The sequence below is a fragment of the Zalophus californianus genome, chromosome 10, assembly GCF_009762305.2.
Source record: "Zalophus californianus isolate mZalCal1 chromosome 10, mZalCal1.pri.v2, whole genome shotgun sequence".
In the NCBI taxonomy this organism is placed as follows: Eukaryota; Metazoa; Chordata; class Mammalia; order Carnivora; family Otariidae; genus Zalophus; species Zalophus californianus.
Genome location: NC_045604.1, coordinates 989,143 through 1,220,137, shown reverse-complemented (window position 1 = coordinate 1,220,137; position 230,995 = coordinate 989,143). Strand labels below are relative to the sequence as shown.

The 230,995-nt window shown below is 60.3% G+C and overlaps 18 protein-coding genes across 52 annotated transcripts; 7 read left to right on the top strand and 11 right to left on the bottom strand.

Annotated features, from left to right (window-relative positions):
- Nucleotides 1-540: 540 nt before the first annotated feature.
- TRIM46 (tripartite motif containing 46) lies at nucleotides 541-9,963 on the bottom strand. 4 transcript variants are annotated; one of them, XM_027613894.2, is made up of 10 exons: nucleotides 9,768-9,963; nucleotides 8,114-8,375; nucleotides 7,555-7,898; nucleotides 6,767-6,910; nucleotides 6,552-6,647; nucleotides 5,626-5,879; nucleotides 5,238-5,359; nucleotides 3,941-4,243; nucleotides 2,698-2,995; nucleotides 541-1,707 (listed from the first exon to the last, which is right to left on the bottom strand). In XM_027613894.2, exons 1-10 carry the CDS (start codon nucleotides 9,828-9,830, stop codon nucleotides 1,314-1,316), a joined length of 2,280 nt encoding a protein of 759 aa, XP_027469695.1. In that variant the 5' UTR covers nucleotides 9,831-9,963; the 3' UTR covers nucleotides 541-1,313. The 4 variants fall into 4 exon arrangements, with proteins under 4 accessions (XP_027469695.1, XP_027469694.1, XP_027469697.1 ...); XM_027613893.2 differs by having other exon boundaries at nucleotides 9,150-9,958; XM_027613896.2 differs by having other exon boundaries at nucleotides 9,585-9,958.
- Nucleotides 9,964-10,400: 437 nt separating this feature from the next.
- On the top strand, nucleotides 10,401-12,909 carry KRTCAP2 (keratinocyte associated protein 2). Of its 2 annotated transcripts, none has more exons than XM_027613897.1 (5): nucleotides 10,401-10,560; nucleotides 10,826-10,980; nucleotides 11,060-11,123; nucleotides 12,449-12,515; nucleotides 12,751-12,909. In XM_027613897.1, exons 1-5 carry the CDS (start codon nucleotides 10,557-10,559, stop codon nucleotides 12,869-12,871), a joined length of 411 nt encoding a protein of 136 aa, XP_027469698.1. In that variant the 5' UTR covers nucleotides 10,401-10,556; the 3' UTR covers nucleotides 12,872-12,909. The 2 variants fall into 2 exon arrangements, with proteins under 2 accessions (XP_027469698.1, XP_027469699.1); XM_027613898.2 differs by having other exon boundaries at nucleotides 12,659-12,799.
- An 11,276-nt stretch (nucleotides 12,910-24,185) lies between these two features.
- DPM3 (dolichyl-phosphate mannosyltransferase subunit 3, regulatory) lies at nucleotides 24,186-24,768 on the top strand. Its single transcript, XM_027611700.1, has 2 exons — nucleotides 24,186-24,308; nucleotides 24,416-24,768. Exon 2 carries the CDS (start codon nucleotides 24,421-24,423, stop codon nucleotides 24,697-24,699), a length of 279 nt encoding a protein of 92 aa, XP_027467501.1. The 5' UTR covers nucleotides 24,186-24,308; nucleotides 24,416-24,420; the 3' UTR covers nucleotides 24,700-24,768.
- Nucleotides 24,769-25,199: 431 nt separating this feature from the next.
- Nucleotides 25,200-27,579, bottom strand: SLC50A1 (solute carrier family 50 member 1). Its single transcript, XM_027611699.2, has 6 exons — nucleotides 27,432-27,579; nucleotides 27,055-27,132; nucleotides 26,796-26,919; nucleotides 26,053-26,214; nucleotides 25,675-25,794; nucleotides 25,200-25,590 (listed from the first exon to the last, which is right to left on the bottom strand). The coding sequence occupies exons 1-6, from the start codon at nucleotides 27,509-27,511 to the stop codon at nucleotides 25,489-25,491; spliced, it is 666 nt and encodes a 221-aa protein (XP_027467500.1). The 5' UTR covers nucleotides 27,512-27,579; the 3' UTR covers nucleotides 25,200-25,488.
- Nucleotides 27,580-28,517: 938 nt separating this feature from the next.
- Nucleotides 28,518-36,151, bottom strand: EFNA1 (ephrin A1). The gene is made up of 5 exons (XM_035722564.1): nucleotides 35,954-36,151; nucleotides 32,314-32,609; nucleotides 29,702-29,767; nucleotides 29,514-29,564; nucleotides 28,518-29,351 (listed from the first exon to the last, which is right to left on the bottom strand). The coding sequence occupies exons 1-5, from the start codon at nucleotides 36,043-36,045 to the stop codon at nucleotides 29,239-29,241; spliced, it is 618 nt and encodes a 205-aa protein (XP_035578457.1). The 5' UTR covers nucleotides 36,046-36,151; the 3' UTR covers nucleotides 28,518-29,238.
- Nucleotides 36,152-66,940: 30,789 nt separating this feature from the next.
- Nucleotides 66,941-75,600, bottom strand: EFNA3 (ephrin A3). Of its 3 annotated transcripts, none has more exons than XM_027613170.1 (5): nucleotides 75,406-75,600; nucleotides 69,269-69,582; nucleotides 68,483-68,548; nucleotides 68,224-68,301; nucleotides 66,941-67,998 (listed from the first exon to the last, which is right to left on the bottom strand). In XM_027613170.1, exons 1-5 carry the CDS (start codon nucleotides 75,531-75,533, stop codon nucleotides 67,868-67,870), a joined length of 717 nt encoding a protein of 238 aa, XP_027468971.1. In that variant the 5' UTR covers nucleotides 75,534-75,600; the 3' UTR covers nucleotides 66,941-67,867. The 3 variants fall into 3 exon arrangements, with proteins under 3 accessions (XP_027468971.1, XP_035578240.1, XP_027468972.1); XM_035722347.1 differs by having other exon boundaries at nucleotides 75,381-75,576; XM_027613171.1 differs by lacking the exon at nucleotides 68,224-68,301.
- Nucleotides 75,601-85,184: 9,584 nt separating this feature from the next.
- EFNA4 (ephrin A4) lies at nucleotides 85,185-90,099 on the bottom strand. The gene is made up of 4 exons (XM_027610661.2): nucleotides 88,967-90,099; nucleotides 86,622-86,917; nucleotides 86,194-86,262; nucleotides 85,185-85,877 (listed from the first exon to the last, which is right to left on the bottom strand). Exons 1-4 carry the CDS (start codon nucleotides 89,077-89,079, stop codon nucleotides 85,741-85,743), a joined length of 615 nt encoding a protein of 204 aa, XP_027466462.1. The 5' UTR covers nucleotides 89,080-90,099; the 3' UTR covers nucleotides 85,185-85,740.
- Nucleotides 90,100-90,248: 149 nt separating this feature from the next.
- ADAM15 (ADAM metallopeptidase domain 15) lies at nucleotides 90,249-100,541 on the bottom strand. 13 transcript variants are annotated; one of them, XM_027610651.2, is made up of 23 exons: nucleotides 100,350-100,541; nucleotides 99,083-99,189; nucleotides 98,386-98,462; nucleotides 97,933-98,011; nucleotides 97,691-97,767; nucleotides 97,402-97,600; nucleotides 96,260-96,325; nucleotides 96,114-96,182; nucleotides 95,848-96,017; nucleotides 95,644-95,725; nucleotides 95,059-95,207; nucleotides 94,783-94,957; nucleotides 94,445-94,537; nucleotides 94,046-94,350; nucleotides 93,766-93,967; nucleotides 93,415-93,492; nucleotides 92,931-93,003; nucleotides 92,642-92,780; nucleotides 92,194-92,263; nucleotides 91,956-92,029; nucleotides 91,517-91,591; nucleotides 91,036-91,107; nucleotides 90,249-90,569 (listed from the first exon to the last, which is right to left on the bottom strand). In XM_027610651.2, exons 1-22 carry the CDS (start codon nucleotides 100,426-100,428, stop codon nucleotides 91,047-91,049), a joined length of 2,499 nt encoding a protein of 832 aa, XP_027466452.1. In that variant the 5' UTR covers nucleotides 100,429-100,541; the 3' UTR covers nucleotides 90,249-90,569; nucleotides 91,036-91,046. The 13 variants fall into 13 exon arrangements, with proteins under 13 accessions (XP_027466452.1, XP_027466445.1, XP_027466447.1 ...); XM_027610644.2 differs by lacking the exon at nucleotides 91,036-91,107 and adding an exon at nucleotides 90,657-90,781; XM_027610646.2 differs by lacking the exon at nucleotides 91,036-91,107 and adding an exon at nucleotides 90,657-90,781 and having other exon boundaries at nucleotides 91,517-91,588.
- A 190-nt stretch (nucleotides 100,542-100,731) lies between these two features.
- DCST1 (DC-STAMP domain containing 1) lies at nucleotides 100,732-114,021 on the bottom strand. 2 transcript variants are annotated; one of them, XM_027610659.1, is made up of 16 exons: nucleotides 113,887-114,021; nucleotides 113,446-113,571; nucleotides 113,304-113,378; nucleotides 109,742-109,870; nucleotides 109,264-109,403; nucleotides 108,337-108,553; nucleotides 108,101-108,244; nucleotides 107,468-107,589; nucleotides 106,948-107,105; nucleotides 104,959-105,058; nucleotides 104,737-104,832; nucleotides 104,500-104,626; nucleotides 104,129-104,245; nucleotides 103,592-103,734; nucleotides 103,384-103,497; nucleotides 100,732-101,134 (listed from the first exon to the last, which is right to left on the bottom strand). In XM_027610659.1, exons 1-16 carry the CDS (start codon nucleotides 113,945-113,947, stop codon nucleotides 100,883-100,885), a joined length of 2,121 nt encoding a protein of 706 aa, XP_027466460.1. In that variant the 5' UTR covers nucleotides 113,948-114,021; the 3' UTR covers nucleotides 100,732-100,882. The 2 variants fall into 2 exon arrangements, with proteins under 2 accessions (XP_027466460.1, XP_027466461.1); XM_027610660.1 differs by lacking the exon at nucleotides 113,446-113,571 and having other exon boundaries at nucleotides 113,887-113,991.
- Nucleotides 114,022-114,249: 228 nt separating this feature from the next.
- Nucleotides 114,250-124,301, top strand: DCST2 (DC-STAMP domain containing 2). Of its 2 annotated transcripts, XM_027610657.1 has the most exons (15): nucleotides 114,250-114,535; nucleotides 114,665-114,835; nucleotides 115,075-115,176; nucleotides 115,427-115,624; nucleotides 115,839-115,904; nucleotides 116,335-116,548; nucleotides 116,699-116,856; nucleotides 117,316-117,480; nucleotides 118,238-118,405; nucleotides 118,549-118,649; nucleotides 119,288-119,418; nucleotides 119,742-119,869; nucleotides 120,186-120,279; nucleotides 120,357-120,497; nucleotides 124,107-124,301. In XM_027610657.1, the coding sequence occupies exons 1-15, from the start codon at nucleotides 114,268-114,270 to the stop codon at nucleotides 124,150-124,152; spliced, it is 2,151 nt and encodes a 716-aa protein (XP_027466458.1). In that variant the 5' UTR covers nucleotides 114,250-114,267; the 3' UTR covers nucleotides 124,153-124,301. The 2 variants fall into 2 exon arrangements, with proteins under 2 accessions (XP_027466458.1, XP_027466459.1); XM_027610658.1 differs by lacking the exon at nucleotides 114,665-114,835.
- A 1,579-nt stretch (nucleotides 124,302-125,880) lies between these two features.
- Nucleotides 125,881-139,753, bottom strand: ZBTB7B (zinc finger and BTB domain containing 7B). 3 transcript variants are annotated; one of them, XM_027610663.2, is made up of 4 exons: nucleotides 139,715-139,753; nucleotides 139,439-139,541; nucleotides 126,983-128,148; nucleotides 125,881-126,610 (listed from the first exon to the last, which is right to left on the bottom strand). In XM_027610663.2, exons 3-4 carry the CDS (start codon nucleotides 128,140-128,142, stop codon nucleotides 126,145-126,147), a joined length of 1,626 nt encoding a protein of 541 aa, XP_027466464.1. In that variant the 5' UTR covers nucleotides 128,143-128,148; nucleotides 139,439-139,541; nucleotides 139,715-139,753; the 3' UTR covers nucleotides 125,881-126,144. The 3 variants fall into 3 exon arrangements, with proteins under 3 accessions (XP_027466464.1, XP_027466463.2, XP_027466465.1); XM_027610662.2 differs by having other exon boundaries at nucleotides 139,698-139,742; XM_027610664.2 differs by lacking the exons at nucleotides 139,439-139,541; nucleotides 139,715-139,753 and adding an exon at nucleotides 133,493-134,103.
- Nucleotides 139,754-146,955: 7,202 nt separating this feature from the next.
- Nucleotides 146,956-147,728, bottom strand: LOC113932132 (lens epithelial protein). Its single transcript, XM_027610666.2, is given in 3 exon segments — nucleotides 146,956-147,351; nucleotides 147,438-147,692; nucleotides 147,694-147,728. Coding segments are annotated over 2 exon segments (255 nt in total). The 3' UTR covers nucleotides 146,956-147,351; nucleotides 147,438-147,472.
- Nucleotides 147,729-148,123: 395 nt separating this feature from the next.
- FLAD1 (flavin adenine dinucleotide synthetase 1) lies at nucleotides 148,124-153,433 on the bottom strand. 3 transcript variants are annotated; one of them, XM_035722300.1, is made up of 8 exons: nucleotides 153,397-153,433; nucleotides 152,738-152,931; nucleotides 150,597-151,341; nucleotides 149,924-150,071; nucleotides 149,401-149,499; nucleotides 149,131-149,320; nucleotides 148,429-148,502; nucleotides 148,124-148,341 (listed from the first exon to the last, which is right to left on the bottom strand). In XM_035722300.1, the coding sequence occupies exons 2-8, from the start codon at nucleotides 152,816-152,818 to the stop codon at nucleotides 148,206-148,208; spliced, it is 1,473 nt and encodes a 490-aa protein (XP_035578193.1). In that variant the 5' UTR covers nucleotides 152,819-152,931; nucleotides 153,397-153,433; the 3' UTR covers nucleotides 148,124-148,205. The 3 variants fall into 3 exon arrangements, 2 of the variants coding, with proteins under 2 accessions (XP_035578193.1, XP_027467434.1); XM_027611633.2 differs by lacking the exon at nucleotides 153,397-153,433 and adding an exon at nucleotides 153,154-153,251; XR_004819369.1 differs by having other exon boundaries at nucleotides 148,133-148,341; nucleotides 148,429-148,640.
- Nucleotides 153,434-156,345: 2,912 nt separating this feature from the next.
- Nucleotides 156,346-159,523, bottom strand: CKS1B (CDC28 protein kinase regulatory subunit 1B). Of its 3 annotated transcripts, none has more exons than XM_027613937.1 (3): nucleotides 159,382-159,523; nucleotides 157,441-157,568; nucleotides 156,346-156,849 (listed from the first exon to the last, which is right to left on the bottom strand). In XM_027613937.1, exons 1-3 carry the CDS (start codon nucleotides 159,438-159,440, stop codon nucleotides 156,797-156,799), a joined length of 240 nt encoding a protein of 79 aa, XP_027469738.1. In that variant the 5' UTR covers nucleotides 159,441-159,523; the 3' UTR covers nucleotides 156,346-156,796. The 3 variants fall into 3 exon arrangements, with proteins under 3 accessions (XP_027469738.1, XP_027469737.1, XP_027469736.1); XM_027613936.1 differs by having other exon boundaries at nucleotides 156,346-156,686; XM_027613935.2 differs by lacking the exon at nucleotides 159,382-159,523 and adding an exon at nucleotides 158,553-159,018.
- A 258-nt stretch (nucleotides 159,524-159,781) lies between these two features.
- On the top strand, nucleotides 159,782-169,719 carry SHC1 (SHC adaptor protein 1). Of its 6 annotated transcripts, none has more exons than XM_027612678.2 (13): nucleotides 159,782-159,938; nucleotides 163,242-163,409; nucleotides 164,018-164,088; nucleotides 164,609-164,672; nucleotides 164,799-164,918; nucleotides 165,160-165,213; nucleotides 165,392-165,443; nucleotides 165,592-165,718; nucleotides 166,405-166,606; nucleotides 166,701-166,770; nucleotides 166,851-166,985; nucleotides 167,137-167,375; nucleotides 168,104-169,719. In XM_027612678.2, exons 2-13 carry the CDS (start codon nucleotides 163,245-163,247, stop codon nucleotides 168,230-168,232), a joined length of 1,428 nt encoding a protein of 475 aa, XP_027468479.1. In that variant the 5' UTR covers nucleotides 159,782-159,938; nucleotides 163,242-163,244; the 3' UTR covers nucleotides 168,233-169,719. The 6 variants fall into 6 exon arrangements, with proteins under 6 accessions (XP_027468479.1, XP_027468476.1, XP_027468473.1 ...); XM_027612672.2 differs by lacking the exon at nucleotides 159,782-159,938 and adding an exon at nucleotides 160,329-160,800; XM_027612673.2 differs by lacking the exon at nucleotides 159,782-159,938 and adding an exon at nucleotides 160,332-160,800 and having other exon boundaries at nucleotides 166,854-166,985.
- A 200-nt stretch (nucleotides 169,720-169,919) lies between these two features.
- PYGO2 (pygopus family PHD finger 2) lies at nucleotides 169,920-173,899 on the top strand. The gene is made up of 3 exons (XM_027613727.2): nucleotides 169,920-170,207; nucleotides 170,592-170,641; nucleotides 171,239-173,899. The coding sequence occupies exons 1-3, from the start codon at nucleotides 170,105-170,107 to the stop codon at nucleotides 172,304-172,306; spliced, it is 1,221 nt and encodes a 406-aa protein (XP_027469528.1). The 5' UTR covers nucleotides 169,920-170,104; the 3' UTR covers nucleotides 172,307-173,899.
- Nucleotides 173,900-174,680: 781 nt separating this feature from the next.
- On the top strand, nucleotides 174,681-184,413 carry PBXIP1 (PBX homeobox interacting protein 1). 2 transcript variants are annotated; one of them, XM_027613676.2, is made up of 11 exons: nucleotides 174,681-174,752; nucleotides 177,056-177,142; nucleotides 178,702-178,828; nucleotides 179,058-179,122; nucleotides 179,195-179,360; nucleotides 180,581-180,814; nucleotides 180,934-180,957; nucleotides 181,220-181,275; nucleotides 181,402-181,506; nucleotides 182,014-183,221; nucleotides 183,646-184,413. In XM_027613676.2, the coding sequence occupies exons 2-11, from the start codon at nucleotides 177,092-177,094 to the stop codon at nucleotides 183,689-183,691; spliced, it is 2,082 nt and encodes a 693-aa protein (XP_027469477.2). In that variant the 5' UTR covers nucleotides 174,681-174,752; nucleotides 177,056-177,091; the 3' UTR covers nucleotides 183,692-184,413. The 2 variants fall into 2 exon arrangements, with proteins under 2 accessions (XP_027469477.2, XP_027469476.2); XM_027613675.2 differs by having other exon boundaries at nucleotides 181,220-181,302.
- Nucleotides 184,414-191,943: 7,530 nt separating this feature from the next.
- On the top strand, nucleotides 191,944-200,025 carry PMVK (phosphomevalonate kinase). 3 transcript variants are annotated; one of them, XM_027613857.1, is made up of 5 exons: nucleotides 191,944-192,123; nucleotides 193,972-194,035; nucleotides 196,487-196,639; nucleotides 198,709-198,838; nucleotides 199,585-200,025. In XM_027613857.1, exons 1-5 carry the CDS (start codon nucleotides 192,029-192,031, stop codon nucleotides 199,719-199,721), a joined length of 579 nt encoding a protein of 192 aa, XP_027469658.1. In that variant the 5' UTR covers nucleotides 191,944-192,028; the 3' UTR covers nucleotides 199,722-200,025. The 3 variants fall into 3 exon arrangements, with proteins under 3 accessions (XP_027469658.1, XP_027469659.1, XP_027469661.1); XM_027613858.2 differs by having other exon boundaries at nucleotides 191,952-191,997; XM_027613860.1 differs by lacking the exon at nucleotides 191,944-192,123 and having other exon boundaries at nucleotides 196,606-196,639.
- Nucleotides 200,026-230,995: the final 30,970 nt, after the last annotated feature.

Genomic DNA, 230,995 nt, shown 5'->3' with positions numbered 1-230,995 from the left:
GGGCTGTGGGCTGGTGGCTGGGGGCAGCCATGCCCTCACCTCCCCTTGGCCCGGTGCCCCCAGAAGCTCTAATCTTAGCTGCGGGGGTGTGAAGTAAGTGTGTGGGCAGCGATAACGGGCAAAGTCAACATGACCGTGATAAGCACAGCATCAGATCCGAACGCTGGCGCCCGGCCGGGCCCCCTCCCTGGCTGGCGGGGTGTGCCCCAGGCACCCTGGGAATGGCAAAGTTGTTCTGGTTCCCTGACCCCTTTGGACCCAGGCACAGTGCCCACCCCTCTCACCACATGCCCTGGGGGCCTGGGCCCTGCCATGGCCAGCAGCCACCAGTGCCATGCGCCCCCAGTAGGCCACCCATCGGCAGGGGCTTGAGCCAGAACGTGTGTGGCAAGAGGAGGCTCAGGAGCAGCTGCTTGGGACCTCCTTCCCTCCAGTGCCAGATCCCCTGAGCACCCCTGCTCTGAGCAGTGGCGGATCTCCCCGGCTCTTTCCCACGTGTCACGCCCAGCACAGAAATGAAAAGCGATGGTTGGGCTCAGGGAAGGCAGAGGTGTGCCTAGCAATGTCGTTTATTGTTTAGAAACCGTGAAAATATCAGCTGCTGCTTGGCACAGGCCTGGCAGTGCCCACTGCAGGGGACAGCAGCGGGCCCCAGAGGCCTTACCTAGCCCAACCCACCGGGGACACCCAACCTCCGCTGGCATCCCCAAGGAGACCTGGCACGTTGGCATATAGGTGCAGGACAGGGTGAAGCATGCAAGAGGGAGGAGGGGAAAACAGGCATGCAGCCGAGGGCTGTGGGGACCCCAACAAGTCAAGCAGGATGACTGGGTCCTCTTCTCCTCACCAGGGAGTGCCTGGGCAGCGTCCGGCCAAAAAGCCTACCTGCCCCAAGGCTGTAGCTCAGCATCGATGGGGCAGGGAGCTTGGCAGGGTGGAGGGCGGAGCGCAGAGCTGGGGGTCATGCCCAGTGTTCCAGGTGCCTTCCCTCCCAGTCAGCCTGGGGAGGGGCACAGAACAGCAATGGGGAAGGGGCTCTCTCCGTGACTTGGGTGGGATGCCAAGGGCAGGGTGTAGGCCAGAGACTTGGTGGGGGCTGGGGCCTGGCTTAACAGGCAATGGAGAGAATGGGGGACGTCTAGAAAGGTGAGCAAGGGAGAGTCCCTTGCTCAAGAGAAGGCCCCGGGAATACAGAGACACAGGGTAAGGGACAGGAAGACATGGTAGGAAGAGTTTGGGGAGAAGCTGCCGGAGGAGGAATAACCCGGCTCAGCAGGCCTGGAGGGCCAGGGCCCAGGAGGGGCCAGAAACGGTCAGTCGAGCTTGGCAAAGCCCCCGATGGTGACCTTCCTCTCGGGCTTAGTGCCCACAGGCTCCTGGAGTTGCACTGCACCACCCCCAATGAAGCAGAAGGCAGGGCACACGGGCCCCGAGCAGTCCAGAGGGCACTCCAGGAGCCCGCGAAAGGACACAGCATCCAGGAAAGACACGCGGCCCCGCTCATAGTCCAGGCAGATGCCCAGGCGGGGCGGCAGGGGCACGGTGCAGCTCACCGCGGGGCCGTCCCGCCCCGTCAGCCCTGCGTTGGAGCTGGCCCCGGAGCCCAGCAGGATCTTTCCCATGCCGATGGTCAGGAAAGCGAAGGGCGGGGACGCCTCCACCGTGGCGTCCTCGGCACCACTGTCGTGCCCACTGTCCGGATCGTACCTGCAGGAGCGGAGTTGGGTAGGACAGTGTTGGCGAGAGGGAGGGGTGGGGTGGGGCGGGGGTGGGGGACAGAGGGCTGAGATGTGGGAAGGATGGGATGCTGGGGAGCAAGTGCCTGAAAGGACCGATTTGGGGTACTGAGAGGACGTTTCGGGGACACAAGGGTCAGAATCCGGGGCTGGGGTGTGAGTCCAGGGGGAAAGGGGCAGCGAAAGCAGGCATGTTGGCAGGAGAGGAGGCGGAGATGGAGGTGAGGATCGGATGATCGGATGCCGTGAGGAGACAGGAGACGAGAAGCTGGAGAGGAGAACCGCCTGGGGACGTCGTGCTGGGGAGGGTCTGGGGAGGGTTCCAGGGTGTTGCGGGTGACGGCTTTGTCACTGAGGGGCTGGGGAGGGTTCCAGGGTGTTGCGGGTGACGGCTTTGTCACTGAGGGGCTGGGGAGAGAAGGCCGGGTGTCGGGAGGGAGGTGGGGTGGGGGATGCGTGTTGGCGGGAGAGCGTTGAGAAGAGATGGGGTGTTCAGGGATAGAGTGCTGGGAGGAAGGGTTCGGGGAGGCACCTGCGTTGGGGGGTGTTAGCATGTGGGCAGTAGAGCGGATGGAGGTGAACCCTTTAAGGGAAGGATCTCAGACGTGGTGAGAGGAAGAAAGAGCGTGTTGCTGAGAAAGCACGTCGGAACAGGGTGTTGGGAGATGCAGAGGCTCTCAGAGACATGGTGTGGTGGTCCTGAGGACAGCTGGGAGCAAGCGGGTGGCTCCCTCTCCTGCAGCCCTCTCCCAGTCACACACTCCTCCGAAAACCAATTCTCCAAGCCCTTCTGCTAAGCCCACGCTTGCCCCGGCCGCAGGCCCCAGCCTGGCATCCATGCTCTTAAACTCCCCTACTCCACCCCAACCAGCATGAGCTCCCCTTGCCACCCCTTATCCTGTCTCCAGCTCCCCCACCCGGACCCTCACACCCCGCCCCTCCGCCCCCAGAGAGGCCTGACCTGGGGCTGATCACATCGGGGGCGCCCTGGAAGCTCTCCTGAAGCTTGCTCTCCAGCCCGACGCCCACCTTGACCAAGTAGGAGGCTGGGTCGACGGCACAGGCCCAGTAGCTGCGGCCCTGGGTCACGGCCACGTCTCCCAGGACCACATCCACGCTCAGGTGGCAGCCGGTGAGCAGCCGCTCGGCAGCCAGCAGCAGGGGCAGCCCCGGGACACTCCGCACGGCTCGCTGGTCCTTGCTGATGGCCAGCCGCTCTCGGCTTGCGCCCCAGCGGCCATCGAGGAAGAAGTGCAGGACTGCAGTGGGGGAGGGGTGACAAAGGAAGGCCTTGAGGGACAAACCCAGGCCGTGGAGGTCGTGAGGTGTCAGCAAAGGACACTGGGAGGTTTCAGAATGTGAAACAAGCTGCCAAGGGATGGGCGGGGGCTCCAGGGACCAGGGCCTGGAGAACTGCAATGGGAGACACGAGGAGAAAAGAAGGGGGTACCTGAAAGGGGCAGGGGACCCCAGGAAGAGTTTTAGTGGGGATTGGTGGGCCCAGAAGCCAGTCTCCCAGACCCAGCCGACCTGCAGTGCTTCCTCCCACCCCTCCTATGCTGGCCCCCACCACCGACCTACACCTTCCAGCACTCGCTCTGGTGCTCACACCCGGCCCTTACACCCCACTTGGGCGGTGATGCTCCGGTATGGTTTTATGCCTGTGCCCCCGGGGCCAGGCTATTTTCTGGAGAGTCACTGTCCTAACCTCTACTGAGCCCTTACTATGAGCTGGACGCTCACCGGCTTCATTCTCATAACAGTAACATTGCTATTATCGCTGGAGAAGAGGGACTGGGAGTTCAGAGAGGGCCAACGACTTGCCTAGAGCCACCGCTGGCAAGAAGCAGAGTGGGGATTTGACCCCAGGCAGTCTAGCTCCAGAGCTGGTGAGAGTGGCCCACTGTGTTGCTCCCCAGTGCCCGCCCAGCACCAGCTAATAGGGCGGCGAGGCGGTCCCAGCATGCCCCGCGCCCGCCCACCTGCCCGCTCACCGGGTGCCGGGGGGCCCCAGCATGCCCCGCGCCCGCCCACCTTGCCCGCTCACCGGGCGCCGGGGGGCCCCAGCATGCCCCGCGCCCGCCCACCTGCCCGCTCACCGGGTGCCGGGGGGCCCCAGCATGCCCCGCGCCCGCCCACCTTGCCCGCTCACCGGGCGCCGGGGGGCCCCAGCATGCCCCGCGCCCGCCCACCTGCCCGCTCACCGGGTGCCGGGGGCGTGTGCAGGTGCACATCTTCACTGTACTCGCCATAGCCCGCCTTGTTGCAGCCCCGGACGCGCAGCACGTACACAGAGCCTGTGTCTGGGTTCTCCAGCAGGGCACTGGTGCCCCTCACCTCCTCTCGCCGCTGCCAGCGGGCGGGACCCGGCTGGGCAGGCGCATCGGTGCGCCGGAACTCGATGGTGTAGTGCCAGGCAGGTGGCGAGTGGGGAGGCAGCCGCCAGCACAGGAATATCTGGTCGTAGGCGAAGGTGCGCTGTGTGTCGATGACGGGAGCCTCGGGGACTGTGGGAAGAGACAGCGGGGGTCAGTCAGGGCCTGGTCACGGGCCTAGCATGGAGGGCAGGCAGGTAAAGGGAAAGCAGCGGGGGCCGGGGGGGTGAGTGTGGGTGAGAGGGAACTCAGGGCGAGGCCATCTGGGTGCCGGGCAGGGAGGGGCAGGGCAGAGCCCAAGGGAGCAGGGGAGAGGCCGGGGCGCAGGGGGCGGGAAGCCTCGTGCGGGTTCTGGCCTGCCATTCTCCCAACTCCAGCCTTAGGGCAGTCGCTTCCCAAGTCTGGGCTTCAGTTTCCTCCTCTGTCAAAAACAGTCTTAGACCAGATGGGGACCCTTCTTTCTAGGACCTTTTTTATTCTATGAATAAAGAGGAGCCCCAGGGAAAGGCAGGCAGAGGCCACCGGAGCCCGGGGAAAGAGCACTGGACAGGAAGGAGGGGCAGAGGGGGGAGACAGATGTGGGAGCCAGCAAGGCAGAAAACAGGGGACAACAGAGGACAAGCAAAAGCTTGACGATGGCAGGAGACGAAGATCGAGGGGAAGAGAAGGGAAGTCCCTAGGGCAAGAATCCCAAGGACGAAAGCTCAGAAGGGCAAGGACTAGGCAGGAGCTTAGGGCAGGCAGACAGAGTCAGAGGGCACTGGTGGGGGGTGGGGGGCAGGACCAAGAGTCTGGTGAAGGCAGGACAGAGAAGGAAGCAATGAATGGGTGGCCGAGCTGTGTGGGGGCGGCAGGGCAGGGCCCCCGGGGCAGGGCCGCTGACTTGCCTGGGGTGCTCCGGAGCAGAGTCCGCGATGGCCACAGCCTACAAACAAAGAGAGGGAGAAGCAGCGCTGAGCGCGGTGGGACGGTGTGGCCGGGTGGGCGAGGTGGGAGGGGCGGCTGGCCAGGCTGGGCAGGAGGCCGGGGAGGTCCCTGGTGGGCGCTGCCCCCCGGGCCCGCTGCTGGGGAAGAAGGGAGGAAGAGGCTCTAACTGGGCGCGGGGCCACCCCGGCCACCTCCTTACCTTGCAGGAAGTTAAGCTCTGTCAGCAGCTTCATCTCGCGCCCTACGTCCAACTGACAATGGCGGAAGGAGGAGCCGGCAGCTGGTCGGAACGTCTGGAGGGCCTCCGTAGCTCGGGCAATCCTGGGAGGGGGGCAGGCAAGGGTCAGGCCCTCCCGTCTGGGCAGCTGCCCTTCCCCTTGACTCTGCCTCGCCTGTCCCTAGAGCCTGGGCACCTGCTCTGGGTCACCTCCGGGTCCCTTCAGGCAAGCTGGGTAACAGTTTGGCCCGGTGACAATCCTCAGGACCCATCTCTCCATGGGGCACTGGCACAGACACCTGCTTAGACATCGGCTACACCCATGACACCCCTGCCCCCCAGGAGCCTGCACCCCTGTGCCCCTGCGTACCTGTTGTGCAGCTGCTTGGCCGCTTGCACAAAGCAAGGCTGGTCTGTTTCCTTGAGAACCTCTTGGGCATAGCCCACCAGACCCGAGCCATCCAGCAGGCTCCGGTGCTCCTGGATCTGGGCGCTGAGACGGGCCAGGCGCTCCTGCTGGCACTCCTCAATGGCCTGAAGCAGTGATGCTCGCTTCTCATCCAGCACAGCCCCCAGGCCTCGCACCAGCTGGGACACCTCCTCCTTGGCCTGCTGACCACTCACCTGCCCAGACAGCAGCACTCACTGTCTTCTTGAAGGCAGCACTTGCGCTAGCCTCCCTCGGATCACCAAAGATCCAGGGAAATCCTACACAGCCATTCCAACAGGGCCAGGCCCACGGCTCCAAAGGCACCTGTCCACCCAGATGGGCTCCACGCCTGACACTTTGTGCCACCCTTCCTGGATGCCCACACCATCATCCTGACCCCATAAGGAGTCCCCCAAATAAAAGAGACCGTGACTGCACTAACGCCCACTCGGAGGGCACTGATGTTCCCCGCCTCGAGGCCATGTTTACTGTCCGTCCCCATGTCGGTGGATTCAAGCAACCTGGCAGGAGGTACGGGAGATGGAGCCTCGCCCTAGCTCCAGGGAGGTGTGCCATCCTCAGCAGGCAGCTGAGCCTGAGGGCATCTGAGCTATGTCCCTGGGGCTTTCCAAGCTGTCCTGGTCCTGGGTGATAGCCACACTGTTCCCATTGTAGCCCCAGGGATAGCCTGGTCTGGGGCACTGGTGTTCCTGCCAACCTGGTTTAACCAGAACCTCGACACACCCATGGACCCCATATGGGCTTCCTGAGCTGTCAAGCAGGTGACTGGGCCTTGCCACTCCACAGCCCCTTCCTGGTTCTGCTCCCGGGCGGGGCCCAGGGCCCACCTCCGTGCCCTCCCTCACCTCAGTGTGCCTCACGGTCTCCTCCAGCTCACAGATCTGGGTCTGTACTGTGTCCTGGTTTCCCAGGATGTATGTCAGGCTCTTTGTCAGCTTGTCCTGAGAGGGAAGAAAGAGGTGGGCATCATGCCTAGCTCAGCAGAAGCCAGCCGTTAGGAGGAGGTGTGAGAGGGTGTGAGTGTGGGTTGGCGCGGGGTGGAGTGAGCTGGGGTCCTCACCTTGAGGGCCTGGTAGGCGCTGAGCACTGGGGTGATCTTGTGCCCACCATGGGTGCGCCTTACCCGGCAGAGTTGGCACACCAGCCGTTGGCATGTCTTGCAGTAATGGGTCACCTCTTCCTTGTGGTCCGGGCACATCAGGCCCTAGCGACAGAAAGAGCAATGACATCATCATCCAACGGTGGGTTTAAGGCTGCTGACCTAGTGCAGAATCAGTGTGCAGCCTGGCCTGCCGGCCTGAACAAGGAGAGGGGCGCCCCGCTGGGGGTGCTCCGCAGTGCCACCTGGCGACGCGCACCGGCATGGAAGGGAGCCTCGCTCGCCGGTACCCTCCCTCCCTTCCACCTCCACATGTGTGGTAACAGCAAGAATAATGATGATTAATCTCCGCCTTGTGGCTAATAATTAACCTTGTCCATCTTGCTCACTGCCCATCCCCAATGCCCAGAATAGCACCAGGCACATGGGTGCTGAATAAATATTTGCTCAATGAATGAATGAATACACACAGACCTTTGCGGCCTAGGGGTAACTTTCACAAACTACCTCCTGGGATCCCCTCAACAACCCCCAGGGTGTGGGTGATGCAGGGCAGATCTTATAATTCTCATTCAGCGGACGAGAAGATGGAGCTCCAAGAGGTTTAAAGATTGATGCCGTCCCTCTTTGTAGTTGCTACAGAAACAGAAGCCTGGCAGTGGCCACCTCGGCCCACCCCCCTTGGGAAGCCCCCGTGCCAGCGCCCACACCCCCCCAGCACTGCCAGGCCCCTCTCCCCGCTGGCTCACCTTGGGGCGGAAGGAGAGGGTGGGCAGGGTGGGCTCGTGCTGGGCCTTCTGGGTACCCCAGGGGTGGAAGAGCTTGAAACACTCGTTGCAGAAGGTGGCCCGGCACTCGGTGCAGCCCTTGGTAGCATCTAGTGGCGGCGGCTTGCACAGCTGGCACGGGATGGCGCCGCCCGCACTCACGCTCTGGCGGTAGCGCTCCACCACACGCTCCAGGGTCAGGTTCCGAAACAGCCCCGCCAGGCCCCGCTCCCCCAGCTCCACATCACCCTGGCAGGCTGGGCACGGGAACATGATCACCTGGGGGTGCAGAGCACCTCGCTTCCGCCCGGGATACGTCCCAAAGCCTGTGGAAGTGCCAGAGGGAAGGGGCTGAAAGTTACAGCGGGCTGAGCGTGGGGAAGGTATCTTCAATTAAAACAATAATTTTTATTGTGCCAGAGCTCAGCTCACAGTAGAGCCCGTGGGAGCCGCGTCTTCACCCTCTGCAAGACAGACAGAGGCCCCTGACCGGATGGACACCCCAGCATCCCCACCCCCGCCCTCCAGGACCCAGCCCCACCTGACTTAAGCAGCCGATCCAGGCGGTCAGGCTTGGGGAGAGTTCTGCGGGAGAGGCGGGGGCTTCGGGTGGACGGGGTGGAGGCAGGAGATGTGGGCTCAGAGCTGGGGTCCCCACCAGGGCCTATGTAGCCCTGCTGGCCCAGCAGCTCCCGGGCACAGGCCTGGCACACATTGTGGGCACAGGGCAGCACCAGTGGCTGCTTGTACATCTCTTGACACACCGGGCACAGCAGCTCCTTCTCCATGTTCTTCATGCTCGTCTGTGGAGGGAGCAGGAGGCTGGGTCAGAGCAGGGACGCTGGGCATATCTCAGCAGGCCTCTCAGCTGCCCTTAGAAACCCCAGGGGGTCTCAGGAAGGGGCAAGGCAAGCTACCTTGGGCTTCCCCCCCCACCCCCCTCCCACACCAGCCTGGTTCATAGACCTTCCCAGCTCAGGCTCCTGCCGGTCTTCCTCCCGCAGAGAGCTAGAGCCTACGGAGGGTTGGTTGGCGCTCCTGGTTGGAGCACCTGCCCCCCCAGCCTCAAGCCCCGCCCCTTTCACTCCCCTTGCAGGCGCTGGGCCTGCAGCCCCTCTCACCTGGCCATTGCCCCCATCCCCCCATCTCTCGGCCGCCAGCTTCTCTCAAAGACACCGCCCGTTCTGCAGCTTGGTGCAGACCCCCGCCCGCTTTTCTGGCAACCCCCCCTTCCCCAGCGCGACTCCTCCCTATAGCCAGGCGCCGCACGCTCTCCATCCTCCTGCTCACCGCGTCCATCATCTTGCCGCGGCTGAGCCTGCGGCCGCTCCAGCCTCCATTCCCCATCCTTCACTTCCCCAGCCGTCTCCTCGGGTCCCCGACACTACCCATTCCCTTTTGCTCCCCCACCGTCCAGCCCTCCCGCTCCTTCCCTCGGCACGACCTGACTGGCCACAACCCCCTCCCCAAGCGAGGGGGAAACAAGCGCCCGCCTACTTGCCCCCTCCCCACCGGAAGTACCCCTCCCTTTTTTGGTGGAGGGGGTCCTCAAGCTATGCCCCACCCCCACACCTCACCTTGGTCCCTCTCTTCGCAGCCATCCCGGTCAGGGGCGCAGCTGACACAAAGGAGGGAGGGACAGGCAGGGAGGGGGAAGGAAGTGGTGGGGGGGAGCGGGGTTGGCACCGCCCCTGGGAGAGCCGGGCACGGGTTGCCATGACAACCGCGGGCTCGGAGGCAGCCCTGAGTGGGGGCGCGGTGGGGTGGGGTCTCGCCGAAGGGTCCAAATTTGGAACTGCACCCTGGGGGCCGCTCCTTCATCGCCCCTCACCTATCCTCAGTTTTCTTGGAAAATATCCAAGCTCACACATGCCCCCTCCTCATAGCATAGCCGCATGGTCCCGCAGCTCCAGCCCTGGTGCACTGCTGGCGGCTACCCCAGCCCACCCGCAGCATCCGGGCAGCTCCCGGTTCCTTACGCCCTAGCAGATGGACGCCTCCACGGCACTCACCTCCGGGATGCCCCAGGATTACCCTCTCCAACCTGCATCCCGACCCTCCCAGTCCTTTCTGCCACCCCCGGTTCCTCTGTCTACATCCTAGTATCTTTCCTCATCTTCATCTGTCCAAGGTCCCGGCCTGCCCCGGACCCCTATACTCCCCCTCCCCTTCCCCTCGACCCCACCTTAACTCACACTGATGCGGACCAGTGCATCCATGATGGAAGTGAAGGTTTGCATATCCTCACCCTCAGCCATGGCCCTACCATGCCCGCCCGCCCCCGGATGCCCGATCCCGGCTGCGGCTGCGAACCCCGGGCTTAAAGCAGGAACCCGGTGGGGGTGCGGGGAGGGGTGGGGGTGAGATGTCACTGCGCATGCTCCAGGGACAGCCTCGAACAGCGCCCGTCGAGGTAGGAGGTGGGAAATTGTTCTCCCCACGTGGTTTTCGGAAGACGGGGGGGGGGGGGGTTGGGTAACATGGAATGGTATTTGAGGGGGGAGCCATTTCTAATGTTCGCATTCTTCATTGGCTCCCTAGTCTTACTCATATAAAACGGGAGGACAGTTTCAGAGAAAGATGGGCTCCAGAATAGGAGGACTAGATTTTGGTTTGGGCAAGAGTCCACGGGAGATGCGAGGCAATGATCATGGGGGAGGGAGGTGTGAGGAACAAGCACTAGAACGACATATATGGCAAAGAAGACAGAGGTGGGCTAGAGGCTATGGGCCATGAGGGCAGCAGACGCTCGGGGTGCGGGGAACGGCAAGGGACCAGGGCGGTGGCCAAGGCCGCTCTTGGGCGCAATATCTCCTCCCTGCCGGCAGGGGACGCTGCGGCCAGGCGCCGAGAGGGAGTGCGAGCAGGACGTGAGGGGAAGCGAGCCCGCGAGTGAGGCTGACGCATGCGCACGGCCCACCGCCCCGGTCCGGTTCCCCTGTGTCTTGGCCTGAGGCGCCGGTTGGGCCCGGGGGCAGCACGCGATGGGTAACGGGACTGGCGGGATCCCCCGACGGACTAGTGGGGTGGGGTTGGGGCGGACCGGCTGTCCGGGCCCTCTGCGCTCAGCGCTGACGTGTCCCGGGGCCCCGGGGGGGGGGGGGCGGGAAGGCGCGGGCGCCCGAGGCGGGGACGCCGGGGGTCGCGGCGGGGGTGCGCCGTGCCGGGGGTGGGGGGTGCGGCTCTGCCTGCGGCGCGGGCGGGAGGAAGGGCCCGGCCGGACCCCGCGCCTCGCGTCCTCGCCCCCCTGCAGCCGTGGGCACGGGCACCTCGCTGGCGCTCTCCTCCCTCCTGTCGCTGCTGCTCTTCGCCGGGATGCAGATGTACAGCCGCCAGCTGGCCTCCACCGAGTGGCTCACCATCCAGGGGGGCCTGCTGGGCTCCGGCCTGTTCGTCTTCTCGCTCACCGTATCCTCGCTGCGCTGCGGGGGGAGGGGGCCCGCCGCTCCGCCCTGTCGCTCGGCCTGCCCTTAACTCCCTCCTCCAGGCCTTCAATAACCTGGAGAATCTGGTCTTCGGCAAAGGATTCCAAGCAAAGATCTTCCCTGAGAGTAAGTGAAAGTGGGGGTCGAGGGCCTCAGCCATCTGCTCTCACCGCCCCCAGCACGGTACTGCGTTCTCAGGTGCTTGGTTGGTAAAGGTTGTTCAGAAGGGAATAGGCTTCCTAAGGCCGCCTGGAGGGGGGTGCCGGCCTTGGACCCAGCACCTCCCCGAGCTCTTGGACGCCCGGCTGGAAGAGAAGGCCTGAGAGCGGGAAGCCTAGTTCCCAGGGGTCTCTGAGGACACTGGGCCGGTGCAGGCCTGCTTTGCGGAGTCCTTGGGGAGGTGTGGGGAGGAAACAGAACTGAGCTCATTGAGGGGCTTGATGTGAAGTTGAACCAGGGTTACTGGGCTCTGTTTGTTGGAGGTGATCCTGAAGAGCTTCAGTATTACAGACACCAGGTTTCTATGTCAGCAGGAATCCTGACCAAGTTAGAATAAACGTTAGGCTCTTTCCTCTTTGCAACAATATTTGTTATTGCTCGTGTAATGGAGAATTGATGATTTAGTTATTTATGCAGAAATAAGTTCCTAAAGCAACTGAGGCATCAAGGCCGGATCACCTAAGGAATGTCACAAGCTTGAAGGTGGCAGCAAATGCTGCCTTTTGAGGAACCTTCATCTGGTAGAACACAGACCTGCCGCTGCGCTCGAGTCCTTGCTCCTCTAGGTCGTGCGCCCGCCACCTAGCTCTGTGGCAGCCTTCTGGAGCTTCTCCCTTCCAGCAGCCTCAAGACCTCTGAGATTTTGTTTCCATGTGTATTGTCTTCCTTTGCTTCTGAAAGAAACCTTCGTTGTGGGGCAAGATTCTTGACCCCCCTCACCCTCCCCAGCTGGGCAGGTGGTATCTGCCCAGCTGTCCAGCCTCTCACTTTCTCTCTGGTCCTACACCACATCATCCCGAGACCCTTTCCTGCCTCCACGGGCATGTGCGTCCAGACGCCCGGCCCTCCGTCCTGCGTCCAGGGAGTGAGGCCTCCAGCTTCAACCACTGGCCAACCGGTTTAATGAGTTGATCCTTAGTGGCTGACTTTTGTTGGAAAGGCCTTACCTTTCCTTCCCACATGGGAGCAAACCTTGCCTTTCAAACTCTGTATCACTTTCCCTTTTCCTTTATATTGGAAGAGAGCCAGGATAGGGAAGCGATATTTGGGACAGAGCTGGTGACGAGCATGCGTCTCCTCCGCCCATGTCCTGGGCGTCCTTAAGGGCGTCTGCAGTCCTCCTGCTGGTTCCCCACGTTTCAGGGGCCCCCGATTTCTCCTAGACTCCACACAAGAATGCCTGGTGCTTCCGATTCCCACCACCCCGCCCTTGTCCCCTCTCGCTTTCCCAGTTCTTCTCTGCCTCCTGTTGGCTCTCTTTGCATCCGGCCTCATCCACCGAGTCTGCGTCACCACCTGGTAAGTGCCTTACAGCTGGGGAAGGGGTGCAGCACTGTCCTTTGGCACTGGATCCTTCTGTAATGATCCCAGACCTTCCCCGTCCCCCCCACCCTCCCGTTCTCCTTCCTTTGCCCTTCCCCATTTTCCTAAACCTGATCCAGGACTCTGCCCCTGATGCTGCTCTGTGCCCCGGGAGGCTCCAGGCCAGTGGTGTACCCACCGGTGCTGTGACCTTTTTGTCTTCACCGTGTAGCTTCATCTTCTCCATGGTTGGCCTGTACTACATCAACAAGATCTCCTCCACTCTGTACCAGGCAGCAGCTCCTGTCCTCACACCAGCCAAGGTCACGGGGAAGGGCAAAAAGAGAAATTGACCCTGAATGTCCAATAAAGTTGGTTCTTTGTAGCTCCATGAGTGTGACATGCTGTGGCCTCTTCCGCGATGCCTGCGTGGTGTGCCCGATGTGGCAGGTGGATACCTGCTGTTTCTAGACCTTGGGGATGGAGGGGCTTGCCTTCCTCCGAGGTTTGTTTCTAGGAAATACTTACTGCCGTCAGTGCCGTGAGTGCTTGTATAAAAGTCTCGTTGTGGAAGAAAAGTGCGGGGATGATCTGCTGTCTTGACCTTTTGGAAAAGGGGTCAAGGCTGTAGTGCAGGAAGCCTTCCTTGCCTATCAGAGTGGAATAGATCTTGGAACAGAAGAACAAGAGAAGGAGAGGCCCCTTCACCCCTACAACTCCCTGTGGAGTTCATTTACACCTCTGGGCGCCTTGTTACTCTGACTCCCCACCCCGAGCAAACAAGCCTCCTGCCCTTTCTGCTCCAAGACCTTGGGAGGGAGGTCCCTACTGATGTTGCCCTTCTGGACCCATCTGTTCAGCTCCAGCATGGACAGATTACCTGGGTTTAGAAAGACTCCAGGGTTGATCACTGCCCCACCCTCTTTGTTCAGGTGCCTCTGTTTCTCTTCTCAGGCTTGTAGCCAAGAGATTAGGGACTTGCTACACTTTAGCAAAGCATATATAAAACGATAGGGACAAAGCCATTGGCCTCGGAGCCAAACTTGATGGGAATGATGTGGCTTCTCAGGTCCTACTCTGTGCTCTGCCCTAAGGGGTGCCTCTGTCCAGAGTACCTGTCCTTTGAGGGCACCGAGCACCTTCCTTTCTGTTGGATGGCGTGGGCTTTAGGTTGTGCACAGCGCTGTGGTCGGCTTTGTATCCTGCACAGTGCTTGATCATGGGCGGTGAAGACCTGGGTTGGTTGGCAGAACCTGCCTTCTGGCAAAAATATACTGTACATGGGATGTGTCTAAGTAGGGATGAAGTCCCAGTGGAGATGAAGAAGTGAATCGAAGGAGTTCTGGTCAAGGATTAGAGCCCCCTCCCTCTAATTAGAGGACCACCCCACCCACTCCAATCCACTCGGGAATTCCAGACGCCATGCTCCTCAGTCCCTGGCTTGGGGGAGTGCTGTGCAGTGTGCCCAGGATGCCTGCAGAGGGTGCCACGAGCTCACATCTGCAGGTCAAGCCTGCCCTGAGGGCTAGGGAGGGTTGTGGCTGGGTCTCCCCATTCTGGCCCAAGTCTGTCTGGGCGGAAGCCTGCCTGGGAGGCCCTGAAGGACTGGCCCCTTTCGGGCTGGAGCCTGAAGCAAGTGTCCCTGGGAGCGGAGGCAAAGAGTGTTCGAGGGACACCAGAGCCTCCCTGAGAGGGAATGGCAACTCTAGGCTCTTAACTTACCTAGTAATGGTTAGGGGCTTGTGGTATGTGGGACCCTCTGGGGGAGGATGACAGGTTGTCCAAAATGGACCCTGGATCTAAGGGGAGGCTGAGTTGGTTCTAGGGCTCCCTCTGTCAAACCCTGACTTCCTCCTAACTGGGGTGGGAGCTGTGGGCAGAAGGCCAGGTCCCAGCCAAGGGAGCATAGACACCCAGGGTGGGGGGTATCTGGCCACCTGAGGGCACCCTGGCTTCAAGATGAGAGTTTGGGCAGGGCCAAGCTAGGGAAGGGTGGGGAAGAGCCAGAGAGCAGGGGCCAGGCCCAGCGATCTGAGCACCCTGCCACCCACTGTGTAGACACCAGGGACACTGAGTGGCTCAGGAATAATGACCCCTTCTTCAGGGAACAGGTGCATTTACAAGGCAGATTGGGGCCTATCTCCGGGGTGCCTAGTTGCAGGTTGTGGACTTAACCTACCAATTAACCCTGGCAGGGGTATCCTACCCACTAATAACCATTATTAAGTAAGGGGGCGTGAGGCCATCATGGCTTCTGGAGGCCTGGAGGTGGGAAGGGCAAAGGTGCTCATCTCCTGGCCCCTGCTCTCCTGGGCTCCACTCCACCCCAGCGGCTGGAGGCCTAGGGGAGAGAGAGGTGGTGGCCCCTGGAGGACAGAGGGAAGCCAGATGTTTCCTCCTGCTCCCTCACACGTGGCCCTGACACCCGCCCACCCGCCAGCGCCGCCACCAGCTCCGGAAACAGGAGTAAATAATACAGGGGGAGGGGGCCCTGGATGTGTGGGGAGCCAGGCCGGGGAGGACACTCCAGCAGCTCTTGGTCCCGGAGGCACAGGTCTTGGAGGCACAGGTCTTGGGGCCAGAGGTGGTGCTACCAGAGAGGAGGGCAGTGAGAAGGGGGGATGAGAGAGCTCCCTAACCCCTGGCAGAGGCTAGACTCCTCCCAGACTGGCACTGGAGGGAGGGGGCACCACGGGTTTGGACTGGGGGGTGGGGGGTGCCCGGGACAGGCAGGGAGCAAGGGAGTCCGCGCCAGGCCTTGGCTCCAGCCCTTTCCGGACCTTATTGTCCTTGGTGAGAACAGGACGCAGTCTGGTTCCCACTGCCCGGCCCCCCAGCTCTGCTCCCCAGGGGCTCGGGAAGGATGTTGGGAAACAAGAGAGAGCCAGAGACTCGTAGAGACAGAGATGCTGAGAGACGCAGGGACAGATACAGAGGGGAAAGTTTCCGTCAAAAGCCAGCACTGAAGTTCTTTGTGAGCCGAGAAGGCCCTGGGCACTGTGGGAACCATCAGAGAATGGGAAGCCAGAGGCCCTGCCCCCTCGGGGGGCCTCAAGGCTGGCCTGCCCCGGCACGCTCCTTCTTGACTTAGGGTCAGTCACTGAGCCGCCTCCAGGCAAACAATGGCCGGAACCCTGGTGCTGGCACAGTTGGTGGCACTTAATTGCTCTGCTTCAGGTACCTTTCTTCGCCTCTCTCCCAGCAGAGTGGAAATTCCTCGGGGCAGGGCCAAGATCCTGCCCCCAAACCCTACCTCCCCAGCCCCCTGGGGCTTTGAGCAAGCTGGCCACACAGACCTTGTGCTGGAAAGGCTATTCGCTTGGGTTCCTAGAGAGGCAGACAGGGAGGCCCCTGGTGGCCCCAGAGGGAGGCCCCTGCATCACCTGGAGTGACAGCCAAAGCCTGGCAGGAAGCCCCAGAGGCCCCTTCCCCTCCCCCTGCCCTCCCCACAGCCACCTCCCCACAGACCCCTCTCCCCAGCCTTTGCAAGGAGGGCTTGGGCTGCGCGTCCTTCCCTCCAGCCAGCTCTCTTCCACCTGGGCCCAAGGGGCTCACAGCTGCCCCCCGCCCAGGTCCCTTGTGTCTGTTGAGGCTCCAGATAAGCCTCAAGATGAAGAAAAATGGAAACGTTCGAAGTGTTTACATTTAACAAATGAACACTTTTTATTTTTTTTTTTTTTTTAAAGATTTTATTTATTTGACAGAGAGACCCAGCGAGAGAGGGAACACAAGCAGGGGGAGTGGCAGAGGGAGAAGCAGGCTTCCCGCCGAGCAGGGAGCCCGATGTGGGGCTCGATGTGGGCCTACATCCCAGGACCCTGGGATCATGACCTGAGCCGAAGGCAGGCGCTTAACTGACTGAGCCACCCAGGTGCCCCAAATGAGCACTTTTTAACACAAAATTACAATATGATATAATCATGTTAGTAACAAGATTATTACAGAATTTTTAGAAGTTTTCCTTCACGGGGAACTGCAGGCCCTATTTTATAATACAAAGTCCTGTGATGATGGGCATCTCAGATGCATTGTATGGTTGTTTCTGTGTTCGTATACATTTGGAGACTCCCTAACAGCGCATTGGGTCCCTTGTACGGTGTGTTCCTCCTCTCTGTCCTGTCAGAGGGCGGTGGTGTGACCAGCATGTGTGCAGACAGCATCCCGAGTCTCGGTGTGAGGCCCCGGGAGCTCCGACCTCAGCCAAATGGCCTCTGGGCCTGTGAGGAACTCTTCTCTGAGAACTCCCCTTCCCTCAAGCTGGAAGAGCAGGGGGTCTCCCGCCCATTTCAGGGTGAAGCCGCACTGCCCAGGGTGGGGGGGTGCAGGAAGCACAGAACAACCTCCCGCATACCCCTCTTCTGGGCCGAGAGCTGCTGTGGGCTGACCTCCGGCTGCTTCCTGGGCGTTTCTGGGACTGAGGGGCGCGCACGCTGGTGTGTGAGTGTCTGGGAGTGACCCCCAGGCTCCTCCCCTTCCTGCTCTCAGCCTCCAGCACCCATTTCCAGCCTCTGTGACTCAGAAAGTTCCAGGTTCCAGACAGGACGTGGGACAGTGGAACGGCCTGGGGCTTGAACTCAGGCTGACCCGCCTTCTAGTTTGGGCTTTGAACCCTTTCCCGGTAAAGGTCCTTTGGCAAGTTGAGTGAGCTCTCTGCACCTTCAGTTCCCTGCCTGGAAAATGTGGATAGCAACACCTGCCTCAGCTTGTGGTAAAGAAGGAGATGCCGCGGTGGAGGGGCTGAGCAGAGCGCCTGGGCGCCGTCCTGCGGGGCGTTGGACAAGCGTCCCCATGCAGTGACGAGGACACACACCTTGCCAGGCAGCGTCCTCCGTGCTTTACAGATATTCTCGATTTCAACTCTTACCTTGAACCAAAGACTGACCTCCCCAGACCCGGAGGGAATACAGCAGCCGAAGGCCTTCATACTTGACCCCCAACCCCGGCGCTGCCCCGGGTCTCCAGCCTGCAGGATGCCTGGGGGTATCTGTGTTCCCCTGCCCTGTGGCTTGGCCCTCTGCCCAACGCTCCCCACCAAGGGAGGAGGAAGTCAAGGGTTTTGTGTTTGTGGGTTTTTTTTTTAAGATTTTTTTTAAGATTTTATTTATTTATTTGAGAGAGAGAGAATGAGAGAGAGCACGAGAGAGAAGAGGGTCAGAGGGAGAAGCAGACTCCCCGCCGAGCAGGGAGCCCGATGCAGGACTCGATCCCGGGAGTCCAGGATCATGACCTGAGCCGAAGGCAGTCGCTTAACCAACTGAGCCACCCAGGCGCCCTTTTTTTAAAGATTTTATTTATGTATTTGAAAGAGGAAGAGGGAGAGGGCATGCATCGGGGGAGGGGCAGAGGGAGGGAGAGAGAGAAGCTAGAGCAGACTCTGCACTGAGCATGGAGCCCAATGCGGGGCTCGTCCCCAGGACCCTGAGATCACGGCCTGAGCCGAAACCAAGAGTCAGAGACTCAACCAACTGCGCCACCCAGGTGCCCTGGAAGTCAAGTTTTCACAGACTTGAGACCCTGTGGATTTGGGATTGCCAGCCACTGTAATTGCATGAGCTGGTTCCTTAAAATAGATCTCTTCCTGCATACATATGTCCATCCCATGAGTTCTGTTTCTCTAGAGAACCCTGACTGATGACACCCATTTTAGTGAAATGAAATGAGGTAATGCGGAAGAGAGGTTGAAATAAGCTGCTCAAGATGAAGGGGAGTCTGGCTGGCTCAGTGGAGTGTGCGACCCTTGATCTTGGGGTGATGGGTTCAAGCCCAATTTGGGTGTAGAGATTATTTAAAAGTTAAAAAAAAAAAAACCCACCAATTCGATAAGTGAAGGCCGGGCTGCCATTGAACTTTGGACCCACTGGTGCCGGCCACAGCTGCTGAACCAGTGCGGCTACACCTCCCCCACCTCCTGGGCTCGCGCTGCCCCCAGCTTGGCTGCCGCCCTGCTCACCGGTGCCTGGGTACCGTTCTCGCCTTCCTCCAGGTGTCCGTGCAGACGCTTCTCTCAGGGAGGCCTCTGTCACCCCTCTGCCCCTGCCCTCCCGGGCCGCTCATTACTTGATACGTTAAATACTGATCTGTTTCTTGTCTGTCTCCCGCCACTTACTTCAGTGAAGCAGGAGATTTATCCGTTTTCATGGAATGCTTCATTGAAAGTGGGGAGTTTGGTTTGTCCACTAGAACACGGCTCGACACACATTTCTTAAATATGCTCCAACTTCTTTGAGCAACACACCGTGGTCCCATTTTGAGCTCTTTGCTGAAACTCACCTTCCACCCTGCATCAATTCCAAACTGCCGAATGCCCAGAATCAGCCAGGTATTTCTCTCTGCAGCCCAGCCCGTGCCTGGGGACCTCCTCCCTCAGGCTAGCATCTTCTCCTCTGGCTCACCTTCTCTGGGAAACCCTGGCGCCCCCAGCCCCTCCTCTGTCCGAGCAGCAGCGCCGTCTCTTATCTCTGTCCCCCTCAAGCCTGGCTATAATGTGGGGTGTGTTTTGGTTAATTACATGTGTGTCTGTCCTGCTGCTTCTGTGGAGCTGTGCAAGCCCTCGGGACAGGGATGGAGGCCACGCAACCTGACTAAGTGGGGGCTCCCCCGAGGACCCAGTAATCGCCCTGGCACCTGTAGGCACCCAGAACACTTGACTGCCTCGCACCAGACACTCAGGCACATGTGGGGGTCACCCACTCTTCTAGGGGTGAAGACACTGACCTCAGGGACCACAGCACAAATACTTTCAAGGGGTCTCTAGTAGCCTGGCCCTGGTCTGCTTTTCCAGCCCCATCTCCTGCCCCTCCCCCACGAAGCGGTCTTTGCCCAAGAGACAGCCACAGAGGATTACTCCCCACATCTGGGCTTTGTTCGGGGTTCCCTGGGCCATGAATGCCCCCCCCAACCTGAATGACTCTCGCTCATCTTTCCAGTATCAGCTGGGGCTTCAGGGTCTCTGTGAAGCCTTCCCCCTGGAAGTCAGCCCTCCTCTGTGTGGTGTCTCATTTTGCATATGCCCCCATCCTCATTCTCGGTGCACTGTTGAATAAGGGCTTCCAGATTTGGAGTTTGTCTTTCTCTGACACCAAAGCTTGCAAAAGCCGAAAATCCCCACCAACATGAGCTGAGCCATCCCCAGAAGTAACTTACTTCAGAAGATGGTGGGAAGGCTGGGGAGGTGCCGTGGGGCGTCCTCAGCCCTAAAAGGTGACGAATGACAGCATAACAGTAAGAGGGACCAACTCCCAATGCATGCTTCCCACATGCCTCACACTGTTGTAAGCATACTACCGACATTAGCTCTTCTCGTCTCCAGGGCAACCCCAGGAGGGAGGACCCGCTATGGGCTCCACTATTTAGGCAGGGAAACTGAGGCCCAGAAACATTATGTTACTTGCCCAAGTTCATACAGCTAAGGAAAAGAAAGAGCAAGGACCCAACCTCAGGACAACCAGCCTCTAAAACCCCAAACTTTGTGTGTGTGTGTGTGTTTAATAGGCTCCATGCCCAGCGTGGAGTCCAACTTGGGGCTTGAACTTATGACCCTGAGATCAGGACCTGAGCTGAGATCAAGCGTCGGACGCTTAACCAACTTAGCCACCCAGGCGCCCCTAAACCCAGCTTTTTATCTCCTGAGCCATGCTGCCCCTCATACCCTGCTATAATCACATGCAGTGTGTCCTGTGGCAGCAAAAGAGGGATGGTCTGCAAAAGGACTGAAGAGAAAGGAGTTGGACTGTAAGAATCTGCTGGCTTTTGCTGAGCACTATCCAAGGCCAAGGATGCTGTGTCCAGCAGACGGGAGTCTCTGGAGTAGTTCTAGTTCATGGAACCAGGAGAGCTGGGCCCTAGAGACCATCAGACATGAACCTGTCCTTCCCTCTGTCCCTCATTTTTATTTTTTTATTTAAGATTTTACTTATTTATTAGAGAGAGAGAGAGAGCAGGAACACAAGCAGGAGGAGTGGGAGAGGGAGAAGCAGGCTTCCCGCGGAGCGGGGAGCCCGATGCGGGGCTCGATCCCAGGACCCTGGGACCATGACCTGAGCCGCAGGCAGACGCTTAACGACTGAGCCACCCAGGCACCCCTGTCCCTCGTTTTTACATTTAGAGAAGCCTGCTGGATTTCTCACACTGTGCTTGGTCCTGGAGCCACAATGTCCCTGGGCAGGGCATGCAGGGAAAGAAAAACACTGCAGATCATCATGCTTAGTGCTGCCTATGGAGACAATCTGGGCACTCAGAGGAGGAAGATGGTGGCCAACCCTGCAACCTTGGAGGACATGAAGCCTGAGTGGAACACAGAGAAATATGAACCCACATTTTCTTGTGGCATATTTATGGTCTCACTTTTCACATTATGGTTTGTTTGCTTTTTTTTTTAATGCACTGGAAATTTATTTTGGAATAAGATGTAATAACTTAATTTACTTTTTCAAATGGTAAGCTAGTTGCAAATGGTTTTTAAAGCATCCATCTTCCCTTACTTGCTTGAGTTGCCATCTCTATTATATGCTAACCTGGTATATTTTTAAAATCTATTTCTTGGGCGCCTGGGTGGCTCAGTTGGTTAAGCAACTGCCTTCGGCTCAGGTCATGATCCTGGAGTCCCGGGATCGAGTCCCACATCAGGCTCCCTGCTCTGCGGGGAGTCTGCTTCTCCCTCTGACCCTCTTCCCTCTCGTGCTCTCTATCTCTCATTCTCTCTCTCTCAAATAAATAATAAAATAAAATCTTTAAAAAAAAATCTATTTCTTCACTTTTTATTCTGTTCCACTGATCTAGGGAGAGAAGTGCTATGCTGGAGGGGCAGCGTTGGCAAGCGCAGAAGTCATATTATGTGGGGTTTGCCTCAGAGTTCTCATTTGTCAAGTGGAGATAATAGTACCCACTTCAAATGGTGGCTGTGAAGACTGAATGAGATCAGGCACATAAGGTGCTCAGTACAGTGCCTGGCACAAGGCAGTCAATCAGTGAATGTCAGTTGCCATGATGATCCCTCTCTGCCCCTTCCTGGACCAGGAACCAGGAGGGTGAAATCACTGAGCACCAAGCCTCAAGAAGGACGACATAGCTCTGCTACTCACTATCTGCAGGATCTTGGGCAAGTTACTTGCCATTCACCATTTGTCTGTTCTAGCTTCCTCATTTATATAAAAGTACCTACTGCAGCATTCTGTGAAAATTAAACATGACAATGTCCCATAGGGCACAACACATCATAGCCCTTCAATGAATGTTTATTCTTCTGCTGCTGATTATTATTATAATGCTATAATTTATTATCTATCTTCATGTGTTGTAGGGCAAGCCCCTTCTCATTATCTTTCCCCAAAAACTGTTCTGGGGAGTGGTAATCTTTCAGGGCCAGGTCTACTGTGCATGACCAAATAGAATTTCTGGATCTACAAAGCTGACACCTAGCCGCTGAACTGTGCTAGAAGTCTGGAAGTGATTGTGACCAGTGAGGTCTTGGGTGAGCAACCAGTAGGGTTTTAGATGGAATGGGGAAGCGAGTAGAGTGGGGCTTCGAAGTTCATATAGCAAAAAAAGAAATTTTTAAAAAGATTTTTACTTATTTATTTGACATAGAGAGAGCACAAGTAAGGGGGAGCTGCAGACAGAGGGAGAAGAAGCAGGCTCCCCACTGAGCAGGGAGCCAGATCCCAGGACCCTGGGATCATGACCTGAGCCGAAGGCAGATGCTTAACTGACTGAGCCACCCAGGCGCCTCCCCAATTTTTTTTAAGTAGGCTCCACATGGGGCTTGAACTTATGACCCTGAGATCAAGACCTGAGCTGGGATCAAGAGTTGGACGCTCAACCAAGTGAGCCACCCAGGCGCCCCTCATATAGCAAATTTTTTAAAAATGTTTTTATTTTGTCTTTTTACTTTAACAAAGGAATTTACATAGCTTAAAAAGCCAACTAGTTTTACAAAGGCACTAATGAAAAATACCAGTCCCCTGTTCCAGTTCTCCTAACTCTGCACGTACTGCTCTGTAAGCCCCTCCTGGGATTCTTAGCTGCTTCCTTGGTACACTTCATATTTCTTAGTAATGTGCTCATATTAATTTCATTTCTTCCATTTTATTATTTTTTATTTTTATTTTTTAAGATTTTATTTATTTATTGGACAGAGAGAGACACAGCGAGAGAGGGAACACGAGCAGGGGGAGCGGGAGAGGGAGAAGCAGGCTTCCCGCGGAGCAGGGAGCCGGATGCGGGGCTCGATCCCAGGACCCCGGGATCATGACCTGAGCCGAAGGCAGATGCCTAACGACCGAGCCACCCAGGCGCCCCTCATTTCTTCCATTTTAGATATAATTAATTGACCACCTGCCGTGGAAGATGAGGCCAGGGTTCTCTTTATCCATGACGCTCCTCATAGCCTTCCCTCCCCCCCCACCCAGTTCAAATACATCCCAATAGTTACTTAACTCAGTATCAGTGCTTACATTATTAGGGCTCTGAAAATAGTCTTCACAGCTGAGTTATGTAATGTCCTTACTAAGACTATGTGAATCTGTAAAAATTGCTTTTGTTAATTAACATCAAGGACATGAGACTGAGAAACTTCCTTCTCTAAAATCGTGCAGGCACTCCCTTTGCGATTTGAAATCAATCGGTGGGAACTGAACATCAGGCCTGGGGGTCTGAGCCAGGCAGGTTACTTTGACACGGAGAAGCAGCCTCCATTTCCAACCTCCTGCAAAGCTTCAAGTGGAGGCGTCTGGACGCAGCACTCTATATTTATCTTAATTAAGTAGTTATCCATTACATAATTCTCTAAAATTAATTATCTTAATTTTGTAGTTAGCAAGTGGACCCTAGTCCACTTCTCAGCCCAGGCTTGCTGATGCCTTCACTTACACTCCCGCTTAGCTTGAACGTGTCAAACACATCCTTCCCCACCTCCTGTAAGGGCCCTGTCTCCCCTGTACGGGGAGTGGCCCGCGGTTCCCCTGGGGTGTGCTCTCTCGCAGCGGCATGCTGGTCAGCGGCAGTGATGTCCAGGGAGACCCATGCCAGGCAGGCTCTTGCCCGTGCCCTTTCTTTGTGAGTCTTTTCCCTGATGTTGGTAATTGCCCGACTTTTCCCTTACTTGGTTTTCCACGTACCTACCATGAATTCATCCCTAAAACTCCTCTCTCAATACCTTAAACTCACTTTTCTTTCCTTGAAGACCCCTCCCGGAGCCCCTCTTCCTCAGGCTCCAAGCTGCACCGTTGCTCCGCTGCGGGTCTTTATTAAAGGGTGACAGCCTCTGTTCTAACAGCTATCTCGAGGCGTCACGGTCAGTGGTCAAGGCCTCGGCTTTGGGGCCGAGGGTCTGCACCGCCGCATTTCCCCGAAGGCCATGACGGTGACCAGGCAACGTCGCAGTGAAGGAAAAGAATACGCGAATGAAGTCTAGGGGGACGCAGATTACATTCCCATCTTCTCGCAAAGTTTGAGGGTGTCCTCAGCAGGACTCCAGCCAGCGTGGAGCGGGGTCCTGACGGACAGCGCTGCACCGGAGCCCCCGGGCACTCGGGCGGCAGTCTCTGCGAATGCAGCCTGGATGCAGGTGGCGGCCGCCACTCCCCCGGGAGCGACCGCGGGGACTACAACTCCCAGAAGGCCGCGCGAGGCAGAGCGCGACGCGGCCGCGAGGAATACAACTCCCAGAAAGCCGCGCGAGCCGAGAGACCTTCGGGACGCTGACGTCAGAGCCGCGCCGGGCAGGGGGGAAGGCGGCGGAGGGCCGAAAGCGGGGGGCGAGCTGGGCAGAGCGGCGGCGGAGCGGCCCTGAGGGTAGGTGATACGGAGGGTGGGTGAGGGGGGGGACAGAGAACTGGTCCCCGATGGAGAGGGGGCAGCGGGGCGGAAGGGGCCGCGAGCTCTGCTTTCTCTCCCCGCAGTGCCCATGACGAAGTTAGCGCAGTGGCTTTGGGGACTGGCGCTCCTGGGCTCCACCTGGGCGGCTCTGACCACGGGAGCCCTGGGCCTGGAGCTGCCCTCGTCATGCCGGGAGGTGCTGTGGCCACTGCCGGCCTACTTGCTGGTGTCCGCCGGCTGCTATGCCCTGGGCACTGTGGGCTATCGCGTGGCCACTTTCCACGACTGTGAGGACGCCGCCCGCGAGCTGCAGAGCCAGATCCGGGAGGCCCGAGCCGACTTAGCCCGCAGGGGCATGCGCTTCTGACACCCCAACCCGTTCCCACCGGACAGCCTTTCCTCCCGCCGCCCATTAAAGAGAAGCTTATTTTCTGACTTTGTTTAGTTTATGGAGAATGGGAACTGGGGATTCTGTCTGTGTGCCAGCTGTGGGGAAGCGGGGTGCGGGTGGGGGCGAGCCGCCTTCCTGAGGTCATCTCAGCTTTTATCTTTGCACCCCCGTGTCCCTTCTCCTTTGTGCTCCAAAGGAGGCAAAGACCCCTTCTCAAGATCTCTCGAGATGGAAATGTCATTTCATTTCTTGGTCCTTTTAACCCCCTCAGGAAGGATTTCTTGAAGTCTTAACTTCTGTTCTTCGTAATACCCAGGCTCTGTTCTTTGAAGGCCTCCCTGGGTCTTTCCGACTTCGTGGTTCCCTCAAATACCTCCTCTGAGCCAACCCCAGCCCATGCCAACTGTGGATCGGGCAGTGCACTTCTGCCCTTCGCCAAAGCAGGCAGGTTGAGAATCACCAGATAGAGACTAAGCTTTTATGGGCAGGGGTAAGGAACAATTTATTTTAAGGCACATTCTAAGGAGTTCACCACAACCTCCACAATTAAAAAAAATATAATCTTTAAAAAATAAGTGATTCATCTCCCAAGTCCCAGTCAATCTTCCAAGCAAAACACTCTCTTTGGTCCCTCAATTCTCAAGAGTTATCTTTCTTTTCCACAAGCCACTGCGCTCATGGAGCTGGTCAGCAGAAACAGCTGCGACCAGGAGCTCTCTTTGGTAGCAGGTTGGCATTAGGTGCCCAGTGGTCAGGTGAACTGCCTCAGGTTTGCAAGAGTGGATAGTTCCTGTCTTGCTCCTGGGAGTACTTCCAGAAAAGCCAGAGGCGAATGAAGCTGGTGAGGATCCCTGGTAGGTTGGGCACCTGAAGTCACAAGGGCTGCTATGAGGAGAGGAGCTCATTTTCCACCTTACACCCCTGTCAGCCATCCCTCTCTGTTGGGCTTACCATGATGTAGGGATCACCTAGCCGAAACCCATACAGGGTCCAGGAGGCAGAGGTGAGGAGGGTGGCAATGGTGAGTGGGAAGGAGAGACGCTGGGTTGATCTCGTCTGAATGATCTTGGCCTACGGAAAAAGGATGAAAGACCCCTATCCCAGACACATCCTAGAGCTCCCACTTGTCTAAGAGTTTCCTCAGAAAAAAGGCCAAACATCCTCTCTGATCTTCTGTTACCCAGCCTTGTCCTCTGGCCTCCCACTCACCTACCTCTACTGCCCTGTCTTCCAGGATCTTCCTTTGGAGTGTTCAGCTACATACAGTCTCTGGCTATGGGACCCTGACCCTTCTTGTCTCCCCCACTTCCCTGGACAACCCCCACTCACCAAGTCAGCCAGTGGTGAGAGGTACATGCTGATGGTGAAGACACTGCAGAAGAGGCCCAGCTGCTGAAGCCGGGCTTCAAGGTTGGGCACCAGGAGCCAAAAGTAGCCAAAACCCAGGAGAAAGACCCCGAGCAGGGCTGCAGTCTGAAGGAGCACCGGACGCTGCAGGGGAGAGAGTAGCCTTACTTCTAGATGTTTCAGGAGCCCTCTCGGACTCCCCTGCTCCAGTGGGGGAGCTGACCTTGGGCTAAGCCTCCAGTATAGCAGTTGCTGCAGTCTCTTTCCCATCAGTGACAAACACATGTCCGATCCACCCACAACACTAGAGGTTTCTAGGACAGGAGAAGGGTTTTACTTTTTGTTTTTGGTGTGAACTTGGTACACACGGTAGGCACTTAAATGCTGGTAGGATTGGGGAAGCACAGCTAATCATCTCATTTCTCGGGCACTGGCCCTGACTCTGAAGGAATTATCAGAGACAAAAGCCCATTCCCCTCAGCTTGTTGGGCAGCAAGGCACCATCAGGCTAGGCAGAACTACCAGCTTGCCAGAAATGGGGGGCCGGGTGCTCAATCTGTGAGTCTCAAAGGCTGTCTTCATGGAGGAAGGAGGACTGCAAGGCTGGAGGGGCCTTCCAGGAAAAGGTGGCAATGCCAGCCTATCATAATCTTCTAGGAAGCAGTGTTTACTCTGCCAGCATGGCAGGGCGAGCAGCAGACGTGGGTCCAAGGGAGGGCCTCTACCTTCCGAGGGCAGTAGTGCAGATACACCAAGATATACAGGGTCTGAAGCACAGCACCCGTGGCGTTGACGAAGATTAGGGTCCCGTCACCCTTCAAGGCCCCGTAACTCATCCAGCTCAGGTTGCTGCAGGGCGGACGGGAGGGTCGCGTTCACCACGGGGATGAGGATGGGAAGGGGACCCAAGGGGCCTCTTCGGCGTCCCTCCTCCCCCTCCCGACCTCCCTCAACCTTTCCCGCCGCAAACGTCGCCCCTCTCACTTGATGTCCGTGGTGAGAAAGGGCAGGAACTGGACACTGTCCACGCTCCGGGTCATCCGCATTTGCCTGAGGTCCGAGCTGTAACGGGCCCCGAAAGCAGAGGTGAGGGGTGGGAAGGGAGAACCGGGCTGCTGGGGAGTCGAGATCCCTGATGCCTGTGATCGTCCCCGGACAACTGCAGGTCCCGGCACCCCCCTCAGCTCTCTGGCCTGTCCCTCAAGTGCCCAGCCTCGCCCTTGTGCCCCGGATCCCTCGACCCGAATCCACTTTGACCCAGGTTTCGGATGCAGCCTGGAGCTGCGGCCACGTCTCTGTTCCCTCTGTCTCCCTTCCTGACTTCCAGGTCCTGCCCCAGCCTAGCCCGGCCGCGCTCTCACAGGCCGGTGGAGTACATAGCGAGGGTGAAGAGCACGCAAGCTCCTGATAGGAGCGAGTCGGCCACGCCACCAGCCTCCATCTCCCGCTGCGTCCGATCCCGGGCCCCGCGCCGGCGTCCTCTTGCTGGGCCAGAGCCCGCGCCCCCGGAGCCCCGCCCCCGCGCCGGAGCCCCGCCACCTCGGCGCGCCGCCGTCCGCCGGAAATGGACCCGCAGCCCCGCCCACACGGGCGTCCCGCCGGAACCCGGTCCCGCCCCCCGAACACCGGGCCCCACGCTTGCCGGTCCGCGAGCGCTGGAGGCCTGGTACGATGGGGCCCCTCCAGGTCCTGGCGGGTACCAAGCCCGGGCTCCGCGGACCGACCCCGGGCACCCGCCGCTCCTCACTCTCTGCTTACCCCTTGTCTCACCCGGACCCCAGCCTCAAGTCTCTTGCCCGTGAGCCGTCGTCGCCGACCTTAATTGCTGGACACTTCCCGCCCCGGAGCCCCCGATCGCAACCTCACCTGCCCAGGCTTTTCCCCTGTTTGTTGAAGCCTCTTCCCAGTGTCTCCCCTAAGTAAGTGCGCTTGCCGGGAGTCACCAGTCTGTCAGGCGCCGTCCGCCTTCAGCCACACTGCCAACTTTGGGTGACTGGGCCAATCTGCTGGAGCACCGGTCACTGACGCCCTAGTCCAACCGACAGGACCTGCTGCTGGGGACTCTCCCTGCGGCCTCTCACAGCCCACAGCCCGCACGCCCCGGCTGCCCCGGCTGCCGGGGCTGTGGGACCAGGTGGCCTGATGTGCCTCGGCTGGTATTCCCCTCATGCACCCAACAGCAGGAGCAACTGGACGGTTTGCCAAAAGCCCCGCGATGAGGGAGTGGGGTGCAGCCTGGAGCCCCCGAGACCGCTGTGCGGCGCACAGAGGAGGAAGCACCCCACCCTTTGGTGCTAGTGAGGGTCGTGTATTCTTTCCAGATGGAAGGAAGAGAATTTAACCCCAGTTGCTGCCTGGTGTCCCACAGAGCCTAGCACGTGGCAGGGACTCAGTGATCCTAAATTAGGATGGGGGACGGGGGGGGGGGGCAGACAAGCATGTCCAAATAAAGAAACACATCGCTTTATTTTTTTGTATAAAAAAACTCCAGTTGTAGAAATCAGCAGACAAACATCAAGTTTATATACAGATCCTGTATGCGTGGGCCCTGCCCTTGCAGCTACACTCCAGGCACAGGGTGGCACAGCCCCCTGTGGGCACCGCTCTGGGCAGTGCTGCCCCAGATGGGACAGGATGCGGTGCCTGGCTACAAACCTCTCCATGGCAGCTCCAAAGACTTCTGGAAGCCTTGGGAGAGATGCTGGGTCAGCCCAAGCATGCCGCCTCTCCTGGTCTCTGGCTCCCAAGCATGGAACTGTCTCCTGCTTTTCTGCCGGTCAGTTCATCTGGGCATCCTGGCTCTCTCAGGAGGGGTATCTCTGCCAAGCTCAGGGTCCATCTGCATGACCCCAGGCCGCTTCCAGTTTGTCTCCCACGGTGCCCTTCTTAAGAGGCCACGTCTGCACAGCTTGTTTCTTTGGCTTAAGGGCAGGAATGGCGGGGAAAGGACTGTCCCCACTTCTTTGTCCCTCGGGGTGGAGGAAGGGATGGTGCTGCCAGGCTTGCTGACCTCCTTTGGGTTGAAACCCTTAATCCTGACCCGTTTTGAGGCTGCTGAATGGCAGCTTGTGCATGTGGTGGGAATGGTTCCCAGGACAGGTGAGGGATGCCCTGCCCCGCCTCCTCAGCCCCGGTCCGGTCCTCAGGCTGGATGTGGCACACAGCCCTTCATGGGGTCTGCAGCAGCAGGAATGGCAGCAGCAGCACAGCCCAGGCAAGTGGGAAGAGGCGGGGGGCAGCACTGTGACCGATGCTATGGAGAACCTGTACCTCTGGGTCATCTGCAAGATGAGAGGGCAAGCACCCCCAACGTGAGTGGCCCTATTGGTGGCACTGGCCCTCAGCTCCATGAGGTTTCCCCAGCCCCCACCTGGCAAAGAAGCCACCCTCTGTACCCAACCTTGGTAAGCAGAACCCAGGCCCAATTTGCTCTGGCGACCCACCTGCCGGAAGTCTCTTCTCCTGTGGATTGGCATGGGCCTGAGGACTGTGAGCTGAAAGGCAAGGGCGGTGGCCGATCAGGGACTGTCCTGGGGAGGCAGGCGGGTGGGACTTCCCTGCCATCCCAGGTCACTAGCCCAGGCCCCACAAACAGATGGAGGAAGGAGGCCCACAGGGCTCTGACACTCACTGGTTTTGCCATTGACAGTCACCTTCAACCTCAAGCACTGGTCCTCCTGGTGGTGGATGGGTTTGGCTGCAAGATAAACCCGCACAGAGCATTCGGGGAGGAACCTTCGTTGGGAGAAAATACAAGTGCAAACCCTCTGGCTCTCCTCTCTGAGGCCCTGCTCACTCGAGCCCCCCTCTTCCTGCTCAGCTGTGATTCTCACCTTCCTTGTTGTTTGCCCGCTTTCTGCCTCACGCTCAACCTCCCATTCTTCGCCATGACCCTTGGCTTTGGAGGGGGCGCTAAAAAGCACACAGACCCTGTCCTCTTGCCACAGTCTGTCCTTCACTCTTCCCAGCCTGAAGTTGGCTGAGGCCTTCACACTACGTTCCCCCTACCTAGGCCCCACCGACCTGCAGATTTTCCAACTCTTGAAGCCACGAGTGCTTCTCTACTACCCTTAGGACAAAGTCCAAACTTCTTAGCACTTCCTAGGCCCCCGTGATGTGCCCTGTCCACGTCTCTTCCCCACTTCCAGGGTCCCTCCGACTGCAGCCAGACCGAACCAGAGAGAGTTCCCTGAAGATGTCATGCTCCCTTTGCACATGTCCCCTCGTGCCTGGCCAGCGTCTCTGCTTGTCCTAAGCTCTTGGGTCATCTTCCCCAGGAACCCGTCTCTGAGCCTCCTGAGCCTGGCAGGCACCCACGTCATTTTCCCAAGGCCCCTGTGTCCGTAGCTTCATATTGTGCTGTTCCAATGGCGAGTCCCCCGTGTGTGTCACCTTCCAGTTTCCTGGAGGACAGAGGCCTTACGGTGTTTTATTTGTCTCTGTGCCTGCCGTGCCAAGCAGAGTGCTCCGTACACGGCAGAAGCTCACTCCACGCTTGTCATGTGAACGTGTGGAAGCAATCCAGGACGGGCAGGGCTGTGTGCGGCCCCGGACCGCCCCCACGTGGCCCGCGCGCGCCCCGAGGACTCACACCCCACGTGGCCCGCGCCCCGAGCACTCACACCCCACGTGGCCCGCGCCCCGAGCACTCACACCCCACGTGGCCCGCGCCCCGAGCACTCACACCCCACGTGGCCCGCGCCCCGAGGACTCACACCCCACGTGGCCCGCGCCCCGAGGACTCACACCCCACGTGGCCCGCGCCCCGAGCACTCACACCCCACGTGGCCCGCGCCCCGAGGACTCACACCCCACGTGGCCCGCGCCCCGAGGACTCACACCCCACGTGGCCCGCGCCCCGAGCACTCACACCCCACGTGGCCCGCGCCCCGAGCACTCACACCCCACGTGGCCCACGCCCCGAGCACTCACACCCCACGTGGCCCGCACGTGGCCCGCGCCCCGAGCACTCACACCCCACGTGGCCCGCGCCCCGAGCACTCACACCCCACGTGGCCCGCGCCCCGAGCACTCACACCCCACGTGGCCCGCGCCCCGAGCACTCACACCCCACGTGGCCCGCGCCCCGAGCACTCACACCCCACGTGGCCCGCACGTGGCCCGCGCCCCGAGCACTCGCACCCCACGTGGCCCGCGCCCCGAGCACTCACACCCCACGTGGCCCGCGCCCCGAGCACTCACACCCCCCGTGGCCCGCGCCCCGAGCACTCACACCCCACGTGGCCCGCGCCCCGAGGACTCACACCCCACGTGGCCCGCGCCCCGAGGACTCACACCCCACGTGGCCCGCACGTGGCCCGCGCCCCGAGCACTCACACCCCACGTGGCCCGCGCCCCGAGCACTCACACCCCACGTGGCCCGCGCGCCCCGAGGACTCACACCCGACGTGGCCCGCGCCCCGAGCACTCACACCCCACGTGGCCCGCACGTGGCCCGCGCCCCGAGCACTCACACCCCACGTGGCCCGCGCCCCGAGCACTCACACCCCCCGTGGCCCGCGCGCCCCGAGGACTCACACCCCACGTGGCCCGCGCGCCCCGAGGACTCACACCCCACGTGGCCCGCGCCCCGAGCACTCACACCCCACGTGGCCCGCGCCCCGAGCACTCACACCCCACGTGGCCCGCACGTGGCCCGCGCCCCGAGCACTCACACCCCACGTGGCCCGCGCCCCGAGCACTCACACCCCACGTGGCCCGCGCGCCCCGAGGACTCACACCCCACGTGGCCCGCGCCCCGAGCACTCACACCCCACGTGGCCCGCACGTGGCCCGCGCCCCGAGCACTCACACCCCACGTGGCCCGCGCCCCGAGCACTCACACCCCACGTGGCCCGCGCGCCCCGAGGACTCACACCCCACGTGGCCCGCGCGCCCCGAGGACTCACACCCCACGTGGCCCGCGCCCCGAGCACTCACACCCCACGTGGCCCGCGCCCCGAGCACTCACACCCCACGTGGCCCGCACGTGGCCCGCGCCCCGAGCACTCACACCCCACGTGGCCCGCACGTGGCCCGCGCCCCGAGCACTCACACCCCACGTGGCCCGCACGTGGCCCGCGCCCCGAGCACTCACACCCCACGTGGCCCGCGCCCCGAGCACTCACACCCCACGTGGCCCGCGCCCCGAGCACTCACACCCCACGTGGCCCGCACGTGGCCCGCGCCCCGAGCACTCACACCCCACGTGGCCCGCACGTGGCCCGCGCCCCGAGCACTCACAGATGTAGTAGTAGCTGTGCCCCTCCTTGAACTCCTTGCCGAGGGAGAAGGGCGTGAAGCGCTGGAATTTCTCCGACAGCTTCTCCGGGCCGTGCCTGGCGCTGGGCTGGTTGCACTGCCAGCGAACCTGGCCCCTGGACTGGGGCTGGCACAGCTGGTACTGCTCGTGCTCCACCAGGTACAGGGTGTAGCGCTCCATGGCAGTGTCGGCCACGGTGTCATCCTCGTAATGCGGACACACGATGTCCAGGTAGTCATTCAGCCGCACGTGCACCGTGTAGTCCTCATTCCGGAACCTGCGCGTGCCGGGCGGGAGAGAGCAGGCCATCACCGGGGAGACCAGCCGGGGCTGCGAGCCTCCACACGGTTCCTGGCCCCCCACATTTCCCATTGGACCCCCACAAAGAGTTTTCAAGAATCTCAACTCCCAATATTTGCCGATCTTGACCCCTTCCGTATCTACGCCATCTCACACACGCCTGCCCCCATCACTACCTCTAGTTCATCCTCTAAACAGGGTCCACTTTAGGATCCTTCAGGTACCACCGCACTTAGCACAACCCCCAGATACTTACCCACGGAAGGGTTACTGACTGTGTCCATAGCTCACTCATCCTGCCCTTCTCCCCGGAGCATTTCCCCAAATCTGCTCTCCCAGTTACTCCTTTTAAATGCTGTTAGCCCTCAATCTGAGACCCTCCCAGCCTGCGGGCATGCTGCCATGGGGGTCAAGGAACCCCTGCTCTCCTAGCTGTGCTTAGCCCCCAGCACACCTAAGGCTTGGGGTCCCTCACTCCTGGCCTTTCCCCTGAGCCCCTGAGTGCATTCACTGCCGCCCCCAGCACACCAGGCCCACAGTAAATCCCCCTTCTAGCTCCTCCAGTTTAGGCTAAGGCCTCCTTCTCCCCTTCTCCCAAAGCACCCCAAACCTCCCAGTCCCTTTACCTCCAAAGCCACACTTCACCTCCGAGGAGGGAGCTTCAGGGCTGCTGGAGTTCTCGGTGGGAGGCCCCCTCTCCCACCCGCGGCCCCAGGGGCAGCCAGCTCCCTCCCGCAGGCCCCTCGGGCTCCAGCCCGGCGGCCCCAGACACCTGGCTCCAGCCGGGGGCGGGGTGGGGTCCTGGCCGGGGAGCTGCCTCCCACCCCCCCCCCACTCCCGCCCCCCTCGAGCCGGTCAGCGACTCTGAATTCCCCGGCGCTGGCAGCCAGACTCAGCAGTGCTGGCTGCCAACCGAAGCTCCGGCACAGGTGGGGGGAGGGCAGGAGTTCGGACGCGAGGCCCCTGGGGTGGGCACCCCCTGCCCCGACCGCGGGACAACCCCCCACTCCCTCACCACCGCGGCCCGTCCTGGGGGCAGCCTGCCAGCTCTCGGCCCTGGCTACCCCGGGCTCCTCCCCCACGGGGGGTGGGGTGGGGGGAGGAGGGAGATGGGGCGGAGGAGGGGGAAGGGAGGAGGAGCGCGCAAGCGAGGGAGAGGCTTTTAAAATTCCTCTCTGGAGAGATAAACATAGAAGCCATTTCAAACAGGTATTTCAGCTCTGGGCCTGGCGTCTTTCCCCCATTCCCGTGACGGGCACTGACTCATTCCTCATCCACCTCTGCCACCCGCCCCAGCATTCATGAGAACCTGTGAACATTTACTTTGTCCAATGTGCGTGGCCCCCCAGACCCCAATGCCAGGACTTGCCCCGGGCTCCGTCCCCCAGGCCTAAGGAGCTGGCAGGTCTGAGTGGGCAGGGTACGTGCTCCTCCAGCACCGAGGAGGCCCCGGCCCAGCTCACGGCAGCCCCGCCCTTCTCCCCAAGCTGCCCCCCCGCCCCCCCCCCACCCCCCCACCCCCCCCCCCCGCCTGGGACCTGGAGATCTCGCCGATGCCCACTGCCCTGAGTCACCCAGGCCAGACTCACCCCCACCCAGCTCATCACCACCTCATCTGTGCCTGCAAACTGGCCGGCTCGGCTGCCTGTGCATTACACTCTGGCTGGCTTCTCTTCAGTCCTGGGATGGTAGAAAGTGTGTGTGTGTGTGTGTGTGTGTGTGTGTGTTAGAAAGTGTGTGTGTGTGTGTGTGTGTGTGTGTGTGTGTGTGTGTCCGTGCCAGCTCGGCTGCCTGTGCATTACACTCTGGCTGGCTTCTCTTCAGTCCTGGGATGGTAGAAAGTGTGTGTGTGTGTGTGTGTGTGTGTGTGTGTGTCCGTGCACGTGTGGCCAGATGGACAGGGCAGAAGCTGTGCTTGGTGGGGGCACCCATTACCCCCCCAGTACAATCTGTTCCACTTAGGCTCCTTTGACCCTGGCTCCCCGTCTGGGAAAGGGGGGTAGCAGCGGCGTCAGGGAAGGCGGAGAGCGGGGGCAAGGAAGAGGCTCCTTCCTGAAAGAGAGGAAATCTGGGAGCTTGGGAACGGAAAAGGCCAGGTTCCCCCCTCCCTACTCATGGCTTCCTGCCCCTCCTCCTCCTCCAGCCAACACCTGGCATGGGCATAAACAGGGACTTCGCTCTCTCCCACTAGGACAAGCTTGGATCAAGGAGGTAAAGAACAGGAAGCAAGCAGTGAGGTGGAGGGGGCTGCCCCGGCTGCCCCTGTGGCCAATGGGCAAAAGGGCACTGGCCTCCTGCGTTGGTAGCTGGCTGTTCCCTCCTCCACCCACAAGCCCCAGCCCCCAGACCCCCCACCAGGCAATGTTGCCACAGGGTCAGAGGAAGCTGGCACAACACATTTCTCAAGGGCCGTGGGGGGCTGGCTTGCTAGGGCTGCGGGTGGCCAAGCTGAGTGAAGTGTTTTTCCTGACCCCAAGCTGCCCAGACCTCCTCTCCCTGCTCCACCCTACCCCCTCTCCCATTTTCCCACAAATATTGTTCCCATAACTTCAAAAACTCAAGGGCAAGAACAAAGGGTCCAACGGGGCTTCTTCCTCCCAGTACCATTTGCCTCCCAGCCCTAAACCTGCCCAGGAGAAATTAACTCCTTCCTGCCCAGAGCCCTTTGTCACCCTTTTAACCCTTTCCACTCCTTCTGAACCTTTCCCGTGCCCTCCCTCTTCCCCCCATCTCCTAAACAGGTGACTCCCTCAGCCTACCTACACACAGCATGTGCCCCACTCGCGCCACCTCGGAAGATCCCTTGTGTGTGGAGGGGAGCTTTCCAGGGTCATCTCAAACACAGAATGCAGATGTTTAAAGCCAGAAGGCCAGGTCCCCCCTGAGGGGTCCTCCCAGGATTACAGTGAGCATTCTGCTTATGCCTGATGTCACATCAGGTACCTGTCCAGGTGGGCAGATGTCCAAGTGACACACAGAAGCTTTTGCGGTGGAAGGGCCTAGAACAAGAGTCCTGGCCGGCAGAACTGTTCAGCAAGGGTCCCTCACTTCAGAGTAACAGAGGTACCAGAGAGACGGAAAGGAAGGGCAGAAAGAATCCTGTGCAAGCAGTCACGGGCAGGTTCCTGCCCAGGGGTGGGGTACTCCCAGTTATGGGGGAGAAGTGCGGGGGGAAAAGTCTACGGAATCCCTCCCGCCTCTGGTCACTGCCCCAAGACTCAGGTCAGGGGCTGGCCGGCACAGTTACCCGGGCAGGGGGTGTTAGGGGGTGGGCAGTGCCAACCGGGCGCCCAGGCTGCCGGCCGGAGACTCGGGGCTTACTTGGGGTTTGAACTGTTCCAGAAGACGGTGTGGCGGTCAGCAGTGGCCAGACTGCAGCACAGACCCAAGAGCGGGGCCCAGAGGAACTCCATAGCGCAGGGCCTGGCCAGGGCGGGCGAGGACGAGGGGGGCTCCTCAGGGTCCGGTTTCCCGCGGGCTGTCTCCTCGGCCCCGCGCACAGCTCTGGCCCTTCCGCCTTTTGGGCCAGCGCCTCCCGCCACCCCGCCCCGCCCCCGGCCCCGCCCCGCCCCGCCCGGAGCGCGGCGGCCCCGGGGCTTGGGGGCTGGGAGGTGGAGGAGGGGAGGGCAGGGGAGCGGGGCGGGATCTGAGCGTTTAGCCGGGACGAAGGTCCTTTGCGCCGCGAGTTCGCTCGCTTGTGGGTCTGCATGCGGTCCGGTGGGCCTGTGCGGGGCGCTGGGTCTGTGTCCCCCCGGCTCAGTGGCGTGCGGGAGAAGGGAACGAGCTGCACGTGCAGGTCTGCGAACACGCGGTGCGGGACCCGGCTGTGCGGCGCCGTGCGCCGGTCTGGAGGGGTGCAAAGTCGTCGACAGGGCTCGCACCTTTCCCGAGCCTAGCATACCCAGGCTCGGGCGCCCGCGTTCCCACTCTCCTCCCACCCGCCTCTCCCGGACTCCGCTCGGCTGCCCCTCCCCACGCACGCGGCTGTTTGTTTTTGTTGGGTTTGTCAATGTTGTCTTTGTTCGGGAGATTGTGTCATCGCCTAGATGCCGGGAATAAAGTGCGACCCTGTGTGATCAAGTGTGTAACGTGAGCGGCTGGGGCTAAGGGCGCCTCTGCCCATCATTAACAGCGCGAGGGAGGGACACTCGGGCTCCTGGGTCCGAGGGCGTTCTCTCTCTCTCGTGCGCCAAAGGGCGCTAAGGACGTGTTTGTGCGCGCGCGCGCGCGGGCGCTAGCGCACGTGCGTACGAGGCGAGGGGGCTTTGAATGCGGACTGTGAGAATCTGGGCAATCACCAAGAGTGGCAAACTGTAACCACACATGTGCATCTGGCATGTGTAAATACGTGTGATGGCGCGCGAGCGTGAAGGCATGTGTGTGTAGCTTCACAGCCGCGTGTGCGGAAGCGCGTGCAGCTCTGGCGTACGTGTGCTAATGTTAGCGAACGGCGTGGCTCGAGGGGGGAAACGTGCACCGGCGAGCGGGGCTTGTGGGGAGGGGCGGGGGTTCGCACCGCGGCAGCGGAGGCTCCTGGCCGGCGGGCCCCTCCCCCTCGCCAGGCGCTCACACCCGCTGGACTTGGCCTCCCCGGGCCCTTCTCCCCGCCGCGATCTGCTGCCGTCTGGAGCAGGGTTGGCGCGAGGGAGGACAGGTGTTTGCCGAGGCTCGTGTGTGCGTCTGGAGCGGGAGGCCCGATGCTGTGTGCCTGCGTGCGTTTGGTGGTTTCTGCGTGTCACAGCGCGGCTGTCTGCGCGCCCGGCTGGCGCTGCGGGTGTGTGCGCCTCCCTGGCCGGCCCTTCCCCGCCGCTGCGCATCGCCGGAAGCCGCAGACCCGGGGATCCCGGCCGCCTCGGGCCCAGCTCCCTGCAGCCCAGATCGTTTCATCCTCTTCTTTTACGGCCGGGCCTGGCGACAGCGCCTGTAATTACACGCGGCCGCGACGCCGCTGCCAGTCGGGCGCAGAGGTTCCCTCGGGGGAGGAGCCTGGGGCGGGGAGGGCCAGGGCCGGCCTCCGAGGGCCGCAGGCGGCAGGAGGCGAGACCCGCTCCGCGGACTGTAAACACCTCCGGAGCGTAACCGAGTGTCTGGGTCCACCCTGGCTCGGCGCACACCCCGGCCCCCCCCCACCCCTCCCCCCCGCGCCCAGTCCGGCGGTTGCAGACGTGCTGCCCGCAGCTCCTGCGGGTCCGAAGTCCAGCCGCCCACCAGCCCCAGGGCGGCGCCTCACGCGCGCTTTGCTCACCTGGGAGGACACCTGGGTGTGGGCCTCCTACGTGCCCCTGGCGAGATCACCCGGTTCCCGCTCGGGTGTGCCGAGAATCGCAGCTCGGCGAGCGCAGGGTCTGTCAGTCCGCGGCTGCATCGCCGGCGCCTGCCCGGCACCTAGCGCGCGTGGCGGTTGGTCCGTACGTGTTCGTGGAGGGAGTGAAATCCCTGTGGAGTGAAGGGGCCGAGCTTCTGCGGGACTTACTGCTCTGAAAAGAAACTGGGAGAGGGTTATGGAGGGGACGGCTGGTGGTAGCTGTTCGGAGAGGGCGGCCCCGGGTTACCCGCCGCAGGAGACGGTTTGGGGCACAGCCCCCGTTTCTCGACCGCGGGGACTGGGGGCGGGAACGTGTGGGGTCCCTGGGCTGCTCCGCTCGGCCGGGCAGGTTCGGGCGCGCTCAGCCCAGCCCGGCGGGGCCACGTCGGTTCCCGCTCTGCCTGCGTCTGGGGCTGGGGCAGGGCTGGGGCCAGCCGGGTGGGGAAGAGGTGGGGGGCTGCCCCGGCTTGGCGTTGTCCCCAGTAGTCTCACTTCAGGCTTTGGTCCCATCACTCCTCGATCCCAGTATTTGTGCGTCGGGGGTCGTTTGTCAGACTTGATGGGGCACCTCAGGTGGGGGTGTTATGGGCACCCGGGGTTAGGGTGAGTCTAAGATAAAATTCCTGCCCTTGGGAAGCCCCCAGGCCAGTAGGGGACATGACAGACAAGCCACCATTGATACAACAAACTGGACAGGGGCTATAGCCCCGGCGGCAGTCCCGCCGCGGCCCTGGGCTCGCCCCGCCGCCCCTAGAGCCGCGGCGACGCCTGCTGGACCAAGAGGAAGCCTGCAGGCACCGCGCGATCCAGGGGAGCCCTCACCGGCCTCCCGGTCCCAGCCCCAGCCTGCCCGGGCGGCTCTTGTCTGGCGCTCGCCTTGGACGGCCTGTCCCCGCTGAGTGGTGCTCCTGTGTTGGCTCTCAGCACCGCTACCCCCAGGCGAACATCTGTGCTCAGTGGGGGAGCTGTCTGAGGTGGCTGTCTGTCTGTCTGTCTGCCTGTCTGGGAAATTCCGCAGCGAGTCCTTTTTGGGAATTCCTGAGGTACAGGATTAGCCCTCTGAGTGCCCCAGGGCAGGCCCCGCCTCCGGAGAGAGGTGCTGTCCACCTGCGGGGGCGGGGGCGCTCCCTCCTCGAGGCGCCCTTTCCAGTCTGGAACAGGCGGAGCTACTTGGTTGCCACTCCCTTGCTGAACACCCTGTGGTTTGAGGTGGGGAAGGCCGGGGCCACCGTGTCCCCAGGCGCCGTCTAACCTGGCGCAGCCCCGAGGGCATCTCTGGGCAATGGGGTGAGGCAGGAGGGGGCTGTCCGCTCCATCCATGTCCTTTTGAAAAATAAAGGGTATGTTTCCCACTTTATTAGTAATGTGTGCATATTTTTCAAAAGTTGGAAAATAGAGAACAGGAGAATGAGGGCTGGGGAAGCGCCAGGCACTGTTAGCATCTTTGTCTCTTCCTGGCCCCCCTTGCTTGAAACTTTCCTTGCTTTCAGATGGTGTGATAAATATGACTCATTTCTATTGTTAATTCCTTTTTTCCCTTTTAGCTTTGCAACAGAAGACATTTTGCATGTTATAAACTCTTTGTAAACAATATTTTTAATGGCAGCATAATGTTTCATTAAGTGAGTGTCTCAGAGTCTGCCCGTGTAATGAGGCTGCGTGGAAAGAAATAAAAGTGTGCACACACACTCAAGCACTCCTCAGTTGCTGAGCAGAGCTTATTGCCCTCTTAGAACCTACAGATGATCCTGAGATTGACTTCCATTCAACACAGTGCACCCACTCCAGATAGGGGCTCTGGATGGGGGCTGGGGGCTTAGTGCAGGACAGTAGGTGGGGACCCTGCTCTTGTGGAGCTTACATTTTACATGAAATCTGGATATCTGCTTTCTTAGATTTTGGAGGATTTTACAGATGTGAGAAAATGCGTTTGATATTGCCAAATGGAAGCCAGATTCTTCTGACCACTGGTCCAGTTCTCTTACTGAGGGCCAAGGTGACCAGAACCTCATGGATCTGTCCCTCCCCCAAATCCAAGTCCAGAGTTGTGGGGGGGTGGGGCGTGGGCAGCAGACTCAGAGAGAAGGTGGAGTTCTTCCCTTGGGTGCCCACTGCGGGGGAGGGGAGGCTGGGCAGGATGGGGAGTGAGCAGGACATGGAACAGGAAGGGCTGAGGAGGATGGGACTGTGGTTTCTGCACAGAAAGCACCAGAAGGTGTTTTGTACTGCTGCCTTTTCCACCAAAAACTGACTAATCACTCCTGTCAAACACTGCGCTGGGAGGCTCTGGGGACTCTGGAGTATATCCTCGCCCTAAAGTAACTGAGTCTACTGGCAAATACATAATTAGAATATAGGCTAAGAATGTAATAGAGGCGTAAGTCAGGCAACAGGCTGTGGCCTCCCGGAGGAAGGAGGGTTTACTTGGGTGAGGAGGGCTTCACGGAGGAGGGAATATTTGAAATGGGTTTTGGGGGATAAGTAAGCCCTCACACTCAGAGCGACGGGAGTGTGTGCACCATTACTCGGGGTAGCTGCAAGTACAGAATGGGTCTGGGGGAGTGGCAGGAGGTGCGAGCGGAAGGTGGTCGGGTGCCATGTTACCAATGGCCTTCAACCCATGCTCAGGATCTTGAACATTGTGCTGTAGCTCCCGGATACTTGAGTAGGAAACATAAGCAGATTAGTATTTTATTTTATTTTATTTTATTTTTTTAAAGATTTTATTTATTTATTTGACAGAGAGAGACACAGCGAGAGAAGGAACACAAGCAGGGGGAGCGGGAGAGGGAGAAGCAGGCTTCCCGCTGAGCAGGGAGCCGATGTGGGGCTCGATCTCAGGAGCCCGATGCGGGGCTCGATCCCAGGACCCCGGGATCATGACCTGAGCCAAAGACAGACGCTTAACGACTGAGCCACCCAGCACCCCCGGATTGGTATTTTAGAAACATCACTTGGGCTGTTAGAGGGTGGGTTGAGGAGGGGGCTCAGAGGTAGGGGGACTGGTTAGTTCCAGTGCGAGTGTGGGGGGCCAGGGGCCAGGTTAAACAGTGGAGGGGAGCTACGCCACAGATAGGAGGCAGGGGGGAATCTGGGATGGAGTGGTGGGCAGAAGTGCCACTTCCAGATTGGGGGGGTAAAGGAAGTAGTGAAGAAGTAGTCATTTATTTACTTCTTTAAAGATTTTATTTATTGGGGTGCCTGGGGGACTCAGTTGGTTAAGCGTCTGCCTTAGGCTCAGGTTACGGTCTCAGGGTCCTGGGATCGAGTCCCGCATCGGGCTCCCTGCTCCACGGGGAGTCAGCTTCTCCCGCTCCCCCTGCTTGTGTGCCCTCTCTCTGCCAAGAAAGTAAATAATATCTTTATTTATTGGACAGAGAGAGAGCAGGAGCGGGTGTGGGGGAGGGGCGGGGGGAGGAGCAGAGGCAGGAGAGGCGCAGACTCCCCACAGAGCAGGGAGCCCCCCCTGCAGGACTTGATCCCAGGATCCCGAGATCATGACTGAGCTGAAGGCAGAAGCCTAACGAGCATCCGAGCATCCGAGCCACCCAGGCGCCCTGGGAAGCAGTGGTTTAAACAAGAGGTTTTGTTTCCCCCATGACAAAGCACTCTGGACGCATCTGAAAGCCCTCCTCAGTGTCTCAAGGAGCCCGTCCCCTCTGCCTGTCCACTTGGCTGTCCTCACGACTCTGGTCACAAGGTGGTGGCCTCAGCCACCAAGCTACATCCCAGCTGTGGGAGCCGCAGGAGGAAGGGGTGGGAGCGGGAGGTCTTCTCCCGGTAAGGATCTCTTTTTATCTGGTGGGAACTGGGTCCTAGCAGCTGCCTAGACAATCTACTCTCAGGGGAAAGAGCCGGCTCAGTGGCCGTGGCTACACCCGAATCTTGGAAGGAGAAGCGGCTGCTCTGACTGGACCCGCGGCTTGGGAGGCCCCCTCCCCCAACTGGGATCTGCTCTGCTCCCCAGAGACCCCGCGTCTGTCCGCCGGGAAGAAGGGTGGGCACTGAGCTGTGCCCACTGCAGGCCTGTGGCGTTGAAAGGGCCGGCGGGACTTCCAGGGGGAAGGGCCCCGGCGGCAGCTGGACAGGGGGGCGGCACCCAGGAGGGTGGGAAGCTCAGAATACTTGTCGCTTTGGGATGTCGTGCTGAGCCTTGAGTCTCTCGGTGGGGAAGAAGAGCCTGCTGGGTATGGGGCTAGGAAGTCCTTTGAGACAGGGAAACTAAAGGGACCCCATGAAAAACCACTTCTTTTCCTGCTTCTCTTCTTGCTAGGGCCTACACCCCCGCCTTACACAGGCCTTCTAGCACAGAGTGCGGTCCTCCCTGTGAGGGGCAAGGAGGTAATGACTTCTTCGCAGTCTTCCAGAGATAACTTGCAACAGATAACGAAGGCGGGATGGGACGGGGTCATGACGTTTTCCAAGACCGCTGACGCATCAAGACCCAGGCTCCAGGGTATCAGTGACTGATGGAGGACAGCGGAACACGGGTCTTTGTTCCTGGGTTACTAAGAAGACATGTGCCCCAGACCACCATCCTCAGTAAAAACCCCAGGCCCCAGGCAAAGATGAGGCTCACTCTCCTCTCCTTTTCCGAGTCTCTCTTCCCATCTACTCTTTGTGTCCTTACTGAGTTCTGCTGGCTTTTCCTCGAGGCTCCAGTTTGGTTTCTGTCCTGCCAAGGAGCCTCTCGCTGGGGCCCGTGTCCTCAGACCCAGACGGCCTGCATCGTCCGCCCTGTGGTCCCTCCTTCCCGGCTCCCAGCTCCCGGCTTCAGGTCTCCCAGGACAGAAGAGCCCGTGAAAGCGGGCAGGAGACCCTCCACTCTCCGTGCTGCCCATAAACCTCTTTTCCACCACTGGCTAGAACCTTCACCACTGACATGGTATAAGACCAGGAGTTCAGATACTTTATTTCACAAGTATTCCTTTTATATAGCTTTTTTTTTTCCTGATTACAGAAGGAATATATGATCAATGCAGAACACGTGATGAAGAGGAGAAGGTCACTCACAGAAGTGGCAGAAATCTCAGGAGCCCCGGCCCCTCCCCACGGCGCTGGAGGTTTTATGGTGAACATCTTGGCGAGGCCGCGGTTTAATGCCCATGTTACGGCCAGCTCGGAACCTCTTACATTTGTGTAACATTTTACAACCTTCCAGTGTGTTCAGCTGCATATTTTATCACATACTATTTCATCTTTATAGACTCCTACACATTGCTAGGTAGGCAAAGGCAGGAATTGCCCCCCCCCCCCCCACTAGGCCAGGAAATCGAGGCTGGAGGGAGGTGGTAGCCAGAATTCAGATGGCTGCGCCGCGTGGGGCTTGTGTCCAGGCTGTTCTCCTCCGTCCACACTTTGCTCTCTTACCGCCCTGAGCAGAGGCCTGATGAGCTGTGGGCAAACGGAGGGAGGAGGGAGTGTATGTAGGAGGTGGAAGGGGGGGAGGGGCAGCTCCTTCCTGCGCCAGAGCCCGCGGGGAGGCTGGAGGTCCTAGAAGGGACCCGGGGTTGGGGGGGGGGGGGTGCGGGACAGGCTGATGAGACGCAGACCTCCAGGGCTTCGGCCCACCCTGGCCTGTCCCTGCGGCCCGTAGGTGTCCCGGTGGAGCTTACGTCCCCCTTCAGGAGCATTTATGGAGGTCGGTTTGTGTATTCGGCATTCTGCAGGGGAAGCCAGAGAAGGTGCCCTGCGAGCAGGGACGGAGCAGGAGAGAGTGGGGTTGTGTCCCAGCTGTGGAAACTCCAGAAAGCTCCTTAACCTCTCCGAGCCTGCTGTGAGTGTGCTGGGAGCCCCAGGAACGCCAACATTGCTTCTACCAGGCGGCACGTGATAAACATGGCAACCCAGAGCCCTCAGGTTCAGTGGCGGGGAGATGACGGGGTTGGAGGGAGCATCGGGACAGACCCCTCTTCCCCGACCCGCAGGTGGGCCACGAAAGAGTTGGGGGGGGTCTGTCCTTTGGAGCCTGCCTTTCCGCTCTAGGTTCTTTAGTGCTCCAGCTCCTCCCTCACCCCCCACCATGGTCTGGGCATCATCACCAGCGCAGGGCTGCTGGCGAGCGGGGTCTGACCGAGGAGCGGGGGATTGGCGAAGAGGAGGTGGGGCAGGGGCACCCACGCGTGGACGGAGGGGCAGGAGTGTACAAATAGCTGGAGTGCAAGGCGGGCGTGCTGAGTGTGTGGGACTCAGAAGGAAAAGCTCCCCTCGGGGCGTGAGTCCCGGTGTCGGACAGGACAGACACCCTGGTTTCAGACGGGCCAAGGCCATTCAGACTGAGCCTCAGAGACCAGCCACGTGGGCTGTGTGTCTCTGGGGAACCATCGGCTGAGGAAGGCAGACAACCAGAGAAGGTTCGGAGACTCCAGTGTGGACAGTGCGCAAGGTGCCCTGGGAGTAAGAGCAGCTTACGTTACAGAATCTTCTGGGCCCCGGGCTCCTTGGAAGCACTCTGTGTCCATTAGCGTACTTCATCTGCACAACCACCACCCGAGACAGGTAGTTCTAGTACCCTCATTGCACAGATGGGCAAACTCAAAGTACAGAGACGTTAATCACTTCCCTGAGACCACACAGCTAGGCAGAGGTGCCGCCAGCCTCGGAAACCAGGCAGCCTGGCCCAGAGTCCTGCCCTAGCAGGGAACCACACCGGCGTGCACGGTCCACCAGCCGCTCCTAGAAAGAGGCAGTGAGAACGGCACCCGGTGCAGGCCCCTGGGGACACCGAGATGTAAGGCCATTCTGGAAATGACCTCTACAGATGCAGCAGCTGTTCGGATGGGGGGGGATGATGTGGGGCTGTCCCTTCAGCCTTAGGAGCCCCGGCAGGAAGCGGAGCTGCAGAAGCCTGCAGATCAAATCCTCCCTCCGCCAGGCCTTTCCTGCTGGAGCTCCGGTCAGCCAGGTGCTCCACCTGTGGCTCCTAACGCAGAGGAAGGACTCGGAGACGGGGGACTCCAACGGTCATTCCCTACCAGGCTGTTCCCATGGTCTTGGCTGTAGCTCTGTGCCCCGTGCGCCCCGGTCCCTGCCTAGCCCCCAAGGCAGGTTCCCAGCCTTTCCATCTATTGTAGGAAATACTGAATTTCCTTCCAATAAACTCTTTTCTGTCTTAAGTGGCCTAGGGTCAGTTTCTATCACTGGAAGCCAGGGGCTGGCTGGCAGAGGGGTCAGTGATCGTGGCAAAGTCCAGGCCTGGGAGGCTGGAAGGGTCAGTTGCGGGCTTGTCCCCAGGGAAGGAAGGACAGGAGCTCTTCTTGAGCAGGTTAGCTGTAAAGTGCTTGTCCCCAAGCACGGGGATGTTGCATATTTGGGGCTGAGCCTGGGACAGTGCTCTGAGCCAGCAGCGTGGAGATGGAGCAGGGAAAGGGGTTTGAGGCCCCGGAACCCATATGAGAGAGGGTGGAGAGCTGGCTTGCAACCAGTGCCTGCAAGGACCAGGCAGGGATCAGGAGAGAAATCTGGATGGAGAAATGTGGGCCCAGTTGTAGATAAAGAGGAGAGAGCCAGTGCCGGGAGCCTGGAGATGCACAGGGGAAACTGAGGAAGTCGGCCCCAGGAGGAACACGTGGGGATGGGGTGCAGGCCAGAGCGTGGGAGTCCACGTTCATGAGGGGCACAGCTGGGTTTCAGAGGGGAGGTGGGAGGGGGCTGGGAGCCGGAGGGATTGGCAGGAGGCACCCGCACCTAGATCACCTGCTCCCAGGCCTCCCCCAGGCTGGAGCTGGGGCTTTGGAGACAGACTGCAGGCGTTCAGATGCCAGCTCTGAGGCTTCACTTGGTCACTCACTGGGATGTGGCCCTGGGCAGAGCACATCGGGCCTCAGTTTCCTCATGAACTATCCAAAGGATCATGGTGAGCGGTGAACGAGATAATGTAGGCATGGTACTTAGAAAGCAGGTGTGTCTGCAATATGAAAAGGCCTTGGGGCTAGCTATTATGATGGGAATTATTATGACTTTTGTTGTGCAGCGACAGTCATGGATTCCAGTCTCGGGTCCCGCTCCTACCTCCTGACACAGGGCCTCCTGCCGCCCCCGCAAAGTCCCGTCAAACCCTCTTGGTGGTTCCCACCCGGCATGTCACGTGGGCTCCCCCCGTGTCCCGGCTCGCTGCCGCTGTTGGGCAGGCGAGGAGCGGGCAGCAGGGAGCTCCCTGTCCTCTCCCCTGTCGCCCCTGCGGGGGTCCTCCATGCTCTGCTTTGGCGGGTCAGCGCGTCCCAGCGTCCTTCACAGCTGTTCTGCGGCTGGACTGAGGATGGCTTTGCAGTTTTGTCCCCATGCTGTCCCTCAGGGATTTCCAGTCCTCTCTGGGGGATGAGGGCTTTGCCGCCGAGCCCTGGGGGAGCTCCCTCAGGCCCTCCAGCAAGGACACTCCTGGGAGGGGTCCCCTCCTGGCTGCTTGGTGATATTCCTCCCTGGTGTACTCAGCCAACAGGCTCTTGATGACTGTCCCGCCACAGTCCGTCCTGGGATAGCAGCCCAGCCAAGTCTCTGGGCAGAATGCTCGGGCTGAGTGTGAGACCGGCCTTGTTCCAGGCGCGGGCAGTCACGGGCACCACTGGGGCAGGGGGAGGGGCTGAGGGCACTAGGTTGGGGACAGGTCACCTGTCCATACTCTGTCACCAAAGGCCCAGAATCAGGCCCTGAGGCCCCAAGGCCCTTGTCAGCCACTGATCTGCCTTCTATCCCCACTGTCTAGGAGGCCAAGGACATTCCTGAGATCTCCCCCTGCTCCGCCCGCCTCTCCCCAGGGCCCTGTGTCTGCAGAATTCTCTCGATGTAGAGGACAGCAACCTGACCCCGCATGTCAGCAGATGCACCTGGGCGCCCTGCAGGATGGGAGGAGGCCGAGAGCCAGCAGGGAGTAGGGTTTGAGCCCAGCCAGGGGGACCACCGTGCCCTTCTAGAAAGGGTATATTGCTTCTAGAACAGGCAAATCTAATGGACAGTGACCGGAAGCAGTTGAGCGGTTGACTGGGAGAGGGGTGGGTGTGGGGTTGGGGGTCCGACGGGAGGGGGGCGGGAGGCAGCTCTCTCGGGAGATGGAAATGTCTTTATCTTCATGGGGTGGTGGGCCCCCGGATGAATACGCTTGTTGAAGTTCATCATCAACCTATACACTTAAAATGTGCGAACATGGGACGCCTGGGGGGCTCAGTCGGTGAAGCGTCTGCCTTCAGCTCGGGTCATGGTCCCAGGGTCCTGGGATCGAGCCCTGCGTCGGGCTCCCTGCTCCGCGGGGAGCCTGCTTCTCCCTCTGCCTCTGTCCCTGCTCCTGCTCTCTCTCTCTCGAATAAATAAAATCTTTAAAAAGTAAGTAAAATGTGTGAATATTATTGCGTGCAAGTTCTACTTCACTGAAGGTGATAAAAAGTACAACAAAGAACAACACCACATTGGTTAGTTGGAGACTCGGGTTTGTGAGCTGATGAGAGGCCAGTGCTCAGGAAGGCCCCACTCACTCAGCTCCCTCCGGGTGGGTGCCCCTGGCCGTGCTAGGAGGAGAGGGGCCTTTTCTCTGCCCCACAGCCGCCCTGACTCTAGGGACGGCCGGCTCCAACCAGGAGGCTCTCGGCTTGAGGTGCTCCCGCACAGGGCCGCCTGGAGCCTGCCAGTGTCTGTCTTCCCCCTGGCTACTGGACGCCTATAAAATAAATATGACCGAGAAGGCCCGGGACCGTAGAAGACATAGATGAAGTGAAAAAAAAAAAATCAAAATAAGCAAAACCCCCAAACGCACCCCAAGCCTCACACCGAAAAACCAAGAGCCTCAAGCTGGGTGGGATATAGAGCAGGCCTGTTTGGGTGATATTTATATAAGGGGCTTGGTTCCTCCCTCGGGCAAGTAAAGCAAGTTGTAAAATTTGAAGGCACGTTTTAAAATTGTTTAAAATCCTCCAAATGTGTTTCCTGTCTGGCACTGTGTATGGAGAGCTGGTAGCACGCGTGCGTGTGTGGCCCGGAGCTCGGGTTAACGAGGGAGTTTAGAGGCGGCGATGCAGAGGGGCTGGTGGGGATCAGGGCCAAGAGAAGGAGCCCGTTGTTGGTCAGGGTGTGTGTTCCTAGTGTTGGAATGTGCGTGAAGCGCCTCGGGACTTGGGAGGGTGGTTTCGTCTGGGAAATTAGCATCTTTTTAAAAATCACTATACTTATAAATCATCAGTTGAAGGCCTATAGGGGTAATAATGCAGGTGTGTGATTTTTACTTCTGAAGCAAGTGGGCGTCATGAGACTTGACAAGACATCATCGTCAGAACACTGCGTCTACATTTTGATACGTCAGATGAGCAGGAGGTTCAGGACCTGCTGCGTCCTGGCTTCTTCCTCCCGTGGCCGGCGCTGTCTCTCCCTCTGCCCTGGCCGCCTTCGCCAGTGCAGTCAGACCTCGCCGCCGTGTGCATCCATCCCTCCCTCTTCTGCGCCCCCAAGACATTCTGTCTTTTTCAGAGTTTTCCTGGTCCCTTCCCTTCCGAAGTTCTGAGTTCTGAGTTTGTCTGAGCTCGTGTCGGCTCTGGCACACGTGCTTTGGGGACCAGAGGGTCGTGTTGGCCGTCAGCACCTCCCGACGGCTCCGTGCCCAGAGTGGGCTCCTGCCCGGCTTTGTGGAATTAAACCTTTGGGCTTTCTGGGAGGGTGACTGGGCAGACAAGAGAGGACAATAGAGGCCCCGCGTTGGTGCAGATCTAATCTGGTGAAAGTCCTCACACTTTAGGATTTTGTTTATTTCATTGTCCGTGAACTCTGCCTCAGTGGAAGGTACATATCATTGTGCTGAATTTAGAATTAGTGGAATTCAAGATATAATTTGAAGGAAATGTGGTTTTATTTTACTATAGTTCTGACGTCTATCTTGTTAGGAAACCCTCTGGGGAGAGCACTCGCAGGGTGGGGGGCAAGATGACCTATGGAGAATCTGTCTTGTTACGACTTTTCTTGGCACCTGGCGGGTGAAGGATATAACACTGGCATGGGGGCACTCTTGTTGGGGGATGGTTCTGGGGATGGATATCGTGGAACCCAAAACTGAGCGTGGAAGGAACATTCGCAGGTGCTCCAAATGCAGCCTGGTCAAAGCATCAAGGTTGAAGGCGGTGGCAATCTGTAAGTCTAGCTGCTTGTTCAACTCCCAAAAAGAAATGACAACAACGACAAGAACTGTTGGCTCCTTGGTGTCCAGTGGTGAGGCCGCCTTGGGGCAGAGCCGGGGCAGAGTCCCGGTGCGGACGTGCACCCTAGTGTTCATTCCTTTCCCTTGCTTCCCTGCTGCCCTCGGGACGGGGGGTGGGGGTGGGGGGCTGGCGCCTGGGAAGAAACAGGGGCTGAGGAGCTAGGAAGGCTGGGGGTTTAAATACTAACGAGCAGGGCGCCTGGGTGGCTCAGTTGGTTAAGCGGCTGCCTTCGGCTCAGGTCGTGATCCTGGAGTCCCGGGATCGAGTCCCGCATCGGGCTCCCTGCTCGGCGGGGAGTCTGCTTCTCCCTCTGACCCTCTTCCCTCTCGTGCTCTCTATCTCTCGTTCTCTCTCTCTCAAATAAATAAATAAAATCTTTAAAAAAAATACTAACGAGCAGTGGTCTTGAGTCTCAGTGTTCGCATCTGTGAAAAGTGAGGAAGAATAGTTACCTCATAGGGGTTAGTGATATTCCGGTAAATGCCCTAGCAGCTGTAAGTGCGCATGCCCGGCAGGTGTAAGTGCGCACTCCGGTTGCACACGCCCGCCCCCCGCCCCCCGCCCCGCAAGCCTGGCAGGCCCCCTCTTTCCCCTGCCTCCCAGCCCATGGAGGCTACACTCTCTTCAAGTTTAAGCTTAACCAGATTTGGCAAATGAAAATAGGGCATACCTAGTTAAATTTGAATTTCAGATAAACAATGAATACTTAACAGTATGAGTATGCCCTATGCAGTATTTGGGACATACTTATACTAAGGTATTCGTTGTCATCTGAAATTCAGATTCCCCAGGGGGTTCTGTCATCTGACTGACAATTCTGCGAAGTCCCACTCTCTCCGCGGAGCCTCCCTGGTGAACTTGGGACAGCTCTGCTCTCCCGACTCCTGGAGCCAGCCCTTCAGGACGCTGACACTTGCCTGACTTCCCCATCCAGGGAGCAGCACCCCTTTCACTTAGGATGAGTAACTCTGGCCACCGGTGGAGTTTCTGTGATGGAGGAGCTTTACACAACCCGTCATATTAACCCTCACGGTAACTTTACAAGGCTGGGATTCGTGTCCGGGTAGGGACCCAGGGCGGTCCGTGCCCCCAGCTGGTAGACAGTAGCATCACGCTTCAGGCCCACCCCACGCTGCTGCTCAGGGTGGGCAGTCTCTGACTGGGCCCGGCTGACAGCGGCGTTTGCCCACGTTTAAGTTAAGGAGAGTGATGTTCTAAAGGAGTAGCATCAGGATTGATTTGGGGACCATGGGACTGAGTTCTGTTTCCTGAGTCCTAAACAACATGACAAAGACAGGAGCTTTGGGACAAGAGCAATAAAGTTTCTAAACTTCTAGAAACTTCCAAAGTGCTGTTTGCTTTAATACGTGGGTAAATCTCGCATTGCTGTTGGAAGTGTTGTGAAACCCGTCCCTGAGCAAAGTCCTCTCTGACGCGGCCTGGGGGAGGGCGTGGAACGCACAGGTGTACGTGGCAGCAGGGAGCTGGGGCCTGCCAGGACTTTGGTATTCTGAGGGTTCAAGTTTGGGAATCACCTGAAGGAAGCTGTGGTCCTTTTTGGGAGAGGACATGAGGCATAGCTAAGCAATGGTATCTGATATGCCATCTCTGTGGCTGTTCGGCCTGCAGACACACGGGTCGGAGCCGGGGGTGGGGGTGGGGGGGTGGGTCTATGGCCACAGGTGGAAATGGAGCCCCTGCTCTAGTTTGGATCTCAGCTATGGGGTGGGCCCTACTTTCTTGCTTGTGCTGTGAAGTTTGACAAATGCGCTGGGGTGGGCACACTGGTTTCCAGGGCGGAGGGGTAGCTAATGCGCAGGAAGGCTCGAGCTGTGAATATACCTGAGCTGCGGGTGGGCCTCCATCCCTGAGAGGCTGGCTGCCTCTTTTCTCTCAGCCCCCTTTTGTCTATTTTTACTCCCATCTGAATTTCTATGTGTTCTGGGGACTTGGTTTTAGAAGGAGGTGGGAGAGGGAGAGAGAACCAGCCTCTTCCTTCGGGAACTGAGGAGTGGGGGTCATCTCCACCCCCGGAGGGGGCACTGAAGGGGCTTGGAAGCCTTTCTAGGCTTGAAACCCTGTAAGGGGGAGAGAGCTGGGACTTGAAGTGGGTCTGTCCAGCTTCAACCCTCAGCTCTTTCCATGGTGACACTCAGACCCTGTCCTTCAAGAGCCCTGGGGGCACGGGAGGGGCTAATCATATATATAGCTATTTCTCAAAACCACAGCACAATGAGTGTGAATGAGTGTAGCAATAGCGTGGCTTCCCCAGGATGAGACGAGGGACCACATCACTAGAGAGGCTTAACACATCTTGGAAGGTGGACAGCAGCTGGGGAGTGCGGTTCATCTTTGGGAGAGGAAACAGCTCTAAGGTGGGTACCTACAAGGTGAGTGTGCTGGCTTCTGCGGATCCCAGGGTGAGCTCAGGCTTCAGAAGCGCAAGACACCTCCACACTGGTTGTAGCCCAGGGGTGCAAGTGGGGAGGGCTTGAGAAAGGGCAGCCTAGGGCAGAGAAGCCCTCAGGTCTTCCCTGCAGCCCCGCAAACCTCCCCCCAGAGGAGACCTCATCCCTGCCCTGAGTCCGCGAGCTACTGAGAGATCACATCAAGCTCCCTGCTGTAAAACCCATCTCTAAGCTGAGGACTCACGAATTTATGTCTACCCTGTAGGGCTTACGGGTCCACCAGGATGCCTAACCAGCATCCTGCACGGCACATGGCCCAGATGCCCTCTTGATTTCCACCCTGAGCCTTCCCCACTGCCTCCTGCCTCAGAGGATGGCACTGCCTAGTCGCCAAAACTCACACGAAACCACACAGGAGCCATCCTTGACCTCCTTTCTCTCACACGCCGCCCAATCCCGGCAAATCTTGTCCGATCTGCCTTCCTGCAGGTGCCGAACCCGCCGCCAGCTCTGCCCTCCAGGCTCCTAGTCCTGCTCTCAGCCCTGGTTCTCTTCATGCACAACAGCCCCGAGAGAGACTTTTTTTTTTAAGATTTTATTTTTATTTTTTTAAGATTTTATGTATTTATTTGACACACAGAGAGACACAGCGAGAGAGGGAACACAAGCAGGGGGAGTGGGGGACGGAGAAGCAGGACCCCGCCGAGCAGGAGCCCGATGCGGGGCTCGATCCCAGGACCCCGGGACCATGACCTGAGCCGAAGGCAGACGCCTAACGACTGAGCCACCCAGGCGCCCCTAAGATTTTATTTTTAAATAATCTCTCCACCCAACGCGGGCCCCCCCATCAAGAGTCATGTGCTCCACCAACCGAGCCAACCAGGCCCCCCAGAGACTTTGAAATGTAGGTTTTGTCTGGGCTCCCCTGGCCAAACCCTCCAGTGGCCCCTAGTCACACTTACAGTGAAATTCAGGTGTTCACTGTGGTCTCCCCAGGCCTATGTTGTCTGGCTCTGGCTCCCTCCCCCAGGGCTCAAACCACCTTTTCCCCTTCTCCCTACTCTCCAGCTGCGGGGGAATTTGCACTCGAACTTCAGGCTGGAAAACTTTCCCCCAAGATACAGACTTGGTTCATGTGATGTCATCTCCACGGAGAGGTCTTTCTGAGGACCGTCCCACACGAGCTTGCACGAGCCAGCTCACACACACTCTTGTTCCTCTTCAGCCTCTTTCATGGCTCTGTTTGTTCTCATGGCATTTGTCACTACCCGACTTGTATGTGTGTTTGTATATGTCCTTTTCTGTCTCTTTTGCGTTTCTCCAGTAGATTGTAAGCCTCATGGGGGCAGAGGCTTTGTTCCCTAATGCAGAGAACAGTGCCAGGCATATGGTAGGATCTGAAAAAATAGGAAGGGCATGACTCTAGCCTCAGGAACACCAAGCAAAACAGGTGAAAGGAGCAGTGGATAAAAATAACAATCTGCATGCTGAGTGGGGAGACCCGGCCCCTTCCCCACCCCCAGCCAGGACTGCATTTTCAGGAATGAGATTAGAGGGCTCTTTTTGCCCCAGAGAATGGTCCCAGAAAAAGATGAGAAAGTCACTAGGTGTCCGTTTATTCCTTCCTCCCTCCCACAAATATTTATTGAGCACCTACTATGTGCCGAACTATATTCTAGGTGCTTGGACTCGTGTGTGAACCACACTGACATAAGCCTATCTTCTGGGCATGACCATAAACCGGCTCCTGCTCGCAGTTACCCAACGGTTTTTGTGCCTCATGTTGAAATATGAACGGAAGCCAAGGACCAGCCGGCGTCTGAGGGAGGCTTCAGTGAGAAAGAGGCAGTGATCAAAGCACACAGAGGGAGACAAGGAAGCCATGAGAATGTAGGAATAATGTGGGAAGTAGAAGAACACCCAAGAGGGGAGCCCGGCTGGCTCAATCAGTAGAGCCTGTGACTCCATCTCAGGGTTGTGAGTTCGAGCCCCATGTTGGGCATACAGCTTACTTAAAAAAATAAAAACGAACAAAAAGAAGAAAAACCTCAATTAAAAAATGATCGTTGGGGCACCTGGGTGGCTCAGTCGGTCAGGCATCCATCTGCCTTCCGCTCAGGTCCTCCCAAGTTGGGCTCCCTGCTCAGCAGGGAGTCTGCTTCTCCCTCCGCCTCTGCCCCTCCCCCTGCTTGTGCTATGTCTCTGTCTCTGTCAAAGAAATAAATAAAATCTTTAAAAAACTGATTTTTTTGAAGTTTGTTTTTTTTTTTTTTAGTAATCTGTATGCCACCGTGGGGCTTGAACTCACCACCCCAAGACCAAGAGTTACATGCTCTCACTGAGCCAGCCAGGCACCCGAGTAACTGATATTTTTAGAAATAAGAGAGGATTTGTGAAATAATAAAATTATATTAAAAATAAATTAGAAATTTACTGAGAAATTAAATACAGGTTAGTAGAAACAATCAAGGGATTGGGAAGTCTAGCGGTAGAAATCCCCAAGAAGGGCGCCTGGGTGGCTCAGTTGGTTGGGCGACTGCCTTCGGCTCAGGTCATGATCCTGGAGTCCCGGGATCGAGTCCCACATTGGGCTCCCCGCTCGGCGGGGAGTCTGCTTCTCCCTCTGACCCTCTTCCCTCTCGTGCTCTCTATCTCTCATTCTCTCTCTCAAATAAATGAATAAAATCTTTTAAAAAAAGAGAAATCCCCAAGAAAGCAGATTAAATAGACAAAATGTTGAGGAATAAGGGAGAAAAATATAAAAACGAGAGAAACCACTCAGGAGACTGGGCATCCCAACTGACAGGAGAAAAGGTGTGGAAGTTATCAAAGACATAGTATAAGAAACCTCAGACATTTTCCGAACGAATGATAAAAATTCACATTCATGCAAAGGCTCAAGAATCAGTTGCATCTCTGATTTCTCAGTAGCAACACTGGAAGCTAGGGGACCTCAAAATCCAGGGCAAAATGTTTTCCAACCCCAAATGCTACCCCCAGCCACACAGTAAGAAAGAACGGGGTTAGGGTACAGAGCACGCCAGCCAGTGACACCAACCATTTCCCTCCCACGTGCTGTGTCTCAGCAAACTCCTAGGGGTGTGCTCCGTGAAATAAGGAGAAGGACTGGGGCAGGCGCCCGGGACATGGCTCTCTCAGGAAAGGGGAAGGGCGTCCATTCCCAGCCAGTCGGCGAGGGGATGCTCCACGGTGCAGCCGTGTACCAGGGCTAATGGCCAACCGACCCACCTGACCGCAGGACAACGCGCTCCGGAAGTGTGTCTCCAAGAAAAAGGCCCCGTGGGGGCGCCTGGCTGGCTTAGCGGGCAGAGCCTGCGGCTCTTGGTCTCAGGGGTAGAGATTACTTAAAAATAAAATCTTTTGAAGAAAGCACTGCCAAACTACTTGATGAGTTTGATCACACTGAGAGGAAGGGTCAAAGAGTTTAAGGATGAGTTTGTAATCAGGAAAAGAAAATGAAAATAAAGAAAATCATCCGGGCAAGATTTTATTTTATTTTTTAAAATTTTATTTATTTATTTATTTATTTATTTATTTATTTATTTGGGAGAGAATGTACAGGTGAGCGTGAGTAGGCGGGAGGCGCTGAGGGAGAGAATCTCAAGCAGATTCCCTGATGATGAGCGCGGAGCCCAGTGAGGATGCTGATGCTGATGAGCTCGGAGCCTGGTGCGGGGCTTCATCCCAGGACCCATGAGATCATGACCTGAGTGGAAAACCAAGGGTTGGGCGCTTAACTAACTGAGCCACCCAGGTGCTCCAATCCAGGCAATATTTTAAATTTAAATCCATCTTTGAATAGGTAATACATTCACATCGTTGAAAAATCAGAATGATATAAAAGGCAAAATAACTGATTCTGTGTGCCCTGTCTCCTCCCCAAACAGGCAACCATTTTTTGTCGGTTTCTCATGGATACTTCCTGTGTGTGTGTGTATGTGTGTGTGTATGTGTGTGTATGTGTGTGTATGTGTGTGTGTATGTGTGTGTGTATGTGTGTATGTGTGTGTATATGTGTGTATGTGTGTGTGTGTGTATGTATGTGTGTGTATATATGTGTGTGTGTATGTATATATATATATTTAATTGTGGTCCAAAACACCTAACATGAATTTACCATTGCAGCCATTTTCAGGTGCACAGTTCAGTACTGTGAACTATCTTTATGTTGTTGCGTCCAGAGATTTAATAAGGTACAAATACATATGTATATACTATCTTCTGTCTTGCTTTCCTTTTTTTTTTTTTTAACTAATCTCTACACCCATCGTGGGGCTCGAACTCACGACCCCAAGATCAAGAGTCGCTCACTGTTCCTACTGAGCCCGCCAGGTGCCCCTTTTCTTGCGTCCTGCGCTTTGCCGTGTCCACTTGACCATGTAACCTGGAGGGCTTTCCATGGAGAGCTGCTCTTTCCTTCGTCTGGTGGCCTCGTGTTTCGCCGCAAGGACGTAAAGTAGCCTGTTGACCCGCTCTCCACGGGAAGACCTCGGCTTTCTCCCAGCGCGCCGCTGCTGCCAGCCGACACTACAGCGCCTCACCGCGCGCGTGCATCCTTGTCGCGGGTGCGCGCAGGCTCCCAGAGGCGGGGCAGCCGGCGCGGGGGGGGGGGGGGGGGGGGCACCTGCCTTCGTGGTTGTGCCTGATGGCTCCGGGGCCCCTCCCGCTGGCAAGGCACGAAAGCGCCTGTTCCCTGAAGCTTTGTAACAGACTGTATTGTAAATGTCTGGATCTTCGCCAAGAGGATAAATGAGAAATGCCATCTCGATGTAGTTTCAATTTTCATTTCTCTTATGTGTGAGATTGAGCATCTTTTTTTTTTTTTTAAGATTTTTTTATTTATTTGACAGAGAGAGACACAGCAAGAGAGGGAACACAAGCAGGGGGAGTGGGAAAGGGAGAAGCAGGCTTCCCACGGAGCAGGGAGCCCGATGCGGGGCTCGATCCCAGGACCCCGGGACCATGACCTGAGCCGAAGGCAGACGCCTAACGACTGAGCCACCCAGGCGCCCTCTGTGAAATGTTTATGTTCTTTGGCCGTTTCTTTACTGGGTTGTTGGTCTTTCCAGATAATTATTAACTACAATGGAAATGGAAAAGTGAAGAAATAGAATGGATCATAGCATACAACATGGCTCAATTATGAATAATTGTCACAGTTTCATAACGATTTAATGCTAAATACTGATTTAACCAAAATTTTGGATTTAAATATATTGGGAAGGCAGAGGCTAAGGGTGTGAGTGTTCATGCACTGAGGCCTAGGACACAGAGGACTAAATCCTCACCTTCCCTGAGAGGAAGTCAATCTATTTCTCTTGGAAGTCTAAAATTGGAAAAAGAAAAGAATAGAATAGAAATAGCAGCAGTACCAGCTAAAATAAGATCATTTAGAAGTATGAAGGTAAACATCAGAGGACACGAGCAGAAGTTTGGAGGGGGGCTGCCTCTGGGAACTGCCATGGGGAGTGGGGGAGGGTGCGGCGGGGGCTCTCACTGTTGGTCCGAACTACTCTGTCCCATTGTAGCTGGGCTGCGGGGGCGCAGGGGTGCCCGAGCACAGACCAGGTCCGGCCACTCCCAGTGACAAAATCCAAAGGCAAAGAGACAAGGGGCGGTGACACAAGAAAGGAGTTTGTTTCGGTGAGGCCAACACCAGGAAGACAGCCACTGGTGAGTCAAAGACTGTCTCCAAATTACTGTAATACTTCTGGGTTTACACAAGGAAAATGTGGGGTAAAGGTTGGGGGTACATGCAGGTGGGCAGGAAAGGTCAAGTCGATCCCTGTTTTGGGGGCATCAGGGCAGTCCTTTCTGCTTGAGGGGTGGTTCGGGTCCCCATCACGGGATGCTCTGCCCTCTGGGTCTTTCACCTGAGTTAAGAGATAAGCTGGAAAGAAGAAGGTAGTCAGTGAGGAAGTATAGAGTGAGGGCAGAATGAAGGTGGTTGACGTTCTCTCCGCCGTTCAGCCTTTTAAACTATATAAGGTATTACTGTGATAAGATTAATTATATACAATTAAAAGAGGTGGCATATACATGACCACATAAAGCTCCTGTTTTTCCACAGAGGGACAGTCCAGATAGACTTGGGTGTTTGTGCTGTTTGTGCCAAAAAAGGGTTAAGAGACTGAAGAAGACCGAGCAGGTCTTTTTGTCTTCTTTTTCCTTTTTCCTTTCTTTCTTTTTTACAGTAGGTTCCACGTCCAACATGGGGCTTGAGCTCAGGACCCTGAGATTAAGAGTAGCTCGCTCTGGGGACTGAGCCAGCCAGGCGCCCCCTGATGGTTTAATCCAGCAGGTGTTTTTGAAAGACAAAGTCGGTTTGGAGGAAGGTCTCTTCTGAAATCATCCGTGGACTCTGATTCTGGCCATATTGGAGAAAGGGACGACCCTCCCTCTACCCTCTTGCATCAAACAACTGACAACCCAGACAGACTATAAGAAGCAGTGATGTTCAGACGTTGGACAAGAGGCGGAGCGGGACAGTGATCCCGGAGAGAGAAGAAATAAATGAAGTGGGCCCTAAAATTGCCCACACTTACTGCTGGAGAGAATTTGCAGGCTGGCTGAGCCCGGGGACCTCCTGGCTGGAGGAGAGGGAGTGGGGATCCTGGGGGCCAAGGTGGGCAGTGTGCAGGCAGATCCCTGGAAAGGGGCAAGCTGCCCAGAGAGGGTTCTGGGGGTCTGCAGAGGGCCCTCCCCAGGGCCCCAGCCCTTGCTGGGAAGCGCCTGCAAGTAGGGGAAGAGCCAGAGGCAAGAAGGGGACAATCTTCAGCTCAGACAGGGCCGGGAATACTTTGTGTTCCCATCAGCCAAAGTGGAAAGACCCCTTTGAAATAGCTGTTATTGGATGGCTGTAGTCAGTGAAGCGTCTGCCTTCGGCTCAGGTCATGATCCCAGGGTCCTGAGATCGAGCCCTGCGTAGGGCTCTCTGCTCTGCAGGAAGCCAGTTTCTCCCTCTCCCGCTCATGTTCCCTCTCTCACTGTGCCTCTCTGCCAAATAAATAAATAAAATCTTAAAAATAAATAAATAAATAAATAAATAAAATCGCTATTATTGGGGCACCTGTGTGGCTCAGTCTGTTGGGCATCTGCCTTCGGCCCAGGGTCCTGAGATGGAGCCCTGCATCAGGCTTCCCACTCAGCGGAGAGTCTGCTTCTCCCTCTGCCTGCTGCTCCCCCTGCTTGTGCTCTCTCTCATTTTGTCAAATAAATAAATAAATCTTAAAAAATTTTTTAAAAAATAAAATAGCTATGATTAAATATATTCTATATGTTCAAGAAGATAAAGAAACACATGGGCTTGATAAGGGTAGATGTGCACCAAGACGAGACCCCCAACAGAACTTCTGGGGACGAGCGCTACAGGGTCTGAGACGGGAAGTGTCCTGGGTGTAATGAAAAGCAGATGAGATACTGCAGAGAAAAGATTGGTGAACTTGAAGACTGAGCAATAGAAACGATCTAAAATGAAACACAGGAAAAGCCAAGAAGGAGAATGAGGAGAAAAAGCAGGGAGGGGGAACGGGAGGAAGGGGGAGAAGGAGAAGGAAAAATCAGTGAGCTGTGAAATATCTGTTTGGAGACCCGGAAATATGGGGAGAGGGCTGACAGGAAAATATTTGAAGAAGTAATGGCCAAAAGATTTTCCAATTTTGATGAGAACTATAAACCCATATATCCAAGAAGCTCCACAGATCTTAAGCATGAGAAACATGAAGAAAACCACATGAAGACACATCATAATCTGCCTTAGGCACTGCTGAGCAGCAGTGATAAGGAGAGAATCTCAGGAGCAGCCGGAAAGAAACAACATATTATATAAAGAGGAAAAGGAGAAGCAGACTTCTCATCAGAAACAATGAAAACCCAGGGGCACCTGGCTGGCTCAGCGGATGGAGCCTGAGACCCTTGATCTTGGGGTCGTGAGTTCAAACTCCTCGTCAGGTGTAGAGATTAGTTATCTTTTTCTTTTAAGATTTTATTTATTTAAAAAAAATTTATTTATTTGACAGAGAGAAAGCACAAGCAGGGGGAGTGGGAGGAGCAGGCCCCCCGCTGAGCAGGGAGCTGGATGCGGGACTCGATCTCAGGACCCTGGGCCGGATGCAGATGCCCAACAGTCTGAGCCATCCAGGTGCCCCTAGAGATTAGTTATAAATAAAATCTTTAAAAATAATAAAAACAAAACAAAAACAGCGGAAGCCAGAAGACAGCGGACCAGTGAATTTATAGCACTAAAAGATAAACACTGTCAGGGTAGAATTCAGGGGAGATATCTTTCAAAACTGAAGATGAAGTAAAGATGCGATCAGACATTCAAAATCTGGCCACCAGCAGGTCTGCACTATGAGAAAAAATTTAAGTCCTTCAAGCAGAAGAAAAATGATACCAGATGGAACTCTCCATCTATACAAAGGAACAAAGAGCCCCAGAAATGGTAAATATGTGGCTAAATATAAAAGACCTTTTTCTTATCTTAAATAAGTGGCTCAGTTGGTTAAGTGTCTGCCTTTTGGTTTTGGCTTAGGTTATGATCTCAGGGTCCTGACATAGAGACCCCGGTGGGGCTGGGCTCCCTCCTCAGCCTGTCCCAGCTCGGTCTCTCTCCCTCCCTACCTCCCTCTTTGTCAAATAAATATATAAATCTTAAAAAAAAAAAAAAAAAAAGAGGGGCCTGGCTGGCTCAGTCAGTGGAACATGCAACTCTTGTCTTGGGGTGGTGGGTTTGAGCCCCAGGTTGGAGGTGGAGCCTACTTAAAATAAAATAAAATTCTGGGACGCCTGTGTGGCCTCTGGGTCCTGGGATCGAGCCCCGCGTCGGGCTCCCCGCTCAGCAGCAGGGAGCCTGCTTCTCCCTCTCCTTCTGCCGCTCCCTCTGCTTGTTCTCTCTCTCTTTCTCTCTATCAAATAAATAAACTCTTTAAAATAAAATAAAACAAAATTCTCTTTAAGTGATAGTTGAGGGATTCAAGCAAAAATAACGTGTGTGGACTCAGCCGTATGTGTAGCAATCCAATGCAGGAAGGCTGGCGGGTGGGAAATAGAAGTAAGGTAGCTTATACTAGAAGTAAAGTGGTATAAGTTAAAGATGCATTCTGTAATCCTAGAGGAACCACGAAACAAGTTTTTAAAGTATAGCTTCATAAGCTAATAAAGAAGAGAAGCTGGAGTCGCGGGCCCGGCACCCGCCGACAGAGGGCTGGGGCTGGGCTCCCGCAGGGCCTCCAGGTGTTTGGGGCAGAATAGGTTGTCGCAAAGAGCTTCCTCTCCTGCCACCTTCTGGCAGCAAATCCGGCCTATGCTTAACCCAAGTCTCTAAGTGCTTTTGGATGAAGGAGAACCTGCCGCTTCTGAGCGGCCACAGTCTCCCTGGCTTCCCAGCTCTCCCCAGCCCCGAAGGCCCCGACTGCTTAGACCCCGGAGTTTCGCAGCCGCCTCTGCCCGCGCGCAGGTGAGGGACCTCCAGCGGGCGCGCCCGCGCGCCCGCGCGCCCGCGCATGCACCCCGCCACGCGCGCCCGCGCACACGCCTCGGGAGTGGTGCCCGCAGGCTTGTCCCGGGCCGCGAGGGCACCGCAGACTCGCGCTCGGGGAGGGCGCGCGCAGAAAGGCGTCCTGCGTGGAGGGTGTGCTCTGCTGCGAGTGGGATGTGTCTGCGGCGGCTCGTAGTTTACGAGCCGAGCCGTGGACGCCGCGGCCTCCGCCCTTCGTGCGCGCGCCCCTCCGCCGGCCTCTTCCCTCCCCGTCGGCGTCCGTCCGGCCTCTCAGCTCTCCCAAAGCCTTCGCTCACAGCCCTGCCCGCAGGCCCAGCCAAATGGCCCTTTCATTCTGGGTTGAACACTAGGGCTCAGCATCGTGCCCCAGTGAGCGAAGCAGCCCTCCTGCGTGAAGAATGCGCCCAAGGCCGGTTTTAGGGGCCTTCCTAGGGGTTCACTGAGCGCCCCTTTCCCATAGCCAGACCAGGTCCTCTGAGGCCTGGAAGGGCACCCAAACGGCAGGCCTCAGGACACAGAGGAGGACCATCCTCCATGCCCAGAGCTGGACCGGGGTGGGGGGTGGTCTCTGCCCAGAGCGGGCAGTGCTCGTGCTCAGACGTGGCCCTTCACGGGGTGAGGCAGGTTGGTCTCTCCCTGGGTCTCTCCCCCAGGCTCAGGGTCTGGTGTCTGTGTGTGAGCGTGCACCCACGTGTGTAAGGACGTCTGCCATGTGACGACAGGGATCTCTCTGGTCCCAAGCTCGCCTCTCGTTGCTGTCACCTTCCTCACCAGCATACGGTGGGGGTGTGAGGGGCGCTGGCGGGCCCTGGGAGGGGCTGTGGTGGGTGTCTGTGTCTCTGAGTCTCGCCCTGTGCGTGTGTGTGCGCGTGTGTGCGTGCAAACCCTCAGGGCTCTAGGGGTTGTGTTTGTGTCTGTGTGTAGGTTTCCAGAGGGTGTGAACGCGGCATCACTCGCCCCCACAACCCCACCCCCTCCCTTCCCTGGTCTTCCCCAGACTCCAGACTTTGTCCAGCGGGTTTGGCCCGTGCTCTGCCCGGCACAGAACCCTGTTTGTCTGGCCGGGACTGTCCCCGTTGGACGCCAGCCCTCAAGTGCATCCCGCTGTGCGACGCTGGACGTGCGTGTGGCTCAGGGTGCCCGTGTGTGGGCATCAGTGTGATGCTCCTGTGTGCGCCCCGAGGCCCAAGACGGTGTCCGTGCGGCTGTGAAGCGTGTCCAGCCCGCAGCCTGAGTGGGTGTGCAAGTGCGAAGGGGCGTGTGTCCGGCCGCCCGGCTCGCGTGTGGGGGAGGGGCCGCTGCCTCAGCCCGGGGAGGCCCCTTCCACTTCAGCTGTGTAAACAGAGCCCCTGCCTTCCTCTCCGAGGCCCCGCCCCCCTCCCCAGAGCAGTGACTTTGATTGACTATGTGGGTCCCAAGGTTGGGAAGTGTACGAGCGGGTGTGGATTGAGGGGAGCGGAAGTGTGTGTGAGCGTGAGGGTGAGGCCCGAGCGTCCCCTGGCCAACGCCAGCCCTTGGGAGCAGCTTGGGGGACCCCAGGCCATTGAGCCTCGCTCCCCTTCCTCCCTTTTATAGCCAGGGTTGGCGACAGTCCTGTAATTACCCCGAGCCAGACGCCTGGGTGAAAGCCAGGAGCTTGGCGCTGACCCTCTGGGGGAGGGGCCAAGCCACAGGAAGCCAGACGTCCCCAGGGCCCCATCCCAGGCCAGTCATGGGTTCCGCCTGAGGTTGTTCTTGTTGCTCCCCGCTGGCCTGACCCCCGCGCCTCTGCACGGGTCCTGGGCCAGCTCCACACTCCCCAGTCTGTCCAGGGGCTGAGCTACCCAGCCTGTGTGTCCCTGCCCCTTCCCGCCGGTGTCCCTCATGCCTAGCTCAGGTCCTTCACCCCCCAGCCCAGCCCATGTCTCCTGTCCCAGCTGATGTCCCCTGCAGCCCAGCTCAGCCCCTGACCCCAAGTTTGCCACCCGAGCAGAACAGGGAGGGTGCGGGACACCATGTGAGGCTTTGGGGCTGAGTAGCGCTGGCTGGACAGGAAGGTCCATCCCCAAGGCCTTAGCCCCTAAAATGGGAGTGAAGGAGAGAAGGCCAAAGCGGGTAGGAGAAGCCCTGGGGTGCAAGGTGGGCCGGGACCTCGCCCCTTCTGCCCCAGGCCAGAGCACAAGGGTAGGGCTGAGCCCAGAGCGTCCCTCGGTGAAGCTCCCTGCGCCCCTCGGGGGCCAGCACCCACCCTTGCAGGTCCCCAGCCCAGGGGATGAGCCCAGCCCGAGGGGTGAACGGTCCTGCTCCTCTCCCCTCCCCACGGCTGGGTCAGGGTGACCCAGTGCCCAGGAGTGGGGGGGCGTGGCCGCTCGGAACCTCACTGCCCAAACCCAAATCTGTGTCTGCTCGTGAGTCTTGCTGTGTCCTAAGGAACCCCCGGGACAACTCTGAATTCCTGCGTGAGTGTTGCTACAGCCCGTCTCGAGGTCTTGCTGAGGCGGCCAGAGGGACACAGACAAGGGCCAAGGAGCCCGTGTCAGGGCGGACGAGCTGCCTGCCTGGGGCCCGCACGGCCTTGGGGCTGCAGCTTTGGGGTGGAGACAGCACAGCCTTCCCTGAGCAGATAGTAGGGGCAGCCCGGGTGCCCAGGATGGCAGAGAGAGGAGGTGACTCAGCCTGCTTCCCTCCCCGCTCCTGCTGCAGTCCTGTTGTCTTTGCCCCCGACCTGCCCCTTGCCCCTGAATGTCTTGCTCAGGCCCAGATCCCATATTCTGTTCTGCGCTACCCTATCCCGCCTGCCCTGTCTGACCCATCAGCGGGTGCTGAGTCCGGACTGTGGGTCCTCTTGTGTCCCACGTGCCCCCTCCTGCCCTCAGGCCCTGTCCCTGGTGTCACCTCACCATTGCCCTGGCCAGGACACCCTGGGCCGGGCCAACCTTGATGCCACCAAGCAGGGGCCTTGTGCCAGGCAGGCTCAGGGTCACCGGTGTCTATCCGTCTACGTGTTGGCCCCTCCCTCCCCCCAGGCTCTGGAAACTAGAGGCTTGTCTGAGGGAGTTCCACACAGGACCCCCTGGCTGAAGCCCCAGCGACAGGGGAAATGGTCCTTTCTCTGTAGCCACTGCCTGGGGTGATTTAAGAGGTTTCAAGTATCAGCCTTGGACCCCTGGGAAGTTGTCAGTCTCTCCTGGGGCCTGGCAGCCGGTGGGGCCGTGGAGAGGACCAGGACGCCCGAGTCCCTGGGCCTCCGCCATGTCACCTGTCCGCATGGCTGAGTCACTCGCCCTTCTGAGCTTTAGTTTTGCTGTCCTCACTTAAGTAATCTCTACACCCAACGTGGGGCTCGGACTCACGATCCTGAGATGAAGGGTTGCACGCTCCTCTGACTGAGTCAGACAGGCGCCCCTAGTTTTCCTGCCCTTAAGATGTGGGGTTCAGAGTGGCTCACCAATCTGGACTGGAGGTCCCTTGATGTCTTTCTCTGCGGACTCCACGTGACTTTGGAGGAGTCTGGGCGAGAGGGGGCGGAAGGTGGTGGTAGGGTTTCCAATGGGCAGAGCGTGGCGACAGTCAGACCTACTCCGAATGCCAGCCTTGCCAGGCCCTGTCCCATGTGCCAGGCCCCTGTGACCCTAATCCAGGGACGTGGCCTTTTAGACCCTCAGCCTTCCCACCTGTGCTTTGGGGATAGTGAGTACCGTGCACGGTACTCCCAGCGCGCGGAAAACACTGGGTGCTGTCCCTGGCATATAGTAGGTGCTCAGTAAGTGGAAGCTGGCTTGCTCTAGTTCCTGCCGCCCAGTGCTTGGCCCTCTGTCTTTCTGGCTGGATTTTTTTTTTTTTTTTAAGATTCTATTTATTGGGTGCCGGGGTGGCTCAGTTGGTTAAGTGTCTGCCTTTGGCTCAGGTCATGATCCCGGAGTCCTGGGGTGGAGTCCAGCAGGGCTCTCTGCTCAGTGGGGAGCCTGCTTCTCCCGCTCCCTCTGCCGCTCCCCCTGCTTGTGCGCTCGCTCGCTCTCTCTGTCAAATAAATAAATAAAATCTTTACCAAAAAAAGGTTTTACTTATTTGTGGGGGGAGAACATGAGCCTGGGGGAGGGGCAGAAGGAGAGGAGAAGCAGGCTCCCCGCTGAGCAAGGAGCCCTCCTGGACTCCACCCCAGGACCCCGCGACCATGATCCCAGCCGAAGGCAGACGTCTAACCGGCTGAGCCACCCCGGCGCCGCCGGGTTGCTGGACTGTGAGCCTACTAAGCGCCCCCTCACAGGATGCCCTCCCCTGTCCCGTGTGGCCCTCGGTTGAGGAGCCTGCAGCTTAGGCCCACTGCTGTGACCCCTTCCACGCCTTTCCTGCTGTCCCCAGTTGGGTCCCAACTGTGTGTGGCTCCCCCTCCCAGCAGCCTCTTCCCTGTGTCTCCAGGCAAGAGGGTACATTTCCCTCCATGTTCCCACAGCCCCCTGGCATTTAACCGTGGAACACTTGGTTACACTGTCCTACCTGTGTGTGGGTGTTACTGATTCCTGTTCGCCTATCAACACATGCTAACATGAGCTTATGTGAGGGCAGAGACTGTGTCTTGGCATCCCCAGTACCCAGGCGAGAGCCTGGCACTCAGCAGTGCTCAGGAAGTGTCGATGGAATCCTCGAATGATTGCAATGGATGAGCCTACCTTTTCAGTCTTGTCTCTGGGTGAGGAGCCTCAGACTGGTACCCCGGCTGCCCTGGCTCTTTCCCCACTGCCTCCCACCCCACGTCTCCCTGTCTGCCACGGTCTGGCGGAAATTCCATTTCCCCTATTTTATGAGTACAGAGCGGGAAGAAGACCCAGTCCCTACCGCCGGGGAGGGGCTCATTCTCAGGATGCGGCTGGCAGGAGCCACAGGGGCGAGGAGGGGCCCTCAGCCAGGACCCAGTCTGCCCACACAGTTAGAGAACCGGGGTGGGATGGAGTCCCAAGGCTGCACAGCTTGGCAGTAAGGACCCCCTCCCTGGCAGGTTTTGGCTCCTGTCATCACCTCCCCTCCCCCACAGCACCATGGGTACAAGCCTGACCTCACCCAGCCTGTTGGGGCCACGTGGCCCTTCCCCCCAGCTCTGTCTGGAGCATTCTGCCTCTTCTCTCCCGACAGACGCCAGGTGCTGGAGTTATGTGGGACCCCCGCGCCAGCGCACTCTCAGCCCTTGGGCCATAATGGTTTAAATGAATAAAATAAAATCACAAAGGATTATAAAGGAAACCAATTATATGGAAACACAGTTATCAAAACATTTACATTTTTTTGGTATAGTAATATATATGCTTCTTTATTAACACATTAAAAACAAGAACAGTCTAACAACTCCAGTCCTTTCAAAGTAGTGATGAGAACAAATGGTGTTTTGAGAGATCTTCAAAAATTATAATGCAGCCTGAAAGCATCTGTGATTTCTGTTGGTTACGAAGACCCAGGCCCTCTGCAAACTATTTTGGCTCGTTGCCCAAGTACATAAGAGAATGTTTAATTTCAGTTACAGGTGAGCGAGAACAAAGATGTGATTTTTTTTCCCTATCTAGGTTCACAACCCCCCTGCAACCCACAGACCCCAATCAAGACCCCGACTGCAGAGTGGAACAGGAAGGAGAAACCGTCCTGCGCTGGATGCTTCCTCTACCATTCCATCCTCACCCGGCCCTGAGAGACGGGTAGCCCGACTCAAGCTTCTGAGGAGAAACGTGAGCCTCGCAGAGGGTGAATGATTTGCCCAAAGACAGCCAGGCCCAGCTCCAAGGCCCTGTGGCTCTCGCCACACAGAGCTGCCTCCTCAAGGGAGACTGAGCCACAGAAGGTGCTCAGTTGACCCTTTGGCCCCAGAGTCGGCCCCCCGCCCCTGTGACATGTGGGTGTTAACCAGCGTCCAGAAGGGCTATGGCCCCTGAAATCACACACACTTAGTTATTTTTATCTCCAGTTTATTTTTTTAGACTAAGAGCAGAGTATGAAAGTCACAGCCAAAGCACTTGAAAAAGGCCCGGGAGGAGGGGTGGGGCCGCCAGGGGTAGGCAGGGCAAGGTCGTGGGATCTGGGTCCCGGCTCAGGGCTGGAGGAGAGGGGGCATTGTTGTCTCACGGTCTCCAAAAGTGTCTGTGCGTTGCATAGGTCTTGTCTTCACAGAAGACACGAGAGGGGCCAGGGGGTCCCCCAGTGGGGGGGGGCCTAACCTGGGGGGAGGGGTCTGAAGCTGGAAGGGGACGTCAAGGAAGGTCGGGGAGCTGAGGAGGGGGAGGAAGTCTGTCCGTCTGTACATTATATATAGTGATATAGAGTCTGTACATGCCTGCTGGCAACCCAGTGCCCACCCCTTGTCACCCTCGTCACCCTCGTCCACCGCCCGCCCCCCAGGGGTGTCTACTTGTAAACTTGGATTCGATCCAAACCACAGTCCTGGGAGCGGGAGCGGGAGGAGGAGGCCGTGCTTATTGCTGTAAACAGGGGAGGGGGGCCGTGGGCCACCCCCTCGCCCACCGAGTCCCCTCCCTGTGTTCCACCCCTAGAAGTGAACGAGGGGGTGCCTCCCACGCTTGGATCTGCTCTCTCTGGGGCATATCTGTCTCCAGTGGTGACAACAGGGGAGGGTACCGGGGTCAGAGAAAGGTACCAGAGCCACAGGCCACCTGGGACCCGTGGCCGTCCCTGTGTCTGGCCCACTACAGCGCCCCACGAGGGAGAGAGGGGGCAAAGGGGATGGGCGCAGACCCCGCTTCCAGCCATCGGAGCAGGGCTCTGGGCCCCACAGCTAGGCTTCTCTTGGAGAGACCAAAGTCTCCCTGCCCTTTCCCGGCCCCATGTCTCCCCGCCAAGGGAGGGGTAGAGCTAGGAGGCCAAGAGTGTCACGAGGAAGAAGGCGATGCCCACCGCCAGGGGCAGGCGTTCCCGCTTGGGGCTGGTCCCGCTGATGCTCTTCTCAAGCTTGGGCACCTGGGGATCCTCTCTCTCAAAGTCCTCTGTGGGCAGACGAACAGACAGCCTGGTGAGGGCGGGGCTGCGCGCGCGGGCGGGGCACGCGGCAGCGACAGCAGCAGTGCAGCGGGGACGTGAGCACCCACGGGGGCGGGGTGGGGGCGGGGAGGAGGGGTCCGTGCCCCTGGGAAGGCATGCGAGGTGAGCAGGCACCGGGGAGGGGGCTGCGGTTCCAGCAGTGGCCACCAGAGGGCGCTGCGCAGACTCACCCAGCACGTTGATCTTCACATGGGGGCCCATGGTGAACTGGGGGAGGGTGGGGGCCGGCTTCTCCCCGGAATGCGATGCTGCGGGGCGGGGTGCGGGTGGGAGAGAGGAGGGGAGAGTCAGGGCCAGGATCCCCCCCACCGCTACAGCTGGGGAGCAGGTCCCCGCTCCTGGGCGCCCCCCCCCCGCCCCCGGGAGCCAGGGGAGCCCCGAAGCGGGGAGCCGAGGACGCGGTCGCGGCTGGGCGCCGACGGCACTCACTGGGGGCGCAGCAGACGAACACCTTCATCCTCAGACACTTCCAGTGCGGGCTGTGGGTGGGCGTGGCTGGGGGACGAGACGGGGCCTGAGCTGCGTTCTCGCGCGTCACGCCCCTCCGCGCCGCCCCCTGCCCGGGGGACGCGGCTTCGCGGCTCCCCGGCCCTCGGACACGGGTCACCGCGGCTCCGCCGTCAGCCCGAGAAGCCCCTTTGGTCTCAGCCCTCAAGAAACCCCGAGCCCTGAGGGCTCAGTCCCGGAACGTCCCTCGCGGGACCGGTGAGCCTACGAGCCGCACTTCGGGCTGTCCCTAAACCTCTCTCAGCCCCAGACGCTGTCTGAGTCGAAGCCCTAAGGCCGCCAGGCCCCACGTGCCATCCCGGGCGGTCGTGCCCAGCGACGCGGACCACGTGGCCGCCACGTGGGCCCGCCCCAGCCCCGGCGGACCTCACCCCCTGGCCGGCGCTCTGACACTCGCTTTTAGGCCCACCCCCCAAACCTCCATCCCTGGCCCTAAGGACCCCATGCCCCGGCTTCACTCTGACACAGTCGCCTTTAGGCCTACTCGCACCCCCCATCCCCGTCCCTGCGGACCTCACGCCCGGGCTCTCGCTCACTTTTTCCGGCCCCGCCCAGCCCCGCCCCGACACCCCACCCCCTGGCCGTCTCTCAGGTGCGTTCCCTAGCTCCGCCCCCAGGGCCCCACCCCCTGGCCGCCTCCCAGGTACGCTCTTTAGGCCCCGCCCCTGTCACTCACGCCGCCCGGCCCCGCCCCCGGCCGTCACTCACAGATGTAGTAGTACTCGTGGCCGGCGTGGAACTCGTAGCCCAGCGAGAAGGCGCTGTAGCGCTGGAACTTCTCCGAGAACTTGATGGGGCTGTGGGGGGCGTGCGGGCGGTTGCACTCCCAGCGCTTGAAGCCTTGACTGGCGTTGCAGGTGCGGTAGCCGGCGCGGCTCACCATGTACAGCACGTACTGCTCCGCCCCGCCCCCGGGGCCCGGCCCCGCCCCGGGGCCCACCCCCGAGCTGTTGTAGTGGGGGCAGTAAATATCCAGATAATCGTTCACATTCACCTGCACCGTGTAGCCCTCTCGCCGCAGGCTGCGGGGGAGAGGAAGCGGGTCAGAGAGAAGAAACCCCACGCCAGCCCTCTTCCCACGTCGCCGCTCCGCAGACCTTCCCGAGGGTCTTCGGAGCCGCCTCTCTTCTCGGTCCCTGTCCCCGTCCCCAGGGCCCTAGTGCCACCAGTCCCACGCTAGCCCTCCACGCCCACGCCTTGTGCTGTCCTCCTCCCGGCGGCCGCCAGAGGGCAGCAAAGGCGCAGGGAAGCCCGGCCTGCCTCCAAAGGCGAAGAGGCGGGGGAGAAGGGAACGTACGCTCTGGTTACCACAGAAACGGCGCAGGCCCCAGCGACTCCCAGACCCAGGCCCGGATTTCCTCCGTCCATCCCCCACAATTCCCCACCGAGGAGGAGTGGTAGAGGATGGAAGGGAAGGGGGAGAGTAGGAGGGAGCCCTTCCCAGAGATGCGCACCCTGCATCCCCTCTCCCGGCATGCTTTCCTGCCGCTGCCAGTCCACTCCCAAGGCCAGTTTGCCAGGACCTGAGCTCACAGACGCACGTCTGGAGGCTTCATGCATATGCACGCACAAGTTCCGTGGCGCACACACAAACATGTCCACCGTCCACTCAGGCGGCATGCCAGGATGGGTTGACCCCAGCCATCTCAAGCTCTCTCCCTGCCCCCTCTACCCCCGTGACCCGCCCCCCCAGACACACACACACACACACACACACACACACACACACCGGCACATGCCCTCTCTGCACTATTACTTGCAATTAAGGTCCCCGATAACGTGAGACAACAAAATCGGGAAGCTAAGGGGCTCAACACCAAAGCTCCACGTGGTATCATGCCAACCAGCCAAAACTTCCATCCCTATACATCCTGCTCCTCAACCTGGCACCACTGCCCCCTTAACGGTGGTAGGCAGAGTAGTGGGCATAGTGCCCAGACAAGATGGCTGTGCCTCGTACTTCCTCGATCCTTGTATGGCACACAGAAGCAGGTGCTGGGTCCCTTGTAATCCCCACCTGCCTTGCCAGTCATCATCAAAGTGTTGGTCTTAATGCCCTCGATGGTAGTGCGGAGTGGTGCGGGGATGGGAAAAACATTTGAGGAGTAGGAAGGAGTGTCCCCCAATTTCTTTAGGGTAGGGGATGTACATGTCCTCTCCCTAGAGAACATGGTGGACACAGAAGGCCTGGGGTACTCAGCAGCATGTCAAGCCACTGGGGTCCCTAGTCCCTGGGAACTCCCTGAAGGGAGGGACTGGCTCCCCATGTCACCAAGCACCTCCCAGTGCCACAAACAGTAATTAGATCCACTAGGGAAACATGCTTGGAGGCCTCTGAATTGGGTGGAGCCTTGAGGGTCCCTCCCCACCTTACCCTACTTGCCTGGCCTGGCCTGTACCGCCCCCTCCCCAAGCACTCCCTTCCAAGCCCAGCAGTAGGCAGAGGTGAGAGCTGGTGCCTGGGCACCTCAGTGGGAATGGGCACAGCCTTCTTGAGTCATCAGGAATGCCACCAGTCCCACTTGGTTCCCACGGGAGTGATGGGTCACTTAGGCCCCTCCCTGGCCCTGGCACTCAGGTGGGCAGGAGTCTCGGCCTGGGGCACTGGGAGCAGGAAAACGGGTTAGACCAGGCCTGGCTCCTGGCGCCACCTGGGTTTGCCTCTCGATCCCCAACTTCCAAGTCTACCGTTCCTTCCCCACAGGCTTTGAGGAGGGGGCCATAAGTGCTAGGGGGCTGGGCCTAAAGCCACGGCACAGCCACCCTGGGCCTCCGTCCTTGAGCCTCACCTAGGTTTCCAGACCTGCTCTAAAGTGGCCCCTTCCTGCGGCACTGCCCAGGTTCCCCTACAACACAGCCCATTCCAGCGAGGAGTAAGCCACGGCCAGAGCTATTGGGACAGGTGACAGTTTCCTCGACAGGGCAGGGCCTAGCCTTACAGAAAGGCGGCTGGGTGAGCACCTGGAAGAGAAGCCATCTTTTACCTCTCCCGGGGCTGGGTGGCGGGAAGAGCCCCTGAAATGCCCCCCAAGCTGGGCATGTGGGAGGAAGAGCGGCTTGTGGAATGGCTGTAGGCAGCTGCTATCTGGTGGGCAGGGGGCTGGGTGTCAGTCCCCAGTTACAAGTCCCAGGAGACCTGAGCGAGGCTTCGGCTTGGCTTGGGTGCTGTAATTGAATCTGTCACCCTCCCCGCCCTGGCAGAGGGGAGGAAGGTGCCACTAGGCGCAGCAAAGCTCCGCAGCTGACTCCTCTAGGGCCCCAGCTCCCCATCCCTGGGGGGGTAGGGGGGACCCGGGGGCCTGGGGTGTGCCTGCTCCTTCAAACAGGTCTCTATTCTTCCTCTCTTCACCCCGTACTGGCCTCCACCTCTCTCGCAGAAAGGCAAGTGTTGACACACCCCACCTGGAGGGGTGCCCCCTCACCCCGTTATTTCGTCTCTCCGGGCTCTCACCGCCTCCGGGGCGCATTCCGACCCTTCTCTGTCACTCCTTCAGGGCTCCGCCTGCTCGAGCCTGGTGGGGTAGGCGGCGGGGGAGCAGGGAAGGAGCAAACCTCTCCCCGCGGGGCAATTAGGGGCAGGTAAACAGGGTGTCTAACAAGACCAGGGAGTAGGGAAGGCATCCCAAGGGGCGCTGAACTTGTTTAATCCCTGCCCCCACCCCTAGAAGCCGGGACGCGGAGCTAAAGAAGTGGAGGAGGGACGGCAAGACACCGACCCGGGCTCTCCTCCCCTCCAGCGCGCGGCCCCGAGGCGGCGCGCCGCTCGCTCCAGCAGGCGAGGCTGGACCACGTGCGCGCGGCGTGGGGTCCGCGCGCCCGGCTGGGGGTGGGTGGGTGGCGGGAACGTTCGCGGGGCGGCGCGTGCACGCTGACACCCCCGCACCCCTCGGGGAGCTCTCAGAGCCCCGCCCCGCCGGGTCTCGCCATCCCTGGCCCGGGGCCCCGGCTTCTCCGGCCGGCGTCGGGTGGGGGAGCGGCAGCGCGCCCCACATCCCCGCCCCGCTCCCTGCGACAGCGGCGGGCGGCGGCGAAGGTTTATTGATCTGCAGCGGCGGCGAAGAGCGAGAGACCCGCCGAAAGCGAGACACACAAACGGAGTGAGAGGAGACGCGCGCAGCGAGAGGGGAGACTAACAGACCCGGGTCCCCGAGAGGGGACAGGGCGAGACACAGCGAAAGAGAGGGTCCCAGAATCGGAAAGAGGACCAGGATGGGGACGGAGGGAGGCGTGGAGAAAGGAAGAGACTTGGGGGCCGATCGGGGAGGCCCCCAGACAGCAGAGACTGAGACGGCTCGCAGGGGCGGGCGAGGGGGTGCGGGGCAGAGGCTCGGGGGCAGGGAGAATACGAGCAGAGGCAAAGACCAACAGGGACGTAGTACAGCCTCAATAAATATTTGTTGAATGAACGTGTGAATGAAAGAGAGATCAGCAACAGAAACATTTCAGAGAGAGAGAGAGGTAGGGAGACGGCCAGAGAAAGATGTTCCCCAGGCCGCTTGAGTTAGGGGCGAATAACAACGCCTTGCTCCGTTCTGTAAAGCAAGGAACCTGGCCGTCAGCCGGTCCTCCCACCCCCACCCCAAATTCAATTCCGGGCTCAGGGGACCCCTCGACCTCACATTCTCCTTCTTCCCTCCAGTGTAGTACCCTCCATCCCTAGTTTCTGGGCCAGGTTGGGAACTGGTCTCTCCAATTACAGCGGATCAAACCGAGGACCTGAGTGGGGGGACGGGGGGCGAGATCACGACCGCTGTGCAAGGCACTGCCCCCAGGTCTGTCAAAGGAGGCTTCTGCACGTGTCCCACAGCACCCTCCCACGTGACCCCAGGAGGCGGGGTCGCAAGACCCTCTCCACGTGACCCCAAGGGGCAGAGACCCTCAGCACGTGACAGGGGGTGGGAGCCGGGCGCCCAGCTCACGTGACCGGGGGGGAGGGGGCGCGGGAGCCCTTGGCTCGGCGCGGCCCCGCCCCCAGCTCCCTGGCCCTCTCCACTCCCGGCTCCGGAGCACGTCGCTCTCACGATTTATGGGGCCGCGGCTGCCGCAGTGAGGGAGCCGGGGAGCCCGGGCGCAGCGGCAACAAAGGCCGAGGAAGCGAGGCGGGGGCGGCGGCGTCCTCCCAGCCGGGTGCGCGCCCCCCCCCCCCACCTCTGCCGGTCCAGACCTGCGGGGGAGCGGGGAAGGCTGAAAGGAGGCTCCCGGAACCGGGCTCCCCCACCCCCTCCCAGGGCTTTCACCTGAGCCCAGGTGTATGCGGGGGAGGGGAACCTGATCAACAACATTCCCCCCCACACCCGGCCGTTCCCGCATACCCCTGGCTCCCGCTTACCCTAAGAACGCGAGGGTGCCCCAAGGGTGGTGGGAACCCGGGGCCCCTCACCTGCGTATTCTCCACTCCCCGCCAGACTCTAGTGGGGCGGGGGGAGGCGGACGTGTGAGTCTGGGGGAGGGGGACGAGCTAGAAAGAACGGGGAGTCAGCCCCCAGCACCCCCCGGAGTTCTTCGAGTCCCGCTCCGGCGGGGAGGGGCCTCATCCCCACCCCCGAGGTTTCCATGGGAAGCGAGAGGGGGGCGTCGTTGGCTCATCCCCACCCCCAGTCTGACACTCTGGGCGCGAGCAGGGAGAGAGGGGGAGGCGCGGAGCCCCAAACAACAAAGAGCGGAGCGGCGAGCGGCAGCCCCTCCCCCGGGAGGTTGGGGGTCGCGGCCGCCGGCCCTCTTGGTCCCCTCCCCTGGGGCCTCGCCAGTGGCTCCCGAGTCGCCCCCCGGGGTGGGGAGCCCGAGGTGGTGCCGCCGCCGCCGCGGCAGATGTGACAGTGACCCCCGCGTCCCTAGGGATGCCCCCAACACACAGACACACACGGAGGCACGGCGGGGAGAAGAAGACAAGGGCAGGGAGGACTGAGCAGAATGAGGACCCGGCCCCGCAGCCGGCACCCAGCCGCCGCGCCACACACCCCGGGAAACCACACGGCCGCCCCGACACCCGCCCAGACCGCGGCGGCGCCGACAGCCACCCCAGCCCAGACGCGGCCGGCCACGCGGACGGCGACCGCAGCCCCCTCCCCGCCCCGCCGCCCGCTCCCACCCCCAGACGATCGCCGACGCAGACACACAAATCACACACTCAGACACACACGCACACTGACAGCCGCGCACGCCTGCTCACACTTGGAGCCACACGCCGTCCCCAGGCCGGGCGTGTGTGTGTGTGTGTGTGACACGCCGACATCTGCGGGCCTCTCTCTCTTTCACCGGTACCCCCACGTTTCCATCCCCACCAAGCAGCACCTCCAGGACCCCCGCCTCGGCGACCCAGCCCAGCTCACCCCCGCCTGGCTTTTCCCCACAACCAGGGAAACCCATTCGGCTTCGTTCTGAGGAGGTGCTGGGCCGGACTCCCTGCCTCAGCTCTTGACCCCACTTTTGAAAGCAGGAGTCCTAGACAGAACCCCTCGAAAGCCTCACCGCTGAAAACAGGTCATCCCTGGGCCCCCCCGGTGCGACGGCCCAGCACGGCTGAAGGGGGCGAAGATGGGGGACTGTGCGATGGGGGCACGCTATTCCAGCGGCGGGTGCGGAGAGAAGAAAGGTGGGGTGCTGTGTCCCCGAGCAGCCTCCTCCGCACGGCCCAAGACCTCGTCCCTAGACCTCAGCAGCCTCTTTCAGACGCCCCCCGCAAGTTTCACAGACACCCACAGAGTGTGTCCCCCCTCTCCCCCGTTCCCAGCCCCCAGCCGTGCCTCCCAGGACCCCCACCCCGGGGCCCCCGAGACTTCCCGGGCCCACCGGCTCCCCCTCTCGCAGACGCGGTACGCACTGGGCTCCCTGGGCCCCCGACTCACTGCTGGTTGGAGCTGTTCCAGTACACCGCATGCCGGTTTCCCAGCGCCCCCCCGGGCCCCTGGGCAAGCAGCGGCAGCAGCGGCACGGGCACGAGCAGCAGCAGCAGCAGCAGCGGAGCCGCGGCCATCCCCGGAGCCGCCGCCGCCGCCGCCCCCCGACTGAGCCCCGCGCGCCCGGCTTCTCGCCTCCCAGCTCCCTGCCGCCGCCGCCGCCGCCGCCGCCGGCCCCCAGGCCTTAGGCCACGCCCCCAGCCCTTCCCTCCGCCCTCCGGGCGCGCCCCCGAAGCCCCGCCCCGGGCGCGCTCCCGCCTGGCCCCGCCCCGCTCGGCCCGGAGCGCGCGGCGCTCGGGAGGTGGGGACCGTGCTGTCCCTTCGGGAACGACCGGCGCGCGCCTCCTCTTTCCCTGCTAGGTTTACTTTTTGCTTCCGCGGGTCCCCGGCCTTCTGCCGCCCAGTCTCGAGTTCCCTGGAGAAGGATTAGGGAGGCCCAGACCGGGGTCTCGACCTCCTGTGAGCACATCCATCCCTGGGATGGGGTGAGGGGGATTTGAAAAGGTGGGGGTCCAGGATCGCTTCATAGTAGAACTAGACAACCCCCCCTTCCTTCTGAGCAGTCTGCCCTCCGCTCCCTCGATGGTCCTCTTCCCTTGTGAATAAGGGGGCCGGGGGCTGCAGGGTGGAGAAGCCTCAGTGCGCACCAAGGACCTGACCGCTCCTGACCCGGAGCCCCCAGCGGAGCATGAGGCTTGTTTTTCTTGGAGGCGAGGGACAGGAGCTCGCCCTGAGAATGTCCATACTGGGTGTGCTGGAAGGGCCCAAGGAGAGTCAGCTAGAGCACCTACAGAGGATCTCTCACTCACGCTCAAGCAGGGCCCGTCCAGTGCAGCCAGCGGGGTCCCCCAGCTTGGTCGCTGCTGGACGCACTGACCAGAAGGTAGATCTTGGGCTCCAGCTCTCACCGACATTGTCCCCACAGTGACGCCCAAGCACAGACCTGGCACACACACATTCATGAAAGCAGACGCAGGGAACAGAGAGACACAGCACTGGACACAGCCATTTACACACACAGGTGCCTCTGGCCAACACATACAAGGGAGTGGCGCTGAGACAACCAGAGATCTGCAGACACAGAGACATGGGAGCACAACCTGGACCATGCACACACAGGGACTCACACACACACCCACATGCACCCCAACACCACAGTTCCCTGTTCTCCTCTGGTTCCTTCTTTGCCCAGGAAGTAGAAATTGAGGGAAAGGGTCTAGGATCCAGACCTAGGGGGTGCCCAGCTCTCATCTCTTCTCTCTTGGAGAGGTTCAGACTAAGAGTGACCAGGTCTCAGGTCAGGTTCTGACAATCCACACCAATGACCTGTGCCCGGGGAGACTAGTGTGATGCTCTTCTCTCCTTTACTTCAGGAGAGAGGACATGCAGGCACCCTCCATCTGCTGATCCTTGGCAGGACAGGGGTCCTCAGGTGCTGCGGTGGGGGGTGGGGGGATGGTGCCATTCAGCATGGGCCTCCTGCCTGGCTGCTGCCGGGCTAGAGCAGACTCTGCCCTCCCTCAGCTCCCCTCCACCCCAGGAGATCTTCTCTCCCTTCTCAGGAGCCAGAAGATAAATTAGGCCCCTTGGGGTGGGAATGGGGGACTTTGCAAACAGCTTTCTCTTCCCCCAGACTCCTCGCCCCCAGGGAGATTTGTGTCACCCAAGTGATTCTAACCTACCTACTCCAGGTGCCCCAATCCCAGCCTCCTCCTCCGCCCCCCAAACTCCCTGCTATGCAAAGGGAGGCTTCTCTCTTTAGGGCCACAGTTGGCAGAGGGGCTGCCCATTTACATATGGATGGGAGATTGCTGATTTGGTCTAGGAGTTCAGATTTCATTTTAGAAGCCTTAAATCCCTTTTTGTAGAATCTGGGTCCCACTTATGGATGTGAGTCTTTTCCTGCAGGACTCAGATACTCCTGTTTAGAAACTAGCACCCCCAGACCCAGTCCCCATAACTGAGCCCTTCTCTTTAGAATCTGGAGCCCTTTCTCTAGGATTTAGGCAGCTCTATCAGGTTTTTAAATTCTGAGACACTCTCTATAGAGCCTAGGCCTCTGTCTGTGGGATCTGGTGCTCTATCTAAATCAATCTCTGGCTGATTTGGGCTTTTGTGTGTTTTAGGATAAGCACCCTCTATGCAGACCCAGCCTTTAGGGTGCATCTCTTTGCAAGTAGTGCCTTTGTGCACAAATGTGCTGTTTCCTTCAGCAGGAGGTGGCCCTATGTGTTTCTCCACGTTGGTTAGGGAGTTTGAGCTGATGGCACCCTTTACTAGCTCCATGGGTGACTCCTTTGTGCCTTGCACAAACTGTAAACTAAGTGGCAGTCTTGACGTGGGATATGGACCTCCAATCCAGCTGTGATGCACAGGCCTGCCCCTAGGCCTCCAATCAGGGGCTCTTGGCCTCTCTGGGGATTGGGTCTCTGTGTAGAAGATCACGGTCACTGTCTATACACCTGGGATCTGATCTGAAGCCTAGGCTTCTTTTTGTGGCATCTGGGTCATCAGTGGGCTCTAGGTCTCTGTTTATAACTGTTACTCAAATTTTTCCCGACTGTGACCCACAGTAAGATATATATTTTATTTTAGTTTTTTAAGATTTACTTATTCATTTTAGAGAGAGTGAGAGCAAGCGCGAGCAGGGGAGGTGGAAAGGGAGAGGGGGAGAGAGAATCTCTAGCAGACTCCCTGCTGAGTGGGGAGCCCGATGCAGGGCTTGATCCCACAACCCTGAGATCATGACCTGAGCTGAAAGCAAGAGTCAGATGCAGGACGCCTGGGTGGCTCCGTCAGTGAAGCATCTTCAGCTCGGGTCATGATCCCAGGGTCCTGGAACTGAGTCCCACATCAGGCTCCCAGCTCAGCAGGGAGCCTGCTCCCCCTTCTTGTGCTTTCTCTCTGTCAAATAAATAAATAAAATAAAGTAAAATAAAAGAAGAGTTAGATGCTTAACTGGCTGAGCCACCCAGGCGCTCCAAGATGTATATTTCACAATACAGCACACACCCCCCCCAAGAACAATAAGTGTCATGAAACAAGAGTTAGCCTTACTACAGAGGGTGCACTCTGATATTTTTCTCCTCTTCTAGTTTTATTTATTTATTTTTTAAGATATTATTATTATTATTTTTAAAGATTTTATTTATTTATTTGAGAGAGAGAATGAGATAGAGAGAGAGAGCATGAGACGGGGGAGGGTCAGGGGGAGAAGCAGACTCCCTGCCGAGCAGGGAGCCCGATGCGGGACTCGATCCCGGGACTCCAGGATCATGACCTGAGCCGAAGGCAGTCACTTAACCAACTGAGCCACCCAGGCACCCCTATTTTTTAAGATATTATTTATTTATTTGACAGAGAGAGAAATAGCGAGAGGGAACACAAGCGGAGGGAGTGAGAGAGGGAACAGCAGCTTCTGGCAGAGCAGGGAGCCTGATGCGGGGCTCGATCCCAGGACCCTGGGACCATGACCCGAGCCAAGGGCAGACGCTTAACGACTGAGCCACCCACGTGCCCCATCCTCTTCTAGTTTTAAATCTTTTTTCTTTTTTTAAATAAAAAAGTGGTGGAGACCCATAAAATTTATTCTTGATAAAAAATAAGTCTAAAAAATAAGTCTGAGGCCTGGGCCCGGACAGACACCTGTCTGTAGGGTGAGGGCCTCTCCGGGGGCTGGGGTTCTCTCCATGGGGCCGGTCCTCCCTCTAGGGCCTCAGGCCTCCTTTCTCCCACCTGTGGGTTCAGCCTGCATCTCCCTCTGGGCCTCAATCTTGCTGGTGCACCTCTGGTTGCCATGTTCTCTCCAGGGACACTGAATTTAGATCCCTGGGAGCCCTCTGACACGGTGCGTCACTCCCACACCCTCGGGGCCAAGGAAGCAGGGAGCGGAACAGGTCGGGGGCACAGGGAGTACTCAGGCTGCGTGGCCCAAGGCGGCTCCCAGGACATAGGGTGGCAACCACAGAGCTGAGCAGTGTTCAATAAATCATGGAGGCTAGGGCCTGGGTGAGGGGGACACCAGCAGGGAAAGGGGGGCCATGGATAAATAATTCATCAAACAAATAAACAAGGAGCCTGTGAGAGGGAGGACGGCGCACGCGTGGGCGCAGGGGTGGCAGCCGCCTGCCCCAGACGTGAAATATTCCCAGGTTCCGCACCTTGCCCGGGGCCCACGCGTGTGCCCCAGAGCAGGCAGGCTGTTGGGATGGTGGTCACGTGGGGACCTAGGTGCCGAGGAGGAGGGTGACGCACGTGCCTGCTGACTCTCCCCAGTGTGCTGTCGGCATGGCCGTGTGATGCGACATGTCCTGAGTTGACGTGGACACACACACACACACAGCCACAGGGGCCGCCGGAGCGTGCCCGCCGCCGTGTGTCCAGGATACAGGAAACCAGGATGCCAGGCTCGGTGTGTCGGTCAGGGTGGGAGCACCTCTGACCCTCGTCACGCCCTGCTCCCTGTAATGAACCCCACAAGCTGCACAGCCTGAAGTGGGGAGGCACCTCCGGGGTGCTGTGAGGGTGTGTGTGAGTCCCCTGAATACGCTTCAGGAGAAGGTGAGCGTGGCCTCACAGTGACAGGGTGGGCTTGGGGTTGCGCCCCAGTCCTGCACTCATGGGCTCTTCTCGTCACCCAACTTCTGGCTGCTTCCCCATCTGCGAAGTAGGGAAAACAGAACCCTTCCTCCAGGAGCTGACTGAGATTAGGACCCATGTCTGGGAAGTCCTTAGCACAGTGCTCAAGACCCAGGAGGTGCTTGGCTCATGGGGGCCTCATCACCATTAGTTTTATCCATTTATTGACTTATTTATTCATTTTAAAGATTTTATTTATTTATTTGAGAGAGAGAGAGTACAAGTGGCAGGGGGCAGGCAGAGGGAGAAGCAGACTCCCCGCTGAGCAGGGAGCCCAACATGGGGCTCGATCCCAGGACCCTGGGATCACGACCTGAGCTGAAGGCAGACGCCCAACCGACTGAGCCCCCCGGGCACCCCATTTATTTATTTTTTAAAAAGATTTTAAGTAATCTGCATACCCAACGTGGGGCTCGAACTCACACCCATGAGAGTCACCAGCCTGGTGCGCCCATCACCGTTATTATTAAGGGATTCTCTCCTGAGTTCTGCCCACCGAGACTAGCCCTGAACTGGCTGTTCCATAACTTCTCCCGCTCTCCAAGCTTCTCTGAAAGCTGTCACAGTGGCAGAGCTGGCCCAGGGCTTGGGGAGTGGGAGGGGGCAGGAAAGTTAGATGGAATCAGGGGGAGGCAAGTTTCCTCCCAAACCAGGAGTCCCCATCCTTGACAGTGTGGAAGGAGGGGCCCCTGACCTTCTCCTCAGACTGCAGAGCCCCTTCTTAACTCCTAAAACTGCTAAGATCCAGACTCTCTTCTTCCCGCCACCCAAATTGAGCTTTCCAGCAAGTGGCTTCAAGGAAGCGGGAACTGGGGCAGAGGTCTCTGAGTAGCTTCACCCCCCACCCCGCCCCATCCTCATCACCAGAACCTCAGCCCCCACCTTCTGCCTACCGGTTGAGAGGATTCCTGGCGAAGGTGGCTACGTCTGGGCGAAACCCAGAGAAGTGGATCCCTGGAGTGGGTGGGGGAATCCGGGCTGGAGAGAGCCTCGGAGGGCCTCCTAGTAGGCTCCAGCATTCCCCAGCCCTCCGGAGTCCTCTGGAAAGGATCTGCTCCCTGCAGGAGAGAACCAGCAGACAGGTCTGAGCTGGCCTGCTCCTCCGCAGACAGAACGGGTTGGGGGAGGGGGCCCGAGATCTCGGTGGGGAGTGGTGGCAGCAACCCCCCTGTCTCCTCTGGGGAGCCAGGGCCAGAGGGGACTACAGGCTTGGGTACACCCTACCACAGCCTGGGGCCCAGCCCTTTGCCTCCTGTGGCCGGCCGCTGCCAACTGGGGAGCCAAGAGTCTGGGCCCCCAAGTGTGGAGACGGTGCCTGCCCACCCCTTCCCAAAGAGCCAACATCAGTTCTCTCTACGCCCCTCCCCTGGGCTGGGCAGGTCCAGGCTAATCTGCACAAGAGCTTCACGGCAAACATTGATCTGTAATAAAACCACAATGTGTGTTCAGGAGAAGTGATTCCAGACACAGAGAGATCCAGACAACACACACACACACACACACACACACACACACACACACACGCTCACACATATATACGGATGCAAAACGTACAGCTCTGGGAGGGCGAACACCAGCAGTCCTGAAAACACCCCAGACCACAGGCCCACACTGAGTCACACACACAGGCATTATGAGGTCTGCACACTCCCTCCCTGCCTTAAACGTTGTCCTTCAAGCTCAAGTCTCCTCTGACAGCCCATTTCCCCATAGCACTTTGTATGTAGCTCTGTAGTAGCATTTGTACTTGGCGTTATAATTATTTGTTGGCCAGTTTGTCTTCCTGAGTAATCTGAAGATTCCTTAAGAAAAAGGAATCTTGTCTGATGCAAGTGCACATCCCCAGCATGTAGCACACAGCCTGGTGTTGAGTTAGTAGGAGTAGGTAAGGTGATTCAGAAATAATTGTTGAATTGATACACAGGAAGAAGTGCACTCAGACAGGGGGACACCCATGTCTAGAGCGCCTCAGCAGCACACAGGATAACCAGCGCCGGCTGCTCACGCCTCTGGCCCTGCCTGCTGGTCTCCTGGCCCTTGGGCCCCACTACCTCTGAGCTTCTTCAGAGGGCCTCCCTCTTGGTTGGGTGGGAGACCATGAATCTGCGCTCCACCGGAGGGCTGGCAGGCAAACTAAGGGTTAATGACACCTCATTAGTATTTAATTGGAGGAAGGAAGCTGGCCTGGCACCAGACATGTGGGCAGGCCTGCCCCTCGCTGGAAGCAGGCAACCCTCGTTCCAGCACCCTGCCGGGTGTGTGGGTGATTTGGCCCTGGAGACCCTCGACCCGGCCCGGGGCACCTTCCCCCACCATTTGCTTTGCCAATTTAATCTCTAGACAGTACAGACCAGCCCTCCCCATCTGTCAACAAACATCCAGAGGGAGAGGCAGACTGCTTTAGCTAGGCTGCGCCCCCTCCCACCGGAGGAGACACTGGAGGCTAGAAGAGGGGTGGGGTAAGGAACCGGAAAAGGAGAGAGAAATTATGGAGCTGTTAAGGGATAAAGTCGGGATACAGACAAGCGACAGGGCTGGGGATGTGGAGATGTCTGCTCAATTTGACCTTAAATGAAGAGAATGCAAATGAGATGCAGACGATATGCAGAAGACCAGGAGGATCTCAGAATTAGCATTCCATGTGGCAGCAGCCCGGCACCCAGGACCCCAGCGCCGTTGCCAGTACCCCTCCCCTAACCTTCCTGGGGTAAGTGGCACTGACCATTACTTGGTGTGAGAAAAAGGATCTCGAGAATGATAGGAGCTTGGTTGGGCTGGGCGGCGGGACGTGGGAAGCTGAGCTCCATCCAGTCTCCCCGCCCCCAACCCAAACAGCCACCCGAGCTGCCACTGGAGCTCAAGCAACGACCACTCCCCAGGTTACGGTCGGACGCACCGTCGGTTGCTATGGGGACCCCCTCCCATGTCCAGGCCTGAACCAATGGGCATCACCACTGATGACCTCATGCCCCGGGCCCCGGGATTCGGTTGGCTATTTGGAAGCCAGAGTGGCCCTCTCCAACTGCGTCACGGCTGGGAATCCCCCGACCACCCCAGCTGCCCTGGCCGGCTGAAAGAAGGACGCGCTGGGAGCTCCCGATTTGATGAATGAATGAATGAACAAGCAAAGGAAGGAAGGAACCACTGAAAGAGAAGAAAGAGAGGGGTCACATAAAAAGACCAAAGCTTCAGGGTTTAGCTTCTAGAGAAAGAGGGTGGTTTGCAACCCCGCAAACTGTGGGGCAGGACCCAGGTCGCAGAGTCTTTCAGGCTCTTGGGGCGACGAGACAGAGTGAGGCAAAGATGACCAGTTTTCGCATCTGCTGGGGAGAGACTAGGGCGGACCTAGCGAATTGAGGGCCCCACCCTGGGCCGTCTAGCGCCGCCGAGTTTAGGGGAGATCGGTGACGCCCCAAAACTCACAGGCCTGCCCAGCCTCCTGGAACCGCGCCCCGGAACGCGCCTCGAGGCCTTCTCATGGGTCGGGCTCAGTCGCAGAAGGCCGCCCGGCACCTTCAGCCCGCCCTGGCCCCGGGAGCGGACCTGGCCCTCTGGGGGGCGCGCCCCGGGGCTGGTCCGGCCTACCGCGCAGGGCCAGGTGTGAGGAAAGGGCGGGCCGGCGGGAGTTTGCGACCCTCGCTCCGATGCCCTGCCGCCCTGCCGCCGAGGCGTCCGCTCAGACACCTGCAGGGAGCCGGCGGCCGGCCAGGGCGCACGTCCGAGTGCCCGCCCGCAGCCCGCGACCCGCACCTCCCGCCCCCGCCTGCTCTGCACACTAGGCAGCGAGCGCGCCCGGCTGGGTGGGCGAGGGGGGTGTGGGGCCGCGGGGTGAGGGCCCCACCGTCGTCAGTGGAGGGCAGGGCCTAGTCACCAGTCGCCCCGCGCACCTCGCCTACGGCTTCTGGGGGGGGGGTGTGCAGGAGGCAGCAGCGCCCTCGGTTTCCACGGCGACCCAGGACCCCCTCCTGGATGACAGGGGAGACGCAACTCGAACCCAGGACCAGAAGGCCGGGGCCGCAGCTCATGCTCGAGTTCACACGCCGCCCGCTGGGCGCCCCAGCCCCTCGGCGTCAGCGGAAGAGCGCGGTGGGGGCCGAGGGCGCGGACGCGCGGACACGCAGGCACGTGCACCTACAGACGCGGCGTTTTCTGACCCCCAGCCTCGAATGGGGGAAGGGGTCGACTCGCGTCTGCTCCGCCTGCGGTGCCGTCCCCCAACCCTCGGGCAGAGCAGTGGAACGAACGAGAGCGGGCTGGGTCTGACGGGGTGTGAAGGGGTGGGGGAGGGGTCCGCGATTTCCAGGGTTCCGGCGTCTGTCAGTCTCCCGCCCCCCGCGGCTTCACACGCCGCCTCTCGCGGCCGCAGCCGGGCCCAGCTAATCAGCACAACGTCCACCTATCGATCGCTGGCTCGGTGCCAGCGGAGGCTGCGGGGCACCGGGGCGGGTGGGGCACGGCGGCGGGGGGAGGGGCACCCCTCACCCTGGCTCCACCCAGGACACCGTTCAGAAAGAGGGCTCTGGTGGGGTTTGCGGGGGGGCGGATCATAGCCTCGACTGCCAGAGGTGGGAGAGACGGTGTGGGGCTCAGAGCAAAGGGGGCCCTCCCTCCTCGGCCCCACCCCCTCCTCCTTATAAAAGCGAAGAACAAAGAAGCCGCTGGGGAAGGAGGCTTTGATCTGACCCCACCTTCCCAGTTCTAGACCAGGCACCGCCCAGACTGTCCTTGGGGAGGGGGAAGGATGTCCGGCTCGCAGGGACCCAGGCATTCTGAAACTCTCTAGCAGCCCTGGCGTTTGCCCCAACGCCCTGCTTGGTGCTACCAGGGCTTGGGCACCGCCCCACGTGGGTGGGCTGTCAGGAGCATCTGCCCCCTCCTCAGCTCAGGAAGCCAGCTAGGGAGGTGGGAGAGGGGGCCAAGCTCTACAGCTGCTGCTGGCACCCACCGCACACTGCCCAGAGGGTGCCCACGGCCACCTAGAATGTATGGCCTGGGCGGAGCTGACATGGAGGTCAGGCCAAGTGGAGCTGAGAGCAGAGGCTGCGGGGCGTCCTGGGGTCACGGAAGGAGCCAGAGGGTGTAGATGGGGGAGAGCAACCGAAAGTTGGGTGGTTTATTGAGGGTTTGGTCCGGACACTTATAAAAATACAAACTGGCATGATATTCAACCTCATAGCAAGTCCGTCTTCATAGAAGACAAGTGAGTGACCCCCTGGGGAGGGGAAGATGCTGCCCCAGGGAAGAGGCCCACAGGGTCCTGGGCACAGATGGCAGGCCTTCTCCCTTGCCCTGGTCTGGCAATCCACCTGTCCCCAGGTCTTCGGTCTTGGCCCCAACAGACTCAAGGGTTCAATCCCACCAAATCCCAGTCTTTCTGGGGGTGACAGGACGAGAATGTCAAAGCAGCTGACAGAGACCCTATGTTTGCCTGGGCTCCAGGGTGCCCAGGGCTGTATGCAGCTCCCCTTCAGCCTGTGATAAGGGGCCAGCGCCTGGAAGGGTCACCTCAGACCCTCTGACCTCCCCATCACTCTTCCGTTGGTCTGGCTGGCTTGACTGCTCCCAGCTCGAGCGGCAGGGGCCCCTCCTCCAGGGAGTCTCGGGAGGGCTCTGGCTCCTGGGCGTAGCAGGAGGGGTCTGCTTGGCTCAGAGAACTCGCAGGAGGCGCAGAATTGGCAGCAGGAACAGCAGCAAGAGACAGAGGGGGCTGAGAGCACCTCCCCCTCGCCACCCTGACGTGCCACTCTCTCCTGGGCTTCCAACAGGATGGGCTGACTCCGACTCTGTGAGGGAGGGCAGCACTGAGGGACCCTCCCCTTCAGCAGCCTCCTTCCTGCCCTGCCCCTGGCCTCTTCACTCCCAGTCCACCGTGGCTGAGGCCTCGAAGGATACTGCCCTGGAGATGCCATCTCCTTGGCCCAGCATAAAGGGGCAGAGTGGAAGCTCCCACAGAGATAAATGGGGGATCAGAGGCCACAGCCAAAAGCCCCACCTGGACCCCTCAGGGTCTAATGCTCCCAGACTCTCCCCACGGCTTCCCTCACTCCAAGGGCCCCACACCCACCAGAAGGGTGGCTCCCCGCACCCCGACCCACTTACTGCTCTCCTTGCAGCAGACAGACACCTGGAGCCTCAAGCACTTGCCAGAACTCTCGGGAGTTGGTACCGCTGGGTGGTGGGAGATTGGGAGGAAGGAGTTAGCACAAGCTAGCTTGCACGCCTCAGACGCCTTCAGACCCTTCCCGTTTGTCTTCCCTGCAGTTCCCTGGAGAGCTTCCCCTCACTTTTGGTCCATACCCTGGTGCCAGGCCCCGGCCGTGCCTTCCACCACGGCCCCTTTCCAAGCTCCTCTTGCTTTCTCCTCCTCTCTACAGACTGCCCTGGATGTCCCCTTACTCAGTATTAGACTCAGGTCCCCCCCCTTCATTCCCAGGCCCCACCTCAAGCCCTCCGCCCACCTGTGGCGATGGCAGGACGCCCCCCTCCCCTGCCCGCCCGGGACAGCCAGCGTGCCCCTCCTCACTCACAGATGTAATAGTAGGTCTCTCCAGGCAAGAACTCAAAGCCGAGGGAGAAGGGTGTGAAGCGCTGAATCTTCTCAGAGAATCGAACTGGGCCAAAGGGAGCGAAGGGGAGGGCGCACTCCCAGCGCTTGAAGGCGCCCGACCCCTGGGCCTGGCAGGCCTCGTAGCCTGGCCGCTCCACCATGTATAACGCGAACGTCTCGGGGCCGTCAGGGGGCCCCGGCCCCTCATAGTGCGGGCAGAAGATGTCTAGGTAATCGTTGAGCTCCAGCTTCACCACGGCGTCTCCTCCAAGCAGCCTGCAGGCATACGGCAGGTGCGTGCTGAAGGGGCACGGTGCAGCTCCCCGGGGGCGTGAGGGCCCCAGTGGTCCCTGCCGGCCTCTCCCCTACCCACTGGAGAGGGAGCAGCTCAGCAAGTCCCGAGCTTCCCAACCTAGCAACTCTTGAGAGACAGAGTCAAGAAATGGGGGGGGGGACGGTAACCACTTTGCAGGTATTGAGAGGTGAAGGGACTACAGTGCCCATAACCACATGCTCAAGCCTGAGAAGGCCACTCTCCAGACCCTACATTTTCAGGCTGGAGCTGCCGCCAACTCTCCAGCCCCAGTGCCCAACAGAGGGCCTGGCAGAGCACTCTGCTCTTGGTACATGTCAGGTGTCAAGAAGCTGGGGTGAGAGACGAGGGGTACAAATCTGGGCCTGCAGCGTAGTCACGGCCGCAGACATGGACGCCAGGAACCGTATCCTCATCAGCAGAGGCAGAGAGAGGGAGACAGCTTTCGGGATCTAAATGCAATACTGAGAAGGATGTCACAGTGAAAGGAAGGAAGGAAGGAAGGAAGGAAGGAAGGAAGGAAGGAAGGAAGGAAGGAAGGAAGGAAGGAAGGAAGGAAGGAAGGAAGGAAGGAAGGAAGGAAGGAAGGAAGAGAGGCCGTGGATGGGGGAGGCCCCTCCAGATATCAGTTCATCTTTGGCCTACTCAGGACTCCCTTCCCTACCCCTTGGGAGCTGCCTGTGGGAGCCAGGACAGGCGGGAAGGGCTGGGACAGGCTGGCCCCACAACATTATACACTGCGAAGCACCTTCCCCCTTCCCGACCATCCATGCAGTCTAGCATGACGGTGAAAGGCCTCTATCCCTCAATGGGTGGTCTAAGGACCACCTGCATTTGGAGTTCTGATCAGAAACGCAGATTCCTGGGCTCAGCTCAGACCCACTCAAACACAAGCTGGGCCTTGGTATGATTTCTGCAGCATCCCCAGTGCCTGGAAAAGTGTCCTACCCAAACACTTAATAAATATTTGCAGATTGAATGAACAGGCCAGAAACCTTGGGGTTGGGGGCTAGGAACCTGAATTTCTAACAAGTTCTCCAAGTGATTCAGAGGCACTGGTCTGGAACAGAGAGAGGGCTTCGGAGCTGGGAGGACAATAGCTGTTATCACGTGGCATCAGCATTGTAATGACCTGTCTTGATGTCTGCCCTCCCCGGGGGGTCTCTGGGCTCCCAGAAGCCAGAGCTGAGGTCTTCTCTCTCTCTATCCAGCATCCTAGCACACGTCCTGCGTAACAAATGTTGGTGAGTGAACAAATGAACAGAGTCACAGATTGTCTCAAGTAGAAAATCAGAAAGGCAAACAGATGGAGAAAGCAGAGAGACAGGGAGAACTGGGGAGGAAAATGCAAACAGTCAAAAATACTGAGGTTCAAAGGCTCGGGAGAAAGAAATAATAATTTGTATCTGTACAGCCTGCGCCTCTTTCACACATGTGACCTCGGTCAGCCCGCCTGATTTCTCAGGGTACCAGGTGTTATTAGCCCATTTTACAGATGAGATAACTGAGGTTAGGGAGTCAAACGACTTGCCCGAAGGTGATTCAGCTAGAAGGGCAGGGCCGAGAATGGACAGAAATAGAAGGACCCAGAATGACGGAGATGAACGCAGAGATAGTGAATGAGCTCAGGAGGCCAAGCGAGCAGGAGAGTAAACCACGCTCTTTCTCAAGCGTGAAGCCCCCTCCCTCCCTCCCTCTCCAGACCGCCCGCCCCACCTCGGAGGTGGAGGAGAACAGCAGGAGAGAAGGGAAAAGCGAGGGGGCGGGGCTCGGAGCGCCCACCTTCCGCCTTCAGAGCTGGGGTCCTCCGCCCGCCCCCCAACACGTGCGGGCGGGGGGGAGCCCCGGGCGCGCCTCGCCCCTCCCCTCCCCCTCCCCCGCCGGCTCAAACAAAGGAGCCCCAGCGCGCGGCCCGGGCCAGGCGGCGCCGCGCACAGAGCGAGAGTGGGGCGCGCGCCCGGCCCGGGAGCGCGCAGGCCCGGGCCGCCGTCGGCCGCGTTCGGCCCGGCTACCTGGGGTTACTGGAGTTCCAGTAGACAGCGTGGCGGAGGCCGGAGCCCCCTCGCAGCGGGGAGCTGAGGAGCGCGGCCCAGAGGACAGTCCGCAGCAGGGGCAGCAGCCGCATCGCCCCCGGGGTCCGCTCTGGTCTGGTCCGGCCGGTCCCGGCCCGCTTCTCTGCCGCCGCGAGAAAGGTACAAAGTGGAGGTGGGGGGGGTGCGGAACTGGGGGTGGGGTGCAGAGACTCGCAGGCCACGCCCCCGGGTAACTTTCCACCAATGGGGGCGCACCCCCGCCTCCCCGCTCGGAGTCAACTCCTGTTAACCCTGTGTGCGCCGAGGCGCGCGCCAGGCTCGCCGCGCTCCCACCGGGGCTGCACCGTGTCACGAGGCGGCGGGAGGGGCGACGCAGTCCACTGTCGGGGAGTTCGCTTTAGGGAGGTCGCGTCTATCGTGTCTGCGTTAGTACCGGGTAGGTAGGAAGACTTATTTCAAATTGGGAAGATTTAAATAGGAGCACACGGCCTTTGGCCAGAAAGAGGAAAAAGTGAGGCACAGGCGAGGACCCACGAAGCCCGTCCAGCTCCACCTTAGCATATTGCCCCTTTTTGCCTTTTCAGGGATAGCGCGAGTGGAAGGGACAGATCGCCTTCTGCGACAGATCGCCCCTCACCCTCTCCCTCCTCCCCCCTTACGGAGCCTTAGTGCCCACCTTGGGGTTGGCGCCTGTCCCTTTCCGCCCCACACCTTCATTCTGGGCTGGGGGCCCACGCGGCCCCATTCCCGAAGTCGAAATAATGAGGTGGTTGCGTCCTGTACAAAGCACCTTTGTTCCCAAGCCCTCAGGTGGGGCAGGGGAGGGGGAGGAGGCAGGTGCACGGCCTTGGGATCGTGGGAGCCGCCGCCCCGCTCCGCCCCGGCTCCAGGGCTCTGAGAACAGCAGCCAGATCCACTCTTCCCAGCTACTGGTCAGAGGGTGGGGACGGCGGGTCAAACAGCTGGGCCGGTTCGTGGATAGCCGCCTCTGGGGGCCGCGCACACTTGGGCGCAAGGACTTGGCGACTGGGGGGCGGCACGCGGTTTTACAACTCCCTGGATACTGGACTGCGCAGAGTCATCCCAGACTGGGCGGAAACCAGCTGCGAGCATCCTGGGGACACACACGCTGACCCAGCCTGGGACTCTTCGCCCTCCCTAGCCTGCCTACGTCCGAGGCGGCAGCGTCTCCTGGCGGCCAGACCTGGAACCGCAGCAGGTCGACCCGGCCTTCCCTGAGCAGACAAAGTCCGAGGCACGCTCCCCAGACCTCAGGTTTATTGCACCAGAGCAGGGACAGGCTGTGTGCACCTCCCTCAGCCCAGGACGGCGCCCAGCCCCTCCCCACCCCCAGCGGCAACTGCGTGGGCTAGTCCCTAGGGTGCTGCTCGTCGGCGCGTGGAGGTGCCCGGGGTCTTAGGCTGCCTGCTCCGCCGTGTCCAGGCTCCGGCTCCTTCAGTCATCGCGGGGGACTCCAGGGGCCAGTCCGCCTCTTGAAGTTCTAAGTCCGGCCTGCAGGCAACGGAACCTCAGCAGAGGTCAGAGGTAGAGCGAGGACGCTGCTGGGGGCGGCGGCGCAGGCCTGGGGTGCAGGAAATCGAGAAAGAAAAGGTCAGAGGTCCTCCTTCCCCCAGACCATTCGCCCTGCGCTGGCATCCCCCGCACCCACCTGGACGGTACCACTAGGGGCGGGATTCCAGCTCCTGGGCCAGGCAGGTCACCCGAAGGGCGCCGGCCCTGGGGGTTGGCAGGCAGTGGCTTCCTCGGGGGTGGGGGCTTGGCAGGCCCCTGAGACTGAGAAAGAAAGCGGGAGGCTGGCTTGGGAGGGGGTGTCGTGTTGCCCACCCCTGTTGCTGGGGAGCACCAGCTTATGGGGCCGGCTCCAGAGGTCACCTTTGCTCCAAACCAACCTGTCACCATTAAAGGACACCAGGGTATGTGTCCTCACGCACAGAGGGGCTATCTCACCATGGCCACGACTGCCAGGGCTATTAGCACCACAGCCCTGGGTGGGGGAGAGGCTGCACCCTTCTCTCCCCACATGTTACCTTCGGGTGCCTCACCACCGGGTCAGCGGGCAGAGGGCGGGTGGGGGGATTGGGCCGGTCAGCCAGCTCAGCCTGAACAGAGAGAGGGGCAGCGCTGTGAGCACAGCCAGGGGCCAGTGGGCATGCAGTGGTTCTCTCCAGGGGTTCAGTTCAACATGCAAAGTCAGCCAGGGGGCAGGCGAGAATGGGGACATGCGCACAGGGCTCAGGCGCCTGCCTGCAAAACCCTCACGGGAGGAAGGTATGGGTCACAGTGGTGTCCCAGGCCAGCTGCAGTCCTGCCACTGACCACCAGGTGGTGGTAGAAACCAAGGCAGGAGGCTCACCCTTTGCTGCTGCTGGGGCTCAGTGTCTGAAGGCTGAGGGGCACCCTGGTCCCCTAATGAAGAGCGCCACCGGCAGGGAACAGGGGTGAGAACTAAAGTGGGGCACCAAGCCTCCCACCTGCCCTGGGCCAGGGCAGGGCCTGGCCCGGATTTACCTGGAGTCTCTTGGGCACAGGGTCGGGAGGCAGCGGCCGGGAGGGGGGTGCCGGGAAGCCAAGAATACTGGCCTGCTGAGAGAGCATGGGGAGCAGACAGCGGGATCGGGGTGGGGGGGGTCGGGAGAGGGAGCGCGGACACAGATGTGGGCAGAGAGGGGTTAGTGCCTGGGGAGGGGCTGCCGGGGCCCCAGGGGCAGTGGGGGGCCGCACATGCGGTTGCTTGGCTGCATGCAGAGGGGGTGACAAGTGGTGGAGTGAGCATGCGGACCACCTCCACACACACCCCTGTCATCAGCTCCAGGGGCTTGCGGGGCACTCGCCAGCCTTCCACACATGGTGACCTGGGCCTCATCAGGTCGTGGCGCCTGAAGGCCATTTCTGAGCACCACCCCCCTTGTCCTCCAGGGGCCCCTGCTGGGAGCACCAGCAGACCCACCTCTCAGAACCACCAGCTTGGCCCTCCTCTAGGTGATGTCCCTCCCCAGTCCAGGCTGGACTCTGCTTCTGGGCCTGCAGCCAGGGGAGCGTAGGGGAGGGCTGGCCCCGACTCCTGACTGACTCGTGGGCAATGGGAGTCTTTCTCTGAGTCTAGGGCCTTCAGTGCCCCCACCCCAGGGACCACGCTGGATGCCTGGGCAAGGTGGGGCCCCTCTCCTCTGGTATGCATGACTTACCTTGGCCCCTGGCATCAGCAGGACCCTCTGCGGGGGTCCTGGGCGTTCTGGGGGACCAGACTGGGCTGCCCTGGACATGAAGAAAAGCAAGGAGGGAGAGGGCCCGGCGTCAGACCATGCTCTCCACCCACACGGGACCCTTGAGTGGGGTTGACCCTTTGTAGCCCCTTGGAGAACAGCTCGAGTGTAGTTGAGGCCCAGTGAGAAGTGGAGGGGGGCTGAGGGGCTTGAGGGAGGGCCCCACCTACTCAGCACAGGGCTCCTGGGTGGGTCTGGGTGTGAGGTGAGGAGTGACAAGGCACGTGGAGGGGAGCGAGGTGTGCGTGGGCTGGCCCAAGGGGCTGGGGGTCAGAGCCCGGTGTCCGGCGCCGCAGCGGGCCCGGGGGCAGGATGCAGAGCCAGTCTTCAGCAGAGCTGCTGAGGGAGTCGGGGGCAAGGAGGCTGGTACCTGTATTGGCAGCTGGGTCCTTTGAGCTGACAGAGCCGTTGACGCAGGCGGGCGCGGTGCCAGTAGCTGGCCCCCAGCAGCAGCAGGACCACCGACAGCAGGAGGCTGAGGGGCAGCCCTGTGGTCAGGGAGCTGGTTGCTGTGGGGTGAGGGCAGGTTTGAAGGTGGGCAGGGCTAAGACTCCTACACCCAGGAAGGGGTGGAGGGCAGGGACGGAGGTAAAAGTGAGAATGGGAAAGGGTGAGCCACGATGCCCTCCCCGCTGCCCCTGCCCGCTGCCCCCAGCTACCTCTGACGCGGTTGGTGCAGTCGGGGGGGGCCCAGCCCGCCTCACAGCGGCAATGTCCTTTGCTGTCGCAGACCTGGGGGATAGAGGTTGAGCGATGAGGGGCCCTACACTCTGGGGCTGCATTTCCCTGCCCCCAGCGTTTCAGGACCGCCTCTGTCCACAGGCGGAAGGTATGCTGGGGATGATGGCGTGGAGAGATGGAGCCTGTGTCCATGCCCGAGGAAATGAAACCGAACCAGCCCAGGAGCGCCTTCTCCATGCCGGCATTGTGCTGGACCCTCTCATCCCCGTCTCCTGGACCCCAGGACGCCCACTGGGTAGCTGAGGAAACTGAGCTCAGAGTGGTTAATAATCTGCCCCCGGCTACACAGCTAGGAAGGAGTAGAGCGAGGATTAGAACCTAGGTGTGTGTGTTTCCCACGCCCGTCACTGTCTGCCTCCCGGAGGCTCCCTGCCCCCTTCTGTGTCTGCCACGCCTGCTCACCCCGTGTCCGTGGCATTTGCTTCGACATTCCTGGGCTCGCAGGACGTCCACGGGCTGGCACCGGCGGTCAATGCACACCTGCCGGGGGTGGGGTGGGGTGGGGTGGGGAGAGAACCAAGGTCACAGCCTCACAAAGTGTCACAGGCACTGGCAGGCCACAGCCCTGCTCTTACAGAGGGAGAAACCGAGGCTGCCAGGATGACAGGACACTGCTCAGTCAGCAGTGTGACCCTGACCGCCCCACCCCCCCGCCCCGGGAGAGTCTGCCTTTTACACTGGTGGACCCTGAGGCCTGGGCATTTGCTCGTGCAGACAGCCCTCCCTCTGGCCTTGCCTGCTGGGACTGCTCACCAGGTCAGGACCACAGGCTGTGCCAGGCAGAGTCAGCAGGGGCTGGGCCACGTCGTCGCCCAGGTCCAGGTGGACCCAGCTGCAATTCAGCTTCAGCTGGGTCCCGTTGGCTTCTAGCATCTCCCAGCGCAGACCCCGGGCTGAGCCGAGCAGAGGCTGGGCCTGCCCCCCCTGGCACTGGAGCTGCCCACAAATGGCGTCTCTGAGGTAACAGGGAGGAGGCGGGGGGTCAGGCCAAGGCTCCCACAAACCCAGAGGGGAGCCCCGGCTCCTCACTTACTTAGGGGCACAGGACACGTAGCTGCCATTAGGGCTGCGCCCACAGCTCCCAAAAGCATCCCCTCGAGTGTTGGCAGCAAGGAGGCAAAGCGGCGAGGCGGGCTGGGCCCCAGGTCCCCAGAGAGCCTGGCACTGCTGGGCGTACGAGGCACAACGCCCCCGCACGCACACGGCCTGGCCCCCCGCGCAGGGCTCGCCGTCTCCCAGGCTGACATCGGGAGGGCACTGCGGGCTGTCTCCTGAGCAGAACTCGGGTAAGTCGCAGTCCCCTCTGGACGGGCGGCACTGCCCGCCGGCCGGGCGCAGCTGCGGGGGCGAGGGAGCGTCCGTGTGGGTGCTGGGCAGGTCCACCCGAACGACCTTTCCGCCCTGAGCCCTGGCGGGTCCCGTCGGTGCCTACCTGGCAGTTGTGACAGCAGAGCCCGTCGGATGCGCACCGCGCCCCGGGCCTCAGTTGGCAGCTGACGTAGTCACAGCAGGGGTCGGTGCAGTCCTGAGGGCAGAGGGACCCCGAGTTGGAGCGGGCCAGGCCTGAGAGCCCGCCCCACCCCTGCTCTCCGAGGACGCACACAGCAAGTAGAAGCTGGAGGCCCACATAGCCTGTGCTGTTCCCGTAGACAGACGGGGAGCTGCGGAGAGGGGACCGAAGGGCTCGGCGCTCCGACTCTCGCGGAGGGGCGGTGAGCCAGGGGGAGGGCCCAGGAGGGGGTGGGGCCAGGCTTGGGGGGAGGGGCTCACATCCGGGAAGCCGCAGTCACACTGCTCGCCCGGCTCCAGCAGCTTATTCCCGCAGACAGTGGCCAGAGAGGGCAGGCTGGGCAGCCGCTCAAAGAGGCAGCTGCCCATCCCTTCCAGCAGGGCTTTCTCCAGGGCCTGCCGGCTGCAGTTGCTGAAGTTCAGGCCCGGCAGGAAGCTGGGGACCGTGGCAAGAAAGGTTGGGGCTGCGGGCGGCCTCGGGCCCTGCCCTCCCGCCCCTTCCCCGCCCCCCCCCCCGCCCCCCCTGCAGGGACTCACTCCGTGGAGGCCTCCATGATGCAGCTCTTGGCAGGGGCCGGCCCCGGGCAGGGACAGCTTTGCCCGTGCAAGTCGTGGTCCAGGCCCAGGCTGTGGCCCAACTCGTGAGCTATGGAGGATGCAACTCCCAGGACGCTGGTGGAGTGGTCCTGGCATTGGGGAGGGGACACCCCAGGTCCAGCAGCAGCCTGACTGCTCCTGTTCTCTCCTCATCTGACCTCCAGGGCGCTCAGCACCGCCTCCCTCCTTAATTGCTTCTAAAGTAGGAGAGCCCAGGCCTGGGTGGCAGGAAACGGGGGGCTCGCTCAGCTCTGTGCCCCTCCCTTACTGTGTGGCCCTGGGCACACGCCTCTCTTCTTTGGGCTCGGCTAGGCCCTCCTCCCCCAGGAAATAGGTGAAGACCAGTAAAGCGGTGAGCTGGCCACAGGAGAGGGTGTGACGACTACACAGGCCACGTGTCATACAGTCCTGCCGCCATGCCCACAGCTCTGGGGTTGCTAACTTTGTAGGGCTTTCAGTGAACCAGCGGCCCTCCAGTGAGGAGGAACTGAACTGGGAATAGGGGGGAGACCTGAAATAGCTCACCATGTTCACACCTCCAGAGAAGTCAGAACAGATGGAGTTCTGAATGGCCATGCCCACCGTGGGCCCAGAGAAGGAAGTAGCGCTGTGGGATCATGAGGCCAAAGTCAGGCCCAATGCCAAGGGGTCCAGAGCTTCAGGGCCTCAGATAGGGAGGGGGTGTGACCCTGGCCAGGCCAGAGCAGAGCCGGGGGAGGGGGGGCTTACGTCACCAGCTGGGCACTGTCGTGGGGCAGTCGAGGCAGCAAATCTCTCCGGCGCCAGTGGAGGAACCTGTCTAGTGTGAGACCTGGGTCCTGGCTTATCTCCACCAGGTCCCGCTGGGTCCAGGCCTCCAGGCCCACGAGCACCACCCGCACGTTCAGGGGCCGGAAGAACTGAAAGAACCGGGGTTCAGGAGACGGGCCCTGGGGTCAGAGGGCCGCGAGGGTGCTGCCCCACCCGGCACTCCCGGCGCAGCACCCGGCACTCACGGCGTCCAGGAGGAGGGTCACCTTCAGCATGCGGTTCAGCAGGTGCTGGGAGTCCGGGTACCTCTGGACCTGCGGGCCCCAGAAGTGAGCAGGAAAAGCTGCAGGGCAGGTGGGGGCAAGGGGAGGACGTGCACGGGCCAGCTCACCTCCGAACGGTCAGCCACAATCACCAGCTCAACGGTCTTGGTCTCTGTCACCACGTCCCGCCGCCTCTGTGGGCAAGAAGGAGGAGCATCAGGCTCGGCACTGCTCACGGTCAGCAGCCGGGCCGGAGGAGAGCAGAGAGCCCATTTTGCAGATGACCCACCGAGAGCCTGTGAGGCCAGTGAATTGCCCAAGGTAGACCCAGGAGTAGGTCATGTAGCTGGGAGTAGAGCCTGCTTTTCTAACTCCAAATTCAGTGCCTTTTCCAAATTAAAAAGAAGATAATAGGGGCACCTGACTGGCTCTGTTGGTAGAGCGTGTGACTCTTGGTCTCGGGGTCGTGAGTTCAAGCCCCACAGTGGGTGTGGAGATTACTAAAAAATAAATAAATAAGCTTTAAAAAATAGACAAAAAAAATAGTCAACACCATCATATACTTACCACACTTTAGGCACAGTTCTAAGCACTGTACATATATAGATAAATAGATAGATTCAGTTCATCTCCACAATAACCCTGAAAGGTAAGTAGTTTTATTATCCGTTTTTTTTAAAGATTTTATTTATTTATTTGAGACACAGAAAGAGAGCGAGAGAGCGAGAGAGCACAAGCAGGGGAAGGGACAGAGGGGGAGGGAGAAGCAGGCTCCCTGCTGGGCACAGAGCCTGACACTATGCGGGGCTCCATCCCAGGACCCTGGGATCACGACCTGAGCCGAAGGCAGACGCTTCACCGACTGAGCCCCCCAAGCGCCCCTATCATCCCCGTTTTATAAATCAGGAGATTGGACTCATATTGCTTTATGACTGGTAACTGCATCATCTCTAGCCAAGTGAGTGCTCGCTGCGTTCGGGGATCTTCTGACAGATACGGAGTTTGGGTCAAGTACCTGCATGTAAATCCTGGATATATCATTCACTAGTTGAACGACTTTGGGCAAGTCACTGACCTCTCCGAGCCAGTGTTCTCACTAAAATGGAGCTACTGATAGGACATACCTCCCAGCATTGCTGGGAAGAGGAAAGGAGATTATGTTCACACAGGGGTGTGGACAATTGCTCCTTAGAAGGTTCTGGGAACGCAGGGCTCTGAGGGTCTGGGGCCTGGCCCTCGGGGACAACAAAAGCCCACTGTTCATCCTCACCCGATGAGTGTGGCTGTGGAGCCTTCCCCGGGGTGGCTCCAGGGGAGTCTGAGTGGGCACAGATGCACGCCAGCTCAGGGCACAAGTGTGGCCTGGCAGGAAGAGGTCTTGGATCCGGGAGATAGTTGGGGGGGCCCGAAGGTCCCCAGGCTCCAGGTCTAAGGTGTAGCTTCTCTCTGGGGACAGGATCACCAAACCCCTGGGAAGATCCAGCAAGTCAGAAAGCCTCTCAGCTCCACGCCTCATGCACCCTCACTGTCCCCACCCACATGGGATGCACCCTCTGTACCTGAGCCCTGAGCAGGTGCAGACAGAGACCCAGGAGCCCACGCGGCCCTGCACCGCTCCCTGGTAGCAGCAGTTCTCCTGCAGCAGAGAAATAGCAGTGCTACCTTGAAGGCCAGGCTGGAGACCAGGAGACTAGCCTGCTGGTGAAGATATGTGGTGTCCTCCCACGTCCTGTAGGGAAGGCACCCTCCAGATGGCCCCTGCCTTCTTCCCTTAGGCCAGACACAGGACATTAAGACTCACCAGAGTGTGTCCCACATTGACCACACGGGTGCCGTCAGGCTGGTACCACATCAGGCTCGGGCGGCCTGGGACTAGCTCCCTGGGAAGAAAAAGCAAAGCGGTGACAGTTACCTCCCGGGGGGAGGGGGGTGCAGGAACAGCCTGGAGGCCTGAGAGGTGGTAGAGGGGGGGCTGGGGGCTGGGCTTCCCCCAGAGGCAGCAGAGTATAGTGGTTGGGTCACAAACTCTGCCCGGCTCTCTGTGTTCTAATCTGGTTTTTACTGCATCCTAGCTGTGTGACCTTGGGCAAGTTAGTTAGCCTCTCTGTGCCTTGACTGCTTCATATATAAAACGAGGACAGTAATAGCGAATAGCACCTGCCCTGTAGGTTGTTATGAGTTCAAGCACCAGTCAGTGCTGTATGGCTGTCTGCCACGTTATCCGCATTACTAACGGGACCACTAGCGTTGTTACCTGTTCCGTAGCAGCTCCAGAACATGACTCTCACCATCCAATTCCAACTGGATCCGCAAGGCCTCAGGCAGCTTGGCCTGTGGGCAGCAGAGGGCCTGTCACCTCCCTGGCCCTGCCCGAAATGCCTATCCTCTATAACCAGAAAACCTCAGGCCTTTCGGAGAGCACCAACGATTAGATCACTGGTGGGGGTGGGGGGGTCCCGAGGGAGGGGCCAGGAAGCCCTGCCCGGCCTGGGGCATTGTTCTGGGGGGTTGTGTGGGGAGGTCAAGGAAGGTATCTGAGCCGCCCCTTCTCGGCTTCCTGCCCAGAGAGGAAGCATCATGGAAGACCCAGTGCAGGCCCCAGCCCTTCCTCTGACTCAGCTTTGGAATTGGGGAGGGGGGGGTTTGGTGAGGCCCTGACCTTCTCCAAGCCCCCCACTCCCCCGGGGAGATAACTGACAGAATGAGACCACGAAAGCAAGTCTGGCCTCAGGGTTTCCCCAGGGGACCTGGACAGCTGGCCGGGGCCGGGGCCGAGGCCGGGGCAGGCGTGGGGGCAGATGTTGAGGGCATAAGTGAAGCCAGGTGCTGGCCTCTGGCGGGAGGGGCAGCCAGCCCTGGGCTGGCCGCGCTGCACGGGGGTCCACTCACCTGTCCTCAGGCACACTGCTCTGTGGGGTGTACTTCTTCACTTGGGGGAGAGGGCGGCTCACCTGAAACACCTCTGTGAGGCTGAGTGTCGGGATGTCCGGAAGGATCTGGGGCTCCGAGGGTCCACCCAGGGCCCCCTCTGGCCTTGCCCGCTCCTCCTCAGTGCCACCTGCAGGGCGCCCAGGACACCCCGAGAGGGTGCTGAGAGAGCCGGCACCAGCGCTGAGCACAGCTGGTGCCCACTGGGCACCCAGGCCCTTCTCTGCTTGAAGGACTCCTGCATTGCATGCTGGGACTTAAAGGAGAATCCTGAAGGGAAGGGTCTTCTCTGCGGCTCCCAACTTTCATCCCAGCACCCCACCTTGCACATCCTGCCTACGCCTCTCCCTGACCCCCCCCCCCAGGCGAATCCCAGGTTCTGGCGGGGAGCCCCCTTTCCTACTCCCTCGCAATCAGCCCCCTAGGAACGCCCCCTCTCAGGCCTGGGCGAAGCCCTGTGGCCCGGTGCCCGCTCGCCCTCCCCTGTCCTCACTGCGGAGCTGCCGGAAACGCCCATTTCTGGGTGCGCAGTGCAAACACCCCTCCCTAAACACCCCCCTACCCAGTCAGGCACACCCGCTCGCCGCAGCCCAGCTTCCTCCCTGAGCACCCCCGTCCCCACAATGGCCCTCTCTCCTGAGGCCAGCCCACCCGCGCCTGCCCTCCCGGCCCCTGGCCCGAGACAGCAGCGGGAAGTGAAAGTTCCAAGGAGGAGTCGGGTGTCAGCCTCTTTCCTGGCCAATTCTCCCCTCCCCTGGCTCCTCCCGCGCTCCCTCCCGCTCGCTCCGCCGGGTTTCTGGTGGCATCATCATCAGGGCGAGGGGTGCGCTGGCCGCTCCAGGCCTGGGAAGGGGGCCCAAGAAGAATCCTCTCTGCCAAACCCTACCGGCCGTGACCACTCGGCGCTTTGGCACCGGGGGGAATGGTCAGCTAGGCCCCAAAGGAGCGAAAACGTCAGTCCTGGGGAGGTGCGACCCTGTCCCACCATCCTGAGGGGCCGCTGGGCCAGGGCCTTCGGTGCCCGGCACCGGAGCCTGGAAGTGTCCGCGGGGACCGAGCAGAGGATGACCGCGCGGGGGCGGGGGGGCAGCATCCCCCTCCTCTCTCCACTCCATCGCCCAGTCGCCGGGCCCTCAGCCAGGACAGTGAACTAGGGCGGGCCGCGCTCTGGTTGGGGGTCTCCCCGAGTCTCCAGCCGACCCCAGTGCCTCCTGGCTTCCCCGCGCCTCCTCCCGGTCCATTCTCCGCCCACCCCCCCCCACCCCCGCCCACTGAGGGCCGGGCACTCACCTATATATGGGAGCGGCCGGGGGGACAGAGGGCTGCCTGCGCCCAGGAGCCCCAGGGCCCAGAGCAGCGCCAGCCGCATGGCAGCAGCGCCCCGAGCCGGGCGAGGGCAGCAGGTGCTGGGCCGCGCGCCGACTAGCCGCGGCCGCCGGGTCTGCCTGGCGCACCCCGCCGCGCCGTGCGGCCACCAGGCCCCGCCCCGTCCTGCCCCCGCCCCGGGGCTCCTGGCCAGGCCCCGCCCCCGGGAAGGCCGCGGCCCCGCCCCCGGAGGGCCCGGGCCCGCGCCGCTCGCCGCTCGCCACTGCGGCGTTCCCGCTGCTGCGCGCGGTGGGAGCCGAGGCCCCGACCGACCGGCTTTGGGCGGCGCGCCTCCACCCGGCCCGGGGCCGGACCCCTTCCTCGCAGCTTGGCTGCCCTCCCGCGTCACGTCGGCGGCCCGGGTCTCCGGACTGCGGGTCAGACCCCTGGGAAGCGCGGGCGTGGGGAGTGTACCGGCTTTTATTAACCGCGGAGGAGCTGGTGGGCAGGACGCCCCCTCACTCCGCGTAGGTGGCATCGTCGTTGCTGTCGCTGTAGGCGGAGGACGAGAGCTCCTCGCGCGGGGTGCAGGCGGGGCACCGCCGCCGCATGTCGTCCCAGCACGGCCGGCAGTACACGGCCGCGCAGTCCGGCGTCGGGCACACGTAGGACTCGGGCGTCTCGGGCGCCTGGCACACCACGCAGCGCCCACGCAACCAGTGGCGCAGGAGCGGGCAGCGGCGGAGCAGGACGTCGGCCAGGCGGTGGCGCTGCCGGGAGCGAGTGGGAGAGAGGGCTGCGAGAGGTCCCGGACCGCGCGCCGCCAGGCAGCGCCCACGTGCTGGGCGCCCTGCAGGGCCAGGGTGCTAGGGCAGCGGGTGCAGAGAGCGTCCCTCCCCGTCTCGGTGATGGAGAATGGGGTGCAGCTTCCGCTCCTTCCCCCAGCCACCACCTGTTCTTTCCCTGTAAACCACCTTATCTGGTTCTCACGGTGGGCGGGGAAGGTGGTAGGGCGCGAGAGATTATCTCTGCTGTGTTCTCCGCTTTACTGGCGGGAAAGCGGAGTCTCGGGAGGGGTAAGCGAATTCCCAAGGCGCACAGAGAGAAAGTAGTCAAACCTGGCTGGCCCCGGGCCCGATTCCTGATGACAGGTCTGGTTCACCGTGCTCCCACCCTCTCTGCAGGCCACCGAAACCACAGAGGCCCCACTGCAAAGGCAGAACTCCTGGCCTTGGCCTGCAGAGCCTTCCACGCTCTGGTCCCCTTCTAGCCTCTGCTCTAACGTGCCCCAGCTTGAACTTGGCATCTTCTGTGCCAGCCTCTCAGACTAGCCCCGGCCCTTGACATTCCCTCTGGGCTGTGAGTCTTTGAACATTCTGTTCCCTTAGCTTGGGACGAATGCCCTTCATATTTCCACCTGCCTACCCAAATCCAGTTCCCTTCATGACCAGGTCATGGAATCACAGTATGCTCACTTTTTCATACTCATTTAGCCTCTCTGTGTCATGGGGTGGAGGATCTAGACACTGGAGGAAAAGTCAAGCAAAGATGGTCTCTCACTTTCACGAGCTCTGTTGGGGCTGATTAAGAATGGCTGCCATTCTTTTCTTTCTTTTTTTTTTTTTTAAATAATGTTGGGTCCTTAGTAGTACACAGTGTACTGCTAAGAAAGTGTAAATAAATTAGCTCACTCAAACAGTAACCCCATAAGACAGGCGTTGTAATCATTTCTCTTTCAGATGAGAAAACATGCTTGGAAAGGCGGTCACTTGCCCAGGGTCACATGATGACAACTAGCATGTGCATGGAACTTGCTAGATGCCTGTGCCACAAGAGTGAGATTCCCTTAGTCCTTACAACAACCAGATGGAGTAGCAGCTCACTCTGGTTACAGAAGGGAAAACCAAGGCCCAGCAATTAGTCAGTCCTCCAGATCGCAGTTGTCATGGCAATGAAGAAGGGAGCCAGGGGGCACCTGGGTGGCTCAGTCGTTAAGCAACTGCCTTCGGCTCAGGTCATGATCCCAGGGTCCTGGGATCGAGCCCCGCATCGGGCTCCCTGCTCGGCAGGAAGCCTGCTTCTCCCTCTCCCACTCGCCCTGCTTGTGTTCCCTCTCTCGCTGTGTCTGTCTCTGTCAAATAAATAAAATCTTAAAAAAAAAGGGGGGGGGAGGCGCCTGGGTGGCTCAGTCCTTAAGTGTTTGCCTTCGGCTCAGGTCATGGTCCCAGGGTCCTGGGATCGAGCCCCGCATAGGGCTCCCTGCTCGGCGGGAAGCCTGCTTCTCCCTCCCCCATTCCTCCTGTGTGTGTTCCTGCTCTCGCTGTCTCTCTCTCTCTCTCTGTCAAATAAATAAATAAAATCTTTAAAAAAAATTTAAAAAAAAGAAGGGAGCCAGGACTCAAACCCAGGTCCTCTGACACCAGCAGCCCGCACCCCACTGCCACGCTGTTGCTGATCTCTGCACAGGCCTTGCACCAGGCTTTACACATCTGTCCAAGCTCCCTGTCCTTCAGAGGGAAACACTGAGGTCTGGTGAGGACCGTGGCCAAGGTCACACAGCTTAACGAGGACGTGTGGACTGGAACCTGGTTCTTCTGGCTCTGTGCTTTTTCCTTATCCTATGAGACCCTTCATGGTGTCTTCCGGACCCCCCAGCCCGCCCGCCTCCCCGCCTCCCCCAAAGACACTCAGTAGATCCTGTGGCTTGCCTCGCATCCCTTGTTTCTGAAGGAGCCCCCTTGCTTTCTTTTAGCCCCAGACCGTATCAAATCGGACTTCCCTTTTCTGCCTGCTTCCGGATGGCCCACTGAGTGTCTCGGGCTGGGCTGAATCCTGGGGGACAGAGGTGGACGCAGCCCTGACCCCCAGGAGCTGGATGACCAGGGCCCTTGGCATGCATCCCGTCAGAACTCGCTGAGCTCCATAGGCCTGGGCCCCTGGGGCTGGACGGACTGACAGGAGAGGCCCCGGCTGCGGCCCTCACAACCACAGGAGCCACGGAAAGGAGGCCTGGACTTACTGGAGCCTTCTGCTGTTGTGCCCGCCTCAGGATGGCAGCCCTCCTCAGCTGCGTGAAGGCTGCCCTCTTCCTCAGCAGCTCATTGTAGAGGAACAGGATCCGCTTCTTCTCGCGCTGGGGCCAGGGAGAGGGGTCAGTCCTATGACAGTGGGCCCCTCAGGCTGGGGGCGTGCTGGGTGCGGGCCTGCGAGCTGGGGGGAGGGAGCACCTTGGGGAAGTAGAAGGCAGCGATGACCCTCCGGAGCCGGTAGGCGAAGGCTTGGAGCAGACAGAGACACAGCAGCAGGCTGATGGGGAGTGCAGCTCTCACGTAAGCCCTGGCGTCCAGGCTCACAGGCTGGGGCAGGCAGGCTGCGGCGGGGCGGGTCTGTCAGGGCTCTGCCAGGGCCGCGGGCAGGGCACCCCCGGGCTGCTGTGCTCCTGCCTGCCCCTTTCCCTGCAGAGCGGCCCCTTCTGGCCTGGAGCTACCAGGCTCGTGAGGCTATTTGCTCAGCATGGCACGGATGTGGAAGAAAGTTCTGTTGGACAGCATGGCTCTAGGGCGCTGGGACCCTGTGTCCCCCAGGCCCCAGCCCCTACGGCCCTCGGACCCAAGGCTGTCATCTTCCAGCAACTTGAGTCTGACCTGATGCTTCCTGCTCTGATCCTTGCAACCCCAGCATGCAGAGCTCCCTCTTGCCACGCCTTGGAAAGACCCTGGCCCCCGCCCTCCGTTCCTCTGACCCAGACTTTCAGCATCGCTCACCCATGTTGTTTGATTGCACCACTGTCCCCGAGGACGTGTTCAGGGCTCCAATGGTTTTCCGAAGAAGCCGGGCAAGCATGGAGTCCCCCCCGACTTTCACCTCCAATTTGTGGCTGCCTGAGGCCGTTGGGGGGTCAGGAAAGGGTCGCAGTTTAGGGGGTGGGGCAGGATGGGGACTGGATGTTGGGGGGGGGGTCAAGGCATAGAAATCCTTTGCTGCGCGGGACCTTCCATCCGTTCACTCCCTGTTACAGATATAAAGGAGGCTTGGAAACGGAGGCCCCCAGGGACAGGTGTCAGATTGTAGGGCTGAGGTCTGACCCTGACCAGGTCAGGGAAGCGGCTCCCTGCTAGGGAGGGCGAGGGCTCACTGCGGAAGGAGTACTGCAGGAAGGAGTGGTGGCGGATGGTGTCAAAGGCGGAGTAGAGGGCCCAGTCCAGGCCGCACAGCAGTAGTAGCAGGAGAAGAACGGGCAGCGTCTCCACAAGCTCCCTCACCTGCCCGAGGAGCCGCAGGCCCTGAGCTGGGCAGCGCCGCCGGCCCTGCACGGGGCCCTCTCCGATACCCCGCCCCTGCCCCGCGTGGCCCGCCCCCACGGCCTCCTCACCACGTTTCTCATCTCCGAGGCCTGCACCGAGGGGTTGCAGGGGAAGATGACGGTTTTCTTCTCGGCTTTGCGCAGTGGTAGCAATGTCCGTTTGCCCTGGATAAAATGTTCAGCCAGCGAGGGACACCAGGGCCCCCTCCCCTTGCCCCTCTGCCCTCCTGGAGCATGAAGCCACAGAGGACGTGCAGCAGGGCACCCTTGGCCAGGGCTGTGCTCACTCACCAGCTTCCTCCTGCGCTCATCGATCTGACAAAAGTAGGTACTGATGTAGATGTTGTCAAATCGGATGTCGCCATTATAGCTGTCCGCGTAGGAGAAGGACCTGGGCACGAGGACATCTCCGTGTCCTCCAGGTTCTCCTACCCACCCCCCACCATGGGCTTCCTGGATGCTCCGTCATTCCCCAGACCACCCAGCATGCGCCGGGCACCATCTATGTCCTGAGTGGGGATGCTGTGCCAGCCCCCAGCAGGCCGGTGCAGGGCAGGCGCCCACACAGGCAAAGAGACACAGATGGAGAGGCAGGGGGGTCGTGTGCCTGGGCGGGAAGGGAGGTTTCCCAGGCATGGACCTGCTGGCAGGGTCTCGGGCAGAGGAACGAGCAGAAGCAAAGGCACAGGGAAGCAGGAAGCCCCTCAAGGCTGCAGAACCACCAGCCATTGCAACTGACTCCCACATCCACCTCTCCACCGAGCTGGCAGAACATCCTCTGGAGGTCGCTTCAAGCAAAACTCACCCCCCACCTACATTTGCCTTCCCCCCAACACACCCTCTGGTGTGGCAGTGTTTTCTGTGCGCGCAGAAGTGGCCCTTTCTGCATGTCCCAAAGTCCCACATAATGCTTCAGTTTCCTAAGGAAAACATGCTAATTATTGGAGTTGGGTTTAAAACTGCACGTTACCTTAAGTAAGCTCCATGAGCTGTGAAACCTAAGTTCCAGGGGTTCTGGGACCCTGTAAAACCCCCCTTGGGCCTGAGACCGAACAGTCACGGGCAGGCCCGCCCGAGAGCGCCCCCGTGTGGAGAGGCCGGCGGCCGGCCCGTGCCCTGCCCGCCCCGCCCTCTCGCCCGCGCGGCCCGGCCAGGGACCTCACCCAGGTTGAAAGCCTGGAAGCGGACTCTGTGCCTCCTTCCTTCCCTCCCCGAGCTGGCTTTGAGACCTGCTGCACCTTTCCCCTTCCTGCTGCCATCTCAGGCCAGCTTCCTGCCACGCCTCGCTCCCCGCCAGGCACTCTAACCTCTGACCCACCTGGGCCTCCCAGCCTCCAGCCTCCAGCTTCCAGGGCTTTGCAGGCTCTTGGGGCCCTGCCCACCTCAGCCCCGTCCTTCAGCACAGCTTCTGCCCTCCACATCCCACAGGACCCTCCATCCCTGCCCAAGAGAACACTCTTCCTCTCCCTGACCATGGCTCCCCATCTGCAGCCTTTTGAAACCCACGTATGGCCCTCTCGCAGGGGCCCGTCCTCAGCTCCCACCCCTGTCCTGGGAGCCAGGCCCTCGCATGGCCCTCCAACCATCCGTGTTCTGTGGGCGCCCCTCTGGCCCCCCCTAGACCATGAGCACGTTCAGGGCAGGAAGATGGCTTGTTCCCTCTGTCTTCCCGCGGCGCCCTCGCCACACACACAACCATGCACTCACCTGCCCCACAAACAGGGCAGGAGCCCCCTCCCCCGTGGCCACCCTTGCCCAGCCCCTGCCCATCTCGGGCACTTGGGGGTGGGGACAGGAAACAGAGGGTCCAGAGGTCAGCGGGGAAACAGAGTGAGGCCTGGGGCAGCCCAGCTGGACGCCAGGCTAGGTGGGGTTGAGGACTTTGGTCCAAATGGAGGGAAAGTAGCTGCCAATGCAGCAGGCAGCAGAAAATGAAAGTAGGGCTGGACGATAGAAACGGGCAAAGTCAGAGCCAAGGGGAACATGAAGGGCAGGGGAGCAGTCAGAAGTCAGAGCTGAAAGTAAAAGGAGTCAGCGCTGGGATGAAGGCGGAAGGGGGCAGGTAAATGAAGACCAGCTCCCTTTCAAGGTGGCAGAGCATGGGCCACGTGTCCTCCACGCCGGGCCCGCATCTCCTTTAGCTCCATAAACAACCAACGTTCGCGCTCAGGGCTCGGGCTCGGGGCTCGGGCTGGGCTCGTGGCTGGCCATGCTCCCACAGCTGCCGCAAGGCAGGCCCCCGTCCCAGGGAGGAAGGGGCTTCGGGGTGGGAAGGCTCACGCGTGAAGGACCAGCAGGAAGGTGCAGGAGAACAGCGCACGCAGCAGCCCCAGGGCCCACTCCAGCTGGGCCTCCTGGTGGCGGACATAGTCCCGCAGCTCGGTGCTCATGTGTTCCCAGCTTGGGTTGAGGCCCAGCACTGCTGCCTGCTTCCCTTCCTGGTGGAGGGCACAGGTGCGGATGCGGAACCACCAGCCATTGCTGGCGTCTCTGCCCTGGCGCCCTGCTCGTGTCCCCCAGCTCTTCCCAGGACCTTCCGGACCCCTGTGTGGAGAGACCGGGCGCGGCCCCTCCTCCCCGCCGTCCTGCTTCCTGCGCCCGTCCGGACTGACACCCGCTCTCACCGGGCAGGCCGTCAGGTCCCAGAGTCAAGTCCCTGCCCACCACAGGCGCGGCACTGCGCCTCCCTGTCCCTGTCCCCCTCCGCCCTCCCTGGGCCTCGTCACCGGCTCTGCCACAGGCCCTGTGCCCTTCTCCCACACCCTCGCTTCCCCCCGGCCCATGCGCCCCTGCTTCCTACCTTGAGCTCAATGGTGGCCGAAAACTCCCCTTCCAGGTCATGAATAGACTGGTTGAGGGAGTCGTACGTCTGCCCAAAGTTGCCTTCAACCGGGATACGGTGGCGGCACCACACCTCCATCGCTGTGGGGTGAGGGGGGCAGGGGGCAGGTCAGCGGCCTGTGCCCACCTCTCGCCTCCCTTCCCGCGGTGCCCCCCCCCGTCCACCCTGTGTCTGCCTCTCTGCCCATGACCTCCTTCCACGCTGAGGCTTTCCCCTCTCCGCGCTCCGTGAGTCCCGTGTCCTGGGAACAAGGCCTGATTTTCCCTCATTTTTCTCACCTGTTTGTAACCATGCCAGCTATTAATAATGATAGCAAATTTATAAGAAAATCCCTTTGTGTGTCAGCTCTGTTCCTTGCTTCCTTAAATCCTCAGAACCCCCTCGTGGGATAAGTCCTACTATTAGGCCCATCTTTCAGATGAAGGGACCGAACCGGAGCCTGCTGTAAACATAGCTGGGTGGCATAGCCAGGCCGGGGGGGGGCCCTAAGCCCTGCCCGCCCGATGGCTTTCCTGCCCCATGCCGACCCAGCAGTCCCCAGGGACTCCGCTGCCGGCTCCGGCGCCCCCGCCCTCCCCTTGCCCCGCTGACCCTTGGCGATGCCACAGAAGAACTTGAACTTCATGGGCAAGCAGAGCAGGTGTTTGAGCAGCGGGACCCAGATGCGCTGCATGCACCGTTCATGCTTGTGGTCAAACCAGCGGCGGCAGCTGAGGATGGCCCGGTCCACCACATCTGCGGGAAGGGGCAGGGGGCAGATGAGGTCCCCACGGCCGGCCTGGAGCCCTGGCCCCGGCCTGCGCCCCCCACGCCCCCTGTGCCCTCACGGGAGCAGTGCAGTTTGGTCTTCAGCTCATACATCTTCTGTGTGGAGAGACGGTGCCTGGGAGCTAGAGCTCGGTGAGTCTCCACGCTGCGGGCCGCCCCCTCGAAGCCCGTGGTGTTCTCGGCCGTGTAGCCAGTGTCACTGTTCACCTGGGCATCCAGGTCCTCAAAAGACTTGGAGATGTTCTGAGTTTCGGCTTTCAGCGAATCTTTGCTGCCCTGGGGTTGGGGGCCGAGGAAGGAGCGGTCAGTGGGGCAGCCGAGGAGCCTGTCCTGTCCTCTGGCCGAGCTCCGGGCTCTTCCCTCAGGCCTGGTTGGAGCCCGGGCCCCGAGACAGCCCCTCACCCCGCGCCCCACTGTTCAGTCTTCAGGACACCCCTCTACCCCCTGCCCTGTGAACAGCCGCCCCTGCTCTGCCCCCGCCCAGCGCCCAGCCCCTCCGCCGGCCTCCATCTCAGATCCCCGCTAGTGAAGGAAGGCTCCCCAGGCCCTGGGGCTTCGCTCTAATCTCCCAGACCGCTGTGCCATCTCAGTGTCCCCAGGCCCAGTGTCCCCGATATCAGTCCCTCTCCCCAACTCTCCAGGTCTCCCACACCCCCAGCCTCCAGTCCTCCACAGGCCGATTCCGCAATCCTGTGGGCCTCCAGGCTTCCTGGCCCCCGATTTCCTGACATTCTAGTTCAGCGGCCCGGAGTACCGCCTACCCAGGTGTTTGGAAATGGGGGGTGCGGGTCCCATGACGGGGGGCGGGGGCTTTCCTGGCAGCTGGTGCCCAGGGCACATCCCGCAATGTTTGAGGACAGTCCAGCAAAACATGCCAGTGGCGCCCCACTGAGAAACTGAGTCCGGGGTCAGAGCTCCCAGCTCCAGTCGTGCCAGCCCCCAGGGGAGAGGAGCTCAGACCCTGCCCGTGCGCGCGGGGCCCTGACCAGCAGGTCCTTGAACACTGCCCGCAGCGGGGCTGTGGAGACGCGCCAGGCTGCGCGGCTGTTGTTGACCTGTAACTCTACAGTGCAGCCCAGCGACGCGATCACTTCGTTCAGGTTGTAGCGCAAGTTGGCCGCGGGTCCTGGGGGAAGATGCCCCAGTGGGTCTCCCTCCGCAGCTAGTCACTGCCTGAGGGCCCCCTCCGCTCCCGCTCTGCGTACGGTGAGCACCTTCTAGAACTGTACAGCGAGGGGGCCCCGAAGCCTGGGAGAGGACAGCTCATTCACCTCCGGCTGGGTTTTCCCTGTGTAAACCGAGGAGGCCCAGAGATGCGGAGGAACTCTCTCGGGGGCACCCAGTGAGCTGGAGCAGCTGGGATCAGACTCCCAGTCTCTCCCCTTCAGCCGCCCGGGTCTCATCGGGTGGCCCCCCCAGGACCCTGCTCCAGTCACAAACTGGCACCCAGGGACACACGCTCACCCTCGTAGATGGCGGCCAAGGCGTATCCCAGCACGAAGAGCCGGCCCTCCCTGCCCAGCATCTTGGGCACCAGCAGGAGGCTGGCACAGCGGATGTGAGGGGAGGTCCCCCAGCCCAGCGCGCCCAAGCCTGTCGGGAGACAGCGACAGGTGGTGGGGCGGAGTGAGGATGCGGCCTGACCCACCAGGCTCAGCAGAGCACCCGCCCCCCAACTTCCTTCTGGAGCCATGGCCATACTGCCTCTGCCCCCACGTACACCGACGCTGGGAGGCCTCCGAGGCCGCTCACGCGCTCCTTGAATAGCCGTGTACAGAGCTCAGCTGCACCGCGGCGGGGGAGGGGCGTGGAGCCGGGCCCCCCCCCCCCGCCCCCCCGCAGACGACGGGTGTGTGTGTGTGTGTGTTTGGGGAGGGGGAAGCACTGCTCTTCTCCAGGCTGGGTTCCCACACACCCCAGGTGCTGAGGGGGCAGGGAACGCAAGAGGAAAGTTCTGGAAACAGTCCCTGGTGCTCAGAGCCACCTCACTGTTCCCACTCACAATCTCCGGCCCTAATTTTATCCTTAATCATGCACCTCCTGGTGTGTGTTAGCAGTTTCACGGGTGTCTCCCTGTGGTCTCCACAAGGAGACAGAGAACTCCTTGGAGCTCGTAATGCAGGGAGAGAGACCGCGAGTAAACAGATGACTACAGCCCCGAGTGCTAAGTGCACAAGGGAGGCGCTTCTCGGGGCTGTGGGAGCGGGCGTTTCTGTGGGGAGGGTGCGGCTGGGAAGGCTGGACAAAGCCGCTGACGTGTCAGCTGGGGCTGGAAGATGAGTAAAGCGTAGTTAGGAGGCAGGACGGCATTCCAGGCCAAAGGGACACAGCGTAGCTGGGCAGGGAACCCAGCAGCTTCCTGTGGGATGGAGTGCTTGCCTTCACCAAGGCAAAGTCCCTCCACTTCCTCCCTCCATCTCCTGGGCCCTCACGGGGTCCCCGTTGCCTCTCCCGGGGGCCGACTGGTCCCCTGCTTCCCCTCTGTACTTGGGTTTCCACGAGGCAGCCAGAGTGACCTTGGAAGCACATCCAGCTGACCCTGTCCCTTCTCTGCTTCCGACCAGCCGCGGACTTTCCACCAGAGTTGGGGTCCAGTCCAAGCTCCCTTAGCGTGGTCCACTGACCCCCGTGATGAGGCCCCCCTGCCTGGCTTCTGCCGGGCCACTCGGCCCTTCACCTCCCTCGCCCGCCCACACAGGCCTGCGGCCGGCCCTGCACTATGCCAAGCTCATTCCACCTCTGCCAGGAGCGCTGCTCTTCACCTGGCTGGCTTCACCTGGTCATACAGGTTTGCTGCGAGCCCCGTCTGGTGCCACCCGACGGTGTGTCTGCCTTCTTCCTTGCTAACACAACTTGAGTTTCGTTCAAGGCCAACTGGCAGTCCCTGCCCCAGCCCCTGGGGGTAAATCTGGATCTGTCTCACCCAATCACTGTTTAACAGGACATCGGAAGGGGTTTGTTCCGTGGTCTTGGCCTTCTGGCCAACGACTCAAGCTACAGGGTAGTTGGCAAGTAGTTGTCCTACATTGTACAGAGAGCCCCGGGCGCTGGGAACCCTCTCTGGGCCCACCGGCAGGGCAAAACGAGTCTCTGACCCTCTACCAACAAGACCAGAAATGGAATTTTCTGGAAAAGAAGCGGTGGAAGTAGGCAGACATGGGAGGGGAGGCTGACCTCTACCAACCAGTATATACAGAGACAAGACCAGAGATGGAATTTTCTGGAAAAGAAGCGGTGGAAGTAGGCAGACATGGGAGGGGAGACTGAAGAGAGGCGGGGCGTTCGCTTCCAGGCCAAGTGAGAGGCCTCACGGGACCCGGGAGAGACAGACAGAGGGATGGTGGCTCTTGCTGAGCCACGGCACCCGGAGGCCACCCCTGGGCAGCCACCCGAGCACAGCGTGGGAGGCCAGGTCGGGGCGGTATCGGCAGGGCCTCTGGGGAGGACGGGGGAATGTGACCTGAGAGCCTTGCTTGCTTCTCGGGGCGGCAGGGGAGGGGGCAGCGCAAGGCACCCGCTTTCCCACTTTGGCAGGACAAGGGTGGATGACTTTCTCTGGATGTTTTGGAGGGCCGCAGGCCTCATGCCATCTGGGAGGTCCTCCTCCGGGGGCAGCCCGTTTGCTGCGGGTGGTAGGAGCTACATGAGGTCAGCCAGATAGAGCTACTCTCAGCAGGAGACTGGACCCTGGAGGGCCACACGGAGCCTCCAGAGACAGCACGGAAGGCCCCCGAGGCACCCGGTGGGACGGCTTGCCCCCCGAGGCAGTGGGGCTCTCCCAGTACGGACGACTTCAGGCTTCCGACCCTCTGTCCCTCTCATCCCTTCTCGCAGCAGAAGACCCAGAAGGAAGTGGGGAAAGGAGGCCAGGGCAGCGGTGCCCCCTTCACTGGGGGACCCCCCGCCAGCAGTCGGTGGCCTGGGGGCCGGGGCGCCAGGAGGGAAGATGCTGGAGAGTGCAGGGGGGTGGGATTTGGGTATAGCCTGGGCTGGACCTTTCCAACCCCAGAAATAGTCACAATTATGGAAGCAGGACTGGGTCTCATAAATGAAAATAAGCGGCAAGTGAAGGGTCCGTGGGAAAGGTCATCCATGGGGGCCCACCGCGGTCCTGTGGGTGCCCACACGGGTCCGTTCCCAGAGGCGGCTGGCGAGCAAGCGGAACCGGGAAGCTGGCTGGGGGGACGGGAACGTTTTCCTCCTTCTTAAAAGAGACGTAAAGAAGGAATGTTCTGGTCTTTCAACATTGGTGTATGAAGGTAAGATGCCTGGACTTGTGGTCGCCCATGCACGACCTGAAGACGAACGGTCACCAGGCCAAACATGCTGGGAACCTGGGTCCTTGGCAGGTGGACTGCGCTGCAGAATTATCCAAACTCCAAAGACCACTCGGCCTTGAAACTTGTTGTTACATGAGATAATCAACTTTCTCTGTTGGTTAAACCACTTTCAGGTGGCTTTTCTCTTTTCACAGACCGACAGCTCCCCACACAAGGCCCCCACCCCAGTGCCGCCTCTGAGAAGCCTTCCCTGACGACCAGCCCCTCTCCCCCACGGCCCCAGCTTCCTCTCATCACGCCCCTTTGTCACCGTCAGAAATGCTCTTGTGCCTTTCTTGTCCTTTCCCGCCTAAACTCTCTCCAGTGGGGGCCCCTCGACCTTGTTCCCTGCAGAAGCCCCCAGAGGGGCTCAGGGAGTGCTGAATGAATGCAGGAAGGAGTGAACGGACGAATGAACGGACTCGATCGGGAGGAGCAGGAAACGAGGTCGGAGAGGTCAGGAGACATGGGGCACCCTTGGGTAGCACGGGGTCCTTCTGGTTGGGGAGGGCCCTAGGGGGATCTAGGACTGGTTTTCTCCCACAGGCCGAGGGCCTATGGCTCTCCCCTCAAAGCCCAAGAGGAGGCCGGGGCCGGGAGGGACGCTCGGCGCGGAAGAGACAAGACCGGACCCCTTCCTGGGCACCTGGGACTCCCCAGGCCTGCTCCACGGGCCTCTCGAGTGCCCCTGTCCCTACGGTACTCACCCACCACGCTGTACAACGCCACCATCTTCTGATCCTCGTAGATGTCCATAGGGTTCACCAGGAGCTGAAAGAGACCTGAGGGTGCAGGGTCAAGCCCAAGGGCAAAAGATGGGCCCCACCCCTGACCTCTGCCCGCACTCACCCAGGGCCAGGAGCCCTCCGGAGCTCGCCCCCAGCAGGAAGGCGGCAATGGGAAAAGATCCCGGCTCGCGCTGCAGGAACCGGCTGCAGGGGACAGGCAGCCCCCAGCTCAGGAGCCTCTGCACGGCTGCGGGGGGGGGGGGGGGGCAAGCACACTGGGGCCAACAGCCCACTCCTCGGGCTGGGATGGGCTGCGCCAGGGTCAGGGGCCTGCAGGGGGTGAGCCCGGGGGGACCTGGGGGGGCGTGGCGGGAGTGGGGGGGCACCCTGCAGGAGGATGGGGGGCCCTGGGGATGCAGGGGCAGACGTGAGGGAGAGAGGAGGAAGGGTCTCGGCTGGAGGGGGCACTGGGGGACGCACGGTGGGGGCAGGCGTGGGGGTCTGAGGGGACAGACTGGCTGAGCGGCCCTGGGAAAGGACAGGGTCCCTGGGACTGACTCACTGGTGTGGGGGAGCTTCCTCCTTTTCCCCGTCGCTCCGTCCTGAGGAAATGTGCCGGCCATGGGTCCGCTTTGGGGACTCTCTCTCGTCCCACAAATGTCCTCAAGGATGTCCTCGGGCGCAGAGGTCCGCTTCTGTCCCCTCTGCCGCCCCACAGCCTGGGTGAGGTCTGTGTCTTGCTCCCTCTGCCCTGAGACTTGGGGAAGGAGACGAGCGACCTACGTCCCCTCTCCAGGCCCGCAGCCAGGTCGGGCTCTCCAAGACGGATACAGTACAAGCCTCCGGAACCTTAGAATGTGGAGAGGCATTCCGGGACCCTGGAAGGGCCACGGAACCTGGTGGGCATCTCCTGGAGACGGGCGGACATCGGGTCTCAGCAACCATGCCCAGAGTCCCGAAGGACACCGTGCACCCCTTGGGGGCAGAGGAGTCAAGCATGGCTCGGGCTGTGGTCCGCAGCATGGGGGGGTTTGGCCTGGGCTTGTCCCTGGCCACGGCCTACGGGATCCTGCAGCTGCTGGTGGAAGGACACAGCCCCTGGGGCTGCCTGGTGGGCACCCTCACTCTGGCCGCCTTCCTTAGCCTGGGCATGGGGTTCTCGCGCCAGGTCCGGGTCACTGTCTTCCTGCTGCTGCCCCAGGCCTTCTCCAGTGAGCGCGGGGTACCGGGGGGAGGGGGTCCTGGGGGCGGGGGGCCGTTTGAGGGAAATCTTCTGAGAGCTTCCGCGAGAGACCGTGTGCGAGGCTAGGGCCCTGCACCCACGGAGCCACCTCCTCCAGGGCAGGGCCGGACACTGCTGCTGGTGGCGGCCTTTGGGTTGGTGCTACAGGGACCCTGTGCCAACACCCTGCGCAACTTCACCCGGGCCAGTGAGGCCGTGGCCTGTGGGGCCGAGCTGGCCTTGAACCAGACTGCCGAGGTGCTGGAGCGGGCCAAGCAGCCCCTTGTCAGTAAGGCCCCGTGGCCCCCTTGCTCGCGCGGTCTGCAGCCCTCCCGCTCCGCCCCTCTGTGTGGCTGGCGCCGGACTCTCACCTCCGGCGCCCCGTCGGACCCCCTCTCCTTGCTCACTGGTCGGCTCCGCTCCCACGGCGCCTCGCTCCCGCACCTCCCAGGGGGCAGCGTCCTCTCCCCGCCCCACCCTGCAGCCGTGGAGAACCAGCCCCCCAGTGCCCCTGCCCCTGCCTCTCAGGTGCCCTGAACAAGATTAAAGCCATTGCCCAGAAGGCCAAGGAGGTGGCCGACCGGGTCCGCAAGTTCTTTCGGTCCATCATGGACGGCGTGAAGCATGTCGGTGAGCATGTTCAGCATGGCTGGGGTTTTTTTGGGGGGGCGGGGCTCAAAATTCACCCTGTCTCTTCACCTCCGCCCCTGTCCGGGACTGGGGCCCCTCCTGGGTGCTGACCGGTCCCTGCTGGATACAGCGCAGCCAGGCCCCTGACCACAGGTCTCCCCTGCTCTGGGTGCTGCCCTGGGTTCCCCAAGTCCCTGAAAAGGTGCCGCAGGGCTGCAGGCCTGGGCACCAGCCCCACAGCCGTCCCCAGCCAGGGCCCTGCGGAACGTGTGGTACTGGATCCTGCACATCGGCGACGTGTGCAACGCGGAGCTGGGCAACCCCTACCTCAAGTGCACGCGGGTCTTCGAAGACGCCAAGGACAGCTGCATGCGGGTCATACCGCAGGCCTATCACCTGTGCTACGTGCTCATGCCCTTCAAGCTAGTGCTGTGCGGGCTGGCCAGTGGTGAGAGCCAGGGCTCGCCCGCGGGCTCGGGGAGCCAGGACGTGGGGGGTCCGTTTGCAGGGCTGGGCCCGCTATGGGGCCGGTGGGGGAGACAGAGGAACCGGTGTGGGGGCTGGGGTAATGGGGAGAAGGTTGGGAGCCAGTGTGGAGGTCAGTGGGGCCCTGGAGGCAGGAGGGGCCGCGTGTCTTCACTTCTCCTGACGCTCGGTCTCAGTGGTCCAGGTATTCTGCGTCATCCCCAAGTACATCCAAACCTTCTTGCGCAAGACCCTCGGCACCCGTGAGTGGCCCCCTCCCAGCCCTGCTGCCCGTGGCCTCCCCTCCTCCTGGCACGGCCTCACCAGGCCGGGAGCGCTCCCAGTCCTGAATGAGAACGCCGGAGCGGGCGACAGGCGCCCGGAAGGGGCCCAGGGAAGGGAGGCCCGGCCCCGAGCAGGTGCCTCAGCCAAAGCTGGGCTTTAGAGCAGGAGTGGGGGAGAGGACCGGGGCCTCCTGTGCCCCCCTCCGTCCCCCAGCCCCGGGCAGGGCACTGAGATGGGTGGTGACGGGGGTGGGGGGCTGAGGTGTCAGGCCTGCGGAGGTGACCGCGTGGACCACGGGGGCTTTGTCCCCTCCTCCCCCGGGGCTCCCGGCTGTGGCCTGGGAGCTGTGCCAGGCCCTCCCCCTCCTAACCCTGCCGGCTCCCGGCTCCCTGAACCCCCTGGCCCCAGCTGTGAGGAACTTAATCAACCGGGTGCGCCGGGAGTTCGAATTCAACGTGACAGCCACCCACCACTTCTCCGTGGACCTCAACGCCTCTCGGAGCCTGTCCCAGGTGGCCCTGGACCTCCACGAAGCCGTCAGCATGAAGCTGCACCGAGTCCGGGAGGCCCTGGCCCTGATGGGCTACACCACACCTCTGCTACTCTCAGTGCTCTACCTCCAGTGAGGGGCTGGGGGCTGGGGCTGGGGGCTCCGGGCTGGGGGCTCCGGCTGCAAGGTGGCAGCTCGTCCCCGTGGCCTCCTGGGAGGCTGGAGTTTGGGGGCAGGGCTGGGGGCTGGGGTGCTGAGGGGGCCTCACGTGTACCCCCCCAGAGCTCTGTTCTACCGGTATTGTTACCTGAACCGGCTCAGCTTCGACAACGTGTACATCACCAGCCGATTCCTGCACGTGGAGGCCGTCCGCTCTGAGGCGGGGCTGCCCACGGTGCTGCCACTCAGCGCCCACGAGGCCAGACAGTACATCCAGCCAGGTGAGGGCCTTGAGGACCGAGGACAGAGACCAGGAGGGAGGCCAGGGCCTCCCTCCCTCACAGCCCTGGCCCCGGGCCCCGGGCACAGCACTGCCTCTGGGGAGTCCTCGGTCCTCAAGGGGAGCAGGGAGAGCCTGCCAGCACACAGACACAGAGAGAAGGGAGCCCTGGACGTCCCAACGCAGGGAAGCGGAGGTGTGGAGTGGATGCCAACCAAGAAAGTGGGGTTTGGGGGGTGAGGCCGGAAGTGTGAACGTGCTAGTATGGAGATGCAGCCTGGGGGGCAGGGGGGCAGGGGTGCCCGGGAGGGAGGGTTCCTCTAGCCTCAAAGCCCCTTCCCACCCTTGCCCAGAGGCCCTCACAGCTTCCACACCAGACGGACAAACAAGCTCTGGCTCGGAATGGGGGGCATTCCACCAGGAGAGTGGGGTAGCATCCTCCTAACCACCCTCCCCCCAGGCTCCATCTTCCTGTCCCGGTGGGAGCAGATCTTTTACACCCTGGCAATCTTCGACCTTGCCCGGCACCTACTCCTTGTGCTGGTCCTGGTCTTCCTGGACTATGCTGTCTTCTGGGTGCTCGACCTGGCCCGGTACCAGCTGCAGGGGGAGATTGTGGCCCGCAGTGAGTGCCCGAACTTCCCGCAGCAGCCCCCTTGGCCAGCGTCCTCCCCATCCTCCTGGGTCCTGGGGGATCGCCCGGGGGTCCCCAAGTCACTGTTACTCATCAGCCCCTGATTTGGCCCCTTCCAACTCTCTGCTCTGCCAGGGACCCCTGTGTCCATGTCCTGGCTATACCGTACAGAGTAGTTACAGGGTCTGGAGCTGGACTGCCTCCATCCCAGCCACGCCCTCTGCGAGGTAGTAACTCAGGCCCGTTCCTGAACCCCCAGAGCCTCAGTACCCTCAGCTGAGCTGGGATGCTGGCCGCAGTCCCCCAGGTCGCTCTGAGAGGCACATGACACCACGTGTGGGAGTGCCCGGTAGGCCATTGCCAGCATGCCGTAGACCACAGGATATAATTAATCTCATCCTGTGTCCCAGAGGTCCAACAGAAAAAGTCAGAAAACGCCCAACGTGATCAATAAGGCAGTCAGTCCAGTGCCTGCTACACACTGGACCCTGGACACATTAGCAAAGGCTTGAAAGCAAGCCCTTCCGGGCAGTCGGGGAGGCCGGCGATGGACTCACGGACCACCCAGGCCGTCTCAGAGAGGGTCCTGGGGGCCAGGGGCTTAGTGAGGCCCTGGGGCATCAGAGGCCCCCGGCTGGGGGGACGGGGCCACCCCTTCAAGCCGCCCGGGGCCCCGCCACTGCCCTCCGGCACGTGTGGCCTGTATGCCGCCCCCGGCAGGGCCCCTCGCAGCCTGCCTTTGTGCCAGGCCCCGTGTTAGTGTCCATAACCGTGGAGGGCAGTGGTTATACCGGGAAGATTTACCGGGACCTGGTGTCGGCGTTTGATGTCCTGCAGCAAAGCAACGTCAGCATCTTGTCCCGGCGCTGCCTGCTGCGCCCCTCGGAGCCCAACACCACCGGTTACGTCGTCATTGGTACCGACCTCGCCCCCGAGGGCCCGGGGCGCGGGGGGGCGGCAGGCGCCGGTCAGGGCTTGAGGGGAGCAGGCCGGTGAGGGGCTCTGTGGCCGGCGCCTTGTGCCCACAGACGGCACTCACGGCCCCTGCCGTGCCCCCAGGCGTTATGCTCGGCCTCTGCTTCTTTGTTACGTTGTCCGGCAACTACGTCAGTAGGCTACGGAGGGTCATCTGTGCCTCCTACTACCCATCGCGGGAGCAGGTGAGCATCCAGGCCAGGTGCTGAGCCCGCGGCTGTCTGGCTTGGTTTGGGGGAGCTTAGAGTCCTCAACAGCCAGTCCTCCCTGCTCTGGCTGAACTCCCGCTGAGCACATCACCCGGACTGCCGGCCTCTGGGCCCCAGATGGGGCTGGGAGAAATGGCGCCCCTCGGGGCAGGGTTTGCTGAGAGGGAGCTTGCCCCCAGAGTTTTGTTAAGAGCACGGGGGACGGAGTCCATGTTGGCCTGTTGAGGTGTGAATGGGAACTCAGCAGCTGTGCTCATTCACGAGTCATTCCCTGAGCATCTGGTGTAGGGCCCCCCGATGTCAGGGTGAAGCAGACGGTCTGGAGCTCACAGTCTCAAGGCAGGCCAGACAGGCTTTTGACAGGATATTACCATTAAGAAGTGTTTTTACGAAGGAATGACAAACGTGCTATGAACACCTAGGGGAGAGAATAGGTCACCCCACCTCGGGGAACCCAGGGGCTTCCCAAAGGAAGGGGCATTTGAGCCAAGCCTAGAGGGATTCGTAGGTACGGACGGGAGGCAAAAGTAGGGAATGCGGGTGGTGGCAGGGGGCACTCCGGGTAGGTGAGACAGGGTCGAGGGGGGTCCCAGCCCCGGTCACCCCTCCACCAGGAGAGGATCACCTACCTCTACAACCTACTTCTGAGCCGCCGGACCAGTCTGCCGGCGACCGTGCACCGAGCAGCGAGGCGGCGGGCAGCTGACCAGGGTCACATGAGTGTCCTCCAGTTGCTGGCCAGGCGGTGAGCCCCCTGCCCTTCCTTAGAGAAGTGGGGCAAGAGGGGACAGAAAAAGAACCGGAAGTCAGAATGGATCACTGTCCTTCCTACGTGCCCCCGAAGTTTGGCTGAAGAGGGTGCCCGTTCCATGCGATCCACGTACGGAGAGGGAGGCTTAGGGAGAGAATTCCGGGCAGTGGGGAGCGCAGGGGCCGGCGGGCAGGACACAGAGGTCGCTGCTACCGGCGGAGGGACGGAGGTCAGGCCGCAGGAGGGCCTGCCCCTGCTGGAGGGTGGTGCTGGGTGTGGGGTCCGCTGGCGGCTCAGCGTCGGGGGCCCCTCCCCAGGTGCTCCTGTCTGGGCCCGGTGGTCAGCCGCTTCTGGCAGCTCCAGGATCACTGTCTGGGCTGTGGGCGGCCCCTCGACCAGGAGGACACGGAGAACTTTGTGCCCTGCAGTACCCCGGGCTGCCGAGGTGAGACCCTGGGGTGGGCCTCTCCCTGCAGGGACTCCCCACGCTTGCGTGTGACGGTCGGCTGTGGTCCTTCCTCTGGGGACTCCTGGAACTCACCTTTTGGGCCCCTCCCTTCATTACTACGCCTGTTCTCGTGTACCGAGAACGGTGAGGAGCTCTTCTTCGCCGTGTTCGCCTTAATTCTCCTGGTGGTTGCAACTGGTGGTCCGCGGCTTGCCCCCCCCCCCCCCCCCCCGCCCCAGGGCTGGCGGCGGGAGAGCTCCGTGGCTGGGTGGGCTAGCTCAACGGCCCCTCCTGCCCTCCTGGCGCTTTGCAGGCCTCTTCTGCTCCACCTGTTTCCGTCTCCTGGACAACACCTGCTCGGTGTGCGCAGCTCCCCTCTCCCAGCAGGGGAGCCTGGACCTGGAGCTGTGAGTCTGCAGCGAGGTGGGGTGGCCATATTCCGGGCGGGCCGTGGGAGCTGCCACCTGATGGGAAGCTCCCTCAGGGACTCCAGCGACGAGGAGGGCCCCCGGCTGTGGCTGGCTGCCGCTCGGCGGAAGGCCCCGGAGCAGGAGCGGTTACTGCGGCAGCAGCTGCAGGAGACCCTGGGCAGGACCCTCCCTTCGGAGTCCAGCCCCGAGGTCAGGTGAGCAGAAAGCAGGACGTGGGGCCCGGAGGCCCGAGCCTGTCTGTCACGTGTGCCACGGGCTCCTGGGGTGCCGGGCCCTCTGCTAGAGCTGGGGACAGGGGAAGGGCAAGGGAGGGAGGGAGATTCGTCCAGCTCCTGTCCTGGAGGAGCCCAGCGAGCGGCGGGGGGCGGTGATCGCAGCACGCAGGGGTCCCTGTCCACGAGAGCAGCAGGCCAGGGCAGGCAGTGGACAGAACGACCGGTTTGGGATGGGCTTGAATTAATGAAGCCTTCAGGGAACAGGTGAAAGAAGAGGTGGGTTCGGGGGCAACCTGCGTGTCCGTTGGGCTGAGGGGCAGAGGAGAGCATTCTGGGGTGGGGGGGGCCGGGGGAGCCTGGAGAATGGGAGCTGTTTGGAGGCTGTGTGTGTCTGTCCGCTGAGGTCGGAGGGCGCCGAGAGATGAGCTGGGAAGTCAAGGGGCAGAGAGCTGGCTGAGTGCCCTCCTGGCCGTCTGAAGATCCCCGGGAAATGGACCCATTCACAGGTGTCTTCTAAGACAGCGAGCTAGGAAGGAAGCGAGAAGCTGGTGTGGTCTCAGGACGGAGGTGCTGAGGATGGGGGGGACCGGGCATGCTTGGGGCTGCGGGGTGCTGGTGGAGAGAACAGGTTCTGGGGAACGAGGAATGGCTCGGCTGGAGAGCTTTGGGGGGTTCTGTAGGGAAGCCAGCTGGAGATGCCCAGGGGCCAGTCACAAAAGGCCTGGGCTCTGGGCCTATGGCGCCAGGGTTGAGTTATTACAGGCTGTAGGGGAGAGGGGCGTGACGACAGGGCAGGAGAGGCGAAGGGGAAGCAGCGCGGCCCTGAGAGGCTCGGGCACAAACCAGCGAGGCTGGAGCTGGCGGGAGCCAAGCACTGTCATGCCGAGGAGGAGGGGGACGAGGCCTGGCCGATGAGTTTGGCAGCTGAGAGGTCACTGGAGTGGCTGAGGGAACGTTTCTCGCGGTCCCAGGCAAACCCAAACCAGACCAGACCGTCATGGTTTGAAGGCTGATGGGTAGACAAGACTCAGAAAGAAACAGTACGCGGCTCCGTATCACGGCCGCGGCCATGAGAGGCTTGATCATTCTCTTTGCAAATGTAACTGCTGGAGTTAAAAAAGGAAGCTTGCCGGTGAAGAGGAGGGGGTTAGTGCCACCCAGCAGAGTCAGAGCTTGCCGGGAGCCAGTGCGAAGACGCAGGGTCACCCAAGGAGAGGGAGGGCTGGGCCTGTGGGAGGGGAAAGCGGGGCACCCGAGGGATGGGGTCTGGGCCAGGTGGCCAGGCTGGCCTTGGGGAGAGCAGCGTTCCTCTGAGCAGAGTGAGCCCCTTCCAGTCTGGCGCCATGCTTTTCCCAGAGGGAGGGGGGCCCTGCTGGGAGCGCAAAGAAGGGGCTGGGAGTGGAAGAAAGGTTTCTAGGAGCGGGTCTGGGGGCCAAACACCTGCCTCGGGAGGCCGGGAAGCAGCTAGCTGGGGGTTGAAGGGACTGGCCGGTGGTGTGAAAGGCTCAGACGACGGGCGAACCACGACCTGTCACGGCTGACTCCAGGAACCGCAGCTTTCTTCGGGAACAGTGGCACCGTGAATAGGGCTCGAGGGTTGAAGGCCTCTTCTGGGTGGATCGGGGGAAGGACGAGGTGGGGAGAGACCTGCGGTGTCATCAGTAAGAGCGTTTGCTATGACTGGCCTTGGGGCAGAAGGAGAGCTGACACCCGGGGAAGTCCAGGGTCTCTGTCTCCCTGAGGTGTTGGAGCAGGGTCAGTGGCCGGGAGGGACACAGAATGGGTCACGGACAATTCTGGGGTAAATCCAGAGGGTGGCCAAGGCTGGGGGCGGGGTGTCCCAGTAGGAGCAGAGGCAGGGGGCTTTATGGCCAGGGAGGTCAAGGATCGGATCACAAGGCCAGAGAGGTGGGGGGTGGGGGGTGCGGCAGGTGTCTGGGGAGATAGCTGTGGCCCCGGGGGGTGGGGTGCAGCTGCTCGGCCTTTACAATATGCCACGTACCAGGGGGTTTAAGAAAGACAAGCAGCATCCACTTGGAAGGCCTGCATACAAACTGCAGTGGGCACATGCTGGTGTGAATGCGGCAGGGGGAGGGATGAGCTGAGGGCACATGCTGGTGTGAATGCGGCAGGGGGAGGGATGAGCTGAGGGCACATGCTGGTGTGAATGAGGCAGGGGGAGTGATGAGCTGAGGGCACATGCTGGTGTGAATGGGGCAGGGGGGAGGGATGAGCTGAGGGCACATGCTGGTGTGAATGGGGCAGGGGGGAGGGATGAGCTGAGGGCACATGCTGGTGTGAATGGGGCAGGGGGAGGGATGAGCTGAGGGCACATGCTGGTGTGAATGGGGCAGGGGGAGTGATGAGCTGAGGGCACATGCTGGTGTGAATGGGGCAGGGGGGAGGGATGAGCTGAGGGCACATGCTGGTGTGAATGGGGCAGGGGGGAGGGATGAGCTGAGGGCACATGCTGGTGTGAATGGGGCAGGGGGGAGGGATGAGCTGAGGGCACATGCTGGTGTGAATGGGGCAGGGGGAGGGATGAGCTGAGGGCACATGCTGGTGTGAATGGGGCAGGGGGGAGGGATGAGCTGAGGGCACATGCTGGTGTGAATGGGGCAGGGGGGAGGGATGAGCTGAGGGCACATGCTGGTGTGAATGGGGCAGGGGGAGGGATGAGCTAATGGCACATGCTGGTGTGAATGGGGCAGGGGGAGGGATGAGCTAATGGCACATGCTGGTGTGAATGGGGCAGGGGGGAGGGATGAGCTGAGGGCACATGCTGGTGTGAATGGGGCAGGGGGAGTGATGAGCTGAGGGCACATGCTGGTGTGAATGGGGCAGGGGGGAGGGATGAGCTGAGGGCACATGCTGGTGTGAATGGGGCAGGGGGGAGGGATGAGCTGAGGGCACATGCTGGTGTGAATGGGGCAGGGGGGAGGGATGAGCTGAGGGCACATGCTGGTGTGAATGGGGCAGGGGGAGGGATGAGCTAATGGCACATGCTGGTGTGAATGGGGCAGGGGGAGGGATGAGCTAATGGCACATGCTGGTGTGAATGGGGCAGGGGGAGGGATGAGCTAATGGCACATGCTGGTGTGAATGGGGCAGGGGGAGGGATGAGCTAATGGCACATGCTGGTGTGAATGGGGCAGGGGGGAGGGATGAGCTAATGGCACATGCTGGTGTGAATGGGGCAGGGGGGAGGGATGAGCTGAGGGCACATGCTGGTGTGAATGGGGCGGGGCGGGGGAGGGATGAGCTGAGGGGTTGGAGGGGAAGTGAAGCTTTATTTTCAGAGGTTCCTGAGGGCTCACTGAGATTAAAAGCAGGGTCGTGGGGATGGGGGAGGCTTGACCCCTGAGCAGGTAGGTATACCACCAAGGTCACTACTGGTTCTGCCCCTACTAGCCATGTGACCTTGGGCAAGTGACCACCCACTTGCCTAAGACTGGGGGCCCTCCAGCCAGCGGGCTGGCATGCCGTGGGGCTGTGGGAGCAGAAGAGGTTGGTAAATCTGGACAGGGCAGGAATGCACCTGTGCAAACAGCCCCGCGGACCATGCCACTCCCTTGCTCTCCTCACTAGTGACCTGGACGAGGAGAAGGGGCCTCGGCAGAGGAGACACTGGTAGCAGCCCCTGCCTGAGGCCCAGTCTTTCAGGATTCGCACCCCACCTTGGCCTCAGGAATCCTCTGCCTCCAAAGCAGTCCCCTTCCAGCTTCAGAAGCCCAGCCTCTCAGTCTCCTCTCCCTCTCCGGATCCCTCCCACCTACCCCCAAAATAAAGGAACCAAAGGCAGACACAAGTGTGAATCTTAAATTATTATTATTTCTTCCTGTCGCTTACACCCGAGGTGGGGGCAGGGGAAGAGGAGGGGAAGAGGAGAGGGGGGCATTGCCTCCCCCCCTAAGGCACTGAGTGGAGAAGCCGCAAGGGGGGAGGGGGGAGGTCACACTGTCCTCACTCTCTGGGGCTAGGCCCCAGGTCTCCCCAGCCCTGAGCTCCCCCATCACCTGAAATGCTAAGATGAGGCCCAGGGCAACCCGACCTCCCCCAACCCCAATATATTACATCATCACTTTTTAAATAGATACAGGGACTGGTCCCGCTACCCCCTCCCTGTGACACCCCCCTCACTGTTGGGGGTACCTGGGCAGCTGTGCAAATGGGCATGAGGGCGCACGGGAGGAAGGGAGAGCACCGGGCCCCTTAACCTGCCCCTTTTAAGGAGGGGGAGGGGCCGCCAGGCCAGGGAGGGAAAATAGTGCAAGGCAGAGCCCAGGCCGCAACGGGGGGGCCAGCACCCAGCGAGGGAGGGGGGCAGATACCCCCACCCCCAGCAGAATTGGGTAGTTAAAAATCTGAAACTAGATTTCAACAAGACCAACAGAAGAGGCTATGTACAGAACCGGGGTGGACTCAATCCTAAAGGAAGAGCGAGGGGATTACTCTCCGCGACCCAACGGACGGCCTGGCCGGCAAGGGACCCCCCCCCCCGCATCCCCCTGCCCCTTCCGCGCTTTCCCGGTGGAGCGCCCGCTGCCCCGGCGCCCGCGGCTCGCTGGAGCGGCCGCCAGGGGGCGCCCGCCCGCGCGCTCCGCGGGCCCGCAGCCCCTCACCCCGTCCCCCAGTCCGCGCCGCGCCAGCCCGGGGGCGGCGTGAGTCAGGGGCGGCCCGGCGGCGGCTCCGGCTCGCACCTGGGCGGGAGGAGGAGAGGAGGGTAGGAGCCACCCGGCCCGCCCTGCCCTCTGGCCCCGGGGAGGGAGCGGCGGGAACAAGACATTCCCTGCCCGGGGACGCGGGAGGGGAGGGCAGGGCCGGGGCGGAGAGCCGAGCGGAGCGGGCCCCTCCCGCTGCCCCGAGGGGCGGGCGAGCCACTCCGGCCACCCCGCCCCCTTCTCCTCCAGGACCCCGTGACTCAGCGCTCGGAGCCTGGCGGGGGGTGGGGGTGGGGTGGGGTGGGGTGGGGGTGCAGGGGGTGGGGGTGGGGTGGGGTGGGGGTGCGGGGGTGGGGGGGTGGGGGGGTGGGGGGCGCGAGGATGGCTCCTTCCAGCAGGCCCAGTCCCCCAGGCTTTCCAGCTTCTACCTCGCTCTCCCCCACCTACCCTTCCTTCGCCGCCCCCCTTTGCATAATTCACTGCCAGGAAAAGGGAACAGAAAGCAGGAAGGAGGGGTCTCAGAAGGGAAGGGAGGGGCTGTCCTTCACCCCCGGACACAACCAAACCCCTGGGGGCATGGGGGCGGGGCGAGGCTTTGGTCCCAAGCCCCTCACCCCCTAGAAACCCGCATAGCCGAAGAGGGACCCCACAAATCAGAAATACATTATTGCTTCTACTCCCCAGGAGCAGCCGGGGACAGGGACCCCACCTTTACAACAAACAGAGCTGTAAATAGAGACATACTATCATGTATCACTCCTTGGGAGATCACCCCAATCTGGGGAGCCTCGACCCCCAAACCTTCTCAGCTTGGAACTGGAACGAGGGCTCTGGGGGGAGGGGGGCGGACTGCTGAAGCCAGGGAGGCCCAGCGCCCTGACCCCAGCTCTGCCTGTCCCGCGGGCTCCCACCGCTTGGCGTGGGCGCCCGGCCTCGCGCCGCTCCAGCCCGGCCCCTCGGCCTCTTTAAGAGGACTCCATGGCACCCTCAGCCTGCGGCGTCCTGGGCGCCCCCTCCTCCTCATCGTCATCAGGGGGCCCCAGGGTGGACGCCGGGGGCCCAGTAGGGGCTGACTGCTCCCAGAATCGAGCCAGAGAGAGGCGGAAGGTGTCCAAGTGGCCATTGGAGAGGTCGAGGCCAGCAGGGGACGGGGTGGCGGCAGAGGGCGGCGGGTAGTGGGGCGGTGCATCGTCCTTGCGGCGCCGCCGGGTGCGCACCTCCAGGCAGTTCTGGCCCTTGAGGTGGCGCTGCAGGTGGTCCTCCTTGGCGAAAGCCTTGTGGCACAGGTGGCACTCATAGGGCCGGTCCCCCGTGTGCAGGTGCATGTGGTTCTTGAGGTCGTAGCTGTGCAGGAAGCGGGCTGGGCAGTGCGGGCACGAGTAGGGGCGCTCTCCCGTGTGCTTCCGCATGTGGATCTTCAGCTTGTCGTTCCTGGCCGCGCAGGGGCGGGGGGGGGGGGCCCGGGAGCCGGTCAGGCCGGGGGACCAACCAACCCCCTCCCACCGGGACCGCCCCACTCCCGCCGGGACCACTCCCCCCCCCCCCCCCCCCCCCGCGCCAGACTCCCAGCCCTCGTGGACTTCCCCCGCTCAGGTGGGCCAGCCTCCAACACAGCCTCCTCCGACACCAAAGCTTTCCTGCGCCAAACCCACCTCCCTTGCCTTTCCTTCTCCCGGGCCTCCCAATTTTGGTGTCTCTGGGAACCTCCACACCCCCAGTTCTTCCAAGACCACCTGCCTCCCTCCCCACCGACCTGGCCCCTGCTGGGTCCCTTTCCCCCCCTCCGCCCCCACCCCCACTCACCGGGTGAAGCGGACTCCGCAGACTTCACAGGCGAAGGGCTTCTCACCCGTGTGGGTCCTCATGTGGCGTGGCAGTTTGCCTGCCCCGTGGATGATCTTGTGGCAGACCGGGCACTCCTGGGGCATCTGGGAGCGGCGCTTGCGCACCAGCTTGTCCTGGCCGTCCAGGCCTGGTGCCAGAGCATCCTGGTGCAGCGAACTCAGGTAGGCCATCAGGTCGGGATCGATGGCGTCCTCGTCTGAGCCCAGCTCCTCTGGGGATAGTGGGGGCCCACCTCCCTGCGCCATCCCGTAGGCAGAAGGGTACACCAGCTCCTCTTCTTCTTCCTCACCCTCGTACGGCTCGTAGGTCAGGGGCCCCTCGGGGGGTGAAGCAGTCCCCGCCGGAGGGCTGTAGCTCTCCCCCAGCCCGCTGCCTGCGCCGCTGCCCACTCTGCCCGCCACATCCTCCTCCTCGTAGGTCAAGGGATGGGCGGGCGCCGTGGGCGCCTCGGGCACTAAGTGGTTCGCCCGGGCCCCCTTGGTCTGCAGGAAAGCTTTTCGGGGCTTGCGGCTGCGTCGGGCGACCGGCCGAGCGGGCGGCGGGGGCGGGGGCGGGAGGGGCCCCTGGGGCGGGCTGTCTTCTCCGTTGGGAACTCCGGAGGCCGAGGCCGTGGCCGTGGCCGTGGCAAAGGCCTCCAGGTACTGGCGGGCTCGCTCACAGTCGTCCTCGTCCGGGCTGGGGGCCTCCAGCCCGCTGCCCTGCAGGATCTCCATGCAGGCCGCGATGACGCACGGGATCTCCAGCAGCCGCGCGGCCTGCAGCACGGCGGGCATGTTGGCGCTGCTGGTGGTCAGCGTGGCCGTGTAGGCGAACTCCAGCAGGGCGCCCAGCGCCTCGGGCCCCACGAAGTCCAGCTCACACACGCCGGCGCCCCCCGCCGCTGCACCGCCGCCCCCCGCCCCCACCACCGCCCCGCCGCCGCCCTCCGTGAAGAGCTTCTTGAAGTAGTGGCTGCAGGCGGCCAGCACCGCCCGGTGGGTGCGGTATTCGAGGCCCTGCGTCCGGATGGTGAGGTCGCAGAGGTGGCCCAGCTGCCGCTGCTCATTGAGGCAGCTCAGGAGCTCACTGCTGTGGTCTGGGAATGGGATCCCGATGAGGTCGTCCTCAGGGCTCCCCATCTTCTCCTGCAGGGTGGAGGAGAGGGACAGGTGAAGGGCGCTCAGCCCTGTGCGGGGCGCTGGCATTGGCCCACACTTCCTGACCCGGGAGACTCTCCTAAGTGCTTTACACCCAGGTGATCTTCCAGAACTTTCTGAAGGACTGATTAGCAGCCATCTCACAGACAGGGAAGCCAGGGCGCAGACAGGGGCAGCGACTTTGCAAGTGAGGTGCAGAATGGCGTTCAAACCCAGGCCGTGGGCCCACGGTCGTGTTGCCACCTGCTCTGCACAGTCCCGCCTGCCTCTGGGGCACCGACTTGCTGAGCCTTTGCTGGAGACCCGCCCGCTTCGCCTGCCCCACTCCCCATGCCTTTGGAGGGATACTGGGGTCCTGGCCCAGGCTTCATGAAGGACTCAGGGCTCAATCATCTGAGAAGTGGGGTGACAGCCTCTGACGGAGCCTCCCCACAGCTAGAGAGGCCAAGGACAGAGTTGGGATTACACTGAACCAAGGTGTGCTCCAGGCCTGGCCAGGTACTTCAACCCACGTTACCCCCACAAACGGTTTGGTGCTCTGTAAAAGGCTATGCAAACTCACCAGGCAGCTTCCCAGCACCTTCACCTTCACCCTCCTTCTCCTCCCCTCCCCCACCTACTAAAAGTTCATCTCCCCTTTTAGATTCCACCCCCCCCAGGCCAAAAGGGAAACACAGCTCCCAGCATCCCTCCCCCCACATCCTCCCCTCCCCCAGGGGGCCAAGGAGCAGCCACCCTTTGCCGGGGTGTCGCGGGCTGGCTCGGGTGCTTCCTGCCCCGCACAGATAAGCATCGTCCCGTCCCCGCCCCCTCCCCCACTGCCAATAGGCCAAGTTGCAATCCCACCCTCCCCACTGCAGCTACCACCAGCACCTCTCCCTCCCTGTTCGGGGCCAGTCAGGAGAGGGCCCCTCTCTGTCTTGTACCCGCTGTGCTCTCCCCTCCAAGGCAGAAGCTGCAGCACCCCCAAGGCTGGTGGAGGGGCAGGAGGGCGGGAGGTGGGCCTGGCCTGGAAGTGGGGAGGGCTGCTTGAGTCCTGGGTCTGCTGCTAGCTTGCTGAATGACCTTGGGCCAGTCCCTTCTGTCTGTGCATCCTTTTCCTCAGCCGTACAAGGAGTGGGTGGGAGTGGAGGTCCCAAGAGCTCAGACCTTCGGCCCTAACATTGGGTGTGTGGGTCTGAAGCCAGTGGAGACAGAGTTGGGGCCTGGAAAGAGCAGGGCTCTGGAGTCAGCCAGGCTTGAGTCTGAAGCCTCCCTCTGTGGCTGACGAGCTCGGTGACCTGAAACACAGGAGCTGGTCTCTGAGCTTCCTTCCTAGTCTATGGTACGGGATCATTGCACTGGACCTGTAGGCTTGTAGGCTTGCGGTGACGGGTAAATGAGACCACGTGTGGGGGCCCAATAAACATTCTGGCCTTGGGAGGGAGAAGCAAGGCCTCGCCCAGGGGCAGATTCCACTACACAAATGGCCTCTGCTGGGAAGCTGCTTGGGAGCAGCTGGGTCTCCCTCCCTCAAATCACCCCAAAGAGTCAGGTTACTACTAGCTACGTGACCTTGGATCAGTCACTTCCTTTCCCCAGGAGACCGGTTTCCTCCTCTGTCACAGTAAAGGCTGACCTACGTGGTCCTTAGGGCGGGTCCCACTGCCCCTGGTCAGTGTCTTCTTCACTACTCCCAGCAGCTGCTCGGTCCGCAGACATTGAGGGAGAAGGTTTTCTCAGGGCGCTGGGGGAGTCAAGGGCCACAGATTCCCCCTTAGAACACAAGAACTGCATTGTCTCTGCCTGCCTCCCAGCCTGTCACCTTCACTGTGACGCTGGGGCTCCTGCACGGGCGCCCTCCGGAAGCAGCACCCACGTGTCTCCCCTTTCCTGGACGGACACCCAGACGCCCTCAGCAGGCCCCCTGCTCCCACCTGGAGTCCCCAAACCGTTTCCCCCCCCCCGGGAGCCACCCCAGTTCCCTTCGGTTCTCCTGCCCGCACTTTACAAACAGAGCAAGTGGCAAATGGCCCCAGGACTTAGAAACAAACAAAAAGCGGGTGGGCAGCGGCAGCAGTGGGCACCCTCCTGGGCCCAGGCAGAGCCTGTCCCTCCTGAGGGGGGATGGGTGGGGCTGTCCTCGCCGTCCATTGGCCTGGAGCTGGGCACCCGCAGGCACGTGGCTTGCCCCATCCCTCTCCCTCCTTCCCTCCCACCCCACCCATTCCTGCTAAGCCCGCCTTCTTTCTCCCACCCCGCCGGTCTCCGCGGCAACTTGGCGTGGCAGGGTGCTGATTGGCTGACCCTGCTGTCAGGTCACAGGCTCGGGCTGGTTCACCACGCAACTCACACAGGGCGCTTGGGCAAGGGTGGGTGTTTAACCCCTTAGGCCCAACTCCAGTGCCCATGGCCACGAGGTGGCAACGAAGGAGGGGAGACGCAGAGGACACACGCAGGAAGGGGAGGTGTTCTTAAGGTTCTCTGGCTTCTGGAAAACTCCCCCAGCCCTTACCCAGGGCTCTGGCGCCCATGCCAACTTAGGTGCCACATGGAACGATGCTGGTGCCAACCAGGCTAAGGGGGCACTCCTAGCCCCATCATCCAGGGGGGTGGGGCACCAGTGCCAGGATGCCCACCCCACCTTGGGCACCCTTCCCACAGCTGCATCCCAGAGAGCCCAGCCCCCTGACGCCCCATGAGGGCGGCCCATCCGCACCCAGCCTGGCATGCCCCCTCTTGCTAAGGCCTTGTGGGCATGGGTGTGTGTGGTGGTTGGGGGGGCAGCTGTGCCAGGGAACCAGGCAAGGTCTGTTTGGTCTGTTTGCCTGGTAGGGGGAAGAACTGGGGGCCCCACCCCATCGCTCCCCCTTTCCCGCCACCCCCCCAGGCTCCCCTCACTGTCAGGCCTGCTAGACCGGCCAAGCAGGTGGGCAGCTCTCTTGAAACTGGGCCCTGAGTCAAGCCTGCCCCATCTTTGGTGGGGGGAAGAATCTGGGGCGAGAAAGGTAGGAGGGGGCAAAGGTAGGAGCCCCTGTCCCCTCACCCCTCAGTGCCCTAGGGCACCTGCTGGGGTGTGTCCACCACCAAGAACCAGAAGGTGGAGAACACTGGCCCTGACTTGGAAGGGAAAAGGAGCCTGAAGTCTTTCCAGGTGCTGACCTCAGGCAGTGTCCGGAGCAGGGCTGGGGGCGCCAGGGCCATGACACAGGGATACAGCAGAGATATGGGCCCCCAAGGGGCAGATGAGTGAAGCCGGCCCCCCTTCCCCACACCCTGGGGATTAGGGGAGTGAGGCTTAGTGTGGGGGGCAGCGGGCGGAACCAGGATTAGCGGCCGAGAAAATAGATATGGGGCTGAGACACAGTCACACCGACACCCCCCCAACACACACACACCAAAGGCTTCTCCAGGTGCAGCTGCTCAGGCTGAGAGGTTGCGGTGTCCCTAGGACATCCTCCTCCATGGTGATGGGGGCCTGGGGCACTTCCCAGTGCCCACTCCCCACTTTGGCTAGCCACCCCCCCTTCTTTCTTTCTCCTTTCTGCCCCCCACCCCCACCCCAACTCCAGCCTCAGGTTCTCTTCCTGTTTTTTTGGAACTAAGTTTGCACGCAGCCAGGGCTTTGGCCTGTGGCTGGACCAGGGGGGTGGGGAAGTCGGACAGTGGGTCCAAAGTCCTCAGGGACCCAGGAATCTTAGCTCCCCAATTTCTCCTACCCTTCCCAGGGCCTCTGGAGCCCAGGCACTGGAGCCAGCTGGACTGCCCAGTTGGGAAGGCAGGATGCGGGGCTGAGGAAGTCCCCTGGAGGATGGTATCGGCTTAGAAGGCGAGGCCCCCAGCCGAGGGATGCCCTGGCATGTTCTGAGCCCCTGGGTCCGCACCCCAGCCCCTCCGAGCGAGTGCGTGCCCTGCCCATCCCCCACATGCCGCTTCCCCCCTCCTAACCTCACCACCCCCAGCACTCACACTTCCTGGGGGCCAGGCGGGGAAGGGAGACCGCAAGCCACGAAGGGGGAAGGAGGCCAGGGGAGTTGGCTGCTTCCCGGTGCTGTGGGGGTTAAGCCTCTCCTCCCTCAAAATCCCCAATTCCTGGTGCTCCCCGAAATGAGGGAGATCTCAGTGCCGCTCCACATTCTCTGTCCCTGACACCAGCCCTAGCCCCCGGGACCACCCCCCCAGGCAGGCTGCACTGGGGGGCGTGAGGGAAGATGGCAGAGGAGGTAAGGGGGGCAACTCCCTTCCCCAGCCTTCCCCTTCACCTTTGGGGACCCCTTCCCAGCAGCCACGCTCCACTCCTGGCCCCCATCCTTGGCCGCCTCTTCCCGTGCCCTCTCCGCAAAAACGCATCTTTTGCTTTTCTGCCTTCAGCCTTGGCCAGCCTCCTGCCTCGTCGGCGCTAGGCGTCTGGGCCCTTGGCCCCCAGGTTCCGCCTCGCCCTCTCCCTCTTCCCTCAGGTCTCCAGTCCAGGCCCTCCTGCTGCCTCCACTCCACCCTGCTCCCAGCATCCATTCTCTTCTCCCCAGGCTGGCGGGTAGAGAGAGGGGCCCGAGGAATCAAATCGAGGAGCTAGGCCTGCCTTCCAAGGCCTGGTCTTGCCATGGGATGGCCACGACCAAGGCACCCATGCCACCCTCTGGAAGAAGCACAGGATCGAAATTTGGGGGCCAGTTGGGGAGGATGGGTGGCAGTGGGGGGGGGCGGCCTGGTGCAGAGAGAGCGGATGTGGGGTGGGGAGGGGAGGACAACCTAGGCCTCTCTGCCCGTCAGAATTTCCAGCCCTGGAGCTGCTGGGCTTTCCCCAGAGGGTACCCACCCTGGGCCAGGCAACTGTGCACCTGGACAGACCCCGGCCATCAGGGTTCCCAGCGGGATCTGCCTGGGCAATGCCAGCTCCCCTTAGGGCCTGAGGAGACGGCACAAGGTGCCAGGGTCTGCCCTGTGCCCACCCCCTCCCCCCAGCCTAGCGTCTCGGGCTGGGTAACCGAGCCGGCTGGTAACCCCACACCCGCCAAGCCGCGGGCAGAAACCTGAGCCCCCCAGCCCCAGAGGACACCCCAGCCCGATCCCCGGAGCCCGGCTCCCTGCCAGCCTGTCTAACCTCCTGTCCTGGCCCAGCAACCCTTCGGCTCCTATAGGCCCCTTCTGCGCCCCTGTCCTCCTGGGGACCCTGAGCGCGGAAGCTTCCGGGCACTCCAGCTCCTCGGACCCTCAGCTCCCCCAACCTTCCCGGGGAAGTTTGGACACCCTCTTCCTAGCCTGCGTTTCAGTCCCTCTCTGACCCTTGGCCAATTCTAGGCCTCCAAGCCTCCCCTGGGGCCTAATCTCCCAAGCCAGAGCAGAGCCTACTCACCTGAACGCTGAGGGGCCTTGCCGGCAACTCCTCTTGGCCCCTGGGGGGAGCAGGTTGGAAGGGGTGGGGGAGGGCTGGGCTGGGGGGGGGGGAGGTGGGGTGGCTGTTCCCCGCTCCAGCTCCCTCCTTCAAAGGGGCCGCCCACGACCTGGCCCAGCCCCTCCCCCCTGCAGCCTTAACCCTCTGGGTGCTGTCCCCCCTCCCCCCAGCTTGGAGGGAGGGGTTACCAGAGGGCTGGCAGCGTGGGAGAGGGCCTAAAGTCTCTGCCTGTGGTGCCCGAAGCCCCAGCTGTACCCACCCCCGCTCGTCCTTACTCAGTTCTGAAAGGGGAAAAAGGTGAGTGTAGGCAAGGTAGGGGCTGGGACAGTCCAGGAGGACAGAGGTGAGGAGGAGCCTCGGGAGAGGCTGCTGGAGGTGGGACCAGGAGAAGGAAGAAGGGAGGGGAGGGGACAGGAGGCGGCAGTGGCCAGAAGAGGGAGGAGGGGAAACGCTGGACAGACAGCGCCCCACGCTGACAGGTGCCCAGGCCCCAGCCCCTCAGGGCATGTGGCACCATAGGGGGCCACAGGGAGGCCCTCCAGACCCCAGTGCGCCCCTCGGACCCCTGGGAGCTGACCGAATTCTCCCCACCCTGTACCGGGCTGGGGCCCTCAGGGGCTGGGCAAGGCAGCACCCCGCCCTCCCCATGCCTCACCCCAAACCCACTCACATACCACAGTTCCTTGCCCGGGCGCCAGCCCCTGCCAACCAGGCCAGGGGGCAGCCCTTGTGCCAGCCCCCAATGGCCAGGGGGATCAGGGGGACGGAGCTGGCCTGAGGGGGGTGGACAGATGGGGGGAGCTGTGGGCCCCGAAAGAGGAAGGAGCCAGGAGGGGGCATCTGCTGGGAAGCGCCTAGCCCCACCCCTTGCGCAAGCCACTGCCACCCTGGCCGGTTGGGTGGGACCCGCCTGGGCCTGAGGGGCAACTCAGGAGGGCTCTGAGCCCAGAGATGGGTGGGCCACACAGTTGCACTTAAACGACTCCGAGGGTCTCTTATTCCTGGAACAAGGGGTGCCCTAATGTTCCCTAGACACTCAGCCAATCCAAGTGCTCCTGGGTTGGGGAGGACCACTGAAATGCCCCCTAAAACATCCCCTCCCCTTTCCCCCCAACAGCTGCTGGCTCAACGCCGCTGGCCTGCTGCCCCTCACCAGCTCCCGGCCCGGTTGGCACCTACCCACCAGGATGCTGGCAGTCCTGCCCTCCTCTCCCTCCTACCCCCCTGCTCCCAGCGCCCCATGCCAACTGTGGGCCTGGGGTGGGGGAGGGTCACCCCTGTGCCTTGGTGCCAGTCAGGCGGGTCCACTCCCTCGGTCCTACAGACAAGGCCCAAGACCCTGTTCTCGAGCCGTCTCAAGAGGCAGCGCACAAGTCAGGGCCTACACAGATAGCCCAGTGAGCACTTACTGAAAGCTCCGTTCCCCAAGGTGGATGCCAGCCTCCCAGCATTCCCTGTGCCTAAGCATTTGCTTGGGCACCAAAGTCCCCACAATTCCTGAGAGTCAGTCCTGGTGCCCACAGCCTGCAAGGGAGTGGGGTGGGGCTGCTCTCTGCCCTTTGATCCCCATAAAGGCAGGGAACCATCCTGGAGGGCAGGGGGCAGGGAAGGGGTTCATGGGGCCCCTCCATTTTATCCCTGCCAGGGGCAGCAGGGCAGGGTGGGGGCACCTCTTGGGTGGGGCTCTAAGGTAAGCATGGTAGCATGTCCCAGCAGAGGAGAGGGAGGTTAATCATGGCTACATGGTATCACGTGGGCACAGGGTGGTGAGAACAAGGTGAGGGCAGTGGGGGGGGATGCAGAGGGTACCCACGTTACAGTTCATCCCAGTCCTGGCTTTTACTCCCATCTAGCAACGCTTCCAGGCTTCACCAAATTGAGAGCAGAAGGACTACAACTCCCAGTATGCACCACAACTGCTCTGCATGTACCTTGGGAGTTGTAGTTCTCAAGAGAAGCCCTGTGTTCTCTTCCCCAGAGCCTTGCTGATGGTGTGGGGAGGGCAAGGCAGAAGGTTTGGTCCCAAGTCTCCTTTCTAGAAGAGGTAAAAAGCTAGGAGGTCCATGGTGGAGGGGAAGAGGACCCCTTCTCCCAGGCAAAGGGGAGGAAAGGAGGAAGGAAGGAGGAGAGGATGTCTGTTGAAAGGGGCATATGGGTGGGGAGGAGTTGGGGGGGGGTGGAAACAGGAAGGAAACTGAAGCCAGAGACATGAGGTCGAAAGCAAAGGCCTGGTGGAGCCTCACACCGAAGCCTGGCAGGGACTGGGAAGGTGTAATTCCTCCTGGAAGAGGAATTAGGGATGCCAACTGGTAGCAAATTGGTGTGTTGTTGGGGCCACTGGCTCCATTTGCCTGCCACAAGCCCTCTTTTGCCTGGGGCACCCTCCAGCCCTGGATCCGGCACAGGTATCTGCTGGCTGGAGAACTCTGAAGGCTGACTTGGTTCTGGGATGCTAGCGGGCAGAGGAAGAGGCTGGGGGAGGTCAGGGCCAGGCCTGATGGGGAGTGTGGTGGAGGGAGGTATGCGTGGGGTTAGGCCCAGATGTGAGTTCAAGGAATTGTGCTGGCAGATGAGGATGCTACCTTCCATGGCAGCGGTGGGGGGGAGGGGTTGGGGGGGTTGGGGGGGGGCTCAGTGAAGAGAGGGCTATGTTGCCAAGGCCTCCTCAACTAAAGGGTGCAGTGAAGAAGGCAGCCCTCTTCGGTATCCCTGTGGAATTTGCTAAAGGTAGCTTTCCCTCTGGGCCAGGCAGCCTGTGAACATTAGAGGTGGCAACTCAGGGGGCCAGATGGCAGCTGGGTGGTTTTCCTTAGTGGGGGTGGAGGTCAGAAGTGGGCAGAGGCTCTGTTTCGAGGCCACTCTCCCTGGGCTCCCCAAGGCTCTGAGACAGATCCTTACAGGCCCCAGCTAAGACTCTTGCCAAGACCGGAGTGTTGCTGGGTGGGTGGGGGGGCTTCCTGGCCCCTCCAAAGCCCGTGAAAGTGGACAACAGTAGCTCTAACCCCTTCCCCCCAGTCCCCCAGGCCCGCCTTGGCGTTTGGCCGCTTGTGTGTTGGCAGGACTGGGGGTGGGGGGGCAGCAAGGCAACTTCAAACTGTCCGGGCAAAACGTCAAGTTTACTCACGAGTTTACTCAGCAGAAGGAGGGGGGAACAGGCTAGAGCGGGCACACCCCATGCCAGGGTCCTATCCGTCTCCTGTCCCCACCTTCGGATCGCCACCCTCCTCTTCAGCCCTAGGCCAAAACAGCCGTAGGCCCCAAGGCCTGGTGGCAGGGCAGTCTGAACTCTCAGAAGGTCACGGACCCAAGCAGGCTGGAGGCAGGAAGCCCCGAAGCAGGTCCAAAGGCTCCTATCAGAGGGCAGTGCCCTGCCTGGAGCCCATTTACTACCCGTCTTAGGGCCTTGGCCTTGGACCAGACCTGGGTCTCTCAGCCACCAAGAAGGGGGCAGTACCAGGCCAGGCTTCCTCCATGTGAGCAGTCCCCTGGGCAGTGACTTCTGACCCCAAACGACCAGTCCTAGGCAGTGCCTCAGGCAGCGTGGTGCCACCTGGGAGGCCAGAGGATCAGGGGCTGGTTCTCTCAGCCTTGGCTTGGAATGGGGGGCCAGCACCCTATCTGACCTACTTCCCTTTCCTCCCCACCTGCTTTCATCCTCTGCTTCTCTCCCCCAGCCTTCACTGTCCCCACCCCAGAAGCGCTCCGCCCCCCATGCCCGCTGGGCCCCCTCCCCCACCCTTCCCCAGGGTGCCAAGTGCAAGCACACAAAGGGCCCGATGGTGCATTGTTAGCCCAGCCCCCGCTGCCCGCCGCGCCCTCCCGGGGCGGGCACTAGGCCAAGGAGGAGCTGGGGGCCCTGGGTGCCAGGGGGCACCACGGGGAAGGGGGAAGAGGTCAACACCTGTCTCCTAGACACTGGGGTCCATATCAGCCAGAGCTGCGTAGTGATGAGAGTGCCCTAGTAGAGCAGGCCTCTGTCCCTGACACCTGAACCCGGTGGGCACTGCCTTCTTCCTTCCCCAAAACCCCTTCTGGGTGACAGTGACCCCTATCTGCCCCCTGTGCTAAGGCTGGGGGGTGTGGTACCCAAGGGAGGGGACAGTGTCTGGGGGTGCCAGCAGGCTGCATCGTGCCTGCAACAACCATGTAACGGAGGCTCGCTGGGGGAGCTGGGGTCCCGGGGGCCAGGGACGGGAGGCACCGACAGAGATTTCTCCTTGTTTCATCAGCTGCTCCAGGGGGAGCCCCCTGTCCTTCTCCCCAGTCACCACTGCTGAGGAGCAGTGACTCTGTCACAAATGTGCCCCTCTCCAGCACAACACTCCTGGGGCCCACTCTCCCCTCCCAACCTGATGCCCACTCCCTGTCAGCTCGGCCAGCAGTGCCAGGCAGGTACAGGGGTGACCAAACCAGTTGGTGTAGGGGGGGGGCAGGAGGCAACCCCATAATCCTCCAGGCCTCACCCCCGCCACACACATACCCTGGGGAACAGACAGCCCCCATCCTGGTTTCACCCCTGCCGCTCAGTCTGGCTCCCCCAGCCCCCCACGAACTGCCTCCCTCCTCCAGGACTAAGCTGGGGGAAGGGGGAATGGCTGCAATGACTCACTCCCATCCTCAGCTGCAGCTAGGGGTCTGCAAGGCGTTCGGGCGGGGGTCACTTCAAGAACGCCCTCCACCTGGCCCGGAAGCCAGGACAGCCTGCTGGTCTCCCCCTCTCCTCAGCACCCACTTCCGGTGTCCCAAACTAGGTCAGCAGCGCTCGTTTCCTGTGGGTCAGCTAGCACCCGCGCCTCTGCCCCTCCCCTGCTCCGGACCCAGGCTCCCCGCCCCCCCCCAGGGCGCCCCGAGGTCTCACCACGTCTCAGCCGCCCTTTGATACGTGGGGGTTGTGCGGGGCGGGGGGCAGGGGACCCGCCCTCTCTCCAAACACCAGCAGGGCCGGGGCGCCTGGGCAGGCACGTGTCCGGGCACAACCCGCTGCCCACGCCGCCCCCCCACTCCCGTCCCCCCCCCCCCCGCTCTGGCCGGGACACGTCGCTCTCTTACTTGGGGTGGGGTGGGAGGAGAGAGCGAAAGCTGGGAATGGAGAGCAGCGCCCCCCACCCTTTTGAATGGCAGCCCTCTGCCAGCCGCGCTCCCAGTAGCTTCCACGACCACACAGTAGCGACCCCCACTCTGTGGAGGGGCAGGTGCGCGGGCGCCGGCGGGGGGACGGGTGGGGGTAGCACTCCTCGCGGTCACCCGCCCTCGCTCTCGGGTCCTGGGGGCACGAGCCGGCCTGGGAAGGGTGGCGGCGGGACCGGCGCCTGAAGGAAGGGACTGGGACTGAGGGGTCGATCTGTGTCGCTCGGAGGTTGTCGCCGAGCCCCACTACTGGAGAGGGAGCGCGGCTGCGGAGGCGCAGGAAACCGAATAGTCCAGCCGGTAACTTTCCCCCCAGCCGCGGCTCCTCCTGCGCTCCCCCCGCCCCCAGTGCCACTGGCCCGGGTCCAGCCCACCGCGCCAGGGGGCGCGGGGGGGGGGGGGCGCCTTGTCCTAGTTAGAGTCCGTCAGCGTTTCCATTCCCTCAGCTCGGGCGGGTCGGGGGTCTCCCCGCAAGTCACGGAGAAGACTGGGGGAGCGCTCGGCGCCGCCTCACCCTCTCTCCATCCCGGAGCCGCGGGTCTGTCTCATCCCAGAAGTGCAGAGAAAGTTTCTGGGGACCCTCCGCCCACCTTTGCTCGCAGTTAAAATCAATTCCAAAGACCCGGGGTGCCGGGAAGGCACAGGGAAGGGGAGTGGTGGGAGTCTAGTCTGCATGCGTGTATGCGTGGGGGGGTCCCACTTACAGGACAGACGAAGGACACTGCAGTAGTCTCGCGTCTGGGGGACCCCGAGCCGGAGACAAAAGTAGGGTACACTCACCTCTCCGCCTTTGGGTCCGCTGGCCGGAACTGCTGAAGCACAGGGTGTGGAGAGAGAAGCGCGTCCCCCGCCGGGCCCGGGGGCTTGGGGCCCTGCTCCGGTCCTGGTCAGAAGGCCGCGGTCAGTCGCTCGCCGCTCTCTGCTGGGGGGCTCCTCCTCCGCAGCCCTCGGCCTCCTCCTGCCGCCCGCCCCCCCCTCGGCCGCCGAGAACCGTACATTCACCTGGCTCCCACCCGCCCCCCCTCAGGGCCCGCCTCACCTGTCCTGCTGTCTCACCTGTCCTCCCGCTGGCTTTCCCCCCATCCCTCCCCTCCCTCCCCCCGCCCCCTGCCACCCCCCAAACTCCCCCCCCAACCCTTAGCAACACCCTCTGTCACTTCCTGGTTTTTCACCCGCCCCCCCAGGTCCCCCTCCCTCCGCCCAATAAGGATATAAACTTCAACCCCTCGGTCCAGCCAGTCCCTGCAGGGCGCAGATGGGTCCCTCCCTCCCTTTTCGCTCCTTTCCTCCAAGCTTTTACTTTGCTCTCCGAGCCTTTCCCACCCTCCTCTTTTTCCCTCTTTCTTTCCTTCGGTCTCCTTCTCCCTCCACCTGCCGCGGTCCCTCTCCCCCTCCCTCTCCCTCTTTCTGCTCTAGCCCTTATCTCTCCCAGTCCACCTTAACTCGAGCTCCGCCCCCGACCCCCATCCAGCCCTCCGCTGCGGCTCCGCCCCGCCCCCTGCACTCCACCGCCCTGCCCGCCCATTGGCCTGCGCACCCGCCCATCTCAAGTGGGTCCTGCCCTGCGTTCCGCCAGGGAGGGGGCGGAGCCGAGGGGCTGGCCTGAAACCTGGAGGAGGGAAAGGGGGAGGGGGCAGTGTCCGCAGTGGCCCGGGAACCCAGCGCCCCCGTCAAGGGCTCTCAGTCTCCATGAGGGGCTTTTGTACGGTCACCTCCTCGGGAGGGAAGGGTTGGTATGAGAGGTTAAAGATAGGCTAGGTGGGGATGAGGCGGAGACTTAAGGGATTGAAGGGGGGGGTCCCGTGAGGGGCTATAATCAGGTCAGTGCCCCGGGAGGGAGGGGGAGGGGGAGCCACCAGGCCATCAGCTCCAGCTCCTACGCCCCACCCCGACTCTGAGGGAGCGGGGGAGTGGAGGCTGCGGGCACCCTGCGTACCGTCCCACGCGAGACGGCGCCCCGCGGGGAGGGAACGGCGCCCTGGGCAAGCAGCCTCTGCGCTCCAGCCGGTGCCCGCTGCGGCCTTGGCATTGTCGGAGGGGAGGGGCCGGGTCCGCGAAGGGGGAGGGGGAGGCGCGCTCTCGCTCCTGCACCCCGCCTCCATCCTGCCTGTTCCCTAAGTGGAGAAACTGAGTCTCTGCGAAGGTGGGGACCTCTGGACAGGGATCTGTCCGGAGACCCGGGTGGCCAGGGGACCCTGGGTGTTTCCAGATGTGTGTGTGGGTTTGGGGTGAGGCAGGACACGTACTTCAGTGCCCCCGCAAGTGAGGAAGGTAGCCTGTGGGGGACGCCTCCAACCGGGCCTGCAGCGCTACGTACCCCGGAGAGCCCCTCCCACTGGTGTAAAACGGAATCAAATCCGGCTACCGCGGGCCAGGTTCCGCTCCCCGCGACCCGCCGGGCCGAACCGGGTCCGACTCGCTTTCTCCTCCCTAGCCCCCTCCGCAGGGGGCCTCCCTCCCTTTCCAGCAGGTGGCTCCGCGGGACACCAGCTCAACCTGTTGGACCACAATGGGCGGCGCCAGGGGGGCCCTGGCCCTCACCCGGGCTGACCCGGGATCCCCGCGCAGGGGGAGGGGCGGAGTCCCGGTCCCTCCCTCCCTCCTTCTCCGGCCGTGACTCAGCCTCGGGGCCGCTGCCCTGCGCCCCAGCCAGGGGCGGAAAGTGTGAGGCGCCCCTGAGGGCCCAGGCCAAGCCAAACAGCCCCCCACCTCAGACATTATCTCACTGGAGAATTAGGGGGGCTGTAGGAAGGAGGGGGTAGCAGCAGGCCTGGGGCGCTCCCGCTCGCTGAATCCGCTCCGGGTTTTCCTATCGTCCCTGTCCCCCTTGGGCCCCGAGGCCGGTCACTGCTCCGGGTTTTCTTCTCGGCCCCGCCGGACAGAGTCTTGTCGGTGAGGGCCCGGAGCCGGTGGGGTCCAGGCCAGGGTTTTCCCCTCCCTTCTCCAGCCGTCGGGGTCGCGCTAGCCTGGGGAAGAGTCGAGCCAGGGGCTAGACGGCAGTGCCAGCTGCACACGTGAAACGGAGAGGGGGCTGCTTCGTGGAGGAGGGGGCATGGCCCAGGAAAAGGAGGGCGGGAAAGTGGCTCAGGGAGGGCAGAGCCTGGGCCTCCAGAGGCAGTCCAAGGGCGGGCGCCTGGGCACCAGCCCCTAGGTACAGAGAAATGAAAGGCGCCCAGTGCCTCGGGCCCGCCCCGCACCCCCCCCCCCCCCCCCGAGGGTCGTCTCCGGACTTGCTGGACCCGGTCTGGATCTGTAGGCAATGGGAATGCCATTCTCTACTGTTTGGACAGTTCTGGAACCTCCAGTTTGTTCCTCAGTGACTCCCGACCACCACCACCCACGTTTCTCTTCTGGGCCATACAGCTTCCTTCCCGGCTCAGAAGTCGGAGGGGGAACCCCGACTTGAAATTCCCTCCTCCCCTCCAACTCCTGGCCCTTACCGGGCCAAACCACTGAGACTGCGGCAGCCAGGAAACGCTGCCTGGGGGCTGTGCCCCCTCCCACGGAAGCCCGGCTGGGCCCCAGGGGCCCGCTGCCACCAGGCCCGGCCTGGCACTGGGGTCTGGAGGGCAGGTGGGGGGCCTGCAGGGGCCTCCTGGGGAGAGCGGGGCATCCCAGATCCGCCCGTTCCGACATATATCTCAGGCGACCGGCTAGACCTTACTTTTGAGGGGAAAGTAGCAGGAGGTGGGTAAATCCCCGGAGAGTGAGGTGTGTTTGACCAAGGAGAAGGATGAAAGCCCGGGCTGGGAGTTAATCCCTCCTAGGGAGGACCGTGTACCTGGGGCTGGGGATGGCGACTCGGAGTGACAGCCCCGTGCCGGGACTGGCTGGGCCACGTGCGCTCAGGGGCAGCTGCAGAAGACTTAGATGCTTGCAGAGCGTGGAGAGAGAGGGCTTCTGGCGGAAGAAAGGCAAGGCTCTCTCTGGGCGGGGTCCTGAGTGAGTGGGTCTGGGGGGCCTGTTTTGGAAGGTTGGGGAGGTTGCTGAGCTGGAAGCGGAGCGTCTGGGCGCCCACCTCTTCCCCGCTCCCCCCTTACCCGGGCTGCCTCCGCTTCCCTCGAAAAACCCGCCGCCCAGGAAACCGCTGGGGGCGCTCAGACCGCAGCCCCCACCCCCGCCCGCCGCCCCCCGGCTCCCCCACCGCGACCGCCCAACCCACCTGAAGGGGCCGTGGCTGCCAGGGTTGCCCCTCCCGCCGGCTCCCCCCACACCTGCGGGCGCACTATTTATAACTCGGCGCCTATTCCGGGCCTCTGGGCGGGAGCCCGCTGCGCCTCAGCGCTAATCGTCTCCGGGATCTCTGTGCCCCCCAGGGCCGGGGAAGATAAATTTAGCCTCAGGAAGCTCGGGGAACATTTTCCAAAACTCCACGTTCCCGAGAAGGCGAAACAGAACCCCTGTGCCCTCAGCCTCCCTCCCTCCCGCCAGCCAGCAGGCGGCGCAGGTGTCTCGGCTCCTCGGACCGTGCCCGGGGTTCGGGGGGCTGCTGCGAAGCCCGGGCAGGTGAAGGACGCGAGGTACTGGGGGGCGGCGGCCAGAGGGGCCCGAGAGTGGCCGGAGGAACGGGCCCGTCTCCGAGGCTGGCAGAGACAGGAGTAGAAAGTCTCAGCTGGGAGTAACCCAGAAAGGGGTTGGGGACTTCTGCCTTTCGAAGGGTAAATAACTACTATGCAAACGAGATGCAAATAGGAACGCAGGGCAGAGCTTGTGGCCCTGGGGGTCTGCCCTCCGGCGCGGTCGGAACCACAACCACAGCCCTCTTCCCGCCCGCTTCTGAGCGTTGCTGGGAAAACACAGGACCCAACTGAGATCATTACTAAAATATCCAGTTTCGTGCGCGAGGCTCCCAGACCACTTCGCCAGGACCCCTGTCCTCCACCCGCCTTTCGCACACCACTGAGGGTCTTATAGCCCAGGTAATCAGCTAGGAATCCTGGGTCTGAGGCCGCTCCTCCCAGTGCTGTCGCATTTGGGGGTCCCTTCCAGCTTCGCAGAGGCTCCTTCCCCGTTTTGCCCCGCCCATTCCCCTACCCCCTGTGGCCACTGGAGGGCCGCTGGGCGCCCAGGGGTAAATAAGGTCTTCCTCGGCCCGGCCCGCCCGACCTTGGCACTCGGGTCCCTTCTGCTACCCTATAGGCAAGTAGCTTGAACACTCCGAACCCGAGCTTACTCTACCGGGGAAGAGAACCTTGCCAGGAAGCTGCCGCATCTCTTTTTCCCTTGGAGAGGAGTGGGGAGGTGTAGACCAGGGAACCATCTCCCGACCTGTGGTGGTTTAGGTGAAAAAGACATAGCTGGGCCCCCCAAAGGAGCCGTGGAAAGCAGGAATAAGAGCCGCTGAGTTGAGGTGGGTGTGGGAATGGTGCAGGTGGGTGCAGCTTTGGGGCAGTATCCCTCTCCGCAGCTCAGCCTGCCTGGCCCCCCCTCCCAGGCACCATTTCAGGAGAGGAGGGCTGGCTGGTCCAGAGAAGCCCTGAATCTGAGATGGGAAAATCTGGGTTCACTGGCTGACTACCCCACTGCAGTGTGCCGTGGGCATGACCGCGCACCGGGCACTTCTCACCTCTCTGGGCCCGTCTCCTTCCACTTTGCGTGGGAGAATTGCCCTTGTCCTGCCTGCTTCTGAGGTGGACTTGTGTCAGTCTCCAAGCATTTTGTAGTGTGACAGGGGCCCTCAAGAGGGTGTGCAAGCGTTTCCTTGTTCTCCCCATCTCTCTCCTCAGCCTCTCCACCTTTGGGGCTCTCTGGACAGCTGACACCATCCTCTGGCCACCGCAGGTCGCTCCTCTGTTCCCTCTTTCCGCTTCCCGGGCCCTGCCTGCCTTCCATCCACCACTTCCCTGGAGGTCTTTGCCAGACACCCCCTCCCCTGGCAAAGGCCCTCGACTCCAGGATCCACCTCCAGGCACCATCCCAGCTGGGTGGGAGTGGGGCCCAAGAAAGGAAAAGGAGGTCGAAGGCCAGAGCTTGAGGCAGGGTGGGGCTGACCAAGCAGGTGCAGGTTTTGGGGGGGTCGGAAGCCCCACACTCATGTGGAAAGGTGACTTCCATGTCCCCATCCACTGCTAACCTCTCTCTGGATGGATTCAGGAGCTTCCCCCTTCCCACCACTGTGCCCTGGGATGAGGTGGGGCTCTGAAGGGACCAGGCAAGAGCAATGACCTGATTATGTGGGCGCCTAAAGACGGTTGCCATGCCGCTGGGATGAAAAATAATCTTGAGGCGTGCCCGGGTGGTGCAGTCGGTTAGGTGTCAGACTCTTGGTTTTGGCTCAGGTGGTGATCTCAGGGGTGTGAGATTAAGCCTGGTCTGGCTCCACACTCAGCGGGGAGTCTGCTTGGGATTCTCTCCCTCTGCACCCCCCCCCCCGCCCCGCTCATACTCGCACTTTCTCTCAAATAAATAAATAAATCTTAAAAAAAATAGAAAAGATAATCTCGGGGCACCTGGGGGCTCAGTCGGTTAAGCGTCTCCCTTGGGCTTAGGTCATGATCCCAGGGTCCTGGGATGGAGCCCTGGATCGGGCTCCCTGCTCCGCGGGGAGTCTGCCGCTCCCCCTGCTTGTGCTCTCTCTCTGACAAATAAATAAATAAAATCTTAAAAAAAAATTAAGGGAGCACCTGTGTGGATCGGTTGTTAAGCGTCTGCCTTCGGCTCAGGTCATGGTCCCAGGGTCCTGGGATCGAGCCCCGCATCGGGCTCCCTGCTCCGCGGGAGGTCTGCTTCTCCCTCTCCCACTCCCCCTGCTTGTGTTCCCTTTCTCTCTCTCTCTCTCTCTCTCTCGCTGTGTCTCTCTCTCTGTGTCAAATACATAAAATCTTTAAAAAAAAATTAAGAAAATCTTAAAAAAAAAGAAAAAGAATGCACATGCATTCAGGGCAGCCACTTTTTTTTTTTTTTTAAGATTTTATTTATCTATTTGACAAAGAGAGACACAGCGAGAGAGGGAACACAAGCAGGGGGAGAGGGAGAGGGAGAAGACCCGAGCTGAGGGCAGTCGCCCCACGACTGAGCCTCCCAGGCGCCCTGGGGGTAGCCACTTCTCTGCACTACTCTGAGCTAGTGTCGGGCCCAGACTGTGCCTCCGACCTCCAGGTCGGGCTCCCCTGTTCCAGCCTTGCTCCCCAAAGTGTGTTCTCCACACAGCAGCCAGTGGGAACACCGGGTGTTTGCCTTCTCATTTCAGCCCGCAGGAAGCTCAGCTTGTGAGGCCCTCCAGGACCTGCCCCACACCCACCCACCTCAACCTTTCCTCTCTTCCATAGCACCTATCACCTAATAACATCTCCACACGTATTTTTTGCTTATGTTCTTTTTCCTGTGTCTGCCCACGAGACAGGGGCCTTTTGTGATCCTGGCTGTGTTCAAGCACCCGGGCCCGCGTACAGCGGGTGCTCAATGACATTTGCTGAATGAATGAACACTCGTAGATGCAGAATGTGCACAGACTATCTCTGGAATGCTCTTCACGGGACTGGTGAAGCTGACGAACTGCCGGCAAGACAGCTGGGGGCGGATGGGGCGGGGGGAGTCACTTCTCACCAGCACAACTCCCTGCTCTCGGTCTTTGTTACCTTTATAAAGAGAGATACAACATGCCCAGAGAAAAAGGACTTAACTCAGAAGAAGTTGGGGGAAAAGCTGGTCCCTGGGAGCGAGGAGAGAGTCCCAGGAGAGGAGGGAGGGGCCGGGGCATGCTGGCTCTGAGGTTGTGGGGGGCTGTGAGTGGGCGTGCCACTCAGCGTGAGCAAGGTGCTGTAAATGGTGGATTTACCTACCCCTGGGTGGAGGGGTGGACGTCAGGGAAAGCAGGTGGGTGGCCACCAAGGGGAAGTGGAGTGAGCTTGGCTCCTTCTGGCTGTTAGCGCCCGTGCCCTGTGGTAAGCCTGAGGCACCTGGGGGGCCACACAGGTGCCTTGCTCTTGCAGCCTCCTGTGTGAGCTGGAGGGGCAGGGCCCAACGTCTTCTTTGAGCTGCGGACCAGCATCGGCCCAGGGCTCTTCCCAAGATCCTCAGAGGTGGGGAGCTGGCCAGACCAGCTCTTCTATTTGGGTTCCCGGCCTAAGGCACAGAGCCTCCCAGAAGAAGACCCCACCCAAGCTGGACCCCTCCCTCTCCACCAGTTGGGAGGAACCTGGCCTTTCCACGCTCCCCGCCCAGGCCTCAGTGAGTCAGAAAACCTGGTTTTCAGTCTGTTCTGTCCAGGACAACCTTCTTCCCTCCCTGGTCTGTACCCTGGCTCCAAGACCCTTCCAGTACTGAGTTTTTCCAATTCCCTTTCAGACATTTAGAACTTTAGGCCTTGAGGCCTATTTATTTTATCTATGCATATACATAATCTGTACACACACACACACGTAGTTCAGTGATTCTCAAGCAGAGATGTTAGGGCGCAGCCCACTCCTGGCACCACCAGAGTATGGAGAAATCGACCATCTGGGCTGGCGGGCTCACTGTGCCAGGCTTGGAAGAATGTTAGCTCCTGCCGTTTCCTGGGGCCCTGGCCAGCAGGCCGGGCTCCTGGGCCCCGGGGGTCCCCCAGAGGTGGGGGCTGGGAACGGACACCCAGAAGGCAGGCCTGGCAGACGGCACATACCGGAAGTAGGAGCTGCACTTCCCACAGTGCCTGTGGCCCATCCTTGGCGGAGCATCGCGGGCCCCGGGGGTCTTGACGGGGGCTGGGCTGGGCGCTAGAGCAGAGAATGGGAGGTTGAGAGGCGGGCTCTGGCACAGAGGTGCAGCCACGCTTCCTGTTGCCCGACCCCCCCCCACCCACCTGAGCCGAGCCGGGCGCGGTGCCCTTCCCGGCCATTAATCCAGCAGCTCCTTGATGCACCAGCAGCACAGGAGGATGTAGGCCACTTCCTTCAGAGTCTGCTGCAGGCCCTCCCATCCTGTGCCCATCTTCATGACAGGCACCCAGGGCCCAGGGTGTCGCAGGGCCCTTCGGAAGGAGAACGGCAGGGCCTGGGCTAGGGGCTGCATCCACGTCCGGGGCTGCATGTGGGCTGCAGGAGCCGCCTCCAGTGCCTTGTATCAGCAGCGTCCCCACCCCCTCAGACCTCATGACTCTGGGGACAAAGGCCCCCCAGGGCTAGCACGGGGAAGGTTCTGGGCCCAAGAACGGGCTGAGTCAGCCTCTATGGACAGGGATGGAGGCTGGGCTTAGGAGGGGGAGGGCCTGGTCACCCCGTCCTCTATGCTCTGCAGCCAGGCCTGCTCAGCTTCCTGCCTGGGTCTCAAGACCCCGGGGCGCGGTCTGTCTTGCTCCTTCCCCTGGTGCTTGGCCCAAGCCCCGGCCCCTGCCCCGTGAGGCTGGCCTTCAGAACCGTCGGTGTGAGCTCCTGTCCAGTCTGTTCGGCACACCCGCCACCCCGGCCCCTTAGAGGGAGCTCCGCCAGCCCCGAGCCCACGTCTGCTTCTCCCATCCCCTGGAGCAGGAAGACACAGCCGGGGCAGAGGCACACGAGAGGCACACTTTATTGACAGGCGACACCCCAGGACCACCTCCTTCCCCACCCCTGCAGTGGGCAGGACTGCGGGCTCATGTGCGGGAGTTGCGCTCCTCGTCTTCGTTCTCCAGCAGGTAGGCTGGACGGTAGGCGGGCTGTCCTCCTGGGCTCAGGTACTTCAGGGCGGGGTTCCGCACCGTGTTCTCCCGGCCCCCCAGCGAGGTGTAGCTGGAGCCGGGAGAAGGGAGGCAAGTGTGGGGGGTGGCTCTCCGTCCCCGCACCTCCATGTCTCCCCCACGTCTCCCAGCACCTTACCCTCGGTCGTACAGAACACAGTATGGGACAAACAGCTGGCGCAGGAAGTCCCAGATGTCTCTGTAGGTCCAGTCCTGGGAGGTCAGAGCGGAGTCACAAAGTCCCCCTCTTCCTCACTCACCCCTTGCCACCTGGGAAGGGGCCCGCTTGGGCTCTTCTGCTTCTTGGCCCTGAGGAAGGCTCCTATCTGATTCTCTGGTGCAGCTTGCTCTCTGCAGGCCACGCAAGGTGAAAGAGAAAGCCTTCATCCTGGCCCCCCGCCCCCAACCCCCCATGGCGTGGGTCTGCGGGAGCAGACCATGAAAATGGGCTCTCGGGGCGCCTGACATGGGGCCACCCGAGACGTGCCTGGTGCAAGTCAAGAACTGAATGTTGAATTTTCACATGCCACAGAATTCATCCTTTTAAAGCCTACCATTTGCTGGTTTTCAGTAATTCCTTATTTCATTTTAGTAAGCTGCGCTTTGAGTATAATTAGGTGGCTACTGGCCACCATGCTGGGCAGCACAGGCCTAGTGGGAGAAAGCACAAGCTTGCCCTTGGTGTTCGATAAATAACGCTCAGAAGGCTGAATGACCCAACGGCACAGCCTTCCTCGGATGATGGGGCTCTTCATCTGAGCCCCAGGCTGGGATGGGGAACCCGGGTGCACAATGGGCAGGGATTGGGAGACAGGAGGCCCCACAGCCTCTACCCCGTTACCAGCAGCGGGTTGATGCGCATGAAGGAAGGCCAGCTGGGGTCAGTGGGGCTGAAGGGGCAGAGGCTGCAGGAGTAGGGGTCTGTGCGGCGGGTGCCCATCAGGACAGCCTCCAACTGGGGGTGCCGCGTCTGCAGCTCACTCAGGGCCTGCTTCATGTCACCCTCAGCCTCCAGGACCTGCAGATTGTACCTGAGGAAGGGAGAGTGCTGCACTCAGAAGTGGGCACTGCTGAGCTCCCCCGGGAGCCCCAGCCTCCATGCCCCTAGTACCTCTTGATGGTGTCCTGTAGAAACTGCTCCAGCTCGGGGAAGGGGGAGATGCTGCGGACATACAGGACCTGGAGGGGCTCCTGAGCGTCAGGGCGCGTCCTGGGGGTGGGGGGGCACGGGCGTGCCGGGTGGGCAGGGAGATACTCTCAGAGAGCTCGCACTGTCCTCTTCGGCTCCCGGGTGGACCAGCTCCCATCCACAAGAACCCACTTCCTCTGGGAAGCCCTTCTGATCTCTCACTTCTCAGACCGGGAGCACACAGCCCCATTTCAGGTATGCAAATGTCACCTCCCAACAGGACTGCGACCTCCCTGTGGCCCAGTCAGGGAGGTTGGCCTTCATGGCCTTCACGACCCAGGGCCACACCCAAGTCAGATGCTCAAGAACAGAACTGGAGGTCACCAAGGCCACCTCCCTCCCAGACCCCACCCGGCCACCCCTTCCCTCCCTGCTTCCTAGCGGGGGGAGCAGGACAGCAGGGCAGACAGGACCTCTGAGGTCTCGCCCCCAGGGGTTGGCTCACCTCTGCACGGCCGCGTGGAAGAGGTGCAGGAGTGCCGTGCAGTCCTTGCCTCCATTGAAGCCCACGCAGAGGCGGGCGAGGTCGTACCGGGCCAGGGCAGTCTCAATGGTCTGCAGGGCGCCTGCCACCTTCTCCCCCAGAGAAGACCCTGCAAGCGGACGGACAAGAAGCCAACAGATAGAGGCACGTGGCCGTCAGAGGGCAGTGGGGGCCATGCCGCCCTTGCTTAACATCTCCATGGCTTCCCAGTGTGGGCCAGGTACTGTCCGGACTCCCTCATGCCCTCAGAGTGTGCCCCTGCCGGCCATTCAGCCCCACCTCAGTGTCTTCTCTCTGGGGGCCCTGGTTTCCTTCTGTTACCCGGATCACACTGTTTGCTCTCACCCAGCTCCCGGGCTGACCTCCCTGCTGTGGAGGCCCCTCGTCACCGACATCTCATGCCCGGGGGCCTTTCTGGTCACGCTACTGGCCCAGAAGGGCACGGTGGATGACTGTCCTGTCGAGCCACACCCCCCTGGCCAGCACAGTGCTGTGGACAGCACGCACGCGGCCTACGTTTACTGCAGCCATCTTCCACCTGCTCCTGGATTTTCAGGAAGCCGCCAACAGCCCCTGCGTTCCTGAGGCCTAGGGAGCCACCCCGGCATGCAGCCCTCCCCGTGGAGGCCCCTACCTGATCCCGCGAGTTTGTACACGGCCTCACTGGCCTGCTGCACGGCGTCGGGCACGTAGGGGACCAACGACCCCGGGGGCAGACGGGCGGTCAGGTAGGCCAGGCCTTCCTCCAGGGGCCCTTCGTCCTCTGAGTCCAGCGTCAGCTTCACCTGATAGTAGTTGCTGCCCCAGTCAGGATAGGAACCCAGGCCGAGCCGGCGCCCAAAGTGGGCCTGAGCCTCGGCAAGGATGGGGGCAATAGAGGCCTCATCGGCCGCCACATAGAGCTCCCGCAGGTGAAACTGCACGGCTGTGTTCTGGAACAGCCCCTTCAGCCCCTCCAGCACCCGCCGCAGCAGCTCTGGAATGCCGGGGAAGAGGTAGACATTTCGGACGGAGACCAGCGGCAATTTGAAGGGCTGGCCGGTGCGAGGATCGGTGCCGTAATGGAGGCGGGCGGAGGAGGGAACGAGAGACAGCTTCTCCCAGCCCTTCCCTCCTAGGGCTTTGACGGCGGCTTCCAGCTCGGGGTGTGGCTTGAGCTCGTCCCCAAAGGCCTGGGCTACTGCCTCGAAGGTCACATCGTCATGAGTGGGGCCGATGCCCCCTGCTGTGAGGACGTGGGTGAAGCGGCTGGAGAAAGAAGTGACCTCAGCCGCAATGGTGGCGACCTCATCGGGGACGACAGAGACTCGGCACACCTGGACCCCCAGGGAGCGCAGTGTCCGGCACAGAAAGTAGGTGTTGGTGTCCTGAGTGTGTCCCTGGGAGATGAGATGGGGACGGTGTCAAGGCCGTGGGGATGAAGGGCAAAGGGGAAGGGGCGACAGCCGCATCTGCCTGATGCTGGGGCACCATGTTCTTGGGGGACGCTGCCTTGGTCCACCCCCCACCAAAGAGCCTGGACTGGGCACAGGAGTGCGAAAATCCACGTGAGTGCTCAGGGAGAGCATGATCCACCTGGGGCCTCCTTCTCTGCACTTTGACCTTGACCTCATCTACACTTATGGATTCCGTGGTCAATTCCTCACCAACCCTGACAGCTCAGTTCCCTGGCTCCATGTACTTACTAGGCATCTCCACCATATTCCTGGCAGCTGTCCCTTTGCTCAGTGGCATCCCCAGACACGGTCCACAGCCAGTCGGGCCCTTCTGCTGTCACCTCTACTGAAATGTCTCCCCACCTGCTCTCTTCTCTGTGTTCCTACGGCCACCACGCGAGTCCTTGGCACCTTTTATCTGGACAGTGGCGACAGCGCCCTGGCCAGGATCCCAGCCTCCGGTCGCAGCACTCCGCCCTGGGCCTCCTGACTAAACTGTCTAATGTGCTACTGTGATTGCACCACTCTTGGGCTCAAAAGCCATGTGTTGTTTCCAAACGTATACAGAATAAAGTTCAAATTCCTTTGCAGAATTTTTGAGGCTGTCTCTGGTGTGTCTCCAATGTTCTTTCCCAGCCCCATCTCCTTCTACTTCTCTACAGGGGGCTTAGTGGGTAAGGGTTACTCTGGAGGAAGAGAGAATCGGGTTGGAATCCCAGCTCTACCACTCCTGAGCTCTGTGACCTTGGTCAAGCTTCTCAGTCTCATAATCTATTAACTGAGATTTATAATAAAAGTATCAAACCTCGTGGGAATGTTCTAAGGATTAGTAAGTATATGTGATATGATCAGCACACTGCCAGGCCCCAGGAAGCACTCAAAAAACAGGGGTCAATATTGCTATATTACAAACCTGATGCCTACCGGGACCTCTCCTAAGACTTCCCTGATTGTTCAGAAGGGATTTCTTCCATCTAGTACTTTCCTTCTATTTTGCTTACTCACTCTGCTGAATGCCTTGGGTCATTCTCCCAACAGGCTGGCTAGAACTCTTTGTGTATAGCACATGCACCCATACCGATGGACTCCTTGTCATTTCTGTAAAGCCCCTCCTACCCCTATACAAGGCTTGGCAAATTGTAGCAACTTTGCTACAAGTTTTCAACAGAGTAACTGAAAGAACAAAAGGTCACTCTCCCTCTAATAGGTTGGACTCACTCGAGGACCCTACTGCAGCAACGGGGCGCCCACCCTGGCTGCCTCCCCTCAACAGAATGTGCAGCAGGCTCTTAAGGGCAGGAGAATGCCGCACCCTCCCCCTCTTCTGTCCCAGACACACCTTGAGGATCTCATCTCCAACAATGATGATGCCCGCCGTCACGCTGCGCCCTGAGGGAGGTTCAAAGGCCCTAGATGCCATGGTCCTGCCTTCTCTGCCCCTCGGCAAGGCCCTCCAGAAGCCACCCAGGGCCCCAAATAGGGGTCGAAAGCACGGGAGTCGCGCCAGGTCTACAGGGCACTGGGGGCCATAGCCTGAAAACAGGGGGGTCTGGGGTCAAGGGAACCTGGAGGAGCCAGAGAGGACAATGGGGGAGAGCAGGAGTGCACGTCCTTCCTTAGAGGAAGACCTCGCCAGGCCCTTGACAAGAGACCCCTTTATTTCTGCCTCTAAGAAACCCCAGCCCTGGCCTCTTCACATGTCTTCTAAGCTTGGCTCTAGTCTCCTTAAAATGTCCTGCTCTCCCGAGCACCTACCCCTTTGAATATGTCTTCTGTGCGCCGAGCTCGGCCCTCTGCACCTTTAAATACCTCCTCTCTTCGGGGCACCTGTTCCTTTTAAGTGTCTCGACCCCTTTTAAGCGACCGCCCCCCCCCCCCCCCCCGCTCCGGCACGGACCGGAGCTCAGGCGCCTCTCCTGCAGGCGCCGGCACCCTTCCTGGCCTGGAGTCCCGTCCCCCCGCCACGCTGCAGCCCGCCCAGCTCTTCCAGGTCCCCACCTGCCTCTCCGGCCCTTCCCCGGCTCGTGCCCTCTGCTCCCGCACGTCCCGGGCGGCGTCCGCACGCAGAGTCCCGCCCTACACCCGCACCTCCTCACAGCAGTTGGTCACCTCGGTTGTCGCTCAAACGATCTCCAAGGGCCCATTGGTGCAGTCGGCTGTCGCTCGCCTGCCGTAGCCAGGGGGCGGGAGGAGCGCCGGGTTGTCATTGGCGACAAGCACGTGGTCACCCCCACCCGGAACTGCGGGGGCCGGGCGCGGGCGGGGCGCGGGCGCGGGCGCGGGCGCGGGCGCGGGCGCGGGCGGGGGGCGGGCCCGCGGGCCTGGGGCGCGGAAGGGGCGGTGGTGGGCGGTGCTCCAAGGGCTTTGGGGTGCGCTCTCTGCGGCTGCAAGTAAAGAGAGGCGTGACTCTCACTTCTGTTTTCAAATTCTTGTGTGCACGTGCTGTCGGGCACTAACCCTAATTCTAGGCGCAGGGGCTGCTGCCAGAGGGATTTTATACCGTAGCGCACGCAAGTTGTAGGAACACCAAGTGTCAGCATTGCCTGAAGTAGGCAGATCTTGGAGGTGAGCTTTCGTTCACCTGTTATATACGATAAAGCTATATACTTAACCCCGTTGACTAGAAAAAGCCTTGCCCCACCTTGCTCCAGGATAGTGCTCAGTTTGAACATCACCTTTGCCCAATTATTGGTCTTACGGGTACAAGTGAGGGCAGCCGACTAGGACGGGCCGTGTGTCCACCTCGGATTCTCACATCATCCTAGCTTATTCTCATTTCAGTTGCCTTCGGTCTAAAAGTGCTTCTTAAATTTAAATGTTTAATCTGGGACCTTTTTCAAAATTTATTTTTAGGGCGCCTGGGTGGCTCAGATGGTTAAGCGTCTGCCTTCGGCTCAGGTCATGATCCCAGACTCCTGGGATCGGGTCCCACATCGGGCTCCCTGCTCCTTGGGAGCCTGCTTCTCCCTCTGCCTCTCTCTCTCTGTGTCTCTGTCTCTCATGAATAAATAAATAAAAAATCTTTAAAAAAAATAAAAAAATAAACTATTAAAAAATTATTTTTAAGTAATCTCTATGCCCAAGGTGCTGCTTGAACTGACCACCCAGAGTCCCATGCTCTACCGACTGAGCAAGCCAGGTGCCCCCATTTGGGGCCTTCTTAATAGGCTGATTAAATCTCCCTCATTCAGGAGGTTTGGGGTGGGAGCCTGAGATCTGCATTTAACAAGCTCTCTTGTCATGCTGATGCTCCTGGTCTCTAGACTACGTTTTCTGTAGTAAACCTCTAAAAATTCATTCATCACTTGGAGAACAGCTGAACCACACCCACCCTCATTTTACTCTCCTAAAGCCCAAGATAGATGATGCCCATTTCACAGATGGGCAACAGGCTAAGAAAAGTTGAGATGCCACAGCAACCACAAAACGCTCAAGTGAAAGGAAGAGCCAGGCTTCTAGACTGTTCTTTCTCAAGTAATAAGCCCTGTGTGTGTGGTTTTTTTCAACAATCCCAAGATCAAGAGTTGCATGCTCTATGGACTGAGCCAGCCAGGTGCCCCTAAAAAAATTTTTTTTTAAAGATTTTATGAGAGAGAGAGAGAGAGCATAAGAAGGGCGAGTGGCAGGCAGAGGGAGAAGCAGGCTCCCTGCTAAGAAGGGAGCCTGATGTAGGGCTTGATCCCAGGACCTGGGATGACCACCGGAGCCGAGGCAGACACCCAACTGACCCACCCAGGCACCCCTTCTAAAACATTTTTTTAAATCTTTATTTTAAAGCTTTTATTTATTTGACAGAGAGAGAGCATGAACAGGGGAAGGGGCAGGCAGAGGGAGAAGCAGACTTCCCGCTGAGCAGGGAGCCCCACTCGGGGCTCGATCCCAGGACCCTGGGATCATGACCTGAGAAGGCAGACGCTTAACTGACTGAGCCATCCAGGTGCTCCTATTTTTCTTAAAGATTTAATATTTGACCACCCCTCCCACAAAAACGCTCTGGTCCAATTCTTTGTCAGTGGGTTCTCAAGCTTGAGTGGTCGCCAGAATCACCTGGAGAGCTTGTTAAAACAATTGCTAGGCCCAACCCTCAGAGTTCCTGATTCAGTAGGTCTAGAGTCGAGTCCAATAATTTGCATTTCTAACAAGGTCCCAGTGATGGTGATGCTGCTGGATCAGGCACTACCACTGAACTACCACCATAAGAAGAAATGGATGGAAGACAGGGAGAAGCTTCATTTCCTTTATTTAGCACTACCGTTATTATCTCCACCCAACATGGGGCTGGAACTCTGCAACCCGGAGATCAAGAGTCTGCCCACTCCACCAATTGAGCCAGCCAGGGACACCCTGGAGAGATGTTTTCTTGAACAACTACAGCTTACACCTGTTTTCTCGAAGGTTAATACTCCAACTACCTGCATAAAAATGCTTGAAATTCCCACATCCAGGCCACACCCCAGACCAATTAAGGCAATATCGCTAAGGAATGACTTAGGCATCAGTACCAGCCACTAAAAATAGCACACACTGTCGCGTCCCCCCCCAAGGTAACAGGCCACAGGTGCGCCAGAGCCTCAGGCTGGGCAGGAAGTGGGGCGCAGGAGCAGCCTCTGGCCGACGGCCTCCCCCCTTTACCCTCCTGTGCCCTTCAAATACCAGGACTGCGTGAAAGGCAGCACCCCTGACTGTAGGAAATGGTTAATTTGTTTTGATGAGATGTCGTCTCTACATAACCTCTACCTCAGGCTAACAAGAGCAACATATATTTCAGAAGTTTGACAGAAATCTGCTTTAAGTAGATTAAAAACCAGTTACCTGAATGTTGAAATAAACCTCATTATCAGCAAAGAGCTGAACTTCATTATCTAACCAAAGGGAATATAATCAGAAACATGATACTGAGTGTAATGCTCACCCTGAGAGGGGAAAAAAACCTTTACAATTAAAGAATTAGATTATAAAAACTTCCTCTTTAATCAAGGCTTTTTAACATGGAACAGATTTCTTGAATAAAATGAAAAGTTTCCAATACATTGAAACAAACCACCATACATACAACACCTGGCAGGAAACAAAACAAAACAGCAAGTTTACACAATCCCTGTAACAGCCATGGCCTTATTCTCAGATGCTTCCTCCATCTACCAAGAGTGTTCTGCTGGGTACAGAGATCAGCATGGTTTCTGGGGTGACACTCAGCTGAGGCTGCAGCCCGAAGAGCGCTCATCTGGCTGGGCCATGGTGCTGTTGGCTCTGCTCGAGCAGCACATTCAAACAGTGTACTGAACATCCTTTAAATATCAAAGTGAGAAACAAGAAGGCAACATAATGATGTTATCAGGAAGATGTTAGCAAGCAAGGACAGCTGTGTAAAGCTCGAGGCTGGAAGTGGCGGCCAGCTTCATTTCTTCGGCTTCTTGGGCAGTGGCCGTCGGAACAACAAGATGTGAGGTTCTGAAAGAGTGAGTGAAATCGAAGAGACACGCTCGCACTGGTCTCTGCACTTCCCAGATATCACCCACTCAGATCTTTATGACTAAATTAAGATTTAAGCATATGGCCTTAGAAGCAGACCCACAAGCTGGGCCTGTCTGCCAAGCCGAGAACTGTTAGCGTCAGTTCCCTTGCTATGTTTGCACAGCCCCGGGGGGCCTTTATTAGTTTTGCCTGGCAGCTTGGGGTCTGGTGTCTTATCAAGAAATACACTTTCCTTGGCTTATTTGGAAGACATCCAAGAATTCGCTTTCTGATGGAGAATGATGCAGGGGCCATAACCTCTACCAGGGTATATGTGGCCTTAAGAAAAAAAAGGGTACATTCAGACTGAACTAGAGATTAAAGGAGGTTTTTCAGGGACAGGTTGTCTCTGAACTTCCCAGATACTTTCCTTTTATTTTTGGTCACTCCAGTTTTTCTAAATGGCTGGTAAGGAACCAATAAAGCACCCTTACCATCCCCCCATTTCTCTGGGTTATACGATCTCATCACTCTGTCTTTCCCTCAGTGAAGGAGCCCTCCATGGTTGCTTTCAGACATCGCACCAACCTGGTTCGTGGATCATGTAATGGACCCATCCCTGACTCTGCTGAACACCAAGATTTCTCCATTCCGATTCAGACATCAGATGGGTTTTAGGGACCAGCTTGGCGATGTCCTTGGGCAACATGACATGCCTGTAAGAGAAACATGGAAAGATGGGGAGAATTCACATCAGTACAGGGTGCAGTCTGAAGAGCTTGCATACAAAGCTGAGAGGAAAGAAAAGAAAAAAAATCGGTTTCTGATGGTAGGGAGTTTATATAATCTTATTGTGGGGTAGAGGCAGCTAGAAATAAAGGCCAGTTATGTAAATCCTCACCAAAGTATGTTAAAAAGCACACATTAATGACTAATGCCTAACTCAAGTGAACGAGCACCTGTTTTCCTGCCTTCCTGGAGCTCAGTCTGCCGATTACTCTAGCAGGCTATAAGGGCAGCCCCATAGCACACACAGTGTTAATAATTAAAAGTAATTTCGGAAAGGATTGGTTTTGCGAAGAAAGGCCTCTTATGGAGTGCTGTGTGGGAGAGCCGTCACAAAGGATGAAATGGAAATGTCTCACCCTCCAAAATCTACCCTCGCTCTCATCTTCCTAACTTTGAAGAGAGTTGCCATGAGCAACTTTTTGGGAAACCCCATGTTCTCCTAACCAAGGATGTCTCCTTTCATGGTAAAAAATTATTACTCTGACATGAATTGGGCTAATCCAGATAGACTCCATCGTGCTCAGTGAAAATATACTAGACGCTCTCTGTACTAGTAGCGGAGACTCTTTGCAAAGGCATAATTCTAGTCTAAATACGTGAAGATGGCTTACATTCAATGGACAAGCCCCCGGCACAGGGACGGCCTTCGATACCCAATCAGCTCAGACACAGAAACCCTCACAACAACGGCAACCAGAACCGCACCGCCGCGACTTACAGCTCCCTAACCCTGCGAAGGGTGGTCCCTAACCCTGCGAAGGGTGGTCCCTAACCCTGCGAAGGGTGGTCCCTAACCCTGCGAAGGGTGGTCCCTAACCCTGCGAAGGGTGGTCCCTAACCCTGCGAAGGGTGGTAAGCACAGAGTCTAGTCAGCGGAGCTCGGACGTGGGGAAGAAAGCTAGCCGGCCCACCGTCCCGTGCGGGTCAGCACACACCGAGTCCCCGGAGCCCCGCACTCGGCTGGAAAAGGAACACAAGCCTGGCAAGTTTCCATTCTACGTTCTTCGAGGTGGAAGACAAGACACCCACTAGGCAGTCGGTGTGAGCGTCACACTGAATGCCTGGAACGCCGACTCGGGCAGAATCCTCGCTCCCCCCGATTTTCCGGCCTAGAATCGCGGCGCCGCATCCGTCAGACGCAAGCCAGCGGCGAGTGGTACGCCCCACACCGGTCCCTGACCCCAGCACAGCCCCAGCGCCTCCTCCCGAAGCCCGGCAGGCTCTGCTCCGACTCTCGGTCGGGGGAGGCAGGGGCCGTGGGCTGTGCTCGCGCTGAGCCTGCGGCGCCCCGGCGCGCGGGCAGACATCACAGGGGCAGGTAGCAGGCCCCCGCCGTCTCTCCTCCAAGCCCTCCCCGCAGCAAGCCCGCACGCCCACGCCCCCTTTCCAGGAATCCTGCAGCGCCGCCGCGGCCACCTCTTCCCAGCAGGCTCCACAAGGCAAAGTTCGATGTGCCGGGGGAAGCTCAAAGAACGCTTCAGAACCCCGTCTTGGTGGGGAGGGGGTCAGCCTCGAGCTCTAGCCACGCCCCCTCCGCCCGCCGCCCCGCTCGGGGCCGACTCGGAGTTCGCCGGGTGTGCGCGCCCCCGCGCCGCCAGGCCCTCGCGCATGCGCCCTGCGCTCTCCGCGGTCGTCCCCGTCCGCGTCCTGGGAGTCTCTCGCGCTTGCGTCGGTCCTGTCGATTCAGCCCTCACTTGTCAAAGTTCACGACCTCGTTACGGCCCCCGCGCCGGCACTAACCGGTACTCGAACTCCTCGTCGTCATATTTGTCCGAGTAGTAAATCTGTTTATGCGACATGATCGCTCAGTCTGAGGACCGTCAGGCCCGCGCCGCCAACCTCCAAACAACTCCCAGCAGCACGCGCTCCCACCCACTTTGGCCTCGCTTTCAAACACGCCGCCCGCGCTCCCTATTGGTCCCCTTGATTTAAGGCGGGACAACTCCACCTTCAAGCCTCGGATTGGCTTAGATTTTCTTCTCCTCGAGTCCTTATTGGAGAATACTTCTTACGTTCGTCAAGGACTAGCGTACGTAAAAAAATACGCCTCTAATTGGCTATCCCTGCCCCCGTGCGCGTTCTCGCGCTGCCATTGGCGGATTCGGGAAAGTGGGCCGGCTGAAGGAGGGACGCTGAGGTAGAGGGTCAGGGGTTAGTGAGGCCGGAAGTGGGTGCAATAAAGTTTCTTCAAGGAGGCCAGGCCGGGGAGAAAGTTGGAACGGCCAGCTAAGGAGGCAGTGTCGTGATCCGGAACAAAATCGAGCCGCGGTGCGGTGCGGAGACTCCATGAGGCCCTGGTGAGTTGGGTCTTCTCCCTCTCCTTAGGTGACCCACTCCTCCACCCCGGAACCCCTCTCCCGGGACCCTACTTCCGGTCTTCATTTGTAAGTCCCGCCCCCCTGAGACCCCCTCCCCGGAAGTCCCACCCCCCATCTTCAGGGGCTCCCCGAACCCCGATTTGTTTTCTGTTTATTGTCCACGACCCCACCCTGCCGCCCAGCTTTCCTGGAAGTCCCACCCCCGGACATGCTTCCAAGCCCTACTGCAAGAAACCTGACGGTAGTTCTTCCAATTCCCCGAGACCCCGCCTCCTGGCGACGGGTCCATCAAAAAGCCTATCTCCCAGAGGGCCAGGGCCCCGCCCCTCGGCGGACAGGCCGGGCGCGGGAGGCCACGCCTCCCCGGGGGCCCCGCCTGAGGCCCCGCCCCTTCCCTGACCACGTCGGGCCGTGCGGGGGGCCTCGCCTCCTGGAAGGCCCCCGTGCACGCGACCTAGGGGCCACGCCCCCTCGGGAACGCTCCGAGTGGGACCTCGGTCCCCTCCTCAGAAGCGCTGTCTTGGGTCCTCAAACCCTTTGCAGACAGAGTTCCCTTTTCTCGCTTGGGCCTCGGGCCCAGCTCTCCCGAGCGCTCCTGCTCCGGCAGGTGGGAAGTCAAAGTGCCCCGCCCGGTTCTGAGCAGTGCGAGGTCCGAGGCAGCACTCTACGTCCCCCTGCCCCCTGCCAAGGGTGGACCCGCTGGACGGGGGCTGGACTTGGGGTTTGGCGCGAGACGGGGAGAGGGGCTTGCTCCCGGGTTCCCAGCCCCGGAGTTTCCCTGCCCAGGACCGACTCCGCCCCAGAGACAGCTGTAGGTCTCACACCTGCACCTCGGGACCTGGTAGGGCCATGGGTTTGTTGGCGTGTGACCTGCGGGTGCGACAGGGGCGAAAGTTCTCTGCTGCCAGAAAACGGTGGCTTGGCGTGGGTGGAGGGGGCAGTGACCTTTTTGCTGTTTGATTTTTTTTTTTTTTTTTGGAAGGGACTCCCCAGCCTCCGCCGTTTCTTTGGCTCTTCTCCGCCCCCTAACCAGAGTTCTTGTCTGGGCATTCCTTCTGGTCCCGCTCGCCCAGCCTTCCCTTCTGGAAACATTCCTGAGGCTTTCGCCATTTCCTGCTACTTGCCTCCTCCTCCCTGCTGGGCCGAGAAGCCACGAGCAGCTTCTCCCCCACACCCAGCCACCCCGACTCACAGTAGGCAAGCTCCTTTCCTATGCAAATTTAAAGAGCCCGACTTCCTCTTTCTTTCCTTCCAAACGCCCACACCTGTTGGTTGTTCCCTGCCTCTGGATTGTGCGGGCTCCCGCAGGAGGAGGGCGTCCTGGCCTGTGTGTGGGGGGGGGGCGGCGTGCGAGGCCAGGGCAGAACCCCTTCCTCAATCTCTCTAGGCCTGAGAGCTGAAGGCCTGAGGAAATGGAGTGACTAAGACCAGGGGAGAGAGTTTAGCACAGTATCTAACACGATTTAAATGCTAGTAGTATCAATGGCTATAGTTTGCGTCTTTGTATCTTCTGGAATTTAAGAATAGGTAATCCCAAAGTGAGCGTGCGGATCGTATGTATTTTCTCCTACTTCTTGTTCGGTGACTTTGCCCCTTCCTCCACGGCCTCCTCGAGCAGAGCTGTGTCTGGGAGCCTCGTGTGGAAGGGATGGGTGGGGCTGTTCCCTGTGTCCAGCCCCAGCCCACCCCTGGCACCCTTGGCACAGGTTTGTCTTCTGCCCCCTCTATCCTGTGCTGGCCTGGAGCCCCCACTTCTCTTGGAGAATTGTTTCACTCTCCCATCTCCTCCAGCCAGACTCTGCCCCTGCTGTTGGGGGGCACTGTGCTCCGTGGTGGACACCTGCACCTTCCCTACTCACCACTGCAAGAGGAGGGGTATGAACCTGTCTGGCGGGTCAGAGCCCTGCCACCTCTCCACCCAGCCGCCCCTGACAGCTTGCTTTGCTGACTCGGCCTGTGGAAGGGGGCACAGAAGAGTGCTGGGCAGGGGGCCGCTGCTCCTTGGCATGGTGGATGCCGTGGTAGGGCCCCATCAGCCTGTCCTCTGCCCCAGCTCCCGCCTGGTGCGCCACCCAGGTTGGACCTCGTTCCCTTTACTTCTCCAGCTTTGCTCTTCCTCTTGGCCCCTCTCTGCGTCCACTGGGACCACTTCCATCCTTTCCCCTTTTCTTAACCTGCTGTCCGCAGCTGTGGTAGCAGAGGGTGCTAATGGCCCAGGCTCCCTGGGGCCACCACCCGACTGTGTGGTAGTGTTATAGGGGTGGCCTGGCCTGGAGGAGGGGGGCATTTGAGTGTTCCACCACGACAGGAAGGAGAGTGCTGAGCTCAGGGATCCCCTCCCTTTTCCACCCCCAGCTCCCTCTGTTTCCTTTCTCATTCCCCCTACCCTCCTGCAGCTTCCTGCTCTCTTTGACCTGCCCATGTCCTGTGTGGATTGATCCAGACCTCCTCTTATTTCCCTCTCCTTCTCATTCCTACATCCTTCCCTCCCACCCCCACTTTACTCCTCCCCAGATTACTGGTGGTTTGTCTGGGGGCGGGGGGGGGGGGGGGGGGGGGGTGGCGGCATGGAGAGCTCTATCCCTGCCAGAGTTCTAGGCTGGGGCTGTGGTGGGGGCTTAGCCCCTTGCAGCCTGTGAGTCAGCACTGTCCTCGGGATTGGTCTCTGGCCTTAGCTCTCCGCCCCTGGGGAGGAGCCAGGCAGCTCTGGGTCCAGCCTGTTCTCTTCTCAGCCCGAGAAGAGGCTCCACGCTGGGCGGGGATGGGGCCTGGAACCATCTGGGTCTGAGCCGGGGGCGCTGGCGCCTCTTGTCCCTCACCCTCCCCAGGACCCTTGAGATCCTGGGCCATAGAGGCCCGGTCAGACTAAGGGCCTGGGGATGCCCCCTGCCTGGCCCCCTTGCCCTGACAGGCAGGGGGGCCGGGCTGGGCAGCAGCCTCCCTCTCACAGCAGCCATGGATCTCCTGCCCCCCAAGCCCAAGTACAACCCACTTCGGAATGAGTCTCTGTCATCGCTGGAGGAGGGGGCTTCGGGGTCCACCCCACCGGAGGAGCTGCCTTCCCCATCGGCCTCGTCCCTGGGGCCCATCCTGCCACCTCTGCCTGGGGATGATAGTCCCACCACCCTGTGCTCCTTCTTCCCCCGGATGAGCAACCTGAAGCTGGCCAACCCAGCTGGGGGGCGCCTGGGGCCAAAGGGGGAGCCAGGAAGGGCAGCTGAGGATGGGGAGGGGATCGTAGGGGTGGCCATGCCAGACTCAGGCCCCCTGCCCCTCCTCCAGGACATGAACAAGCTGAGTGGAGGCGGCGGGCGCAGGACTCGGGTGGAAGGGGGCCAGCTGGGGGGCGAGGAGTGGACCCGCCACGGGAGCTTTGTCAATAAGCCCACGCGGGGCTGGCTGCATCCCAACGACAAAGTCATGGGACCCGGGGTTTCCTACCTGGTTCGGGTAAGTGAACATCCTCCCGTATTCCCTCCTCCCTCCTGCCTCCCCCCTCCCGGACCCCTCCGGTTCCTCTGCTCGCTCCAGCCTTACCCGAACCTCTTGTTTTCTGCTCTTCCTGGCACCTCCCTTGGTTTCAGGGTCCTGTTTCTCATACCTTTCTAGCTCCTAAGCTGCTTCTGCGGCCCCTCCCCTTCCAACTCTGCCTGGGCCCCTTCCTTCTTGTGACACCCCCCCCCCTGCTCACCCCGCCATGCTTAGCACAAAGCCCAGCACATTGCGGGCCCTTAGTAAGTGTTGGAATGAGTGAGCCTTGATTGTGTCCCCCAGCCTCCTCCCTCTGGGGATGTCACTCCACCCCCTCTCCTGCCCTCCCACCCCCAGTGCCCGTCGCTGCCCCCCACATTCTCCTCCCAGATGCCCGAGGCCCTCCTAGCTTGCCCCTTCCTCTGCTCCTTCTTCCTCTGATCTTGCACGTAGTGGGGTGTAGCCGCAGGCAGCGCAAAACTTGGTCTTTACTCTTTCTTTAGGGAGCACGTAGGGAAAAGGCACACGGCTCCTTGTGAAGGGGTGGGGGGAGGCGGCTGACTTGTCCCCCTCCATCCCTCCCTCAGTACATGGGCTGTGTGGAGGTTCTGCAGTCAATGCGTGCCCTGGACTTCAACACCCGCACCCAGGTCACCAGGTTAGTGGGGAGGGGGCAGACGGGGGGAGTCCAGGATTAGTGCGGGGAGCAGGGGAATGGGTCTTAGTCGCTTGCTAGCCATGGCTTCTCTTTAGGTAAAGGGGATTGAGAGAAAGTTAGGGGAGTGAGTCTAAGTCTGAATGAAAAGAGGCACCTCTGGTCTGGATCCTTCTTACTTATCCAGTCCTGTGAGTGGTGGGGGAGGTGGCAGAGCCAGCCGGCAGCTGGAGCCTGAGTATAGAACGGGGTGGGTGGAAGGTTGCTGCTGCCTTTGGGAAGAGGGAGTCGGACATTTGGTAGCTGGAAGGGGGTGGGGCCAGACCCACTGAGGCCCTAACCCAATCAGCCAGGAAGTGGCCTCTCCATGTCATCAAATATTAAAGGCCCTTAATTCAATCCACCACGACAAAGAGCCTGGAGTGCCCCTGGAGTCTGGCCTGGTCTTCCCCTCCCCCTGCCCTGTGGCAGCCCCAGCTGAGTGGGAGGCAGGCTCTGGGTCTAAGGACCCCTTTCTCCCCAGGGAGGCCATCAGTCTGGTGTGTGAGGCTGTGCCCGGTGCCAAGGGGGCGACAAGGAGGAGAAAGGTACCTGGGGCCGATGGGGCTGGGCGTGCTGCTGGGAAATGTGGGGGAGCAGGCCAAAAGGCAGAGGGTGGGGGATTCCTGGAGTGGAGAACCCCCACCTTCTGAGATCCTTGGGCCCTTCCCTAGCCCTGTAGCCGCCCGCTCAGTTCCATCCTGGGGAGGAGTAACCTGAAATTTGCGGGGATGCCAATCACTCTCACCGTCTCTACCAGCAGCCTCAATCTTATGGCCGCGGACTGCAAACAGGTTGGTGGGGTTGGGTGAGGGGGCTAGAGACGCTGTTGGGAGGGCTGAGCCGGGGCCTGGTCACAGGGCCAGGAGCTAAGACAGGAAGGACGGAGGAGCTTAGAGGGACTTGGGCTAAGAAGCCAAAAGGGAGGGACTGACACTCCAGGGCTGTGGGGCGGGGCTGGGGGTGCCCAGGTGCCCCAGGGCCGCCTGACCCATGCCGTTCCCTCCTTTCTCCGTGCCCTGCACTAACCCTCAGATCATCGCCAACCACCACATGCAGTCTATCTCCTTTGCGTCCGGTGGGGACCCGGTGAGTTGGGCAGCAGGGCGGGGGGGGGGTGGGAAGAGTAGGGGCCACACCAGCTGGAAAAGAGGGTGTGCTGGGATCAAAGTGGTGCCTGGGAAGGCCTGGGTTGTGTAGGGGTCAGGGGTGAGGTGGGCTGTATAAAACTGAGCTAAGGGGCTGCTTCTGACCCTGCCCACCCCAGGACACAGCTGAGTACGTCGCCTATGTTGCCAAAGACCCGGTGAATCAGAGAGGTGAGGCGTGGTGGGGAGCGCTGGGTGGGGCCAGCTATCCGAGAGGCAGGTGAGCAGGACCTGGGGAGCTAAGCAGGGGCTCCTGCCGGGAAGACGAGGGCCCCTGGCTGCGCCGCCTCCCAGCAGGCCGCCTCTGCTGTGCCCCCAGCCTGCCACATCCTGGAGTGTCCCGAAGGGCTCGCTCAGGATGTCATCAGCACCATCGGCCAGGCCTTCGAGTTGCGCTTCAAACAATACCTCAGGAACCCGCCCAAGCTGGTCACCCCTCATGACAGGTGAGCGGGTGCGGAGGGTGAGGGGCAGCTTCTGGGCCCCAGGTCCGAATGGAGAAAGCAGGTCTGCTCCACTGCTCACACTCGAGCCCAGAGAGGGTCGGGGGTGAAAATAACCTGTGTGCGTGTTTCCCACTTCCTGCTATTCTTGCGTTTCCTGTGGCTGTCAGGAAAGTCTGGCCGGGCCCTGTCTGCTGCAGGCCCGCTCTTCCTCTCGCGTGCCGGGCCACCGCGCTGCCAGCCTGTCTCTCTCTCTTGCCCGTTTCTCCATCCTTAGGGAGGGAGGATGTCTTTTTCCTGAGAGCTCTACCTTTCTTTCCCACCTTAAGGCCGGTAGCTATTGAGTATTTAGAGGAGATTGAACTATTTTGGAGCACATCCCTTGCCTCCTTGTGCTTCTTCTCCCTATTGGGAGATAGCATGATAATCGAGGGCATGAACTCTAAAATCAAATCTGATATTATAACTCAGCTCCGCAACCCTTTAATTGTGAAACCACAGGCAAGTTTCTCCACCTCTGAGCCTCATCTCTCTTCTGTCGCTGCGGAAGGAGGTAATAGCTACCTTGCAGGGCTCCCGGGAGGATGGCACGGCTGTGTCTAGAAAACAGCCAGCCTCAGGCCCGCCCTGCAGGAAGTGCCCGGCCCATGGCCACTGTCTGTGCCCTCCCTCCCTCCTGTTCCTCTCAGGATGACTGGTTTTGATGGCTCAGCTTGGGATGAGGAGGAGGAAGAGCCACCTGACCACCAGTACTATAATGACTTCCCCGGGAAGGAACCCCCCCTTGGGGGAGTGGTGGACATGAGGCTTCGGGAAGGAGCCCCCCCCCTTGGGGCTACTCGACCCACTCCACCCATTGGCCAGACCCCCAGCCACCTGGGAGCAACGCTGGTAAGTTACTTGGATGGAGGTGGGCTGGGCCTGGGACCTGGGATGGGAGTGGCTGGTTTGGGCTTCTGGTCTCATCTTATTTTTGTCCCTGCAGCCGGTGGGGCAGCCTGTTGGGGGAGACCCAGAAATTCGCAAACAGATGCCACCTCCACCACCCTGTGCAGGTGTGAAGGGAGCGGGGAGGTGTAGGGGCAGGGGTGCAGGAGGCAGGGCTGGCGTCACTGTGACGCCTCCCTTTCCTCAGCAGGAAAAGAGCTCTTTGATGATCCTTCCTATGTCAACGTCCAGAACCTAGACAAGGCCCGGCAAGCAGGGGGTGGGGCTGGGCCCCCCAATCCTGCCATCAATGGCAGCACGCCCCGAGACCTCTTTGACATGAGTGAGTGCTCCTCTCTCCTTTTCTGCATCTGTGTCTTCCCACTCGGGTCCTCTTCTGCCTTGCTCTCCTTCCAGGCTTTTGCTCCCTGAAGGTCTGGGTCCTGGCCTGTGTTGTGCCAGCTGCCTCTCTTGCCCCCTCTCTCAACCCCCAGAGCCCTTCGAAGATGCCCTTCGGGTGCCTCCGCCTGCCCAGGCCGTGGCCATGGCTGAACAGCTCCGAGGGGAGCCCTGGTTCCACGGGAAGCTGAGCCGGCGGGAAGCTGAGGCTCTGTTGCAGCTCAACGGGGACTTCCTGGTGCGGGAGAGCACGACCACGCCAGGACAGTATGTGCTCACTGGCTTGCATAGTGGGCAGCCCAAGCACCTGCTGCTGGTGGACCCAGAGGGCGTGGTGAGTGGAGCAGCGGTGTGTGTTGTGGGGGGGCAGAAAGGGCTCCTGCGTAGCCATGCATCTCCCCTCGCCGCCTCCCGCTTTCCCTGCTTGGCATGTGAATATGGGCACCCTTCCCAGTGGGATGGCATCCTTCCCTTCTCATACCCCTGAGCCCGAGCTCTGTTCCTTTCAGTCCTCAATTCCCCAGCCCTGACGTGCGTCTGAGCTAGAAGGTGTTTAGCTGGCCTGAGCCCCTCTTCTGACAAGGACACCATCCTGGAGAGGTGGTGATGCCCAGCGTCAGATGGCTAGAGCCTGGAAACCCCAAGTCTCCTTTTCCAAGAGGAGCCAGGGACCTCCCCAGCACCTCCAGACTCAGGGCTCAGCTCGGCGCCCTGTCGCCTGTCCGCCCCGCCCCCCTGTCCCTCCTGACTTTGGGCTCTTTGCTACAGCAATCCCAGCCTCCTTTCGCCATCTTTCTGTAGTGTGTGTCCCCCTCTGAGACATGCCACCTTCTAGGTCAGGGGAGTAGATATCGCCCAGCTTCTCAGTTTCTGGGGCTGATGTCCTCTCTGCCCACTTCCGGAACTGGCTGTGGATTCCTTCTAGAGAAGCTTCAGCGATCTGGACTGACAGCACTCCCGTCGCGGTCTCTCTCTCCTTCCTCAACCCCCTTGAACATTCCCGTTTCTGCAGTCTCGGGGGCAGAGGTCTTAGTTGACTCCTCACCTGAATTCACTCCTCAGGTTCGGACAAAGGATCACCGCTTTGAGAGTGTCAGCCACCTCATCAGCTACCACGTGGACAATCACTTGCCCATCATCTCTGCGGGCAGTGAACTGTGTCTACAGCAGCCCGTGGAGCGGAAGCTGTGATCCATCTCAGTGCTTTCTCCCCGAAGGGGCCCTCCCACCCCTTCCACCCTATTCCTTGATTCTCAGGACCTCATTTGGGAGTGTTCTGTGGGCTTGGCCTTGTGGTGGAGCCCCGAATAGTGTGGACATGGTTCAGCATCCGGCTGAATGCGAGGGTTTGTCAGTAGCCGGGGGTAGAATCCTGTTTCTCCCCAAACTTTACCAAAGTATTACTGTACAGAGTGGCTCCCTTCCCTGGGCCTTTCCTGTGCCAATCTGATACCCCCTTCCCCAAGAAGGCGGGTGCTTGAGGCCTAGGCAGCATGCCTCCTTGAAGTGAGAAAGGCCTAATGGGGCAATCACCTTTCCAGGGAAGGGGGAATGAATCACGCCTTTGGTCTACCCCTGGGCTCAGGGTACCCCAGACCCCTCTCAACAGCCCTCCCTCCAAGTGGTTAAACTTTGTGCCTTTGACCATGTCCTAGGTCTGAAGATATTTTATGCAAAGAGTTCTTGAGCCCCTGAGGTCGAGGGTGTGGGGGTGCTGACACCTTCTTGGCTTCTGGGACCCTGTCCTCTCCTTGCTCAGCACCCCCTCCAGTTTGGGTTGGGAAAACAGAGGCAGGAATGGCAGCTGTCCCCTCTCCCTGGGGATAGGCAACCCTTAGAGATTGCCTCAGAGCCCCCCTTCCTGGCCAGCGGGGGGGATGGACCCCTCCCTTGCTCAGTGCCTCCTGGCCAGGGGGGGGCCCCTCACTCAAGGGGTCTGTATATACATTTCGTAAGTCGTTCCCCCCCCCCCCCCCCCCCGATGTTGCATGCATATTATACTCTACAGCCAAAGCATAGTCCTTGGTCCTGCAGCCTCTACCCCTGCCGCCTCCTACTGGGGTGGGCAGGTGGTGGGGGTGGGGGCGGTGACTGGATTCGGGCCTCCTCAACTGGTAACTCTCCCAGGCGGATTTGTGGAGGCAGGAACGGGGGCATTGAGACGAAAGCAGTAGACAATCCCCAAATGCCATCTGTAGATTTGGGAAGGCATTTATTTTATATGCATATATTTTAGGGCTGTAGATTTATTTTCCTTGTTTTCCATGGCTTATCTTCAGCACAAAATGACAATAATCAATTACGTGTACACGTCACCTCTGACTTTTCAAAGCCCTTTTACAATGATTGGCATTTTCCTCCTCCCAGCCTTCGAGGCAGTTGGGCCCGACAGCATTCTCTTTTCTACCAGAGACCGGGGTCTGAGAAGCAGATCCTGAGCCAGGACTGGACGGAGCGAAGCGGGGGGGCCGCAGGGGTGTGAGCAGCTTCACACCTGCAGTGACAGGCCCTGGTAGAGGCCGCCTGCGCCACCCCGCCGGCCCGGAGCCCCGGAGCCCGTCCTGCCGCTGCGAGTTTAGGTCTCGGTCCTGGCCTTTTCGCTTCGTTTGACACGGTGTCTCCACGGGTCTCACTATACCAAAGGGAAATCCTCTTCATTAAAGTCCCTCTTTCTTGTACCTCGGCTTCGTGGTCCCTGTTGCTGCCCGTGCTCGGTCGCCGCTTCCACCCCGTCGGGGGCGGGGGGCGGCCCCTCCCGCACGGACGTGTCCCCGCCCGCGCCGCGCACCCCCTCGGCCGCCGGGTGGTCCGGCCCGGGCCCCGCCCCCTCGCCGCGCGCTGGTGGCGGCCGCGCCGACTTCCGCTTCCGGCTGCCGCCGCCGCCGCCGCCGCCGCTGCTGCTGCTGGTGTGGCCGCGGGCTGGCGGCTGGCGCTCCGCTCGTCCCCCGGCCTCACCGCCTGGCCTGGCCGCTCCTCGCGGGCGCCCCGACGCCCCTCCCGGCGATGGTGCCGCCCGAGGGCGCGTCCGTCCCCCGCCACCGCTGACCCCGGCCCCCCCGCCCCATGGCCGCCTCGGCGCCGCCCCCACCGGACAAGCTGGAGGGAGGTGGCGGCCCCGCACCGCCCCCTGCGCCGCCCGGCACCGGGAGGAAGCAGGGCAAGGCCGGTGAGAGCGCCGAGGGGCTGGGCCCGCGGGGCCCTCGGGGGGCCGGGGGCCGGGGGCCGGGGGCGGGTGCTCCGGGGGCCCGACGGGAGGCTCGGGCGGGAGGGGTGGGGGTCGGGTGTCCGAGATGGAGGATCCCGGGGTTGGGAGACACACGGACGGCCGGAGCCCCCGGGGAGTCGGAGGGGCGGTCTGTTGTTAAAAGGAAGAGGCGGCTGAGAGTGTGGTCGTGCAGCGTGTCTCGTGTGGCACCTTTGTTCGTATTGGTGGAGTCAGTGGGCGAGCGCCTGTCCGAGTTAGAAGAGCTGCTCCAGGCGCGTCCGGGGGACTGGCGGTGGGGCAGCCTCAGGGAAACCTGTTTGTGTCCGCCTTCTGCTGCGCTTCCAGGTCTGCAGATGAAGAGCCCAGAGAAGAAGCGAAGGAAGTCCAACACTCAGGTGAGTGCGGCTTGATGGCCGTGGGGTCGTTCGTAGCCCCCGCTGCCGTGGGTGTGTACCTTGCCCAGGTGCGGAGCGAAGAGAAAGCTGCTCTGCTTCTGGCCCTTTCGCTCCACTTCCTAACAAACGGGGGGTGGGGGCGGTCAGGCCGTGGGACCACTGATCTTATCAGTCAGGCCGGGGGTCTTCCTCTCCCCCCACGTTTCCTGTCCTGGTTCGCTCCTGGTAGGTGACACCTACCACTTAACTGAGGTTTTTGGTAATGATTTCTCCAGCACTTTGTGATAATGGCGCTTTAACAGTTTTGGGAGGTAGGCATTGTCCCTATTTTACAGACAAATCTGAGGCTTTAAAAAGTGGAACGCCTGCCCAAGGGTCTTGAGGTTATTCGGCGTCAGAGCTGGGATCCCGGCACAGTTCTGCCTGCTTTCTCCACCCTCTGTTTCTCTATTGCAGTCTGAGGTCTCTCTCGATTTACATCCGAGTTGGCCGTTGGGAGCGTCCAGAACACGTTCTGTGTTTCTGCTGCTCTCCTGGTTTTTAGCTGTGTGTTCCCCCCGCCCCATGAACCTCTTTCCCTCATCTGTTCCCCACTAGGGCCCTGCATACTCACATCTGACGGAGTTTGCGCCACCCCCGACTCCCATGGTGGATCACCTGGTTGCATCCAACCCTTTTGAGGATGACTTCGGAGCCCCTAAGGTGGGGGGCGCGGCCCCTCCATTCCTTGGCAGTCCTGTCCCCTTTGGAGGCTTCCGTGTACAGGGGGGCATGGCAGGCCAGGTACCCCCAGGCTACAGCACTGGGGGTGGAGGGGGCCCCCAGCCTCTTCGTCGACAGCCCCCCCCTTTCCCTCCCAACCCTATGGGCCCTGCTTTCAACATGCCCCCCCAGGGCCCCGGCTACCCACCCCCAGGCAACATGAACTTTCCTAGCCAACCCTTCAACCAGCCTCTGGGTCAGAACTTCAGCCCTCCTGGTGGGCAGATGATGCCAGGCCCGGTGGGGGGATTTGGCCCCATGATCTCACCCACCATGGGACAACCTCCCAGAGGGGAGCTGGGCCCCCCTTCTCTCCCCCAACGCTTTGCCCAGCCAGGAGCACCTTTTGGCCCTTCTCCTCTCCAGAGACCTGGTCAGGGGCTCCCCAGCCTGCCCCCCAACACAAGTCCCTTCCCTGGCCCGGACCCTGGCTTTCCTGGCCCTGGTGGTGAGGATGGGGGAAAGCCCCTGAATCCACCTGCTCCCACTGCTTTTCCCCAGGAGCCTCACTCAGGCTCCCCAGCCGCTGCTGTTAATGGAAATCAGCCCAGTTTCCCCCCAAACAGCAGTGGGCGGGGTGGGGGAACTCCAGATGCCAACAGCCTGGCACCCCCCAGCAAGGCGGGTGGGGGCTCAGGGCCCCAGCCTCCCCCAGGCCTGGTGTACCCGTGTGGCGCCTGTCGCAGTGAGGTGAATGATGACCAGGACGCCATCCTGTGTGAGGCCTCCTGCCAGAAGTGGTTCCACCGTGAGTGTACAGGCATGACAGAGAGCGCGTACGGGCTGCTGACCACCGAGGCCTCCGCCGTCTGGGCTTGCGATCTCTGCCTCAAGACCAAGGAGATCCAGTCTGTGTACATCCGTGAGGGTGTGGGGCAGCTGGTGGCTGCTAACGATGGGTGATGCCGACCAGGGGGATGGTTTCCACTGGCTTCCCGTCTCCATGGGGCAGAAACACAGTGGCTCCTGGGGGCAGAGAAGGAACTGAGGTGGGCAGGCAGAAGAGCCTGGATTGCTCACTTTTCTGGAAACTTACACGTACACGTTGAGATCAACAGAGATCCAGGGAACCAAAGCCCTGCCGAGCATTGTGGTGGCTCCAGTCCCCGAAGGCTGAGGGGTGTGGCTGCAAGAGAAGAGAGGCTGGAGGAAGATCTGGAGGGCAGGGGTCTCCTCCGGGCAGATGATGGACGCCCCAGCACCTGTGCCTAACACTCCTAGCGAGCCCCACAGCTGCAGCCTTAGTGTTTGGAGTGACGTGGTAAAAGGTTCTGGCCAGAGGAGTTGGGGTCCCATCCCTGCAGTAGCCTTTTCATGGGCTTTAGGAGACAGCTTTAGGGAATAAATGGGGAATTTTCCTTTTTCTCACCCTCCCCTTGCCTCCTCCTAAGACTTAACCCAAGTCCTACCCCTTCAGAGAACCAAATAGCTTGAAAAAGCAGGAGAGCTCTTGGCTGGGGCAGTTTCTTGGTGATTTGGGGCTTTAAGACTGTCTGTGGGTAAGAGATGATGTCCGGACATGTGTCCCTCATACCAAAGCCATTTGGCCCTTTCTCAGCCTCTTATGGGGTTTTCTCCTAATGACCATATTTTGCCAAAAATTGGGATATGCGGTCTGACAGACCGGGATATTTGAAGTTCAGACCGTCCTGGAACATGGACTCTGCTCGCATGGCCCTCCCCGGCTCGCCCATTTGTTGCACGGTCTTGTCCGCGCTGGTCTAGAGCTTTTGGCCCCGTATTCCTCTGCCTCCCTGGCTCGGCTGAAGGGAAGCCTGGAAAGGCACAGAACCCTTATACCTCATCTGATCGAAGGATCCCTGTCCCAGCCCGTGGGGGGCCATTGCTGTGGTCCTGAGGTGCAGTCCAGGGTCTGGGTGTGTTTTGTTTCTCTCTCCCTGCCCTTCTGGGTATCTTGGACCGGGTGATTAGCGGTTTTTCCTCTCAGCCAGAAGCCTGCACTGGGCTTTATGTGTTCCTATTTTATTTTTCAGGCACTGCCTGCCAGAGATGGGCCCAGGGCCTGGTGGGAGCCCTGCACTGCAGCTCAAGCACACATTCCTCAGTGGGGTGGGGAAGGCAGGCACAGGCGTGGCCCAGAGAGGAGCTAGTGGTCCCCTGGCCGCTTCTCTGGGGACCCTAGCCTGTGAAGACTTAGCAAATGCACTGCAGAGCGCATTTGGCTGCCCAGGTGGGGCAGCGGCTTTGAGGCTGTGGGAAAGAAGGGAGGGGGTTGGGGGCTTCTCTCTTCCAGGGACCAGCCCCCTCCCCCCAGCTTTGTGTTGTGTTTGTTGTTTTGTTGCCCCTCTTTTATCTGTTGCTATTTTTGTGATGTCTTCCTCCCCTGACCCCCATCTCTGCCTTTTGTAAGTGGCTCCTGGGGGAGGAGTCTGCTCAGTCCTTCTGTTCCTCTCCACTACTTTTTGGAAGAAAACGGGGGTGGCAGAGATGTGGTGGGGGTCTTTTGTACGGTTGGATTAATAAAAGGACTTGAAAACCCAGACAAGGACTCCTGCTGTTTCTGCACACAAAGGTTGGAATGAGCCTCTCACCGGTGGGAAGGATGCTTGAGGGGTGAGGATACGTATGTGCCCCAGGGCTCCTGGCGGCGGGCCCCTGAACTGATCCTGGTACTAGTCGAGGAGCCAAGGGAGGCCCTAGTGCGCCACCCGTACCCGAGTCCCGGAGTGAAAACACGTCTCCTTTCTGGGCACATTCCTGGGCCAGGCCTGCAGCCAGGGCCTCGGGGACAAGTGCCGTTAGTGCTTCTGGGTTTAGCACCCCCCTCCCTGCACCCCCGGTCAAGTGTAGTGGGAAGGGGCTGCCCCTGGTCCAGCAGATTTCATGTGGGGACGCTTCCCAGACCCCCACCCCTCCCCTTCTAGAAGAGTAGCATCGGCACCCTGCCTCTGCACCGGAGCTGGGGGAGAACAGCGGGAGAGCTATTGCCAACCCTCCGCTCGCCGTGTCCCTTCCCCCATCCTGCAGCTGCGTCTGTCTGTCCTACGGTCGACCTTGGCCCTCTGTCTCGGGAGGTGCCTCTGCCTTTCAGTTGGGTCTTCCTTCTAGAAACTGTCTAGACGCCGGGAAAGGAGGGGTGGTCACCCGAAATGCAGTTCGCGGCAAGCGCAGTCCGTCCCCGGGAGGTCAGCCGGGGTCCGGGGCCGGTGCAGGGCCTCCTCCCCGACCCCGCCTCTCAACTCCAGCTCTTATTGGCCGAAAGTTTCCGCCCCCTCAGGGAAGTTGACCTTCCATTGGCCAGCCCCAGTCACGTGAGCCTCCCTCCCTCCCGGGGCTGGAAACCCGGGGCGGCAGCAACAGGTCGGGTGAAGACCGAAGGCGCAGGCAGGTGAGGCCCTACGGGACGGGGGCCCTCCGGACCCGCCGTGGGACCGGGGGGCGCAGCCGGGCGTGCGCGTCGCCGCAGGGCCGCGGTCGGGGGGCGCCCCGGGCGGGCTCCTGCGGCTCCTCCGCCTTAGAGGTTTGGGGGAACCACTCTTGGAGGGGCGGAGTGCAGCTAGCCAGAGGGGGAGAGCTCCCCCTTTAGCTGTCTTTTAGAAATGGCAGAAGTGCCCGACAAGCCTGAAAGTGTGTTTTTGTTGGATCCTGCCCGACTGCGAGTGGGGAGGGGGTGGAGGCGGAGAGGTCGGCGAGAAAGAGCTCTGGAAACAGCGCGGGGAGGGGTGGAGGTTAGACCGAGGAAGCAACTTCCTAATAAGGCAAGGAGCTGCGGGCCGGGGAGCGCGGGGCTAGCTTGTGGCATCTGGGATGGACTCGGCGGCGAGAGAGGAAGCCGAGTTTGGGACCCTCAGTGCAGGGGTTCCAGGCTGTCTCCTGTTTGGGTCTCCGAAGTGTTTGTCTTCTTGACCCAGATACCGTGGCTAGTTTCCATGGAGATGGCGGGTCTGACATCACCCTGGTTGCCATGGTGCCTGGTTCTGGAGGACCGGAGCAGGCTGTACACAGCCAGGGATAAACAGGGACTTCGGCCCAAGCTGCTGCCACTTCCTTCCTGCCACCACCTGTTAGCAGTCACACGCAGCGACGGGGGACGGGGGGGGGGGGGACGATGACAGCCCAGTGTGTGCCTGTGGGGGTGGGGCCGCCGCTCTGCGACCAGCAACTGGGGACGGGGCCGGGGGGACGATGACAGCCCAGTGTGTGCCTGTGGGGGTGGGGCAGCCGCTCTGCGACCAGCAACTGGGGACAGGGCGGCGGGGGGGGGGGGTTGATGACAGCCCAGTGTGTGCCTGTGGGGGGGAGCAGACGCTCTGGGACCAGCAGCTGGGGATGGGGGGGACAATGACAGCCCAGTGTGTGCGTAGGGGGGCAGCCGCTCTGGGGATGCTGCAGAAGCTGGCCAGGGTGTCCTGGGGATGCTGCTTGTGCTGGGGAGGCATGGGCATTGGGGAAGACACTGTGAGGTGTCTGTCCCAGCCGTGGATCTCAAAGGGCCACAGGTCATTAGAGCACTGTGCAGGAGGACTTGCACCAGCTGAAACAGAAGGGGGCCGCGTGGGGATGTCATGCTGCAGTACTTCTTCCCAAGCCTCCCCTCCCTTCCCGGGGTCTGCTTACAGAGCCCTGTCCACTTGCTGCCCTTTTGGCCCCTCAGGAAACAGTCACTTACCGTCTGAAGGACCACAGTCCAAGACTTGGGGGGTCGGCTCGTCTGCCCCTCCTGCCTTGTGCCAGGCCCCAGTTGCAGCTGCCCAGCCTGAGGGGACAGTCCTGGGCCTGAGTGACAGGATAGGTCTCCCTCCTCTTAGCCTGCTTTGTATCAGGCTTTGGAAGCTGGAGGACTTCCCACCCCAGTCCTGCCAAGTCAGAGTAGATTAGCGAGGGGCAGGCCCACAGCCCTGCAGTGCTTTGCAAACTGTAGTCTTTGTAACTCTGAGCTGTCATGAGGGCCCTTCCCCGTAGCCTTCAAGTTCCCTAAGATGGAACTCTGCAGATCACAGAGCAAGGAAACCGAATCCAGAAAGGAGAATTGGCGTGACAAGGAGACTTGCTAAGGGTACCTGCGAATGGATCTGCCAACTCTTCTCAGGCCTGGCTGCACATGAGGACCGTCTGGGAAGTTTTTAAAAAGACCCAGGCCTGAGCCTGACCCTGAGAGCAGTTAAATCAGATTCTTAGGTGATTCCAGTATGCAGCCGGAGCTGGGGATCCCCGAACCAGACCGTGTGAAGGGCTGATGCTGGGTGGGAGTCCTGTCTTCTGAGCCCTGGTGGGGGAGGTGGTGGTGATGGTGGGAAAGTCTGGGGTGGTTATTTTCCTCACTCCTCTCGTCAGCTGCTTGTCCCTGGCAAAGTCAAGTTAGCCATCCTGTATGGCCTTCCTCTTCCCTGACTCTGGCCTGAGGGGGCTGGCCTGGTTGGCCCTCGTAGCCTTTCCGGCCCTGTGCTTTGACCTTTCAGGACCAGTCCAGTCTTCAAGGCCTCACTGGTCCCCGGGAGAGGTGAACTTCTCTGTGGTTGTTGACAGGTTTTGATTTGCGAGGCTGGTACTGCCCAGAACAGTGGAGGTGTTAGAGTTAGAAGGGTTGGTTCTGGAAGCTGCTGCCCAGCCCTGGGACCCAGCCAAGGCTCCTCTCTGCATCCTGCCTTTGCGGAAGGGAACTGGGGTCCTGAAGAGCGCTTTTCTCTGCAGGCGGCGGGGACAGCGGCTTCACAGACCTCAGCAACTATGGCTTCCTGCCCAGACTCTGACAACAGCTGGGTGCTTGCCGGCTCGGAGGTAGGGAGAGCAGGCCTGGGAACCCCCCGGAAGAGAGGTTCTGGCAGGCCTGGGCCGCTCCCCGGGTCTGTGCCCTTCCTTGGTGCCCACGGTCACCTGTGTCACCTCCTGCTGGCTGCCAGGGGAACACTCAGGGGCAGGAGGGGGGAGATCGGGCCCCAGGAATCAGGTGGCGGGACTGGGACCGGGCCTCGAAAGAAGGGTACCATGGGGTCAGCTGCAAGAAGTAGGGGACCGGCGTGAGGAGAGGGTCTGGGGCAACAACAGGAAAGCCATTTTGGGGGAGACTGAGGCAGTCCACGGGATGAGGTGGAGACGTGGGCTAGACTGTGCTGGAATGAAGTGGGAGGCAGAGCCTGGGAACCCCCGAAGACTCAGGCACCCAGGCGCCTTCCTGAGGGGGGATCACGGAAGGGCTGTGGGTCAGAGGGACTCAGGACAGTCCGTTGCCCTGGGCAGAGGGGGTGCTGCCGTGTGGGTGGGGTGAGCAGGGGAGCATTTTGAGGGTCCTGCAGTGCAGCTGGTGGTTGGCAGGGCAGGAAGCCAGTGGGCTCCCGTGTCCCCAGAGCCACTGAGAAGGGAGAAGGGGGTCGTCAAGGGACCCAGCCCTGGCGACTTGCTGTGTTAGCACTGCAGGGAGCTCCCCTCCCCGGAGGGGGGGAGGGGGGAGGGGGGAGGGGGGAGGGGAGGGAGGAAGCTGGCCTCAGGGAGGTGCTGGGGCAGGACACGGCCTGGGGCTCAGCGGCAGAGGAGAGGAACGGACACCGTCTTCCAGAGCCCTGGCCTCCTGTTGGGGGCCTTTGCTGACCGCTGGGATTTTACCTCTGTCCTCCCCTTGTAAAAGGGGGGTCATGATCCCCGGCTTATAGGGGCGGCCATGAGAGAAAAGTGGTTTGAAAATTGCAAAGAACATACTCAGGTGGAGAATGATTCTTGGAGGGGTGGTGGGAGCCCTGGGTGGGGAGCGGGTGGTGGGCCTGCTGGAGCAGGGGTGCGCAGGGAGGGAGAGCCCAGGTGGGGCTGGGGTGAGTTGTCTCCTCTGGGCAGCGGTGGGGGGTGGGGTGTGCGGGGCAGGGCAGGGGCTGGAAGGGCCTGGGAGGCACAGGTGACGTGGGCGGCCTGTGGTGTGGACAGCTACAGGGAAGCCGATGGGGCCCCTTAGCCTCCAGGGGGCTTTGTCCTCTTGCCTCCACCTTCCAGCCAGTTGCCAGGCTTCATTTGTGGGGAGGCGGGGAGATCCAGGCCTCAGCCGGCTTCTTTGGGAGGGCGGGGCTGGGGGCACCAGGTCTGTGTGATCTGGTGTCTTGGTCCAGTGGCACTTTTTAACTGAACAGAAATAGCCTCTGGAAGGTTCCTCACAGCAGCAGGTGAGATTAGGGAACGGCCCAAGCCCACGTCCAGCCGACCCCCGCCGCGCACCTTGCCTCGGCTCATGACTGAGTGTGAGATGTGGGTGGGGGTCGCTGAGCGGTGCGGCGGGGCCCAGGGACCCCAGCAGAGCCCCCGTGCTCCCGGATTTGTCCTCTGCAGCGGCCTTCTGCCTGCACCCCTTCCCTCAGAGCCTGCCCGTGGAGACCCTGGGCCAGGAATCCACGGTGGACCCAGCATCGGAGCGAGCCCCCCAGGCCCTCGGGAGCCCCTCCAAGGCAGCTTTGGAAGAGTTAGCGGGGGCTGAGGCTGGAGGAGGTAACAGGGCTCCCCTGGGGGCGGGGCCCCCGTTTCCTCCGAGACAGGGGGTTCGGTCCTTCTTTCCTGGGTTCGTCCTGGTCTAAAGCCTTCCTGCCTCGTCTCGTCCTGGTGCTTTTCTGCCCTTCCAACCCGGCCGGGCCTGCAGCAGCCAGAGGGCTGTGTAGGAAGTTCATCTGGGGCACCACGGGGCAGTGGTGTTTCCCCTGGGCCTTTTCTTCCACCACAGAGACCGTCTTCCAGAGCGAAAGCTCCCAGTGTGGGCCCCTTCTGTCAGAGCAGACTGAGGCGGAGGTGAGGACCTCTCAGTGGACCGGGGCGGGCAGCGGGGAGGGGCCCGGGGTGCTCACGGCCGTGTCTGCTCAGGGGGACCTGGAAGGCGATGGCTGTGCTGGGGGCCCCCCTGGCCCAGGAGACACACTGGTCCAGGGAGACTCGGACGAGGCCCCTGCGGCAGCAGGCCTGGGACCGGACACAGAGGATGCGGAGGGTCAGAGCCCCCCGGGGAGCCTGCCTTCGTTGCCCAACGCAGGTGAGATGTGCCCCTCTTTACTCTCCTTCTGGAAGGAGTGGGGGACCAAGTGCTCGCTGCCGAGCGTGGCTGGGGTCCGGGCCCTAGCACTTAGTGGCTTAGGGGTCTCTTTATGCTGTGTCAGTGAATCCCCACCACTGCCCCCGAGGACACCGAGGCTCAGAGAGGTTACTTGATGTGACCAAGGTCACGTAGCTGGTAAGTGGCAGGGCCCGGGTCTGCCGGACTCTTCCCCTCTGCCACGGGGCTTCTTCTCTTGCGTCTCGATTCAGCTCTCATCCCCTGAGCCTCCGACATGTGTCCGCTCTGGGCCCCCGAGACTCAGAGGGGGACGAGTCCCGTCAGGGGCCAAGTTGAGGGAAGGGTGAGGGGGGCGGGCACGCTTGGGGGAAGGTTCACACTGGAGGGCTTGTTGAGTGCAGCCCTGAGAGACAGGAGGCTCTGGGTCAGTAGGGTCGGAGGAAGAGCATGCTCCAGGCCGAGGCTGTAGCATCTGCAGAGGGACGGGTCCGCCCGTCCTGTGCTAAAGAGGTGGTGTCCAGGGCTTGTGGCCGAGCAGCATATGACTCCCATCTCTGAGCGGTGACAGGTAGAGGGAGAGGTTGGGGCCGCAGAGGGGGCGAGTGCTGAAGACCACCAGGCAGGCAGATCCGGGGTATGTGATGCCAAGTTGTCTGGGTGTGAGGCAAAAGGGGGAGCTTAGGCAGCCCGAGGGTAGCAGTGGTACCTTTCTCGGAATGGGGGGTGGGCCTGGAGGAGAACCAGCGTGGAGGGCAGCATGCTGAGAGCTTGGTCCCCGGGCGACGGCAGGCGGGAGTGGCTGGCCCATGGCCAGTCGTCCGGGTCAGGAGCCGGAGACCGGGGGCTCGCCTGTCGTGGAGTGAAGTCGCTGGTGGGGACGACAGTGTGCAGTGCGGCGGACAGTCCCCCAGGCACCCTCCCTTTAGGCCAGGAAGAGCCAGGAGGCCCGAGAGGCGGTGGCCAGGCAGATAGGAGCTGCACAGGGGGCTTGAGGCGGAGCACGCGTGGGAGGAAAAGGGGGCTGAGTTAGGGTAGAGCTGCTCCTCGAGTTTGCGACTTGGAGGGCTGGTGCCCCCCTCGGCTGGGCGGGGCAGTCATCGCTGCCCGGGTGGATGCGGCCAGGGCCCCTGCACGCCCCTGTCTGCGGTCTCTGACTGCGTCCTGCTGTCCGGTGGCCTCACTGCCATCCCTTCCTCCAGCTTGGCCCAGGGAGGAGGCCCACTGCTCTAGCAGCGAGGACGACACCGATGTGGACGTGGGGGGTCTGCGGAGACGGCGGGGCCGGCAGCCCAGCGCTCCTCAGCCCGTGGGGCCCCTAGGCACGGAGGGCCAGGCCAGAGGCGAGGGTGCGGGCTGCGAGCTGGGCATCTCCCTCAACGTGTGCGTCCTTGGGGCCCTGGTTCTGCTGGGCCTGGGGATCCTCCTCTTCTCCGGTGAGTGGCGCCTCCCCTGCCGGGGCCTGTGTCCGCCTCTGGCCCTCCCGCCACGCCGCAGCCTGCTCCCCACCCCGTCCTCTGTGGGCCTCACCACGCTCCTCCGTCTCCATCTGCAGGTGGTCTGTCAGAGTCGGACAGGGGTGAGTGGGGACGGGGCCTGGCTTGTCCTGGCCGAGCCCTGGGGGAGGCTGCCGGGGCCGGTTCTCTGGGGCTGGCCATCTCTGACTAGTGACTGGCCTTTTGGCTGTTCATGCTGACCCTGGGCCCCTTCCCTGCCAGTCCTCTCAGCCGTGGGGCCTGGGTCCGGGGCAGGAGAGTGGCCGTGTGTGTGTAGGGGAGGGAGTGGGTGGGAGAGGGGTCTGGTGTGTGCTGGGGCCGTTTGGGGACTTGGCTTTCCTGCAGGGCCCGTGGAGGAAGTAGAACTGCAGGTCTTCCCGGACACGGGGTTGGACACGGAGGTGCGTGATGCTGCGGGGGACGGGCAGGTATGCTCCCTGAGCCCGGAGCTGTGCGGAGCCGGCTGGGGCCGTCCAGGGCCACCTGGGCTGTGGGGCAGGAGGGGTCACTGGCTCCTTTGCCCTCAGGATGGGGTCCCACGACCCTCTGACAGCGTCCCCAGCCTGCAGAGCATGGCCCTGCTGCTGGCCAAGGAGAACCAGGACATCCGGCTGCTGCAGGCCCAGCTGCAGGTGCGCATGCGCGGGGCAGGCGCCAGGCGGGCCCTCCCTCGGCCGGGTGCTGCCCTCGTGTCCTCGCCCAGAAGAAGCTGTCTTTGCTACCCCCCACCTCAGCCCTCTCTCGTCCCCTGGAGAGTGTATTCACAGTCCTCCTGCCGAGGCCCGGGCCGGCATGCCTGTTGCCCGCTGGGCCCCCAGTTGATGGCTCTGCTTTGCCTGGAGCCGTGGAGGCACGAAAGGGCAGGCAGTGTGGGGGTCAGTTAGTAACGTCTGTGCTGGGTGTGGGAGGTGGAAAGGGCAGCAAGAGCCACGTTCGGCTAATCTCAGGCGAGCCGCAGCGTGTGCCTACAGAAGGACATGGTCTGTGAGGGAACTTGAGGTCGCAGGCTCGGGTGCAGGTCGTGGGTGGCAAAGAACAGGAGAACCAAATTCTCTGCGTGGGAACGGGGTGGACGCTCATGGGGTGGGAGGCCCTGGGCCGGCCCTGACAGGGCCCTCCTGTGGCACCCCCCACCCCAGGCCCAGAAGGAAGAGCTTCAGGGCCTGATGCAGCGGCCCAGAGAGCTGGAAGAGGAGAATGCCCGGCTGCGCGGGGCCCTGCGGCAGGGCCAGTCCTCGCAGCGCGCCCTGGAGTTGGAGCTGCAGCAGCTGCGGGCCCAGCTGCAGGGGCTGGAGGCCGACTGCGTCCGGGGCCCGGACGGGGTGTGCTTCAGCTGGGGCTCCCAGGGTGGCAGGGTCACCGAGCAGCCGGGTCCCAGGGAGCAGAAGCCCGACGCTGGCTTCCTGGAGCAGAAGGAGCGGCTGGAGGCTGAGGCTGAGGCCTTAAGGCAGGAGCCAGAGAGGCCGCGGCAGCTGCTGGGGTCCACGCAGCAGGACCTGGAGCAGAGCCTAAGGGGCGCGGGCCGTGGGGACCCGGCGCCTGCTGGCCTGACCGAGCTGGGCCACAGACTGGCCCAGAAGTTCCAGGGCCTGCAGAACTGGGGCGAGCATCCTGGGGTCCGTGCCAATGACTCAGAGGCCCACTTCCAGAGTTCTAGGGAAGGGGGTGGGAGGGAGAAGTGGCAGGATGGGCAGGGGGACCGGAACGCTGAGCCCCGGAAGCACAGGAAGGAGGGGTCTGGCCGCGAAAGAAAGAAAGGCTGGCAGGGTGAGGGGGATGGGGAGCTGGCTCGGAAGGGGAAGGAGGGCAAGCCAAGGGAGGGGGAGTGGGGCAGCAAGAAGGGTGGCGAGCGCCGGCGCCCCAAGGAGCCCCCTCGGAAGAGTGGGGGCCCCCAGTCCTCCGTGGAGAGGCAGAAGCACCCTCAGGGCAGGGAGGGGGCTAAAGCCGGGCCTGACCCCCTGCCACTGTGGGCAGCGCTGTCGAGGCACAAGTACCGGGCGCCCCAGGGCTGCTCGGGCGTGCGCGAGTGTGCCCGGCAGGAGGGCCTGGACTTCGGCGTGGAGCTGGCCCCGGTGCGGCAACAGGAGCTGGCCTCTCTGCTGAGGGCTTACCTGGCGCGGCTGCCCTGGGCCGGGCAGCTGTCCAAGGAGCTGCCCCTCTCGCCTGCTTACTTCAGCGAGGATGGCTTCTTCCGCCACGATCGCCTCCGCTTCCGGGACTTCGTGGATGCCTTGGAGGACAGCCTGGAAGAGGTGGCCGTGCGACAGACCGGTGATGATGATGAGGTGGATGACTTGGAGAGTTTCATCTTCAGCCACTTCTTTGGAGACAAGGCACCAAAGAAGAGGTGGGGGCCGGGGCCAGTGGAGGGGGGCGTATCTGGAGGAGCAGGGGCCGTAAGGAGGGGTCTTCGTTGGAGCCACTTTTAATCCGCACCTGGCTACCCTCGGAGCCTGTCTTCCAGGAGCTCACTCTGTAGTGGTCTGGGCGGCCCCTCTTGGCCGGACCCGGCGGAGGGGCCGGGCGGCGGGGCGGGAGGGAGGTTTCCCATGAGCTGCTCTGTCCCGCTCAGACCCAGGCGCCCGGGGCTAGGGGGGTTGCTTCGCCTTCCTGCCGCCCTGACTGGGGACTTCATCCTGGGGTCGCGGCCTGGTCCCTGTGTTGGCTGCCTTTGGAGGAACAGGGTCCCCTCCCCTCCAGGAGCCCCTTCTCACCGCGTGGCATCGTCCCCTGAAGACCTCTTCCTGCCCCCACCCTGTGTCTCCCCACAGGTCAGGGAAGAAGAACAGACACTGGCGGGGCCCGGGGAGGGGCTGAGGCCTGGCATCCCCTGGCCCCGGGGACCACGGGACTCTCCTCTGGCTCCGAGGGGAAGCAGAATCACGCAGTGCCACCCCGATGCCCCGTCTGCTGGGAAAAGGCCTTGGCTGCATCTGTCTTGCTGTCTATGCAAACATGTGCCAGTGCGGGCTCTGGTGGGAAGGGGGGCGGAATCCTGACTCTGCAGCCTCAGCTTTCATCCTCGCGCGCGTGCCCCCCCACTGTGGGCCCCTTGGCTCCACGCGCTGGCCTGTGCCCCCTGGGACGGGACTGGCCTTGCTGGCTGGAGGCCCAGCACGAGGGCTTTCCCTGGGGTTTTGTTAGACTTGAAGCAGCCATCCCCCGGGGAGGGGGTGGTGAAGCCCCCTTTTTACCCCTGCTTCTCACGTGGCCGCACCTTCCTGTGGGAACTGCAGTCTCAGACCCCAGTAAAATGCTGTTGGAGCTGTGGGGTGGGGGCTCTGTCACGGCGGTGGTATCTGAGCACAGGGGCCCCCACGCCCACCTTGTCCCCCACGCCACCCTCCCGGCCACCCGTGGGCCCTCGGGGCCGGAACTCCCCATTCTGCTGGCAGCCGCCTTGGGGCCCCCCCGGGAGATGGAGAAAATGAGCATAGGTTTTGGAGTGTGCTTCCATCCCTGGGAGCCTAGCGTTTCTGATCCTCAAAATAGGGGATTGGACGGCTGGGGAGAGATTGAATAAAGCAATGTAAGCAAAATGCCTGTTCATAATTTGCTCTCCGAAGCTGTCAGTCTCTAGGGTGTGGAGGAGGAGGGAGGCGAGGACCCCCCAGCAAGCTTCTGGGGTGGGTGCGCGGGGGAGCCACTAGGGGGCGCCCTGGACCCACGTTTGGTGCAGACCTCGCCTCCCCCACTACTTCGTGCCCGCCCTGCGCTCTCCCGGACCCCAGACCGCGCTGGGCTCCTTCTCAGGACTCCTTCTTCCTGAGGGCCTCCTTGATTGCCTGGACATCCCCCGTGTGTGTAGGGCAGAATGACGCGCTGAGACCTCGGGCAGGGGAGAGCGCCTGCAGGCTCCAGGAGGGAGCTGGGGCGGGCGGCAGGTGCTTGGGGGCCCGCTGGCTGCTGCGGGGCTTTAAGCCAGTGAGCTCGTCTGAGTGGCTGCGGGCGGGGGCGGGGGCGGGGGCGGGGGCGGGGCCCTGAACCCGGAGCCGCCAGTGCGCGGTTATAAGGTCTGGGGGGTATGGGGAAGTGTTCAAGAACGTGGCATCCAGTGGAGCTGCTTCCTGCGGCAGGAGGGACTCGTTAGACCTAAGAAGACTCTCCTCCTAGGCAGAGGGTCCGTGATAGGGGCTGGGGGTCTTTAGAAAACGAGTCTTCTGGACGAGGGGGTTGGGAGGGCCCCGACAGGCTGGCTCCAGGCCAGGGTCTGGATTTGGGTCCCATGAGGAGGCCTGTGTTAGCCTGTTCACGTTCCTGGTCTTCGGCAGGTGCTCAGAATTGACGGGTCAACTTGGGTTGCCAGGGCTGGGATTCCCGTGAGGAGGCCAGCTTCCTCATCCTGGGGAGGGGGGCACAGCCTGGCCCCCCTGGGTTCCCAGAGGGTGTGGGTGCTTCCTCCGGCTTTTCAGGTTCTTCTCCTCCGGGGCTCATTTTCTTCATTTGCTGGACAAACTCAGGGAGGCGAGGAAGAGCCCCCAAGCCCCGCCTCTTACCTGCTTGGGGAGTAGCAGTGCTGAGCTGGCTGTCTCAGAAACTGCTGAATCAGGGCAAAAAGGAAAGCCAGGAACCCAAAGGGTCTGCTGGGGAGGCCCAGGACGGCAGGGCCACTGGCCGCCGATCACCCTGTCTCTGGGCTGACCTAGGTAGGTGATGCTCACGCCCCCGTCGTAGGTCACGAGGTCCCCGTCTCCCTCACCTCCGTGCACCCACAGCAGCACTGTGGCGGGAGGTCACAGAATGCTGACTTGGTCATGGGGCCAGCATGCGGAGATGGGCCACGGGAGGCTAGAGCTGGGGGGCAGCACTCCCTACCCCAACACGCAAGCGCACGCACACGGCTGGTCTGTTCCGGGGGCGGGGGGGCCTGGGGGCAGGCCCACTGGACTCTGCCGCCCGCCCGGCCCTGCTTGGCCTTCCCAGGCTCTGGCCTGGAGCCTTCCCCTTTAAGCACTTGGCTTATCTGCCTTTTCTGCTGAGCTCAGAGCTCGGCTCCAGGGGTGGGGGGCAACGTGGGGGAATGACTCGAGTCAGGGCTGTCTCTCTCAGGCCTTCTGCTCTCAGTGGAGAAATTCTGCTTCCTTTGGCCCGTCCCCACTTCCCCTCTGTCCCCTGGTCTGCCCTTCTTCCCTCCCATCCCTGCTCCTCACTGTCCAGCCTCACTCCTTTCCGGGCCCCTGCACTGCCCCCTCCCCGGCGCCCTCAGCCCCGCCTTCCATCGCCAGGGCCCCGGCCGGCCCTTACCACCCCCGTCTCTCCCTGCCACCCCAGGACCCCAGGCCCCGTCTCTCGCTACTGCCTCCCAGTCCTGCCCATCCTAGGGGGTGGGGGGTGCGCGGTGAGAAGGTTGGGGGCAGACGTTGGGCCCCTACGACCCCCACGAGCTCCTTGAAAGTCAAAGTGCATGTTCCTCTGAGAACTTCTCCCAGACCCCCTGTAGGCCCGTCGCTGGCCTGGCTGGCTGGTGCCTTGGAAACCTCCCAGGGCCACCCCGATGCAGGGATGTCCCCCCATCCGGCCTTGTTCTGGACCACAGGTGTTCCTGGTCCCTTCACGCATCACAGGCTCACGGTGGGTCAGGTAGGGACCCTGCAGGGTGGGGGTTGGGCTGCATGGCCCTAAACCCAGACAACAACAGGTCCCTCCCACTTGACCACTCAGCTGTCTGAGCCACAGAAGCCCCTTGCCACCCGCTCTTGCGGAGTTGTCTGAGTCCCCCCCCCCACACCTCGTGGAAGGCTGGGGCCCTTCTCTTTGGTAAGCTTTGGCTTCCGGGAGAGGCCCTGCCTCATTCACCCGTTCTTTATTCTGGGCCACATGGAGGCCCAGCCCAGGTCTCTCGACCTAGACCTTTGGTCTGAGCAGGCTCTGAGGTCAGAAAACCCAGTCTCAGGCCCCCACCCCTGCCCGCCTGTGGGCCTCAGGCGAGGTGCTCCTACTTGCTTTTGGGCTCAGCCTTCCCATCAGTAAAGTGGGGACTATAAGCAACCCCCCAGAGGTTGTCACGAGGGTGAAATCAGTCACTGTAGGACAAATGGAAAAGCTGTTCAAACAGCGGTTGTCACAAAGAGTAGTTTTCTTAGTTTACCTAAGCTCTAAGGGGGGAGCTGGGGCCTCTGTGAGCCTTGGACGTGGGAGGAGAGGGTGCTGGTTCCCAAACCATGTGTCAGGGGCTGGCAGGGGAAGGAGCTAACTTGCATTTAACTCTGGGCCGGGCGCTGTGCAGACCCCAGTCCTTGCCCCTGAGGCTGCCTGGTTTGGTCTAACAAGCAGAATTTTACCAGTCCTTTCTCAATGGTGCTAGGGAGGACTCAGCCTGGCGGGTCAAGAGGAACTGTGAAGGATAATAGGATTTGCGACAGGGGAGGGGGCTTCAGCCTGGGCAGAGGTGAGGCTTGAGGGAGGGGAACAGCCCTGTGGCCAGATGGTTAAGGGGGTGGTTCAGGATTCTCCCACAGCCCACCTGCAAGGCTACAGAGGAGCTTTGCAGGGGGCAAGGGGGAGGGTGCCATCGAGGGCATCAGGGGGCAGGGCACCTGTATGAAGGAAGGTGCACACGGGTGCTGTGTTGCTGGCAGCCAGGGAGGAAGGGACCAGCTGTGAAACTGGGGCAGTTAGTAGGTGTCGGCCAACAGCCCAGGAGAGGGGCAACGTGGGCCTGACTTGGAGCATGTGTTAGAGCGGCCCAGCCTTGGATGGGCCTAGGCCCTGGGGCCGGGGGGTCGAGAACTCCTGCTTCTTGGCCCTGGGACAGGTGGGTGACCACGTCCTCCTGCAACGCCCTGAAAGGAAGATCTGGTGTCGCAGGGCTGGGGTGGAGAGGGGGACGCAGCTGGGCTGGGCTTTGCAGGGTATGGGAGAGGGAGAGATCCAGCCTACCAGTAGCTCGCCCACTACTCCAGACACGTGTGTGTCCCCCTCTCTCCATTTCCTCCAAGGCAGGGCCCCTCCGGACAAGTTCTGACCACCGCTGACACTTAACCTTACTGAGCCTGAGGGGAGCGACCTGTCCACCGAAGTTGTCACTGAGACCCTGTCCACAGTCAGAGGGACACCCGTCAGCAGGAACTGAGGGCAGGTGCTGTGGAGAGGAAAGCGCCAGCCCCCTTTGGGAGGCCCGGTACCCGTGGGCCACACAGACCTGCCATGCTTGCTGATCTAGAAGGCAGCCTCGGGCCCTCGCCGAGGCAGCCCGTGGGAGAAGCCGTGGCGTGAGGCCTGCCCCTCTCATCCAGGTGGGCTGAAAACTGTTCAGGGTTCTTCTGTCCCGCTGAGAAGTAGGCCTTAGAGAAGGTAGGACCATCAGTAAGTGTTCACACATGAGGAGACCAGGACAGAGGAGATGGCTTGCCTAAGGGACCCGTCATAGCTGGTCTGGGACAGGGGAGGAAGACCGACCCCAGGCAGGCCTCAGGCCACCAGTGGGCTCTTGAAATGTCAGTACTGCGACTCACCCCACCCCTGCCGGGCTGGCCCTGGGCTTGGAAGTGTCTGAGCTCCCACCTGTGTGTCTCCGTCAGGGCCGCGCCCCCGCCCCCCGCCCCGGCACTGCCTCACTGGCCACCTGCTGCCACCAGGAGGCCCCAGCTTGTGGGCAGGAGAAGGCTCGTCCTAGGAGAGCCCTTCATGGGCATCACGCCCACCTCTTTGGTTCAGAGGTGAGTGAGAACTGAGGCACAGAGAGGGAAGTGACTTGCCCAAGGTCACAAGGCTTGCTCGGGGCAGGGTGGGGACCAGAGCCCGTGGCTGCTGACCCCAAGAGTCCCCTGTTCCTTCTCCCTTCCCTCCTGTCTCCACGTTTTCAACCTTGGAACGCAGGCTCTCAGGCGAGAGCTCTGGAGGAGTTGGTTCTTCCTCGTGTGGCTCTTGAGCTTTGACCTCACTCATGGCTCCTTGTGCAGAGACATCTGGCCATGCGGAGGGGCAGTGACTGGATAGACAGGAGGCTGGACCTGCAGGGGGCTGGGCTGGGAGGGAGGGGCCCTTGGAAGCTGCCCCTGGGACATGAGCACCTGGGTTTGGGGTTATGAGGGCTCAGCCTTGAGGATGCCCACAAGGGGCCCTTCTGGCCTCCATACCGGCCCCAGAGAGCCACCCTCCTCTGCTCATTTGTGTCCGTCGGGTGTGCACGCAGCAGGTCACCGCTGTGCTTGGGAAGCGTGAGTGCGGTGCTGGGGAGAAGCACAGGGAAGCCACTCCGGGCAACCTGCCGAGGCTGGGAAACGGCCTTGCCGCAGCCACGCAGACCCAGCTCCTCTGCTCCTGGTTCCTGACTCTGAGGCGTCTGTCCACTTCCTTTAATACAATAAAACCAACCTCTGTCACTAAAACACCGTGGGATGAAATCAATGAATTACTCGTCCAGTGGCAGGTGGATGTGGGGTCAGTTCCCCAGCTCCAAAGCTGACATTCAGCGCACCATCATCAACACAACAAAAATAGTTCTCTAAATCATGAATCTTTATTTAAAAAAATCTGGTTCGGGGCGCCTGGGTGGCTCAGTCGGTGGAGCGTCTGCCTTCGGCTCGGGTCACGATCCCAGAACCCTGGGATCCAGTGAGGCTCTGCTAAGAGCCTGCTCCTCCCTCTGCCTGCAGCTCCCCTGCCTGTCGTGCTCTCTCCCTGTCAAATAAATAAACAAAATCTAAAAAAACAAAACAAAACAAAAAAAGTCTGCCTTTTTAGGGAGGGGTGACTGTCAGGGGTACTTGTGTTCCTGAGTCCTGGGGCCACTTCTCTGTAGTCCGAGGTGGGCACTGGCTTCTTCAAGCCTCGTCTTCTGGAACCCCTGAGGCAGCACGGTCGGGCATCTCCCAAGAACTCCGGCCACGCCTTCCCGGCTCATCTGTGCTTCTGCCAGACAGTCCTGGCCCTCCCCTCTTTGCCGCCTCAACCTCAGCAGCATCCCAGCCTGCAGACCAGGCCTTCTACCCTAGAAGGAGGGCCTCACATTTCTGCAGACCTGTACGGCTTACAAAGGCTTTTCACGCCTACTAACTTATTTGAGTTCTTTTAGTGGTGGCAGGATGAGCAGTTGTCAAGCACAGAGTTTCTCTTCTTTTTTTAGATTTTTAAAAATTTATTTATTTGACAGCGACACAGCGAGAGAGGGAACACAAGCAGGGGGAGTGGGAGAGGGAGAAGCAGGCTTCCCGCGGAGCAGGGAGCCCGATGCGGGGCCTGATCCCAGGACCCCGGGACCATGACGTGAGCCGAAGGCAGACGCTTAACGACTGAGCCACCCAGGCGCCCGGAGCACGGAGTTTCAAGGGCTAGTGGTGTCCCTGCGAGGGAAGCACGGCTCTGGGGAGTAGGTGAGTGAGTGGCCTTGGAGAGCAGGGCGCCTGAGTGGGTGACTCTGCAGGCCAAATGGCTTCGGGTGGCGCAAGGCCCAGGGTGTCCCGTGGGAGCTGGTGTCTGAGGAGGAGGAGGAAGAACCCCCTGGCCATCTGAGGTCAGGGGTCACCATGCAGGCAATGAGGCCTCGGAGAGTGGTGACGGGAGCCGGCGGCCAAGCTGCAGTGGAAGGGAACAAGTCTCGGGATTGCTGGCTGTCAGCACTGATGAGGGAAAAGGCCGCCCAGCCAGGTGGTTAGGAGCCTTGCAGGAGCCCGAGTTTTCCAAGAGGCGAGGGGATAAAGGCCAGGAAGCCGGCATGGGAAGGAGGGAGACCGCGGACATGAAGTCTGTGCTGAGGTATGAGGGCTGGGGGGTGATAAGCCCTCCATTTGAGAGGGCAGTGGGGGACACTGAGATTCACTTGAGGCAGTGGGCAGGAGGGGAACTTGAGAAGCGGTTAGGATAGTTCTGATCGTCATTGGGAATTCCCAGGAGCTCCTAACAGCAGGGATGGGAGAGGCGAGGGTGTGATTTGGGTCAAGTGAAGGAAGGGGCTGGGGCGGCGGGGGGGGGGGGGAGTCCCAGTCCTTTCTAGTGTGATGGAAGAGGGATTTGAGCTTTCCGTGGAGTCCCGAATAAATGCTTACTGAGGGTGTGCTGGAAAATCTGATCCTGTGTCGAATTCTAAAACCACAGGGCGCTCAGAATAAAGAGCAACTCCACATCTGGATGATGCTGGAGCATTTACCTACTATACCGGCAGCCCTGTGGGACGAGCGTTATCGTCGATGAACTCAGTGTGACTCGCTGAGGGTCCTGAGAAGCGTCCGAGCTGGACCGAAGCCCCACTGCGTGCAGCCTTCTGAGCGCACGGTGAACGCGGTGACCGCAGAGTCGCTTCAAAACCAAAGCAAACACAGGACCTCCAGAAGCCCGTTCTTTCTGCACCTGGCCGTGCCCTGCTCTGCTCGGCTTCCGCGCCACGCTTCCGGTGCTCGGGGAGTCCGCCGCTCTCCGCAGCAGGTGCCCGCGCCGCCCCTCTCCCGTCTGATGGACTTCGCGGCTCGCAGGAGCGGGCAAGCTCGGACACGCAGGCCAGCGAGCCCTAGCCGAGGGCGACGGCGCTCACTGCTGCGGGCTTTCGGGCAGCGGACAGACCCCCGCATCGCCTGGCTGCGGGCCGGACTCGGGATAACACGAGGTCGCCTGGTCCGCGCTGCCTCCCCTGCCCCTTCAGCGCACCCTACCGACGCCAGCGCGCCAGGGCCACCCCCCCCCCACCCCGCCCCGGCCAGGCCACGCAACCGCCCTCGGCGGCTCCAGCGCCAGCAAAGCCGCGCGGCGCGCCCCTCCCCGCGTGACGTCGCAGACATGCCCCCGGCGCCCCCGCCTCTGGCCCCTCCGGAAGGACCCGCGTTCACCGCGGGGCACCGACGGGGTCGCTCTAGCGCGTGCGCCTCAGTGCGCACACGAGGAGGCTGCCTTGAAGACCTGCTCAGCGTTACCTCGTTTGCTCTTTCCCCCTAATGTTTGCGGGGTTGTGTGGAGCGCAACGTGAGGCTCACCCCGGGGCACTTCGAGACGTCACCCCCTAGAAGGAGAATGGTTGTGTCCGGGTGACGTCAGGCTCTGGGCGGGGCCGGGCCGTTCTAAGTGAGCCTCGTGGGGGGGTGTGTCCTTCGGGCGGAGCCACGCCTTCCGTCGGCGTGCGGCGGCAGGGGGCGTGTCCGCGGGCGGCCCTCTCTGCGGCTGCGCGGGCGCTGCCCCGGGTCCCCGCACGGGAGGTATCTTGGACGGCGGCGGGGAGGCGGTCGCATGGCTTCTCCGGGAGGCGTCCCGCGCCTGGTGCTGCTGGTCAGCGGGAAGAGGAAGTCCGGGAAGGACTTCGTGGCCGAGGCGCTGCGGAGCAGGTCTCCGCGGGGCGGGGCGGGGCGGAGGGGCGCCAGGTGGCGCGAGGGCTGGGCTCGGGGTGGTGTCCGCGGGCGTTCCGGAGCAGGTGACGGCTGCTGGGGCGGCCGCCGGGTGGCCAGGCTTCGTGGAGCCTGCAGGGCGGGAGCCCATCAAACCCCAGGACCCCTTCGTTAGGTGCCAGGTTGGGGTACTAGGCAGGAGTAGAGGTCACAGAGGGATCCCCAGATCCAGGACTCAGTTTACGCTTTCGTCTGGCTCCCAGGAGTGCGTCCCCTCTGCTCCAGCTCCACGCCTCAGTGTTCCGTGTCAGCGAGGTGCTGTGGGTGGGAACAGTTCTGCTGGGATGGGGGGCTGGACGAGGTCGTGGGGGGCCTGGCAGCGGTCGCCTCGGGCTCCCACCAGGGACCCGCCCCCTTTCCCTTAGCTGCATTTCTCCTCCCCCCCCCCCCTACAGGAGTCAAATAGTGGCCAGAAGCACAGTCTGTGCAGTTGCGCCCCTGGGGTTCGCAGCCTGACTCCCCACCTACTCGTTTGTGATCTTGCAGATTCTTACCCACTGTCATCTCATTTTTGTCATCTGTGAAATGGGGATCGTACTAGGCTGCTTGTAAGGATTACAGGAGTAATGCATGTGAAGATCTTAGAACAGTTGTTGGCGTCTAGCAAAGACACAGGGAAATGGTGGCTGTTAATTTGCATTTTCACGTATTGGCGTCAATACTCTTCAATACTCCACAGTGTTGCTTTGGGTGGGTCAGTTCTCACCCTCAGGTCCTCCTCTGAACGGTGGACATAAGGGCGCCTGTCTTACTGGGTCAGTATTGGAGAGAGTCTGTGTCCAGGGCAGGAGCTGTGTGTTATCCGGATCAAAATACAGCGCCCCACAGATGGCTGACGGAGTATACTGAACAAGGGAATGAATGAGTGATTTCGGTTGTGGTGACCACGTCCTGGAGACTGAGATACCCTGGCTGTGGGGGAACCAGCAGTAACCTCATCCAGGGAACATTGCCAGTGTCATCCTGATGATGTTTGTCTGACTTGTTAGTTTCAGGACTGTGGCACATTCCTGTTTCTTTTTTTCTTCTTTTTTTTTAAGATTTTATTTATTTATTTGACAGAGAGAGACACAGCGAGAGAGGGAACACAAGCAGGGGGAGTGGGAGAGGGAGAAGCAGGCTTCCTGCCGAGCAGGGAGCCCAATGCGGGGCCCGATCCTAGGACCCTGGGACCATGACCTGAGCCGAAGGCAGACGCTTAACAACTGAGTCACCCAGGCGCCCAACACATTCCTGTTTCTTAATAATCCTGTAGGAGGCAGAACAGAAAGTTCTGTCCCCACTGTATAGGTGAGGAGTTAGGGTCAGGGAGGAGGAGATGTGACAAAGTTACAGAGGTAGAGTAGCAGAAATGCGACTCTGGTTGGCTCAGGAGCGCATGTGACTCTGTGACTCTGACTCTTGATCTCAGGGTCATGAGTTCAAGCCCCATGGAGTCTACCAAAAAAAAAAAAAACAAAACAAAAACAAAAAGGAAGAAGGAGAGGGGCGCCTGGGTGGCTCAGTTGGTTAAGCGACTGCCTTCGGCTCAGGTCATGATCCCGGAGTCCCGGGATCGAGTCCCACATCGGGCTCCCGGCTCAGCGGGGAGCCTGCTTCTCCCTCTGACCTTCTCCCCTCTCATGCTGTTTCTCTCTCTCTCTCTCTCTCTCTCAAATAAATAAATAAAATCTTAAAAAAAAAAAAAAAAAAAAGGAAGAAGGAGAAAGGAGAGGGGACCTCAGTGCCCTGGACTGGTCAGGGGACTGGAAACTAGGTTAAATGGGTCTGGCTCTCCCTGTCCTGCAGACTCGGCGCGGATGTGTGTGCCATCCTTCGGCTCTCCAGTCCACTCAAGGAACGGTACGCTCAGGTAGGTGGTGGCTCTGTGGCATCTGGTGGGTCAGAAGGAGCCAGCGTATGGGCTTCGACTGCTGTTGTCACGAGCAGGGTCCCTACAACCACTGTCGGCAGGGTGGTGGATGGCTCTCGATTTTTTGTGGCTTGACCGATTGGGGGTGTTTTCACCTTAAGCTTCCGGTCACCTCCCCAGAGTGTGTTCAGGAAAGCGTGTCCAGGAAGGGCTGGAGAAGTGAGTTGCCAGCTCTGAGGCTGGGTTATTAGTGAGGGTCTGGAATTCTTCTCTTGGACATTGAATCACCTGGGGCGTCAAGCAAGATGTAAAACTAGGCACAGAGAGCGCTGCATTTGTATAAAAATGGAGAAAGATTGTAAATATATTTGCTTATATTTTCAGCCGTGTAACAGGTATTTATGGGGTGCTGGATGTGAGGAGCCAGGGCAGGATATGTAGGGGACTGTGTCGTTGGCTGCCTCCAGCAAGGGGAGCAGTGGCAGAGAGAGATCTTTCACTGTAAACAAATATGTATCTTGTGAATTTCGAACCATGTGGATTAAAAAAAAATAGGATTGTAAAAAAAATAAACAGGACCTCTTAGAGCCTCGGACTTCAGACAGGGAGCCCCGAGGGTGAGACCAGCTTCCCAGACTGAGGAGCATTCGCTGCTTACGCTGCTGCCCTTGACCTCTGGGTGCTTCTGTCCAGGGGCCTGTGCTCACAGCCCCCTGGTCAGGTGGCCTGAGTCTGGCCTTCTGGGGCCACGCAGAATGAATTTGTCTTCCTCTTTCCATGCATCAGTCCCCTATCCATGGGCAGTACCCTCCTGTACCATTTGACCTTCTCCCACCAGCTGAACAGACCCATCTGTAGGCTGGCAGCCTGGGGGGGCGGGCCCTGGGGAGAACAGGTGCAGGGGTTTTACAGTTCTTTTTAGTGGGAACCTTTTCCAAATGAAGTGGGATGAAGAAGTTCCTTGTATCCAGCAGACAGACCGGGAGGGACTCTGATGGGGGGGAGGGGGGGCAGAGGGGGGAGGAGGTGGGGCTCAGCCTACCCACCGGGACCTGGGCACTTCCGAGAACCCCAGGGCTCCAAGGAGCCGTTTGAAAACCACTGATCTACTTCCAGAGTTCCCAAATTAGCCCCTGGTCCAGACCTATGAGCCAGGCTGGCATGGGGGTTGGGGTGGGGGTGTGGGCAGGAGTTGTGCATTTTTTTAGAAAGTTTTATTTATTTGAGATAGAGTGAGAGAGAGAGAGCACAAGGGAGGGGGGCCGAGGGAAAGCAAGAAGCAGGCTTCCCGCTGATCAGGGAGCCCGATGCAGGACCCTGGAATTATGACCTGAGCCGGAAGGCAGACGCTTCACCACCCGGACGCCCCAGGAGTTTGCATTTTTAAAACCTCAATAGGTAACCCATAGGCCGGCCTACGCTTACTTCTCCCACGCCCATTAAAAAACAAATCCGAGGTGCCTCTCTGGCTTAGTGGGTGAAGCTTGCTACTCTTGATCTCAGGGTTGTGAGTTCAAGCCCCACGTTGGGTGTGGAGCCTACTTAAAAAAAACCCCACGTAAACACAACAAAACCCACCCAGAATGAATGTTAGTGCATTGTTTTGTTAAGACACAAAGGGAACTATAATTGAAAAGCAGAACATAAGGCTTCTGGTGGTCGCTGTTCGCCTGTGCTCAAGAGTACATGGGGAGCAAGTCACCAACAGGAGGTGGCTGCTGGCCTCACCTTGGAGCAGGGCACAGGAAGGTGACTGACCTGCAGGGTCGCGGCCCTTCAGTTTGCAGACGAAGAAACCGAGTCCAAGAAGGTCTCCTGCAGTGAGTTAGTAGACGGGCTGGAAGCCGCCCTGAGTGACGAATTTCAGACCCCTTCCCGCCCCGGAGGCCCCTGGGAGGACCCCTCCTGCCCCCCGTGTCCCTGGGGAAGCGAAGGCGAGCCAGGATGGTCCGAGCGGCCCCTCCTGCTCCGGGAATGCCTGGAGCCAGACGGAGGAGCTGGGAACTTGGGGGTGGGGGAGGGGAGGAGGGAGACCGGGAAACCTGGGGCAGACGGTGCCGGAGGGGCCGGGGAGGTCGCGGCATGCGCTGTTTTCAAGTTTCTCACTTTGGTTGGAGGCTAAGCCTGTGCCCAAGGGATGCAGACTAATTTCAGGATTGGTTTAAGCCAGAAATAATTGTGGAGGTAAAGCTGTTGCAAAAGAGAAAAACCACATCCTACGTTTTAAAGACAAACCCAAACAATTTCTGGATTACCCCGGCTTTTCTTCCTTCTGCTGCTGTTTGGGATTTCTTCATTTCCAGCACCCTCCGAGTCTAGGTGGCAGCCTCCTTGTCCTTGCATCGCCCCTGCAGGGGTGGGAGGGGTGGGGGCGAGGGCGGGGATGGCCTTTCCTGTTTCAGGAGAGCAGTGAGGCGGAGGCTGCTGGTGCAGACACTGTGCTTTGGGCAGGAGAACGGCCTGGACTTCCAGAGACTCCTGGACGCCAGCGTCTACAAGGAGACCTACCGGAGGGACATGATCCGCTGGGGGGAGGAGAAGCGCCAGGCCGACCCAGGCTGCTTCTGCAGGAAGGTCGTGGAGGGCGTCTCCCAGCCCGTCTGGGTGAGTGGGCTCGGGGGCGGCCTTTGGACACTTGCCTTCTCCATCCGTGTCTTCACTGGCTTCCCCTCCTGCCGAGTGTCACCAGCAGTGTGAGCTCCTGCCCTGGCCCTGGCTTCTGCCCTCACCCCTACAGTCCCTTCACCACCCAGCAGCCAGAATGGCCGTTTAGGAACAATCCAAGATAGGTCACTGCTCTGTTGAGAACCTTTGTCTGTCGTTCTGTTGAACCACCTTGAAATCGTCATGCACACTTCTAGGCCTTGAACGATCGGGTCCTGCTGCCCGGTTAGCCTCCCTACTCCTTGTGCTGTGGCTACATCGGCCTTCTCTCCGTTCCTTAAGTCAAGCTCCTTCTGGAGTCAGGGCCTTCGTGGGTGTTCTGCCTGCTTTCTGCAGCAGGCAGCCCCTTCTTTCCCTCTTCCCTGGGTTCACTCTAGCCTGACTGCCATGCCGCCTCCACCAGGAAGCCTTCCCTGATACCCAAGCCTTAAGTGATGCTTGCTGTCTGGTGTTCCCATAGCACCTCACCCCTTTCTGACCTCCTCGTTCTGGCAGCCCGTATTCTCTCCATGTACCTGGCCTGGCTCCCGGAGATTTGGGGGGTACATCCATGCAAACATACAACAAAGTCTCTTCTCTCGGGGCATTTACATTATAACACGGGCTGGAGGGGGTTAGGCCCCAAACAAACATAGAATGCCTCAGGTGGGGATAAATCCTAAGGGGCAAAACTGAGCAGGCCAGGGTTCTGAGGAGGCTTTCCCTGACACGGCATTTGAGCAGGGCCTGCAGGAGGCCAGGGACCAAGCCAAGTGCGTGTTCGTCGGGGTCGGGGGAGGGGGCAAGTGGCCGGAGGTGAGGCTGAGACTTGCAGGTGCCTTGGAAGAGTGGGGCCGGGGCTCCCGAGCCACCCGAGCAGGAGAGGCGTGGCTTCTGCGAGGGCCAGGAGAGGAAGTGGAGGCCAGGGCGTGGGTCTTTCCGCAGGGGTGGAGGGGCCCTGCTCAAGACGGTACGCTGTCGCGGGGACAAGGCGGGCTCCGCGCGGGCTGCAGGGGGTGGTGGAGTTCGGTGTCACTGGTGCTGAGCGCGGAGCGCACTGCTGGGCCGGAAGCTGCCCAGCTGGCGCCCAGGCTCCGAGGGCGTGAGCACTGGGTCCGCGCTGCGCTCCGCGCCGGCCGAGCGCCCGCGCACAGCTGTTCGCTGGGACACGTGTGTGGAAGTTGCGGAGTGAACGTGTCAGCGTCACCAACAGCTGCCGGCCTCTTCGTTCGCTGGTCCGCGGACTCCGGGAGGGTGGCCACCCACCACGAACAACCTAATAGATGGTGACGATTTCAGGGTCCTTGCTGCTCAGAGGAAAGTACACAGCGTGTCTGGCCTGGCAAGGGGGCAGGAAGGGAGCCAGGGTGGTAGGAAGCCTCCCGTACAAGGGACACTGGGGCAGAGATGTCGCCTGTGAGGGAGCCTGGCCTGCACTTGTCTGGGCAGAGGGGGCCGCGTGCGTCCCCGAGGAGGACGTGGTTGGCATGTCTGGGGACAGGAGACCAGCTCGTGCGGTGGAGGGAATGCGGGAACATGATGGAAGTAGGTGCCAGATCGTGTAGGGCCTTGTAAGCTGGGCACAGGCTTTGGATTTTCTTAGAATGATGGGAGACCTCTGAGAAGTTTAGGGCTGTGACCTGACAAAACCAGACTTCAGTTTTAGAGAGCGCTAGGAAGCAGGGCCCAGTAGAGCATCTTTGTTTCTGGCCTCAGTCTGTTCATCTGTAAAACAAGTGTTGGACCCGCTGATCTGACCTCCAAGCCCGCGGCCTCTTCTTCAGCTCAGCAGTGGCCCCAGAACGTGGTGTGTCCACGGCGGAGCCGTGTGGCAGCGACCGGGAGGGCGGCCTGCATGGAGGGGCAGTGGGTGACCGTGGGGGAAGGGTGACATCTATCTGGGTTCGCTAGCCCCTCCCAACCCTGTGCACCTGCTTGTGTGGAGGGGGCCCGGGTCTTCCCACCACTCCCAGGGCCCTGTCCCTCTGCCCTGTGTTCTGTTGGTCACCTGCCTGTGCTCTTCCCCGCAGCTGGTGAGTGACACACGGAGGGCCTCAGACATCCAGTGGTTTCGGGAGGCCTATGGGGCTGTGACACAGACGGTGCGCGTGGTGGCCCTGGAGCAGAGCCGACAGCAACGGGGCTGGGTGTTTACTGCAGGTGAGCTGTGTGCAGCGTTTGTCCTCGGCCGCCCGCCCCCGCGCTCTTGGTCTGCTCTCTCCCTGGCAGGCCTGGGGGACTGAGTGAGGGAGTACAGAAGGGGTTCTGGGGCCTGGGGCTCAGGACTGACCCCACATTAGAGACTAGAGTGGGTTGGGGGAGGGTGTCCCCATGACCTTGGCCCGGTGCCCCTACTGGGCTGTCTTCTCTATAGGCCAGTGGGGCCCGCCGCTGGGTCCTTCACCTCTGCTTTCCAGGTGTTTGATGAACAGCGTGTCTGTTGGGGGGCAGGCCCGGGCCCTGCCCTGTGGCTTCTCTCGCGCCTGAGATCCTGGGACCCAGCGGGCGCCCCTCCGTATGGCTGCCATGCCCTGGGTGTCCACCACGGCCAGGTCTTTGCTGGTGCTTCGTCCGCACGATCTCACTTTACAGTGTGTAAACCGGCCCGGCAGACGCCTCCCCAGACGACTGAATCAGAGGCTTCCCATAATGAAAGCCTCCTGCCCTGCTGGGTTGTCTGTGGTTTCAGAAGACCCATCCACCCTCCGTGGCCAGTGGCCAGTGGCCAGTGAAGGGCAAAGTCCGTGGACACTCTGGGGGCCTCAGCTGGTGGTGGGGTGGGTGCAGGTGGCTCTCCGGTGGCAGAGGGAGGCTGGGAGGGGCGGCTCCATCCGGGGCCAGCAGGCCTCCGCGCCCGGTGTCTGCCCACATGGCCAGGGCCTGACCTCACCATGCCTCTTGCACAGGGGTGGACGACGCTGAGTCAGAATGTGGCCTAGACAACTTTGGCGCCTTCGACTGGGTCATTGAGAACCATGGGGATGAGCAGCACCTGGAGGAACAGCTGGAGGGCCTGGTGGCATTTGTCCACTCCAGACTCTAGCGCCAGGTCCCGGGAGCACCGGCTGCCTCGCTTCTGCTGGATGTGTGGCCCTGATGCTGGCTGAGGTGGGGAGCACACAGAGGGCCTAGGTTTCTGGGGGTCGGCAGAAATCAGACAAGTCAGGACACCCCTGGGGGCCTCGTTTCTTTGTGCAGAGACCGCCCTACCTCCTCAGGAGGAGACGGAAGGGCAGGGGGGCCTCCGCGGTGCTGGCTTGTCAGCCTTTGCAGCCTGGCTTCCCTGTCTGGACGCCCTCAGCCCAGGGCTCCCCAGCGTGGGTACTAATAAACCACCTCAGAGCACACACTCAGCTGGACATCTCATTCCCTGGACGCCAGCACAGCCGGCGTGGGGTCCGAAGGGCCGGGGGCTGCCCTGGTGGCTGTGGGCCCTGCTCTCTCTCCCGCCTGGGCTGCCACGTCCTGCAGAGGCTGGCCTGCGCCATGCGGGAAAAGGGCCTGTTTGCGTGGGAGGCAGGGTTGGGGTCTGAGGTTCTCATCTTTTGGGACGGCCCCACAAGAGGCTCCAGGTGCTACAGAAAGTGCCACTGGCAAGTACCCAGGGGGATGGAGGTACCGTGGAGTGGCAGAAGCGCCGGAGATCCACGGGCTCCTCGTAAGCGTTGTGTGGCCCTGGGTAGGTCACATCACCACGTCGAGCCTCAGCGTGCCCGCATGGGGTTTTGGACTTGACCTGTTTCATTTCATTTTATTTTATTATTTTTATTTATTTTATTTATTTATTTTTGAAAGATTTTATTTACTTGAGAGAGTGAGCGAGAGAGAGAGCACAAGCAGGGGGAGCGGCAGAGGGAGAAGCAGGCTTCCTGCCGAGCCAGGAGCCCGACATGGGGCTCGATCCCAGGACCCCGGGACCATGACCTGAGCCGAAGGCAGACGCTTCACCAACTGAGTCACCCAGGCGCCCCAAAGAGAGTCCTTTCACCTGCATTTAGCCAATGCCAAGAGCTCAGAGAAGGAAGGTGACCTGCTCAGGTTTCGAGGGTGTGCATGGCTCCTGGCCATCCCCAGACCTTGCTGAGCACCCCGCTCTCTGCCCTGCACCCCTCCCCCCACTCATATGTCCCCCAAACTGAACTGCGTCGTTCCCGCCCAGAGCTCCTCCCTGGCTCGCCGTTTCCCGACGCCAGCTCTCTGGCTCTCATGGGCAGCCGGCACCATGGACTCCTTCATGTCTTCTGCTGTGGCCTTTCCCGTGTCCTTCCAATTCTCCCTGGGAGGTAAACGCCCTGCTGGCTGGCCACGTGTGTCTGGTAGTCGTGACCGTGGCTCGCAGAGCTGTGTCCGCTCCCGGTGGGTGCTCGGGGAGCGGGTGTGCTCGTGGCACGGTCACGTGTGCGTGCTTGTGTCCTGCAGTCCATGCTTCCTCGCACCCCCCGGGAGGCTCTGTCCCCCGCTGGTGCTGGGCCGGCGCTGGCTTCAGTGCCGCCTGGCCCTTTCCGGCACACGGGGACCCTCTGGGGCTCCTGTCAGAGCTGCTGACAGAGGCTCTTAGCCCCCCGCCTGCTTTACACCCGTTCCAGGTTTGTGACCTAAAGACTTTACCTCCCGTGGTCAGCAGACTCGGCCCCAGGGACTTTTGGTCGTTTCCACAGTGACCCTGTTCAGAAGCAGGTGCAGCGGGCTCGGGGGTGGTCTCCAGGTGGCAGTGGCCGTGCCCTGCGACAAGGCGACGGGGCTCACCTGGGTGTGCCAGCCCTGGGGGGTCGTGGAGTCCCAGCCTTCTCTCAGGGGTCCACAGTTGTCTCTTGGCAGGGACTTCAGGGTCCCGGGCACCCTGCGGTTCACCTCTGTCCCTGAGAGCAACAGCTCCTGAGGAATGAGCCTGTGTCCCCGGTGCCAGGCCCGGCAAAGGCCGTGACGGCCGGGATGAGTGACCGTTACTGAGCGCCCACCAGGAACCAGATACCATGTGATGTGTTTTAGGTATATATTCTATTTTAACATAAAAAATTAAAGCACTTTATTTCTAAAAAGATTTATTAAAGATTTTTATTCATTTGAGAGAGCGAGAGCACAAGCAGGGGGAGCGGGAGAGGGAGAACAGGCTTCCCGCCGAGCAGGGAGCCCGATGCGGGGCTCGATCCCAGGACCCCGGGACCATGACCCGAGCCGAAGGGAGCTGCTCAACGACCGAGCCACCCAGGCGCCCCTTAAAGCACTTTTAGGATTAATGAAGAAAAAAAGAATGGCTCAGAGAGGACTGACTGGACTTGGAGTGCTGAGGTGTGGGCCCAGCAGCCACAGCCCCGGTGAGAGTGTAACGACCTGTGTCTTCAGGGTCGCTGTTTGCCACTCAGCTGTGGGGGTTCTTCCCCCTGAACCGGGAGCAACCCGAGGGCCCTGGGACGGCAGAGCCGGCAAGGGGCCAGCGTGTGTGCCTGGAAGCCTGTGTGTCTCCACCCTCCCTGGCGCATGTCCTTCAGGGTCTGGGATGCCAGCCCCCTCCTCGGCCCGGAGGGCGGCCGTCCCTGCCCGCATGTGGGATCCAGAGCTCAGGGCAGGTGTGAGTCTAGGGACGGATCACTCACGGTTCTTCCTCCTCGCTCGGCCGCGGATCCACACACACCGTGTACGGCGATTGGATGCGCGTATGTGTTGTGAGATCAGCACAAGCAAGGTCAGTTGGCACCCCCTTCACCGCACGTCGTCGTGCAAGTGTGCGGTCCACGTTTTCTTATCCGTTCACCCGTCTGTGGACGCTTCGCTGTCTCCATGTCTCGGCTGCCGTGAAGGTGGGGCTGCAGCTGTGTCCTCGGTGTAGGGCTTTCCTTTCCTGCAGGCACGTGTCCAGCAGTGGGGCTGCTGGGTGATTACCGAGGGATACTTAAGTCTGACATCAAGGAGGCAGGGACGGAGCAGGGAAGGGGAGGTGGGGCTGGCGGGCCTGACACGTCCCTGACCCGGGAGCGCTGGGCTCCTGGCTCCGGGGAGGGTTAGGAAGGCCAGCAGGTCCATCCTCGCCTTTGACAGGGTGGCGCTGATGCCTCCTAAAATGGGAGCCCCCCCAGTGGCCAACCAGCCACTTCGGGATCTGAAGTTCCTCTGTACTTAAAAAAATTTTGTATTTGTCTAAATATCAAAATCAAGAATAACCCCCACTTTCAATTCTCTCTATGATGATGAGAGCTTTAGCGGCTTTTATTTCTAGGCAACCTCCCCACCTGCTGGTCTTTGCTGGCCTTGTGGGTACGGAATCAGCGTGCTGCTATGGAGTTTTTATGTCACACGCTTATTATTTTAACAATGATTTGTAGCAGTAACATTCTCTTAGAGTTTATGGTATGTAGTAACTGTGCATAATTAAAGTGTGCAGTTTGATAATTTTTGGCCTCTGTATACACCAACGGTGGTTGCCACAGTCACGGCAGACCCATAGCTGTCACCTTCGTCCCCAGGCCACCACTGATCTGCTTTCTGTCTCGATAGATCAGTTTGCCTTTTCATTAACAACGTCAAGGAATCATACACTCTAGGGGCGCCTGGGTGGCCCAGTCGTTGAGCGTCTGCCTTCGGCTCAGGTCACGGTCCCAGGGTCCTGGGACCGAGCCCCACATCGCAACGGGCTCCCTGCTCCGCGGGAAGCCTGCTTCTCCCTCTCCCGCTCCCCCTGCTTGTGTTCCCTCTCTCGCTGTGTCTCTGCCAAATAAATAAATAAAATCTTAAAAAAAAAGGAATCATACAGTATGTATCTTTTTTTTTTTTTTTGGTCTCATTTCTTTCACTGAGCATAGTTATTTTGAGATCCATCCACATTATTGCAGGTTTCAGTAGTTTATTGTCTCTTGTTGCCAGTTCTGGTATGAATATCCTGCAGCTGATCCATTCACCTGTTGATGAACATGTGGGTTGTTTCCCATGTTTGGACGTGACCAATAAAGTGACTGAGCGTTTATGTGCAGATTCTTGCGTGGACATGTGCTTTCGTTTCTGTGGGGTACGCACTTGTTTATGAAGTGGTCACGGTGGTCCCCAGGTGCTGTGCCACGTGGCCGCTGGTGCCGAGCGCTGCCGGTTGCTCTCCATCTTTGCCAATACTTGGTACGCTCAGTCTGATTGTAGCCATTCTGGTGGTGGTAACTCTGGCATTTTATGTGCAGTCCCCTGATTAGTTTGACACAAACCCCACGTTCAGTTTTGATCAGATCGAGCAGGGAACAGGGTAGGACATCCTCTGCCGGACGGAGCATAACTACAGAACCCTGCGGCAGAGGACCTGCTTCGCGGTGCAAGACCGCGTGCCCCCGTGACCAAGGGGGAGGCCAGGGCGCCGTAGGAGGAGGAAATAAGAGGCATCCGGATCGGGAGGGAAGAAGCAAAACCACCTCTGTCCATAGACGAAGGGTCATCTGTGTAGGGTCTTCAGGAAAGCTACCTGAGCCGATAGGTGGTGAGTTCAGCAAGATGGCAGGGTACAAGGCTGCTTTGTAAAAACCAGCTGTATTATCTTTATTAGCAGTGAACAATCAAAAACGGAAATAATGCAATTACAATAGCATAAAAATGTGAAATAGGGATGAGTCTGATAAAAGACATGCACACAGGAAACTGGAGTGTTGCTGGGAGATTAAAGACCTACAGAAAGGGATGACACCTGTCGAGAGGACTCAGTGGAGATACTCGTATTTATTGAGGTGTAATTACAGTGAAACGTACTGATCTTTTTAAAGATGATTTTTATCGGGGTGCCTGGGTGGCTTAGGCAGCTAAGCGTCCTATTTCTGCTCAGGTCGTGACCTCAGGGTCGTGGGATCAAGGGGCTCCGTGCGCAGGGTTCTTTCTCTCCCTCTGCCCCTCCCCACCGCTCATGTGCTCTCTTTCTGTCTGTCTTAAACAAAATAAGGATTATTTTTATTGAAGTATATCTGACACTCAATGTTACATTAGCTCCACGGGTCTGTCATTACCGCAGGACGGTGCCCCTGCCTGCGCCCTGGGCTGTGCCTTCCGTCCAGGGCTGGGAGCCTGTGCCCGGCTGCTCCCCCAGGCTCCCCCCTCCCCCGCGGCCCCCTCCCTGCACATCACCACCCCCACTGGACTTCACCCCTCCCCCCACTTCCCCCTCCCCCTCCCCCACCCCACAACCACCAGTTTGTTCCCTGCGTTTGTGGGTCTGTTTCTGCCTTTTGTTTTGTTTCTCATAGTCCACATGCAAAAATGACGAAAGGAGCTGATCTCAGGTGTCCATTTCCACACTTTCCACTTAGCCCCCGCCCTCCTGGAAGCATAGAACAGTTTCGCCTGTTCTAGAACTTCACATAAGTGGTTAACATCCAATTTTATTTTATTTTATTTTTTTAAAGATTTTATTTATTTGACACAGAGAGAGAGAGAGACACAGCCGGAGAGGGAACACAAGCAGGGGGAGAGGGAGAGGGAGAAGCAGGCTTCCCGCCGAGCAGGGAGCCCGATGCGGGGCTCGATCCCAGGACCCTGGGACCATGACCTGAGCCGAAGGCAGACGCCCAACGACTGAGCCACCCAGGCGCCCCAACATCCAATTTTAAAACGTTTAGAACAGTAATTTATTTCTAAGATTTAACTGGTTTACCTCTCACTTTGGTCCTTCCGTGGTACCTCAGCTTCCCTGTTTTTGAATTTAGTATTTCAATTCCTCTCCAGATGGTTGTTGTGCCTTCAGAGATTTTCTTCACAAAGGGCACGTGGGCGATCTCTCTTCTGAACGCGGTGAACCATAGTACTGCCGTGAGTTGCCCATGCGCGTGGACACCGCCTTGGCTGGCACAGGATCGTGACCTGGTTCCGCTGTCTGCCACGGTCAGTGTTGCTGGGTCTGAGGCCACATCAACTTTTGTTCCTTTGAAGTAACCTCCTTTCTCCGTCTAGATGCTTCTGGAAGTTTTTTTCACCTTTATTTCTGAAATTCAAGTTCTGGCATTTTCTAAGGCAGAACATGGACGTATCTCACAAGAGAAACGGTGCTGCTCATTGTTCCCCACAAAGCGTGACTGAGTAACGAGCTGGACATCGGATGGTCGTGGACGTCCACAGCCTGCCGCCAGCAGCAGTCACCTCGGGGGCCGTGCCGTGCAGGCTCCTCAGGGGTGTGGCCCCTACCAGGTGTCTAGATGCTCTTTGTGTTGAGGAGCTGGTCTCCAGGATGGTGAATTCTCACCCCTAAAACTGGATTTGGATTTTAGAAAGAGCCAAAGGAAATTTGGTGGTAAATTCTGGTGAGGGGGGCCAGGTGAGGCATGTACGTCTTGGCGAGAATAAACACTGCCTGGAGTGTAACAACGCTAAAGCTTCCTCCAAGCCAGTTCTTGGGACTGTAAGAAGTTGTTTCATCATCCATGCCTCGGTGCCTTTGCATACATCCTCTGCCAGGAGTGCCCCTCCTGTGGCTCAAGCTTGGACCTGTCACTCCTGGAGGGTCCCCTAGTGTGTTCTCACTGCCCCACCACCCTGTGAGCCACACAGGAAATGGCTTTCTGTCTTTTGAATCTGGTACTGGTAAATGTTTGTGGAAATGGAAGAGTCCTAGAAGTGTTGGGAAACAGTGCAGCGTCCTGAGCTCACGGCCATGAAGTAGCCAACATTCAACATGGCTCTCCAGAAAAACGAAGAAGCCCTGAATTCTAGTGTTGAACCATCTATATGACGGAAATGCTCCTGCTATTGCGAGTTTCACGCCGCCAACGTGATGCCCACCGAACATTTGCAGATGGGCTCTCACAGGAGGGTCCCAGCGCACTACTGTACCAGCACATGCGTCCCTGGCTTTCCCGCCACGGGGGCCCCGTGCTTCTGTGCAGCACAGTCCACGTGCGGTGATGTGTTCCCTGCACCTGTTGGGCCGCCCTCCTCATTCCACAGCAAGCAGGAGGAGGTCCAGACCCAGGGGCTTCTCCAAGGTGGCAGAGTTCATTCTGTCTGGAGCTCGCTGCCCCCCCCTCCCCCCCCCCCCCCCCGCCCAAGGGTCCAGACAGGGCTGAGCTCCCCCAGTCTTCCCTTCACTGGTGTGGAGGTGAGGCTGCCTGGAAGGACCTGAAGACTCTGTGCTTGGCTCATGACATCCCTGCGGGCAGCCAAGCTGTGACCAGTGCTGGCCTTTGTTGTGTTCGCTTGTGACCTAATGGACAGGTGACAGGGAGCTGAGCCCCCTTGGCTATAGGAGAGCTGTGGCTGCCGCTTGCATGGCCTGATCCAGGACCGGGGGGGCCCCATTGTCTGACAGCCACGTGAGACCAGGAGCCCCTCTGTCCATCTTAGGGCTTTAACCTTTTTCTTCCAGGTGGGTCCAGAGCGCATCCAGACCAGGCGGAGTTCCTCGGGAGTGCAGGCTGAGGGCCGCGAGGGCCCCAGGAGGCGACAGGCAGGCCTGCTGTCTGCATCTTGTTTGCCTTTGTCCTAAATGGCCTCAGCTGCTTATGGCAGGGTCTGTGCCAGGGACAGTGCGGTTTCTGAGGGGCCACTGAGATGCGTGATGTGAAAACACGCCAAGACCACATCCTGGGGCTTCGAGTCCCTAAGGGAGCCCCAGACCGGTGCCCTTTACCCCAGGGTGGCAGAGAAGGTCTGGCTTGAGCCTGGGGAGCTGGGCCTGGGTCCCTGCTTTCTGGGCTTTACCAGACTCCCCTGAGGAGGTCCTGTGTAGGTGAATCAAGCTGTACCGGGGCAAGGGGGTCATGGGACCACCTCCCGGAGGGGAACACTCCTGGTGTGCTGGGGACAAGGAGCAGAGATGGGGGCACGTCGGGGCTGTTCCTCGGGCTGGGGCTCGGGAGGCGGAGGGCCCTGCCCTGCACTAGGCTGCTGTCCATCTGGACGCTGAGGGTGCCTGCCAAGTGGAGACATTCCCAGCAATGTCCCTCTGTCGTGACATCCAGACCTGAGCCGGCGGCCCGTGGGTCCCTCGGGCTCCTGCTGTCACGGCTGGCTGGTCCCAGAGAGGACTGCAGGCCGGGGCCGGGCACTGTTCCCGCAGCTCTGGGATGTGCCAGGAACCGTGGGGCCAGTCCTGATGAGCGTGAGCTACGCCGGCCAGGACGGGCAGGGAGCTGCCCATAGCCACGTCGCCGCCAGCACTGCGCGGGGGGCTCAGACCCCATGGGCATCGCGCTTTACTGTTTACTATGTGCGCTTATGGGGTGATTTAATTTCACTTTTGAGATAGCGCTATTCTTTCTCCATATTAAAGCTGAAGACACGGGGGACGCAGAAAGGTGAGCGGGACTCCGGGCAGTGCATCTGCGGGAGCTTGCACAAGTCAGGCCCCTCTGAGCTTCGGCCTCGTCCTGCAGATGAGCGGGGAGGGCGGGGGGGGGGGGGGTCCTGCTCCTCAGGTGCTCGCCCTGCGGGAGCGCTGCACCCAGACCGTGCAGCGGAACCCGGGTTGGGCTGGAATTGAGCTTCTATTCCAATTTTAGTGTTTTTCCCCCACCTAGCCTGTGCGTATATGTGGGGCATTTTTGGAAAATGAGTTCTTATTAAGAAGTAAAGGGAAACCCAGAAATATAGATATAGAAATGGGTGTGAGCACAGGGCAGGGGGCAGGCGCCAGGTCTGGGATGCTGAGCCTCTGGCGGGCTGGCCTGGCTCACCACACCGGTCCCCCCTCAGCTCGTCTGGCTGGTCTAGGCTTTCACAGCCCCCCTCCCAGCAGGTCTCCTGCCACCTGCTCTGGGACTGGGTCCTGAGCACGACCCCCTGATGGACCTTCTGAGCCCGCCTTAAGCTAGGAGGGTACACCATTCAGAGGCAGCCCTGGAGCAGGCTCAGCTGCGCCCTTTGGCGGCCCTGGGCCCAGAGTGCTTCTCCGCACATTTTGGGACTCGAACCCTTTCCCACCGTAGCATGCCTACTGTGTTCTAATGACCGGCGAGCCTGGGGGGTCCATGCTACACACGCGCTGGACATGCAGGCTCGAGGCAGGTGCACATCACGGCTTGTCCATCCCCCGTTTCCTGCTGTCAGTCGGTCTCCACAGGCCTCACCTTCATGACGTCAGTGGGATTGAACCAGAGCAGCTCGGCAAGCAGTAGTCCATTACGCGAGCTCCCGCCAAGCTGGAGCCCGTCCCACGCTCTTCTCTGCATGTTCCTCACGGTCTCTGGCGGCCACGGCGGCCGTCCCTGCGCTAGGGTCCGAGCTCTGTTCTGCGTGTGCCATTCTGTCCTGGTCACATGTGCTACCTCCTTCCCTCTGTGTCCCTCCCCAGGGCGCGGCGTCCCGCAGAACCCTCCGGCAGCCTCACAGCCCAGATGTCTGCTCAGCAGTGTGCTCGGCGAGGTCGGGGCCTGGTCCCCTGACTCACGCAAGCCCCCACATTTAGCACAGTGCCGACGTGGGGCAGGTGGGCAGGACATACTGCCGAATGAGTGAACGAGACCATGAACCTGGGGGGGTCAGGAAGCCCTGACTGGGACCCCGGAGTGATGGGACACCCTGGGGCACTCAGGCCCCAGACACACAGTGGTGGTGTGGCCATGCCGGCAGGGCTGGGCAGCTGATGGCAGCCGGGGGGTCTGCGCCCCAGCCTGGGTCTCCCACGCCCCTCCTAGCCTGCACTCTCCCTCCTGCCCCTCTGGCCTCAGGGTAGAGGGCCTGCCCTTGGTTCTCCCTGGAGCCCGCCCCCTCACTGGGCCTTGGCTGCCTCCAGTAGCCCCTCTCCTTGGATGTCCCCGTCGCTCCGTCTTCCCCTGTCCCAAGAAGATTACCCTCTGTCTGCTGCCCTGCAGGTACCACCTCAGTCCTTCCCTTTGCTCCTGAACACTTTGCAGCTCAACCCCTGCTCCCATCTCTAGGAAGCAGCGTCTTGAAGGTCACCGGCCAAGGACACGCGTTTCTGTCCTTGCTCTTGGCCTGCGGGTCAGCTGTGTGAGCGCCCCTCCCTCCTTGAATCCTCCTGCCTCCGGCCCCGCCTGGTCAGTCTGTGCCTCCTCTCCTCTTGTCCCAGGAACGCAGGTGTCCCTCAGGCGCCGGGCTCTGTTCTCTCCGTGGCCCGCGGTGAGCGTGTCCTGCCGTGGCGGGCTGGCTCCTGATGTCTTCTCTGCCCGGGTGTCCGACTGGCTGTGCCCACGCTGGCCTCGCCCTCGCCCTCAGAGCCCACTCCTGCCCTTGGGGGCGGGCTGCAGGCGCTCAAGCCGGAGCCCGGTGTGCGGCTGAGACGGAGCCCTCAGGCTTCTTAAGCCTTGATGAATCGAGAAAGGGGAAAACTGCCACCGGCGTCACAAGAAGTCTGTGTCTTGTGACTTCCGTTCCCTTTTGGATCCGGAAGCTCCCTCGTTTCGGGGAAATGGCCCAGAGGCGCCCATTGCCCGCACACGTGTGCAGTTGGTGCTCACCTGTGGCTCCCGGGGGCGGGCGGTCACGGCCCCGAGCGCGCTCGCTGTGGCCCAGCCCCGGACAGTAGCTCTGCCTCCGAGGGCCTCGCTCCTCCGGGGGCGGTGGGGGGAGATGTCCTCAGTCTGGGAAGCAGACGCTGTGAGTTCCGGGGTGCCGAGTGTGGCCGTCGGGCCTCCAGGGCAAGTGAAGGGGCCACTGGCGGGAGCCCCGGCAGGACCCCCGGGTACACCAAGCCCTGGCCTGGAGGAGAGACTGAGGCCGGAGCGGCTGGACCCGGGGCGCCCACCAGCCGGCCGGCTGCGTGAGTGTGTTGTTGGTTCTCACTGCAGGTGAAGTGGACGCTCAGGACGGTGCTGGGCCACACGTGGGGCCACGGAGCTGCAGCACCTCCTCTTGGTTGGCTGGGCTGCTTCCTGGTCAGGAAGGCAGGTTTTTGCCTGTTATTGGGGAGCCTCTTGCCTCCCTCTGCAGGCTGGCCGGGAGTGCCACCGAGGGGCCTGTGGCTCTGGGGGGCTCCGCTGTCACAGCGGGGGCATCCGTGGTCCATGGGGCCCAGCCAGCAGACTGCCCTGCAGGTTTGTCGGGCTGGGGCGAGAGGCCCACACCCTGCACGTCCACATATTGAAGGGTTATAAATAAAACTAACAAACCGTCAAATGAAACATGTTCCAACCTCTTTGACAAATATGCTTTTATAATGATAAAATTGGAAAATACATAAAGTTGGCAAAATACCAAAATTGATTGCATTTAATTCTGATTATGTGCGTCTGGGTGTGCTGTTATGGGCCTGAGATGACTGGATAGGTAATAAAGATAAATATCCTTCATAAATGATGATATAATTTTCCACAATGTTTGTTTTTCTTGTCCTTATTTTAGCAAAAAAATCACAAATTATATTGATTTGGTCAAGATTTTACCTAATTTGTGTGCTGTTGATAGATGATCTAAAAGATAAAAATGCAAAAGACACCTTCCAACAGTACAGAATTTGATTTTTTTCATTACAATGTAAATTGACAAACATAAGTACTAAAAAATTGAAATTAATTTCCAATATTTTCTTTTATTTTTTTAAAGATTTTATTTATTTACTTGAGAGAGAGAATGAGAGAGAGAGAGCGAGCACATGAGATGGGGGAGGGCCAGAGGGAGAAGCAGACTCCCCGCTGAGCAGGGAGCCCGATGCGGGACTCGATCCCAGGACTCCAGGATCATGACCTGAGCCAGTCGCTTAACCAACTGAGCCACCCAGGCGCCCAATTTCCATATATTTTCAATGAAATTCCTTTTCTTCTAAAATAGTTATCTACTAAATAAAAGGCAAAATACTAGCTTAAGTGAATTGATATAGAAAATTTAAAGCAAAAAAAATTTTTTTTTTAGAGAGGGAGGGAGGGAAAGGTGGCGTGTGAGTGGTGGTGGGGTTGGGGGGTGGGGAAGGGGCAGAGGGAGAGAGAATCTCAAGCAGACTCCGCACTGAGCACAGAGCCCGACTTGGGGTCAATCTCGTGACCCTGAGATCATGACCTGAGTGGAAACCAAGAGTCAGAGGCTTACCTGACTGAGCCCCTTGGGCGCCCCCCTATTTACAAGTTTAGGAGCCCTACGGATGACGAATGATGCCGTGGGGCGGGCGCTCTTGCGCGGTTGGGACTGAGAGGGGGCGGGAAGCAGGACAGCGCTGAGCCGCCGGGGACACCCGCTGCCCCACGGGAAGGAGGACGCCCAGAAGTCGGGCCCTTTGCGCCTCCTCCCACCCGCGCTCCCCCCGAAGCCGCCCTGCCCTGCCTGGACGCGAGTCCCTCCAGGCTGGCGGTCCCGAGGACGATGCCGTCAGGTGGCGCGGTGGCGCCCGAGGGGGAGGGCACCTGTGTGTCTGCGGTTATTACAACAGCCACGTGACGGTGTTCGCGTCGTGTGTGGCTCACCGTGGACGCTTCTGTGGTTTGGAGCGTATCACAGCCTCGTACATCCGTCACCGCCCACTTCGGGGTTTCTGTCCCCGTCACAAGGACTTCTGTGCCTGTCAGCGATGGCTCCCCATCCTTGCTCCCCCGATCCCTCCTGTCTGTCTCTCTGGATCTGTCTGTCGTGGACATTTAAACTGCCGGAATCGCGTACTCTGGGGCCCTTTGTGGCCGGCTTCCCTCACTGAGCACGGTGTGTTGGAGGTTTGTCCGCACCCAAGCGTGGGCTTCACTCCTGCCAAGGGCTGAGGAGGACTCCAGAGTTTGGATGGACCATATGTTGTGTCTCTGTCGTCCGTGGGCGTTTGCCTTGTGCCCGCGTTCTGGCTCTGGGGGGCCATGCTGGCGTGCACGTTCGTGTACAGTTTCTGTGTGGACCTTGGTTTTCTGTTCTCTCGGGGACGTGTCTGGGAGGAGAAGCGTGGCGTCGCTCGCGTGTGCACGAGTGTGTGGAGGGCCCAGGTGTGAGGATGCGCTGGCCGCCGGGTCTCTGCTCCGCAGCGGGGATGAAGGGAGGGGCTTTCCTCACCCTGGGGCTGAGGGGCCAGAAGAGGCTGGGGCCAGAGTGGTGGCCGTCATCCATGGGAGAGGCCGGTTGTCCTTTGGGTATTTGCGTGAAGCGCGACCTTGTTCTGTGGTTCTAGTCTGGTGGTGTGTGAACACTCTAGTCAGGAGGCCCTCACATCCAGGCCTAAATTTTGTGGGCACAGGTTCTGTGGGCCCTGCCTCCCGGTCCACAGACTTACACCTTCCTCCCTCCTCCCCTGGCCGGGGCCCTCCTGCCAGGCGTGACCTCTCGTTTGCCTCTTGTATTCTCCGATCACGGAAGTAGTGCACAGATGCACAGACGTCGTGGAAATACAAAGCATAGAAGGCAGAGCCCCCCACACCAAGTCCCCCAGGAATAGCCATCATTAGCGATTGAGTGTCTTCTCCCCCAAAATCTTATGCACATTAAAACACACTTCTCAAAAATAAAAATGAGGTAGTATTGTACGTAACGTTCGTCTTGTAACTTGTTTTTTCTTCTTCATTGAAATACATTGGACATCTTTCCATGAAAATGCAAATTGACTCATTTTTCTGCATGTCTTCTGTCGTGTGGCTCTGCAACAGTCCTGTATTCAGTCCCCTATTGTGGACCTTTGGGTTGTTTCCAAGTTTCTGCATCGCAAACAATGAACGTCTTTGTGTATGTATCTCTTTACACATTTGTGGGACTTTGTCTGTAGGATAAACTCCCAGGAGGGGAAATGCTGGGTCAGAGGCCACGACCACTGCCTATTTTAAATAGGTATAAAATTTCCTTCTGCAGGTACTGCACTGTGAGGGACCACTCGCGAGAATGCGGGCTCTGCCCTCCGGGGCAGGGTGTTACGGGTGCTGCTGGTTGGTGTGGTCCTCGCCCGGCTCGGCGGGCGGCCCCCTTTTCCAAAGCCCCCTCCACGCCCAGCTTCTCTCCTTTTGCATACTGATCTGTCCAGCACCAAGGTTTTTGTTCGTTTTTTTTTTTTTTTTTAGAGAGGGACAAGGAGAGGGAGAATCCGAAGCAACGCGGAGCCCGGTGCAGGGCTCGACCTCACAACCCTGAGATCATGACCTGAGCTGAAGTCAAGAGTCGGACGCCCAGCTGACTGAACCCTCAGGCGCCCCGTCCAGGACCGAGTTCTAATTATGAACTTGCCAACTCAAAAGACCCGTTCATTCAATCAACACACAGTTATGGGCTGCCCGTTATGAGCCGGCCCTGTCCAGGCATAGCACCCCTGTGTGCCCGGAAGCGAAAGCTTGCCCCCAGCTGGTCCACAGGGTCTTATCCACGGGAACCCAGCTTTACGGCCCCTGGAAATGCACCCCCACCCCCTTCCAGGGCTGAGCAGGTGCCCCTTCTCCCACACCGTCACAGCCCCTGGCTCTGTACTCTATTTGTCACTTAAGGGTTTGTGGCACCTCTGTTCCAGGCCCGAGGATAATGGGGGCCTGCTCTTTGGAGCATCTCTTTAGGGGGCGCCGGGCGGGAGGGGCCCCAGGCTCAGCACACACCATGTGGTTCCCACCGACCCCGTGCCAGGCAGGACAGGAGTGGGTACCAGAGGCCCCGCCTTTAGCTGCGGACGGACGGCTCCCCTGTGCAAGTGGCAGTCCGTGGAGGGAGGGGGGTGGGGGGATGCAGCGCTGGGTTCTTTGAGGAGCTGGAGGGGCCCGCGTGGGGTGGGAAGGGTGGCTCCGGGAGCGCAGCAAGGCTCTGGGCCACGGGCGCACCAAGGAGGACTCCGGTTTTCCTCCTGAGAGCTCTGGGAAGCCCTGCAGGGTTGGAAGCAAGGAAGCAACAGGATCAGATTTGCATTTTCAGATTTCTCTGCTGCTGGTTGGAGGTAAGTTTGAGGGCGCAGGTGTGGCAGTGGGCCCAATAGGTGTGAGGGCTGTGACTCGGACCGAGGGCTAGGGAGAGAGGGAGGGCGAGCTGTCGCAGGACCAGGAGCTGAGGTGCAGGGACACCTGCCGTCTGAGGTGCTGGGCTCCGCCTGAGGGGGACGCTGGGTGCGGGGCGGTGTGGGGAGCACGTCAAGAGCCAGAAAGGTGAGCTCCTCGGGGCGCCTGGGGGGCTCAGGCGTTGGGCGTCTGCCTTCGGCTCAGGTCGTGGTCCCGGGGTCCCGGGATCGAGCCCCGCACCGGGCTCCCTGCTCGGCGGGAGGCCTGCTGCTCCCGCTCCCGCTCCCCCTGCTTGTGTTCCCTCTCTCGCTGGGTCTCTCTCTGTCAGATAAATAAATAAAATCTAAAAAAAAAAAAGAAAGGTGAGCTCCTCAAGGAGGGACACACATTATTCACCCCTGGTGTCGGGTGTGGGGACCAGCAGGGGCGAGTGAACAACTGGACAGATGCTCTCGGGCTTGCTGACCTGCTCTGCCGGCTGAAAGCCCGGCGCACAGGAGCTGCTCCTCCCGCGGCTGCGGGAAAGCCCCCGTATGTCCTTTCTGGCCCACGGGTTCCCTGGCCAGCTGGCTACCCCAAGGCGATGGAGAGGTGCGGAGTGTAGGTGGGGGTGTGGCTGTGAGGGGGGTGGCGGTGGGGGCCTTGCCGTTCCTTAGCATTTACCACTGAGCCGGGCCACGGGCTGCCCGTGGTGCTCCCGCCCGCGGACTTGGCACACCGTCCCGCCGTGAGCACATGATGCTCCCAGATTTCCCCGGGGGCTCAGCGTCCTGTTTGGCTGCGGAGTACAACACGCAGAAGGTACAGCTCACTCACCACCCGGCTGGGCCCCGTTCATTCATTCATTCATTCACCCGCCGCGGGCCGGGCTCCGTGCAGCGCTCTGGGTGGGTCATGGCAACAGGACGGGCCGGTCCTGCCCCTCGAGCTCACTTCACGGGCATCCAGACACCGGTGGTACTGACTTCTGCTGGAGGGCTCCAGAGCGGAGGTACGGCCCTTCCAGAGTCTGTGGTTGGTGCTGCTGGTGGAAATTTCCTCTCCAGCCACACACGGCCGACCTGCTGCATGTTCGGAGCGGTGACGCTGAGCACGGCCAGAACCTGACTGGTGCCCGGGGATCGTGAATGGCTGAGTGCGTCATGCACCTGCGAAGGGAAGCTTGGTGTTCCTAATAAAAATGCCAGGCAGGTGGGATTATTGCTGATGTGTTATTGATTATGTTGATGTGTTAATGAGATGAGATTTAATGTATCTGTGAGGCCTCCTTTAATGAAGTAAGCAAAACACGAAATCTCAGGTTACACCCTCATGGCAACCGCCCCGCAGCCCGTGTTTGTGTTCCCAGTTCTGCGGGGAAACACAAGGCATAGCGAAGACTGAAGTTTGCCACATATTAGCAATATTCAACTTAGGTGGCTAGATTATACATGATTTTTCTGCTTCGTCATTGTTTTCTGTTTGTTCAGAAAGGAGTGAGCATTACTACGAAAATTCAGAAAAGTATATAAAACACTGAAACCCTCCGATGTTTGCAAACTGGCATAGATTAGAAGAGCATTTCCTGGACATAAGCAGAGCTTGGTGAGCACTCGGCTCTCTCATCCAGGGCGGGGAATGACATACACTCTGGTGTGTGAGAGGCGGGCTGGGTGTGCACTCTGCACTCTTCGACTCCAAACTTCTGGGGTTCAGTTTAACTCCATATGAGTTGAGGAGCTCACAATCTAGTCAGACTTACTCATTTACTCATTCATTAATTCACAAGTGTGTATGGAGTTCCTGTCTGTTCCTGGTGTCCCACATGCTGGGGCACACCAAGGTGTAATTACAATGCCACGTGGGGCTTGGCATCGGGGAAATGCGAATCAAACCCACCGTGAGATACCACCTCACACCGGTCAGAATGGCTAAAATTAACAAGACAGGGAACAAGTGTTGGCAGGGATGCGGAGAAAGGGGAACCCTGTGCACTGTTGGTGGGAATGCAAGCTGGTGCAGCCGCTCTGGAAAACAGTATGGAGGCTCCTCAAAAAGTTGAAAATAAGGCTACCCTACGACAATTGCAATTGCACCACTGGGTATTTACCCCAAAGATACAAACGTATCTGAAGGGGTACGTGCACCCCGATGTTTATAGCAGCAATGTCCACCATAGCCAAACTGTGGAAAGAGCCAAGATGTCCATCGACAGATGAATGGATAAAGAAGAGGTGGTATATATACACAATGGAATAGTATGCAGCCATCAAAAGGAATGAGATCTTGCCATTTGCAACGACGTGGATGGAACTGGAGGGTGTTATGCTGAGTGAAATAAGTCAGAGAAAGACAAATACCATATGATTTCACTCATATGTGGAATTTATTTTTTTTAAAGATTTTATTTATTTATTTGACAGAGAGAGTCAGCGAGAGCAGGAACACAAGCAGCGGGAGTGGGAGAGGGAGAAGCAGGCTTCCCGCCGAGCAGGGAGCCCGATGCGGGGCTCGATCCCAGGACCCCAGGATCATGACCTGAGCCGAAGGCAGATGCTTAACGACTGAGCCACCCAGGCGCACTCATATGTGGAATTTAAGAAACAAAACAGGATCATAGGGGAAGGGAAGGAAAAATAAAACAAGATGAAATCGGAGAGGGAGACAAACCATAAGAGACCCCCCTTTTTTAAAAAAGATTTTATTTATTTATTTGAGAGAGAGCACAAGCAGGGGAAACTTAATTTATTTATTTTTTTAATTAATTTATTTTTTTTGATGTTCCTCCGTCACTTTAACTGAGAGTTGTGCGTGTTCAAGGACCCCTTGGCCCTTCTGTACGCCTGGTCCAGCAAGTGGAAACATCTGGATCCTGCTGGCCTGGAAAAACAGTGAGTGACCCCTGGATTTCTGTCCTCAGCGGCAAGAAGGTGACCCACGCTGGACGTTCGCACGGTGACTGTTAGTGTTCACAAGAGTCCCTGAGAAGGTGGTAGTGGGGTGGCCATCTGCCAAGCCCTGCGGTTCTTTCTCCTCCTTTTCTCATGACCCCCCCAGGCTCCCCTTCCTCTGGCCTCCCCCCCCAGGCTCCCTTCCTCTGGCCTCCCCCCCCAGGCTCCCTTTTCTCTGGCCTCCCCCCCCGGGGGCGCCCCCCCCCGGCTCCCCCCTCCCCGGGGCTCCCTTCCTCTGGCCCTTCTCTGCTCCTCCCCTCTGTGCGGCCCCTCGGGCTTCCTGCTGGTTCTTCCTGGGCTGTTCTGTCCCCCTGGCTCTGCACGCTTTTCTCTTTCTCATCTCCTGTCTGTCTCTGGGTCACCCCCTCGGTTTTCTCCAAAAAGGGGCCCCAACTTGCCCCTGGGGGCATGTGGGCAGGCTTGGTGGACACTCTGAACTCGTCTGGCCTCCCCGACAAGCAACTCTCTTTAAGGAGCCTGGATTCATGGTGTGACAATATAAAGGCTCTTTCATTCCCCCCTCGCATACCCCTGCTTGAGCAGAAACATCTCCAGACACATCATCAGCAGGGTTCCCGCAGGAAATTAAAGACCCCGGCACCGGCACCGAGCCGCTGCTCCTGTCACCTGCGCGGCCCGCTGGGCTTCACCGCGGGCTTCGCCTCCCTGGCACGAGCAGGACACGTCTTTAGTAAGATTTCTTCCCCAAATCTCTCTAATGAAGTTGGACGTGTGTGTCTTCTAGATAAACCAGCTCACAATAAGGCCAGTGCTTCTCATTTCCGTGCGAGCCAGCACCCTACCCCTCCTTATCTGAGCCAGCACAGTCCTGCGGTTGACACTAGGGAGCTTAGTCTTTATCCTTAGTCCTTATCATCATCCTCATGATGAGGTGCATCCAGGCCTCTGCCGGTCTGGCGGACACAAGGCTGGGCTCACTTCTTCCTTGAATCCCCACTTCGTCAACATCTGCTTCAGAGGAAGACAGGCCCCAGTCTAGCCAACACGGCCATCCCAGCCCCCTTGGCCAGAGAGTGGCTTAGCTCCGAGTATGTCACCTGTTTTTGACCAGTGATATGGAGAGGACAGTTTTCCTCACTATTAAAAAGAAATCCAAGCCAGGGGTGTGTGTCTTTATTGTTTCTGGACTATGAAGGGTGGTGATGTGATGCCTGGAGGTGCCGCAGCCCTCCTGCGATCATGAGGGAGTGACCAACATGCTGAGGACAGTGCGGCAGAAAGTCAGAAACAACCTATGTTCATGGTGACACATGCCACCAAATGAATGGCCCCGGAACTGCCTTACCTCTCAAATTCTTAGTGTGTGGGGTAACAAGTGTCCTTGGTTTTAAACCCTCTCAACTGAGACCATCTCAGCAGATGAAGACAGGGAGGTCCCAGACGTGTTTTTAGTTTTAGTTTTAGGGAAGTATGAGTTCACAGATGGAGGGCTGGTGTGGGAAATGAGCCTTGGAACTGGGTGGCTCCACCTTGGAGGCCAGCCTTGCTGTCCCGTGGTGTGACAAGTCACGGACAGGTCACTTAGCCTCTCTGAGCTGACGCTTCCTTGGCTCAAAGTGAGGATCAAGAACCACACAGACACTCAACAATGGTCTGTTCTCTCCCCCGCCATATGTTTTTCTTTCAGCTATTTTTAAAGGGACCAAGAGGGGCAGAGAACTGTTTGATGACATTTCAACGCTGGGGAAAATTTCACGCGGAGACCGAGTCCCTTACCCACCGTGGCTCCAAGTACAAATCACGCCTCTAAGGCCAGCAACAGCGCTGAGGGGGAGGCAGAGACACCCAGTTCTCAGTTCTCCATGGTGATGAGGGCTGTGGATGGTTGGAAACAGCAGATAATCCCCGAGCATGCTGTGAGTCACTGGCTTCCACCGCCCCCCTCCGTCACTTTGCTGGTGCAGCTGACAAACTGCCACGTGGACGTGCGTCTCTCTTCTCTCTTCCGGTGCACCCCATGGCAAAGCTGCTTCAGAATGGCCAAGACCAGGCCGATGGAGGAGCTGCAAGGGGCTGTACTGGCCCCCTGGCCAGGAGCGGCCTGGACCTGCCTGGCTGAGTGTGGCCTTGGAGCTGGGCTCCGCGTGCCCTGGGTTAGTTTGACTTCACTCCCTCCAAGCCCGTTAGGAGGTTAAAGACAGGAAGGTGCAGGATCCTCCGACGGGAGTGAGCACCAGAGATGCAGCCTTCCCCGCTGAGGCGGGCCCTGCCCAGGCCGGCCGGGCCCAGCTAACCCAGCGAGTGCTCACAGTGCCTTTCCCTACGCCACGTGTTCCTTGGAAACAAGCGTGCCTGCCCCCTCCCCTCTCCTGAGCGGGGCATGAACTTGAATTGATGGCACTCATTGAGTTCAGAGCTTTGGGCTCCTGATCCAGGCAGCAGAGGCCTCCTTACTCAGGGACGTGCTCCTCTCCGTCGGCTAGACGCCTTCCCAGAAGAGGGATGAAAAGCAGAAGAGACGGAAAGGAACATTTGTGGAGGACCTGCTGAGGGCTCCCCACCCACTGCCTCATGAGGAGGGCACATCTTTCCAGGTAGAGCTGGTCCAGCCTCACGTGGGAGAGCCTGGCTGCTTGCTTGTCTCTGGCAATCGATTCTGGAAAATTCCTGCCTTGGTGCTGATAACACACAAATCAATTTCCTGCAGTCCCAGACCCGGGGGGCCAGGTCTCTGGATCTCCCGTCATCTTGTCTTTTCCTTCTGCACTGGAAGCCCCATCAGCCAAGGTCTTGGATCTGAGAGCACTTGGCCCCCTAAAAGTTCTTTGCTAGGCCAGGGGACGCTGACGGCTTTCTCGGCCTTGGTTAGGAAATGCGGACGTGCCCATGGATGGAGTCAGGGTGCAGGGGCCAAAGCAGCTCTGGGAAGGTCTTGGGGCTGCCTTCTTTCTTTCCCTTCCCTGGCCTCCTGGCCAATCCAGAAGCTTCTCTCGTGGACGTGGAAGCAGGAAGTAAGTACACAGCCACCGGCCTTGCTCCGGGGCTCCCACCTGCCTGTTCCAACCACCAGGTTTGCAGGCCGAAGAAGGCCTGTGCCAGAAAAGAGGATCAGCACTCACCAGCCTCCCGGGAGCCCCCCCGACGGCCACGGGGAAGCCACATAAAATCTGCTCTGGAAACACAACTTCAGAAGCAACCAGAGGAGGCAAGCCTCCCTAAATTGTAGGGAATCACCCCCCAGTTAGAATGACAGCGGGGTGTGGGTGCATGTTCTGTCACGGACGGCCTTGTCCCGTTCCCGTCCTGAAGTGTGACTGTCAAACGCCAGAGAGGAAAACGGCCAAGGCAGGCTGCTGGGCCTTGGGAGTCTGAAGCTCAGGTGATGAGTCTTGGGCAGGGCCACGGCCTCTCTGGGTCCGCATGGCTGCTTACACGATGGGGGCAACCCAGGGTCCCGGACGCTGGCTGGGTCTGGTTCTGAGCCGCACAGTCCAGGTCTGGTGACAGGGCGACGGAGGGTGTCTCCCCCCGCCCCCACTCCCTCCTTCCCATCCAGTGACAGGCAGCCTAGAAATCCCCAGGAAACACGTTCTCCCTTCCGCGGACCCTCCAGCGTCTCTGGCTGCGCTGTGCGCAGGAAGACAAGATTCCTTGGGTGGCGGGCAGGGCCCCGCGTGCTCCCCGGTCCCGCGCCCTCCACGCCGCTGCTTTGCTTTCTTTCCATTCCTCCCATCGGCTCCAGCGGCTGCCGTTCCATTCGAGAAACTTGCCAGGGGCTCTGCTGTGGCCTCGGGAAGTTCCAGGCCTGGCTGCAGCTCTGCTGGAAGGGGGTAAACCCTGGGCCGGCTGGGCTGGGAGTCCTCCCGTCCGTACAGCGGAGCCTCCACTCTCCCGCCCCGACCCTTGCCACGAGGACTGTCCTTGAGTGTCCCTGTGTCCAGGACGGGCCGTGGCTTGTGCTCTTCCCGAGCGTGGGCTGGGGTTCTGCTTGTTACAAAGTGGGTGCTGGAACAAGCCTAGCGGGCTGTCCCCGCACCCGCTCGCTGGGGGCGTCTGGGGCCCTCCTTCCACGGCTAGCTCTGGGACGTCCGTTTCAGAGTCTGGGGGAGGAACGACTCTCCGTTTCGCTTCCCTGTACTTTACGGCAGAAATACAAACACGAGAGAGAGAAATGTGGGGCTTCAGCAAAGCCTTAGATCCCACCCTCCGTCTGTCTCTTTGCGCGCGTGTGCACACATATCCAGGCGTGTGTGTACTTATCTACGTCTGTGTCCAATCTCCAGGGCCCTTTGGGATGAGATGGGCTTCCCCGGTCTGTTCACGTTCTTCCTCCAGGATTAACGCGCATGGGAAGGGGGTTTATGGTCAGGGTGAGGCAAGGCTCACTGTCAGCCACTGTGCCTGTGTTCAGTGGCTGACAGGGCCCAGCCTGCTGTCCCAGGGGCCCTCTCTTTAAAGGTCTCTTGTGGCTACCGGGGCTCTGCAGGGGGAGGCCAGCCGCGCCCTGTCCAGGGCCACGTGGCCTTGGGTGGAATACAGTGAAAGGAGGCTCCACATTGGACCATCCTGTCCGGTTGCACCTAAGTCCGTGGACGTGTGGAGGGTGGTGGCCTTGGTGACCTGGTCTGGTGTGCAGGTGGGCAGTAGTGGGGCAGGGATTGAGGCGGCAGGGTTGACACTTCAGGGTGGACAGCGCAGTGGCAGTGTCCGGATCTCCTGGGGGGACGTTCACAGAGGCATTATGCTCTGGCCCTCAGGAGACAGCATTAGAGGTCACAGTTCCCTGGCCACACGGTGGGAGCTGACTGCGTGCCCTGTGCGTCCCTCGTGGCGTGGTGGTGACCGGACCTGCGGTCGGGGCAAGGAAGGGGCTGCGCGGCAGTGTGGAGCCGGCAGGTGAGCGGCCAGGAGTCCCGCTCGGGAAAGCTCCCGGAGCCACGGCTGCTCTTCTGGGAGGGCAAGGGGCTGCTGCACCCGCCGCGGGACCTCTGCACGCCTTCCCTCCACTCCGCACCCCTGCCCAAACGAGAGGTGCCGGCCAAGCGACTCATGTCCCATTTGATGGGGAGCCTGTTCAGACACGATTGCTTTTCTAATTCTGGCTAAATCGACCTTGGTTCTGTCCAGCTCCCTACACAGATTGGGCTTGTTGCTTCCCGTTTTGTACGATTTCCATCTTGTCGCGCCCCCTTCCCTCAGCCCATCTGATCCTGCTTCTCCTGCTGCTTGTGTTGGCGCTGCCTGCGAGCCTCCTGCCGCCTCCGGGCCCCGCGGCCAGGCACCCGGACTCCAGCAGGGCGGGCGGCTGCGGATTACTCCCGAGGAGGGACGGTGTCCATAGCAACCCTCCGGCTTCCACTCTACGGGAGACAAGGGGGCAAAGGAGGGAGGTGAGCCAGATGTCTGCCCTTTTGCATTATTCATGTCAAAGTGCTGGGCACAGAGGCCTGGCCACAGCTGGGGGCCTGGGCGGAGGATGTTGGTGGGGGGGGTTTGCTGTGAGCCGAGCTGCCCCCCGTTCTACAGCAGGTGACAGAGGAGAGGGTCTTGAGGATCCTGGAGGGGGTCACCTCCGAGCTCGGGGAGGCCTTCTCCTGCTGGGAAGCGTGGGCCTTGAGGCACCTCTGTGGCCCCTCACCCTCTCGTTTCCAGGGCTTCATCCTGCCTCACCCAGGATGGCAGCAGGGGTGATCTCTTCTTCGCCAATGGAAAACCTCAAGGCCCTGCCAAATAGAAGCCCCCTTGACAACATTCACCAGGTGAAACCTGGCACCGGGCGAGTCCCGGGGCCCCCGCGGAAGGAGGCAGAAATTGAGGGCCCGGCAGGCTATGTCTGGGATGTCGGTGCGCGGCCCAGGGCGCCTGCAGAGCAGAGCCATGTGCACCTGCCACCAGCAGAGGGCGCCACACTCCTCACAAACCAACCCAGGCGGCGGTGCCCCAGGTGGGGAGCGTCAGCCCGCAGGGGGCCTTCACTCAGAGCCAGAGCTGGGCTGCGAGCCCCCGGGCCCCTCCTGCTTTAGCTGCCCCGGCCCACTGCAGCCTGGGGCCCAGAGCACCGGCCGGCTCCGAGGGCTCGGGCCTTACCTAACTTCTCAGGAGCGCGGGTCAGCAGGGCCTGCGGCGTGCTCGCTGCCTCCCCCCCTGCCAGGGACCGGGTGGGGGGCATGCTGCCCCGGTTCTGGGCCCTCCCACCTGAGCAGCTCTGGGTTTGTGAGACCCTTGGAGGTAATTTTTCTCTCTGAGCCTTTGGGACTGGGACCGGGAACGTGCTCTGTGCCAGGCACGGTTCCAGGCACAGGGGATTCAGCTGCGAACAGAACAGACAAAAATCCTGCCCCCATGAGGCTCAGTCTCTGGGTGGAAGGAGCCATCACCTATACTGCAGGCTGGGGCTGGCAGTGGACGCGCCCCGCTGACCCCGGGTGGGCTGGTGACCGGCTCTCTCTACCGACCCAGTCCTGAGCATGCCGGCCTTTGCACCTGCCCAGACTCCAGGGAGGAGGCTCGGACCCTGTGCCCTGGCGAGGCAGGGACCAGCATGGGCCTTCCCTCAACCGCCAGGGGCCAGCAAGGTCCTTGCCCCGGCCCAGTTCCCATGGGCACCACTTTCTAGTTTGTAAAGTATGTGCACCTCTACCAGCTCCTCGGGGGCCAGGCAGAACATTGTGGTGACAAAGTGTTGGCTGTACCCACTTCCCATGCTTTCTTTCTGGACATGCTATCAGCACCTTTCATTTGACCCTTGATCCCTCAAGTAAATAAACGTGGCATCCGGCCTGACTCATCTGGCCAGAACAACAAGTTTCCACACCAAAGCTGCAGAGGAGGGGTCAGGAGAAGCCCTGAAAAGTCTGTCTCTATTTTCATAGACCAGTTGTGGGAGGAGGCGTGGACGGGCCCGGGTCTACGGGCTCAGAATGGTGCACCTGCTCGTGGGTCAGCAGCAGGAACCAGAGGGGTCAGGCTCCCGGCCCAAGGCTGTACCTGGCGGCTCCCCTCCTGGCGGCTCCCCTCCACCCTCAGGCCTCACCCAGCGCAGGAGCAGGCTCGCTAGTTTCTGCCAGACAGGCACCTGCGGGGCTGCTCTGGAATCTTCCCTGCTCCTCTGTCGGAGGGAGTTACGTGGAGAACCTGGACTGGAAGCTGAGCAGGGCAACTATTTTCTGTGGCGGGGGAAGAGGCCCAGTGGCGGTGGCTGCCTGGGTAGGGTGACCTGTGAGTGGGCAGACCTTCTGGCTTCGGGCTGGGCATCTTGCCTCCTCTGAGAACAAGAGCAAGCCAGCTACTTTCTCAGAAGCTGTAGAACAGGGATAATGACCCGACCCACTGGCTGGTTGAAACCGCACGTGCACAGAGCAGGCCCTCCACAGATGCGCCAGGACGTGGGCTGTGAGGCCTATGCCCCCATTACAGTCAGATCAGGCTAGGGTTCAGTTTTCCTTCAGCAAAGCAGGGTGCTGGAGGAGACAGTGTGATGCTGAAGAGGTCTCAGCTCCCACAGGAGGCTGCACATTGCTGGGGGGCGCCCTACCTCCCTCGCTCGGTCACGGCCTGGGCTTCCATGGGGAGAGGCCTTCCCTGGGGTCTGGTCATTCGGGGGCTCAGACAAAAGAAGCACTGGCCTTTGCTGACCAGTCGGTGAGGGGCGAGCCACGTGTCCGGGGCCAGAGGGCCTTGAGCTCTCACCTGTCACTGCTTCAGTGCACAGTTTGGGTGCGAAGTGCTGTGTGTGTGCGCGCGCGCATTGTGATTTGTACCATAAGCTTCTGTCACCAAGGGGCTCACAGTGTGAATTTAAACACAGAGAGAAAAGACGTGAACACAGACAACTCTAATACAAGGCGAGAGGTGAAAAGCATTCCCAGAAAGATCCAGGGGAAGTGCGAAGGAAACTCAGAAGAGGGGGTGATGTCACACTGGGGGAAGGAGCAGAGGGGGGCAGGTCTGGGGAGGCTTGGAGTGCTCTCCTCAAATTCCAGTAGGACTGTATACAGGACTTGGGGAATGATGTTCCTGGCAGCACGACTGGGAGAGAGCTCAAGCCTAGGGTCAGCGGGATTCGTGTTCAAATCCACGACTAACTGGTGACCCAGATGAGTCACTTAAACCTTTCTAAGCTTTAGTTCACAGGGGCGAGCGTGTAACACATGGAGCAATAGGACCTTCTCAGTCTGCCTTTCAGGGCTGCCGGGAGGTGGAGATGGAGTATTTTTGTGAACGTGCTGGGCAAACACTGGAATTGCTTTTATTATCAAAGCATTAATGGGGCACCTGGGTGACTCAGTTGGTTGGGCATCTGACTCTTGGTTTTGGCTCGGGTTGTGATCTCAGGGTCATGAGGTCAAGCCCCATGTTGGGCACTGTGCTCAGTGAGGAGTCTGCTTGGTAGTCTCTCCCTCTGCCCCTCCCTGTGTTTTCTCTCTCTTTCTCCCTGAAATAAATGAATAAATAAAAAAAGCATTAATTGATCTAGTGACAAAGCTCCTAGGTAAGAACATAGTAATGACTGAACCTGGATGGGCTAATGAGCTGTTCAGTCCAGAGCAGTCTCTGCCCCAACCTTCCAGGGTCTGAGGGAGGGCATGGTTGATTTTCTGATATTGTCTATCCCTGGAAGGTTAAGGATATTCCTTAAATACACAGGCTTTTCTAAAAACCCACTATTATCTATCACTATATCTAAAATCGATCCATCTACCCATCCATCCATCCATCATTCATCCACCTACTCATCCATCCATCCGCTCACCCACCTACCCACCAATCCACTTATCCATCCGTCCACAAACAAATCCACCCATCCACCCACCCATCCATCATCCATCCATTGACCCACCCATCCATCCATCCATCATCCATCCATCCATCCATCCATCCACCCACCCAGCTATCTACCCAACCACTCCTCCATCATCCATCCATCCATCATCCATCCATCCATCCATCCATCCATCATCCATCCATCCATCCATCCATCCATCATCCATCCATCCATCCATCCATCCATCCATCATCCATCCATCCATCCATCCATCCACCCACCCAGCTATCTACCCAACCACTCCTCCATCATCCATCCATCCATCATCCATCCACTCATCCATCCATCCATCCATCCATCATCCATCCATCCATCATCCATCCATCCATCCATCCATCCATCCATCCATCCATCATCCATCCATCCATCCATCCATCCATCATCCATCCATCCATCCATCCATCCATCATCCATCCATCCATCCATCCATCCACCCACCCAGCTATCTACCCAACCACTCCTCCATCATCCATCCATCCATCATCCATCCATCCACCCATCCATCCATCCATCCATCCATCATCCATCCATCCATCATCCATCCATCCATCCATCCATCCATCCATCCATCCATCCATTATCCATCCACCCATCCACTCTTCCACACAACCAGCCATCCAATAAACCTTTAATCAGTATATCCATGGCCAGGCACCTTGCTTAGTTCTGGAGATACTGAAAAAATGTAGACCCCTTCTCTGTGCTCGCTGAGTTCACAGTCTACTGGGAAAGACAGCCATATAAACCACAAATCATCATTTTTCTTAAACTTATTTTCAGTCAGTTCTACCTTTTGGGAGTAACAATTTCCACAGATCACAGACTATGGGATTTTAAGGTTAATGATCTTAGGTATTATCTCTTCTGTTTCATTCATTTTACTGATGGGGAAACTGTGGTCATTATTTGTTGTGGAAAATATTACAACTGCCTTTTATTTGCCTCCAAATGACCTCTTCTGGGTTTCAATCTCAGTTTAGTTCAATTAATCTTTATTAAGCATCTATTATGGGCAAGAGCTGCAGATCCAGTGCTGGAGAAGACCTCATTCCTGTCCTCAAGAAGGTCACTGTCGAGGGGGGGAAAGGACACCCAAAGAGATAACAGATATACTGCTTGATAAAGACAGGGACAGAGGTGAGCACAGGGTGTGAAAATACGTATGAAGGGCCCCTAATCTGGATTTGAGGAGCTCAGGAGAGGCTTCCTAGGAGGAGGACCTGTGAGTCATCTCTTTGAGGGCAAACAAGATTGTGTTAGATGAAGATGTAGGGAAGGGTATGCCAGGCAGAAGGAAGCAAAGCTTTGCTGGAGGACCTGGAAGAAGATGATGGTGTTGGGTGTAAAGAGGGAGGCGGTGAGGGCTGAGTGGAGAGGACAGTGGGGTAAATGGCTGCAGGCCTGATGTGCGGCTGGTGGCCAAAGGCCATCTCTTCCTCCCTGGGTTTGATGAGCATATCCTCGCTCACGTTCCCTGTGCTCCCTGAGCTTCGAAGCCCCACCACGCTCCCCTGCCTTCAGCTTCATACAGGCACACCTCCATTTATTACTCATTGCTTTGTTGCGCTTTACAGATACTGCCTTTTTTTTTTTTTTAATAAATGGAAGGTTTGTGGCAAGTCTGCATCGAGCAAGTCTATCGGTGCCATTTTTCCATCAGTATTTGCTCACTCTGTGTCTTTGTGTCATATTTTGGTAATTTTTGCAATACTTCAAACTTTTTCATTATCCTATTTGTTATGATGATCTGTGATCAGTGAATACGACTTGCTGAAAGCTCAGATGATGGTTAGCATTTTTTAGCAATAAAGTATTTTTTTAAAAAGATTTTACGTAATCTCTACCCCCAACGTGGGGCTTGAACTTACAACCCCAAGATCAAGAGTTGCATGGTCCTCTGACTGAGCCAGCCAGGTGCCCCGCAATAAGGTATGTTTCAATTAAGGTAAACATATTGGTTTTTTTAGACATCGTGCAATTGCACACTTAATAGACTATACTATAGGGTAAACATAACTTTTATGTGCACCGGGGAACCAAAAAACTTATTTGACTTGATTTCGATACTGGCTTATTGCAGTGGTCTGGGACCGAGACCACGGCGTCTCTGAGGTGGGCCTGTAGACCAGGCCTAATGTGTTTGAAGGAAGAGCCCATCCTTCAAGGTATGACTCAATACCCACCACTTCCATGAAACCTCTGTTGATTACCTTCTGCCTTCAATGAACTCTATTGTCTGGACCACACCTTGGGATCTCTGTTGTGGTTCTTTATGTGAGTGTAGCTTTTCTCTGTGGTGAGACCATAAGCTCCTGAGGGCTGACTGACTGTGTGAGTCATATGGTAAAGTTTAGTTTAATAAATATCAGTAAGACTGAATCCTATTTATATGGATTTCAGGACAGATGGAAAGTACTGGGGCTTGGACAGACCTGGATTTGATTCCAGCTTTGCTGCTAGTTACCAGTTAGTAACTGAAGGTAAGTTTTCAAACTTGCCTAATGCCTCGGTTTGCTCATCTGTAAAATGGTTGATAGCTCCGACTCAAGGGTTGTTCTGAAGACATGGTTATAGCTGGGGGCTAGGGGAGGTGCTGGGGCTTCCCAACAAGGAGGGTTTGGACATGCAGTGGTGGAGGGACGAGAAGAGCCAGGACGGAAGACCTGATGTGGTCAGGCCCTGGGGCTGAGCAGCTCCCAGGGTGGTCTGGTGGGATGGCCCACTCATACTGACCTGCATCGAGTCCTCCTCCAAACCCCGTGACACAGGGACTCCCAGTTTATAGAGTGGGAAGCTGAAGATTAGAAGGGAGTCATCCTGCCTGTGGTCATGTGGCTATGGTGTGGCAGAGAGGGCCCCGGCCTGGGCAGAGGGCGCAGGCCCCGCACGAGCGGCTCAGAGAGAAGGCTCAGGCTCTGCTCTCCCCACTCCAACAGGGCAGCCGCGGGGAGGGCGTGAGCTGCTTCGGTGTCTTAGCTGTCGAGCTCCAGCCCATTTCCAGATGAGTCTGCAGTCCATCTTCGGCTCTGGCCCAGTTTGGCCCTCCCTCCCCAACCAGGCTGTTTCTCACCCCCACCTGTGACAGCAGGGCACACTCAGTCCCTGCTTGGATCTGGGTGGCACAGCCCGGAGAGCCAGCGGCAGGAGGCTGGCCCAGAAAGGTCAGCTGAGGCAGGAGGTAGGTCACAGCGGTGGGGTGGGCACAGAAATGCCCAGGCCTGGAGTCTGTTCCTGGAAATTGAATTTTTTCACAGCCCAGATGCTGTATCTGGCACTGAGAACCAATACCAACAGCACATTCTGTTACTAACAACATAGTAATGATAACTTATTAGGAAATCATTAAGCCTAAGTATGTGATTTGGAGCCTTGAACCAAACAGGTGCTCTGTTTGGGCACGGGGGGAGGGAAAGCAAGAAGACAGAGGGGAAGGGGAAGGAGGTTAGGGCATGCCGGAGAGTGGGTGGGCCCTGGAGGGCCTGCACGGTCACGGGAAAACACGGGGGCCTGCAAGCTTGTGTCTCGTAGGGGCGGTGGGGTGCAGGGAATGACCACGTCGCTGGCAATAATAACAACAGTCAGGATCACTGTGTGTAAGTGTAATTACTCAGGTTTCTGGGGTTGTCGCTTAGATTACAAGTAATATTTAGTTCTTAATCCTCAGGGCCAACAGAGGTGAGACTGGCATGTATGGGGTCCTCTGGGCCCATTTGTGGGACCTCTGCCCACTTGTGGCTCACCATTCAAGAGAGCGGCTTTAGGGACCCCCGTGTGTGTGCCCACGGCTGCCTGTGGGCCAGCGCGTGTACACCTACGCACACGTGTGCCCCTGTGTGGTGTATCCGTGTGTGTGGAGGGCTCTCCTGTCCCCTTCCTATTCAGGGAAGCAGCTGGACAAGAGGAAATCATTCCTCCTCTTAAAACCCCAGGTGTGCCTGGGGAATCCCATAATGACCCCTTCCTCCCTGATCCCTAAGTCTGCTGCCTTTAGAAGTGGAAACGCATTCAGCTCAGGTCCGGTCCTGCGTCTTTGGAACTCCCTTTGCACACAGTGGGAGCTTAATAAATACTCGATGATGGCCCTGAGCCCGGGAAGCCACCGCTGTTCCGAGCCCTGACTCCCAGAGGCCCGCGGGGCGGATCAGGTGGGGAGGGTTACCCCCCGCCAGACCCTCTGCTGACTCCATGCCCCGCAGGAGCCGTCCTGCTGGGAAGGTGGTTCTTCCTCCACAGCGTCTCTCGGGTTCTTTCCCACCATCTTTGGAGCAACATTCCTGGAGCTGAGCGTCATGGCGGGAAGGCATCCTGGGAGAGGGTGTAGGAGCCGGGGGTCCCACCCACTGGGTTCAAACCCTAGCGCCCTCAATTACCAGCGGGGCACATCTGCCAAGTGACTTATCTGGGCCTGTGGGATTTTTTTTCCTGTGAAAGGAGGATGACATCACGGCTGGAAATGACAAAGGGGCGCCCTGCACACTCACTGCGGCGCTCAGTAGGTGAGCTCACGCACCTGGGGTCAGGGCGGTGACCCTGAAGTAGTTGCTCGACGTCTCTGAGCATCAGTGTGTGCGCCGGGAACACGAGGCCCGCCTCCCCGGCGCTTGGAGGTCTACCTGAGGAAGACCCCGGCCATTAATGACCGTGTGTCCGGCCGCTGCCCGCCCCCGCGTCAGGGTGCGCGGCTCCCCTCCTCTGCAGGCCCCGCTCCGCCCCCCTCGTCGCCCCGCGTGCGCGCACGTCCCTGTCGCCGTGGCTCGCGGACGCCCGCTGCACCTGTCGCAGGAGGGAGGGCCGGCCCCGCGTGGGAAACTACAGCTCCCAGCGC

Coding starts and splice junctions, on each gene's coding strand:
- PYGO2 (XM_027613727.2), top strand. CDS start 170,105: ATGGCCGCCTCGGCGCCGCCCCCACCGGACAAGCTGGAGGGAGGTGGC. Junction 170,208..170,591: donor GAGGAAGCAGGGCAAGGCCG/GTGAGAGCGCCG, acceptor CTGCGCTTCCAG/GTCTGCAGATGAAGAGCCCA. Junction 170,642..171,238: donor GAAGGAAGTCCAACACTCAG/GTGAGTGCGGCT, acceptor GTTCCCCACTAG/GGCCCTGCATACTCACATCT.
- DCST2 (XM_027610657.1), top strand. CDS start 114,268: ATGCCCAGAGTCCCGAAGGACACCGTGCACCCCTTGGGGGCAGAGGAG. Junction 115,625..115,838: donor GCTGTGCGGGCTGGCCAGTG/GTGAGAGCCAGG, acceptor GCTCGGTCTCAG/TGGTCCAGGTATTCTGCGTC. Junction 117,481..118,237: donor GGGGGAGATTGTGGCCCGCA/GTGAGTGCCCGA, acceptor CCTTTGTGCCAG/GCCCCGTGTTAGTGTCCATA.
- EFNA3 (XM_027613170.1), bottom strand. CDS start 75,533: ATGGCCGCGGCTCCGCTGCTGCTGCTGCTGCTGCTCGTGCCCGTGCCG. Junction 68,549..69,268: donor CCACGAGTACTACTACATCT/GTGAGTGACGGC, acceptor CTCGTCCCCCAG/CCACGCCCACCCACAGCCCG. Junction 68,302..68,482: donor GTTCGTCTGCTGCGCCCCCA/GTGAGTGCCGTC, acceptor CCCGCCCCGCAG/CATCGCATTCCGGGGAGAAG.
- DCST1 (XM_027610659.1), bottom strand. CDS start 113,947: ATGGCCGGCACATTTCCTCAGGACGGAGCGACGGGGAAAAGGAGGAAG. Junction 108,554..109,263: donor CAGTGTTCAAGGACCTGCTG/GTCAGGGCCCCG, acceptor CCCCAACCCCAG/GGCAGCAAAGATTCGCTGAA. Junction 103,498..103,591: donor CTGCCTTCTACTTCCCCAAG/GTGCTCCCTCCC, acceptor CCCTGGCCCCAG/CGCGAGAAGAAGCGGATCCT.
- DPM3 (XM_027611700.1), top strand. CDS start 24,421: ATGACGAAGTTAGCGCAGTGGCTTTGGGGACTGGCGCTCCTGGGCTCC.
- PMVK (XM_027613857.1), top strand. CDS start 192,029: ATGGCTTCTCCGGGAGGCGTCCCGCGCCTGGTGCTGCTGGTCAGCGGG. Junction 196,640..198,708: donor GCGTCTCCCAGCCCGTCTGG/GTGAGTGGGCTC, acceptor TCTTCCCCGCAG/CTGGTGAGTGACACACGGAG. Junction 198,839..199,584: donor GGGCTGGGTGTTTACTGCAG/GTGAGCTGTGTG, acceptor CCTCTTGCACAG/GGGTGGACGACGCTGAGTCA.
- KRTCAP2 (XM_027613897.1), top strand. Junction 10,981..11,059: donor TGTTCGTCTTCTCGCTCACC/GTATCCTCGCTG, acceptor TCCCTCCTCCAG/GCCTTCAATAACCTGGAGAA. Junction 11,124..12,448: donor AGCAAAGATCTTCCCTGAGA/GTAAGTGAAAGT, acceptor TCGCTTTCCCAG/TTCTTCTCTGCCTCCTGTTG.
- TRIM46 (XM_027613893.2), bottom strand. CDS start 9,290: ATGGCAACCCGTGCCCGGCTCTCCCAGGGGCGGTGCCAACCCCGCTCC. Junction 6,911..7,554: donor CCCTCTCCTTCCGCCCCAAG/GTGAGCCAGCGG, acceptor TTCTGTCGCTAG/GGCCTGATGTGCCCGGACCA. Junction 1,708..2,697: donor CCCGATGTGATCAGCCCCAG/GTCAGGCCTCTC, acceptor CCGCTCCTGCAG/GTACGATCCGGACAGTGGGC.
- FLAD1 (XM_035722300.1), bottom strand. CDS start 152,818: ATGGCATCTAGGGCCTTTGAACCTCCCTCAGGGCGCAGCGTGACGGCG. Junction 150,072..150,596: donor GTACAAACTCGCGGGATCAG/GTAGGGGCCTCC, acceptor GTCCGCTTGCAG/GGTCTTCTCTGGGGGAGAAG. Junction 148,503..149,130: donor TGCGCATCAACCCGCTGCTG/GTAACGGGGTAG, acceptor CTGACCTCCCAG/GACTGGACCTACAGAGACAT.
- SHC1 (XM_027612676.2), top strand. CDS start 162,915: ATGGATCTCCTGCCCCCCAAGCCCAAGTACAACCCACTTCGGAATGAG. Junction 165,444..165,591: donor AGACCCGGTGAATCAGAGAG/GTGAGGCGTGGT, acceptor CTGTGCCCCCAG/CCTGCCACATCCTGGAGTGT. Junction 167,376..168,103: donor TGGTGGACCCAGAGGGCGTG/GTGAGTGGAGCA, acceptor TTCACTCCTCAG/GTTCGGACAAAGGATCACCG.
- EFNA1 (XM_035722564.1), bottom strand. CDS start 36,045: ATGGAGTTCCTCTGGGCCCCGCTCTTGGGTCTGTGCTGCAGTCTGGCC. Junction 29,768..32,313: donor GCACAGCTACTACTACATCT/GTGAGTGCTCGG, acceptor TTTATCTTGCAG/CCAAACCCATCCACCACCAG. Junction 29,565..29,701: donor GACTGTCAATGGCAAAACCA/GTGAGTGTCAGA, acceptor CTTGCCTTTCAG/CTCACAGTCCTCAGGCCCAT.
- SLC50A1 (XM_027611699.2), bottom strand. CDS start 27,511: ATGGAGGCTGGTGGCGTGGCCGACTCGCTCCTATCAGGAGCTTGCGTG. Junction 26,920..27,054: donor TTTCTCACCACGGACATCAA/GTGAGAGGGGCG, acceptor TCCGCCCTGCAG/CAACCTGAGCTGGATGAGTT. Junction 26,215..26,795: donor TGCACTACTGCCCTCGGAAG/GTAGAGGCCCTC, acceptor TCTCCCCTGCAG/CGTCCGGTGCTCCTTCAGAC.
- CKS1B (XM_027613935.2), bottom strand. CDS start 158,635: ATGGAAACTTGCCAGGCTTGTGTTCCTTTTCCAGCCGAGTGCGGGGCT. Junction 157,569..158,552: donor GTGCTGACCCGCACGGGACG/GTGGGCCGGCTA, acceptor TTTCTCTTACAG/GCATGTCATGTTGCCCAAGG. Junction 156,850..157,440: donor TTACATGATCCACGAACCAG/GTTGGTGCGATG, acceptor TCACTCTTTCAG/AACCTCACATCTTGTTGTTC.
- PBXIP1 (XM_027613675.2), top strand. CDS start 177,092: ATGGCTTCCTGCCCAGACTCTGACAACAGCTGGGTGCTTGCCGGCTCG. Junction 177,143..178,701: donor GGGTGCTTGCCGGCTCGGAG/GTAGGGAGAGCA, acceptor CCCTTCCCTCAG/AGCCTGCCCGTGGAGACCCT. Junction 180,815..180,933: donor GGGGATCCTCCTCTTCTCCG/GTGAGTGGCGCC, acceptor CTCCATCTGCAG/GTGGTCTGTCAGAGTCGGAC.
- ZBTB7B (XM_027610662.2), bottom strand. CDS start 139,741: ATGGGGGGAAAGCCAGCGGGAGGACAGGTGAGACAGCAGGACAG. Junction 128,149..139,438: donor GCGGACCCAAAGGCGGAGAG/GTGAGTGTACCC, acceptor TCCACCCTGCAG/GAGAAGATGGGGAGCCCTGA. Junction 126,611..126,982: donor TGCGGAGTCCGCTTCACCCG/GTGAGTGGGGGT, acceptor CTGCGCGGCCAG/GAACGACAAGCTGAAGATCC.
- ADAM15 (XM_027610642.2), bottom strand. CDS start 100,428: ATGCGGCTGGCGCTGCTCTGGGCCCTGGGGCTCCTGGGCGCAGGCAGC. Junction 91,592..92,193: donor TGCTGATGCCAGGGGCCAAG/GTAAGTCATGCA, acceptor ATGCTCTCTCAG/CAGGCCAGTATTCTTGGCTT. Junction 90,782..91,035: donor CGGTGGTGAGGCACCCGAAG/GTAACATGTGGG, acceptor TTTCTTTCTCAG/TCTCAGGGGCCTGCCAAGCC.
- EFNA4 (XM_027610661.2), bottom strand. CDS start 89,079: ATGCGGCTGCTGCCCCTGCTGCGGACTGTCCTCTGGGCCGCGCTCCTC. Junction 86,918..88,966: donor TGGAACTCCAGTAACCCCAG/GTAGCCGGGCCG, acceptor GTATGCCTGCAG/GCTGCTTGGAGGAGACGCCG. Junction 86,263..86,621: donor AGAGACCTACTATTACATCT/GTGAGTGAGGAG, acceptor CCCACCACCCAG/CGGTACCAACTCCCGAGAGT.